Source organism: Rhea pennata, chromosome Z, assembly GCF_028389875.1.
Source record: "Rhea pennata isolate bPtePen1 chromosome Z, bPtePen1.pri, whole genome shotgun sequence".
NCBI classification, from domain to species: Eukaryota; Metazoa; Chordata; class Aves; order Rheiformes; family Rheidae; genus Rhea; species Rhea pennata.
The window spans coordinates 22833891-23122248 of record NC_084702.1 but is presented as its reverse complement, the minus strand read 5'-3'; the positions used below and the strand labels follow the sequence as shown (position 1 = coordinate 23122248).

Below are 288358 nucleotides of genomic sequence, written 5' to 3'. Positions count from 1 at the left end.
TTCACACAAGAATTCTCCTTCCCCCGCTCCAGGATGTGTATATGGTCTCCACACTTGGCTTCAGGCTTGAATCTTGGCAAGGACGCTCTCAATTATTAAGCAATTTTTAAAAACAAACACAGTTTCAGCTGCTTTATGCAGAGGAGGAGTGCAAAATGCTAGATGTTTTCCAAGATAGTCTGTAATGCCCTGAAGGGTAACCATTCCAAGCAAGGGACTAAGACACAAGTGTTTCAAGTTAGCAGTATTGCTAACACGATTTTTGTTCTGATGCAGACCAGGTATGCCCTGGATAATCGTGTGTGTGTGTGTGATATGTGATATGTGCATCGTTGACATTTAGCCCCTAATATATGTCAGACAGCCAGGAGTACGCTTACTCAATTTGTCAGTTACCCTCTGAGGCTGTGCCAGCTGCAGGATTTCACAGCTTACTTGCTGCAACAAGAGCTGTGACAAAACAGAAGTTCCACTTTGCGCTGCACTGGGAGGTCCTGACGTTTGGTTTTATTTCAAGTGAAAGTGAACATTTAGAAGAGTTCTGACAAAGGAAAACTCTTAAAAAAAAAGATCTCTTTTGTCTTCTTTGCTCCAAAATGCAGGGACCAGGCAAACAGTGCTCAGGAATGGAAAGCAGCTGAGGGAATACACCCGGGGAAGAAGCAGGGGAAGAGCACTGAGTGGTGCAAGCTGCTGCGGGTACTTTCTGGGATAGGAGAATGAGGGGGAGGAACAGGCCTGTGCTGGAGCAAAGATGTGCAGGGAAGGTACAGACGTATTGCTGGAAAGAAATCCAAGGCTGTTACCAACAAGAGCCGAACAAGGTTGAGGGAGGCTTATTGGGTGAGTACTGATCTGATAGCCCTGTGGTTAGTCCTCTCTCACAGTGCTGGGGAAATGCAGGAGTTTCCATCCTGATGCATTTCAGCAACTAATTCTGTTAAAGAAATGAAGTAGACAATCAAAATGGTAATACTTGTCAAGGAAAGCGAGATCAAAGAGTTTCGGCTGTATGTTTTGTAGTAGCAACTGAAGCTGCTTGATTCATTTTTGGAAAAACCTGCCTTTGAATATTGACTGAAAACTAAAGAATTGTTTGAAGGAATTTCTCCTCAAAATCAGTCCTACTATTTCATTTTCCATAAAATACATTAGTTTCATGGAAGTCTGTGTTCTAGGAGGAAATACTTTGGTCTAAAATATGTGATTGGCTCTTGAGCTCAAGACTATTATGTCAGAGCCCATGCTGGGCTTCTCCTTTTGCCCTGGTCTGGTAGAGGGCAAAACTAGGCAAGACTCAGAGTTATGATTAGCTAATAAAGCCGAGGTGTTGTCCTTCTCCTTCAAGAAACAACCTGAATATTGCTGTTCAAGTGAAGGTCATCAATAACAGTCTTTTCATATAGGAAGGAACCAGCTTCATACTGTGATACCTTCCTTTTGTCTCTCCCAGTCCCACTAATGTCTGATTTGGGAAAACCTTTAGGCCACACACACCATATAATGACAATGAAAAATACCACAGAAACTCTGGTGGCCACAGAGACCTTTGCCTAGCTAAGGAGAGATCTAGGCAGAAGGGGACAGATGAAGAAAGTTTGTTCTAGCTTTAGCTGAAGCCCTTGAGGGTCAAAGTTTGTTATGCAGGATTCAAACTCTGTTTTCATTCTTGCCACAGCTGGTTTCCATTAGAAAACAAACATTTCTGATATACCCTTTTAAGGCCAAAAAGGTGAAAGGCCTCTGGAAGGAAAACAGCTTTGGATCCACAGAGTAAGGATCCATTAGATCTGGTATACAAGACACACACAAAAAAGTCCAGGTTCTGATAATGCCAGATAGGAAATGACTTTTATAGTGCTTAAGTTCTTAATTTGTAAAAATTAACAGCAATAAAGTCATAGCTGTGCTACTATAAGGTGCTAAAAATGGGTGGTTTTTGTTGCAATTTTGTTTCAGGTTATTGAATAGAAGTCAGTTAACTTTCCTATACTAGTTTGTGTTTCAGGCAAAATTCATCCAGAAAGGATTCACAGAACTGGAATTACTTGCCGTCTCAGCCACAGAACCTACCAGTGATATGAACTCATTTTTTTATTATAATAACTTTACTCTCTTTATGATCTTAGTACAATTTTTAAATGAGGGCGTCACGTGAAACATGTTAAAGCTTTACAGTTTTACATAATTAAGGATTTATGTCTCAAGGCACTAAGAGAAGTGTTATAGATATTGTGAGATGAACAAGAACTTCACAATACTCAGAGATCCCCTTTTCTGAAGAAAAGCAAATGCACTGAATACATCCACACTCCCTTGGCTCCATGGTCAGGGTGGAGCTCGCATCCGTTTGTTTGCTAAGATAAACAAAGGATCTGCAGATGGTTTTGGTTGGTCACATAGTATCAAAATGTGGGCTCTGGATCAGTGCTATTGAAAATACCTGTTTGCTCAAGAAAAAAAAAGAATCTAAATCCATAATTTCAGAGCTAGCAACAGTAAAAAATATTAAAGCATCTTTCTTTTGCTTTAAGGGCTACATGTACTATCTTCTCAGCACATTTCCAATTGATATTAGACTGGTGTAGAATTCTCTAATTAAAAAAAGAGGATTCTGAAACTGACTACTTGTAATTATCTTTTCCTTCTAGCACTCACAAACAACCATAACAATCACTACATAAAAAAAAAGACCTTAAATTAAAAAACACCTTAAATTAAAAACTTTGTTTTGGCTTATTAAAACACCAAGGAAAATCTTGAAAAATCTTGCATATAATTGCACTGAATTTGCTGTGCAAATGATATCATTTTGGCTGATTGAAGAATTAATGTTATACTATCTTAAAATATAGTTCTGAGGACAACAAAGGAGGAAGAATAATACTTTAAACAGAAAAATATGTTCTCAAGCTACAATCTTAGGGAAGATATGACAACATGAATCCTTTTGAGATATGCCATGCTCTTTACTAAAAAGACTATGTGTTACTTCAAGTGTAGTTCCCTGTTTATCACCAGTATAGTAGTTCTGTTCCACTGAACAATTTATCTAAAACTTAGATGCAAAGCAGTTGCCAAGGAAGCGTTGTTTTCAAATAGATGCTCACACTGACTTCTACTTCATGCATGATGGCATTTTTTTTTTACAAGAAAATGTGTCAGATTGCTTTAGTATGGCACTAAGAAAGCTGTAAGTCAAGGCCAGACTTTGTCCAGCTTAAAGAAAATATTAGCCCCTCACCACCAAACTGTAGGAGCAAGAAATGCAGCCATTTTTGGAAAGTCTATCCTGAGCTATTGCCTGCAAAAATTGAAATAAATATTTTGAATGAAATTCTGACCTCACTGAAATTACAGTTAGATTCTGCCACTGATTTTGATGGAGTCTGCAGTGACTCATCTACCTTTAGAAATTCAAAACACTTTGAAATAAAAAACCCTTGAATTTCTACTTCATTGTTTTATGTTTGCACATAGGAAATTGAGTTTAGGGGATATCAGTAACTAGATAATTTTGAAAATAAATGTTGTATTCTTAAGTTTGGAGCTTTTATATATGTGGGCCAGTGGCTTATTTTTTATTTTAAAATAACAAAAAGAAGTTCCCTTGAAACTTCTGATGATAAGCCCCCTTACGATTGCATTTTCTCTGGAGTGCAGGAGTTGCCAGTGGTGAAGCTGTAGGGCTTGCGTTGTCTGCAGACGGCTGATCAGCGCTAGGATGTCTCGGTCCTGCTGTTGGCTCTGCCACTGACTTGTTTCATCACCTTGGTTACTAATTTAACATCCTTGGCTGTTATCATTCACCTGGTGTAAATTGCCTTAGTGCCATGTAAGCCATTAGCACTGGCTGTGAGGTTCTACCTCTCTGTGCCTCGTGTCTCCGGTCTCGTGGCCAAATGAGCAGCATCGGCCACGCTTGCCCAGTATGTTGCACTGGGTAAACAAAGAACAGATGTCAAATACTTTGAGCTCCTCAGATAGAAAAACAAAACAGTAGGAGTGGCTAGGAGTGTTGTTATATTCAGAAATCTTCACAGAGCTGGCAGGTGAACTATTAGAAAAGTAAGCTGTAATAAAGACTGGTGACTTAATTAGTCATTGAAATATTTGCTCACAGGACAGGGATCAGATAAATCTAAGTTCTTCTGAGCAGTTGTTTTGAAGTCATGGTAATGGGTACATTTGGTTACGTAATGTTTAACTTGCAGTATTCTGTTTGCTTTGGGTTTTGAAAGTATTATAAGATCAAATGCATGTTGTGGGAGAGAAAAAGTCAAACATATCTGAATTCCAGTTAGGTTCCAGGAAGACACAAGATTACTGCTTATCTATTAAAAAGTAAACATTTCCAGCTATACATTTGTTCACCAGCAGTTGCTGTCAGCTAATCTTACACTGCGTGAAGTAAACTATATTTTTTTTCTCTGAGGAAGCTATCAAGTCTCTGAGAACCAGGATTATGCATAAAACCTATACCTACATGATGATGATCACTTCTGAAAGAGGGCTCTTTATAGCTTATGTTTTTATTGTTAAATGGCACTTCTTGTATCAAAGAGACTGTGAAAACATTGTGGGCTGAGCTCCAAGGGACAGTGCTGTACAGGCTTTAATGAAGGATTGCCATTGACATGATGACAGAAAAAAAAGCGAAGTAAATCCCCTTTGATTGATTCCATGGCTTCTTACTTGCTTTTTCTCTAGCAGCACAGCAGACATAAAAGTAACAGGAGTGGTACAGTGACTGGCCCAAGACAAGGAAAGTGGGAGAGGCAAAACACCTACTCGGGAGGACGAGCTGTCAGAAAGGAGAGTAGTACTGCTGGGTGGTGCCTTGCTGGGAAGGGCGGAGGGAAGGAAGATCCCAGAGACTTGGCAAGAAAGAGGGGAAGGGCTTGTAGGAAACCTCAGGGCTACCACTGGACCTCCACATTGGCACCTCCCTGAACTGCAGCTTTAAGTCATGTAATAAAAATACAGCAGCAGGCTTGCAAGTGCTCATGTTTAGACTTCGGTAACAAAACTGTCTATTAAAGGCACTGTGGAGTTGGGAGCATGGATGTTGGAAAACTCTTCCTATTTCTAGAAAGTCAGACCTGCTCAGCCCACAGTGCCTTCCTCTGAAAGTCACCAGGGAGCCACAGCAGAGACCAAGTCCACTCACAAGAGTGTTCCACGGTCTCCAAAGTGAACTCCTAACACTGGCGTCACCCAGTCACCCCATCACAGAGAGGGAGCTCCTTCCAAAGCATGTCTTGGGAAGCCTGACATGCTCCCATCGGGTTTGAACAGGCATCAGCAGCCTTCAGCAGCTCTTCCTTGTGTTCATATCCTAGGATTTTGCCTGCTCTTCTCTTCTGACTGCACATGTCTGCACATTTGGGGAAAAACTGATGTTTGCAGCATGCCCTTTTTGGTTGGGAGCTGTGCAAGAATGTCTTTCTTCTGCACTAGAAATTAATTTGCGATGCTGCAGCTTGTACGAATAATTCATGTGGTTCCTTCCTACCTACTTCCCTTCACACTTGTTAAACCTGTATTTCTTGAGTCTTCTGTGCCACCCTTCCTCAGGATGAGTAATGTCTTACTGCTTAAGAGGGATGACTGGAAGGGTAGACTTTATAAAAGCTTTCTGAAGTTCTCCATAGTTTACAGTGGTTAAATGTCAGCTTGAGTACATCATTGTCATTCCTCTACACAGATTTTGGAAAAAAAAAAGGGGGGAAAAAAGAAAAAAAGAATGCTTTAGGCAAAAATACATTTCCAGGCAAACTGAAGTGAGTTAGGTATGCTCGCTTGTCCAAAACAGTGTTACTATCCTGATTTATCTTTTTTTCCAGTATTTGTAAAAGGTCTCTCTATAGCTTAAAAAAAAAAAAAAAAAAGAAAGAAAAGAAAAAGAAGGGAACAAATAATTTTGCTAGGACCTTTTCAGCAGGTTTGAACTAAATGAAATTTCAGTTAAGGAGGACAAAGCTGTGATTTGAGGTAGTAACTGAAGAACAGCATATCAGCCCTGATGGATGTAATACAGCACAGAAAGGGATCACTACAGACCAATGGTTTTAGCAGAAAAGTAGGATTCTAACCCTCGCTCCTCAAGACTGCATCTCCAAGTAAGAACGAGACTTGAGGGAGCTTGTCAGTGCAGAGGAGTATTTTCTGCCCACTGGAGCTTAGCCAGAAAACCTCTGATAAACTGGAGTGCTTTTCCTCAAGAAATAGAAGAGGCGCTTTCCCCACATAGAAAACTTCAGCCTTGCTTTATTATCCTTTCCCTGCTTGCTAGCTGGAGCCCATGTGATAACAGCCCGAGAAGGCCGAGCGCTCTGCAGGAATGTGCTTGCCCGGGGAGCCGGGAGGGCAGCCGAGCAGCGCCGCCGGGAGCGCGCTGCCTCCGCGGGCACCGCGCACACGGCCGGGGCAGGCGCTGGGGCTGATCCTGCTGTCCCGGGGGAGCCGCCTGAGCCGCTACTGTGTCCCCTGGGAAAGGCCTCGGCTGTGGTGCGGCCCCAGGCTGGATGCAGCACGTGCAGATGCTTTTCACAAGCTGCTTCGGGCCGTTTCCCGCAGGCAGCTGGTGTTTATCCAGACGTGCTGGCAGAGCTGCATCCCTTCCTGGTCAGCATTTCTTCTCCTGTACTGTCATCACTTCTGGCCTCGCATTGCTCCAGAGATTTAGATCAACAGTGAGAAGAGAGGAGCCTTTGGGAAGGGGGAAAGCTGGTGAGCAGGGACAGCGGAGATCACTGCGAAGGGAGAAGCTGGACCGGGAGAGGCTGTTGCCCTAGGTATGTTGTTTTACCTCTCCGTGTCCCTCCTTTCCCATCCTTTGTTTGTCTTGTATATTTAGATTGTGAACGATTCAGGGCAGGGCTTGTCTTTCTCTTTCTGTGTGTATGTGCACAGTGACTAACTTAATAGGCTTATAATTTACCTGGGACTTCTCTCGTTCAAGTAGCACACAAGTACATTTTTAAGCGCCGAACAATTAATCTCCAAGTGGTATCTGCTGGCAGAAGTTGGAAGTCCCCTCTGTTTTACAGAAATCAAAATTTCTGTTTTGAGTTAGTATTTCCACACAAAACCAAACACTTAGCAATCTTTGATAAGTCTGGTCTCAAGTGCAAAGAGCAAGTGGAGAGGGTTTTTGTACTTCGAAAATGTTGGTACGAATCCACAGCATTTAAGCCTGCAGTCCCTCGCATGTGTGGCACACTCCCTTGGTGCTTGACAAATCCTGATGGTCTCTTGATGGGAATTTTTGATAAGACTTTGCATTCCCGTAATGTTTGTTATAATTTCTCTCACCTTGCCAGGAACACTGGCCTAAGGAAAGATACCTAAAATATCCAGCAGTGATTTTTGCTTTGCTCTCTCAGGGTATGCCATGGCTATGTCACGTATCTGTGTATAGTCCTGGTCACTCCTGAGGGGAAACGTGCCCTGCCTGCTCCCTTGGCAGGCTCTGGGTGTGAAAGACAATTTTTCCACACTGCTTGTGGCAAAATCTGGACCCCATCCTCTCCCCAGTGTAAACAGTGAACTGGAATGGAAATGGTTTCATATCTTAAGTCTGCAGTTAGTTTATCTTTAGTTTAATAACAAATGACACCATGAAGTCTACGCCGAAGGTTTCTAGGCGTTGAATTACACCAGGCCACCCAGAAGCCAACCAGCCAGAATAGAAATGCCACTGTGATGAAGCTTCTTGCTTTGTTTTGTTTGGTTTTATTTTGTTGTATGGTGCACATAATACAATGCCTCCTACAAAAGTTTCTAGAGGCTCTCATAACCTCCTAGTATTATTTCAAATAAAGTGAAATACTGTTCTGATTTTGACATGGGAAATGAGGGCATGGGAAAGGGAGCAGAGCTCTTGACTACAGTTAGCTGCAGAGACACTCATCCAGGGAAGCACAGAGACACAAACTACGCCAGACTTTCTCCCTGCCGGGGGCTTCTCGGACTCTGCCGCTGTTAGCGCTGAAGGTACTGGAGGGAGGTAGGGGCACAGGCCAGAGGGTGCCCGTCCGTCACCGAGGGGGTGGCCGCTGCCTGCTCCAGCAGTGGGCAGGTCATGAGCTGAGAGTACTGGCAGCAGAGGCCAGGGAGGTTGTCATGAATGTTTAACCGCGCTCGGCTGCAGGAGAGAAAGGTTAATACGTGTGTTCCCTTTTTTCTTTGCTTTAGTCTCTTGCCTGTTAGCCTGTTTCCTGATTTTGTAAGGAGAGGTAAATCCTTTCATTTTATTACTAATAACAGCAGGCACTCCTTTTCCAAAGTCATATCCAATGCCAAAATATTTGGGAAAGTTAGTTTTTGCCTGCTTTAGTAGAAAATAAATGTAATTTTCTCCTTCGTTTGAAAGCACAAAATGAGAGATCCCGCTCTCAGTGGATTTAACCACTAAAATAAAGTTTCTTTCCTAAAATCTTTTCATTTTGCTGTGGGGTGACAGAAAAGTATGTTAATATGTGTAGGAGCAGGTCACTCTAGACGTATTACTCATTGCAGACCAATTGCAAGAAACTGTTTTGATACCACAGACACGCTGAAAGGTTGAACTGTAACTTAACCGTGTTGCAGATACCTGACCTGAATTGCTGTTATTCTAAAACATCGCAGGGCTTAGACTGCCAGCTAAGTGTACAAAATAAGATTGCTGACATCAGGGTACAGTACGTAAAGGGATGGTCCTACTGGGAGAGCAAGAGGGATGTCTTGCATTTTTATAGGCTGACATCAGATCTGTAAAGCTGCTGCCCTCTGGTGAGTCAGCACACCAAAGGCAATCATACGAGTCTGATTATCCAATCATTTAGCTGAAGGAAGATGTTTTATTTCTGCCAACAGACCCATTATATTTAATCCTGTACCTTTCTCAGGAAATTTCTCAGTATAGAACGCTGCAAAGAGCCTTTCTGTAAATCTTCACCTGTTTTTCTTGACCGATTCCTCCTTTGCATGCTTACAGAAGTTTTAAGCTGTATTGGCATGTATTGCCTGATGTGCCTTTACTAGTTGTGTGTATACTTGATTTAGGGCAGGGACGTCTTTTTGTTTGCTACTAGTAGAGCAGCTAGCCCTGTGTGGTCGGGATCATGCCTGAAATGGAGTAGAGCTGCTCCAGTGCGAACAGGGTAGTGAGAGCAGTGCACCTGGTACAATTTTCTTTTTAGTGGTCTGTATATAGTTCTGAATTCCTTTGTTAGTAGAAAAGCCCAGAATTTCAGATAGGGAATAACTTTTTGTATCTCGTCCACTCTTGGAACGCTAGCAGAATTTCTATATTCTGTTTCACAGTTGGCTTGGGTAACTTCTGAGAGGCCAACCAAAACTTAGTTTTCTGATGGTCTATTCTCTTACTGACTATGGATTTTACTGTTTGGAAAATGAGGAGGCATTGTGGTGTCTTAAATACTGCAGGTATTCACCTCTTCTGGTCATTACCAAATCAAATAAGCAAAGCGTCTCTTGTTGCAGATTGTATCAAATATCCTGCTGCATTTTGCAGCACAAAAACAACTGAGAACTACTAGCTCAGCGGTCAGCTGTCACTGGCTCTAATATTTCTATACTATATGCCTACAAGTTCCTCCCTGTTCTTTTCTGTCTTGTAAGACTATATGGGGAGAAGGTCTAAAGACAGCCCTAAAGACAGAAGCAGAGGGACTGTTGTACATCTGGGAAGAAAAGAGGCTAACTACTCTCCTCTCCAGATAGCATGGGCAATCAAACTTGCCTAGTAATTTTTGTATCCAGCGAACAGTTGAGCTGCAGAATGTCTATAGAAAGATCTATGTTCCTCAGCAAAAACCTTTCACTGGTAGTGAACCAGTCACTGCCTTAGTGGTCAATCATCCTTTTTTTAAAAAAACCTAAAATCTATGCATTTATTGAGGCCTGATTCTGTTTAGTTTTAGTTTGCAGTGATTAAGTGACATTGTCTTTTTATCTGCTAGATATAAAGAAACATATAAAGAAAGATTGAAAATCTTTCACAAATGTAGGTGCTGACAAACTGTGATCAAATCACTGTTAATTTTCAGTTGCATTAATCAATGAAATTTCTTAAGCATCTTTCACTAGAAGGAAAGTTTGCAAGACTTCGGATTGTTCTTGTAGCCTTTTTGTCAGTATCTGCTTTGAAGTGTGGACATCAGGACTGGACAGAGATTTCCAAGAATGATCTACATTACTGGTATGTCATTCATTACAACAGTAATGTTTGCAGAAGTATCTAAGTAGCATGGCCTTAACCAATGTAGATAGATCAGCTTAGGCAATTGAGATCTGAGATCTCACTGACTTTTGGTGAGACTTAAGCTCTACGGTTTTTCAAATACTTTTATTAGAAAGAGTTGGGGCTACCTGTTTATAAGCTGTATAGGTGCATTTGGGCTGGTAAAATGTCTAATTCTGATTCTAGAGCTAAACACAGGCTCTGGTGTTTTGAATGCTGCTGTCACTGACATTCATTTCCCTGTTTTGTAGCGCCATGTGTTGTGGAGAAGAGGAAATTCTTAGGGAGATAGTGTCAGTTGGGTGGGACTTACAGATAGGAAACAGTAGTTTCTGGGGACTGGGGAAGGTATTAATCTATTCATATCTCCAGACAAAAATCATCGTCATCCTAAGACAAATGTGATCAGTTGCCTGAGGAAGCTGACTAGCTCTTCTTTGCTGAATGTAGAGGAACCCTAAACAGCTATGTTGGCCTTGTTTCATGTTTTTTTTGGGTGGTTAAAGGTGCAAAGAGTCATATATGAGGTTATTGAAGTGTGTTTTATGATTTGAATAAGATCATAGCTTTATCACAATGTGTAATGGTGGTATTTCTTCATCATCAGCCAAAGCATCGTGCAACTGCTCTCATGCGTTGTGGGAGAAGCAAGAAAACAAGAAAACAAAACTCCTCTGATGGCTGGCAAAGCATTCAGACCTTGAACAGGGAGTGTTGTGACATTAGTGCAGATAGCCGGGAGACTGCGTTTGCCTGGGATGGCAAGGCTTGCAAAGGGATTTCTCAGATAAATCCCTCTTCTCCCTGCTCCATCCGCCTTCCTGCACAAAAACCCTGCCCAGCCAAAGCTGATCTGGAGGATTGCAGGGAAGAGGCTATTTTTATTTCAACTGCATCATAATAGTAGTGTGCAGGGGAGGAACTCCTGCTGAATAAACAGGAAGGAAAGGAGGTTTGGTGCATGGCATTCTCCCAGAGTATTGCTGGGCTGTGCTGTTAACCCCGTGGTGGCTATTTTATAACAATCTTCTCCTGTTCGTTTCCAGTCTGGAATGTAGACTGCTGGCTAACCCGGAGCTCTTACAGTTTCCCACACACCTGAGCTCTCAGCTGCCACAGGGTTTGAGAGGCTTGGTTCAACCTTTCTGTAGATAAGTCTGAACGGGCTCTTGGCAGAAATGCTTCCCATAGGCTCCTTGGAACGGTTATTGCTCTAGGGCAAGGAGGCACATAGATATGCCACAGTCAGCTAAATGGATATCAGGAGGATGGATGTTGAAATCCCTGGAAATAGGCCTTTGTGCCCAGCTTTAGTGTGCCAGAGGTAGTCTATTTGAAAATTTTATTTCCCTAATGTTTCTTCAGATAATTTATATTAAGAGCTGGGCTGGGTACACACCTACCAGAGTTTGTGGAGTTGTTCTATATTAAAAAAAACAAAACAAAACAAAAAAAAAAACAAAAAAAAAAAACACGGAGCCAGCTTTGTTTGGAAGCTTCCGCTAATGATCTCATGCCTCTTCTAAAGCCTCTGAGAGCTTTGTCTGCTAGGCAGTTAGCCCTGGATCAAATAGGGAAGCAAATTCTTGCTCAGAAAGTCTCTAAATTGCACTCTAAATGTCAGAAATTTGGTGATCTGTGAAATCATGTGTGATTATGTTAGCTTTTCACAATTAACAGTGATATAAAAGCCTTCCTTCAATGAGCAGAGCAGCAAAGGCAAAAATAAATTGGCTATTTTTAAAAGGAACTTTTAATCAATAAAAGAAAACCCTACCATCAAGGCTGTCAGGAGCTGTTTCAAAACAGTGGGGAAAATCACCTGCTGACTAGACAGGAAACAGGGAATGGAACAACAACCCAGTAACAGGGTAGGGATACCCACAGTGACAACTGCCCAGCAAGGGAAGCCTTTCTCCTGCATGCAATACATTCATCTTTTCAGAGACAGCAAACAAGTATAGTGGTCAGTAGATTAAAAAAATACTATTATCAGTTTTGGGGATCCATATGTGCTCTCTGTTCACCATATAATAGGTCTTTGTTTTCTTGTCAGAAAGTTTATATTCAAAATTTGAAGAATGCCTGTTATTTCATCCCAGTAAATAAATGTTCCATTTGCTAGTAGATCAAAGATATTCCAGAGCAAAGTTCTTTCCATATTGTTTGAGAAATTGTGGTTATAGACCACCAGCATTTGTTGGCCATCTACCAGCCAGTCTTTTATGGCTATTTGGCAAAGATGCTGGGAAAAGTATGTAGAATTTACTACTATTAGCAAAATCATACATTGTAATATTAACTGTGGCTAGTACATGAAAGTAGATAAATACAACACATGGATGAATTAAAGCTGGTCTTGAAAGGATGTGAATGTTTAGAAAAACCAACCAACCCCCCCCCCAAAAAAAAAAAATAGAAACAACACCCAAATCCACCAAACTCTGAGAATTTAATATCTTTATTAGGTCTAAAAAAATTGAGACTGACAAAAAAGGTAACTATGTGTTTGATACTTCTAAGGAATTAGTAGAAACTTAAACTAGATATCTACTGAAGAAACAGAAGTCTCCACAGAAAATGGATCCTCCACAGTCCATACTCTTTAAATTTGTTAATATAAGATTATAAGTAGTTGCAGTCCAGTCTGACCATTCTACTTGTACATAAATCATGTGCCTCTTTCAACGGGCTGGAGATGGTGTGTGGGGAAACCCTGCTGCTCTTCAATGTTCACCTCTCTTCATTAAGCAAGGACTCACCCTGGTTAAATATCAAACCTCATTCATGGATGGAAATAATAGCAGTGTTCCTCTGAACACAAGATGTTCAGAGCAATGATACTATGTTAGTATGAACCACGTGAATGCCAACTAACCAACTCTTACTTAATTTAACCCCTAAACCCATTTTTTTGGAGTGGTCAAGGCATGAGACAGAACCCTCCCATCTATCAATGCTGTTTAAAGCATAACTTTGGGATATTTATGCAGTTTAGACTCCCCAGGTACCTGAGTAACAGGCCTGGTGACAGGGAGAAAGGTGAGGGCTGAGTACTCTGGTCAGAGCCTCAGCTGAGTCCTTTGCCACAGGCAGCCTGCATGACTTGGGGCAAGCTCCACAGTGCATAAATAAGAGGCTCACTATGGACATCACTTCTGCTTGGCTTAGCTTTTTTCAAAGACCAGCACTTTTCCGCAGATGAGGACACTAGAATCTGCATCCAGGAGGATGTAAGCTTCTTACAGCAGCTGTGACTGCTTTTGGGAAAGAACTGAGGCTTAAGGCACACCTTTCTCCATCGTGTTTTTTATGTTTGCCTAGCTACAGATGGTTTTCTGTGCAGCAGGTACATTTTTTGTACTGTCTTCCTCAGGTGTTAACTCTTCCAGTGCAGAGTGAAGAGACTTCTCCTTGCTGGTTCTGGACTTCTGATTTTCACTCCAAGGATCAGATGCAGAATAGTTTGGTATCCAGAATTAGACATCTGACTTGAGGTTATTTTTAAACTTCGATGGGATCCAGTCTGAAGTAACTTTCCTGAAGATAGAAACTGATTCAAACTTTCTGTTTAGGAGCTCCTGCTCCTTTGTTCAGGAGTTTGGGTCTATGTAAGCCTAGAATAAGAACCACATATTTTCACACACCAAAATTGTCACTGCATTTTCACCAATACTGAGTAAAAGATAACAAGGAGAATATCCCAGCTAAATCACCAGCAGCTACTTGAGAAAGGCCTGAGAATACCTAGGTTCTTCTTGGCCTTGTACTGTAAGTCTGCGTATACAGAGGAGGATGACAGAAAAGAACATCAAGCGAATCTGTCTTCTGTTCTGTGTTGCTAGTGTAACACCAAACTGCTTGGCTGATTATATAAAACAGAGATTTATGTTTTAGATGAGGATGCAATTGTCCAAAGAAAGTAAACAGACCTCAGAAATATTCCTTCCTTCTTCTCATTCCCTGCTACCAGGGGCAGGAAATTATAAATTAAGTAGAAATACACTAATGTTTTGGATTACCAAAAACTCAATTTCATTGCTACCGAACAATCTATTTGTATAGAATTAGGATTTATCTTGGAAAATGAGCAGAAACCTGTGTATAGCTTATTTTTTGGAGCAAGAGGCCCTCTCATTAAGAAGCATGCCTAGAGCGTCCTGAGGCTTAGCATGTAAGTGCGATGCTATCAGAAGAGATGACTCCTCACTTCACCTTGCCTCACCTCTCCCTCATCTCTCCTCGCCATCTCCTCTGCTCTGCTCTCTGGAAGTTTGGGAATTTACAACGAGGCCTTTTGTAGCATAGATAGGAGTAAAAATGTTTAAAATGTTTTTTTTTTTAAGCTTTTGCTGAAGAAGAAGACTAACTTTCTTCTTTCTCAGATGTAGCTGTGGCAGGTCTGTGAGAAATTTAATTTTGTAGTAAGTTGTTGGCTCATTCTTGACATAGGAGATGAGTCATTATACCCGTTCTGACAGTGAATAGACTTAATCCTGGGAAACGCAGTAACTGATCAAGGAAGGATTTTCTTGTTGCTGTTAATGACATAGCTGTATTAAACTTGACCTAGCCTGTTATTACTGTCAGCCTGTTTGAAAATAAAGGTGACTAAAAGTGGGGTGGGGAATGAAAAAGAAAATCTAACAGGTTGCTGTAATCGTAATAATTTAAAAACACCTCCTCCAACCTATTAATTTTAACTTTTGGATTATGTGAAGTAGCCTAGAGAAAACATATGATTTATTATCCTTGGCTCTTAATAAAATTGCACAAGTAAAAAAGAAAAAAAGTTATTAGTGTGATATAACTCTTCCATATAGGGAGGCTGACAGTCCCCTCTCCAAAGGCTACTTTGGAAACTGTGCTGCTAAACTCCACATGAATACCTTTGTCTGGCAATAGTCAGCATACAGAAAAATGAAGGGATGAGTTTCTCTAGAACCTCGAATGCTATGACCTCCACAAAGCAGTGATTTTTCCTGGCCATCCCTCCCCAGCTCTCCCCTCAGCACATGTAGATATGCTGTCCCAGGTGTTCAACATGTAGATTTTTGTCTAATTTGTCACAGGCCTGGTTAAAGTTGCCATCTGCCAGCTGCTTTTTGTTCCGGAAGGAGAAATTAAATTAAATTCTTTACAGGCAGTGATACCCAGAGACCGTAGAAATGTCTGGCTAGTGATGGGTGGGGAATCTCCGGATTAGGTATTTGTCTTGGCTATTTGTTATGGAGGAGAAGGGGAAATGTTAAGTCTTTTAAAGGGGAAGCTTTCAGCTGGAATATTTGGAACATTTCTCATCAAAACGAGAAAGAAATATTCATGTGAGACATTTTGCCACACAAAATAGAGAATTATTTGTTTTTGTATCTATAGGTCTATTTGTGTATCCATGTATCCATGTAGTTTGGCAGAGGATACTGCAGATGACCACCCAGTGGTTATGGCCTTCACTGGAGACATGGAAATTTGTTTTGTTTCCAGACAAGAACTGGGGTGGCCAGAGCCCCTGGAGGCTCAGTGAATGACTGATCTGGAAACTGGTACTCACTGATTTGATATTTCTTCTCTGCTTTACTCTGAAATTGAAAGAAGAGGAATTAATACAAAACAATAAAAACTGCTGGCATTCTTGGGAAATATGGTTGGCCTTTCAAGTTTGTAAGTTGTGCAGAACACTGCCTTCCTTACAGTAATCAACCTTAAAAGCTTTCCTCGGAGAAGTATTTTGAATTTATTGCAGTCAGTCAGTACGTCTGTCATAAAGATAAGCATGGGAATTAAAATACCTATGTGGGTTATTATCTGATAAAACATTTCTTGGTTCAATAAACAGAATCAGAGTTACTTTCTCTTTGTTTGTCAGCTGATTGCAGGCTGAGGAGATAATGAGCACCAGGAAGGAGCCTAAACTGTGAACTTTTGCTTTATTGCATCAAACAAGCTCTGTTAACTACTCTGAACCTCCCTCTCCCCTGTTAAAAGCTGGATTGGAATTATTTCTGCATGCAAGTGTGATATTCCATAGTACTCCTTACACTCAAAAGTGTAACTGCTGGGCCTAATAATTGGGTATTACAATTGCTACTTCTTCCAGGGTTTGTAGGAGCAATCCTTCTGTTTGAGCCAGGCAAACATGGCTCCGTTATTAATTTCCGAACAGTAAATTAGAGCTACCCTTTCAGCATTTAGGTGTTTGCATTTCAGAAGGGTATTTAACAAGCCATTGGGGTTACACCTACAATGAACTGGTATATGTGTCATTTATGGCTTTTTGCCAAAGATGATAAGGTTATATTCAGAAAATTTCCACTTACCAAAACCTTCAAGTTTCCTGTAGACAGTAAAATACTGCTGTTTTCGTTTGAACTTCAGTGTAGAAGTACAGTAGAAATATTTGCTGTGTGAAGATTAACCTCAGTTTTAAATGCCTATCATGAAACATAGAACTTTTTGTGAATTCTGGAGATACAGCTTCCTCTTTCTTCAATAGGTATGCAAGAGATCAGGTGCCTGAATCAGCTTCTGAGGCTCTATACAGCTGTTGAAATCTTTGTACTTGGATAAGCTCTCCCTATGAATTCATAATGATGTCAAACTAGCAAACGGTGCTTACTGTTTTCTAAAGTCACCTGATGCATATTTACATTAGTGAAGAAGGTCTCTTCTGAATCTTGATCCTATACGTCATATTCTAGGAGGATGGTTTTATAAATGTGAGCTGAGCTGTGATTAAGACACTGAGCCATTATCTGCAGGAGTATTGGGAGAAGAAGAACAAATGGCACAACATGAAGAGGGAGGAAGAAGAGACTGAGGGGTTCACAGACATCCTGCAGAGGCAAAGGCCCATGCCACACAACACAAGGAGAAAGGACAGCTAGAGGCCATGTGTGGACACGGGGCCTTAGAGACTACTGAACTGCTGGAGAAGCTTGGGACATGTGAGGAGGAACCAGCCACCAGGGGAGGCATCAGAGCCAGCTGAGCCTGCATCAGCTGTCTGCAGGAAGGAGAAAAGGTGGGTGAGTGATGGTCTCTTCTGCTGTTCTGATCTGCTGTCACAGGGAGATTTCTGCTTGCTAGGGTGCTAATACAGGATGTAGAGAGATTGCTGATGCTCATCTGACCTTCTGCCATTCATGCCTCACTCTAACCCACATGGACACCAATAACATTGCTGGAGTGACCCTGAGCATATCTAGAGACTGCAGAGCACAGTACTATTTAAAGTCTCTATTATTGACCTGAGTGAGGGGTGGAGAGGTTTCTTGGAAAGTTTGCAGATAACACCAGACTGGGACAAGCAGTAAATGAACTGGAGGGCAGGACTGCTAGTCGGAGGGACCTGAAGAGATTGGAGAAATGGGGCAACAGGAACCTCAGGGAGCTTTTTGGACATAGGCCAACACAATGCCTGGCCCTTTGGATGGACAAACCCCCTGTGGTGGGACAGGTAAGGGCAACCAGCCAGGAGCTCTGCAGGAGCAAAGGAGCCAGCAAAGCAGCCTCTGCACCAGAGGCCTCATGAGTGGGACAGCAGGCAGGTGGTCTGGGAAAAGGACCCTACCTGCCATCCAGCATGGATGACACTGCCCCTGGCAGCCGTCTTCAGGCTGGGGCTCCCTAGCATGGGATGAATGGTGCTGCATAGGGGTGAGTCGAGTGGAGGATCACCACGATGGTCAGGGCTGGAGTGCTAGGTGCAGAAGGAGAGGTGGAGGGAACTGAGCTGGCTCAGGGAGGAGATGAGAAGGGGAGGAGGAGACCTGAGTGCCTGCTCTGCCTGATGGGAGCGCACAGGGCTGATGGAGGTGCACAGCAATCAGAGAGGGGCAGCGGCACAACCTGGAACATGGGAAATCCCTGTTAGACCTTAGAAGGAACCTTTCCACAGTGAGAGGGATAAAATACTGGAACATGGCTTGAAGATGTTGTGGACTTTGGAGAAATTCAAATTTGACTCAACAAATCTCTAAGCAAACTGATTTAACTGAGCTTCAGCAGAGAGCTGGAATAACTCCAGAGGTTCCTTCCAGTTTAAATTCTTTTGATTCTGTGAAAATCATTTTGATGAAAAACGATTGCATTTTAAAAATAAATGATGAACTTGTACAGATTTGTGTACACAGTTTTGAATTTTTCCTTATGTGCTTTTAAAAATACAAATTTTATCATCCCATTTGTACAAGATTTCTAGATTATGTACATATATAAAATAAATTGGAAGGTCATCAATTTAGCTTCTATATTGTTAAGCACAGTTTATAGTTTTCATTTAAGATACACACCAGTTATAGTAAACTATGACATTTTTATTGTCGTAGTAATTAAGACCATTAGTCATGGATCAGAATGAGACTTTGCAAGATGCTGAGCAAAAAGGTCTGAAAAGGCAGTCTATACCACAGGGAGCTTTTGAGCTCAACAGAGGTAATGATTTTATATTTTTAAGGAGATTTGTAGGTGTTTTTTTCTTTTCACTGAAGTTTAAGAGAGAAGCCAAATAAACAAGAGGGGTAGTTGATGAGCACTTGAAATGAAAGAACTGAAAAACCAAAAGTATGAAAAAATTTCTATATTAATACAAAGTTAATCCTGAGAAACTTTGCTAATTTGGCATCTCTATACAGGAAAAATCTCCTTTATTTATGTCAAAAATAAACCATGCAAGTAAAAAGTTTTGCTCTCCTTATAGTAGTAACTTAAAAATATGACATTTTCTATAAAATGCAACTTAAAAATAATGTCTGCATCCCAGAATAAGTTACTCTTATGGAAATCCAGCACTGCTGAAGGAAGTCATAGCAAAGTATTGGGGAGCCTTCTTGGGTAAGGGAGACTGAGTGACATTTTGAAAAGTTTCAGATTACATAGATTTATTGCACCAAAAACACAACAAAATGTTGCACAGTGGTGGAAAAAGCACAAATATCCATAAATCAAAAGCAGAACAGACTTTATATAACTAGGTGGGCCTTTAACTTTTTCTTTCAACTGCTTTTTACTTTTTAACTTTTAACTATTTGAAATTGTGTTTCAAATAGATGTTAAGCCTCTTTTCAATGTCGTTTCTGCTGTATATTCTCCAAAAAAGAAGCTGTGTTTAAAAAGTCCTGCCTTCCTGTCCCCCTGTCCCCTCTGAGTCTTGCCATGGCTGCCTGTCACTCATTTTACAGCCTGTCTTTCCCCAGCTCTGAGTTTTCACACAGAAGATGGACTCGGCGGTGTTTGGGACTTGCTCGCGCTGTTTTGCGTGAAGGCTGAGACGGTTTGGGACTACACCCTGCGCTCACCCCTCAGGTAAAGCGACGCAGCTTTCCAAGAACTGGTTCTTCTTCTTCCCATAACTAGACCGTCCTGGTCACATAGCACCGAGGGAGTGGAAATCTGACTCATCTTTTTTTACAGTTGTAGTTGCAAGGCTCTAACAAAAAACAGATGAGGGAAACATGCCCAAATATTTCACAAACTGAGCTGCTCTTCCCTGAGATCCTTCCCTCCTTCCCCAGCAACAGCGTGCCTTGCTGCGGATTGCGCTATCTGCACAGGAGCGGTGCCAGGTTACCAGTGGTGTGGCTGAGTCAACCTCTAGCTGCTGAAGCCATGTTGTATCTCTGTTACTGTATTTGGAACTGGTGAGGCTTACTAGTCCCAGTTCTAAACTCTGTCTTCCATGAAAAATGCTGTTTATTACTAGTTTATCAAGGCTGTTCCAATTGCTTCAGCCTTTGATCTGAAAAGCTTGGGGAAGGAGGTGTGTGAGCTGAAATTAACCCATAGTTCCTGTGTCCTAGCTGAATGTTTTGTAACTAAGTAAGGATATTCTTATTTTCCTTTTCCCAAGGAATTCCTTTAAAGATCAAGGCTTGCGTTTTTGATGACACAGCTTTATTTTTCTCCAAAACTTGTGGCTCCTGATTCAGTACTGTTGTGTAAAAATGTTTAAATGTACCAAGGAAATGATAAGTGTGGCTGTATGTGGACAGGAGGATATTTTCCAGTGGTCAGCAAGCAGCTTCAGTGAATCAGTCCCACTAACCTGCTTGCATACGATAGTTACAATTCAAGAAAAAGAGAGATGATAGCAAGTGGTCTGTCTCTTCACTAAAATATAGTTGGTGTATTTGATTTTGTGGTTATGTGTGTGGTCATGACGGATAATTCCCAGAATTTTTACAAACAAAATTGTGGATTGCTTATAGTAGCTAAGTCACTTAACACAACTTTATCTACTAGTAAAGAAGCATACTTGAAGAAAAATATACTTTCATTTTCCTCTGTTCTTGACAGGCTATATGCACATCTTAGAGTAGAAGAAATAAAAGGCACACATAGCTGTCATCTCACTAATTTCTGTTCTTGTACATGCAAACAATTATTATATGTTGAAAGAAAACTGAGTTTTTCAGTGGAGTTCAGCTTTGCAGACATTTCTTCTGGCTTAGATGCAATAATTGGGCACAGAAATATAGCCTGAGTTAATGGCTAGAGAACTTTTGTGGCATGTTTGATTTCTAGTGGTGCAACAGATATTTGTACATAAGCAACCTGCTGCTTTAAAGTTTAGTTTATTTCCAGTATTTATTTTTTTTTAATTCCGACATTCCAGCACATTTAAAAATATATGTGTGCAGTTTTTTTTTAATGCATATGCTTAGGAGTTTCATAACCAACAACGCTGGTTGCTATTTATGTTCAAAGATGTTCTTAGTAGGAAGGCTGCTCCAACCAAAGCAGGTAAGAATTCTGCACACCACTGACAGAGAAAGGACATCTGTATGACTAGAACATGAAGTAAAGGACAACTGCTTCTCTGGTGTCACTTTATACTCACTGGTGTATACACGTGACTTCTGGTAAAGGCAATCAGAGTTGTGCTGCATATAGTTTTATAACTAGCTTTTCAGTGATAAGCTGGCTGAGCTAAGGAGCTGTTTTCCGCACAAAGTGCAAGGCCTGTGATGGAGCTAAAATCATTTTCACAGTACAGAGAAAAAAAGGATATGGTTATAAAATTCAGATGGGGATTTTATATACTGTAGGCCAGGTCTGTCACGTATCTACAAGAAAAAAACTCTCAGCCCGCTCTGCCAGTGGGTGTCTAACCATAATGGGATGTTTGTTCAGTCACTAAGGAGACATTTTACATATTTGAAAGTGGTCCAGATTCATATTTCTGTCCCTCTGCTTTTAAGAAGGATGTTTGGGAACTGTATTTGATCCAGACTAACTCTTAGCTAAGTTTGTTATTAAATATTTTTCTTTAATCAAGTACAAGATCTATAGCAGGAAACATCTATTAAAAATGCATACTTTTTAATCCTCTGCTCTCCACCCATTGCTAGATAGCATTATATCCTTGTCTGGCTGGACACTGCAAGTAAGATCTTTACCTCTCAGGGCATAATTGCTGAGAGAGAAAACATTCCCTTGAGGATAAATAGGATGCATGAGTGATGCACCAGTTCATATTTCTCCTTAAACTACGATGTCTCTTCCTGAACAAATGACCCTTATATGGTAAAGATGCAGCCTGTTCTTCTGGCCCTGAATTTTTGGAAGCATCAATTCTATGTTTGGTACTAAGATGTATGATTTCTGGAACATCAAATTATTTCCTCTTTAATCTGTAATAAATGATGAGCCTGAACACGGTGCATGTTTACTTCATGTTCATTCCTGAAAGAGACAAGAGAAAAAAATGATAAACCAGACAGTCTGTTGTTCTTGCTGCTATTGCTGTCTATAAGACTTCCTTTTCTTTTACAGCTGTTAGCTGATGGAAAATTCCTGTTCAGTGCAATCAGAAAGAGCCTTTTAGTTATTTTTGTGTACCTGTTCCACTGAATTCAATAAGCGGTTGCCTACCTGCTGAGAGTTGTTAAGAGGCTTTAAAAAATCCATCATTTACTAAATTCCATGACATTGAAATCGGCAAAAATTGTCTAGACCCAGACTTGATTCAGTTCAGTTGTAAAATATGATTTTTTAGAATTACTAGTCTGAGTTACTCTCATCCCACAGAGAGGAATTAATTGAACATGGACATTAGAGCTGAAGATGGCACTTTTTAACTGAGACATAGTATAGTATGTGGTGTGGTAGGGTTTTCTTCTTCTCACTGTCTATTACACCACTTTTCAGCACACCTGAGATCTGTTCCTCCAGCTTTTTCCCAATTAAATTAGATTTTGTGAAGTCAACAGTACTTCTGTAAGTGGGAGCATTCACAGTGGATTTTTTTGAAAGACAGGTTCAAGGACAAGGGCAAAACTCCCAGTGATGGGCTGATGGGAACAGGAGCCACCTGCACATCAGCCTTGTGAGACAGCAGCATCACCTTCTGTGTGGCAGAAGAGACTGCCACCTCCCTGAGAGACCTAGGGGCAGGCTGCCAGATAAAGCATTTATCAGACGTGCACTGAGGTCTGAGCTGCCCTTGGCTTGGCTGAAGAGCACGGTGCAGTCTGTGAACAGCCGTGTTCATGAGGTGTTACACGTTGTCGGACTTTCTCTGGACAGGGCCCGGTAGAGACCTGATCGAGCAGTCACTGGGGCCAGGGGGTTTTTCTAATAGCTGCAGAGATTGCTTGGTCAGGTGCTAGGTATGAAACTAGAGGTCTGTTTTCTTACCAAAGTGTGCAGTATCTCGCATGACAGGCCATTTGTGCACATGTGAAGGAAGCGGGAACGTGTAAGGACGTGCCTTTATGGAGCACCTGGGCGCTGGAGTGACTCCAGGGGCGACTCTGCTCATTGGCGGTCTGTGAGGTGAAGGTGTTTTAGAAGTTATCTGTTGGGACTCCTTTGAATCTAAAATGCCGAGAGTCAGGAAGACACACGAACTGATTCTAATGAAAGTGTAATCCAAGCTGCTGTAAACCAGGTTTTTCTGTGTGGTGTTTATTCATGGAAATATTTGTTAGTTGTTATTATATATGCTCTTTCTTTCAAGTCTTTCAGCTTTGGGAACCCCAGATATGTCTTCTACTGATAAATATTAAATTAGAAGGCAGACACAGTCTGACTAAGCCTCATGGGGAAACAATTTCCTATTCCTCTTTAAAATTTTGCAGTTTATTTGTTTTCACTTTCTGCACTGAAACAGAAGCCCTTGACACTTCAGGGATCTTCGTGCATAAGCTCTGCTCAAATCCAAAGAAATGGCTCCTATGAGAGGTGGTAAGTGAATTTCAGGAGGAGGTTTCAGTGAACTGACCCTTTCCAATTGCGAAAGGTCTCCCAATCTACTTTAAACTAGATAACTGGTAGTGAAAATATTTACAGCTAGTGTAAGGTGAAGGCTTTTCAAGTGCATTTGACATTGCTCCTATTAGTACGAGTAAAAAAAATATATATATTTATTGTCATTCTGCATACCTTTTTGCTTGTGTTACATAGTTTCATAGTTGCCTGTTAGTGTATTCACACAGCTGGAACAATTTTAGGTGTCTCTTATGATTTTTTTAGTCATAAATCCTACATCTCTAGCACCAAAGATGTTGAGTTTTTGGTAACTAAGCCTCTTTTCCCTGCACCTTCTCAGTCACATACTTAGAAATTTACTTAAAACTTATCTGTAAAAAGTGGGCCTGCAACTGAATATAAAAAAAAATGGAAAAAAAAGTTGCATATCTATGCAAGTGGAGTAACTGCGTACATATATGTAAATGGAAGATTGAAAGTTTCTGTAAATCTGGCCATCTCTGAGGCAGAAGCCTGAGGCAGCATGAATGTTATATAGGTTTTCAAGCTCTTCATGCCCTTTGGTTTGAATCACACCCATCATCTTCTGCAGTCAAGTGCAGGCTTAACCTTTTATACTACACACATGCTGCAGAACTGGAGGTTGATTCATCTTTGGAAGAAAAATCTCCCAAGGCAAAGATCTTTTATCATACTATAAAATAGCCCTGTGATAAAATCTATACTACTTAACCTTGGGACCATGATAATGTCCACATCATTAGTGCAAAGTCTAAAAAGATTAGGAAAGTGAGTACGTCACATAACTTGCTAGAAACGTTCAATCCCTTGTGAAGCAGCATAGTTTCAGTTCTAGTGCTGCTGCTCTCCTTCTTCCACGCTGCCCTGTCTGCACCCTGTGTAGCAAGTGGCAACTTGATGTCTTTGTGTGTGGTGACCTGGTTCCTGCCAGCTCCTTGCCCTGCTGCTTTCTCCTCCCTCTCTCCCAGCAGCAGTGTGTTAAGAGAATTGCTAATTCACGTATGCAGTGTTACAAGGGCAGGTTCAGACCAGCCTCTTCCTTTGCTACTGACCAGCTGAACCTGGATTGCAAAGTGCATTGCACATGCACTGCTACGGACATCACTGGGCATGTTTTCCTGTTTTTCTCTTTACTGCTGGTGATGAGTGACAGCAGAGAACAAACCTGAAATAGAATAGGCTTTGGGAGCAGCTTGTTCAGGCCTATCCTAAAGAAAGCAGAGCACTTGAACAGACAGCCTGGCCTTAGCAAGTGCCTTAATCACTCACAAAAATACAGTCTCAAATTTTCTCTTTTCCTCAAGGGCTGATGTCTATTTCAAACAGGAAGAAAATACCTGTATGTCTTCTATCCGTGTAAATATTGAAAAATAAGGTTAGTGAAAATTAACTGATTTTAAGCTTGCTGAATTATTCTTATACTACTGTATTTAATCATCCAGTAGAATCAGCAGAATTATAACTGGAGCTGATTCCAGAAACCCGTGACTTAAGAAGACGGTGAAATGGATATTTCAAGGATCAGTCAAGTCACATGCCCAGCCAAAAAAATTTAATGGTCCCTTCCCATAGACCGCATATACACTATTACTTATACAGACATGCATGCAGTCTGGGTGGCAACTTCTCAGAACCTGATAAACAAAAAATACTGTCTTCTCCTTTTCACAAAATAGAAAAGGAAGAACATAAGGAATGAGAAATGTTTTTCCCCCTAAATCATACTGTTCTCTGGAATATCACAATTTGTAGTTTATTTATAACATTTGTAATTGGATTACAAATCTGTATGTTCCCCCAAAATAAAAGAATAAGATGAGTAGGAAATGATCTGTTCTAACCTGTCATATTTTCCTTTTTAGTATTAATCTGATTGCTCCAAATTTATTCAGGCCTCAGATGTTCTTGGCTGTATCCCATAACCTAATGAGAACTGCCAGTCTCTCACCCACGCATAGACTGCATGCACCCTTTCAAAATTTCCTAAAATACTCTTGGACATGTCCTGCCAGAAAGATATTGGGGATTCTGCTCTTTTTGTGTCTTAAGAAGATAGATGACTGCCTTGCTGACTGCAGTAAGGCTGTAAAATAGAGTAATTTAGAAAGCCCTGATATAAATCTATTTTAAACTGTAAAGATTTGAAGTTTATCCTGCTAGAGAAAAGCAGTTTAGGTGCCCTAGACTTCCACGAGACAGAGGCATATTTGCCATGTAATTTGGTTATGGATTGCAAGACCCCATTTTTCTTGTTCTCCATTTCCAAACACATGAAACACCTGCCTACCACTAGTATTTTCATCTGGCTAGGCCAGGTTGAGAAATTTTGGGTGAAATCAATTAAATAACCCTTGGGAGTGTGCACCAAGTTGGAATGTGTTAAGGTTTCACCAAGAAAGGAAACACCGGTTGTCTGTAGGAAGGATAAAAAGGGCTGAAATCCTTCAATCCTAGCAAATGTCTCTGGCCTACTTTTTGTGAGACAAAGACTTGCAATTGCGCTTTGTTTCAAAACCAAAGATGATCTTCTTTTCATGGAGCTCATGGTGGTGGTTAACACAGGATTCCTCAGTGACTCATCAGTGCCTTGGAGTGGGGGAAGTCTTCAGCACAGGACTCATGCCTTCAACATCTGAATTAGAAATAGCTTTACACAAAGCAGTTGGTTCCAAGATGCAACAGTTAGCTTAAAAAAGGCAGTGTCTGGAGGCAGTGTTTTAGCTTTTGGTGCCAGCTAGCTTGGAACCATTTTGATTTGTATTGTGACTTATGAGCAACTGAGGATAGCTTAAGAGTGTGATATCTTGATGCAAGGAGGGAGGAAGTTGAAGGCAAATTGGTGAATGATTTCTCACTGATCTGCCATTCAAGAATTGGACAACAGCCAAAAAGCAGAGATGAATCCTGTTAATATCTGTACGAAAGAGATGATAGTCAAGTAACTGTTGTCCTGACTGCTAACAGTGAAGTGTCTACTGACATGAACAGTTTGGGAGACTGTTTGTGACAGTAAACAACAGTAAGTATTTAGGCATTTACTTAATAGTAGTGTATGAAATAGTAAGGAATACAGTAGCATGTTTCCACCATCAACAAAGCATACAACTGCAGCTCAGCCATATAAAGCCCCTTCCCTGTCTTCTTGCAGAAAAGAAATGTCCTGCTGTTTCCAGAGATGAGAAATGACAGACTCCATGAGGTCTTATGTAAGGCTGGAAGAGGGAAAGTGAGGAGGCAGGATCCTGGCTCTCTTCAAGCCTTTGAGGACAAAGGCATGCCGGTAGAACAGTGTGTCAAATGTTGCTTCATTGTGCTGGGTTATTCCCCTTCTGCAAAGATAGGGGCTCTGAGGCTCACTGCATTAATTATCAGCTTCCCCAAAGATGGGTCAATAAGAGCAGCATTGCAGTCTACCTTTTATTGGGTGACTGCAGCTTAGCTTCAATACCATTGAATTTGACAGACCACAGCTGGAAAGAAAGTAGGGCAGCAGTGCATGACTCTGGGTCAGTGGTTGTACTTGTTCCTCAGATATGCACTTGTTTAATCTCAGAGGAGGAATTACTATGTATTTCTCAGTAATGAGAACCTAATCTCTCTCTGCTCTGATTTGCTGCAGGTGTGTACGTGTGCATCTCTGTGTTATATAAAAAAACCTTTGATTTGATGCTGGTGAAGTCAGTGTGCTTGTCAGAAATACTGTCACTTCAGTATCTGATCTGCTTTTCACCACCTTTCTCCTGGTGTTGAGTAGCACAAAATAATCTGTGTGCACCAGGAGAGCTAAAAGAACAAGACCTTCCCCAAGGTGAAGGAGAAACTGTGGGGATGTATTAAGATGTTAAGGATTAGGGAGAGTGACAAAGGGAGGTGGAGTTAGAAACTGAAGTGATGATGTTCCCAATGGGTATGTATATGGACATCTGAAGGGTATTGCTGCTCCGAACACAAGGAGCTAATCCTGTCGTGAGATCTAAGACCATGCTCATCTTTGAATAATCAGTGACTGTTGCCTGGGTAAGAGCTTCTTGGTTCTCAGTATAATACTCTTCTGTGGTGCAGTTACGACCTGTTTTTCTGAAAAAAATAGTAAGCGCTATAATAAAATGTATTAATGCTTTTCTCATAATGCTTCATGATGTTCTAGGTAAAATGTGATGTAGAAGAGTAAAATATGAAACATTAAGTAACAGAAGTTTTCTATACTTAAGCTTGCTACAAAAATTCCTAAGAAGGTAACATTATTTTTAACTATGAAGATTAATGTATAGCAACACAATTATCTTGTGCTTTAAGAAAGTCACCAGGTGGCTCAGAATAGAGAATTAGAATTTCACTAAAATTTGAGCACAGTAGCAAAGCTGTGAAAGAATTTTGTCTAGATCTTAGTTAATGATCTTTGGTAGTATATATATTACATATTTTATTTTAAATCAGTTTAAATAAGTTTCCTCTCCTTTACTTCCTCTATATATATAACATGTAAAAAAAGAACAAACCTGTTTTTCACCGCAGCAATGACTCTTAAGTGTACAAACAAGTGTTCTAAGTAGCACTATATTTTTATTGCAGCGTGATGTCAGCAGTTGTGTTGGATCTCACTATTCTAGAATATAAACAGGATTTAAAATATCAGTTGGTCTCATATACCAAGGGAAATATGCTTGTAATGTGAAATAACATGTTTCTGTATCCTTTATAATATAGTATTCAGTAGCTCTGGTTTGAAGGGTCCTTCAACTTCTGTCCTTTCACCTCCCCCCCCCCCCAGCTTTGATTCATGAAAATTTGTTCTGGTTTAGGAACTAATAGAAAACTAAGATGAAACTTAGTATAAGTTTTTGCCCTATGTCAAGATGTACTCAACAGGTCTTTGTGTGCCTCCTATCAAAAATCATGAATGTTTTGGGACTTCCAAAGTCCTACGCACCTGAGGACAAACATGTTACTTCTCCATTACTGAGATTCTGTAAATGCTTCATTACACTTACTGTTACCGTATCAGGGACAACAATGTTTAATAATTCCATGTACAGTGCAGTATAGAATTCTAATTATGAGACAGGCACTAATTCATTATCTTTAACATTTTACTCAGAGGCTGAAGTTCCTTCCACATTTTCTGTTCAGAATAGGATCTGTTACGGAACTCGTTATTTACTGTTTTGACAACTGTTTTACAAAATGAGCTCAGTTAATGAGAAGGAAGTATTTTTAATGGCAATTTCTATAAACCTGAATCAGGAGAAGGGTGAATTAAGACTGATTCTTTCTTCTATGCGTAGAAACATGTTGAATTCGAGTGTTTATAACAGCCATGAATCAAGCTGTCTGCGAACTATGGCTCCCACTACAGTTTTTGTTTTGCAGTAAGTGCACAGTCTAGAACCCCGTAAACAGCCAAGAACAAGACAAAAAACAGTCCAGTTTATGTCGTGATGATTTAGAAAGTTTGATTGGTGGTGCCATTCTGTCCCCTCATATCAAAGGGAGTTTATCTGTGATTTCATGAGTCACATAAAAACTTAATGTTTCATATTTTACTCGTTTACAACACATTTTACCTAGAACATCATGAAGTATTATGAGAAAAGCATTAATACATTTTATTTTGGCGCTTACTATTTTTTCAGAAAAATAGGTCATAACTGCACCACAGAAGAATCTAATACTGAGAAGCAGCAATGGCCCCTGGGTGGCCATTAAACACACTTGGACTCGAATACTCAATTTGCCTGCTTCCACTTTAGACAGACGATAGGTTTGACCCGGGAGACACCTTAGTGGTGACATCTGTATTGCCTAGGGGACATTGGATGAGACAGGGAAATGGTTTTATATTTAAGATTATAACATGACAACTAAGTGAGGTTTAACCTTCGTGATTTAAATGACAGGAGTGAACAGTTGTTCGACAAAGGCTAAGCAGAGAGTTAGGGCAGAATAAATTCAGGGTTTTTTGACTACTGAATCCGCTGTGAGTCTACCAGGGAGCTGTGCCTCTCAGGTCTGTGAGCAAAGTTTGTAACTGGATAGGTTTGCATATTGGATGGAGTTATAAAATGTAGATGTATTGAACTTTCTTCTAGGCATGGAATGCTCACGTGCTTTTAAAAGTAAATTTACTTCCTGGAGAGCGTCTCCTTTGGTCTATGTGGGAAGGCATCAGTTGCCTTGCATGGCACTGCAAGTTGTAGGAGTAGGACTCAGTCCTTGACTTTGCTTCAGACATCCTTGTAAGCTTCAGCACTTCATCTCTCTGCTTTTATTTTTTAAATCTAAATGTGGAGATCATGCCATATCCTTGTTTTGCAAGATAAACAAAATTGCTTGCATAGGTCTTCTGTGATATGGGAACATAAATGTATCCAAATTTGGGTAGAACCCAGCTGTAGAGCTTCCTCTCAGCACAAATTTTATGACAACAACAATGAAAAGAAACTCCTTTTCAGATGAAGATGCACTATAAATAGTTTTAAAATAAACATTTTACATTTGTACCTTTTAAATGGATTTCTATTAGTTATTAATATTACTGTAAGCTTTTCTGACAGTATATGATTAGTTTTGTTCACCTTCTACTATAGTTTGGCAGTATTTATTGGGTAGTCTTTTACGTTATTGAATAGTCATTAGAATTTAGACCACCTTTTGAATAGCTTTAATCAGATCTATTGACTTCCTGATTGATAAGCAATGGCTATATAAGCATTCTTTTCATACCTCTCTATTGCCAAATAAAACACTGTGGTTAAAAGGAAAAAATTGTAGGAATGTAGGAAGCATTCTCAAGAAGAAAAGAAATCTTTTCTCTGTTGTGTTGACTGGAAGGGCAAACTATCATTCGTGTGCATAGAACCTCTTATTCTAAAAATAAAACAAAGTTTGAGATTATCTCTTAGCTAGATAATTAAAAAGGAAAAAAGAAAACCACAGGAATCTTCAATATTAAACTCAAGATGGCCTTTAGATGATTTTAGAGGACAGTCTGTTATTTAGGTGTGACTCATATTCCTGTTTTATTGATTTGTTCTACTATTAAAATGTATGCAGACATATACTCTTCGGGAACTCATTTGATACTTAGCAGAAATATTTAAAAACATGTGCCAAGACATAAGATTTTGCCTCCACTATTCTTTCAGACTTTCAGCTCTCTAAAAGAGAAGATTTTTTAACAGATAAGGATCACTGCATAATGTATTTATCTTTTCTAGACTAAATAAGATGCTTTCCTACGGACATAAAAAAAAAAAAAAAACTTACTAAATCAATTCCATAATTTCTCTTACAGGAACTTACAAGAGGAAGAAGAATGGTAAGTCTGACAGTGCACCAGCTGTGACGCTGTCACTCCAAGTGACTCCAAAAGGCCATAGCTCAGTCACATTCCTGGGGGACATCTCTAGTCTGGGCAATCTCCAAATGGAAAAATGATACTCCTGTACGCTGACTCTTTTTTTAACCATATTCAATTATACAGTTCATTCCGTAGACTTGACTATAGTATAAGCTACCAAACACTCACATTGCAGGAGCACGTTTACCGGTTATTTGGGCAAAGTAACCATTTCAGATGAAATGTTCCATCCTGGGTTATTCCAGCTAGAGGATTAGGCTCAGTTTTTGCTGGTAAGATTTGCCCTCAGGCCATCCAGGTCCCTGGGCCTGCTAGCCTGGTCTGTGGGAGTGAAACATTAAGGCAATTAGGGACACACCAGTCCCCAGGACCAGATAGGATGTGTCTGAGGGAGCTGGCTATGCCATTGTAAGGCTGCTCGATTCCATCTTTCATGACTTTGGCTTTTGATGATGAGAGAAGGGCAAATGTCGTACTTGTCTTTAAGAAGGCAAAAAGAAAGAGGATCCAGGGAATCACAGAAGAGACAGCCTCGCTTCAGTCCCTGTAAAGCTGATGGAGCAAATCCTCTGGAAAGTCACTTCCAGCCACTGGAGGGACAAGAAGGTGACTGAAAGCAGCCAGCACAGATTTGCAAAGGGTGAATCCTGCCCAACCAACTTGATTGCTTCCTATGGTAACATGACTAGTTATGTGGACAATGGGAGGGCAGTGGGTGCATACCTTGGCTTTATCAAGGCTTTGGCATGCTCTTCTGTAGTCCGCTTTCTGTCAGTCAGTGAGATATGGGCTGGATATGTGGATGGGTGGAAAATTGGCTGGATTGCTGTGTTCAAAGGGTTGTGATTTTCATATGAGGTCCAGCTGGTGGCCTCCAATTAGTGGTGTACCTCAGAGATTGGCCTTGGGAGCAGTACTGTTTAATGCCTTCATTAACAACCTGGATGATGGGATGGAAAAGTCTCTTGGAAAGTCTGCAGATGACATCAAACTGAGATAAGAAGTAAATGAACTGGAGGGCAGGGCTGCTGGAGAGACCTGGGCAGCCTGGAGAAACAGGTCAATGGGAGCTGATGGAGTTTGTCAGAAAAAGGCTGATATAACATCTGGCCCCTAGGATGGGCAAACCCCCTACAGCAAGACAGGCTAGGGCCGACCAGCCAGGAGCAGCTCTGCAGTAAAGATCTTAGGGCCCTGGAGGGACAGAGTTCTGCCATTCAAGGGGCAGCAGCCCCTGCGCCTGACCAGCAAGGCAGCCCCCAGACCTGGAGCTGTGTGAGCAGAGCAGCAGCCAGAAGGTTTGGGGCAGGAGGCTGTCTCCAGGCTGAGGTTCCCCAGCATGGGAAGGATGGTGCTATGCAGGAGCGAGTCCAGTGGAGGATCACCACAACAGTTGGGCTGTAGTGCCGGGCACAAGAGGAGAGATGGAAGGAGCTGGGCTGGCTTGGGTAGGAGATGAGAAGGGGAAGGGGAGACCTTAGCGCTGCCTGTTCCTGCCTGATGGGAGTGCACTGGGCAGACAGAGCCACGCTCTGCATGGAGATGCACAGTGATGGGAGAGGGGCAATGGGCACAACCTGGAACGTGGGAAATCCCAGTTAGATCTTGGAAGAACTTTTCCACAATGAGAGTGATAAAATACTGGAGCTATTCCTAACATGTTCTTTGGAGAAATTCAAATCTTAACTGGAAAAGTTCCCAAGAGTCTTCATCTAACCAGACCTGCTTCAAACGGTGAGTTGGAGTGGATGACCTCTAGAAGGCTCTTCCAATCTAAATTATCCTTTTATTACTTTTTTATGATTAATTACTTCAACTATGGAAATTGGAGAATAAATTCAAAGGAAAATAAATTCTTTAGCCCATGTTCACACTGATAAGAATAAATTTGATAAATGTTTTGAGAAAATTGTTTTGAATATATAGAAACAAATAAATTTGACAATATTTGCAAGTTTAGAAGCTTGATCTGCTTTGGGATTATGCCTTTTGCTGCTTGGGAAATTTTTGTCATTAAGGTAATAGCGATGCTTCTTTGTAGGAAGGCAACAGGATCTGCGCTTCTTGCGGATGGTTGAATAATTTTGAGAATGCAGAGAGGTGGACAGAAGAAGGTTTTTTATCTGCTTTCAGTGGTGTGGAATTTTGCTTTTAATGTATATTAAGAATATTTATGTATATTTAATGTATATTAAGAAATAATGCATATTAAGAAAAACAGGTTCACCTGCCTATCTGTAATAAAATACCAAATAGAAAGTACCAAATTTTATAAAATGAAGATAATAAATTGTGTTGAATTCCATCCACATTTCTCAGATAACTGTCACATTTCAGGCCATACACTGAACAAAGTGTAGCTACATAAAAAGAAACAATTAACAATTTCCTTATCAATGTTTACAGATTGTCTCAAAATCATTTTTATAAGAGGAATGTACCACTCCCTGTTAGAGTCCTAAGGTGAGATATGTTGAGGAGGAAAGTAATGGTTTGGGGTGATACGATAGCTTCACAAAGCTCATATGCTTTCACCTTGTTTTGCTTAGACATAAGAAGGATGAGAAGGGATGGCTGAAAGAAGAGGCTTTGGAAAAAAATGTCATTGGTAGGAGAAGCTGGCTCTACCCCTCTTTCCTTGCAAGGGGAAGGAAAGATTTTTTCATGTGATTATGATGCTTTAACAAACCTAGGAAAGCTGCTGACTTGTTTTTGTTGCAACAGCCCACAAGGAAAAGGATGTCTTCTGTGTCTCGCTCAACCAAGATTCCACTGGGAAAGAAACAGGGAGAGATGGGACCTCACAGGGACTTAGAGGATGGGTGACACTGAGCAGCCTCTGGTTAGGTGCCTGTGTCCCTGCCTTCATGGAGGGCAGGGAGGAGGGGCACTCCAGCTCATGGCATATGGGACAAGGAGAAGAGACATGTCACTCAGACAACAGGAAATCCTGAGGCCAAAGCAGTGTCTGAAATCCCATTCTTATCATAGGTACTTAATGGTGGGTGTCAGGGATGTGCTCTGTCACAGCAGGATTCACAGCCTGAAGCACAGTCCAAGACACTCCTTTTGGACACACACAGGTGGGTTCCTCTTGCCTTTTAAAACAGCATTACTAATGACTTTGACAACAAAGCAGTGTAGTTAGAGCACTTGCCTCATGGGAATGAGCCAGGCAGGACACCTTCCTCAGCCTCTCCATGGCACATGAGCTAAAACAGCTAACTTCATCTCCCTGGGTTAGGGCTGTAACCATCACAACAGATTAAAAGTTATTCTAGCAAGTCTATATTCTATGTTTTTAAATGAAAATGGGAACGGGCTGTGTTTCCTGCTATGCAAGTGATGCAGCTAATGGGTTGAGACTGCCAGGCTGCTTATAGGAAAGGAATACTCGTTTTAGGACTGATGCTGTGTGATATAGTCACTGAGATGCTCAGTGGTGGCTTGATGGTGGTACTGTGCACAGAAAAAGAACCACAGTCATAAAAGAAAGTGTACTGGTAAGTACTCAAGTCCAAGTCCTACTTGCAGCAAAGCCTTTAGGTGTGGATGAGGGCATATGCTCTTTCTCATTTCCTTTCACATGAGATTGTTCCATTATTCTTGTCTTTAAAAGTTGTTTAGTTGGTGTAGTGCTGCACAGTGCTGCAGGGTAGCAAAGGCATATCAATCTTCAAATTATTTTAATATGAATAATTTTATGCAGCAAATATTCTTGTTGGAAGTGTATGTCAGTGATTCAGCCAAGACTGTGGGAGCGTAAGTCCATAATTCTTCACATAGCCTAGAAACTCATCTTGTTTATTAAAATTTGGAAGAAATGTTTTATTACTAGGTTTATAAGTGAGGTTCTAAATAAGCTGGTACAAATATGACTTTCTAATTTTGAGTTGTTCTCACTTTGATCTTATACAACAATTTCTGAGTGTATTTCCATGACTCTTGTTGAACTTTCCAGACTAGTTTTACAATGATGCTACATCTTCTGTATCCTTATTTTAAGTTTCTCTCTTGCTAGAAAGCTATCCAATATGAAGGAACTGAAAACAATACATTGAAGAAAAGTGTAAATCCTTAAATGAAATACCTTTTTTAAGGCCAGGCTCCACTAAAAGGAGACAGTTGATTTAAACATGAAAAAGGCTCCACTTCTGCAAAGGGAGGCACTACTTTATACAAAATTCATTTGAGGTTTTGACAGGACCTGAACAGGGCAGAACTGTGTATTAGACTTGTCTACTTTGCACTTTTTCCTTAAAGCAAGAATCCAACCAACACTAAAAAGGCTCTATAAAAGTAGGTTTTATTAGAACATAAACTAGAAAAGGGAACTTTTAAAATGGAGAAAACTGCAATCAATTAGATCAGAACAAGAAAAAAGGAGAGCTATCAACAAGTCTCTCCTTTGGCCTGCTGCACTGTTGCAGAAGGACTCAGTTCTTCAGGTTTGTTTTCAGTTTGGCAGCTCAGCAGCCTTCTGATTGCAATCATCTCATCCTATGTTCCTGCAAAACCTCAGTTTCTTCACCTCCTTTTCCCTGCTTGGTGACATTTCTACTTTCTCCTCTACACAACCACTTGTCCATCCTTGCTCCTGCCACGAGCACCCTGTGAACAGAGCTGCTTGCCTGAGCCAGCTCTACCTTTGTCACGGGGAGGTCTCCTGTCCCCACAGCTCTTGGGAGAGGAGAGGTCTCCTGTGCCTTCGCAGCATTTCCTGACCCTGGCTGCCCAGCCGCACCCCTTTAAAGGAATTTACTATATATTCGTATATAGCAGCAGATTGTACAACCACTTACCTTGCTGAATCACAGTGGCCTATACACAGCTGCCTGTGTTGTCTGAAACTGCAAATAAAAAATAACAGGAACCACAACCCCACACCGTAGCCAGACACTTTCAACCATGCTATATTTCCAGAGAAGTGTTCACACAGAATCACAGAATGCTTGGGGTTGAAAGGGACCTCTGGAGATCATCTAGTCCAACCCCCCTGCTCAAGCAGGGTCACCTACAGCATGTTAGACAGGGTTGCATCCAGGCGGGTTTTGAATGTCTCCGGAGAAGGAGACTCCACAACCCACCCTGAGAAACCTGTTTCAGTGCTGAGTGCAGTGTTGATATCAGCTTTTGACATAATGAAAAGTTTCTTGAAGTTTGTGTCTTTGGCACTGTAAATCCTGAAGTATCAGTAGCAAGATTGTTCTTGGTTCACTTCTAGGTGCACATGGAAGAGAACAAAAGTGATGTGTATGGACAGAAAGAGAGCAAGCGAGCTTGTTTTAAGCACTGCAATGTTTGAGCAGCTTTAAAAAATAATGCAGGCATAGAGGATGTCAGTCTTGCTGAAATTCACAAGTCTTCTAGCTCCTAAGCAACTTCTACATATTTGGAAATGTATGTGGTTTCCTGTAGCTCTCCTCCTTGCAGTCCCTTTATCTGATGCATTTTAGTCTGAGAAGCAGCAGAAATTAGAGAATGATAATAGAGGCAATATTACAAGGTAGCTGAGTGGCTCTCAGGAGAGTGAGATAAAATGTATATGGAGAGATGTGACAGCATTTGTGTATGTTCCTCTTTTAACATGAAAAACCCAGAGTGATCCATGCTTTTTAAAAAATTTGTTTCCAAAGAGTGAAGCCTGAAGTGCGAAGAGAGCTCCATTGTAGAACTGCTAATGCGAACAGTTCTACTCTCTTGCTTCATCCCAAGCTCTCCTTACATTCATCTCTCCATTAAAAAATGCATGTTTCTCTGTGGAAGACCACATGTCGGTCTGTTTCTCCTCCTGCTGGCTATCAGTTAAATTACTTCTGATACTGAGATGTCACACTGTATTCCAATAGTATGAATGGAATAAGGACCTGGTTGTTCAAAGTACAACTGAGAAATGCTGAAACACATCTCCAAAGAACATTTAATAACTTTTTCTGTGCATAGAAGATTAAGACAGAAAGAAATAATGTACAGCTGAGATTTTCTTTTTTAAGAACTTTCTGAACAGCTATCATAAAAGGAAAGAAAGAAATAAAAAATGGTCCCTTACATTTCTATAGACAGTAGCACTTTCCTGTCAGCTAATTGAAGGACATCTCACAGACTAACCTTTGTTATTGCAGAAAGGAAAGTGCTTGTTGGTAACTGGAGTCAGGAGACCTATGTTTTTATTTCCAGCTGAGTTGCATGTTTCCTGTACGACCTTGGAACTCCTCCTGTACCTCCGTTTCCCATTTGTAACACTGGGTAATAAATATCTCGGTGAAGCAAGACTGATACTCCTATTGCAGAAACTGTTTGCCGCTCCTTTTATGGGCAGTGCCAGGAAAATTACAATTTTCATTTTACGAATTAGATAACTTGAGCAGAGGAAAAAGTGCAAGGGATTCTCTCTTGTTCTAAGTTAAGAAAGAGCATGTCACTTTTTTATTCACTGCATTCATCTGGTTATGGCTGGCAGGTTATTCTGGGATGAGTGTGATCTTTTTGGTTCTCTGGGGCACTACAGAAGACTCAGAGGGGGGAAAAGATAAGTGTCAAAATTGCATGCTGGGAATGGGAGGTAAATAAAGGAAGTAGTCTCTGACCGTCAGATCTGAAAACTCCCAGGCTCAGGTTTGTTTTTAGGTTCTTCCAAACTGACTCTTCTCTTTCACCTTCTCTGGAGACAGATAAAATGCTGCATTTATGTCTTCTGTAATTGGTTTCCTCTGAACTACATTTTAAAAATAGGAATTTTGCTGTCTACACATACTTGTGAAAACTGATCTAAAATTCTACTATACATACACAACTTTTTTTTTTCACTTATTTTGCACAAGTGAAAACAGCTCAGTTTTATGTGAAGATAGTAGACAATGGATTCTCTTGTATTCTTTGTCTCACCAGATTTTCTCCCAGCTCCCTAGATATCTGAGCTCCTAACCATGTGCTATGCCTGACTGGAATAATGCAAAAGACCTGATTCTAGAAAAAAGGCATAATTGCAAGGATTTTCCAGATTCATTTTTCTCAGTCTGAGCTCATAAAGTGTCTCCTGAAGCAAGGTTGGCAATCTATGGCACAGATGCCAAAGATAATACAGTGGTTAATTTCAAGTGATACTCAACATTGCAAACACGTGGCCCGTACAGAGTTGGAGACACCTGGAAAGAGACTCAAGGGAAAGGCAGTGTCTCTGAGGTTCGTTTTGCCACGTACTGAAACAGTGGTGCTGGCAGGCTCTGCTGAGTGCCCAGCAGCCTGGCATGTCTCATTGTCCAGACCTGGTGACTACCCTTTGCCTCCCTCCCTGTACTCGTAAGCTGGGATTTCCCTGCAGAGGACCACAGTGTGCAGGGGTTGGTAAGCACACCCCCTGGCATGGCCAGTACTCCCAGTGCCCCACCAGACCCCATGGCAGAGGGATGGGTTCTGTTCCCTTGGGGCTCGAGACCCAAGGGGAGCCAAGAGCCCCAGTCTGGTAGAGGAGCCTGACCTGCTGGCCAGTGGCACCCCAGGACTTGGGAGGTGGTTTGTGCTGCTGCCACTGGGCATTGGTTGGTTCCCTGAGCTCCTTGACAGGGAAGAGAAAAGGCGGTCTGACACTTCATTGGCCAAAAGGCTGCTAAGCCCTTCTCCAGGGAGCTGCAGATTCAGGGCATCTCCACCACTGGGGGTGGTCATGATACCACTGCTGACCTGAGAGAACACTGGGAACAGCAGTATAAACCAGCTAGTAGGAAACAGCAGAAATGAGACCATCATTTATGCCTACCAGCCCTTATGTAGAGTCACAGTTCAAGTTCGTTACTTTTTAGGAAAAGGAAGGCTGAAAAAGTCGGTGAATAAATCAGCTAATTTCACAGTAACTCTGAGCTGCTTGAACAGCCTGGCAAAGAAGGATTTTTTTTTGTAATAATTTAGGAGTACAGGAAAGAGTTTAGGGAAGATGCAACCTGTAAGTTCCTCTGTTTCTTCCTGTTAGGTAAGGATCATGCTTAAAAAACGTTTCAACCAAAGCCCTACCTAATCTATTTTAGAATTTGCTCCTGCCAAAGGGAACAGATCACTTCTCAGGCCAGCATATCCGTCTGTGAGTCTAAGGTCCTTCCTCTTTGCCTTGTGAGAGCTTAAACATGTCTGCTCTCAGTGGCTCAGACAGTGTTTGCATTTACACATCTTTCTGGGGGTGTTGATAAAACACAGTGAAATGAGGAGCTGAAGTCTGCTGTGAGACCTGCTCTGCTCTGGCAGCCAGGACCTCCAAAGAGCTCTGTGCTGACCCTGGGGTAAGTTGAAGGAAAAATTGTTCACAAGGAGTTTGAGGTATTTTCAGAACAGGGACTGTTCTGAAAGTCCTGAAGAGCAGGACTTTCTGTCCTTGGTTCCACATGTTTAATGTGCCATAAAATACTAGCTGAAAACACAGTGTTAGTTTAAGTGATACTAAGTGACAGCTATGGTATAAACACAAATAATTGGTCATCACCTGTGCAGCTACTGAAATGCAGGCAATAATTTGAAGGGTATGCAGCTGTTTTAATGCATACCCCTGAATTGCACTTCTGCGGAGGGATTTAATTTTTTTTTAAAGGTTTCAGACTGGGAGTATATGCAGCACTGAACAAACAAATACCTGCTTTTGGTTCCAGCCTCTCAGACATGCGAAACTCGCAAGGCAGTGGAGGTAAACAGTTGGACTCTCACAGAGCCTGGGTCAGATATTTCAGGCCACTGGTAGCTGTATTTCAGCCAATTCGGGGAGATAAACAAGTGCCATTGGCAGGCAGTCTGTAGAAGGCAGTGGCAGAACAGTCCATGAAGGAATACAATGGTAATACTGTTTCCCATAGACTAAAATAATGAATCACAGCTTCCCCTCGCTACTGTCGTTCACATAACCTTTACAATAATTTATAATTAGATTGGTTGCCCTTTGGATAGGTGCACATGTTTTTTTTTTAAGGGTTGCTAAGGTAACTGATGATTTCCTTATTTCATCCTGTGTAAAGGGAAATTTTACTTCCTAGTGAGCCAAGACTTGAGACTAAGAGAAAACAGATACTTGTTTATCAGGAGTTTCGGTTCTTCTGTGGTAGTCCGACAGAGGACTCTCAACTTGTGTTGTTGGGAATTGATTGTATTATTTCATTTTAATGGTAAAAGAAGAGCTAACATAACTCATACGAATTGTTTTGTCTCAAAAAGACAGAGAGGAATTTTTGATTACATTTGTAAAATAGTCTTGATGCTCAGAAGCTTTTACTTAAACAATTTGTTTTGCTCTACTTTCTCTTCTGTAACTGAGAGTATAGTTATTGCTGAACACACAAAAAAAGCAAAAAATGGCAAAAAAAAGCAAGAACGGGCTATGTGAATGAATGGCAGTGTACCTCTGATTGAGCTGACCAGTTCTCTCTTGAACAGCAGGATGTAAAGTCGAAGCTTCATAATTGTGCAGTTTAGTGGAGAATTCTTACCAGATTTCCCCTCTCCCCTCCCATTTGCCTAACCACTGAAGCCCAGGGACTGGAGGGAAGTTGCAATAGAAAGAAAGCAGTGCATTTCTCAGCTGCGGGATATCTAACACACACCTTCAAAACAAACAGCAGAATTCCCCAGCGTGTTTGCCCTCCACTGCCCTAGTAGCTGGAGAGAGTGCTGCGCGCAGCGGGCGGCCGGCTCCAGGGCCCCTCCGAGCCCGCGCAGCCCGTCCACGCATGGCGCGCGCTGCGCACCGCCGCTCCCGCGCAGCCCGCGCGAGGCGGGAGCAGACGGGCGAGGAGGGGCGACGCGGCCCGGGGAGGAGGCCAGCCGTGGGTGACAGCACGAAGCGCCAGCAGTGTCTACAGAGAAGGTTCCTCTTCTGTCACCGAAATGCGCTTAGCCATTCTGCACCAGTGTGTCGATCCCCAAACGCTCCGGACCCCTCTGCTAGCGTGGTGATGAGAGCACGCCCTGGGAACCTCCCTCCTTTCCTTCCAGAGTCTGCATCCGAGCAGCGTGTCGGCACCACCGGTGGGACAGCAAAGAGCTCCTCCAGCCTGTGATTTACTGCTGTGCGTTTCGGCAGACCTGGAGACATGTGAAAGAAATATCTCCAGGAAATATTGGCTTGAGGTTTATAAGTAGTCTGTAATTCGATGAGGTAAAGGACAAAGGTGAAACAGTATATTTTATTATTTAATCTGTTAGAAAGTTCAATGCAATTCAAGGTTATTGTAATAAATAGAAGTGTTTACCTAACCTTTCTCCAGCTGATTCATCACGAATTGTATGATATGTCCTCAGTGACAAAGTGCTGTATGACTCTAACCAGGAAACAACAGATAAGAGCTTTACAGTGACCTGTGTGCATCTCTAGTTTGGTATAAAACAGCACATAAACAGTAGACACATCCTGGGATGCAGGTGTACGTGTATAGTCTCATATAGCAGCTGAACCCCAGAAAAACTCTGCAAAATATCATCCCAAGAGCTTTCACAGTTAACATTTTTATTTCTATTTCCTCCCCCATCTCTTGCTAAGGGTTTTCTGTAATGCTCTTGTAATAAAAGACATATTACACAAATATCCAGAATAAAATTGTTGCTATTCTTCCTATTCGCACACATCAGAGGAAGCTATTTTAAGTCCCTACAGAGTAAAGGCACTAGTTATTCATCAGAAGTAAAGATTTAAGTGAGAAGATGCCTTGGACTACTGAGGAAGTATGAAAGTCTACGCTGGGTCCATTCTGAGGTTTAACTGTACTGTTAAATTGATCTCGCTGACACTTTTTGAGTAAAATTGTTCCTTGTTGAAAAATATCATTCACCTATACCAAAAGTTTCATAAGGAAGGGTTGTTTACAAAAAAAAATTGCCATGTCAAAATGCCTTACTTCATTTTTTTTCTTAGTTCAAAGAGTTATCCAATCTCTGTTTCTGAAAAAGTTGTCATTTAGAAATTAAAGGTCATCAAAATAGGTGTATAGTCAAAATGAAAACAAAACTGCTCATAACATTTTGAGTTTCTGAATTTCCGTTTTTTAATTCTTTTCTTTTTTTCACTTTCTATCTTGACTTAAATGGATCTTCTAGGCTTGGGATTTTGTCACCATGTTGAAAACTCACGCTGGACACAGGAACTATTTCCCTCTTGAGATTTCAAGATTAAGAAGGAGGTCTTTAGCTTGCTCAGTGCACAAAAAGACACACATGCACAGCAACAATAAGCGGCAGGAAGAATGACTCAAATCATCTTGCCAGTCCTGGGTTTCTTCCAAGCCAGCTCAACTCTTCTGAAGAGTTACCCCTTTTTAGATAAGTTAGCAGATGAAAACCAATCTAGTTCTTTCTTGGGAAGATTGAGATTGATAACGGTGCAGGTTATTTTAAGCCATCTCTGACAGCTTGTTACAGTGAGCTGTGCTTCGGTGTCACTCTGACCTCTTCCAGGAATAGAGGAGCTACTGTTAATTGCTAGAAACCCCAACTGGCACCTCTTGGAGCACAGCAACGATCTCGCTGATAATTAAGGTCGTGTTGGCTGTGGGTAGGCGTGGAGGGTGTGTGCCGACCTGTGTGGGAAAGGGAGGTGGCTCGTGAGAAGGAGGTACCATATCCTCACACAGGTCCATGTTGCTGATACAGTCTATTGAAATGCACCACAGGAGCGTGTGTGCCACATTTCCAAGACAAAGTGGGGACAATTACAGGCAGTAACAGTATGAATAACCATGGTTAAGCCCACATCTAGCGGAAGGGAAGCAGGAGCTGACAACACTGTGATCTGAGTGTCATTTCTCCATAGCCATTTTTTAGCTTAGGAAAAAAAAACAGTAAAACAAACAGAAAAGCCCTCCTAGGAGTAAAAGAGAGTCTCTTTTCAGAGAATAGGCAGCCCACTTGGAGTATCAGGAGAATAATTTTGTTCAAATAACTTGAAATTATCAGAAAGCCAAACTGTAACTGAAACCACATGGGAAAGACCAGTGAGATTTGCAGTTGTCTGTCTAGACACAGATGCATCTCGTTTTAGAGCACTGAAGTCAGGAGAAAATTTTTAAAGTTTGAAAAGCAAGTGATAAAGGTGCAAAATACAAAGAATATTGATTCCGGCATGGCAGAGCTTCCTTCTTGCTTTTCAAAGTCTGGTAAATCTTTACCTCAGGTGTTTCAGCTCTTAGAAGTGGTACAAAACTGATTACACTTAAAAACTGACCTCATGTGAGGCCTGTACAATTGTACCTGTTAAAGTGGCTATTCCCTTCCAAAGGAAGGGAATAAACAACAAAGAAAAAGAAAAGAAGGGAGGGGAAGGCAAGGGAAGGCAAGACAAGGGAAGAGTGAGAGCATACTTATTACAAAGAAGTAGTTCTGTATATGCCATAAAAATACAAAAAATTCTGTGTCCAAACTAGTGTAAAAATTAAAATGTCATTAATCATTTACTTGTCAATAAATATTACATTATTTACCTTTAATTATTCTAGGCATTTTGCATAGATTTTTCTGAAAGAGATTACACTTAAGATATAGATTGCTAGCAATAAAAATGCAAATTTATGGTGTAGTCACAATCCTCTATTTTGGCTCTGATACTCTTGCACAGAAGAAAAGTTTCCTCCTCAGAGTGTTTGCAAACAGCATCTTAAAGAGGTTAGGAATACCGCAAGAGTGAATTTATATGGTTTATTTGAATAAACGTGTTAATGTTGTTGTTGGTATGCTTCCAGTTGACTGGGTCTCATTCTCCATTAGGATATGCTTACATAATCTCTTCAAGGCAGGGACTGCCTCTTACTGATAATATTTTACAGTACACAGGACTAATGCTAATCAGGACTGCTATATGCTTCTGTAACACAGATAGGATTACTATGAAGACAGTGATTGTGCTTCTAATCATGCACAGAATCACAGAATCAGTAAGGTTGGAAGGGACCTCTGGAGATCATCTAGTCCAACCTCCCTGCTCAGCAGGGTCACCTACAGCATGTTAGACAGGGCTGCATCCAGGCGGGCCTTGAAGATCTCCAGAGAAGGAGACTCCACAGCCTCTCTGGGCAACCTGTGCCAGGGCTCCGTCACTCTCACAGGGAAGAAATTCCCCCTCACGGTCAGGCAGAACTGCCTGTGCTTCAGTTTCTGCCCATTGCCTCTTGTCCTGTCACATGGGACAATGGAAAAGAGTTTGTCCCTGTCCCCTTGACACCCTCCCTTCAGGTACTTGTACACATTGATAAGATCCCCCCTCGGTCTTCTCTTCCCCAGGCTGAAGAGGCCCAGCTCTCACAGCTGTTCCTCACAGGGCAGGTGCTCCAGCCCTCTGATCATCTTTGTAGCCCTACGCTGGACTCTCTCCAGTAGCTCCATGTCTCTCTTGTAGTGGGAAGCCCAGAACTGGACACAGTACTTGAGACGAGGCCTCACCAGGGCTCATAATCTGGATTCTTGACAGCTCTGTTTCACCTTCACCTTTGTAAGCAAACATGTCATCTCTTTGCTTTTAAAACCCTTCATGAATCAGACATAGGCTGTTCCTCAAGCTTTTCCAGCAGTCACAACAACATCCTCCCTCTAGTGATGCCCTCTGCTCTAGACTGGATAGTCTTTTTGGCCTGCTGCTGCTTTGGCAGAGGACACTTTCTACAAACTTACCCAACAAGACTTCTGGATTTTCACAAAGGACATCACTTCCCTCCTTCAACAGGGGCAAGTAATCTCATCCGCTTCTTTCCTCTGCTACATAGTTATGGATACTATCACTGAGTAGGAGATTAAGCATTTTCTTAAAGACCTCAACACTCATTTATTTACTCCTGCAAGTTTGCAGTGCCGATGGTGTGTGAGTGGCAGCATGAGTAAGATGCCCCAGGCAGGTAATAGTGGGGATTTCCAGTGTGTTTTCTACTCCTCTGTGCATGCTCTCACTCATGAAGTGTGTCTCATGAAGCATCAAATTGTTTAGACCTTAGCGAACTGGGAAGTGCAAGGCAGTTGAGAGTCCTTTTACTTTGGTTGCATGTCACCTCACAGAGGGTCAATGGAATAAAATGGACTGTGATTGTTCAGACAGGGGATCTGTGCATTGGTGCAGGGAACCTTTTATGCTCAAATATTTGAGGTAAACATTGCGTGATAAGAAGTTTTTGACTGGAAGTTCTGGTTTCCTCTGTGAAAACAAACTTCTCAGCCCTAATCTCTGGAACTGTTCACTCTTGCCTTTAGCAAATCAGGAATTTCAGGCATAAGCCTCTGGAGAGGAGACAGTGTACACTCTGCTGCCGTGGTGGCACAAGCCTTGGTCAAGACCCTGATTGGGTGAAGGATGTCTAGAGGTTGGCAGTAAGGCAGCAGACAGCAAATTGCATCCTCCCTTCTGTTTAATGAGGTTTTGGTCAACAGCCAGCAGCAGCATTCATATAATGGGGCCAATACCACTGCAGCATGTGTTGTTGTCTGCCTAGACTTGGTCTTGATTAAAGATTGATGGATCTGGGAAGATAGTCACTGTGCATTTTTCCCAGCACTTTCCAGCTAGTTATGATTTTTAATTAATGAAATATGGGAAAGTAAACAGTAAAAAATGAGCATTTTACAAGCTTTATAGATTCATCTTCTTTGTGAATGGTCCTCTTTGGCCATTTTTCTTTCATATATACCAACAGCTTGCTGCTTTCATCTTTGTTGGTGTGACCCTATACTTTTGGCCACTGATAAAGAGAAATCTGAGATCCACTGCCTTTGAATGAGTGACTGAAGCCTTCAACTGTACGATGGTGAAGCCTACAAAGATTTCTGATCAGTCTGAAACTGAGAGAGACACAAAACCAAACAGGGCAATAGTTTGCACGATGAAAATCTGTAAGCAAAACCTTTTTCATTTCTCCTGTTAACACTTATCCTTCAGCTATGGACAGTATGACTTCTGACTTTTAATATCAACTGTGCATTTTTTCTCTTGCTTGCATGTTTCATAATTTCTCCTCTATTAATATTAGCAGTGCCACTCTAATTAGGCGTTACAGTTATTCAGGAAATGGAACTAGAAAGGGGTCCTAACATGTAGGCATTCACAGAAGACAAGAATGACTCTGAAGGACTGACCACAAGGATCTGACTGTGGGTGGCTGTATCCGTTTATTTCATTATTGAGAGGCAAATATCCGGAGGCTTCAGTGGAAAAAAACAGTCAGGAAGAGAAAGGAAGTTTAGTGTACTTAAAAGGTCTGTTAATTTCTTAAAAAAATGTGAAGGAAGGATCCTTTGAACAGGTAATGAAAGGAGGAATGAGAATCATTTGGGGATTTTTAGGGGAATCCTGTGATTTAGCTTGTAAAGCATTTTTTTAGGTAGTTATTTCTTTTTATATTTTTCTTTATGATAGATAAAGTGGTTCTGGCTTCAGAAATTTTGTTATGTCAGATTTGGATTTCCCTGATTCTGCCTCTGGATGCATGACCTTTTAGGACAGAAAGAAGATTTAAAAGACATTGATGCTTTGAGCAATCACACTTCACCTAAGGATCTTAGTGGTTTGAACCTCAGACAGAGAAATCCTTCCTCCCACATGTAGGAGGCTTACAGCTCTATGAACGGGACTAAATAGCCAAAACACTTGTGTTCAGCAGTTCAATTAAAAAGATCTTTTTACACTTTTCAGGCACCAATGAATCAACCAAAATTTCCCAGCTAGACACAGAACATCACCAAGGAGCTTCCACAGATGAAGAACCTCCATCTTATTTTCTTTTTGAGGTATCTTCTGAGGACTTTAATATGTTTTACAGTGTAAGAATGAAGGTTGTACAAATATAAATATTTAAAAATTTAAGTAGTGACTTGTGATGCACAACTGAGCAGGCTCTGGAGCAGTGGTACCTGGCAAACAGAGGATCCAGGTCAGCTCTTCTCAGGTAGTGCAAGTTTTGCTGTCCATTCACAGGGTTTCTCTCAGCACAGGAGATAAAGCCTCAGGAGAAAGAGTTGAGAAATCCAGGGGCTGATGAAAGCTGTGGGCTGAGCCCTTCTAGTCCAGGCAATAAGAGTGCAAGTGGAGAAGCAACACAAAGCATTCATCCAAAATCATACAGGAAGTTAATGGTAGTGCAAGTTTATTAATCCTGAGTCACATACACAATGTTTTTGCTTCCTTAGATGTTGTCTCAGGTGTTGCGGTAAATGAGCAAGCCAGGCTGGCTCACAGAAAGGGTGGGTTCAGTGGGTGAAACGAGGCAGAAGGGAAGAAAGCAGATAAATAACAGTGTTGGGAAAACTCTTACAATGGGAAGCCAGGAAAACTTTATAGTGTGGTTAGAGCCAATGGAAGAGATGTGGAGAAAATAGAAAATTTGGAATATTGTCTTGGCTTCAGCATTTTGAATGCTTGAAACCTTAAGGATTTAGAGAAGACCATAAAGGAAGAATCTGTGGTAGTCAAGGCAAGACTTAAGGCTCCAGCAAAGGAGAGGGTGGAGGGCATTGTGCTGGGTGTATTCAGAGAACAGAGTGGGTATATTCAGAACAAAACAAGCCATCGTTTATGGTGTGAGAGGGGGTAAAGTTATTTTCAACAGTTGAGAATAATTTCAGGATGAGGATGAAAAAGGAAATAAATTGTTTGGAAGAGAAACTAAATCAGAGGAACTTATGAATAAAAACTAGAAGATGACAGTTGGGTCTGTCTGAACTAATTTTATTGCCCAAGGAGAAGAGAGAAGCACAGAGAGAAAAAGCAAGATCTGGAGGACAATTGCCAAAAGTTGATGAGAAGGGTAAACTTGTCATGCAAGTTAGGAAGGAGCAACTAGATGTACTGAAAGAAGGGAATGACTCATGAAAGCCAAAAAAAGAAAGGAAACAAAATCTCCAGCAGGTAATGATTGATAATCAAAGAAAAAAAAATTAGAAAGCCTTCCATTCTGTAGTACATAAACAGTATTTAATTATTGTGAGTAACAGGAAGAAAAATCCCAGGACTCTCTTTAAATCCAAAATAGATTGTAAATTCAGAACATAGGAAAAGGAAGAAAGCATGTATAATATTGTTTCCTAAAGCAGTAAAAACTAGACCCATGAGATACCTAACAGCAACAGCACATCTGTTTGAATGTATTAAATTTGGACAGTGGATGTTACACTGCCTATTCAGGCTCAGAGCTGGCTACCTGGTGCTTAGCTGAGGTGTCTATCTGCCCTTCCTCTCCCTGCCACACGTGGTGGCTCACCGTGCACACAGGAGTTCTGTACGTCCCTGCCGCGGCTGTACTTGCTCGGGGCTGTGCTCGTGTTTGTCCTGGTCCATGTTCAACTTTGAATTTCGCCTAGAGAAAATCAGTGAGCCGCACCGCAGAATTCAGCTTGTTCGCCTGGTTTTGCCCCAAAAGCTGAGGTTCGAGGGACACACCCTTTCCGCATGGCTGCTCTTTCTGAGAATTCGCAATGGCGGGAAGAGCGCCCTGGCGAAACGCATTTCTGCAGATACCGGCAGGCAGGTGTCTGATAAATTAGCTTTCATCTGTGTGGTTAGTCAAGAAAGTGGTTAGTGTGGTTATAATCGGAAAATGACAGTCATTTGCCCCCTTAGGCAGTGGCTTTATTGCTGGGGGTTGGTTTTAGAGGTGATAAGCTCACCATTTCACCAAGGTTCAACTTACCAAAGCTCAGGTGCAGTGGGAAGTTGGGGCCGAGGGGCAGGGAGGGACTTTGGCTCCCGGCTGGCCGGCAGCACCTTCCCTTCGTGCACCGAGCAGAGCGCAGGCGCCCCGCGGCAGGAGCTGCGCCCCAGGAGCAGCTGCCCGCCGCTGCCGCGCCGCCCTCCGGGCTGGGAGCAGGCCCTGCAAAACCGCAGGAAGAGGTGGGGATTGCTGGGGGACCGGCTTAGGAGAGGACGAGGCAGCCTTGAATGCATAGATGCAAATTCTGAGGAAGAAGGGGAAATCAGGGCTAATGATAAGGCTATTGGTCAACCGAATGTCCCGCGCTGGCTTCGGTGAAATTACGAGTAGACCTTTGCTTACTATGGTTGAATGGGGTAAGGCATGGCAAGGGCTGGAGAAAACAGGGACAACTCCACTAGCGAGTTGGAAAATGTTCCTAACAGTGGTTCTGAAGGAGTCTCACAAGTGACAAATGTGGTGACAGAAAGTCAGTACTAAGCTGTTTAAAACAGACTGAACAGAACACTAGAAGTAAATAATGTAGGGAATATTTTGTACTGAAAAGAGTATGGATTTGCAGACAGTGTAGAAATTTTCTATGTTAATATATCTGCTTTTATAAATCTAGAAAAAGACTGCAGAGAAAAAGAATAAAAAGAGCAAGAATACAAACAAGAACAAAGAATAAAAACAAGAACAGCAACAAGAATAAAACAGCATAAAACAAGAACAAAAAAGAACAAGAAAACAGGAGGAATACAGTAAGAATAAGAGCGAGAATAAAAAATAGGCCTTTCTCAGGGAGCCTATTAAGCCTTTGCAACCTCTAAGCCTGTTTTGTACAAACAAACACAACCAAGCTGAGTCTCAGGCCAGTCACGCTATCCCCTAGACATGGTCATGTTTAATGCTGTACTTTGCTGGCACTCGCCTTACGTGATCACAGAAGGAATGGTGTAAAATACTGCATATTCCAGCATCTAATCTGATAGAGCTCACCTGAGAGCCTGCTGTTGTTGTACTGCTTTAATGCCAATCTAAACAAGTCTGATTTTTTATGCTTGCCTGTCTTACAGGGTTCGCAGAACTTTGGGCACTTGCTAAAACATAGTTACCAGGTGGTACAGACAGATCTGGTATCCCTGAACACAATAAAATATACTTATGCCATGAGAAGAACACAGTGCAAAAACTTTAACAAAGGCAGATCATTGGGTTTTTTTTTTCTGACAGTCACAGACATAATGCTTTTTAATATATTTTTCTGTCTTGTCAAAACACCCAGTATTTTCTTAGGTCTCTTACTCTGATAAATGTGTTTTTTGTTACATCAAAAAAAGTCCATGAGAAACTAGAGCAATCTCCCAGAATGGAATAAGTGCATAGACTGGGGTTTTTTTGGTGTTGTCCTAAGTTTCTTTTGTGGCTGAATTATTGAATTCATTCTTTGAATCTCTTTATGAGAGACAAGAGATAGAACTTCATAATGCATTTGTAATACTTCTGAAACCACCCATCTTCTGAAGTGCCTGAACTGTTCTCTGAGGTCTTGGAAAGGATCCATGAGTGGTCTAATCCATCCTTGGAAAATATAGCTATAAACCGGCACTTATTTTTAAAACAGTGACTACAGATTAGAAGGCTCTTCAAATACATGCATCAAGTCAGATGTTCAGCCAGACCTTAAAGTGACTCTAACCAAATGGTTTGGTAAGTACTCAATTTTGCTTTAATATTTTTTCTTGCATTATTTTCTGGTTCTACCAAAATCAGAAGATTTTGAGAGTCAGTCACACAAATATTGTGTTAGTCTTCAGCTGACCTATTCCTGCAAAATTTATCTGGATCAATATTTTTTTGAGATAGTATCCAGAGGAAAACTTCAAATTTAAGGAATTTCATTCATTGCCATCATCAAAGTATATGGATGAATGACAGGAAAAAAAAGAATGCATCTTTGAAAGATGCCTATAAATTAATCATGTGAAAGATATTACTTTTGAGACTTAGCTAAAATTGCTAATCTTTATCAGTTATTTGCATGGTTCAGGGAAATGTAGGGTCTGATGACAATGTCTACCTACCCATTTCAAACACATCTCTTCTTTTACGCTGAAGGAATTGAAATGTATTGGCAAAGTGATACACAGGGGAGAGTCTCCTCCACAGTGGATCTCCGGATTTGCTGGCTGCATGATAATTGATGTAGCTGCCCTCTTTGCAGCTACATTTTTGCATTTTGCATTTTTTTTTTGATTGCCTTAAGCATGTAAAAATGCTGAGACTCATTCTGTTAGATCTTTGTGACTACAGGAACCTCAAAACAAGAAGAAAGAAGTGCGGACTATAGATGCTGAACAACACAAGAAAATATATCGCCATTCAGAAAAAACAAAAAGCAAGAAAAATAAGTAGCAAGCTTAGCTACTTAGATATTTTGTGGACCTAAAGTTTAGTGGAGGAATAGTTTCGTTGATGGCAAGATCAACCTCTATGAAAAGAGCTGACATGCAAAAGAACTGCCATAACCAGGGCTTCCATAGTGAAATATTTAATCAATCGGGATCCTTCTGCCTTTGTGAGATTGGCATGGTTGACTAATTGTGAAAAGAGGAACTTTTGTTACCCTGTTGCCACCCCCACACTTCCTCTTCAGCACTAGCCTTGATACTATGGTCTGCAAAGTGCAGCTGTCTTCCCAGGCCTCCTGCTGAGGACCAGCATGTGCTCTGTAACCAGTGTCAAGGGCTGTAGACCCGAGGGTGATGCGTGGCTCTCAGAGGTGTCTTGCCAAACCCTCTGTCTCACCATGACTTGACAATGCTTTTCTTTGCTGTGGAGACCTGACACCTATCATGCACAGAACGCAGATCAACAGAGCCTCTAACCTAACAAACTAATGAGATAAGTGTTAACTGGAAAAACACTCCAGCCTTTTTGCGGCTGAAGTCCCTTTGTGCAATTGGTGGTGTGGAGAAAAGAAGAGGAGAGGAAAATCCCTCTGAGATTGGTGGGAGTAGTGTGCTGAGCACCTGAAGGTGTGAGATATTGCAAGGTATGAGTTTGGCAGGGCATCAAGCATCTGAAAATAGTTGCTGGTAGCAGAGGGTTTTACTTGCCAACACCAGCCCTCCCTTTGGTTGAAATTTCCCCATATGCTGGCCCTATCCAGCATCTCCTATCTACTCTTTCTGCCTGCAGGGCTAGATGCCAGCTGAAGAAAGAGCTTTCCTAGTCAGTAACCATTTGGAGTGACCATTTCACAGGATTTACAAGCATGTATTCAGGTGTACTCAGTCTAAAATCTCCATCTTTGGTGGCTTTTGTTATGAAACATTGTCAGCCTCAAAAACTCAAGCAGGCACGTGTTGTGGGCAGGAGGAGGAGGAGGAAAGAACCCATGTTTCTTATGTTGCTGAATCTGGGATCTGTGGAAAGAGAAAGGTGAAAAACAAACAAAAAGCCCTATTAGCTGTACTGACGTGAGCAAAGCACATAATCTGGGTGGCAAGAAATTCTGACTTTCCTCTCTAGGCCTTGCGCCCAGGCTGTCTAACTCATGCACTCAAAAGGCTGACTGCAGGCACAAAAGGCTGGGGCAAGGCTGCTGGAGAAATAGCTGTGGATTGTTACTTTAATTTCTCTGAGCTTTATGGACTCAGCAGGCAGCCACCAGGTAAGGGAGAAAAAGAAGGAAGCCCTGGTGGGGTCTTCATAATAGCTTGAGAGTATTCTTACTTGGTGTTGAGGGAGCACCGTGATGAGTTCAGGATAGCTGTACGGTGAGATAGAGGATGTTCTTGAGAGATGCCAGCAGGGTTCTAGATGGAGACCTGGGGGACCATTGGGTGAGTCTAATGTGCTATTAACAGAGGTCACACAGGGCTCTGTACAATAGGTTCAACAATGCTTTTATTCTGTAAGCTTTATTTACAGCTGATATTAGCGGATGTACTATTTGTGGCTGGAAGTGAGCAGCTTGCTGAGTGAGCCTCTGCGCCCTCGTGAGTAAATGTTGCTTTGCAACCAGGCCCGATAATGTGTGTGAATCATACCATCCCAAATGTTTGGCATTCGAATGAGTCACAGTTTTGCTACCATTGGGTCCAGCAATTTTACAATTCCTTCCTGTTTTGCAGCATCTGGGGATTTGTTATCCTTGTGACCTGCCCATGGCACTTTGAAAACTGATTGAGGCACAAATGTTAAGAGTTGGCTTGAAATGGCATTTTTGTTTCCTAGGAAATTTGACAATTTCAGAGTCTGTTTTGAAGTAAAATGAAATAAAACAAACTTTGAAAGTGTCCTTCAAGAAAGAACACTTTTAAAGCACCTTGGTTGACTTTTTTTGTTTTGAGAGTTATTTGATCATAAACATTTTACTCTGATTTTAGCTATTTTCAGGTTTCTAAAAATCACTTTAAACATAAAAATTGCTTGAAGTGAAAAATCAAAGTTTTCTTTATTAAAAATGTCCAAATAGGAAGTTTTGGTACTACCAAAATACATCCTATCAATATGGGCTCAGTTTTGTAGTGTGATTTTGATAAATGGCCTTGTTTCTGTCACAAGGATTCAGTGAAAGGATTCCGGACTAACCCTTTGTATATGCAGGCATATATGCACACATATGTGTAAACACAAAAACTTATGAGAAACCATGAAGGATGACTCAGAAACATAACCAGGCAAACTGAATTTTATGAGATTACAATAACTTTTAAATTACAGGGCAGATACTGGAGTGGTCTGTATTACTGATTAGGTCTAACATGTTTAACATTTCTGTCAATAACTCGAGAAAAAAACATAAAATTATTAGTGTTTGAAGTCTGAAGATGGCATAAAAATGGAGGAACAGTGAAGAGGCTGGGTTATGGACTAACCAATATGGATTAAATGTATAAATGTACAAATTAATAAAAGTTAGCACAAGGTCAAAAGGTGGGCAATGTTGTTTAGACTGGGAGCAGTGGATGATATATACATTCTCCCTATGATACTGTATATATATATTTATATATATATGTATACGTATATGTATGTATATGAAATAGCTTAAGAATCCATTTAGAAGTATTAAGGAGACAGGGAGAGTTAAAAAAATTCTTTTTGTGTATCACGGATACCACTATTTCTGCAACAACATGAAAGATGTTGATAAAGTACACAGGGTTCATGGAAGAGCCACAAGGGTGAGTAATGACTTGAAAAACATACCCTGTTCTGGGAGATTCAACATAGTTGGTTTACCAAAGAGGAAATTAAGATGTGATTTGATCACAGCTTGTCAGTGCTCAAATACTGTTCAGAACTTTGACATTTGTCTTTTAAACCTAGCAGGCAAATGTATCACAGGAATTTGTGAATGACAACTGAGGCAAAACAAATACAGATTAGACATAAGATGCAGCTTTTTAGCAGTGAAGCTAGTCAACTGTTGAAACAATATATTAGAAGATGTGGAATATTCTTCAGCTGAAAGTTTTAAATTGGAATTCGAGTATTTAAAGAAAAATTCTGTTCCAGTTCAAATAAAAACAATGTAGAGAAATTTTGTGGTCAGAACTCATGCTAGACGGCTGAAGTGATTCCTTTTGGCTTTATATGCTAGAAACGCCTTTTCCATGTTTACTGACATTGTAATTCGCTATATTTTTCTCCAAAAATATGTGATGGATGATATTTGTTTCATCTGAATGTTTTGGGTGATGTATTATGTTCCATTAAGAAGTGATGAGGTTGGCTTGAACCCTCTGGGAAGAGAAGGCACGCAGGCAGCAGCACCTAGGTAGGGATCAGATATTCGTGTATTGGAGGAATATACTGGGGAGCTTCCCAGAGGGGGCTGAAGAGAATTTGCTGCTACTCCAGAAGTCCCTGAGTTGGCTTGAACCAAACATGGATGTGAGGATCTGCCTGCAGAGGAAGAGTTGTGTACAAATCCTTTGTTTCTATACTATCTGGCTTACTTTCTTGGAGTTTTCTCAATTAATAAAGTTCTAGTGTTCTAGTTTTAGCTCCACTAAAACTAAACTTTTCTGACTTCAATATATTTTTGGTCTTTTGGAGGGTATCTCATTGTAGGCAATGTTCTGGGCATGTAAATTTCAAGCCTCTGGACAAGCCAGGGTATCTCCACGCTTTCCTTTGTTTTGTTCTTTGTTCTAATCCCTTCAACCCTTCCAGAATCTCTAGAGATTGTTCTACCAACAAGACCAGTAAGGTGCCTGGGCGGCATACTGGAGACTCTGGACCTGATCCAGGTACTAACGTTGCTCATCCCCTGCTTTCTGACAATTATCAGTAAGAATTGTTTGTCTGTTGTGTCCTCAGGAACATGTGATGCAGGAACCTTTACACAGATGATCTAAGCTATCCAAACTATGCCATTAGGGTCTGACTGCAAGCTCTCCTACCACAGGTTCCCAAACCTTACCACTCCTTGTCTTGTTCTTTTCCTCTTTGAATAACTGTATCTCCCTTCAGTTTTCTCTCAACTAGACAACTCCAGTTCTTTCAGTCTTTTCTTATCACTTGTATTTTTGAGCAGTGTGAGCATTCTCATTTGAGATCTTCAGTTGTAATATATTCATTTATAGGTATATCTGTCTTTCCTGAGAGAGGATGCCTAAAAGTAGGCACAGAACTCAGCTGAACTCTGAGAATTTCTCCCTGGGCAGAGCATAGAGAATTTCTCCCTGGGCCTCTCAGCTGGGACATCTGTTTGTATGTTGTAAGATGAGCTTTTTGCCTTTTTTGATACAGTAGAGGGCTTTGGCTTGTTTAATTTAGCATTCACTATCCTTTAGATGCCCTTCTGCAAGATTTCACTCTCTATCATTTCCCACTTTGTATTTGAAATATTTGACTGTGACTGACTGGAATTTTTCATTTGCTCTTAGTGAAAAATTGGAACCCAGTGTTTTCACACCTTTTCCTTAATTTGTCAAGATTATGCTCTCCATCTCATTTAAAGAGATATTAATGAAAATATTAAATCTTTGTCTTGCATAAACTGTAGCTTACTTGATGCATACTTCTTTAACAGTGATATCTAAACCATGCATAATCTAAACCATGTTCACCTAAGAGAATGTCATATAAGAGTGTGCTTCCAAAGCCTTTTTTCCGTCAAGGTCTCAGAAAAACTGAAATGTATACCAGATTAAATATATATAGAATGCTTTTCCTTTATTTCCAAAACCTGTTGTCCTGTTAGGTCCTGCACATGCTGCTTTGGTATTAAGTATATGCTTCCTTCAAATATCCAGAATGAATCAGATTCTGAACTAGAAAATGAGACACGTAAAATGGGGAACATTGTTTCTGTGATTATTGATTTTCATGAATTACATGAAAAAGTGGGTGATGATTTTTGTTTCTTAAGAAACAGAGGATATTAGTTCAATTGGAAGTTTAGTACAAATAGAGTAAAAAAATCCAAAGGTTCAGTAATATGCATTTGTAAAATGGCTTTCATCATCAAGGCACTGTGTAGATCTTATAGTAAATTTCACTAAGACATGTCTGGATCTAGGTGGAAAAAGCCACTAGAATATCACATAATACATTGAAATAGAGGAATTTAAGGTATGAACAACATATATGAAAGTCTTTGTGTTATGGTGTTCTATATTTCTTGAATTTTACATTTGTATTTTAGATTAAGAAAAACAAGAAGCTGTATCCAGAAGTGTTTCTGTCAGCTGCAAATGCAGGTCTATGTGGGCATCTCTGTGTGGGAGTGATGAAAGCATGATGTGTTGTATGTACTCATCACCCTAGAGAAATGACTGTCATCTGCCCTCTGCATGTGGATAATAACAAAATGGTAAAGTGTAGAGGAGAGAAAAGGGAGTTATAATTTGCACAGTGGAAAGCGTGAGACCTCCTGCTTCCTGTCCTCTGTGTATCCTTGTAATGCTTGTATGTATCCACACAGGTTTTTTGTGGGTCTCCTGCAAAAATGCTTCACCCTGCCCATAAATCACCACAGACTGGTTACCCACCTCTTCACCTGGGATCCCTCCTGTTCTCTCCTTGTGAGGAAATTCTGCCCATGTGAAGAGTAGCCTGCCTGCTGTCCTCAGTAACACACCTGCAGCACCTAAGGGGTTGGCCCCTGAGATATGACTGCAGCATAAACAAGATAGACAGTTTTAAATTGCTGAAATCAATGTACTGCAATCAGCTGCAGAAAATGCAATTCAGGTTGAAAAACTTGAGGTCCTCTACAAGGCCATGAGCATTTCACTCTGTGCTTCTAGGACCCAGAGCTTTGCATGACCTTCATTCATGCCTTTGACACAGGGTAGGCATTCCTGTACACGGGATCAATAAAATCTAGGGATTGCATCACTTTATTTTGATAATTAGAGCATGTAGGTGTTTCTTTTGGCCCTTGGTGTTTATGCGAATCTCCTGTTTACTGTTTTGCAAAGCATACACAGTCATCTGTTCTATTTCACTTGAGCTTCCGCTGACTCATTTCCATCAAAGTCCAAATCATGGCCAGAGAAATCATCAAGCATGAGTGAAACAGATACTTCCGGGATAATTGGACTTTATTTTGAGGAGATGAGGCCTGGAAACCTCCATTTTTTTCTCCGAACTGCCCATGCAGGTGTTAAAATCAGGTGATTGGGATGGCACGTCTCCAGAGAAGCACTGTGAAAAAAGCCAGAAGGTTTACTGACAGCAGCAGTGTCAGTGGGGCTGCAATTTCGCATCTTTATACTCTATATTTCATCAACGATTATTTTCTTTAAAGTATCTCCATAAGGATTCCCATAGAGGAAAGGACAATAGGCTCAGTATCTCTACTCTGGAAGGAGAAGAAGCTGTGACAACTGTAGGATTCATCTTTACCATTTTAAGAAGAGAGAACTGCATGTTTCTTTGTTATTTACTGTTGATGTTAAACCAAGCGGTTGACCAGTTTGGAGCCAATTGTGAAAAAGTTCATTTAAACATGCAACAAATGACAGATCCTCACCAAAGGATATCAAAAATTACAGCACTGACGCCTCTTCTGCTGACCATTAGTTATACCATACCCAGTCTTGAATACAACAAATTTTAACATCCTTGTATCCAAAAATCAATGTTGCCCTTTTATGTGCAAATAACAGTTTTACAAGTATCTTGCTTTCAGCTGTGATCTTCAAAAAGGAAATGTATGGCAAACAGGATGCAATTGGACAGTTCATAAGATGGGCAAGACAGTCTCACCGGAAGGGTTACAGAGAGGTGAATTTCTCCTTATTGCTAAAACTTTGTCCAAATATATTTATGTATGCTTAGTTTTGGACTTTGGCAGGAAGCTTTAACACAGAAACAGCATGCCCTTCCGTCCTTCATGTGTTTAAAAGCTCTTTTGGGGTGAGTCATCGGAATCCTGTGGTTTGTGTATCCTGAAAGGAGAAGGCCTCCGCGTGATTATCAGACGTTATGAAAAAGTAGCAGTTTGAAAATAAAATGATAAGGAAGTTCATTATTAGGTAGGAAATGTCTGCTGATGGTTTTATTTTTTTTTCTTGTAGGTTTTACTGTTTTGTTTGGATGGGTTGTGAATGTACATGAGCTTACATGGCTTTGCTTCATACGCATATATCATTTTTCAGATGTGCCACAAAACTGCAGGAAGAGGGACCTGCTTATGAAGCAAAGAAATTAAGATTCAAACCTGAAACTAGAGAATCATCTTGAATGGTTGTCCATACGCTGAACAGACCCACTGTCCTATGCCATTTCATGATACAGTAGCAGATGTCAAAATGCATATTGTCTCATCTTGAGTTTCTACAAAACAGGGAGGACATCAATTGTTACTTACTTTCTATAGGTGCCCCAATGACATTTTCACAGTATAAAACGTCATGCATTTTCCCCCAAATATTTTGGATTTCTTCTGGTGCTTTCTCAGTATAGTTCTCAGCATTTACCATTGATCTTTCTGACTTACACTCCGCTGAAATCAGAAGGCTTTAAAGGGCTTGCTGTTGTCATGAGTTGTTGTGACAGAACAGGCTAACAAAATGGACAAAAGGAATCTGGGGTTATAACTAAGTTTTATTAATCCAATTTCACATGTAAATTGAAGTTATCACTGTCTGGGATCTCTAACATCTTATGAAAGTATTTCATTAAAGGGTGTTAGGTCCCTTGTCTCACTGACGTGTTTGGTATGTATACACCTGAGGGACCTCTCAGTGAATGAATGGAAGTGTCCATTGGGGAAACGCTCTTCTTCCTGGCAGTGAAAAAAAAAGAAAAGAGAGAGAGACATAAAATATCTCCATGAAGATAATTACCATTGACTAGCTCAGCAAGCTTATAAAGCTGAACAACACTTTGGAGAATTGTGGTATGTGAGTTTATTTAGAAAAATTAAACAGTGGCGTAAACAAGTGATGTTTCATCCCACAGAAATAGTCTTCTTCGTAAACTGCTCTCAAAATTTAGAGCAGAACTGAATTCTAGGAAGTGCCTGGAACACCAAGACATTGTAATTTTTGAAAGATGAGTTACAGTGTGTGTAGGCTGTTCTGGACTGCGGCATTCAGTTATGATACTTCTTTTTTTCTTCCTGTGTTCAAAAGGATCCTTTATGCATAGCAATCAGGTTGCTGTTTGGTGAGAGAATGTGGGTATACACCCCATTCTCCTCTTCCCAAACACATAGGTGCGCTAGTGTTAATTGTGACACTGTGCAGGAGCGGACAACTGGAGCAGTGTTGCAGTGGAGTGGGCTGCGTGGTCTCTCTAGGCACAGTTGTGTCTTGTAAACACTTTGGATGCAGGTAGTTAGAGCAATAAATCCATAGACTTAGTAATAATGGACTTAATAGTGGACTTAATACAAAGTCCATGGCATTTCAGTTTGGGGCAAAGGTACACCATGCTGTATGACCTAAGCAGGAGTTACTTAGTGAGAAACCAATAGCTCTCCCAGTGTAATGAAGTGGAATAATAACTGTTTTTCTTTGTGTAGCATGCATTAAAAAATTGTTCTCCACATGACCTTTATCTTGACACTCATTTTATTAATAACAGTAAGAATGCACATTGCTTCTAGGAAATGTGATTAGAGATTCTACAGTCTTAGAAAGAAAAGAGGGTTATAAAAGACTGCCAAGTCTTTCCATGCCTGCAGGACATAAATGAGGTCAGTCTCAAATAAAGTACAATATAATTTATGTGAACATCTGGGTGACATCCAAAGTCTTTGGTTAAATAGAATTACAATGGAGAAGAAAGTTGCAACCAATAGAATACTAGTAATAACAAAGTTGAGTACAGTTGGTGAAATTCTTCTCAACTGAGGTAAAATGGTAGACTATTCTTTGATTGTCATTTGGGCAGTGTTTCACTTTAACTCCAAACCCAGTAATTTAGGGAAAAGAAACTTGAAAGAAGGTTAACTTGGAAAAAGGCTAGAATTTGTATGAAGCACTACCCAGGAGGATGAAGCTGAACTCTGTTTAACCCAGAATCTTGTGTAATTAAGATTCCATTACACAGGATTGTACAGAATTCTACAGGATATTGATTCACTCTTAAATTGATAGGGACTCTCTGTAGACCTCCCAGGGCATACACAGAAAACTAGTCACATGCTGGGTTGGGGCCTTCTTTAGTAAGTGCAGGAATTGTAACTAAACTCACAATTTCCGAGGCAGAGCCTGATGTACTTCAATTGTATAGCATCTTTTGTGGTTACTTAGTTGTTTTTTTTTCAATCTCTAAAAATAAAAGGCTCTGTTTTGCAATCAGTTCTTATAAACTGTTTAGTAACGTTGTCCCATTGCTATTCACCTATCTCACATGCATTGGTTAGGAATTTGACCCAAAGTGGTTAGTAGTTTATTTCACATTTGGTAGAAATGTGAAGTTATAAGTAAAATGAGAATCCAATAAAAAGAGAGCATTTGATATGGATAGAAGGGATCATGGTTAATCTTGTAAAATTTTATTTTGTAATTTGTTCTAAACCATAAAGTATGGAATTCTGTTCTGTTTTGCACAAAGTATTTTCTTACATTCTTTTTCAGGTATTGAGAGAAGTCAGGAGAAAAGGATAATTGATGACTTATTTCATTACATGATATTAGTTTCACTATAGGAAATTAAATACACAAAATGTCTCAGAAAAATTAGAAAATTTGTGTTTGACTCAGTTTCAGTAAAAAATGGATCAAGCCATAATATCCTATCAAAATTGACTCCCTTGGTGACAGTATCAACAATTAGCTACAACTGCCTCAAACCTGATCCCTTCAAAGCAACTGAAATATGTTGTTGGAGTTCTACGAGAAGAAATTATTTTCTTCCCTCCTCTATCAGTCTGATATTATTATGACCACTTTATTCACCCAAGAATAACAATAATTGTTTTTGGAGGAAACAATTCTGATCTGGAGAACTTCTTTTAGGAGCAAAACCTTACAAAAAAGTTCCTGAAGTCAAGTGACTTGTGAAGTCTGGGAAATGGGCATAAGAGACTTGACTCCAAGTTTTCTCCTTTTCAGGCAGGAGAACAAGGAACACAGAAAATGCCTGTAGAGAACTGCAGGACTGCATAGGTCTTCTTTTGGCCAAAAAACATTGTAACCCATCATTTACGGTTTCATTTTTAGCAGCTGAAAAGTGAACAGTGATTTCAGCTGATGTAGAGCAATTTGTATAGATGTTCATAAGGACAATATATTTGTTTGTAGATATGATATTTTACTCCTATGTACATCATTTTGTGATTCTATAACATTCTAAGTCCAATTTCTCTCAAAGGATTTCCTTCACAAGGTGATCCTATCACCAGTAAAGGTGCTAGTATGTGGCTTTTCATGACACCTTTTACAAATATGAAACATTTCTTGAAAGCTAGATTTTATGTGTTGTTAAAACAGAAAAGCAAATATGAATAAGAAAACTTCACTAGTTTTGAAAAATATGAATCTCAATCAGAAAAGAATTTTTTTTAGAGTTTAATTTAAATTCTTTTTTTTTCTCTAGCTGTGCACTTCATCATCTGTGCTGGTAGCTCAAACTTCTCATACTTAGCTCCACTTTAGCTGAAAGATGTTTTATTAAGACTCTTTTTTTTTTTTTAATTCATAGGTTTCAGTGTGAATCAGCACTGTTTCTACACTCTGAACTCAATTTGACAACAAAGAAAAAAATCCACAAACTCAGAGCTGAATCTCTTTATGAAAGGTAAAAGTGACAGGCATTCAGAAGTGACCTATCTAAGCAGGAAGCCATCCTCAGGCATATCTGTCCATCCATATTTTCTAAGCTAGGCAAATACCACATCTGTTTCATGAATCCGAGAAAGCAAGCAAAGGTAAAGCTTGCTTTATTTTAGGTCAGCTTGTTGTGGCCTTCACAACTACTAACACTGGGTGTAGAATAAGCATCTGCATTTTCTCTGCTACTTACTGCCTTTAGAGCTGCCAATATTCTCCTTAATAACCAAAGCAAAACAATAATGAAAGGTTGTTTCAGACTTTTCAGATCATTTTCTCATACCCATTCAGCTTTACCCAAGCCCAGTTACTAATGTATCCTTTCCCAACTTTTGTGAATTCCTCTTTAGGTCTCCTGGGTCTCTGTTAAATATACGAAGTCCAACTACAGCCATGGGGATAAACATCTCTGATCCAGATTCAGACCATCTGTCCTCTTCATCATCTTCAAGTCCTCTTTGTTTCTGCTAGCCACATTGAATTCACTAGCTCATTTGATTCCATTTCCTGCCTTTTCCCACATTTGCTCTTTGGTGTCTGACCAGCTCCAGTGCAGGAGGTATGCCTCACATCCCCCATGTGGATTGTCCCTCCAAACACTTCTTCAACCTCACCGAAGCACCAGGCTTTCTTCAGTCTATGCCTCCAGTCCACCATTTTAAGGGTAAAAAGACACCGTGTAAAATAAATTCAAACTTACAGGAAAGAAAAATAGTGTTAAATCTGTATTTAAATTTTAGTTCTAAAAGAGTTTGGGATATTAGCCCTGTTGCTTCATCTTTCCAAGTCAACTATGCTCTGTTTCCACTCAGTAAGACATCCTCTGTCATGGCTGTTTAGTTTGTAAGGCTACAAAGCTGTGAAGCGCTAATTCCCTACCAGCGTGGCTAACTTCAGGCATCTTGATTTCATGGCTCAGCTGGGAGCTGGATAAGGTATGTGAGCAAAATGCACTCCAGCCTCGTTTGGAGTGCCTGCACAAAAGGCAACAGGAATGCAGCTAACAGTGTAATGCGCTCCTTCAGGTTCATTCCCTACAGCAGTTACAAATGGTAGGGGCTGGATAATGTTTATTTGTGCTTTGGACAGTGCAAGAAGAGGGTTGGCAGCTGAGAGCTGCGTGAGGCATGCAGGGCTGTGAGGGATGCCCAGGGAAAGCCCTGCACACGCTTTGCAAGTGCATGGCAAGAACGGCCAGGGTACTGGTGACTTCAGGAAATTCAGCAAAGTGCAACTGAGTGTGAGATAAGAAACCAAGCCCATAGAGCTATTGTGAAGGAGAGCAAATAGTTAAGATAAGTTCTCAATTTTATTGTGGGTGCCTGAGTGAAAATTAGTTTGCTTTATGATTAAGAGTGATCTTTTCAGGTGTTTGAGAGAGGAATGTAAAATTCAGCAGTCGAAAGATGAATCAGAGTCTGCTGCGGTTAGTTTACGAATTCCCACTGCATAGTGTAACATAGTAATTTCTTTGGACTTGAATTCTTCCTTGTTGAAGAGGTCCGACAACACCAAGGCAAACTAATTTCTGCATGTACAGATGTCCATGACTTGAAATTATGGATCAATTTCCTTATAAAGAGGGAGATAAAAGGTTATGAGAGAGAGCACACTGGTCATAGGGAAACAAATATACAATCTAGTGGCTATGAAAGTGAATTGTGGCAGGTTGCTTGGTAAACGATGATAGATTTTTATGGAAGATAATCCTGGTGAATAACAAACATGTAAAGTGTTTATGAGAAGAACTTCAGATGCATAAAGATTATTCCAATTAGATCAGCCCTTTGGCTTAAAAATACAGGAATCTAGCCTTTAAAGTTTGAACTTTTAATGTTTGTAATAACATAGACTTTCTATTATGCTAATTAGTGCAGCAGGTAAAAATAAATTTTAGCAGATGTAAAATCTTATCACTACCTTAGAGATTAATGTACAACAGTCCTTGGAATTTTTGACAAATATGGACAACTTGCATGAAAATAAGCTTGGACAAAGAAAGAAATACTCAAGTGGAAGGAATATAAGATAAATTGTTCATTAAAGAAATTGCCAGTAGGATAGCATAACAAATAAAATGACCAAATGCTGGAAAACTACCTGCAGAGTGTTAGGTTAGGAATCATTCATTTTTTTCTCTTATGTCAATCTAGAACTGTATAACTTCATCTTTTTTGTTCAGTTAAGTGTCCTGAAGCAGTATTTTTTCCACTATAACAGAAGAGCCTGAGTTGAAAGTTAAATGAAAATTAAATGTGAAATATTACCGAGTTTCTTTTTTTTCTCAATTTTTGATCTTGGATCTATCTTTGCAACTGTATTATTTTCAGTGCCCTGTCTGGTCAAAATGAAGGAAGGCTTTGCAGTTGGAAATCAGTGATTAGTCCAAAAGCTAAAGTAACAAGTTGATATCTGTGTCCAAGACTCCTATTTGGAAGATCTCCTGTCCTCCAGCATGACTCTACAAATTTCTTGTATTATTTTTATCTGAAAGCTATCAGGAATCAGTGTCTGGGCAGCTCAAGACCTGCCCTAACCTGAACAGGGCTGTTTTGTGTGCATTTCACACCCCACTTTAATCCAAAAATGAGGCATGGCTCCATCTGTGTCCCTCAGGGATCTAGATTCAGAGGCTGTTTTCACAACAGCCCTGAACACGTGCCATTGTGCAAAAAGGCGTGTTAGAGGGCAGAGGAGAAAGGAACACAGGAACTGCGACCCTCAGACAGAACAAGCAGCACATCCTTGTTCCAGAAATCTCCCTGTAGTTTTTCCAAAGTCTGCTTACTGTGAGAAAATGATAGTAGGATTGGGACTTGAGACCCAGACCAATCTAGCATTGACCAGTCTTTTAAGAACTCTTTTAAGGGAGCATTTACGTCAAGACAGACATTTTAGGTGGAGGCACTAGAAAAAAAAGTATTGCAATGTTCTACTGTTCATTATCCAAATGTTGCCATCCGTCTTTGCACTGTGCTTGGTATTGCTGAAGCTAGGCAAAATACAGTGAACTTTTTTTCACCCAACACATTAGTTTTGCTGTTGGCAGTATTTACTGGCACAAGTCCTTGAACAGCAATGTAACAAATGGTCTTTTGTATGACACCACATCTTGCGTCCTCATCTGTTCTTGTTTTCATGGCAGCTTCTCTGTAACGTGTAGGTCTTTTTATTGCTCACACCAGATATTGTCTGCCTTGCAGTAACATAAGGCGAATGTCCCATCCTGTCTCCTCTCCCCTTTCCTAGCAATATTCCAGCTTCTCTTCAACAGAAAAGATAATGTTAACCTGAAGTGCTGATGCAGGGTGCAGGGGTGGAGACTGTGTTACACCTCTGTGGGATTTCAACGTGAGCCATAAGTGCTCCTATCACTTTGCCCCTCAGCCCACGTTAATAGGAATCGTAGAATCACAGAATCAGTAAGGTTGGAAGGGACCTCTGGAGATCATCTAGTCCAACCTCCCTGCTCAGCAGGGTCACCTACAGCATGTTAGACAGGGTTGCATCCAGGCGGGCCTTGAAGATCTCCAGAGAAGGAGACTCCACAGCCTCTCTGGGCAACCTGTGCCAGGGCTCCGTCACTCTCACAGGGAAGAAATTCCCCCTCATGTTCAGGCAGAACTGCCTGTGCTTCAGTTTCTGCCCATTGCCTCTTGTCCTGTCACATGGGACAATGGAAAAGAGTTTGTCCCTGTCCCCTTGACACCCTCCCTTCAGGTACTTGTACACATTGATAAGATCCCCCCTCAGTCTTCTCTTCCCCAGGCTGAAGAGGCCCAGCTCTCGCAGCCGTTCCTCATGGGGCAGGTGCTCCAGCCCTCTGATCATCTTTGTAGCGCTACACTGGATCTCTCCAGTAGCTCCATGTCTCTCTTGTAGTGGGAAGCCCAGAACTGGACACAGTACTTGAGATGAGGCCTCCCCAGGGCTGAGGAGAGGGGCAGGATCACCTCCCTCCACCTGCTGGCAACACTCTTCCTAATGCACCCCAGGAGACCATTGGCCTTCCTGGCCACAAGGGCACGTTGCTGGCTCATGGTCACCTTGCCATCCACCAGCACTCCCAGGTCCTTCTCTGCAGAGCTGCTCTCCAGAAGGTCAGCCCGGAGCCTGTACTGGTGCCTGGGGTTATTTTTCCCTAGGTGCAGGACCATGCACTTGCCCTTGTTGAACCTCATAAGGTTCCTCTCTCTGCTCAGCTCTCCAGCCTGTCCAGGTCTCTCTGAATGGCAGCACAGCCCTCAGGTGTGTCAGCCACTCCTCCCAGCTTGGTAGCATCAGCAAACCTGCTGAGGAGGCACTCTGTCCCCTCATCCAGGTCATTGATGAAAAAGTTGAACAGGATGGGACCAGTACTGAGGCCTGGGTGACTCCACTAGCCACAGGCCTCCAACTAGACTCCACGCCAGTGATGAAGACCCTCTGAGCTCTGCCTTTCAGCCAGTTCAGGAAGTTCATAGACAGAGCCAAAATGCATTGCTGAAGTACCCTACATGAAATACCCTTAAATTTCGCATGAGCATAGGTAGAAAATGCCCATTACTCCTACAGCAGGAGGTAATGTCATCTTGGGCTGTTTGTAGGGCTGATGCTGAGGGACTGAGGCATGGGGGAACCTCAAGGACTAGATCCAAACAATTGTTACTCCATTGCCTTTCTGCTTCTCCAAGGCATGAAGCCCAAGCAAGAGGCACCTGCGTGGAGCTTAAAGTGAAGGACAACGAACAAAATGGGAGTAATCACATCTTCAGGACACGGATGCCTGCATGTAGGTGTGAGCAAAATTTTGGACTGTAATTAAAAAGATTTTTCTAGACTGGGGCAGTCTGATAAATTTGCTTTTAGTATGCTGACTGAACCAGAAGAACTGCTGACTGAGCAAGGAATAGAAATTAACTAAAGTCAAACCGAAACAGAACTATTTGCTGCAAAACATACCAAGAAATACCTCCAACTTTATTTGTGTTCTCCCTCAAACCAAATATTTTGCATATTTTACAGTGATGCTTCCTCCTCATTTTTAGATTAATTTCTTTTTTATTTCTTAAATTATATCCCACTTTCAACAAACTGCCTTTTCAAAACTAAAGCTGAAAATGTTCTGTTTTGAACAAGGGGAACGATCAGTGACCTTTTCCAAATGGAATAAATTTTCCATTTGGAAATGCTGAAATCAAGTTGTTGTGATGTGTTAAAAAATTCTCCTGTGGTGTTCTTTGGACATATTTGGATGAATTTGTTTGTTCATCTTTTGTAAACAGTTTTTGTCCCTGTGCTACTTCATTTTCCAGGGAACTGACAATTCATTTGAATGCTTTGTGAAACTCTGTTCCAGTCACTTGTTTGCTGCAAGCTTTTAATCTGTGCAACACTAAAAACCACTTAAGTACTCTCTGTGGTTCTCTGTTCCCTGGATGTAGTAGAAGGCACGAAAAGAGAAAGCAACTTGAAAAGCTATGTGTTAGTTATTACTAATTTCCTGCAAAAGCTTAGACTAAGCATATTGCTTTAATCACTCCTACTTATATCTATTATTTCTGACTCGATTGTCAGTGTTCCTGCTGCATAGCACTTGAGAAGATGCTCAGACAGTCTGTTGATCTTCAGGGAAACCCCCTAGATTTCCTTTCCTATTATTCATGGGGATTTCCCAGTCCGCTGCAGAAAAACAAGGATCAAAGTGTCTTTAATGCTGACGGATGTCTCCAGCTTCTTCTCTGCATTTAAAGGCTTAAGCAAATCATTGGTCATAAATAGAATTATTGAAACAATAGAAGTGAGGGGAACACAAGCAACGAGTAATATTTTGCATTTTTTGCAAAATGTTTAAATAAAATAGCATTCATAACAGAGCTTAAGGCATTAGTATTTACCATTAAAAAAAGTATTGGAGAAAAAAGGAAGGAAATCTGTAGTTTTGTAGCTGTTCTTCTGCTTGTGAGATAAGTAGGGGAGAAATAATGAAGTTAGAGAGAGGTCTTAAAGCAAAATTAATTAGAGATAGGCCTGAGCCTACTGTTTTAGATCTGTCTATGTAATTAACATGGTTAATGACAAAGTATGCAATATCAGAGATGTTTTGGCCCAGAATGAGGGCATGGGACTGGAGTGTGGATTTGTGTCTGCTACTTTAGTAAAATACAGTGGCACATATAACAGCACAAGTCTTCAGTGCTCTGCTTTTGATAGCAGGAATCGAGGGCTTCCCTTTTATGTATCTGGAGTGACTGGTGCTGCCTCCAACAGCTGATCAGCCATTCAAAAAAATAATGTGTCTGTGCACACATTTGCTTCCCTAAACCACAGCAGAAAAGATTCCTATACCCAGAGAAAATATTTTTATATATATTTATATATATAGTGAATAACTGCTTATTTGTTTTCCAAGGGAGACAAAGGTGGAAATGTTGACTTTCAATTATCACCAAAAGACAGTACACCTATCTTAGAGATATCAGGATGGAAAAATAAATTAACATAAGCACTGCCAGAAAATATCCTGCAGAGCATTAACTAGCCTGTGATGTCTCTATATTTCAAATTAGTTACCTATTCAGCCTGGTATTTGAGACAGGTATTAGTTACAGTGAGAAGGAATAAATCCCTGTGAGTTTTTACAATCCAGGAGGGTGTGAAGTCTTTCAGGCAAAACACATTCTATACCTTATTTGCTCAAGCACTTAAAATGCAAATGGAATCATGATGAAAGGAGAAGTCACCTTCTGATCAAAGTTTGACATGAGTGGGACTGACGACATCTTTAAAATTAAGCATATTTGTAGTACTATGCTGTTTGTATCCATTGCTGTATCAGAACTTGGCATTTTTTTCAGTGAGTCTTATAATATTTTGGCATCTGGTTAAAAAGCAAGAAGTGCTCCAGCACACACATGCAATTGTTTGTAATAATTATATTCAATTTTTCAGCAGTATGAGAAAATCTGCAGCTCATCTGAGATCTCTGCAAAAGCTCACAAACCTGTATATTTTATCTTTGTTTATCCTTGAGTAACACATATCTGTCTGTAATCACACATACTTTGTTAAAAGGTGAAGGATTTGAAAATGAAAGAAAGATAGTAACTTTAAGTCTACATGAAAGTCTGTCCTCATAAAGGCTGCAAGTCGTTGCAGTCTGTTTGAAATATATAGAATTTATGGTTAGAAACACTTGCTCATGTGTTTTGGAATAAAGTTAGCAAATATTAAATGGCTAATTGTTGTCTGCTTTTGAGAAGAAAGGACCAAATTAGCCTTAATAAGTCAGATCTGAATGGACTTAATCATAGGATGAACTTCTTCCCTTGAGTTTCACGTGCTCAAACAGGAAAAGATTAAAGTTCTGTGTTAAAGTACTAGTGAAGGTATGCCAGAACTGACTATTTATATTTAGGAAATGTGAAGGCTTAAAACAGTGCTCAGTTTTTATTCAACTCAGTTGCAAGCATTTTTTATCTGTGTATTTCTCAATGGCTTTCATATTGGTCACCCATATTCAGTATCAGTGCTGTCTTCTGCTCTGTGTGCAGTACATGTCCCTGGCCCTGCCAGCACACATTTGAATCCCATGTAGGGATCTTTTTAGAAACACTGCAAATCAAACTGACCCCTGTCTAAGATGCCTGTTAGTGGAAGTTTTTGCCAAGCCTTTATCTACTTGACTGTTTGTCATGAGACTACGAACATCAAAGATGAAGTGTTACAGTGCCTGGAAAGGGTCATGAAACTCTTCGTGAAAGGAGTAATCATATGTAGTATCGTTTTTTAAAATATTTTTGAATTTTGGCTTTTTTTTTCTCCTGGTCATGAGCTCCTTGCAGGGCAGGGCAGAGAGGGGAGATTGTCTGATACACTTATGTCAGCAAAAGGAAATAAAACTGTAGAAGGAATGAATTATGGTTTGGCTTTGAGCTGTTCCATGTTCTCGTTCATGGTTGCTTGGGGCAGAGATGTCTAAAAATGTCACCCACATAGCATGTTTCCAGGGGTGGAAAGTTACCCTAAGGAGTTATGTCAGGGCTCTCAGGCCAGTGCTGCTGGTGGAACGGGTGGCTCTGCTTGGGCTGACTTCCCTCCCTCCCAGAGTAACTCGGACGTTGCAGTGCTCCATGATGCTGCAGGAGCGCTCCTTCACTTGCCTCTGCCTCACTGCCTTCACTGCCCCAAGCACGGCAGCCTCTGAGGTGGCTGCGATGGACAGCAGTGACACTGCCAGACCTACTATCTTGTGTGATGGGCACTGGCGTTGGGGAGAAGACCTCTCTGTTATAACTGTCTCAAAACTGTGGTTGCTTTCTGTACAAATGCAGATATGAAGTACGCTCCTCATGTAAGACTTCACTGCAAAACACACACACTGTTCCAGTACTTAATCTTAAAAACGTGTGTAAATAAACCTTCTCCTTGCTTCTTCTCTGCTAAGCAATACTTACTTTCTTCCGTGAAAAGAAGAGAAAGGAAAAATAAACATTTTAATTCTGTTAAATCAGAGAGAAAATTCTTGTCCTTGAACCAAAGGTTTCATGAAGACCAGTCCAGACAGGACAGTGAGTATAAAGCCCTCAGTCTGACAAAGAGCAGCTCTCAGATTTGCTGAAAGGTGAGCAGTAAAATTATGCTAGCACCCAGAACCCTGTTTCCTGGAAAAGTGGGCTCCACAATGTGTCATTTATTGTTATCCACATTTCTCATTTGACACTTAGTCCTCATGAATGACATAGTAATAAAGCCAGTGACTCTTCTCCCCACCTTTCTAGCTGTATTTGAGGAGATACTGGGCCTGTCAGGATGAAATGGTTTACTACATTAATACTATGCCCTCTGCCAAATGGCAATGCTAAATGGTGCTCCTAACCCTCCTACAGGAGGAAGAGGCCTTCAAAAAAAGCGATTTAACTCCTCCACTGTTTAACATGCAAGCAATTTAAAACATCAGCTGTGCAGTATTTCTAACTGATGTAGTTTAGGCCTTACAGAAACAAGAGATAGTTAATGAAGTTGGGACTATCAGGTGGAATTAACAGATCTATAAGCATTTAAAATCTTTTTACAGCTTCTGTCACACTCATTTGCCTGGAAAGCTTTGCAGTGTTTGCAGAACTGGATATGGAGAGTGTCTTCCCCCTCGCCCCTTAGTTTTACAGTGTTTAGGGTTTTTTTGGTGTTCAGCAAGTAACATGGAAACTGCAGGAAGAAAAGTGGTTTGCAGTCTGGAAAAGTATGTAATAGACACCTGGCCTACATTTATATCTGGCAAGGGATGTTAAGGACAACAGGAAGGGCTTCTTCAAATACATCAGCAGCAAGAGGAGGACTAGGGAAAATGTGGGCCTGCTACTGAATGGGGCAGGGGGCCCTGGTGACAAGGGATACAGAGAAGGCAGAATTACTGAATACCTTCTTTGCTTCAGTCTTCACTGCTACGGGCAGCCCCAGGAATCCCAGAGCCTGGAAGTGAGGGAGAAAGTCCAGAGAAGGGAAGACTTTCCTTTGGTTGAGGAGGAAAGGGTTAGAGACCTTCTGGGCAGGCTAGACATCCACAGATCCATGGGTGCAGATGGGATGCACCCATGGGTACTGAGGGAGCTGGCAGATGTTGTTGCCAAGCCACTCTCCATCATCTTTGAAATGTCATGGAGAACAGGAGAGGTGCCTGAGGACTGGAAGAAAGATAATGTCACTCCAGTCTTCAAGAAAGGCAAGAAGGAGGACCTAGGCAACTACAGGCGACTCAGCCTCACCTCCATCCCTGGAAAGGTGACGGAACAGCTCATTCTGGATGTCATCTCCAGGCACATGGAGGAAAAGAAGGTGATCAGGAGTAGCCAGCATGGACTCACCAAGAGGAAATCCTGCTTAACCAATCTGAGAGCCTTCTATGATGGAGAGACTGTCGGGGCAGATGAGGAGAGAGCAGTGGATGTTGTGTACCTTGACTTCAGCAAGGTTTTTGACACTGTCTTCCAGATCATCCTCCTAGATAAGCTCAGGAAGTGTGGGTTAGACAAGTGGAGAGTGAGGTGGATTGAGAACTGGCTGAAAGGCAGAGCTCAGAGGGTTGTCATCAGTGGCACAGAGTCTAGCTGGAGGCCTGTGGCTAGTGGTGTCCCCCAGGGCTCAGTACTGGGTCCCACCCTGTTCAACTTTTTCATCAATGACCTTGATGAGGGGACAGAGTGCCTCCTCAGCAAGTTTGCTGATGCTACCAAGCTGGGAGGAGTGGCTGACACACCTGAGGGCTGTGCTGCCATTCAGAGAGACCTGGACAGGCTGGAGAGATGGGCGGAGAGGAACCTTATGAGGTTCAACAAGGGCAAGTGCATGGTCCTGCACCTAGGGAAAAATAACCCCAGGCTCCGGGCTGACCTTCTGGAGAGCAGCTCTGCAGAGAAGGACCTGGGAGTGCTGATGGATGGCAAGGTGACCATGAGCCAGCAATGTGCCCTTGTGGCCAACGCGGCCAATGGTCTCCTGGGGTGCATTAGGAAGAGTGTTGCCAGCAGGTGGAGGGAGGTGATCCTGCCCCTCTCCTCAGCCCTGGGGAGGCCTCATCTCAAGTACTGTGTCCAGTTCTGGGCTTCCCACTACAAGAGAGACGTGGCGCTACTGGAGAGAGTCCAGTGTAGCGCTACAAAGATGATCAGAGGGCTGGAGCACCTGCCCTGTGAGGAACGGCTGCGAGAGCTGGGCCTCTTCAGCCTGGGGAAGAGAAGACTGAGGGGGGATCTGATCAATGTGTACAAGTACCTGAAGGGAGGGTGTCAAGGGGACAGGGACAAACTCTTTTCCATTGTCCCGTGTGACAGGGCAAGAGGCAATGGGCAGAAACTGAAGCACAGGCAGTTCTGCCTGAACGTGAGGGGGAATTTCTTCCCTGTGAGAGTGACGGAGCCCTGGCACAGGTTGCCCAGAGACGTTGTAGAGTCTCCTTCTCTGGAGACATTCAAAACCCGCCTGGATGCAACCCTGTCTACCATGCTGTAGGTGACCCTGCTGAGCAGGGAGGTTGGACTAGATGATCTCCGGAGGTCCCTTCCAACCTTACTGATTCTATGATCTTTCCTGAAGGTGCAGTAACTTTTAAAGAGGAGCCAAAAGATGAATTTCTCCAAGTACAAGAGAAAGCCCCAGAGAGACAAGTTTCTAATTTAGCTCAGCTGAAGCAATCCAGTGGGTGCCTAAACTAAGGTGAAATGACTGTCACTCACCTCTTTACACACCTCAGTGTGCATCTGGGAGTGATTTAAGGCATTATTCCCTGCTGTTACAACTGCGTTGTAACTGAGTTTGCCTTGTTGCTACGTATTTCAGGCTTTTTGCAAGACTTGTAATAGATAGAGGTTTTCTTCAGAGTTTGCCTTCTGCAAAAATGACACTGTTACAGATTTTTTTTTTCATTTGCTTACGTAATTTCTTAAAGAAAAGGGATTATTTAAAATTTTTGAAATGGATCTGAAGGACTCTCTTGACATTCTGCATGATTGGTGTTAGCATTAGATGTGCTGTTAGTTCTGTATAATTCTGTGTTCTCCTCCTATCTCCAATGCTATCAGCACCTCATGATCCCAAACACATCACATGCCTGGTTAGATCAGTCCAGGACTGCAGGTTGAGTCAGACTCCTGTACAGCTGGTTTATCTGGGAGCTTTCTTCACTGCCTACGCAGTCCTGAAGGAAGTGCTGAGAGCAGATCAATAGAAGTTAAAATGCAGCCAGGTCCTTAACAGTGGCTCATTATTGTCAGTGCAATTGTAGAAACATCTGCATTTTCTTTAGCATCTTCAGGGGCTTTTCTGTAGTTGTACCATAAACTACTCATGACACAGTGGGAGGGCTGGATAACACCTTGGGATAAGAGGCCACAGTTCCCAGCCCTGCCAGCTTCCCTCTCGGTGTCTCCGTGCCAAGGAAATCACACCAAGATGTTGGCTGCTTGGGTGGTGGGTACCGATGAGAATATATGCCCAGTCTTAAGGAGAAATGGCAATGGAGACAAGCAAAGTTCTTCTTCTTCAGACTTCTGGCTAAACCCTAGGCCACGTTTGGGTTTGTTTAAAGCTTTTTTGCTCTTGGGTGCTCCTTCTTCTGGCTGGTGAGTTGCGAGCTCCCCCTCCCGTTTTGGCACACTCTAGTCACGCTTGCTGTTTGCCTTTCGCACATACATATTATGAGTTATAAAAGATGGTTAATTCTTCAACTGCCTGTGGTCACTGTGTGTTTCAAAATGTGAAACATGCTGAGCTTAGTATTAGTGCCAGCTGATTTCACATGCAGCAGTCTGTGTGGCTCTAATTCTTGGTATTGCAGAGCTCAGGTTCGTTCTTGAGTACAGCTTGCATGAGAAAGTTATGGGCTTCAGGAGACTGAAGAGATGAAATAACTGCTGTAATGAGGAGACTACAGGCTCTGTAACTGTTTCCTCTGACTGTTGGGGAAGGGGGAACTTCTAATTTTGTCACTATAGCTGTTTTATTCTCTAATGTTAGAGCTTTGGTAAGCACTGGTATTAGATTTTTGGGAAGATAGAAATTATGGAGCTGAATAATTTAAATTAAATTTAAATGTTTTAGAAGCTAGAGACATATTAAGATTGGGAAATGCAGTGCAATTTGTTCTGGTCGTATTTTGGATTGGAAGGTTTTACTCTGTCATCGGAGTACATGACTATGCTAAGACTGCTAAGACTGGTAAGGATTGGCAAGAGCCTTAGAGAAAGAGTAAGTGTGAAGGGAAGAGAGGAGCAGGCTTCACTTAAGTTCCTGACAAAAAGCTATTTCCTTATCCTGTCTTCCAAAGGAATACATGTATGTGTACAATGGTTAAACTCTAAGGTTGAAATTATGGTTTGGGTTATTAGTTTGCTCTGAGAAGTGGAGGCAACCTGTATTTGCTCATTAAACTTCCAGTTTTAGGTGCAGTTTCTGCCTTATTGTATCAGGACCCAAATGGCTCAAAATAAAATATACTGGAATGAAAAATAATTAAAAAAATTATCTTCATAGTGAATAGTTATTGAGGAATTTACAAAAATGAGGAGTTTTAAAGATTACCTTAGGTCCTTTCGTACCAATTAAATCATGCCCAGCAACTGTAACTTGACTTTTATATCTGATACAAATCTTGATCCGCAGAAGGGGTTGTAGCATAACAGATATGATAGCTTTTCTCAGGCAAACCTATAGACATTTCAAGTCTTTCATGCAAAATGCCAGAGGCTCGTCAAGTCTAAGTCATTTTGTATTGATATTAATAGTTAATGTTAAGCACCACATACATAGTACCTGGCAGTCAAGGCCATCAAGGCTGTCAAGGCTGTTTGGAGATGGAGGACAAAATAAATATTTGCTACTATGCAGCTTTTACCAGCTCTAGCTGTGGAAAAGCTCCAGAGGAGCCAGCGTGTGCTGCAAGCAGCTGACAACTCTGTAAGACTTTGAGCATGTTTGCTGGGAAGAGAGGTGGGCATGGAGGTTAGGTGTGAGGAGGAGCACTGGGGAAAGGCAGCTCTGGTTCCTGTGTACCTTAACTGCTTAACAACTCCACCTGCTTCTCAGCAGCCCTGTCCTCTGCTTGGAGCCAGTCTAGTCTTTCAATAGTTGCACTAACCTTTGAGTAGCCTATGCTGCTAAAATGTAAAGAAAATACAGGCTAGAGATCCACTAAAATGATGATTGGGCCTGAAAACAAGCATACTGTCTGAAATGGCAACTAGATCTGTGCCTCCTCCTCTCTGCATTGTATTTGTCTCTTGTGGACCTTGCTCACCTTGTTGCTCTCCATGTGCTGTTTTAACTCGCACAGCCCAAGCTCTGGTTCCCAAGACAAGCTGTACTAACTGTTTTTGCAGACCTCCTTAGTGAACCTAATAATCCTTTTTTCTGAAGAAAAACAGTCCTTCCTTAACAACTGTTATTTCTGTTTCTGCCTCTTTAATCTCTCTCCAAAGGCAAACCAAGGTTTAGGTGTTTCGTAGCACAATCTTTGATCGCATGCTGAAACTTCAAGTTCTTCATAAAGCAGGAAATTTAGGTTTTCAGTCAGGATGCAGTGGTCAGGACAGAGATCAAACCGAGTCCCATTACGAAGCAAGAGAGAAGTAGCTACACACTGTGACCTGCACAGCTTTGTGCAAAGTTGGTCTTTTCAGCTGATCTTTCAGTGTCATCTTCAATCACATGAATATGGGTGCATGACGCATGGTATTTTGGAGCCTAAGTTGTCCATTCTGGAGACAGAAGTGTGAAACTAGGTGAGTTAGGCATACCAATTTAAAATCAGTCTCAACGGTCAGTTGTAAAATATTTTAGATAGCTGTTCCTCTTTGTTAGTGGATTAATTTGCATTCTGCAGAGTGCTTGCTGAAGACAGCTGGTTGACTCAGCTTTCTCTCAGGAAGGGAGCTGAGGAAGGAAGAGCAGACAGAGATAGTGTACAAATTATGCACTGTTTTCTTTCTCATCCCCATTTCACAAGCTGGTGGTGTAGGAAGCAGGCAGTGGAACTGGATAAATTTCACCGAATGAAGCAGTAGTATTTGCCCATCCACTACGAAGTTCTCTCCACGCTGTGCCTGCAGACACAACTCTAGTGGCAGGTTAGCTGCAGCGCTCAGCTCCGTGCCAACAGCTGCCTTCTGCAAAGCATTGAGTTGATACAGGCTGCTGGTTATAAATCCATTTGCCTTGCAAATGGGTGTGTTGGCTGTCACCAATTACACTGATGAAATGGCATTACTGTTCTTGCTGATGCATTAGTAATACTGAGAAGCTAGGATATCATTTATAATAAGATACATAGATACTCCTGTCTGTAGTGGCTGCAAAGGGGAACAACATACTATGTGTAACAATAATGTAGTGTTTCTTGGCTTTGTATTTACACTAGCATAGCATACCTTTACCATAAGGCAAAATCAATAGTAAATGGGTGGAGATTCGGTATTGTTGGACCTTATATCACCTACAAACAAAAACTGACCTACGTAAAAAAAGAAATGGCTGAATCACCTGGGGCAGGCACAGGAATTTTAGCCTGAATATTGAACATATGGGAGAAGAGTTTTGACTCCTCCATAAATTTGCAGAAAGATATATTACCTCATGAGGTAATGAGATCTCATTACTCTTCAATCATTGCACCTTCTGCTGTTCAAAAAAGGTCCCTCAGATGTACTTATCAATTAGCCCAACATGAGATCTTCTCATATTAAACCCAACAGTGTTAGAAGAGCTGTCTTTTCCTTAATTACTCTGAAATAATTAGTATGATCAATTTTCTGGGGAAATATTTTGCTCAGTAGAGGATATATAAATAACAATAAAATGGAAATAAAATAATTTAGAAAACGGCATCAGTGAAATAACAGAAAGGGTGTCTTGAGTCCTGAAATAAGGAGTGATCTGTCATATCAGTGCCTTACTTGCTCTTGCTGTTTACCACTCCTTCCCCGCACTTCTCCTAAACTCCCCTGTTTTCAGCATTCATTTCAATTACCACTGAAATAAAGAGGAATCTTTCCCCTGATTATTGGGAGGCTTTGGGTGAGGCTAAAGAAAATATAATCTGGTTCTATGATATATTGATTAGGCAACACACCTTAAAAAATATATGTATCTTAATCGACTAAAAATCCTTACTATTGAGAGTGCTATTACTACACAATTATATCACTCCAAATAATACGGAGTTACAATCTTTTGATTATTATTAGTATATTTACATGCTTATTTTACTATAAACAAAAATTATAACTCACACAGGTAAGTTTTATTAAGTTACAGTGCTGCTGCCTTTCCTCCTGCACTTAGTAGTAAGATACAAGTCTATTAATCCTCATAAGTTTATTCCTTCTTACTTGATCTTCATATGCCAAGTCTCTCAGACATAGATCTGATGGTGAGTCCAACAGACTGTCCCAGGAGACCCTCCTCTGCTATGGTTGCTGCGGTCCGCAGGTCACCATTGCTGCAGTCCAGAGGTGCCCGTGCTCCTCCCACCATAACATCCCCTCGTTCACTGTTCATCACCTGACTTCATACCTATTCCCTATTTTTTATTTTTCCGAACGCACCTCTTACCAGCTGTGCTCCTCTTTTGCTCTGCCCAGACTCTGCAGTTACTTAGGGGCTCCTAGTTAGCCCTTCCCCTAGTTACTTTTTTTCTCATTAGTCCCACTTCTGTTACATCTGTACCCAAACTCAATGTTTCTGGTGCAGTTATCTGCGTAATTTCCACCTAGTAGGATATTACTGATATAGTTATCTCCATGAAGGTGGCCATGAATCTTGAGATGCCCCGCTGATTTTGTGGTTCATGCTGAATATATTTCATTTCCATTATGTGCTTTTTGGGCAGAGTTGTCCTACTTTAGCCTTGATACCCCTTCCTACTCCTTATAAAGATCAAGCAGTTTCCATACCAGAGCAGCAACATAACCATGCTCGCACCGTACTTCTGCCTTTGAACAGCTTCTGTTGCAGCTTTAGCTCCCATTACAGGTAATAGCTAGATCTGAGGCCACGTGCTACAGCAGGACCTCTTGCTCAAACTTACCAATATTAAAAATGTGTCAAAATATTTCAAATGGTGCAGCCAAAATCAGGAGGAGAGTTACTAACATATGTTCCCTTTGAGGCAATACTACCATAGCAAACTTCATGCTTTGTGCACATTTTTATGTGGCTCACTTAAGAAATCAAAATTAGGTATATATTATAAGGTGTGCACACATAGTACCTTAGTTTCAGTTCACCTTCTCATGGACCAAGCTTAAAGTGTACAGATGATAAGGGAAAGAGCAATACTAAATTTAGGGAATTTTAGCATATGGATTGTGTAGTATTACATGTGTTTGAGTCTTGTATTCGTGAAATCAGTTCGAGTATCATTGATGATTTACTCTCAGAGTAAAGAAGTTCTTCCTTATATTCAGGTGGAACTTCCTGTGGTTCAGTTTCTGCCCATTGTCTCACATCCTGTCACTGGGCACCATCAAAAAGAGTTTGGCCCCGTCCCCTTGACACCCTCCCTTCAGGTACTTGTACACATTGATAAGATCCCCTTGCAGTCTTCTCTTCCCCAGGATAAACAGGCCCCGCTCTCACAGCCGTTCCTCATAGGGCAGATGCTCCAGCCCTCTGGTCATCTTTGTAGCCCTACGCTGGACTCTCTCCAATAGCTCCATGTCTCTCTTGTAGTGGGGAGCCCAGAACTGGACACAGGACTTGAGATGAGGCCTCACCAGGGCTGACTGAAGTGGCAGGATTAAGCCTTTTTATTATAAAGACTAGAAAAAGAAAATTCCATTTTTGCACTGATGATGACAAGAAATCACTAAGAATTGGTGAAATCTGGAAAGTTGTCTCTTTTTTTATTCACAGGTGAAAATTTTCTATATCTGGCTTGCAATTTTCTTAAAACCATTTTCATTTAGGCTTATTTTCTGATTCGCATTATTTTGATCATCAGTTTGATGAGATTCTCTTTCTGAGAATCACATCTCCAGGGTGAAGCATGTGAACTTTACACTAAAATTTGTATCTGCACCAATCCACTCCTTTAAAAAGCCTGTGTTTCTGCTACACAGAAATTTCCTTCTATGACAAATTGTCAGTTTGTCATGGATCTGCACTGAAACAAAATTTAAATTGTGTGTTATGTCAATAGTAGTTACATATGTTATTCATTTGACCAACAATCTTCCTGCTGAAAAACCAGAGCAATGACAGAGGACAACAAATAGTTGGAGATCTTTAGGAATGCATGACACTGTTCTCTCCAGAGGAAAGAAGGATAATTGGGGAAGAATTTGGGGAAGAATGATTATGATTGAACAGTGAAAAAGTTAGTAATGCAGCTGCTGTTGAAAGGAATATTCATTGCTGCACTGGGCATAGTTGGGATACTAGCTAGTTTGTTAAGATGTTATTTTAAGGAAATGGTGAACTTAAAGAGTACAAGTTACAAACTCATTGCTGATTAGGGCTGCCAAATATAGCAGGAGTTTTTGTTGTGTTATTAGCACTGATACACCAAACAGCTCAGAATCAGAGAGTGTTTGACATTTGTATCCTTACCTTAAGGAATACTACATCTTAGCATCCAGCATGTGGGTTGCTGCAAGTTTGTAGGTGAAGGTTTTTCCCCTTAGATTTGCTTCTATACTAAAATATGTTGATGTGACTCTGTTTTGCTTTCTACACTGAGAACAGGCTAAAAGACAAGGAGGCAAATTTGGTTTGTGAGATTTGTTTATGCCAGAAGAAGATTAATATTTCTGCCTAGAAGTTAATTAGCTGTTGACTTTTTGAGCCAAACTGTGGTTTTGTGGTTTGATTTGATAAAGAGCTAACTGAGAAGACCTGCTTGTTTTTTTGGCCAGAAGAGACAAGTTTGTGTTTTGCAGCATTCTGAGCTGTTCCGTTTGCTCTTTCGGTGAGCGAGAGCGAGGGTGCTGGGCTGGAGCCAGGGTCAGGGCTTACTGCCCTGATAGCTCTATGGGGTTTGAGCTCCTCCTGGTGTCCCCAGTCTGGGCTCAGAGCTGAAGCCAGGAAGAGACATGGACCATAACATGCTAGGAAGCACCAAGTCATATGATGCCAATTCTGCACTATTCAACTTTTTTTGTTGCTGGCACTGAACATATTAGATTTTACTCTGTATGAAGAGATGTAAAGCAGTTCCTTTCTGAGGAAATCTCTGCTGACTTTGTAGTGATGGGAAAGCACAGTAGGCAGTGGTGGTAAGTGATACTTGAGACTGGGTTTCAGGTAGAGCATGCAGCTATTTACTTCTCCTACTTTAACAGTAGATGTAATTTCTTCTTGATTAAGCAAAATGTCAGTTTATTTTCAGCAGTTGTTATGAACCTATTCTCGTAGACTCTTATAAAGCTTAGACACAGTCACCTGTCAAATAGAAATGTAGGCTTCCTTATAAAATATTTTATAAAAGCCACAAGAGGGTGCTCAAAGCTTCCAGCAATATCAAATTAACATCCCATGGAATGAAAGCTTTCAGCCTAGAGAAGAACTTCACAAATTCAGTGCAGAACTGCACATCTGTATCCGTAACTAAATTCTCAGATATCATGATTAATAAATAACACTGATGCAAATTTTGGAAGTGATATAAATGCCATGCTTCAGGTTTTCCTAAACTTTAACTGTGAGAGATCTTTCATCTTACTTAGTAATCCTTTAAAACTCTTGGAATTTTATTTTTTTCTGAGATTCGAGACTTGTGGTTACTTCTGAATCTGCCTTCAGTCTGTGTTAGGTGTTGTGTGACCTGTTTGCACACCTCTTTGACAATACCATATGCCTTTTTCCCAGTCTTGGTTGCTCTGTATACTCAAAATGAAGGTTCTTCAGGGTAACCTCTGTCCCTCATTACATGGCTGTACAATGCGTAGAGGCAGTGTACAAATAAATTGCAGCAGCAAGCTGCTCAGTTGTAATGACATCCTCTTCATTTGCATCTACCAAGAATTTTGTTCTCTGGAACCTGCAATCCATGTCTATTTGTTCTGAAAAGTAAATCAAGAAGAGTCATGTCAATAAATCTTAAAACAGACTCAGCACACAGATCTAGAAGAGTCTTCCCTCAAAAAATATATCCCCTGGATACTGGTGCTGATCTCCCTTTTGGAATTTTGTTTTTTTTTAAGGAGTAAATTATGTCTTCTCCTCTGTGTTCTCTGTGGCAGGAAAGGGTATGTAATTCTTAATGATGTCAGACATATTCCTAGTAAAAGCAAAGTCCTGAGAGGGACAGATGCTGCCCTTATTTACACAAGCATTCATCCAAAGCAAACTTTGCAAATAGCAAGTGGGGAAAGATGTAGATTCCCTAAGTGCCACCTACAGACCTCTCAGGCTATGGTATAGATTACATAATTGGACTGTAATATGTGATCCCATAGACCATGGTAGGGGATAGTAGGCATTTACATAAAATGTCTGATTGTGCTCTGGCAGCCAATTTTCCCTTGTGCAGTGAATGGTTTGATTCCATTGGGGTTGAAAGAGGGTTTTTTGTTTCTTTTTTTTTTCCAGAAAAAGAGTAGCAATATGTGTGATGCTAACAGCAGATCTTGAACTGTAAAATTTCTACCTTTTTCTAACTTATTTTTGTTGAAATATTTGCTGAAACATATTATGTTGTTTTCCTCTAACGTGTAATCACTCCCTGTCTCATTCCCGTACAAATTTCAAATGGCATCACAAGAACCGAGAGTTTTTAAATGGTGGTGGTGCATCACGATGTGCAGCACCTTGGCGGCACCTGCAAGCACACTTCGCTTGCAGTGAGTTGGAGTATTCCAGAGATGTGCCCAGCCTGGCCAGTCACACGTGGTTCGTAGCACAGTGTCTCTAGGCAGGAGCCAAGTCTTGGAAGAAAGAAGTGTTACTTCGTATTAGCTAGTTGGTTCAAAGCATACTGTCAGCTTTGGCATGAAAAAGTCCCCTGCTCTCCTACTTGTTTTAAGCAAGCAGCTTTAAAAATTAAAATTTAATCACTTTAAGTAGGATTTAAAGGTGTAAAGAACATGTGCAGAAAGTTACCAAATCCTTAGCTTCTCTACTCCCCACATTTTTTTTTGCCTAAAAAATTAAATATACTATATTAAAAAACTCATTTCCTTTGACAGGCACATTTTGCTTATTTTGGTGTGTTTTCTTTAAGGTACATTGCACACCACTTTTTCAACACAGTGACATGCTTTTAGGCTTTAAATACATTATGAAGGAACCTCCAAACCAATGTGATTTGTGATTTGTTTTGCGCTAATTGATTAGTGGCGTTGACATATGCAGGGTTTCTTTGTGGATTAAATTTGCTTATGTGCATGTAAGATTGCCTCTGGCAGCATGGTGAACCTCCTGCACTTCGTGAGATGGGGCCACAGTGGAGATAAGAGGCCAAATTCGGGTGGTGATTGTGGGATCGACAGCAGTGAGTGAAACAGGAAAAGCAGCAGAGAAAGCAACAAGACAGCAGAGCTGAGAAAAATGATAAGAGAAGGAAAAGCATGGGTAAGTCAGGTGTTACTAGTTTTCATGCCTCAGCAGACTTGTGCTTGGATCTCCATACAGCCGCCGACGGGGGCGATAACGAACATGTCGCACAATGCGCCTGTCAGTCAGATGAGGATGCTCCCCAGGCTGTGGTGGGAGTAAGGCCCATTAGTGTATCTGGTACCAACCTGCAGGTGTGCAGAGGGATTGGGCACATCCCCGCTGCCTCGTGTCCCTGCCAGCCCGAGGTGGCAAAATTCAGCCTGACCGGCTCTGCCAAGAAGCCTTGAGTTGTCTGCACTCACGGACGTAACCTTGACTCAGACTTAACTCAAGGACTCAGCAGGACATAACCAGGTACCTTGGGGCTACATAGACTTTGCATTTCACTACACCTGCAGAAGGGGCATAGCTATGTGGAGGCACCAACACAGCTGGGATGAGAACAGGGCCTGCGGCTGACCGAGAATCCATCAGCTCCATCAGCTCTGGGCCACCAATTACCCTTATCGTCAGATGGGACTGTTCATGCAGTTCTGAGTGACACTACCTGCACAATTTACAGTGCATCTGCTCTGGTGAAGTGTTTTAGGACTCATAATTCATTAGGGCAACTTAGAACAGGTTTATGTTTCTAATCCAAACAGTGCAAGCATTTTCTAAAGATCTTTCGGAGCTGAAGCTAGATTAAACAGATCTGAAAAGCATGTGGAACATATCTATGAACAGGCAAGAATTTAAGTAATCATCACTTACCATGGATTTTTGCTTTGGCCAGCTCCAAATAATAACATTTTGAGAAAAAATATCAATTTTAATGAATGAATAAAACGTGGCGGTGTAGAAATTTATAGACAATTTTTTTCCTTTACAGAGAACTAGTTTCTTATTTTCAGTGCATACTGAGGCAACCTCTCTGTACGCAATTGTGTATATATGTAGAATTTAGACTTCAGTGCTGTCCTTGCCTTTGCTACTATTTTGTTTAAAATAAAACTGAGAAGCAATTTATCTGCTAGACCTTCCTGGTTTTGTATAGAAGTATTTAGGATAAGTGGCATATTGCTCAAACGGCAGTGGAAATCGATGCCCCAGTGTGGATATTGTGTGGTATGAACCTCTTGTTTATTTACTGTAACAGAAAGGAAATACATAATAATTAGTAAATGAGCTTGTCAGAGTAAAAGGCTTTTAACTTTCATTGTCAAATCTTCCCACAGTGACTCAGTGGAAATAAGTGGATTTAAATCAGCTGGAGATTTTGTCCGGTATGACTAACTTGAATGTACTAACATCCTCCAAAACATCCCCAGTGCATCGAGTTTCATGGAATGGCAGTTAAATTGCAGTAATCTCACACTGCTTTACTCCAGCAAAGCTAAAGTCAGTGATACATTTTATTTTCAGAGCACTGATTTCTGTAACTTTTGCAGCATATAGTAGTCATCAGGGAATATGTCAGCATGTGTGCTTGTACGTGGGAACATGCAACCTTATTTAGTATGTTGTTAATAGCTTGTATTAAAGTTAGATACCAGATTTTTCTGGAATTAGTCATTTTGAAATGACACTTTAAATGACTACTGTCATTTTCTTGTGTTAATAGCAATATTAGACAAACCAAGATTCATAACTTTATCACCAAAGTAAAATCATAGTCACAAAATGGATTTTAACATCAAAGAGCATTTCAGCATATCTTTTTAAATAACCTTCTTAAAGATGATTTCTGTAGTTCTTTGTAGTATACTTTGGAGGATATTAATAATGAAGTTCACATCAGAATAAATGCCATAGCTCTCCATGATACAGGAAGGAAGGACAGGAGATAATTTATTATGTTTTTTAATTTCTTAAATTTTTAAATTAATTCTGACTGAAGTAAGCCTCAGGTGGGATATCACTGCACCTTTGCCTATTATGAATACTGATAGACAGCAGAGCTGTGCACATTTACATCAGTGCAATCCTGTATTTTACAGCATGTGGTCATTATGCTGGAGAGTTTTAAGAAGAGTTGATCCTGGAAGGATGAATTAAAAAACCTTTGGGGTTCCTTCTCATCATTACACACTTCCTGCAAATTCTGTCCTGTTTTTTTCCCTGACTTTTCTCTAGTCTTGTATTTTCTTCTCTGGCCCTTCTTTTTTTTAACCTAGTTTATCTTCTTTTTTTTTCCAGATGCTACAACACTTTTCTGGAGATAGTAAGATATGTAAGCACAGAGAATTTATAAAGATTTTGTTGAAATAAAAAAGCAAACTTCTCCTCAGAAAGGCACTTCTCATTTTTCTCTTTTTGCTAGTAGTTCTAAACTATACTCAAAAGCCCTAGAAAATGCATCCAAGAACTGTCTTTTGCTCTTCTCATTTACATCTTATGTAATGCCATTAGTTCCAGGAGTGTGTCCTTGAACTGACATCATCAGAGAATTGTGCTTGTAGTCACCCTATCACATGGTGGAAAACTCCATTAACTTAAAATTTTTCTGAGCTGACACAAGGGTTTTTGAGAGTAGGATCTGAGAAAAAAAAAAAGTGTCCCAGAAAAGCTGTTTCCATTCCTTAATTTGGAATCAAAAATGAAATGAGTTTTGCAAAATTTTCCTCCATTTTTTCCCCCTAAAACACATTCAGAAAGATCAGCTTATTTTTACGCTCTAGGTGAGGTCATCTTGACAGTTGATCTGATACAGGCTTGTTAAAACATGGCAGCTGTAGCTTGAAATCAAAGATAGAATAAGATACGAAAGTACCAGAGGGACAAGCATTTCTACAGGTGCAGCAGGTGAAGTCCTGCCCCAGCAGAGTCTGTCTGCTTGAGCCATCAGGCTTGGATGCTGGCATTCCAGACTTGCTCTTACCTGAAGCTCTGCATTATACAAAAAGTATGGCTTGTTCCCAATTATTCACCATGTAAAATGATTTCTTTCTTTCTTTCTTTCTTTCTTTTTTTTTCTCAATTAAACTTGATGCTGCACATCATTACATTTTCTTTTGTTCTGCATGGAAGAGACCGAGGGCTTATCTGAAATAGTTTTCCTATAAAGACTTCTGCCAGCTATGAAGTGAATTTAACATAACTCAACATGATATTTTACATTCACTATTTTCTTGAGACTTGCTAGTTTATGAATGAATTCTGTGAAGCATCCTGCTTTCACCAGCCTGAAAATAGAAGTATTGGAATGGAAAATGTAGTATTTGTCCTCTCTTGGGAACATAAACAAGCTTCTTCTGGTTCGCCTTCATGCAACTGGATGTAGCATATAACATAAGATGCTTCAAATGCCTAACATTAATGATTAATTACATTTTGAATTCTTAGAGTAAGAAAAATATCAGATTGAGCCAAATCCTAGTTTACTGATTATATTCTCTTGTTTACTTTTTGCATAAAACAAAAGGAAGCTCAAAAAAAAATCAATTTTTCCTATTTATGTTTTGTTTGGCCTGCTTCTTACTTATCCTTAAGTAAACTGAAAGTCTAGTTTCATTTTCTAAGGAAATCTAATACATTTTGCGTTTTGGTGCATGCTACCTCAGACCATGAGCACTGTATAAGCTTTATCTCTGTGGCATTTCAGCTTATGGATGGAAGAGGCACAAGAAGAAAGATAAAGGTTTTGTGTAATTAAGAACACTTTTAGACTGAGTTATTCCCGCAGCTGATCATGGCTGAACTAGATTCTGAAATTAGATCTGAAACGAAATTCAGATACCCAAAGCAGTCACTGCGATATGAGTGTGTGTCAGCCCTGAGCTGCCCTCCCGGTGTTAAACATGCATGTATATCTGAGTTCACAGAAACTGATGGAGGTGGATCAAAAATCTCTCACTGAATAAGAATTGAGATCCTTAAAAAAATCTTCCATTCTTGTTGGAAAACCTGAATAACAGTCAGAGAGCTTTCAATTTTTGTTCCCAGATATTTCCTCTGCTGGGTAGAAAACTCTTTAAAGCAACATGTGATGATTCTATTTTAAAGTTACTGTTGGAACACGGATGAGTAACTCACCGTGAAATTATGCAAACAAAGTATGCAAACTACCACAGGGGACTCGCCGATTTTACTGAAATTTTTTAGCATTGAACAAGGAAAAGTGCCTATTTAACTTCTGTTTAATACACGGAAAGTTTATTATGTGTTATCCTGTGAAGCTTTATCAAGCTTTAATTATTTCAGATTACAGAGTACCTTCCATCTCAGTGTCATATGGAGTTTAAATGTCCTGAATTTACTTTGTAATTCATATTAAACCTGAAACCATAAAACTTTAATTAATTGAGTAATTTTCTGACCTATGCTTCAGAACTTTTGCCTGATTTGGAGTAGCTTTGTGGATACTTTCCGGTTTTGTTGAGCTGTGAGTGACTTGACACAATCCTTTCATGAAAAGACAGTAAGTTTCTGATTCACCTCATGTGCCTGTTTGGAGTCCCATGTCAATGTGGAGGAGTTTCTGAAGCAGAGCAGCTTGTGCTGCTGGCCTGGGAAATTACGTTTGTTGCTGTTCAGAAGTTAGAAAATTCTCATGCTATCAGTCAGTGTGCCCATGGGTTTCACAGATCCTCCTCCACAGCAACCACTGGAAATATAGCTTATCGAAGAAGAAACTACTTTTCCACAGCATAGGAAGGATTTTAACATCTCAAGGTCGAGTTCCTCCTTGCTGCCAGCACGTAGTGACAAAAACACATGTTAACTGCAACAGTTTCCTCTTCCAGATGGCCAGTCAACAAACACAGTTCACAGGCACAATTTCTGCGGTGCAAACCTTTGCCTTTCAGATATCCAAGGTACTTTACCCGGGCTACAACCTGGAATAAACAACCTGGTAGCTGACGTGGAGGAAGTGTGCTTCAATGTTCAGCTAGCATGGACTACCATATCCTAAGCACAACACTTAGCCTGATCCTTGCTAGCTTTCTTTGCAATCTCAGTTGTACTGAGGTTGTTCTGCTTGTGTTTATATGGATGCTCACGGCTGGGTCTAGTGGCTGCATACTTGGAAATACCAAATACAAAATAAATCATATACTAGTTGGTATTTCTTTGTTTAACTAAAATAAAAAAATAACTTCAGTCTTGACTGCTACTTTGGTAAATAATGAAATACAACTGGCAAGGAATTAACTGCTATTAATAATCAAGAAAAAGTCCTACACGGGGATCATAATTAGGCTCTCAATGCTAAGAACATCCTTTAATAGATAAGGGAAGTAGCCAAGTCTTTTGTGACTTCTAACTTCCTGCAGTGTAGTGCATATACTGACCATCCTTCCCAGAACTGTCCCACTGATGCAGACGGTCCGTTCTTGGTTTACGTTCTTCTCCAAAGGTGGATGGCGTAGTCTCTGAAACGACAGCCTGACTTTCCCTTCAGGCCTTGCTATGGTGCATGGATTAACTCAGTTTTCTGTTCTCAGAGTACGAAAATAAAATGTCTCTAAGAATGAGCAATAGAGCAGCTTAGAAAATTCATTTATGTGATGTCCTCTTAATACTTCCCCTCAGCTATTTTCTGATAGAAAGATGCACTAAAAAGCTGTCCAAAAATATTTTTCAAGCTCTGTTCCGAAAGATTTATTAATACAGAGCCATGAGCAGCTTCATTAAAGTCAGAGGAAGCTGTTTAAAATCTGGCTGTGTAACCTGGCTTGAAACTAAAAGCACTTGACCAAATTCTGGGCAGGCTGAGGGCCTGCATACTCCTTCTATTTTAAAGAGATACAGGGCTCTTTCCTTATGGACTTATGATGGTGGACACCTTTTTAACACAGGTCTGTCAAGTTCAGGAAGGAACTGCACAAAGTAACACGATGATGTGTATAACTCTGCATTTAGTACCGGCAAGAGCACGTGGTCTCGTTTGTGCTACTGAAAGAATCTGTGAGGTCCAAAAACTTAAGAATAGCTTCTAAATTTGGATGCTGCAGTCCAGGGTTTGTCTCAGCTTTTTGGAATCACTACAAGAATATAATGCTGATTGATGCTAAGTTGCTTTTGATTCTTAATGCTTCTGAAACTCTCCCTCAATTACTAAACTTGGACATAGAATTAGAGCTTGTTTTTTCAAAATGAGACACAGAATTTTTCCTGTAACAAAGTATTTTTATATACAAGCAGTTTTGAAAAATCCTAATAAAGTAAAAAAGTTTTAAGGGAGTAAATTTTCTGAAACATGAAAAGGAGATTTGACTGTGTTGCTGTTTTTAGACTGATGAAAAATCTTCATTTCTGAATCATTGCTGAGAAAAATCTCTGAGTGTGTGGTATGAAATGTTCACAGTTTTGTTTTGCTATGAACTACCTGAATATTTTATCCAATTCTACTGATGTGATTCCATTCATACACACTTGAGAGCATTTTCAAAGTTTGAAATAATTTGTTTGAAAGAAAATGTTCTACTTTCTTATATCGTTAGAGTGATTTGGTGACGTTATAGGTCTTATTTTCAGTGTATTAGTTAGACTTTATGGGTCCGTGAATTGTAGCTGTGGGTTGGCCATCTGGAAAAATGATGCTCAACAACCATGTAATTTGTCTTTTGTCTGGCTTCTGGCATAGGATATCCTTGGATTAGTGCTGAGCAAATGTTGAAAGGAAGTTTTCCCCTAAAGCTCTCTCCCTTTCCTTAGTGGCATCTTGTTAAGTCACAAATTTGCAAATGTTTTAGTGATGTTAAAAGCTCTTGCCAGCAGCATTTCTATAACATTTATTTCATAAGAGAAAACATGCTCTTTTCTTTTTCTCTTCCCTACTTCCAAAGCAGAAATCCTTCACAGATTTAATAGCTTTGGAAGAAAAATGTTTTCCTCTGTTGAACCAAAATAGCTTGTAGCTATTTGCCACTTACCTTAATGGAAGGGACTGAGGGGAGATGTTTGAGTGTGCACAACTGTCTTTCCTGCGAAAATAGTTTATCATCTTTAAGAAGCAGGTATCTCTGTTTTCCTGAACAGTGCTGTGTATTCCCAGTGGAGGCCAGATCTGATCGAATGGAGGCCCTGGCATAGGACTTAAATTTCAGTCCCATGAGTTAATTGAGCTTAACTGATCAGATGAGATGTCAAAATTAGCTTTTGGTGGGGTGTGGTTATTTAAAATCCAAATGTGAAGTATCTACCTTACTGTCCTGTCCAAACTTTGAAGCATTGATCAATCTATTACCTCCAAGTCCTACAGTGCTCGTTGCCCGGATAAATATTCCAGAGTAGCTCCCAAATTAAGGTATGCCCATTAAGCAGCTGCCAAATTCTAGCTAAAAGCTTGCGTTTTGCTCAGGATAAAGCTATTTTAAGTAGGCTATATAGTAAGCCTATATTTTGACCTTGATTATACTTTAGGAGGCAAAGCTAACCATTAATCTGGTCTGGTCTGACCTCCTGTAAAATGTAGACCAAAGAATGTAATTTAAACTATGAGCATGACTTTTCAGAGAGACACCCAATTTGATTTTAAAGTAATGACAAGTCCATGTCCTCTCTTGGTAAACCCTTCCACCTGATTTTCCTGTTAAAAACAGATTCCTAATTTCCAGACTTTTTCATTCTTCATTTTCCTGTCATTAAAATTTATAACATATCCATCTGTAAGATAGTTCAAATCTAAGCTGCCACATAACTTCTTTGTGGTTACTTTGGAGTCTGAAAAAGAGATATCCCAATGGGACAATACCTCCCCAGCCAAAGTTGGCAGCACAGGTTTCTCGAAACAGTCAACAAATTTTGTCTATAGAAATGTCAAATGTAACTTGAATATACTCTCCAAACTCATAACGTAATAATGTTTTGTTTGCACCCTTTCCTGAAAACTGAATAGCTTTTGTTTAAGCTAAGAGTAAAATTAAAACAGAACTATCTTTTATTTTTCTAGGATAGACCAGACAGGAAAGAAGGGGAAAATATACAAACAGTCATGTCATTTCAGCTGCAGTAACTGTCTTTTAGCTTCTATCATGTCATCTTGCCCTGTATGTAAGCTGCAATTACATTAAACTAAGACCAGTTGTGTCTAACCTTTGTCTGGGTTGGCTTGTGTTGCTTCTTGTCAGGTCCACCAAAAACTCACTGAGTTCAAAAGTTTGCCTATCTTTTTCAGTAGTGTATCAGCTGCTCTAAATAAAGCCATTACTCTTCCTTACAACTGTGACATAGAAATAAATGATAAAAATGATCATTTGAAATGAAAATGGTGACAATGAGGTCACTCAAGCCAGTAAAGTAGAAGAAAGATAAATTGGAAGTATTTTTTTCTTAAGATATTTAAAAAAATATTCTCAGGGTTGAAAAACTTTGGTTAACTCATGTCTACTATTTTCCATATAAAATCCTCTCTGTATCTCTGTTCATAGATGAAGACATGGCTATAGTTGCAAGTTTATCACAATAAACCCTCTTTTAAGACAGTTTATTTTGTTAATTGATCTATCAATGTCAAGACTGTAAATCTAATTCATGTTCTGTTATTCCTGTCTTATGTCTGTGTCATTCATTGATTTCACCAATGTAATTCCTCTGAAAAAAGAGAAGGGATGATACTGGACTAGAACTGAGGCTGATCTCTAAACCTCTCAAAGTTAACTTTTTTAAAGAGATATGGCATATTTAACATCACTTGCAGTCTTGAAAATAATTTAACTTTCTCAGAGTTAATGGGTTAATGTCTCAGAGGACTGTGTCTCTGGACATAATTCCATAGTATGCTTTGTGCAGACACACGGAATACATTATAGTCATGTTTTATCTTCAATTCACACAAAAAATAATAAGAAAATGGCAAGGAATATTTAGAGGAACTCAGGGTTTCAGCAAGTGCTCAGTACAGTTTTCCCTGAAAAGTGTGTAAAATTCTCAAGTTCTTTTACACATCACAGCCTTTTTTTTTTTTTTTTTTTTTTTTTTTTTTTTAGCAAGTGCCGTACATGGCAATCCTTATTGACCTCTGCTGGAATTAGATGGTGCTGCCTTAAATTGGTGGGTGGAAAATTAACAGATTGTTTCATGATTGCCATAAGACACTGGTGACAGCATGGGCAACCTGGCCCTGAACTCTGTTCACAGGCATGAAAGCTGGAAGCTGCTGAAGCTGCAGAGAGAGCAAAATATAGACATTTACCTCAGGCCTTAATTATGCCTTGGTTTCCTCTTTGTAAAATGTAGGTAATATGGAAATCACAAGGTTATTAAGTCATAACACATATGATGTTTGGGATCATAAAAGTACAGGAACTAGGAAACTGTATGCATTTTCTGTCTGTGAGAATCAGGCCATTTTGTGTCTGGCTGAATTTTCAAGAGATATTCAATTTTTGACCTTGCAGGATAATTACAATTCCAGTTGAAATCAATGGGAGATGCAGATGCTTAGAATTTCAGAAACACGGACTCAAAAACATCAACAATAGCATTACAATTGAGGGGGAAAATTACCTTCCCACTGAGGGATTTGTCTCAGCCTGCATGCTGAGCATTTTCTCAGAAGGCACAGAGAAAAAACCAATACTTTGAAAGCTTGTCATGTAAGGACTTGAATTGTGCTTGTTCTGCTTAATTTATAGGCTCTATTTTTGCCATGAGTGTAAGCATAGTTGCCAAGATATGTTCAGTTCTTTCTTCTGTGTTTCTGTCCATGGCACAATAAAAACCTCACTTGAAACAAAGTCAGATGTGATATTTCGTGGTTTCCAAGGAATATTTATCTTTATTTACATCAAGGATATTCACATTGTTCAGGTACTTTACATAAAATGTGATATTTTCCCAGAAGCTGACAACCTTTACTTAAGAAGAAAAGGAAACTTTAGTATTTTAATGCTGCTGATGCTTACTGTGGGACTGGACTAGTGTTGCATTTTCTCACTGCTGGTTATAAAGTAGTAACCAGGGTGCTATTCACTGCAGTTAATGTAGTAAGGGAGAAGCACTGTTGATAGTGTTTCATAGCAGCTTGACTAACAGCTTGATAAAATTTACAGCTGGGTAGCTGATGTCACACAACACAGTTCTGCGTTTTACTTCATGATTCTCATACAGCCATAGTGTATTCTCAATGTAACTGAGTAGCCAGTGAAGGAGCTGGCTGCGACCAAGTCACTGCAGGTAGTGGATGCGTTGCTTGGCGAAATACTTGTTAGATCAGCTTTCTTCAAGGAGTTGTGAAACAGTGGACAAACAATTCAGGAGGCAGCACGGTTTGTCTAATGCACGTCCTGACCTGGTGTTATTTCAGAATGACAGTCTTTTTCTTTTTTCTTTTTCTTTTTCTTTTTTTATAGATGTTATCAGTTTGCAAAATAAGTGACGAACTCTCACAGTTAAAAATGGAAATTACTGGTAGGAGATTCAAGGCAGTTCAGTGGGTTCAGTACGCTATTCCCATCGGATTTCAATGGGATTTGGGTGAGTTATTCCATTTCAGATCCTGACTAGAGACATGGTAGTGTATGTTCCTGGGGGTACTGCGCTCCCTTTGCAGAGTGGTGGTGCATGCAATTCGTGACCTCACAGAGCTGTAAAGTTGAACGCTCTTTTCTTCTTTTTTAATGTAACTTCTAAAAAATTACTGGAATTTACTACAATAGTTAGCATGTAAAACTAATGCAAAACAAAATATGGCTTGGAGTAATTAAATGAATAACATATTTAGAAGAATCCAAATCTGTCTGAGTCTGATTGAGCATCACTGCTTGGAGAGACAAAAATGCACGTGGTAAAGTATTAGCCAGTTGCATAGCTTTGAAAAATGATTTCTGCCTTTTTGTCTGTATCTTACTTCAGCAGAATAGCTTATAATACACATATACCAAGGGAAATAACACTAGCATTCTTGTATTCTGTGGACCAAAATAAGGTGTATGGATATAAATTCAAATGTCAAATATCCCTAGATGGTAATTTTTTTTCAAAATACACCCAAATTTTAAGTTTTTTTCAGAATATGCCAACAATTTGTTCCTCCAAAGTACAAGTAGGCACCTGAAATAGAGTCTCTGGTCACAACTCCAGAAGATCTGTTAAAATTTCAATTACAAACTCATTTTATTGTGTGCTAATCTAACACTGAACAAACTGACTGATGTTGCTTTCAGATAGTTAGATGTCCATGTGTTTTGTGGGAAATGTGGAAATCACCCCTGATCCCCACTGAACTCAGTCTGTTCTGTGCTGAATTAGAGGAAATAAGGCTGTTACGCCTCAGGTAAAAAAATCTGTCCATATTATCTTTATCTGGATGAATGAACATCTAGGAGGGAAGCTGGACACTTAGAAAATCAGTCTCCGGTGGGAAGAATATCTCATGTATTTCTACAGAACCCAGTAATTTCCACACACACACAATAGACTGAGATTAATTAAAACAGTTGGGTATAACAGAGTTGATATCTGGAATAAGAGGTAAACTTTCAGTCATTTAGACGTAAATTTTCACTGTCTTATTTCCTGCCTGCTCCTCCAGCTTCGCTCACATCATCCTGCAGCAAGAAGAGGAAGTGATGACTTTCATGCTCCTTGAGCTTTTGTGCATATTGTCCAAGGCTTAGGACTGTCTCAGCAGCTGGCTTCTCACTCCTGTCATGTCCTTGTGTGAAGATTAGCTGCTTTAATCCCATCTGACCCATGCTCTAAGTAGGTCATGTAACATCAAGTGCTATGTTGTGTTGTGCTCTCTCCAGAGCTTCTGGGCTTCAGGGAATGTTGAATACAGACATGAAACATGCTGGATTATACAGAGTGTTTTCTTTACGTCTGTGAGGAAATTTTGACCACAAAGTGTGTAAGAGGAAGAAAATAATAGAAACACAAAAGGAAGATCAACATCCTTTTAAATATCACATTGTGTTTGGCAAAATAAGTACATTTTTAAAAGCAAGAGTTAATTTTATCCCAGATCTCTGAGAAGAACAAACTGTTTAGCACCTGTTTTGTGTTTCTTTTGTTGTTGATTAACGTTCCCACCTCAGTTATACTTGAAAACATGTTACTGGAACAGGCAATTCAAAGGTAATCCTGCCCAAAGACTAAGCTTTTAATCTACTGGGATATATTTATTCTTCTTTACTAAGTCATTCTTGAACTTATTATCCCTAAATTAGCTCCTTCTTTTATTTTTCATATTTTTTCCCTTGGCCCCATGGATATATTTGTAAATGAAGCATGAAAGAATGTTTTTCTCCCTCTTTCTCTGTCTGTGTGTACAAGTGTTTCCAAAAGCAGGTTCTCCATCTTGTGCTTAAGTGTTTTTTTAATTAAGGCTTAAATAAAGGAGGAGAAAGGAGAATTTGTCTTTAGGACTAATTCATGTGTAGTAATGCTATAGCAGGTCTTAGATAAAGGCCAAGGGTTATAAAAAGTATATTCCTTCTCCATTTCAACCTGGTCAGAAGAGAAATTAGTTTGATCTATAGAATGATCAGCTCTGTTTTCAAAGGCAGAAGCAGCTCTTTCCTCCTCATTTTTCAATACCCTGATAGTCGACTAAGAAACTGACGTATCTCCCATTCATGACAAAGATCATTCCTGTGACCTCTGCTTCTCTTTCTCAATTCTCCTAGATTCCTTGTCTTGTCTCATAACCCAGAAGTGCTGGGCAACATTAGAGCAGGCATTTAAATAGGCAAAGCAAAGGGCAGGAAGCCAGAGCTAATGCTGCTGGCAGACTGTGTTAAAGGAGGGAAGCTGGGCCAAAGAACAACCATGATTCTCAGAAACTGGAAGTTTTTCTTTTTCTTTTTTCTTTTTTTTTTTTTTTTTTTTATTTTGCCATCTATATCAAAGCTTTTTTGATACAGATGTTTTCATATAGATGAGATAGATTACCGTAAACAAAGACCCCAGCCTGCTATATTGTAAATGAAGACCCTAGTTCTGCACTATTGTGCCTTGTCATTAGGTTTGTTACGCACTTGGGTCTCTTTCTCTTTAAAAGTAAACAACATGCTATGGATGCCTAGGTGAAAAAGGTGAAACCACAAGGCCAAATATTGAACTGTGCTAAATAAATAGCAGGAGGTTCTTGGTTATTGTTTCAATATTTAAATGGCTCCTTCAATCTTATGCTTTGAAGTCATGCTTTGAGATAGAATACAAGCTACAAGAACATTTGGTGTTTTCATAAGTATTACTAAAATAAAGTGCTAATCATTATATTTGATGATATTACCACTCGCAGTTAGTAGTGCATGAATACTGTTTTCTAATACCAAAGGAGATGCCCTCTCTGAGTGTTGATGTTTGCTTTTGAGGAATCCTACCTGTTGAACCACTTGGAGTGAGATATAGAGTGAACAAGTCATGGTTGCTCCCTATTCCCCTTCTTAAGTGAACTTTGCTGAAAATAATGCTTTTTAAAGCCATGCTATTGCTCTGTTTCAGTTTAAAGCAGGTTTCTGATATGAAATTTTATTGATGGTTTTTTTGGACTGTATGAAATACTGGGGGAGAGTTTACTGGAAAATGTGGAGGCAAAGCCTGTTCCTTTTGCATCATTCTGGTAGTGTCTGGTGTATTTACTGTGCTCTTCAGGAGCAATAGGACTGACAAGGCAACGAGACTAGAAGGGCCAGGAGACAACATCCATGCTGGATGTAGGATTTCAACTCTCAGAAGTATGCATTAGTAGCGGTGAAGAATAGCCATAAAAATTGCTATTTGAGGGAGAGGGCATAAAAAGTACATCTAGGGGCTCCTGACAAATGTAAAACAATGAAAAATCTCAGCTGTGATACTTATACCCTTCTGAGAATAGGCTATGGAGCCATGGAGATGTTTTATTGTTTTCTTTACAAAAGAATCAAGTAGGTACAGGTACACCGGGGGAAGGTGGTGGTGCTGGTGGTGGTGCAAGCTGTGAAACTCTCTGTGCTACTAGGAGAGAAGATGTGTAATGAATATGTACATGGGGAGATACTCCTTGATCTGCTTGATCCCTGTGAAAAGGCTGTAGTTTAATGATACATGACTTTGATTTCCTACCAATATTGAATAATACTTAAAAATCTTTAAAATCTTTTCTGACGCCAAACATATATGCCAGGTTATTACTGAAATTCATCTTCAGTTTTGGACATATTTTAGTCATCAAGAAGTATCTGAAGAGCACTTCTGATGACATGAAAAGCTTTGTGATTCCACAGAGGTTTTTACAGAGTTTTAGATTTTAGGAAAGTGTAATATGATACAAGCTGTTTTTATGTCAGCATATCAGTCCCACCTTTGCTATCAGATAACAAAAGAGCAGTGTTACTTTGGAGATGCTGATTTAAATGGCAAAGCTCTACTCAGCTGAACCTAGAAAAGTCGCTTCTGAGTTCATAGCTTTCACTTAGCCACTTAAAATAATACAAATAAATTTGTGTTTGGTGAAACCCTATTGAAATCATAGGAATGATTCTAAGAATTAATTTGGTCCATGTGAGTGCTAAAACAGTCGTATCCTGTCTGCAGCCTTCTGAGGGCTTGCTGTTAGATGGAACTAGCTGAAAGGACTTTGAGAGAATCACATGTAATTTGTCTGCATCTTGTTCAAGGAAAGCAAATATTTACCATTGAGCATTTTTATCTGAGCCATCTTAAGAAAACAGCGCATGTCTGTTTCATGGGAACCGCTGTATATAGGGCATACCCTCTTTTCTCTCACTGCTTTTGTCTTTTTCTTTTCTGGAAGACAGTGCAACTCTGCTATATTTCTGTCCAGTTCTGGTACTTGTATTAAATGCACCTTACAATTTGAAATACTCTTGCATGTGGAATCTAGCAAATTCAAGGAGGACTGTAATTGATACAGTTTATATCCTTTACATTTCAGCCATGTTTCTGAATTTCCCTTCTGAGCTTAGTTACGCCTATTCTATTTCATAACCATTTCTGGTATGGGGATTGGAACAACAACTTCCTTCTGTCATTAGCTGTTGAATATATCAGAATATATGTATATGTATATGTGTATGTATGTATGTATGTATACCTGTGTGTGTGTGTGTGTGTGTGTGTGTGTGTGTATTTTAGCTCTGTGGCAGCTGGAAGTAAGCAATGAGGTAATTGTATAAGCATTTAAGAGCAACAAAGCAGAGACTGGACTGCTGCACAGTACATTTTTTCAACAAGTGGAAGAGGACCTTCACTCGTCTTATGAAAAGAGCGAGAAACCAGCAAGGTTATCTAGGTTATCCATCTGGAGCCATTTTATAATGTGATTTTGAGAAGGGGACACTGTGACTCAGTTACTCTGTGTAAAATTGATGACTGTTACAGTGAAGCTTTCATATTTGCATATTTACCTAACTGTGGCAGAAAAAACCTGAATCTTAATTTCTATGGTACTTCATGGAAAAGGTTTACTGGCACTGTTGCCAAAACATCTCTGTTTTAAGAGGCAGTGATTTACCTGAAGAAAGACAGCTTTTTTTTTATTCTTTCCTATTCATTAAAATATGTGTTATAGAAGTTGAGTAGTTTTGTTCCAAAATCAGCAAGCAAATAAGTAGTAAACAAAAAGTGACCTTATACAAAGAGATCTGTGTCTTGCTAGAATCAGGAATATCATTGCCCAAATAGTATCGAGGCCAGAGAGAAGATCAGCTTACCTTAGCAGAGTAATAGAGGCTAATATGCTGCTACGGCACCAGTTCTCCTCTCCTTTTAATCTGTATTTGTAAAATGGTCACTAATTTAAGCTCTTTGGCAAATTGAGGTAGAATACATCATCTGCTTGGCTCACTGGGGGATATTTTTTTCTCTTTTTAGCATAGAAATATCTAGGTTTTAGCTGTTTTTATTTAATAATAAGTGTAAAATGAGCAAAGTGCTCAAGTTTGAATGGATTAATTGCTTCAGGGGATCAGGAAAAGATGTAGGTAATTTCACGTCTAGCTCATTGTACTAAATACAAGTTGAGATGATGGCTAGCCCGTTTTTTCCCCAGTGTCCGCAGCTCATTTTATCGTAGGTACTGGAAACAGTGGCATGCTCCATAGGATGCTGGACCCAAACCCAGCAGCTCTTTACGTTTACCCTGACATCTATTAAGCAGCAGTGACTGATAACGGTATAGGGCTCCCTGTGGACACAGTAATCTTCTTTCAACAAGAAGCTGTTGGATCTAGGGAGAAGCATCTGCCTCATGATGAGGCCCATTACAAACACTGTCACTTGAGCCTTGACAGAAAGCTGGGGGACTCACTGATTCATAGCACTAAACTGCCCTTTTGCAAATAGCTGAATGGGTATCCCACTGGAGAGGATTGAGATATGTTTTGGGTGATGCCACTAGTCTTCCCTGTGAGAGAAATTTGACTTCCAGTGATGTTTTACTAGTAATTTCAGTCATCACTGAATTAACTTCTGGAGAGAGAACAAGGAGATGGTAAATGATGGATCAAAACCATAGATAGATAAATGTAGAGTAGAAATTAAAATACTTCTAGTGCTTTGTTTCCTATGTAGTAATCTTGGACAAAATCTAAATCATGTTCTTTGGGGCAAAAATGGCAAAAAGTTCTTGAAACTCTCTTCAAAATCTTACTGCAAAGAATGCCCCTTGATATTTGTATTGCAAACTTCAGCAAATTAACAGATAAGAGTGCTTTGTCTTTGCCTGTATCCCAGGCAATCTTGGGAACTGAAGTGCAAATAAATCCACAAATTTAGCAATGCCAGAAGGAAAGTCAATATATTTTACTGAAAGAATGGAGGAAATAGTGAAATACATTAATATGTGCACACACAAGTGCTTTGACAATTGTGCCTCACTTCGTTGCTTCCAGACCTTTTTGCATACTTCCTCACACTGGTTCATGCAGATGCTTTTAGGGAGAAAGTTACATTTTTTTACCTACTTGTTTGCAGGATATTTTTGAAGTACTCAATGTTTATTTTTTTCCCTCCTAGGGACTGATTCATTGTGTTTGTTTCGGACATGAATATCCAGAAATTTAATTGAAGAAATTCGCTGCTCCTCTGAAATATTCCAGCAGCAGAGTCTCTGCGGCCTCTCCCATATACTGCAGTGCTTCACACTAGTAAGCTATTCGGGTTCAAAACTTATCTAGCCTTGACCATTCTTGCTGAACTATGAGCTCTTTACTTTTTACTACTATGTACAGCAAAAATTGATTACTTTTCTGAGTGTGAATGTAGTCTTTTTTTGGACACCGTAACTCCTCAAACAAAAGATTTCTGGAAAAAAAAAATGCTGTGGAGAAAAGCTGAGTTAATGGCACTGACTCTTTCAGTTTTTGTGCCAGGTTTGCCTGATTACTTATTTCAAGGAATAACCTTTATTTCTATTCAAGCCAGGAGCATTTATATATTTAAAGCAACTCTGGTCTACAAATCTTACGTCTAATTTTAACTGAGCATTCACTTTTGAATTCACAAAGATTTATACATAAATTAAACCTTTCAGAAAAAAAAATCATCTTTTAGAGCTTACCTGAGAAGGACTGTGATCCTTTATTTATAAGCTTCTTGTAAACAGGCTATCAGCTCTTATTTTTAAAAGAAAAAAGAAACTCCATGCAGTAAAATTGTGTGCACTTTTCACTGTTTGATTCCCACTGTGTAGTTCCCTTCTATTTTGTATGAAAGCACTAATAAATCTAACTAGAGTAATGTTATAACTCGTAATGTTATAACTCCTCATTCAATACTGCAGAATGTCAGAACAACTGTTTTAAAACCATGACACATTTCTACATAAACACGTGGCTTTTCAACTGAACAGTATTCCTTCACAAAAGAAATAACTGAAACACCTGAGTAATTGCTTTCTTGGTCTTTTAAGAGAGATTTTTCAGGATCCCCTGAAATCTGATTGCCTTTTAAGTTCTGACTGCTCTAATGGAATTCATTTTCTTATAATCTCGTTTACAAGCACATTATCAACACAGGCCAGAATTTAAACAGTGGCTTGTATTTTTGCTGCTACGGTTTGCAAAGGGATGTTTTTAAGGTTGCAATTCAATCAATGTACAGATTGATTTTCAACCTGCGACACTGCACAAGCCTTACATCTCGCAGTGCAGGAGCTATGAAATTATGAAAAAACCTAGATATTCTATTACATCTGTACAAATTCACCGAGACAGCTCCAAAGCCAGCAGATTTGAACAGATGTGAACCAGGAGCTGAGTGTTACCTCATGGCTGTTCTTTCCATCAGCTCCCCTGGCAAGCCAGAGGCACCGGCCAGGCTCCCTCGCTGGGGCCCTGGTCTCTTGGCCGCCCTGGGTGTCCAGACTGCCTGGGAGCCGCCAGGCAGTGGCAGCACGGCAGCTGTGAGCACAGCTGCGTCCCACCTCGCCCCGTGGTCTGACATGCAGGGGCCACCTCAAGGGAAAGGGAAGAAGGGCTCTTGTCACACTGGAAGGGTTATGGACTGCTGGGGGGAATGCTTGGGGACAAGGGGTTTAAAATAACTGTTTTGCGGTTACTGCAGCCTAAGCAAACGCTATTTCTGCGGAGCATTTGGCCCATTTCCTATAAGAAGAGCCAATCACCAAATACGATGCCCACAAGGTTGGAGGAATATCGCAGTGACATAGGGTCTAGATGACCAATGTTCAGCATCACTTCACTTCAAGTTGTTCACTGCTTTAAAACCGAACCACAGACTCTATGGAAAATAGTATAGCAGTAAGTAAGAGCCAGCTATAAGTCAATCAACTATGAAGGCCAAGACCTACAAAGATATTAGGTCTTATTTAGACACATAACTTCCAATAGGTTTCACGTGAATACCTGTTGGAAACAGGCCTGTTTTCTTATGTTTTGAACTTCTAGTCAGAAGTTCCCTGAAATACGCTACATGAATAAGCTCACTGAGACCAGTGTGCTTAAGGGGACTTTAAAATTAAATATGGAGCATTTGCTCCACTGTAGCTGATAAAAATCATACTATTCCATGTTCAGTAAGACCTGAATATTTACTGGATTATTTTTTAAGTGTTATTATTTCTGAAACTGAGAAATTCAGCAAATTCCACAAATTATGCTCTGGAACACTGTCTAAATATTTCCTTAAAAGCAGATAATTTCCAGTATTAATTACTCTTACGGTTTACAACATTGCAACCTGGAAGAAAGAAATTAAGTCATACCAATTGATTAGTAAATCCCCTGACATTATGAGAAAAAAAGTGGAAAAATATTAGATGAATAGACTCTCGTTCAAAATTTCTTTCAGTCTAACAAATTTTTAAGCTCTGCCAATGCACATTTATTGTAAATCAAAATTAGTTATGAGCTATCCATATACAGAAAATTGACTGTTTTTATAAGTGTATGTATTTAACTTGTTAGAAAAAGTGACATTCCGTTGTGAAGTTAATCAAACATCCCAGTTGTTCAGCAGAGATAGCTCTGAATGTATATACCAGTTACATCAGGTTTGCCAGTTTAAGTCTACTAATGCAGCCTCGTATAAAACTAGATGCAGGGATTTCTGGTAACTGACTCTGCTAGACACACAGCTCAGCAGAACAGCTTGTGTTGGTGGTAACCTTTTTTCCCTCCTGCTCTGTCTTTCCCCACTGAGCCATTTGGAGATTAGATAATAGTCATTCAATTTAACCTTTTTCCTTGTAACATTATATCGGGAACACAGGTTTTATTTCTTTTTGCTGATCATTTAAAAATGATGGGTTTAACATATTTATAATAACTTGCTTTAGCAAGAATGGGACTATCTGTGCTAAAGTTTGGCTTAAGACTATTCCTTAGCTAGGAAACATCTGCCTAAGAGTAGAGTTAGCTGAACTGAAAGCTTTTCTGCCCGCCAACATTATTATCACCAGTGACTAAAATCAAGATTCAAAGTGTTTCCATGCAGGTATATTTGAACAATTAAAACAGATTGTTTGTACAAAGGTCATCCTGACCTACCTTTTAAGTTTGAGGAGAACATTATTGCTCTGAAATCTATAGGAAGCATTAACCCAGCACAGTTAAATAGCATAATGAAATAGAGAGAAATTCATCCGTGCTGCTTCGCTGCTCCAAGGCTGCACCAGAGAACTGGGCCATGTTTGGAGTTGGGCTGCCCTGGTGCACTGGTCTGGATGCAGGTAGCGGAACCACAAAACCCTGGCTAGCAGAACACACCACCTGAGGACTATCCCCACCCTTCACAGCGCAGTGCTGCGATGGGCCATGCAGGCAATCGGCACTTCACTCTAACTGAGTGGTGTGGTGCTCCATGAAATCAGAAAGACAGCCTGGCTGGTAGGCTGCGATGGACGGTGAGGTGAGCAGCTTTACGGCTGCTGATTTTATCAGGCAGGCATGAGGCCAGACTCCTCGTTGCCCTGCACCTTGTGTAGTCACTCACATGGGTGGAAAGTGCCTGTAAAGTGGTCTCAAATTCTAACAGCATCATTTTTCAGTAACTGGTCTCAGCTGTCAATGACTATATGAGATATGAAACATTTCTCTGTGAGTGGCTGGTTAAAATATAACACAACGTTTAGTTTTATTTATTTATTTTTTTACAGTAGGGCACCTTTTCAGCCTGGGGAATCTACTATTTCAGAGAATGTGAGGAACAGGTGATCATACAAGGCAACTTTTATTAATGTTAAGAGTACGTGAAATTTTCGGCAGAAGGATATGGAAATGCCCTGCCATTGATCTTTTGTTAAATGCCAAGGAGTAGGAATCTGTTTTCAGTTACCCAACACAGCTCTGAAGCATGCATTTGCGTTTGGTTTCGGTGTGCAGGTAGCTGGCAGCGTCCTTGGCTGCTGGTCTCTCCTCCCCATTTTAATTTGCACTTGCAAAACAGCGCAGAGAGCAATGCAGGCGAGAGGAGCTCCAGCTGGAGATCAGCAGAGGACACCTGAGGCCCTACTTTTCAGTACACACAGAGTCCACAGGGCAAGTTCTACAACTGCTTTCAGTCAGAAAATATTTTGTTCCCACCAACAGTATCCTGGTACAGAAATGGTCGTAAGCAGCCCATAGGCAGCTGTCCCGTGTGGGATCCCTTTTATCTGCGTTCAGCTCCCTCTGGATCAGGTGGCTCTCCTGAAGGGTCAGTTTGTCTCGCTCTCACCAAAGAAGAAGTCTATGTCTTTTTAAAGGGCAGTTTGTGCTCCCCTAGGAAAGGTTGGAGTAAAGGTCCTCAAGCAATGTGTGACCCACACGAGGAGCCTGGACATCTGGCTCAGACTAAAAAATTTGCCTTTCTGATGGTGTTGCCTTTTTAGAGAAGCAAGAGGTCTCCTCCGCCTCTGCCCACGTGAATTGCAGCCAGCACCACCACTCCGAATCTGCAAACTGAGGAAACTGTTTTGTTACCCACTTTCAAAGCTCAGAACAATTCTTAGAAGGAGGTCAACGGTCTTTTGTTTCCTGCAGTCACCATCACCTAGGAGATATTAAGCTCCTTCAAGTCCTACATCTTTTATGGTACTAGAGATTTCTCAGCATCGTCTTGCTCAAAAACCCAGTTAGCCCTTGTTCTGACTTATTTGAAGCAGCCCTTTTCATAGCTATCCATTTCCAAATACCTTTGTTTTTCCAAATAACCCCATCAAGTTCCACTGACTTATCAGAGGTTAGGGCTTGGCCCATGAAAATTTAGACAACTTGCATCTTGCCCTTTCCTTTTGGATTTGAGGGCCAGTGAAATCCAAATATATTTTTTCCCCACTAAATCTCAAATAGCAACAAAATCCTGATGAAAATCTTTAGTGCAGTTCAATTCTGCCCAACACAAATGTCGTAGTTAACGACAGGAATAAGAAATAAATCAAAAAGAAATATTTTTTAAATATTCCTTTTGTAGATACAGCCTGCAAAGTTTGTATTTGTGTATCGTGGAACGGACTTGCAAAATCAAGATGCAGTTCAATATTAGAAGGGGATATGTTCAACAAATCTTTACTATGTTCCTCAACATGGAAGAAACCCAGTGGGATTGGTTTATTAATTTTTAAATCAAGGAGTTCTGAATAATTAAGCAATTGGTTCTATTAAAAAGTGCTATATGCAAAGGAATTAATGTATTCTTGGAGTAAACTGTGCTTTATGTGGAATGAAGGCTTGAATTTATTGCTTGAAAATGTGGCTTAGATAGTGATATATGTTTGAATAGTTAAAAATCCAAATAAAGGGTTGTATAGGGTCATCCAGGGAGAGTGGGAAAGAAATGAGAATAAAATGCAAATTTTTAAATTGGAAACAGAAATATGATTCTGAGACTTCCAATTAGACAAGCTATGCAGAATCTGGTTTTTGATGTTCAGAAAAATATATTTTCATTGCTTTGTGACAAACAAAAATTATTAGTACTAGACATCCCAAGTCATGGCACTCAGAATTACTAATGACTTCTTAAAATCTTCACTTCTTTTCCTTAAAAGTAAGGTTAGTTATTTCTTTCCTTTTCAGTTTCCTAGATCATTCTCATAGATCTTAAGGAACAACTCCCTACTGGAAAATAGAAGCGTCTCTTAGGTTTCCAAAGTATTTGAATAATATATATGTTTAAAGAAATATACACCATTTTTAGCTCATAATTGAAGCCGCACAAAACTAAGTTAACTTTTAATAAATTTAATACAATAGAAGAAAATGATAATAGAAGTCCCTAAAAACAGAAACTTAGCATACTCTATCTCCTGAATCATTTCAAGAGAACTAGATTTTAATAAGACAATTCTTCTGCTTTCAAATTGTCTTGAAATAATACTAAAAATCTCCATTGATCAATATTGCAAGATGAATGATGGCATTGATGAATATGGCAAGAAAAATATTCCAGTATGTATCCGAGGAATATAGCAGGAGAGAAAAGGGCTAGGAGAAAAAAATCAACAACAGCAGAGAAATCCATGCATTAGAAAAAATTCAAGACAAACCTTATAAAAAAGCCTATCTGTGATTACTGGGTTACAAGAAGATGAGTCCAAAGATAGCAATTTTAAGTAGAGTTGTTTAAAAATCTTGCTGTGGACACTCTCATTCAAAATTGAAATGGCTTTGATTCAACTTAATTTAACGGAATTCGGAACTAAAAAAAAAGAGTTCATTTTAACTCTGAAAGAGAGACCTCAGAGAGATTTAATGCATTCTAACTGATGGGTTTAAGAGTTCACTTAAACTAATCTCTTTGGAATGTTCCTGGATACTCAGGACCTTACATTTACACTTCTGTTGTGTGCAAATAAATCTGAATCTGCTGAAGCCAAATCTCTTGACACTGTTTCTCTCCTTTTTTCTTGTCTTAGTGTTTTTATTTGCCCTAGACCCTGCCACTCCTCTCCTATCTGCTCTCTACTCTCTCTGCAAGCTAACCCTGCCATTTATTTCCTTCTAGATCATACTGTCTCATAAATTCCCACGCATCTGAAGAATTTTGATCAAGCTAGTTGTGCACCTCCACTTTTAAAATTTCTTTGTGAATAAGCACAAAAACGTGTGTGTGTGCGTGCGCACGCACATGTGTGTACCATAATTTCCCATTATTTTGTGTAGAATCTGTGAGCTATCACTAAAGGCAAATTTATAATAAGAGGACATGTTTGGTAATGGTGAGGTAATTCGATAGCGCAGTTGCAGAGTGACGGGCTGTTGCACAGTTCGCTGTTAAACTCGGTCCCTCCGTACCTGCCGGCACTGTTCACGTTCTTATGGCTGTGCAGTAGTGTAAGCCTTTGCCAGAAGAGGGGGTGGGTTAGATTTAAAACTTCTTCCCCAGTTCTAAACATGACATGGCTTTGTGTTTTATTATTTTAACAAAGAAGGGGAAAATTGAAAAAACAAAGTTACATTTACCATTTACATTAGTTTTTTCCACCATTACCTCAGAATCTTATCTTATTCTTACTCAGGCACATTGCCTCGGGGATTGGCTTAAATACACGCAGCAGGACTGCTGTTATGCTGTAAATATTGCGCATTTTGTTTTCCTGTGGCCCGAAGACATACTTAGTTAGGAAAGCCATAGCGTGACAGCGCTTTGCGGCCCCAGCGCGGCTTCGGCTGCCCAGCACGTTCCCAGCCAGGGCTCCGTCACTGCCGCAAGGGACGTGGTGCACACACAGGAGCGCTCTGCAGGCTCACGGGGCACCTGAGGTGCGTACGAGGAAATCGAGTACGCTCATCTCTTCTTGCTCGGAAAACCCCATCAGTTTGAGTAACTTTCTTATTGCGGTCCTGGGCAAAATGTTGGCTGCAGAGGGAGCAGCCCAGCCGCTCTTGCTGGCCCCTCTGCGAGTTTCCTCCAGCACCTTATTACATGTCAAAGCTGAAAGGTGTACGACATACTTAGCCCTTTGCTGTGACCTCCCGCTAGGACTTCACGGGCTCTTCTCTACCTTCAGTGAAAGTGAAGGTCTCCGAGTGTAACTCTTGGATGCGGTATAGCTTCAGGGCTATAAAACAAGCATATCTAGCTAGGTTATGTGATTTATTCACCTTTCGGTGTGAGTGTGGTATTTTCTTCGTAAACTTTTATATTGCTGCACATCATCAGGTATCCAGTGCATTGTATTGAAACACCTTCTGTATAGAGTCAATAATAATAGCAAAAATATGTAGGTGGATTTTATGGTGTTTTCCTCTTTACAACACTGTGAGGAGTGGGGAAGGGTGGGTCACAATGGTGCTTAGACTTGGGATTTTATTTTTTATGTTTCTTTTAAGTGATTTATGAGCAGAAAGGGCTGCCAGTGTTATACATATTTCTTTTCTGCTGGAAATGCTTTCTAATTATTTAAGTAATGCAGGGCTTTGATCTCATTAATTTTCATGAATATGTTACATATATTGCGAATCTGGAAGTGGCAGGGATAAAAATCAAAACAAAACACAGATCTGTCTTTATTTTCAGGAACAAAAAGACTAAGACAGTGCATGTACAAGCTGAAGATAGGACTACCTGGTAAGAAGAAATCTAAGAAGGTTTTAAACATTGTGTCATATAAGACACCTAAAATAATTTCCTATTGTTATGGCTAAATTCTCTTTTCTGCTATTGAGTCAATGTGTGGCAAAACCAGCCCAAGATCTACATTGCTTTCAGTGGGAAGTCTTGCTTAAAACTGATAGAGCAATAATGTCCTGAAGGACTGAAAAGTTAACATGTGGCATTTGGGAATAATTTGCTGGACATAACCTGTGATCAAAGTCTCACATAATTGACTGTAACTTTAAATTGCCTCAAGAAAGCAGTAGCTGTAACTGTTATTTTACCAGTTGTCATAAGGCAAATCAAAAAACACACATTACATTTGGGAACTTTCAGAGAAAGCCCTCTATAAGTATTTTACAGAGTTCAGTTTTGACTTGTGGCTTTTATTTTCCCAGCTCTGAAGATGTTGATCAAAAACTACCATCTTCTATCACACAGAATAGCCCTGTGAGAGGCCTGACATCATTTCATAAAAACAAGCTTATACTCACAAACTAAATTAATTTCAAAGAGGACCTAGAAGCAACGGACATGGGTGGCAAGCAGTGAACGAAGTGCAGACTCCACCTCCCCCCCAGAGCTTTGGCTCTGATTAGCTGAGGATGCCTAATTACAAAGCTTTTTAATTGGAACACAGATAATTAAGGTCTGAGAGAATCTTTTGCAGAAGGACAGTTTGCAAGTATTAGAAAGCCCTCAAAACATTATTTCCCATAACAGATACATTGCAAGGGCTGCCATCTCTGTTACTGAGATAGTCGGTCGCAAAATCCTTCAATTCTTATTGGTGCAAACACTTCTGGAAGGCAGTAGGAGCTGTGCACAAATGAAAGGAGAAAGAGTTAGTTATAATAATAATAATAATAAAAAGAACAGGAGCTGCTATGGATGAATGGAGAGGATAGCAAATTTTTGGTGATTTGGTTTGCCCTCTCATCTTTGCAGTCAGAAGTTTAGTAAAACTTTCTCATTACTGCACAGTTGGAAGATTTGGTTTCTTTTCTTTACATTCCTCCATCCATCACCACACTTTCCTGAGCATTGCTTGGCTGCCTGGTGAGGATGAAGAATACTTTTAGTTAAGATTTAGTTAAGATTCTTTGTAGTTTAATTATGCACACGAGTGCATGCCAGTGAAGTCTTCAAATGAAGCTGTGCATCTTTGCCCTGTCTAGGATGGAGATGACAACCACCCTCAAATTCAGTGGCTGGGGTAGCTGAGGGGGCAAGACAGTCCTTGAGTAGGGTGGTCTTGGGAACAAACTAACAGACCCCTGTGGTCATTGCTTAGAATTTTCCTGCCGCTTTCAGTAGGAAAAAAATACATTAGTATTATTAACAGAAATAACTCACTGCTGAGTAGTCAGGGCATTGTATTTAGAAAACACAGTGATGTCTGTGGCCACCTCGCCTCAGAAGGCAAGTTAACCCATTCCTCCTGAGGCAGCACAAGAGAGACATGGACCTCCCTCATCAGAGCAGTCCACCTGAGTCTGGCCAGCTTCTTCCAATAACCCTATGCCGAAGAAACACCCCACCTTCCACGACGAGTGCCTGGCCACGGCAGCTGCGCGGCCATGTACCACTGCTGCAAATTCACTGCAATAGCACCATAAATCCACGTACAGTGCTGAGAGTGCTGTGCTACATGCTGCTACAGGGGTAGTGTGTCCTGCTTTGCTAAATTAAGCAGGATTTTACATATATATTTTAATATATATACATACACATATACATTTACATGTATACCTTTATATTTATATATAATAATGTTTATCATATGGGTGTCTGTTTCTATCTACACATTTACATATATATATTTTTACATGTAATGTGTAGTGTGCTGTGTTACATGCCGCTATTTAGGTATTGTGTATTGCTTAGCCAAATTAAATGTGATTTGTGTGTGTGTGTGTGTGTGTGTGTATGTGTGCGCGCGTGTATGTCTATATATCTTTCTATTTGCTGGTGTATATTTTTATATATAAAGTGGAGGGCACTGTATTGTGCCGTGTTCTGCAGACACTATCTACTACTTAGCTAAATGAAGTATAAAATACAGTATGTGGAGGGTGCTGTGTATTATATACAGTTATGGGGATATTGTGCACTGCTTAATTGAGCACAGTTGTTTCTCTTGTGGAGGGAGCTGTGTGATATGCTGTTATGCAGATGTTGTCTACTGCATAACTTAATGAAGTGTAATAAGATTTATAGACAGATAAAATATGTATTTATATAAATATAGATACTTACCTATTTTAATAAATAGAAGCCAATGGAGGCTTGAAGGCTGAGAAGGCTGCCAGCTTTGCCCAATGGCAAGTTTGTTTTGCTTACTTGTGTTTGCAGGGTATAACTCCTGCCCTTGCTGACTATTTCTTTTGGCCGTAGTCTCTCACCACAGCAAGGCTAGCCTGAGTCCCACTTCCTGGCACGTGGACTGCCCAGTCTTTCAAAGTCTGTGGAAATGTTAATGTTGCCAGAGTGAAATTCAAAACAGTATGTTTCCAAGTGCGCTTTAGTGCATGTGTATGTCAGATGGGCACATGGATTAATCAACCTTTGCTAAAGTTTGCCTTTTTTTCCTGAAAAGGTGCGCTGTGGTGAAGTCAGTTTATTAGTGGGAACAGTCTGGCTTTTAAGGATTAAGGTATAGATATGTTTGAAACCTATGAAAGAGTCTTTGTAGACTCAGAGGCTCGTTTTTCAGAACTGAAAACTTACTAAAATGCTCACAGTGTTGTTAAAATTAGTATAAATTTTTCTTTGTATGTGTATGCCATGGAGATGCTTCTGTGGCAACTTATCTCTGGTCAATCATTAGCGATCCAGTGGTGCTGGTGGTTGCCAGCATGGCAGGTCCAGGTACTGACTCTAATGACAGCTGTGAGGGGCAAATGGCTCCTTTATGTGGTGTTTTGTGTGTCCTGAAATACACACTGATGGGCAATCTTTTTTGTGTGCATGCCTTGTTCATAAAAAAGGCTTTCAGGAGAAAAGAAGTTTTGCAAAGTTATTAGTATTTTCCATAGCTTATTGAAAAACTACATTCAGTAACTTCACAAGGATCTATCAGAGACAAATCTATGTACCATCTTGGTTATATTTCCAGTAATATAATAAATTAAGGCACATAGCAGTGCAGTCACATGGGGTGATTTATAATATGAAGGAAAGCAGAAGAAGAGGAAGAGTGGAGAAGCAGATTTAATGCAACCTGTGCATGCAGCTGTGTGAGCTGCTGTGTGCTGCTGGCTTATGCGTTGTCAAAACCTATTGAGATGGATAAGGGAGAGACTGATTTTATGTAACATGGTTACTTGACTGTGCAGCAGTGTTTTAGACAAATTCTTCTCCACTTCAAAGATGAATCATTATCATACCACTGCAAAGACGCAGTAGTTAGAAACTGGAGGATCGAAAGAAATATGGGGAGAAGGTGCATTAGATGACAGTTGTGCATGCCCACCTGGAAGATTTCTTGGAGAACTTAATCCTGTGTGGAAGGACTGCCCAGGAAGCAGTGAAGAAGGTCTCACCTTCCCCGTGATGGACATACTGTCCTAGGAGGTCTGGGAGCTGAGCCTCTCATGTGACACAGCCAATGCCTTCCTCTGAAAAGGAAGAATTTAGCAGAAGCTCCAGAATCATTTTGCAGTTTCCTATGTCTTCAAAAGTCATAAAATAAAGGAGGAAAAAAAGCCAGAGTAAGAACATAAAAGTCATTCTGTAAGGTGGCAGCTATCTGTGAAAAACTCTCTGGAAGTTACTGAATGTAATCACTTTGCTGTTGAAACCTTTAAAATTCGATTGGTATACATACTTTATGAAACAGTAGCACTCCACTAAGCAGCATAATCTTGATAAAATAATGAGTTTTTTTTTTTCTGTATCTGATAGCTAGGCATACCCTAGTTATTTATCCATTTGCAGAGTCATGCATATAAAGCAAGCAGTGGGATACTACTTTCAGATTGATTGATGCATTAGTTATGGTGAGAGAGACCACAACTGCAGAGATCTGAAGTTTGTCTTCTGCATTTCTAGCTTTACTCAGTGCTATTGATTTTCACCTTAATAGAAAAGAAATGATCCAAGTGCCAAATTAAATCTATTCTTTTTCTAGTGCTTTTTTAGAGGTCAGCTTATCTTAAAAATCACTTACAAAATTGTATGTATTTCTACTGTTCATAGAAAAGCATGTTGTGCCACAAATACCTGGGATATCTTCTTTTGGTTAGTTAATATTTGCCTCTTCTGCAAGATGCAATTCATCTTTCTGGATTTTTTTTCTTGTCATTCCTCCCCCCTCCCCTCCCTGCTTTGGAAATTGTTATTAGAAAAATTTTGATGCACAATGCCTGAAGGATTAAAATGGGAGAAATTTTGAACATTGGTAAGTGTTACCATTCCCAAGACTCAGTGAGTAATTCTTTATCAACCCATATAGTCAGAATAATGATTCTGAAATACTGCAGGCAGCAGACAGATGCTGCAAGTGTTGGTCAACTGAAATCACTCACAACACAGTGCAGGCTGCGAAGCTGTGAAGGAGTCATTTTCTGCTATTACTGGGTGAAGCCGAGATGCATTTATGAGCCATATATGAAGATAGTAAGTGCTCCAGATTAGACAACAGGTTTTGAGCATTATGGATGAAATCTCAAGCACAAACAAAATTTATGCCAGCAAAATTTCACTCAAAGTCTTTTCAGTTACAAAAATAAGATTCATTACAAAGAACAGAACCACATTAATGTTTCTTAGGAAAGTGGTCATGTTTATCACAACATCTTCCCTGATTTTGGTGGAAGAATATCTGTTCACCTCTTCTGGGAATGCAATTTGCAAAAGCCTGAAGCTGGGAAGTGTGGTGTGAGCAATCCCGTGTTACAGTTTCCCCTGCTCCTGGCCAGTCTTTAGTCTCATCCTGCTTTCAAGCGTGTATAAGCCTTTTCTGGTCTACACAGACAAGTGTTCGATGATGTCAGCTACCTGCGTGCTTTGCCACCAGGGACATGAAACTGAGGGTCCAAGTGTACCCTATGATTATGAGGGCTCGTCCTTTGACTATCCTGGGAAAAGCATTTCTTTCAATCAGACCTGTGTTGGGGGCTAGGGGATCCCGGTCTTCCCTGCTCGTCCTGCCGGTCGTCACTCGCTCCCAACTCTCCCCAGACCCGCGCAGCGTGACCAGCCTTCCCGAAACCTCGCCTGCCCTGACTGTGCCCGTAGATCAAAAGTAACGATTGCCTGCAAGGCCCTTTCAAAGTGCCTACCTTAGGTGATATACCGCGCGAGTTTCTTCAGGTTATTCAACCAACACTACTAAGTAATTTCAGTATGCTGTAATAGGGTTATCCAGGAATATGATTCAGTTGGGTCTTTACTACGTGAGAGGTCTCAGTCAGCTAATTACAAAAATCCCAGGCTACATTAATAAATCTAGTTTTCAGTTTTGATTGTCAGATATGATTGTCTAAAAAAAAATCCAGTTAATAAGGGTGATCTTACACCAGACACACTAACCTGTTTTTACAGTGTGAGACCTACTGCCAGCCTTGGCAATATAAAACATCTGTCATTGATCGGACACATGGTAATTTCTCCTCTGGAAGCAAAACACAAGCAGATTTTTACTTAAAATGCATTTTAAGTACAGTGACATAATTACACTTGTCACTCTTAAAGTTATCGCATGCTGATTTAGTTCTTGACAGTGATTTAGGCATGCATTATTGCTTGTCTGAATTTTTAGTAACAGGCAATAGCAGATAATATATCTTTATCAGAGAAAAAGAACTAGAGATAATATTCCAGGTGTCTGAGTCCTAATTTATTACAGTAGTTCAAAGAATGACAGATGATTTTTACTGGAGTTAAAAGCTAGGAAAACCATTGCATATGCTAAATCCAACTATTTATTTATTTAATGAACACACACTTGTCATTCTAAAAGCTCAATCAATCAGATGGATTAGATAATGAGCATATGCAAAAGTAGGAGTAGGAGAATTAGATAGCAAAGAGAAAAAGAAATGTCTGATATTTTTAACTCTCTTTTCTAATTATCTTAGTACCACTTTTGGTAAAATTATACATGAGATTGAATTAGCATTGATTATGACCTAGATTTTTTTATTGATCTTGTAGTTATTGACTCAGAAACAGTTTTTTTATTGCTTTCTAGTTTTAGTGCAGAAGTTTCAGGATTACTTTTAGCATGAAAGTGAATAGAACTGAAAAAAAGAAACCAAAGTTTCTGCACATTCAGTGCAATGTGTGATGATACTCAGAAAATTCTCACTACAACATTGTACTTGCTCTCTCAGGATGTTCATTACAAATATACAAAAATCACAAGTCAGATAATCTTTTTCCTGACAGCTTATCTTGCAAATTTCCCAGAATAAGAGCATCCCAATAGAGCAACAGTAGTAAAATGTGTACTAGGAGACAGGTTGTCCCAAAGGAACGTTTAAAAGAAAGAAGAAAAGCCTGAAGAAATGCCAGGATTTTATCCAATAAATAAGACCAATAAATTGCCTTAGAATATTTATATAAAAAGAAAAGCCACAGACATTCAAATACAGAGCTACTAAAGGAACATTTTGTTTCCAACTGTTTTTCACAGATACTTAGGTAAGTCTACTCTCCAAACTGCTGTGTTTAACACCCATTGGAGCTACCCTTTGTTAACTAGCCTTATCCCACATTGAGTCTGCTTATATTAATGCAATAGTACTTGAAAGGGACTTCCAGACTTTGGGTAGTGCTTCCATTGTTTCCTGTTTAAATTTGATGCTATATTCTTTTGCCTCTTTGCCCTTTTATTTTGAGAAATAATGAATAATTATTTCCTCTCTGTATCTTTCTCACTTATATATAACTATTCCAAGTCAAAAATTCTTAGTCTCTTTTTTCTCTCCTCATATTGAAGGTGTTCCCTAATGCTGATCTTTTTTGTTACTCTTCTCAGGATCTTTCTCTTTCCATTCTACCCTTTAAAAGATAAATTGTTCAGAATTTTCAGAATTACATAGTATTCAATGACATTTGAGTTTCCACAGTTTAGGAAGAGAGGAGTGATCTGTATTGACATAGAGCTCTTGAAACAATTCCATTTCCTTGAAATTAATCACCGTCACACTTCTCTCATTAGGAAATGACCCATATCTTCACACAAGTTGAATTTGCCATTTTTTTTCCATCTGCCAAAACCAAGAACACTTGCATTTTCTAGTTCAAAAACTCCCTTGTTTCTGGTCTGCCTCCCTGACTGCTGTGCTGCCCCCAGGAAAACACAGCTCCTCAGTTTTTCTTGCATTTATACTCAACCTGCTCCTGCCAGAAGCAGAGGGGACCTCAGACAGGCTGATCTTTAGCAGAGGTTCTCCCAGTAGTGGAGGCCTTAGCTTTCCTATTGCTAGTTACATACAGTATGATTTTCACACATAGCTATAACTAACCCAGGTCTTATTAGGATTACCAGGATGCAGCTTGATCTGCCAGCCTCACTTACCTCCTTTTGTTGATGTCTACACTGGAATTTTACAAGTATTTCTGGCACCAGCAAAACCAGAAAAATACCCGAAAATTGCTGACGAGGAACTAATTCTCAGGAATTTTGTTTCAATGTGGTTTCCATATAATCATTCAGACATTAGCCTGCTCAGCCGGTTGGAAAGGAATGTGTGCAAGTAACTGTTCAGCAGTGCTTTCTACATATGTGCCAGTGTATCCCTTACCTATAACAGAAAATGGCAGCTGCAGGTTAATATTTGCCAGTAATATTATTAAATTTCCTCTTGGTGGTAAAGTATAATTTATTTCTCCTGAAATATGGAGTGAGATGAATTATTTGTTTTGTTTACAGTAGAAATATTAAGTTGTGGATTGCAGCAGCCCTCTAGACATGCAGGAAAATATTTTTAGTGGTTTGAGTTCTTTCCTGCATATAACTCATCTCCAATCTGCAAGAAACAATTAGATGAGCCTTCTATTGCAACATGCTTAGAGCATCTACAGAGAGCTGTTGGTGGAGGCCTTTATGAGAAGAAACAAAGATGCGACTATTCGGTTCTGCTCCTAGCACAGATGCCAGGGCAAATGGAAGGGCAGGGATCATCAGTAGACTGTATCCAAACCTCATGAGGTATGGTATTGCTTCCTCCCTAAATCATCTCCTAGCTTCTCAAAAGAAACACCTGTATAGCAGAGTACTTTTCATAGATTGTTCTGCATGTTCTGTGTTTTAGGTACTTGCATCTTCAATTGTTGAGAAGGAAAAAAAACAGCAATGAGGCTGTAATGGAAGTGATAGACATTTTCATGCTGCAAAAGATAGCTTTGGAAATTGCTCTGATGAAGGTGCTGTTTATCCGTCTCCTTTGCTTTTGCAACACTTAGAGCAGTGGCCAAGGATGGGACATCTCTGCAGGTCATGTGGACATGAGGTCTCTTGAAATCAAGTGCAGGGCCATTCAGTATGGTGTTTGGCTTCTTGGATTTACCTTATGCCCCAGCAGCTGTTCTTCACTGATACAAATTATAGTGCAAATATTTTCACAGCAAACAAGATGAGTAAACAAAATTGTCCAAAAATCAAATCATATACTGCCAGTGGGGCAATTTAACTTTAGAGACTCTCTTATTCTGGCTTGTTAGATGATATCCTGGCACTAATTTACATGCTGTGTAAATATAAATGAATTTAGTTCGTGCATATGTGATGCTGAAGAAGCCTGTGAAGAAGCCTTCTTCCAGGCTCAGTGTCACTATAGTAGCAGCATTATTACAAAACCATTCTGGACTTCATACTTCAAGTAGCTTATTCTATAAGTGTCTGGATCATTGCTTATAGATGGTATAAGAAGCGCCCATGGAGAAATGAACTTCTTACTGAAGCATTTCATGAATACTACATCAGCTTCAGGTTCCAGATGTAGTTCCATGTACGTTCTGCAGCCATCTGATCTTATTGAGATACTGGAAGTGTAGATAGCAATAGGGAGATCTAAGAGGCACAACTGCAACCTTTGAGTCAGCAGCATAGGTAGGGTGGTCATGACTGTGCTGCAGGGTAGGAAAGGGGAAATCTCTTTAGTGCCCTATCATTTGGGAATCCAACCAGTGAGTGAAAACTTGAACAGCAAAAGCACATTCAAGTGTGCAAATGTGTCACTCTAGCCTTATGTGATTGGGTTCAGAATGGTTGCAAGGTGTACAAGACATTACTATGTTTGATAGTCTGGTGCCTCCATACACACCTTTACTGCAAGAGTTGCACCCATACATGAGAAAAAGCCCTTGTGGCAAGTTGTGCAATCATACTCTGGAAATTAAGGTCAGAGATATGTTCATTCCAGTCTTACAGGGAGCTAGCAACACTTTGTCAACAGCAATATTGGAGATAAGTTGTAAATCGATACTGTCAGCATACATACTTGTGTTAAGGAGGCCAAAACCTTATTTATGTAAGCGGCCCTATCTAACTAAAAAGGATCTTGATCAGAGATATTAGTATACTAAAAATAAAGACACCTGACAATAACTGTCTGCCCCCAAAACTGGCGGAGTGCTCATAGACCTATTGAAACATGTGGGTAAAGGCTGCCAAACTGCAACTCAGCAAGTGCCTTGGACACCCTGACACCCTGAGAGCAGTCATGGTGCTGTGGCATTTTAGCAGGCGCAGCTGCAGAAGAAATTTTCCTGCAGCAGCACCAGATGTCATGGCCCTTCCCAATCAAAGAGTCCGTCTTTCTTGTCAGCCTCCTTCCTCCAGCTCTATTCCTCCTCATTTAGGCTAATAAAGGATGCCTTTCTTCTACAAGCTTCCACACGCAATGCTAAAGCCTTGGAAAGAAAACCTGCGCAACGGCTGGCTGGGCTGGGCTTCTGCTCCTTCACCTGTCACTGCCACTGGCCACAGGCTCAGTAAGGAACTGTCCAGCAGATGACAACCTTAAAAATGACAGAGAATCACTGCTGGTTAACAGTATGGAAGGAAATGAGCACTATTTGCCACAGGCTTTTGAAATGCCTTACCCATCTCATTCATTCCTCAGTGGCTTGCTAAGGCACGTCAGCTTGCATACAGTCCTCACAGTGGTGAAAAATAACAGTAGATTTTTTTAATAGTGAATATGACATATACCTTCTTTCTGAGGCACAGCTGAACGGATCACAGCAGTGGTTTCTGTAATGGATGCCATTGCATTGTTTTATGTGCAGGGTATGAGTGAGGGAGTCATCCCGGGAAAACCTATAGTGCTTTGAGGAGTTGAAGGTAATTAACTTGTGCTTGGGCTATTTGTTTATATGATTCAAAGAACATGTCCAGGTTATTAACACAGCTAGATGAAGTTTTCATCCTCTGTGGCGCTTACGTGAACAAAATGTAGTGGATGATAATACCCTGCAGGACCATGCAGGGTATTGACGTTGTTTCTGTGCCAATGGCAAGATAAAGACAGAGGTAAAGAGAGAAGTTGCTGTGTGTCTCTCTGTTCCACAGACTGATAGATGTGTCTTTCTGGCCAAGACTCACAATCACTGGCTGATTTGTCCTTATCTTTTTTTTTATTCTTTTTTTTTTCTGTTTAGTCCTGCTGATATTTTAAAAAGAAAGGGGAATTGATACCACTCCAATTATTCTGACTGTATCTTGGTGAAGCAGAACAGTTCCATGAAAGATTAGGAGAACAGTGTTGTTTTCCTAATGAGAAACTCTCACTAAAAAAGGAGAAAGGAAAAAGGAAAAAAGGAAAAGAGAAAAGCTGACCAAAACCAAGATAAAGAATGAATGAAAGGAATGTAAAAGGAAAAGAGGAGTTTGCAAAGACACTTGATGAAGGTTATGAAGCAGTCCAGAGTTAGCAGAAAATCTTCGGATGGAGTCCAAATCACTGGTCTCCACCAGTTCATTACAAGACCAGGTACTGTCTTGACTTGCCTGCCTTTCACTAGGTTTCAGTTATATCAGACCTTCTTGTACATCTGACAATATTAATTTATTTCAATGAAGACCTGATAGAGACCTGAAAACCCATCTCATTGGTAAGAATTATTTCTAGGTTTCATTCACATTTAATTGTATAGCAACATCCAAAAGAAAACATTTACTAAAAAGTCTGAATACAGCAAAATTGCCTTCCTTCTTTTCCAACTAAGGTGGGGATACATGATGGACCAGCTAGGGAAGGTCACATAGTCCTGTATGGGAGTCTCTGAAGTGTCCGTGCTTCTTCCTCTGTCCACTGTCTGGACTGGGCCATATATCTTCTCTGTGGAGTGCACAGTCTGATCCCGGGGCAGCAAGTACATGACAATGTGCACTTTTACCAAGCTGTGGGAAGCCACGAGATGGCCACGCAGCTGGTCATGCAACAAGGATGGCTTTGGAATGGAAGCAAACAATAGGTGGGTGTGCTGACTCACATGGTTTATGGCTCTGCCGACATCTGAAGGACTCCTGAGGCTCTCAGGACCCTGACATCTTCGAAATAACTTTCTGTTCCAACTGTATGAGATATACACAAATCAAACAGCAGGTAAATATTTACTAAACAATCCCCCCAAAAAAGTAAAATCTTTCCCAGATTTCCCAGAAAAATCTTTTGCACACTGCACCAGCAGTGTCCTTCCAGGGAAGGCTGAGGACAAGCAAATGAACTACACTATACAGCTGACAGCCATTTCAGTCAGTGCCATTCATGGTGAGAACACAGCTCATACAAGTTAAAACTGAGACAGCATTTGGTCCTGTCCTGTGCACTCTCCAAATGGCCACTTAAGGGACACCCAGCTCTTCCCATTCACTCTCATACAAATGCTGAGCCTGATCGCTGAAAATGCTGAGCTTCTGCCACGCCTCTCAACTTTCCAAAAGTGTTAGGCTGATGGATGGGATAGTCACATGTGGTAAAGGTCTTCAGGTGTTATCTCGTTCAGCTTTACAAGGCCTAGGTGATGTCAACTAGCAAATTTATTCCAAGAATAGACAGCTGTATTGCCTGACTCCACAGAAGAATTCGTAGATAGGGCTTTTCATTTATGCCCACATGCTTTTACTTGGAGGCTTTCAAAATCAGGGCAAGATCACTGTATGCAATGGCTTTTGTGCCCAGGTGCCTCATCTAAATTTGGCAATTATCAAAAGCAATATGAAAAAAATGTTCTAGGATGCCTTTCTACATTCAGACGTTTGAAGGTCTGTATGATGCGAATCCCTTGTAAACTAGGTATGCTTTTATTAATATGAAGACAATAACCTAGAATTCGCACTCTGTGACCACATGGACACAACTCGTTGGCTGAGATTTCCCTTCATATAATTTTAAAATCCTAACCTGCAATATGGTGGAAAACTGTATGGCTCTTCTGAAATGTGGAGCTCCTAATTAAAGTCCTCTCCACAGAGCTTAACCATGGCCAATTCTGCACTCTTGGCCTTAGGAGACCTTAAATCTTAAGCATGCAAGCTCTATTTTTTTCCAAAGTCTTCTATTGGAGGGTGCTGCCCTCTTGTGTACATATCGCAGTATGTTATAGGCTCAGTGCCACTTGGTTACTGTTTATCCCTTTTTGGGCAAGCTTCCACAAAATTCCTAGTCCTTTATTTTCTCCTGATTTCATCTGGCTTACCAAGGGATCATAGGAAGTGAGGAAATGAGCAACTTAGCACATCATTCTGCAATTTAGAAAAACTCCAAAGCACTTGCTTACCTCTCATCAACTTCACTAAGGCTCAAACACATATTCAAAAATAAAACCAGAGTTTACTTTCAGTTTTCTGAACAGGTGTATTCCTTTGGATTTCCATCAGAGTTTGTAGGAATGAGTGGCAAAATAATGATCACTTTATTGTTAGAATTTTGCCCCAGTCAGGCAAAAATAGAAAAATCTAATTATCTTAGACACAAGAACCTAAAATATATAAGTAATATCCTGGTTCGTGTCAGTGACTCATAGCTGCTACTCTAATGCCTAGAATCCTGATTTAAACAGACTCATTTGGCCTTTTATATTGTATTTATATACAATATATAGCTTGTTTATTATGTGTTTGATGGAATTGCCATCCACGTTAGTGCCAATGTGGTGCCTGTGGAACCAGAAATAAAGCAATTCCAAATTGTCTAAACAATAGAAGGATTAGATCCTGCAATACTGATATTATAGATGGGAATTAGATTTAATATTTTCTGATTACTATTTCTTCTTTCCTAAGTGAAGACATTTCCCGGCTGATGGAAGGCAAAGTCAAGTGAACACATCTCCTGCCCCCAAATAAATATATAAATCTATAAAACAAATATATTTGATGTAAACTTATTATATTTATGTGAATAAATTTTATTTTCTCCATTTTCTTGAAGAAATTTAATATATATATTTATATTATGTTTCTCATGTATGTATACACACACATTACATGACTTGTATTACACCAGTGAGCTTTCCAATCATCCATGAATTTGGGCAAAAGACTTAGCATGTGTGGGTTATATCATTAAGGCCTTTATAGCTAAAGGACAAGCTAATACAAAGTCTTGATTATAAGAAGATTATATTATAGTCTGTTAATTGTCCTTGGCTTTCAGAGTATCACCCTAAAAATATGAGAGTGGAAAAGTCTAAAGCTTCCTAAATCTGTGGGAGTCTCAGCTCTGACTCTTCTGAGAGACTGGACCTGTAGAAGAGGTTCTCAGGTGGATTTTATATAAATTTGAAGTGTTCTAGATAGCTGATATTTATATGTACTTCCGTGCTCCTCAAATACCTACAGCAGTCACCTGTATATAGGTCTTGTTTCTTGGAACTCCTCTTACAAAGTGTAGCATATGTTTGTGAGGCTGTGAATTGACATTAATTTATAGAAGCAAAATACATATTCTATCTTGGAAAATGTTTTCTCTCCCCCCCAAAACCCAAGGATTTTGTCATCATTAGAGTTTTTAGTTGATGCAAATTTCCAAGACTCAAAACATAAGTTTTTCTCTTATTTTTTTCTTTAAATTATTTTAAAAAACATACAAGCTATAACAGACAAATAACCAAAGTTACAAAAACCTTGGAAAGGCCCAAGACTTTAATAAAATCTAGAATGTAAGTAAAAATTCTAACTCTGTTTCAGACTAGCAAAAAAAACAATTGCTTTTTAAGGCTTGATCTTTATAGAATGGCATTTCAATGGAAAAAAAAATTATGTAGCCTAGCCTGAAGCTATTACAGAAAGTTTTACAATAATGTATGAAAATCTAACAGTATCAATGATCTTACTGGTATTTTTAACCCAGAAAAGTAACGGAATAAAACAAATTCTCCACTGACACTGGTTTTCACTCAAACAGAAGATGGAACGAAAGAAGTTTCTGTCTCTTTTATTAAAATTTTTAAGTCCTGCCTGTAAAAAATATTAATTTTTATTTGGATGTACCTTGGTGTAGATGAAAGGCGTATACAAAACAGTGACTCTTAACTTCCCATTAGGGACTATTCTTAGTAAGTGGGTGCTTATAGCGAATGCTAGAAAAAATAGCTACTGTCTTCAAGGGGAAATTTTTAGGAGAATATTAGACTTTACCCAAAATTTCATACTTGAAAGAACTGATTCTGAAGAATGGTAGAAATAAGGTAAACGAGTAGCATATAGTTGGCTCTTTCCATCCACTGTGTTGTTAATTCCACTTTCACTTATATTTATTTATTTTTTTTTCATAATGACCAACACCAAGAAATCATTTGATAGTCCTAATTTTGTATAACAAGTAATATCCAGATAACTTTGTTGGAATCATTGTAGTAAAGGGAAGCCTTAAACAGAAATTTGAAGGAGACCATTGCAGTTTCTGTGGGTGTGGAGACCATCGCAGTTTCTATGGGTGTGTAGATGAGATGTATCCAAAACATTAAGGAACATTTTGAGAGAAGTCTTGAAGGTACTGTTTTGAAAATGTAACGTTGTTGACAAAGGCTGGCATCTCAGGCTGTTTGGAGGCAGATATCCACATTTGCCAAAGAAAGAAAAATGACAAGTAAAAGAGAACAGGCTGGGAAATGTAGGCAAGCAGACTATGACTGATGAGAACTAGCTGAGATAGCAGTTCAAAGAGAATGGAGATGCAATCAAAACAGTAGTCTAAGACAACATAAGTTTGCTGGCATTTTAAATGGTCATCTGGCAAAATTTGCCAAGGACAAGAAAATGGTTGTTTTTATAATCAAGACATAAGACTGTGAGAACCTATCAGCACAAAAGGAGTATTTCAAGGTATATTAGACACTCAGAGGGCACTGAGCTCCTGGATGGACATAAATACATGAGATCTTTCTCTATACAAAGTTGAAAGAAACAATAGAGGAAACTGTTGTAAAGGTGGCAGGGAATGTATAATTATGAAGTGAAGGAAGCATAACGAGCAGATAATCCCAGAAGTCAGAAGAGAGCAAGACTGCAAGAGAAAAGATTAGTGAAAAGATTAGTGGCCAAAAGAGACTTTCTGGTCCTAAAATTAGGCTAACAAAAGGCTACTAAAATAAATAAATAAATAGATAGATAGATAGATAGATAGATAGTTTGACTAAGTCGTTACTCTGGTCTACAAAGGCTTTGCACCAGTGTAGCTTGTTGTATAATGTTTGTTTTCTGGAAGCCTTTTGTATTTCCTCCACAAAGGTCTGAATCTGTCATGTACTGAGTGTCTCCTTGGAGTTGGGGAAGTTAAATTGTCAGCTTCCATTGATCTCCTAGTATCAGTAGGCACTCCTATATGAAGTACTGCAAGCATGATGGATCATCAGAGGGGTCTGCTACAAAGAAACATTCTGTTGTGAAGAGAGGAAATCCAGTTAAAAAAATCTAAATGTTGCTTTTCATACTGAGAGGTTGTATAGCAAGAACAGCAAAATAAGTTGTCTTATCTGCAGATACAGAGCAGGCAGAATTACTGAATGCCTGCTTTGCTTCCGTCTTCACTGCTAAGGGCAGCCCTCAGGAATCCCAGAGCCTAGAGACGAGAGAGTAAGTCTGGAGAAAGGAAGACTTTCCTTTGGTTGAGGAGGATAGGATTAGAGACCTTCTGGGCAGGCCAGACATCCACAAATCCATGGGTGCAGATGGGATGCACCCACGGGTACTGAGGGAGCTGGCGGATGTTGTTGCCAGCCGCTCTCCATCATCTTTGAAAGGTCCTGGAGAACTGGAGAGGTGCCTGAGGACTGGAAGAAAGACAGTGTCACTTCAGTCTTCAAGAAGGGCAAAAAGGAGGACCCAGGCAATTATAGGCCAGTCAGCCTCACCTCCATCCCTGGAAAGGTGACGGAACAGCTCATTCTGGATATCATCTCTAAGGTTGTAGAGGAAAAGAAGGTGATCAGGAGTAGTCAGCATGGATCCACCAAGGGGAAATCCTGCTTAACCAACCTGATAGCCTTCTGTGATGGAATGACTGGCTGGGTAGATGAGGGGAGAGCAGTGGATGTTGTGTACCTTGACTTCAGCAAGGCTTTTGACACTGTCTTCCAGATCATCCTCCTAGAGAAGCTCTGGAAGTGTGGGTTAGACGAGTGGAGAGTGAGGTGGATTGAGAACTGGCTGAATGGCAGAGCTCAGAGAGTTGTGATCAGTGGCATGGAGTCCAGTTGAAGGACTATGGCTAGTAGAGTCCCCCAGGGCTCAGTACTGGGTCCCATCCTGTTCAGATTCTTTATCAATGACCTGGATGGAGGGACAGAGTGCAAGCAAGTTTGCTGATGCTACCAGGTTGGAAGGAGTGGCTGATACAGTTGAGAATTGTGGTTCTGCTGCTGAATGTGTATGGGATATGCCTGGTGAAAGTGGGCCATTGTGCCTGGTGGCAAAGGACACAGAAAAAGCTGAGGTATTCAGTGACTTTTTCACCTTGGTCTTTACTGGTACAACAAACCTTCAGCAATCCCAGGTCCCAGAAACCAGAGGGAAAGTCTGAAGCAAGGAAGACTTACCATTAGCGGAGACTGATCAGGCCAGGGATTATTTAAACAGGCTGGACCTACACAGTTCCTGGGATCTGATGAGATGCACCGACGAGTGTGAGGGAGCTGACCGGTGTCATTTCAAGGCCATTCTCCATTATATTTGAAAAGGTTATTGAGATCTGGAGAGGCTCCTTAGAACTCAAGAAAGCAAGTGTCACCACTATCGTCGAGAAAGGCAAGAAGGATGATCAGAGGAACCACAGTCCAGTCAGCATTACTTTGATCTTTGGGAAGGTCATGGAGCAAATAATCTTGGAAACTGTTTCCATGTATCAAGGACAAGAAGGTGATTAGGAGTAGTCAGCATGGAGCTCCTACTGCGCAGCTGACAGAAGCAGCCAACAGATGCAACTGTTTGTTCAGCGGTTTATGGTCTCTGCTTAGAACTTTTGAGAACCTTATTGGATATTGTAGAGGATTTCTGGGGACCCTCTGAATAACTAGAGGGTGCTTGCTGCAGACAGGTAGGGAGAGATAGGTAAAGAGAACTAAAGGAAACCTTAACTTCTCCTGGGAAGCTCTAGCAAGGTACAGCTGCAACTAACAAGCTCTGTTGATTGCCCTTGGTCAGTGGGAGTTGGAGCTTTTGTTTCAGGTCACTCTTGATTTGGAAGGGTTAAGTACCCTTGTAGCTAGGGCACATTCCCTAGCAGCTGTTGGAGCAGCTTTTTTTGCCACATTGAAGGCTTCCACCCAGACAGACCTTCTGACAGTGGATGCAGCTTGGCAAGTCTCAGGCTGGTCAGAATGTCTGGGGCCTCATTGTGAGGTTTGGGTTGACAGTCATCCTTCATGCAGAAGGTGTGCTGTTGTTGAGGAGTTATGTTGCCAGGTGAGGGAGTTGTGAGAGGAAGTCAGCAAGCTGCATAGCATTTGAGAGGGTGAATGAGAGAAGGATGGGATATTCTCAGAGACCCTCCAACTTTAGAAATCTCAGCCCCCAACAGAAGTAGAGATGCAGGTAAGGTCTGTGCCAGGTGGGACACTAAGTGATAATTCCCAAGAAGGCAAAGGCTGGAATCTGGTGTCTTCTCTTATGATGAGAAAATCTCCTGCTTCTCCTGAAGGCTTGCGATGATGGACAGATTCACTGCCCTCCAAGGTGAGGAGGTGCTGGGTGTGATTTTACAGAAAGCGTCTGGGTTGATGAACCCCGCACTACGCAGGAGCAACCATAAGAAGTGGCAAATGAATCATCATTGGTGACTTCCTGCTGCAGGGGACAGAGGCACCTATCTGCCAACCTGACCTCCTGTCTAGAGAGATTTACTGCTTGTAGGAATCTGGGCCCCAGGATGTCATGGACTCCAAATCTTTTTCACCCCTCTGACAATCACCCACTGCAGCTCTTCCATGTAGGCACCAACAATACTGCCAAGGGCAACTTGGAAAGTATCTAACGTGACTACATAGTTCTGGGGACGGTGGCCAGGGGTATTGGTTGCCAGATGGTTTTCTCCTTGGTCTTGCCAGTGAGAGGGAAGGATGAGAGGAGGAGTAGATAGATACTCTAAGTAAACCACTGGCTGGGCTGCTGGTGTTGTCATAGGGTTTTGGTTTCTTTCACCATGGGATCCACCTCCCTAAACAGAGCACATACATCTTTGCCAAAAGGCTATCCAACCTGGTGTAAAAAGGACTTGAAACTAGGAAAGATGGGGGAAGGGAAGATTTATAGAGACCATGCAATCAGCAAAAGATGGCTGCAAGTGGGGAATATTTTCAGTGACTGCTTGCAGCCAAGGAAACGCTTAAAAGGTAAGACTATGGGGTAACTTCTTGCATCCATTCTGGGAAATCAGCATGTTTGGATGCTCTCTGAAGTGCCTGTAAACAAATGCACAAGCTTGAGGAATAAACAGGAGGAATTTGCATGAATTTGCATGTGTACTGGCTGATCTCATTGTGATTAATAAGATGTGGTGGGTCAACTTGCACAACTGGAACATTGCAATGGTCGTTCTTGTCAGACAATGACATGAAGCCTCACATTTGCAGGCCCTTGTCCTCCTCAGGGGCTTGAACCACCCTAGCTTCCACTGGAGGGACTGCCAGCAGTTTAGGGATGACAAAGCAGGAAAGTGAGGATGGGGAATCACCCTTTATGTGAGAGAACAGCTGGAATGTATGGAGCTCTACCTGGGAGTGGACAATGGGCTGGCCAAGAGCTTGTGGATAAGGATTATTGGACAGAGCAACATAAGTGACAACATTGTGGGCATTTGCTACAGGTCACCTGACCAGGAAGAAAAAGTAGATGAGACTTCCTACAGAGAGCTGAAAGCAGCCTCATGTTCACAGGCTCATGGGGATTCCTGTGAGGAACTTTCACCCCTCTGATATCTGTTGGAGAAGTAACACAGCAAGGCACAAGTAATCCAGGAAGTTCTTAGAGAGTATTGAGGATGACTTCCTGATATAAGTGATCAGTAGCCAAAGAGGAGAGGTGCTCTGCTGGACCTTGTACTTACGAAAAAGGAGGACCTGGTGGAGATGTGAAAGCTGAGAGCAGCCTTGGCAGCAGCGACTAGTGGCATTCAGATTGCAGTGAGGATGGCAAAAAGCAGGATCACAACCATGGACTTGAGGAGAGCAGACTGTGGCCTCTTCAGGGACCTACTTGGAGGAATCCCATGAGATAAGACCCTAAAAAGAAAAGGGGCCCAAGAAAGCTGGTTGATATTCAAGGATCACCTTCTCCACAGTCAAGAAGGGTGCATCCATTGAGCAAGAAGTCAAGCAGAGGGAGCAGGAAAGGCTCATGGATGAACAAGGAGCTACTGGGAAAACTCAAACAGAAGCAGGAAGTGGACAGAAGGGGGAAGCAGGGTCGGACCACCTGGGAGGAATAAAGGGATATTTTGTCCAAATGTGCAGGGGTGGAGCTAGGAAGGCCAAGGCCCATTTGGAGTTGAAGCTGACAAGGGATGTCAAGGACAACAAGAAGGGCTTCTTAAAACATATTGTTATCAAAAAGAAAACTAGGGAGAATACAGGACCACTGCTGAATGGGTCAGGGGCCCTAGAGACAGAGAGTACAGAAAAGGCAGAGATCTTGAATGCCACCTTTGCTTCATTCTTCACCAGTAGCACTGGCCCTCATGAATTCCAGGCCCTAGAGACCAGGGAGGAAGTCTGAAGAAAGAATTCTTTTCCCTTGACTGAAGAGGATCAGATTCAGGATCACTTAAGCAAACTTGACATCCACATGTCCATGGGCCGTGCAAGTCCATGATAATGCGCACCAACAAGTGTTGAGTGAGCTGGCCAATGTCATTGTTAGGCCACTCTCAATCGTCTTTGAAAGGTTTTGGTGATAAGGTGCCTCAAGTCTGGAAGAAAGTAAATGTCCCTGCAGTTTCCAAAAGGGCAAGGGAGAGGACCCAGGGAACTAAAGACCAGTCAGCCTCACCTTGGTCCCTGAAAAGCTGATGGAGCAGCTCATTCTGGACATCCTTTCCAAGCATGTGAAGGATAACAAGGTGATCAGGAGTAGTTGGCATGGATTCAGAAAGGGGAAATAAGGCTTAACCAACCTGATAGTATTCCAGGATGGAATGAATGGCTGGATAGATGTAAGGAGAGCTGTGCTTACTGTCTGCTTTGACTTGATTAAGGCTTTTGACATTGTCTCCTTTAATGTCCTTCTTTATTGTGAGAGTGAGAGAGAGCACTGGAACAGGTTGCCCAGAGAGGTTGTGGAGTCTCCTTCTCTGGAGACATTCAAAACCTACCTGGATGCAACCCTGTCTAATATGCTCTAGGTGTCCCTGTTTGAGCAGGGGGATTGGACTAAATGATCTCCAGAGGTCCCTTCCAACCACAGCCATTCCATGATTCTGTGGTCCTGTGATCCCCCACGTGAGGAGAGGCTGGTAGATCTGGGCCTGTTTAGCCTGGAAAAGAGAAGACTGATGTATCTTATCAGTGGGTGTAAATATCTGAAGGGAGGGCATAAAGAGGATGGGGCCAGACTCTTCTCATCCTGGTGCCCAGTGACAAGATGAAAGGCCACAGGCACAAGATGAAACGCAGAAAGTGCCATCTGAACATGAGGAAAAGCTTTTTTCCAGTGAGGATGACTGAGCACAGGCAACAGATTCCAAGGGAAGTTGTGGAGTCTCCATCCTTGGAGATATTCAAGAGCCATTTAGACACGATCTTGGTCAATGTGCTGCAGGTGACCCTGCTTGAGGAGAGGCATTGGACTAGATGATCTACAGAGGTCCCTTCCAACCTCTGCATTTCTATGATTTTGTGCCCTCTCTGCCCCTGCTCCACAGTCCTGCAGCACCCTCTGCCTGTTCTTCATCTGCCTAGAGCTGGTGGTGGACCCACAGCCATGGTGCTCTGCAGCTCCTGGTGTGACGAGGAGCTCTTGGGCTGCGTGCTGCTATTGGTGTTACTGGAGCAGAGTGTCCGGAGAATGTAACAGGAGAGATCCTGGCCACAGTCATAGACAGGCTGCTGCCCTGCTGGCAGTGTCTCTGCAGGATTCAGCTTACCAGCATCTGTAGAATGAGTGTTGAATGCAGTGGTGCTCTCTACCTGGGAAAGGTGCTGGAGGCACATGCTTACATGCCTTGCTGGAGGCACAGTGAAGTGTGACTGGCGTGGATGGAGATAGATTCCTGAGTGAGGGTCAGAAGAAGGTGATGTTTCCATGTCAGAGTAGCTTGATGACACAGAGCTTCTCTGGCAAAGGGGCAAGAGATGACTGTTGGCCTGTGGGCCCATCTTGGAGGAGGGCTGGAAGGGTGAGGGCCTATTGAGAACATCTCACTGAGCAGAAGATGAAGGTGATGAAGGGGACAAGGTCCTCCTGAAGCAAAGGGAGGAGGAAGTGGCCCAAATCCCAGGGTGTGATCCTCCTTGGAACTGTGACCTCCCCAGGAGGTGCTGGAAGACAGGGCAAGATGGTGGGATGTGAGCCATCCTGGACGTTTGTAGGAAAATGTCTTGGTGCTGATGCTGGCTCAGCCATGCAGAAGTGACCCATGCGTAGACCCTCTGCTCCCACCTGAAATGGAGGACAGGTTGGGCAGGTGATGGTCAGTTGCCACTGGGGCCAGGCTTTCTTCTAGGGATTAAAGTCCTGGGGGAAGGAGAAGGTAAACATTCAGTGCAATCTGCCTGTCCTCGTGTACCCTGTGCCCACCTTCTGCTGGACTCCTTTGCTGTATGGCACTGTCTATCCTGTGCTGGAGAGCCTAAGTCTGGAGACTTCTTGGGCCCACACCATGCTGGACAGCAGGCAGGGTTTCTGTCCTGGATGGGCCAACTGCTGTCCTGCTTGTGTGGCCATGCTATGGCCCTGCAGGACCCCAGGGTCTTTTCTGCAAAGCTACTCCCAGCTGCAGCTCTGCAGAAGCTGCCACAAATGCTCCTACTGCCACAGGTGGGCAGACATTAAAGAGTATTGGTCCCACAATTGATCCCCAAGGTACTTCGCTGCTTTCTGCCAGCTGCACCTCGCACCACTTCTCACAGCTCACTGTGCCTTGCAGTTCCCAAAGTTTCAACCCATCTTCTTCACGCTTATCCTATCCATTGCAGGAAGCAATGATGCTGGAAGGGAACAAGGTTCTACAAAACACAACCAGAGGCCTTCACTCATATTGGGACACCACGGACAATACGAGAATTTCTGTGTTAGAAAACAGCAGCCATTATATTGTAAAGGACCTTGTGCCGTTCTGTTTGAGAAGCAAGAGCGGGGCTACCTGCTGGGGGACGGTGTACTGGGAGCTCAGGACAGCAGCAGTGCAATGCTGCACCATCAGGTACAAACCCAGGGCACCAGAGGGAGGTGGTAGGGCAGCGTGGTCACTGCAGCAGGTCCTCTCCACAGCCCTGTGAGCATCTGCAAGGCCAGGTAGCAGGCCAGGTCCAAGGTCCATCTAGTAAACCCAAAGAGAAGTTCAGAAACTTGGCTAGGGACAGGCTTGTAAGTGGCATTGTGGGGCAGGGACTGATAGTCCAAGGCTGGGCTGATATGGGGACCTTGCCTGAGTAGGTGGCAGAGAAGAGATTTTGTATGTCAGTCCTCAGGCCCCATCTGCCCTGGGGAAACCCCCTGTGCTGCTGCAAAGCTGAATCCCCTGCTTGAGTCCACGGGGCCCTGCTCTGCTGCCATCCACACAGCCTGGGGGGGCTGCAAGAAACATCAGTATTACCAGAAACCTGAGGTGAAATGCCTATGGTGAAATGTCCCCCTCTCTGCTTAAGGCTTTCAGTAGGAAACAAGGTCCTGTGTCCCCATAGTCACTGGTAAGCGCTGCAAAACCTGCAGCCAACACTCACGCTGCACGTTAGGAAGACAAGGAAAAACGAATCCTTCAAAGAGATGCAAAGTAATGCACAAGACCTAGCAGCAAGGGCTGCTTCACTGAGCCCCAAGGCCAATACCTTGCAACTACCTCAGCCGTCCATCATCTTTTTGCCCAGAGCACCTTTTTCTGCCCTGTGAGCACTCCCTGCTCCACATATGGGGTGAGAGTTGGAGGAGAATCACAGTGCTCAACACTGCTGAGGCACTCTTGCCATGACACGCCAACAGAGGAATGTCCCTGGAAATGTCCTGTCCCTCCACCAGGCTTTTGGTGTTCTCAGTAGCCTTATGGGCACTGTGAGCTTGCATTCAGCTTGTGGGGTCTGTGTAGGACAGGCCATGGCAGGCCTGGGTCTCTGCAGCCAAGAGGAAGTTATGGTGGGTTTAATCAAGGACTGAAGATGGCCTAAGGGAGGCCATTTCTTCCCAAAATAACTACCTTCAGATTGGCTACAGGTAAACATCTTCCCATCTGAGAGTAGAGCCTGGAGGCTAGATTTTCAGGACGGAGCTAAACCTCCACGTCTATACACTGGAAAATCCAGTGTGATGCTCTGAGCAGCACCTGGAGAATCAAAATGGGAAAGGAGACCACCAGGAGACACAGCATTTCAGAGATCTTCATACACTCCAAGTAATTTTCTCCAGGTCAGCCAAGGGAAAGGCCACCATGGGCAAAAAGAAGATCCCTCACAGGAGAGAAGCAGGTGCTCTTTAACAGGTCCTTTCGTTGCTACACCTTTGGTTATTCATTGCATCCCTCACTGAGGCTTGACTAGGAGAGGAAAAGGAACCATCACACTTTCCCTTTCAGCTTTTTCTCATCCACCAGTGTCTTCTGCTACTAGTACGTGTGATCGCCTGCAATCGTCTGAGGGAAGAAAACTTCTCTTCTCTTTCTCCTGTGCCCGCCTCATCCTTCTTCGCTTGAGGATTGTGTCAATGGAAGAGGGGTACAGGCAACAGCGGGGGCCAGTTTTCAAAACTGCTCCCCTTTCACGGACAGTCTGTCCTTGCTGTTACACCCCACTGCCACTGCCCATTTGACCCATATGAAACACATCTCATGACACCCTTGTCACTGCTTGCTGGGGCAAGAGCATCACTTTCTTCTTGCCTTGGAGGATGGCCCAGGACTGAGAAAACGGAAATGCTCTGCTCCATCAGTGCTGAAGCATGGAAAAGGAGCATCCTCAGCATCACGGGTCCCTCCTGCTCTCCAGTTCTCCCTGCTCAACCCTACCATAGCTGGAGGCCAACAGCACTGGCCCCTTGCTCCAGCTCTATATTGTACTACTCGTGGCCCCTGCAGACTCCTCTCGCACTGGGCTGCCTTCACATCCAGCAGAGCAAAACAAACTAGGATGTCCTGCAGCTCCAGGATGTCTCACTTGGGTGAAAACCTCCCTGGCAATGCCAGGAGCAAAGGAACAGTCTCAAGCCCCTTCAAGCCCTCCTCAGTACTATGCGTCTCCTGATGCAGTCAGGAATGTCCTCTTCATGCTCTCTTTGGACCTATCTTCAGCATTGTCAGACAAAATCACCTCCCTGCAGCCTGGGAGGACTCTGCTCCCAGCCCCAAAGTGTCCCAGTCACTTCCTCACCCAAAAGCAGCACAGTTGCCATACCTGGGATATTGTCCTCATGGAGGCCTGGGGAGCTTTCTGGAACCTACACGTGCCAACAGGCAGCAAATTTGTGGGTGGCCAGTGTGTGGTAACCTCATCAGCCACCCATTGACTCCAGAGACTACAGCTGGTTCCCCTTCCTCTGCCAGCTGCTCCCTCCTGCAGAGACCCCTGCATTCATTCCAGCCCTGACACCTTGGTGACTGTTCAGGTGACTCTTCTTTCTCATCTGGCCCCTAGCCTCTGCCTCTGGGAAGCAGATGGCCACAATCCTGTGTTTTAGATGTCTCCAGAGGAGACACTGTCTTGTGCTGGCCACCCCTGTGGTACTGGAGAGATAAGAAATCCAGCGCTTGCACCTCAATTCCTGCTGCCACACCTGCCTTTCCAAACCACCAAAATGGTCCATCTCCTGCCACTTGTCTCTGTAATTACAAGCCTATGATTGCTCACAACTATATTTTAAACACTTAAAAGTGAATAAGGTATGCTTCTTCATGTGGTAAATTTTTAGTCAAAAAATCCTAAAAATTTCTTAACTTTCTCTCTCTTCCATGTGATAGCCTCGTGGAGTGGTTCCAGCAATGACAACAAATTATGCACTACTCCCTTTCTGACCAGTGCATTTGCACTTCTGGCTGCCCCTGCCTTTTGCCCACTGTGGCATGAGGCTCGAATCTGGCCATTCTTGTGCTCTGAGGAAAAGAGTAAAGAAACCAATCTTGCTTATATTTGATGTTTTTGCTTAAAAATAATAAGAAAGAAAGAGTTTAGGTGCATAAGGCAGGTGAAAAGCAGTGGAGAAAAGTGATTTGCTTTAACACGGGCAGGGTCCATCTAGTTGGGGATGAAGATAAGATGTCTTATGGGATGACAAGCTGAACTTGTTTGGACTCTTGGGTGGCATGCTGCCTTGAAATCAGGATGTCTTGAAGGAATTAAGAGAGAAAGGAAACTGATAGCTATAGTAGAAAAAGTGTTGAGAGGAACTGGTTATTTTGGTTTGAGAATGCTGCTGAATGTTAAGTGATTTAACGTGGGCTGGTTAACCTGGGCCACAAGCATGCTGGCGGATACACAGTCATGTTCCTGTTTTATTGAAATGTTCCCAAGCCTTGCTCTAATTCCTAGTACATAGATAGCCTGAATTTAGGCTTGCTGTTTGCTTTATAGACTGAAATAAAAGAACCCATTTCATAAAGGTTGATGAATGTTCATTCAATCTCTCTATTGCATTCTGTAATGAAAGTAAAAACTTCCATTAGGAAAATAATCTGCGGCAGATTAAAGATTACGGGAAATAAACTGTGGCAGATTAAGGTGTTAGAAAAACAAAAAATTATGCTTGTGTTTTGCTCTAGCCTCCTTCTCCTGTGCTGAATACATGAATAACAAGATGACCTTTTAGAGCTGATCTTTCTTGCATGGAACCAAAGATCGGTACTCATTTTGTAAGAATGATCTGTAAGGTCTACTTGGAAATCCAGTTGTGTTTTCTGAGCCCATTTCCTCTTTTAATTTTAGGTTAAAGTGTTCTGTGCTTCAACCACAGATAGAAAGAAACAAATAAGAGCATTTTGCACTGCAGTCTCACAAACCTTGGTTGTCTCTTCCAGCAATGACTTTTAATGAGCTGTTTATTTCTGAATTAAGCAATAAAGATACATGGTTAAGGGAGACTGTGCTATGAGTTACGCAATGTTACTATGATACTTTTCTCAATGCAAAGGACAAGAAACTGGCCAAGCAGGGGAAAAAATCCCTTTTATAAAACAAAACAAAACCTGACAAATTAAGGCAAATGTAACTACTGGGAGAAAGAATGGACAACAGATCCGTTAACACAGAAAAGAGAACAGAACTAAACAAAAACAAAAACTAGCACTTTTGTAAGAAATTCTGAAGATGCAGTCTGCTATTTTTACCCTTCCTTTTATCAGATTTGCCATGCATATAACACCTAGCGTGGCTGGACAGTGTCTCCAGCTCTGAGGTGAGATGCAAACTTGTAAAAAAGTATATTTCAAAAGAAAAAACAGAAAACAATTTGTGTGTCTGGGAGCTATAATGAACATAAAGAAGTTTGTTTATTTGACATTACTAGAAGGATTAAGCTCACATAATCATCATAGATTAGCAAAAATGAATTACTTGTGTAGAACTTACGGAAACAGCTAGAGTAGTATATATTCCTTTACCTTATACGGCTGTATTTTTTGCACAAGTAACATACCTCCATGGCCATTTTGTATCTATTGACAGTAAAAGATTTCAGACCTGCTTTTCCAAACTATCAAAGATTCCCATTAAATGAAAAGATTTCATCCATATTATTCAAGTCTGAATATTTTAGTCTTTTTATTTAATACTGTCATTTCAAAGTGACTTTAAGAGATTTATTTGTTCCTCACGCCAGCAGCACATCCATCTCAAGGCTGCTTAAACAATATTAAGGCATCCAAAGAGATTATTCATGTCAATTATCATGCTCAGTCAAAAGACATTCTAACTCTTTTCAACAGAAAAAGACCCGAAATTTATTCCGGACAATTTTGTTGAAGCAAATCCAGGACTACCCTGCATTTTCTTTGCAACAATTCAGAGCATCTTACAGGTGCTAGGTTTCTCAGATAACTGCTGCGATATTTCTAACCTACTTTATTATATGGTTAAGCAAATGGTTGAATTTTAGAGTATTTTTTTTTTTTTTGTCTTCATTCTTCATTCTCTCCCCAGTAAACGTCAAAATTCAAATCCGGGCTTTACTGGCATTGACATCAGTTACTCCTTACTCAGATGGGAAAATACAAGGTACTTCCTCCAAGGATCTAACTTGTTCCCATGTGAGTATTTGTATTGCCATGGCACTTATGGTCTCTAAGTGAGATCAGAGCTCTGTTTAACTAGTACTGTATATGTATTAAAATACATGTATATTTTAATACATATGCACGTATTTTAAAAGATATACACGTATTTTAGTGAAATGAAATCTGTGCTGGGAATTTAAATGGACAAGAGAAATAAACCTGAAAATAAAGAAAATATTTTCTCAAAATTAAAATAGGTAGACAAAGCTTAATTAAATTTTGGAAGTATAAATCTTACTGAGAGGACAGGATGCCAGCAGTATTCAGCAAGTCACTGGCCCTCCATTGACAGTATAATTTGAATTCAGCATGTTCTCTCACTTCTAAAATATTAAGAAACTAAAGATTTTTACATAATCTTTTATTCTGGATTTTCAGTATACTGACTAGAATTTTTGAGAGAAAGGAAATATATAACTTAAGATATACATAACATTTTAATATTCTGCTGATATAAAAAGCAAGTGGCAAAAAAAAAAAGGACAATGAAGTCATAAAGCAGAAAATGAAAGTGGTAAGTGTCAAAAGCATACACAAGGGGGAAAACCTTGAAAACCAAAAAATGATGAAAGAAACTTCTCCTACTGAAAAATTAAAGATTTTGAAGAAAGACAGGAGCCTATGAAAGACCTTCAAAGCATTCCAGCCTGTCTCTCAGGAGGAAAGGAGACATATAAGAAGAACTTTATCATGAGCACTTTTGGCTTGCTACAAATTGGTCTCATTCTGTCATGTACCACCAAAATCTCAAGTCTTCATTGCAATCACCTTCTTTTGCAGCAAAGCAAAGTGATTGAGAGCAGCCTGCAACTTTTGGACAAAATGGGTGAAAAGTTTCCTCGGAAATGTCTAAGAGAGAAAATGTCGTTCAGATTCCCTGCGCAGGTCCTGAAGTCCAAGCAGAAAGAGACTGTCAAAGTGGCCATTGAAGAGATCTTCCAACACATCTTCTATATCTTTAGCAAGAACCTGACACTCGCTGCATGGGATGGGAGAGCCCTTGAGCAATTTCAGAATGGACTTTATCAGGAGATTGAGCAAGTGGAAGTGTGTGTAATCAAGAAACAGTCCCATTACTTTTGGAGTAGAGATGCCAGCAGGCTCAAACTGAAAAAGTATTTCCAAAAGATAGACTATTTTCTTAAAGACAGACAACACAATCTGTGCTCCTGGGAGGTCAGCCGTGCAGAAATGAGGAGATGTCTTCAGTTTGTTGATAAAATTATAAGAAGGCTTAACAACTAAGGTAAAAAGATTTTGACCTGACATAATTTGGCTTTAAAATTGATTACATTTATCTTTTCTTCTATGATCTATCTTGTGAAGATATTTCTAGTTCATTTTGGCTGGATGTAAATTATTATGTTGCTAAGTGTGGTTATTGCAAATGTAATATACCGTTCAATGTCAGTAAATTCTTATTTTGTAAACAAGGTCCATATGCTAGCTATAAAATAACCTATAAGACCAGTAAGAGTCTTATTTCCAGTAACGGTTGTTCCATCAGAAAGGATGACAATCTTATGACAAATATCATATAGCATTTTCTGCTGAGAAACTATGTTATTATTTTTCTTTATTTCATTTGTATAGGGAGAATCATCTACTTGTGAATTGGCTACAGATTCATTACCTTACAAGAGTCCACATCAAAAGTAAAATAGTATAGTTTTTATTTAAATAGTCCTGGTTTAGGTTGATATCAATCATTATTCTTTCAAGGTATGCTCTTTTCTAAGAACAAATTTGCTCATCCAATCCATTCTAATATTTGCTTTATTCAAGAAGGTAAAGCCATCCCAAGAAGGATTTGTCTTCTCAGGAATTTATTTGCAATAGCTGTAACTTCTGCAATAACTCTGTTGGATATTGTTACTTCTAATTAAATAACTAAAAAACCTTATGATTACTTCTAATTAATGTCCTGCTCTAGCTTTACAGGGAAAAGGTATTTTTTTATTTTCCTTCCATGTTTTCTATTCTTTGCTTTAAATTTTGTTCTGACCTTTTCTGAAATAACTTTTTAAACTAAAAGTACCCTAAAGTCATTGTAGCCAATGGCATGTCCTACTTACTCATAGAAGTGTTTGTCCTGGTTACTACAGTCTGAAACATCCCCACACAGTGAGTGTTTCATTGCTGCATGAAATCTTCTGTCTTTCTCCCTTTGCTCACAAATTATCGTGCAGAAAGATTTACCCTGTGGTATTCCAGCAAATATCCCTCCCCCAAATCACACACTCACCCTTGAATAATAATAATTATGAAGTAGTCATATTCTTCAATACAGCTTGTTTATAATGGGGGGGGGGGGAATGTTTTTTTTTTCTTTTTTTTTTCCTGTGAGGCTAAGCCAGGATTTTACCCTGGGAAAGTGTCCCTGGGTAACTCCATTTCAAAAGCTTGTTTTTTCCCTAGTTGCTTGCTGCTTGTTAGCAGGGGACAAAACAGAGTTTCAGCCTGTTTATGTTGCTGAACTAATTAAAGAGCTATTTTCTGTGGTCAAGACTTATGAGCGCTGGGTGGAGTCTTTGGGGTTCAACAGCAAAGTGGTAGAAGAGAGGTAGGTCATCTGCCTTGGTGGTCAAGCACGGGCACAAAGGTTCCCAAGGGATTTGCTAGAGCTGATTTTTGACATCAGGTCAGGAGCCCCTTGAACGCTTTGCCTGATCTCCAGCCATGCAAAATGGTCGCATTCAGGAAGGTGACTGGAAAAAGATCTGTATATGAACAGTGGGCTGGTAAGAACAGCAGCAATGTGCTCCCTGAGGTAAGGTGCTACGTCTGAGGCGTGGGTCTCTTTTGCAGGGCGTGCAGAGCTGTCTCTCCAGCTGAATGGCACAGCAAGAGTCATGGGTGTCAGGTCCAGAGCTAAAACACCAGAAATACGACCAAAAAGCAAGTTTTCCACGGTCCAGGATGGCAGAAAAGACCGCGGGAACAAAGCAAAGAATGGGGAGCTGATTTCTGTGCGGTGAGACCCCACCATAAATATTTCAGCCAAATCAGTATTCCTCGGGCTTTGCAACTAATGGCACTTGAAACATCCCAGCAGTGGACTATTTCAAATCTTATTTCTGATATTTGTTTGCTTTTTGCACTTCTTCAAACCTGTACAATAAAATTACTTTTAGTCTACTTGGCTTTGGGGTTCTAATATTCTAGGCAGCTTCTACAATGCAGTAAACTGCAACTGAAATGGCCCCATTTTTAATGTCGCTTGGAAATGGCATTGATGTATTTTTAGCAGCCCTCTGCTGAAGAATTGCAGGGTTTTCTGCCACATTGCCTACAGTGAGAAGATGCTAATTCATGGCCCAGTAATCTGTTCAGAAACTCTCAGCCTATTAAAATTTCCTCTTAGTTCACAACTATTCCCAGTGGTTTCTCAGATCATTGTATGCGATCTCACCACCAAGTAAAAATATGTCCAGTGGTACTTCAGTCACCTGAGCACTCTGCAGTGCAAGAAATAGCAGAAATGGGCACTAGAGGGCAAAGTGAGATTATAGCTAAAACACCAGCAGTGAGAACTACAGGTCAATGTACTGTGAGAACTGTAGGTGAAAATACGTGCATTTTCACAACACCTTGTGACCTTGCTGCTTATCAATAAACTGCTATTGAGTTCACAAAGGGGAATTGAAAGAGCAATGGAGTAAGCCTGAAGAAATCTAAGAGGAAGAAGGTCTCAGAGGTAAGGCACAAGAGCTCTTAAGTCAGTATTTGGTTTCAACTATTTTTTGTCTAGCTATGAGGTACTGTCAGATTGTTTGCACTGAGACAACATCTAGGGGACCCATTCACAGACAGGGACCCTGGGAAAGATGTAAGTGCTGAACAAGCACAAGGGGAAAAGAAAACAGCAGATCAGCATTTACAATACGCCTTTGTTTTTCTCTGGACTGCTAAAGAAAGGTAATAAAGTCTCTGCAGACCCTCTCTCTTTCACTTGCCATTTTAATGTCTTGAATCTATCTGTGTTTCAGTTGTCACCATCGCACGACCAGGTCAGCTCTGTGTGATGCCCCTAACCACCTGAAGTCCTCTGGGGCTTCTTCCCATTAGTATTTTTCTAAAAACTAAATAAAAGTAACAAAATACAATTTCTAGCAGAATGTGTTTTCAAAGGGAAATGAATAAAATAGTGAACATGAAGTCTCAAATCCAGGTTGAAAATTTAATGCAGATGGAACAAGATCCTCCCAAATTTGGACTGCTTCAAAAGCAGAACGTGTCATGAAGTTTCTCCTAAGCATCATGCACAAGCGCTATGCAGCAGCCACAGCCCAGACACCGCAGTCGGTGGCTGTTCTCATGCCTAGTCCCACAGCATTTGTGCCGTGCTGGCTTTCTGGGAAGCTGCCCTGAAGCTGTTTAGTTAACATTTAGGCAGAGTCTCTTTCCTGGAATGGATTTTCAGGATTGGGATCAAATGCTACATCTCCACCAAGAAAATGCAGAATTGAGGAATGCTTATTCCATATTTTACTCTAGAAAAAATTACTGAGAAATCACAGTCAAATACATCTGTTTTAGGCAAGTCTTACATGTATACAATGTTTGTAGGTAAGGGCTTGGCTTGTTCTGTCAGCTTTGCTTTACTTCATTTTTAAATTTCAGATCTCCCAAAACTGCCTCCTGAAAAAAAGAAAAAAAAAAAAAAAAAAAAAGAAAAAGAAAGAAAGAATAGCAACTGGAAGGCTGTGGAAACAGCTTTCCAGGTGATGCCCGAGGATGAGTCCCTGCGGGTGGAAAGGGTAGCTGTGTGTGGTGCCCTCAGGAAGAGCATCGTGGGGCTGAGCTGTGGTGCTGGGGATGGACACCGGCTGGGGCCCGCCGCACGGTGCTGCCGCCCCGCTGTGCCTCACCGGCTGCCAGGCTCAGCCCGTTATTCACACCCAGCTATTTCTCCTCTCTGCCAGCCCTTTCCAGGGAGCAACCAACAAAGGAATGTGATGAAGAAATTTTGAAAGGGAATGTCAGTCCTTAGTTTTCAGTGACAGACTGAGTTTATACTGCTTTAGAGAGATAATCACAGAGTAAAAAAGTTGAAAAATCAAGGAAGATTGTTCGCAGAATGATTACAAGATTGCATTTGGTACTTTCCAGTACATTGATTATTCTTTTTTCTATCCAAAAACATTCCTACTCTTCCTAATATGGGCAAGGATGAGTCATTTTTACCAGTGTTTTCACTATTGCAACTAACATCAAGAAATCTTGGTAAGATGCAAGGGCTTTTCCGACACCTCTCGTTCCCAGACGAGAGAAAGGGTTGAAGACGGTGGTCAGGATGTCCTCCCTTCGCTATCTGCAGACATGCCAGTGCTGCAGCGGGGTCTGCAAAGTGGGCAGGGCTGCAGCAGTGGTACCTGGAGAGCAGACCGGCACGGAGACGTTCGTGTCCTGCCTCAGTCCTCCCCACCATGGGCTGCAAGGTAGGTTCATTCTCCAGGGCCACGCAGCAAGCTGGGGTCCTGAATCCGCAAGGGAGCTTCGCAGGAGGAGAGTTCAGTCTTCTGAGCAAATAACAACCTGGTTTTCAAAAGTGTGCTGAACAAATACTGGCCAACATTCCCCTCCACAAAATTGCTGGTGAAACAAAGCAATGCATTTGCAAAGTCACTTTAACTATTACTGACTGCAATATTCCTAAAATTTCTTATCTGGGTAGGCCAGAACACACATAACTTCCTCAGGACTTTAGCAGGATTATTGCATGTTACAGTTCATTTTCCCAGAGAGGAAGTGTCTTGACAGATGTGTTTATATAAACCAGAAAGTGTTTCTTCTGCAGCAAAAAAATGCCTGTGAGGCTTCTAGTACTTGCAGAAATATTGCTCTCTGTTTCAGTAATCAATATACCTTTTTTTTTCAAATCTCTCTGATTTCAGAGCTGGGCTCAGTTCTGATCTACACTTTTTGGATAAAGCTTATGTTAGCTGTAGCTGGTAGTCTCAGCCATTGTAATTTTGAATATTTGAAAATAAGCTTCTGCTACTTGTAGCAGAACTCATGGTATTACCCTGTGGACAAGTACGAAATCCTGTCTGTACTCACGCATATTTGAAGTCCACTGAATGTGAGCACTGGACTTAGCAGTATTTCAAGATACTTGGGCCTTCATTTTGTAATTTTTTTAATAAAAGAAAAATAGAATATATTTCCTGCTCCTTCCATGGGCAAGTTTCCCCTAGCAGGGTAAAAGTCACTACTTGTGTAAACTGTTTAGCTCCTTGGAAATGTCTGAAACTATTATCATAACTTCCGTTATGAGTGACTCAGTGAGAGCTAACACTGAGAAAAAGGGAATTCCCCAGCCCATCTAGCATTAATTCTTCCTGGTAATTGCAGTGGTATATTTGAGAGATCTGTGGAGTCCTTTCTCTGCCTCCTTTGCAAAACCAGTTGATTTCTCCCATTGTAAAGGGACTGGCTGGGCAAGAGCAGGAAGGACAAGAACTCTTGGTAAAGCATAAAAGCTTTTTTTTTTTAAAAAAAAAGAACAAAAACCAGAGGGATGCTATTTATAATATCCCCTATAAGAAAGAGAGATTTTAAAAAGATATTCTCTTAAAAAAAGTAGACAATTTTGTCCCTGAATATGCAGATTCTGGTTCCTTAGGAATGGTAAGAACAGTTTACCATAATAAACCAGAAAAGAAGTAGTCCTTGGAATTGTTAAAGTAAGGGGCTTCCATGTAAATATAGTTTTATGAAAACCAAAATTAAAGTATATCACAGAAATACATTGCATTGCATTTTTATTCTATGCTGAGAGACTAGTCTGACATTTTATTGACTACCTCTACTTCCAGTATTGGGATATATGTAATGTATATTGGGTTTGCAGTCTGGAAGCATAACACTTTGAAGCCACGAATTTCCCAAATCAGATATTCCCACGGAGGTGTATGCTGGTCATGAGTGCTGAGGGCCAACCCCTGATTGATGCAGGGAGGATTAGCTGGGAGGACTAGCCAGGAGGATGCAGCTGCTGTCCCTAGGCAAGCACGGATTAACACACTTGTTTTGGCTCTGGTGTGCCACCAGAGCATGTGCCTCAAGCCAAGCCTAGTTTCAAGAGTTTTTAATGATCAATGCTTAAACCAGGTAATCCACTGGCCAAAACACAGGCTTGAATTTAGGTGGATGAAAGTTTTAATTACAGAGGAAAGGAGCCATGAAGTCAGTGGCTATGAATGTCATTAAAATCAAGTTTAAGGGAGATGGGTTATTTTTGTAAAATAAGTATGCATTTTGCTTTTAGAACAAAGATTTGGAAACAAAAACCAGCATAAGAGGAGCAGGTGTTTTATGCAGGGTTATCCCATGCTCCCTTAATCACTCCACACACCTCTCCCTGGTGAATGTTTCCTGTCTGAAGAGAGTGGGATTCTTGTCACATCACAGGAAACATTTCAGGGCTGCTGTTACCTTTCACAGACAGCCCCTACCTACTGCAGCTCCTGATGCTTGCACAGCTCTCTGGCAGAGCACACGCTGTCCCACTCTGTGACGCAGGAAAAGCAAACTCCGTCGCAATCTATTTAGAGTTTGGGAAATCCAGGAGACTCAGGAGTTGCACGTGCTGAGCTGTTTTGAAACTTCTTTTAAGATATGCCAGCAGTTTTATACACTGATTTTTTTAAAGCTAATTAAGGAGTTTCTAGACAGGAATCTGTTTGTAAAAAAAAAAGCAGCTAGAGTCGCTGATAGATTTATTCCAGGACTTTATTCTTCCCATATATAGCTAATACGTTTTTCAATGGTCGTGTATAATACTTGTTTCTTTGTGAACGTCTTTGTAACTTAGAAAATTTTAAAATGTTTAAGTAAAAATTTTCTTCAAACCCTGGAGAGCTTCTTGTGTGTCTGGAAGCATTCCTATTTCTCCCAGCTGTAGGATTTGGTCTAGCTGTTATTTCTTGTTACAAATCTTTCTTTCTTGAAGCCTTAGGTCATCACACCAGGAAAAAACAAATGCAGATCCAAAGAGACCTCATACGCATTTTCAGCTGCAGGTTATACACAGAAGAAAAAAAACATATTTCACAGAAAGACTTTCCCATGAAAAATACCTCACGGTGGAGTGCATTAGGAAGGATGTTGCCAGCAGATTGCCACCTCTACTCAGCCCTGATGAGGCCTCATTTGAAGTAGTTGTTCAGCTCTGGGCTTCCCAGTACAAGCGAGACAAGTAGCTACTGGAAAGAGTCCAATGAAAGGTTACTAAGATGATGAAAGACTGGAGCATCTGCAACACAAGGAGAGGCAGAGAGAGGTGGGTCTGTCCATCCTGGAGAAGACTGATTTGGGATCTTATCAATGTGTATAAGTGTCTGAAGGGAGGGTGTAGAGAGAAAGGAGCTGGACTCTTTTCAGTGGTGCCCAGCAAAGGACAAGAGGCAATGGGCACAGGGCGAAAGAGAGGAAGTCCCAGCTGAACATGAGGAAAAGCTTTTTTCCCATGAGGGTGACTGAGCACTGGCATTGGTTTCCAAGAGAGGCTTTGGAGTCTCCATTCTCGGAGGTATTCAGGAGCTGTTTGGACATGGTCTTGGGCAATGTGCTGTAAGTGACACTGCTTGAGGAGGGCAGGTTGGACAAGGTGATCTCCAGAGGTCCCTTCCAGCCTCAACAGTTCTGTGAAAACCAGATCCGAAGGGCTAGTGTCTGATTAGACAAGCCCACTACTCACTGCTGAATTATACTCTACATCTCCAGAGGAACTCAGATTTCCAGGTAACAGTAGAGTTATGAGCGTTGTGCCTTGTTTCTGTTGCAGCTATATATTGCCACTGAAGTGGATGTGTTCCTGATAGCATTTTTGTTCAGACCAGGAGTGCACCTTGGAGGGTGCTGATCATTCCCACCTGCGCCGCTTTGTTTCTCACAGCAGAGCAGGCTCGGGGTGCACGGAGGCTGTTCATTTTGGAGAACACCACCGCTCGCCCAGGGAATGCTGGGAGGTTGATCCCGGCAAGCGGTGGGCACCCAGCCCGCAGGAGCAGCCGCAGCAAGGCTTGGAAACGCTGGTGCTGCGAGTGCTGCCTCCTCCACCCCAGCTGGCTCCTGCCACGGCAATGTCCTGTTCAGCTGGGGCAGGAGCAGGGCAAAATGGGTGGAGATATTTTGGGTTAGACACTTTTCTCGGGAAGTGCTGTGCTGTTCCTGCTTAGTGCTATACACGGTGACGTCGTGGGGTGGGGGAAGAGGAAAGAGGAGGGGTGTTTCTAACAAACAGCTGCTGCAGCTGCGAAAGAGAGAGAAAGAAAGATCAGGAGCAACAGCAGTGATCTGACCCCTGCAACAGGTAATATCTCTCGAGCAAAGGTGACCTGGACTGTTCAAATGCAAAAAGAAAGGGGAAATAAAGCAGGGAGGGTTGTGCTTATAGGAGAAAAATGTGTCTTTTATGCTATTTCTTTGTAGCACTCTCTTTCCTGAGCTTTAACAATTTTAACGAAGGCTAGAGGGGGAAGGGACTGAAGTTCAGACCAATGTGACTTAAAAGGAAATCGTGTCAGCAGAAGGTTTTTTCTAGCTGATCTTTCCTACAGAAGGAGAAGAAAAAAGGGAACATTACTCTCTGGTTTCAGCCAGGGATTGCTTCCTCATGCGTTTCTCGCTGCGGCCACTGTGCACTCACAGGAAGGCGGCAGCTGCAGCAGTGGGCAAGGGAGCCTCCCTAGTCCAGACCCAGTTCCTCCGTGACCACCCTGGCCCTGCTCTTTGCTTAGCCGAGACCACTCCGCAGGCACCAAAGGCAACCATCTCTGTGCTCGCCTCAGAGCAGAGTGCTGCAGAGATGCCTTAAACACCCTAACACCGACAATGACTAAAAAACCCTCTCCAAAAACAACAAAACCCCCTCAAAACAAAAAAAAAAAATCCTATTTTTCTGTAATTTTTCTGCAACTAGAAACACATTAGACTTTCTAAACTAAAGCTGTATCACTGTTAAGATCTCTGCCAGTGAACAGAAGGAACAGAGGATGGTTGCGACCATGCTGCTGTATATACTAAGTTTGAGTGATCTGATGTTTTACATAACTCTCCAGGTTTCCAGCCCAGAGAGAGTAGATAAAGAGAAGTATTTCCACCAAGCAAGCTTGATATCTAATGTTTCAATGTGTTCTCTGCAAATCAGCGATAATAAGTAAGGTGGAAATGACAACTAAAACAATGACCCATGTCTGTGTCTTTCCTCCAACATCTGTTCGTACAGTGCACTGAAGTGTGCAGTGTCCCCACAGCACCTTCAATTTGAGAGAGATTAAAAACTGCTTTGGAGCATTAAAGCAGAAGGAGCAAAGACAGCAGCAAATTCCTTTTGGGAACCAGGACACTGGATAGGACAAGTGATGTTCATATGGTGAGCCAGTACTCAGGTATCTCTCTGCAGGCATCTGATTGATCTATTTGGTATTTTGCCCATCAGGGTGCTGCAGAAATAGAGGCGCAAGATAAATGTGGACTGATGCCTGACGTGAACCATGAAATGCTGGAAGTCTAATTAAAAGTCCAATCCCTTTAGCCGGTGACATTTTAAATAGAAACACATGGCTGAAGTTTGGTTTTGGGACACAAAACTGTCAGTACAGTGCAACAGGTTGACCTCAGACTGCTTCTGGTTCCCCAGGAGGGATCAGCCTCAGCTTCCAGTGAATAGAAAAGGCCTTAGAAAACAATTGTATTTCAGTTTCCTTTGATCACATTTAAATCCCCATGCATTTTCTGTAGATTTCTCCACTTCCATTAAAGATCTCACTGGTTAAGTACCTTCTGTACTGGGACTAGCAAAGCAGGATGAAACTCATGTTGAGGTCAGGGCCAGTCCCTCACATGGCAAGAGCATCACCAAGTGAGGGAGACCTGTGTTCACGAGGTCTGATCATGAATTTTGACATAAAATGGCATCCATATTGCCTAAACACTAGCATGAAGCCATGTTTACAAAAAGGACTTTACAAAAGTCCTCTAAATTAAGCTCTGTTTAGCCAAGATTACACAGTTAAAGAATTGTTAAGAAAACAATTTTCTAGCTAGCGGATGGAGGAAGGGTTCAGAAATAAGCCCCAATTTTTGAAAGACAGTTTCTAAAGATGAGAGACAGATGTTGCAAATTATACTTCAGAATGAGAGAAATCATATGCTGGGCTTGCATCAAGTGCAAAGCCCACATGGCAATATCAGACTGAGGGGACCAGTTTGACTGCAGCACCTCAAGAGTTTTACAGCTGTTCTTATAAATATTCTATACTTTACAGAACTCTAGTAATAAGGCTGCATTTGAAATCAGAAATCAGGCCTTATTTTTTTGCCATTACAGAAAAGAAAAGCAGTGTTTTTCTCTTAGACAGAGAGAGAGAATAAATTATGTTCAGTATGAAAGCAGATAGAATTCCTAGACAATTTTTATAGACCCTACAGGACTTCAGTCCAATTAAGTTGTATCATACAAGTATATTTGATACATTCCCTTGCTGGATCCTCTTGTGTCTTATTTTCATAGTAACCAAGGCCACTGATATCTGTTAGGACATAAATTATGCCATCAAATCTTTCTGGGCTTGTAGAAGTAATGATGTGAAGAGCAGATATCCTGCTTAATAGAAAGAGAGAAAGAAAAACATTTTCTATGATATCCCTAGACACTTAGAAAAAGATTTAGAAGATCAGTTGATCTAGATCAGTTTGCCAGTTATGTATGTTAATGCTGTTTACGGGTTTTGTCCAATATTGGGAAAGAATCTGCATATTAACAATGAATGTATTTGTCTTGAAATATCTAAATGAGATGAATGAACCTACATTTCTAGACAAATACATTCATTGTTAATATGCAGATACAAATGATGTATGAAGTTTGACGGTAGAGATGCATCACACAACATGTAAACGTTGGATTAAGGGGGAAAAGAAAGGATTTCCTGTCATTGTAAAGGGAAATTAAGTAGTTAATTATAAGTATATTCATACAGGAGATGAATTCTAGTCCAAAACTTACAAAGGCATTTCCAAAGAAGGTAGATATTGTTTATTTTATCTGCATGAGAGGCCAACCTCTCTCTGGAATAAGTCAGAAGAAAATATCTTTCTAGAAGAGGGAAAGTAAGATTTCCAGACTCTATGGGCTTCTGCAAAAATTTGGAATAGCTATAAAAATTAGGTTAGAATAGCTGTAAAAATTACTCTGCTCCAATAGGAGAAGATTCCCTCTCATTAAATGTAACTTGAAACATAAGGTGTGCAGGAAGACAAAGTCGGTAATATACACCAAGAAAACTTGTAGAGCAAGGAAGTTAAACTCAGAAAAGACAGATACCTTCCAGATTGCATTCAGTATAGATTGACTGTGGCTTTCCTTTCCATTTGCTCACCTACCTTTTTATAAATATTCGTACTTGTGTTGTCTGCCTGCAGCACTGTGAATTACACGCATTGCACTTCACACTGCATTAAATGTGAGCTTGAAGTATGTCTTCTGGCCAGAAGAAGATCGCCTTCACCTGGGAGCAGGAGAGGCTGGAGGCCAGAGTCCCTGTCAAGTGCTGTAGGTCCCTGGACTGCTGCAGGGATACCAGGGTGCACATCGGGGCTCCCCAAAGCTGGCCACAGGGGAAGCAAGCATCTGTCTATGTCTGTGCTGAGATACAGAGCACTTGCTCTGCTGAAAAGTAGAAGTACTCTTCTGCGACTTTCAACATAGTGGTCATTGAGCTGTTCAGTGCTGTTCAAAGAGGATGCCATTTGTAAAGAACAAAGAATTTGAATGTTGTCATGAATACAGTTTGCTTTACTATTTTCACCTCCACAGCTCTACCATGAACACTTACCTCTTTGTGTATGACTTAATGCAATTCTGTGGACATTCCTGGATATTTACCAATATGATCATCAGGTTCATGTCGTTTGGCAAAGGTAGGGTTCCTTCTGCAATTTACTTAAATATTTCAAGAGGCAATGATATATGGAAACATCAATTTAGAAATAATAAACTTAGGATGCTGAACAGGTTTATGTTCAATAGTGGGTGGAGATGTCTACAATTTCAATAGGAGTGACAAAATACTACTTCTTCCAGTGCAGATGAATGTTAAAAAAGATAAACAAATTACTGATACCTGCGTTCTAGCTGTACTACATCAAGAATCAAGTTCTTTTTTTGACTAATGAGCCCATAACATTTGACTTAGACACAGACCTAATGTGACTAGGTCCAATCATTATTGTACATATAACTCTCATTGAAGCCACTAGGAGGGATTATCTTTGTGGTTACTGCACACAGCCTTTTATCTCCCAAAGCATTACAGTAAGTTTCTCTTTTAGTTGCCAAGGAGTTAAGGTACAAAAACAGAAAATTACTGATTTGAAATTTAAAGTAATTTATAGACAGTGGGCAGCTGTAAGTACATAAGATATCTACTTTTTGGAGACACCTGGACAGGCTGGAGAGCTGGGCAGAGAGAAACCTCATGAGGTTCAATAAGGGCAACTGCAGGGTCCTGCGCTTAGGGAGGAATAACTCAAGGGGATGAGGCCACACTCTTTTCAGTGGTGCCATGTGACAAGAGGCAATGGACACAGACTGAACCACAGGCAGTTCTGCCTGAACGTGAGGGGGAATTTCTTCACTGTGAGAGTGACAGAGCACTGGAACAGGTTGTTCAGAGAGGTTGTGGAGTCTCCTTCTCTGGAGATATTCAAGGCCCACCTGGATCCAACCCTGTCTAACATGCTCTAGGTGACCCTGTTTGAGCAGGAGGGTTGGACTAGATGATCTTCAGAGGTCCCTTCCAACCTGAACCATTCTGTGATACTTTCTGGTCTGCTTGTTTTGTGAAGCGTCATGGGCAGAGATATAGGCAGAAACTGCAACAACTTCTCTGTACTAAGGGATATTCATAAACCAAAACATCCTGCACAGAGTTTGTCCCTAGATCAGATATATGGAATTCCAGTCTCTCCTCAGCTTCCTCTCTCTACACTTCAGAGCAGAAGGCAGTGGACTGCACACCTCCCCACACAGCAGGCAACAGGCTGCCATACTTTTGGATACAGAAGAATAATAGACATACCCTAGTTTTTAAAGGCAAAACACCGAAGGAAAATCTCAGCCATTGCTGCTCTTCAGTTAAAGTTCCATCTTCCCTCCTCCCTTCCCATATCTTTTCCTCTGAAACCCCAAGAATTAGTACCATATGAACTTGATTTCTCATCATCTTCAATGGCCATGGGGCAAGAGTAAACTCAGTAGCTGGCCTGGATTTTTCTGTATAACTAAGGTCTAATTTTCCTCTTCCCTTTGGCTGTAGATTCGTTGGCCGACACATTTTATTCCATAGGACTTGTGATGCGCCTTTGCCAGCTGTTATCTCTACTAGAGATCCTACACATCCTTGCTGGCATTGATAAAAGCCGTCTCTTACCTCGTTTTCTGCAGGTAAGTCACCTTCTTGAGGCTCTTCCTTCTATGACCTACACACTTTGACCACAACCATCCTTCGGGACAAGCCCATGCTAGTCTGGACGGACCACCTCACTTCCTCAGAAAGAGGCTTGGTCCAGCTTTAGGTTTGCTAGCTCCGGAGATTAACACCACCCCACAGGGCTGTGTTGGGAAATAGCTGCCCTATAGAACCTTTCAGCTAGCCTGGCTGGCCCTGAGAAAAACCCTGGAGTGCCCAGTGAATGCTCATCTGGGAGTCCTCTGGAGGAGCTGGTGTCCTGCCTGCAGCAACACGATGAGTAGTTGGAGATGTGACCTCCTTAGCCAGCATATTGCAGCAAGATGGCAATGCGCTCAGACCCTAAGCATCATAGATGGTTCTTTGCCATGCTATTCTTTCACTGATCTGTACATCTTTAGTTTTAGACTTGAGTGAGGCATGTTCTTGTTGAGTGGCAAAGAAATCGCAGTGAGAAAATTACCAACATTTCAAGTCTCTTGAATTATTAGACAGTAAACAGGGTTTGCTGGAGGCCATGGAGTGTGGACCAAAGAGAATTACTCGATAGTAAGAGAGAAAAATTAAGGGGCAGAAGAGCAATTAATACTGGGAGGGGGAAAAAAAAGGGCATTCTCATACTCTTTCTGTAAGGGTCTCTGCCCACACTCATGCAGATATGCTCAACTTGTGGAAACACCCAGAGCTTCTGACATTTTAAAGGGTTTTTGGTGCACACTTTCAATTGTTGGCAGAAAATGGTCTAGGTATCACAAAACCCAAGATGATTGGCTGACATTTTCCCTAGCACATTCTTATTTCCTGTTGGAGTTAAACTCTGGTTTTGGTATTTTTCTTAATACATTGGAAAAAATAAAATTGTTGCACTGAATGTAACTTCGAACTTCCAATCCTTAGTATTTGAATACTGGTGAAACTCGTATTGCTCTCAGCAGTCAGAAGGTAGAAGACTAAAAGCAGTAAGTTGTGTTTTTAGTTTTCTGGATAACCCATTTTTGTCAAATGACATATTAAACGGGTGAAGATGTTCCTCTTTTGAATTCTCCATCAGAAATTGATTGACTAATACATATCTCTATTCTTAGCGCTGCTCACAAAGTATGACATCAAATTCGTCAAAATGCAATTGACTGTTTCTTTTCGCCTGCCTGAATCTACATGCTCTTATGCTGATCTAGGAAAAAAAAAAAAGAAAGAAAAAGAAAAAATAATAGCATCCAATCTAACATACTGTATAACAAATTTCATGTCATCTCTTGGAGAGATAAGCAGCCTGCTAAGTCTAAGGCAGTCATTAAGTCATTAATGCAAAGTCAATCCTGGCAGAGGTCATGCCTACTGGTCTATTGCAGGTGATCACAGCAATGGTAAAACTTCAATAATGTGGCAGTGGCTGCCTGAACCGGACTCTAAACTAAAAATATATCCTTGAAAGTGACCCTCTGCCATGCGCACACAAGCACACCTGCAGTTAAGTTTATTTCAGTGTCCGTCTCTAGAGTGAGAGAAGAGGTGGCTGCAGCAATGCCAAGGAAGCATGTGGGCAGTGCTGGCATTACCTTGAATGTAAAAGGATGGATGTAGATGTACCTCATGATGGCTGAGTATTTTGTAGGTATTATAGCAGAGACAAACTTTAAGCAGAGTTTGGATGAAGGTTTTCTGCGGAAAATCTCATTTGTCGTAGCACAGAGGTATTTACAGAAAGCACTTGAGTTTACAGATAATGGAAAAGTAAGCTTAGACACGTTCCCTCCAAAAAAGCGGATCAGGACTGGCCTTGTCAAGGAAGTGTCTCAGGGCACTGGATATTAAAGCAGGGCTGGGCAGGCCAGGGCCAGACCATGCTGCTATAGAGAGATGACTCCTGTGCGGTGGGTGCTCTGGGGGAAGGGAGGCCAAGAGGGGCTCTGGGCAGGCACAAGGGGAGGCTCTAGCCCTGCAGCGAAGGGCCACATGGGCATCCAAGAGGGAGAGCCCATCATGCATGGCTGCAAAACAAGAGATAGTGGGATTTAGTTGCCTGGTCAGGCTGTAAAGGCTGGTGGCGCTGGTATCTCAGCCAGCGAGTGGGAAGGGAAGGTCTAGTAAAGACTTCACCCTTCAAGTTTTTATGAACAAAGCATAGTTTTGCGCCCCATGTGCAAACACAACTGGATTTACCAGGCCAAACCAATGCATTATGGCTTCATGCCAAAATCATTAATTCCTAACTTAATCACTAGCACTTTTCTAATCTTTTTTTCTAAACACTCACTTGATTTGAGAGCTGTTTGAGGGGGAGGTCTGTGTTTCAGGTACCAAGAGTTATACTACTGGCAATCAGGCTTAGTAAAAAAATGGATGTGAATGTGCTGCCTACTCCTGCTCTGACCTTAGCTAATCTGATTTGGTCTTTTTCTCTTAATTGGTTCAAATGGCCTAAACGCACTGTGGAAGTTTATGCCAACATACAGCACTTTCTGAATCCTGCAAGAGACCAGAGATGGGAGATGAAGGAAATTCCAGTTTGATTTTAAAACAAAGGACAATAAGGAATGAAAAATGAAACCACTGCATTTATGCTTTGTGAGGTGTAAGCCAGCACTTCCTTTTTATGAGCATGAAAGCACAGGACTTCTGGTTTTGCTTTTTTTCCCCCCCTTTTTTTTAAGCAAGAGTTTGTGGCAGAGAACAACGTATTTTCATTCATGTAAGCTAAAAATTAAGAAAGAAATGAGTTGTGGTTTAGCAGTAACATGTTTTCTATATATACACACATATACATACATGCATATGTATTGTATGTGTATATATTTATATATTTGCCCATATATATGTGTATTTGGGGAGGGTATAGCAGCACAGTTGCAGGGAACATTTACTAGCCTCCTCCAAGTAGCACCCTGCCTTGTCCCTTGCTTCACAGGTTTCCACCATCCAACTTGCCCTCACCTCTTCCTCTCATTTGTGTGAGCTACCTAAAGGTGTGAGTGCTATAAAAAGAAATAGCATAGTGTTTTGAAGAGGAACAAGGGGAGGCAGCAGGCAGCCTTCCAGTTTATACAAGAAAGAGGCATGACAGCAAAATCCTTTCGCAGGAAGGCACCACGGTTGTCCCTTCACGCAGAGCAACGAGCCTCACATGCTGCCCTGCAGCTTCACTTCAAAGCAAGGCCAATGGTGGTTCTCCATTCGGCAGGCTCTGATGCATCCCACCACTTGCTGCCCTAGGCTGCTGCTTAGGCAGCAGCAGACCTATGTGGGACCTGCTTTGTGATCATTTGGACTTAAACCTGCATTGCCCAATCTGATTACTTACTCCCATCATTTGTAACTCATAAATCTGACTGCCCACATTACTCCTCTTGTCACACGAGTTCCTCAGTGTCTGGAAATCTTCTCAGTCCCAGCCAGGCCACATTTGCAGCCTGTTGTGTGTCTGTTCCCCACTCAAAAAAGAGTTTGAAAGCCTCTCCCCACTTCCAGACTGTGAGAGTGAACTGTGCATGGTGATAGCAATTCCACATCCTTGGTCAATGCTTGTTCTTCTGAAACTGGGAACGTTAGCTACCCGTCTACTGCTCACCCTCCTGACTGAAACTCTATCAAGGCCAGATCACTCAGCCCATACTATTCCTGAGCTCTTTGCCTCCTAGCATCATCTTTTAAGGTGTGAATAACTTTGGAAATTGGACCTTTTCTTATTTATTACAAACCTTTGGTCTCCAGGTGAGATAATTCCCTGAAACATATATCACATTAGCACCATTATGTTCTCTCCACATCCTAATCTGATTTTAGGGTCTATAACAAGCTGCCCCCACCAATCAGGTAGCTCTCTCCTGCCATCCTTCATCAAAATGATTTTAACCCGGATTCTGTTCTATTTATTATCCCCCCTTACTCCTTGCATTCCAGCACACAAACCTTTTCAGGACTGGGCTCCTGTTCATTTTTGTTTTGATTTCCCTCATGCAACAACTGTTCCACCTTGCTTCTCCCATTTCCATTGCATCTAGTTTCAGATCCAGCAGCAGCAGTTGCAGTTCCCCCACGTTCCCCTACAACTGTGCACAGAGAGGAATTGTGTCCCGCCTCCATTTCTCAGTCTCTTGACATCCTACCTTCTTAGAAATCACTTCCTGAGCTAGGGACATACAGGATTTACTGCAAAAAAATTACAGTCAGGGCAGGCTACAAGGAGATAAAACTTTTTTTTTTTTAATCTGCTGTGGCCTCTCAGTGCTGTTAAAGATGAGGAACCAGATCTCTAGGGGAGGGACATGCTCTGTTTCTATATGAAAAATTGCTCTCATGTAGTTTTGCTGCATAGTAAAGTGACAGCTGTACATTTTTGCATTTGCTTTATCTGACAGATGTGGTTTTCAAAAAAAAAAAAAAAAAAAGAAAAAGGCTGTAGCCAAACTGTTCCACACAAGAACTGGTAAACATTACGTAGCAAAACTACTACATAAACTTGTTAAGAAGCCAATTTCATTTTTGGTTTAAGACAAGAGTGAGGAGGAGGGGGAAACCAGTAGAGACGAATGAATGCACACACAAAAATCACCTTGCTACTTGATTTTAATTTGATGACTTTACACTGGCTTGACATCTTACCCATAAAATTACTCAACCCTAATGTACTTAATAGAAGACTTGGCTCTGTGAGTCAGTTGGTATAAAGCTCAATGAAGTTATGAGTCACACCAGCTGAACATACACATTTTTTCTCCTTTTACACTTTCAAATAGAACGTAAATCAGAGTAAGCCAGTAGAGATTTGCAAGGGTTTCACAGGAGGCTGCAGGCAGTTCTCAACACTGCAGATGCATTCATTTTCAGGTCCCACAGAGGAGAACATGGCATGGATACTGACACTAAGCTTGTCCAGGAAAACTGTGAAAGACACTTATTTTTAAATTCTTGAACTCCAATATTTTTTTAAAAAAAGCTGGAGATGCTGCTAGCTTAATTTTTTCTCCTATGTTGTCATTTGTAAAGGCAAAACTGTTGGATAGGCTTAGGTCTGACAACTAGAAAAATGTTACCATGATGTAATCATTATAGCTCCAGATGCTGCAGCAGCCTCATTGACAGCTTTCCTGTACTGACAGCCCAAGTCACCCCCTTCACCACTCCTACCAGAAGCTGCAATGAAGTTTCCAATTCCTTAACCTGGATGATTGCAGGGTCTTAAGCAAGAGCAGACCAAGAAGCGAAAAATCCACTGGAGCTTGCGTAACACAAACTACATTCACCCATGACCTCCTATTTTGCCAAAATGACATAGAAATGAGAGCTTTACAATATGCTATCTGAATTCACGATGCTTTTTTCTTTTCAGATCACTGAGAGAATAATTGTTTTATTTGTTGTCATCAACAGTCAGGAAGAAGTTCAAGGGAAATACGTTGTGTGTGTTTTATTTTTCCTCTGGAATTTACTAGATGTGATCAGGTAAGAGGTCAAAGGGGAAACCATGAGAGGAGAGCAGGTGATTCAAGCAAGCACGACCCATCCACTGTGCTGCAGGCTCTTCATTTCATTGTTTTGAAATTGGTAGAAAAGTGTATTGTCCATTGCAAATAAAAGCTCGACATGATAAAATACACTTATCAACTTATACAAGTGGTGTTTCTGAGAAGCTGAGTGAAACCCAGCTAGTACATTACAGAAGTAAATCACTGCATTAACATTTCTAATTCAAAGGATTTGACCTTTCTAATATAAATTTAGAGGAAAATCACATCTATTTCCCAGGGCATGGCATTTCACTAAATTGACTTACAATCCTATTGCTTTAAGAGCATTTTTTTTAACAACTCATTTAGATCCCAGAACCACAGCACAGTAAGGCAGCAGCTGAAGAACTTTTCACTATGACAGATAAATTACCATGCATTAATTATACCATACTTTTCAAACAGCTAAGAGCTCCTGCTGCAGAGAGTCAGGACTTTAGTTTAGTATGGCATATATTGCACCACAGGGCAAACTCACGTGAGGCTAAAGGGATAGTAATAGAATTAACAGTTTTCATCATAAAAGTTACATATGATGGAAGACTACTCAGGCTGCTCTGGGCCTGGAGAATCAGGGAAACATATGAGTGCGAAAATCCCACCTTACTGATTTTTGCATTGATATCTGCAGACAGTTATTTCTCAAATGTTACTTAAGCCTGGATCTTTACCTGTTAACTTAAGGAGAAAAAAACATACAGGATTAAGAAGCGTTTAAAAAACAACCATGCCCTCTTGCCAGTCTCTGTATGACAGCAAATTTCTGTCTGTATTATGCACTTTCTATCATTCTGAATACATTGCTGTGGGGACTGAGTGAGGATATGGGTTTAGGCACCAGAGAAAATGGACGTTATAAAAAGAGATCTGAAAAAGCAAAATGACTGGTATAAGTAACTAGATTTTAAGTTAGCTTCAGAGTCTTAGGACTACATGTATTACTATATTACTTATATTAATTATATGGATTATCCCTTTACCCCATTTATTTTTGAATTTTGTAAAGCTAATTTTGCAGACCTCAGTCTCAAATGAAAATGTTTTGTGCAGCTGGAGTAAAAGAGATCAAAACTGTAAACAATAAACTACAGAGTACTATCAATACATATTATTTTCCATCATTGCTTAACAACACAGTGCAACATTATAGCAATAATAGGGGCTGTTTAATAGGCAGGATCCTGTGCTCTAGAGCAGTAAACAAACAACTCAGATAACAGTGTATGACATAAGTTACACTAATTTAGAAATCCTATCTGGTTTATTATACAGAATCTGTGCAGTATCTTAGCATCTCAAAGGAGACACCATCTGTAAACATGCATAGGAATCTATTCCACCTCAAAAAAATAGTTGTGGAGTATTACAAGCTCTCCCATCTCATTTGTCAGGGACATAAATTTCCTGTAGATTATGGCTAATGATATACTGAGGGCAAATTGGCAAATTCTGCAAAGCTTTTCATAATTGATCTTTTTGGCTTATTACCATAAACAGTCCAAGGAGGTCTACTGAGAGTGAGTAGCTCTGGAAGAGTTTCCCTCTGGTACAGTATTGAGATTAGGCTTTTGAAATAATAGTAACTAAAAAACAGAGACAATCCTGAGACAAGCCTGGAATGCAAGCTTGGAAGAAAGTAATACGTTTCTAACCTGTCAAATTCTTCTTCTGCAGTTCAGGAATGATGCAAAATTACTCAAACAAATTAAAGAGAGAAACACAGAAAGTTTATTTAATGCTGATTTGATGGATAAATGTAATCCATCAGAAACAACCCTGGATATGGTTTAAAAATCTTTATTTTGATATCTCCAGCAAGACAACAGGGCAATGAACTTTCAATTGACCAAAAATGTGATCAAACCAGTTTCTCAAGTATTCATAAAGTAGCTGCACCATTTTTAATTCAAATAAGGTAGCTAGGATTAGCTCAGCTTTAGGGACTGAAATTCTGGCCACTCCAGACTCCCACAGTGAGTCACAGTAACACAAGTGACTTGGTGAAATATGGTAACTCACAGGGGATCACTGCCCAGGTGAGGAGATCCCATTACAAACTGGTAGAAGTTTCACACACACACAAAGGAACTGATCTATGTTTCAGGACTCCTGGGATGACCCACATAACCAGTTTTCCATTTTCCATTTTCTAACACAGTTAAAACATTTTCCTACACCTCACAGCATGAAGAAGCAAAGCACATTATACTGAAGAGCACCATTAGAGGTCTATCACCACCAAAAACTGAGACAAAAGCAAAACAGGAGGGTGCTTGGTTTCTCTGTTATCTGACCAAGGATTCAGCAGACATTTTTTTGCAGTCATTTCTCTCACTGGACCAGCAGTTTTTAAATTTTCCTCCTAAGCTGTTAAACACTGATGGGATTTTTTTTTGTTTTTTAAACACCAACAGCTATTATTAACAGTAGCACTTAGTTTTCATCATAGTAAAAAGAAAACACTAAAATATTTTGAAGTATAGCTGTTTCTTCATACCAAGTAGCTGCCTTATAGATGAGCAAGTGCTACCTGTGAATACTGCAGTACTTAACATCCTTCAGCAATGTTTTACCTAGTAGTTATAAACTCACATTTTCTTAATCTTCAGCAACAGTCAGATTCTCCTTTACCTGCCCCTTTCAAGTATAACATCCCTAACTGAGATCTATCTTCTGACAGAGAAGTATGAAATTGCACCTTTGGGCTGAAGCCTGCCACTCTCAACTACCACCACAGACAACACTTCTGAAACAACTATTCATCTATATTTAGAAATGAAGCAGAGCCTGAGCAAAATCAGTGCAGTATTGCTCTGAAGTAGTTTCTTAGCTAGGCAGCTCCAGCCTCCTGTGAAATCCTGTTTTTTCAGTAATGTCTTTATTTTGAAGATGTGCTTAATCCCTCTGAGATCATTTCCCTTTCCTTTTGCTGCAGGTACACTTATAACATGCTAGCAAGGACAGGAATATACTACCTACCACTGACATGGCTCCACTTCACCTTGTGCATCCTGCTCTACCCCCTCTCCGTGCTGGCTAAAGGTAAGGAGGTGAGAAAGGGACCACCTACTCACTTTCTTCATCTTTTTTAATAACATTTGATCAGTTCAATCTTCATCTGCATTTTAAAGACATTTCTTCCTGTGTTGTCAGGAGAGTTATAAACAAATGTTTATGTACTGTCATGTTTACCTGTATGTCACTTTCTTCTTTCCTCTACTTTTTCCCTTATTTGGGTACCCTGGATTGTTGCCCCACCCCCCCTTTTTTTTTAATAGCACTGGCAAAACTCCATCTTAGTAGTTTCATACCACTACTGCAGCTGACCCTACCAGCTTAGGCCACACTTAGACTAGAACAGCTCATCATACTTACAGCAAGGAAGTGTGCCCACTGATGCGATGTTGACAGCACCGCAACTACAGCTGTGCCTAAACCTGGTACTGAACAGTAAATATTTGCTAATTATAGTATTAAGATCAGTTAGCACCTCAGCCCCATAAAACTGGACTCAAGGAAAAAGCAGCATGCAATTTCAGCACATACATATGTATTCCAATGACATAGTAAATGCAGCACATCATAGGGCTATCTGTGCCTTACGGGTAACTTAAGCTCTCAATTACATGAAGCTTTTTGATGATTGTCCCCCTCCTTTTGACTAAAGATCTACCATGTTATTTTACAGCATTTGCAATCTGTGTATCACTGCCCTATTTTGAATCCTTTGGCACATACTCCATCAGGCTGCCCTTTCCATTTGCCTTCTCCATCTACTTTCCTTATGTCCTGAAAGTGTACTTGCTAGTGCTGTTCATAGGTAAGTGATTTTATACTTAAGGGGATTCTCATCTCACAGAATGCAGGGTCTTAACACTACTGAGATGTCTATGAAGGTTAATAATAAAATCAGTACAACTCTGTTCACAAACTTTAACCTTCTCTGTGACATCTCACTGTGGGGAAGTTTGTCACCAGCCCATCTGAATTCCTGTCTTTTGAAAACAAGTAATTAGTTTTGCAAGAGACAGTGTGGGAGATAAAAATACAAAACCAAAATATAACAAGAATGTCAAAGATCATCTTGGCATTACAGTCATTAATTAAATGGAAGTCACCTTTATCAATTTCTATTTGATCATATTCTTACTCTGTGCTAGCCCTCTCAGCTGCTATGCAAAGATCTACCTAAATAAAGACTTTTAAAGTGTATACCTCCTCCCACCATGTCAAAGAGAGGAACAAATAAAAAAGTTCTGGGTGTAAATAGACTCTTTCTTTTCCCTAGTTTGTGATGAAATACTTTTAAATTGTATTTCATTGAAGCTACCACTACTGCCAAGCCTTCATTCTGTCCTTGGCTTTAAAACAAATTTGAACATTTGGGCAAGATCTACTGAAGGACCTAATTTTTGTAATGTGCTGCCTTGCTCTTAAGTTCATGGTAGGAGTTTTTTGGGGTTGCCAGAGGAACGCTCATACTGTTCTTCCTAAATGAAGACATTTTGGACTTCATGCTCTTGTGCTCATACCTTTTTATGTTTTGACTCAGGCATGTACTTCATCATCCAGAACCTCTTCTCAGAAAGAAAAGCTCACCTCGGGACAGGCAACATCAAAAAGAAGCGAAGCTAAGTTGATAATTTGTTCGGAAATAAGGAGCATATTCTTAGTGGGCTGCAGCCTCTCACATGTAAATACATTAGATAAAGATTTTCAAGGCACAGCTCTTGTTTGTATGTACATGATCTGGCGGTGTGGACTTTTCAGCAAATGGAAGTCTCTTTAAGACATCTCAATATGGAGCAGCTCAAAATCACTAATCACCTTTGAAAGTTTTGACTTCAGATGACAGCAGTTTGTAAAGTGAATGTATTTTTTCTAACTTGTATTAGAGAACTCTGAAAAACAAACAAAAAAATCAGAAAAGTGCCCCCCCTTAAATACACTAACAAAATAAAAATTATAATCATGCTTCCAGCAGCCAATGGGACTCTCTTCCCCACAAGTTTTCTCCATGGTGAACAGGAGATAGGAAAACAAAAGTAGCATGACATAGTCAGGCCAATATATATAGTCTTTAAAATGGAGTTAACTATTGAAAGCCACATGCAAAATTCTGGTCACTTTGTTCACGTGACCTGTCCCTTGTACTTCTGAGTTATTACCTGCAAGAGGAATGCAGTCAGAATACAGTCTCTCTGAGAAAGAGAATCAAGAGCAGAGACAGTAGCCCACTGGATTTTGTAAAGAAGAAAATGGACTGCCTGGTTTGCACAAAGAACTGCTTATGGGCATGAAAGGACTCATCCCATGTTTCATCTATGTTGTTTATCATCTGCATATGGACTTGAATTTAAAGTAAGGGGGAAGTGAGGCTGTTCATTTGAGCTTGACTGAGAAGTGGAATGGGGAGAGGGAAGATACTAGCTAATGTGATTGTATTCACTTTCCTTAATGATGCAGCCTTTGCCTGTACAGCTTTCTCAACCATGAAGCTAAAAGAGTATTCAGACTGCTGTGCAAAGCAAACAGTGAAGTTGTTCCTGATGAGCTTGGTTGTTATGAAAGGTCACATATTACTACTTTTATTTAATGTACCTGGTGAACATTGTACCTGCAAACTGTTTTTGCTATTGAAGCATTTAGGAACCATAATCAACTGCATGCAACAGTATTTGAGCAAACTTGGATTTTTTGAAAGTAGCTCAGAGGGAGGTAAGAATTTGGACATTCTTAGTGAAATAGAAGTATTTCTATTTTGGATCTGTCATCCACAATGTGGATAGTGCTGAAAGTTTGGATGAAGAAAAACAAAGAAATTAAACAGGAACCCAGAAGAGAGCCAGAACAAGAAGAGTTCATGATCAAACCATTGTAAACATACTAAAGGTGGAAGATGGACATCTTTCCCCTTTGGCAATTTGATCTAATTTGTCATAAGATTCTCTGTAGTTAAGATACCCCGGATGAGGAAACAAAACATCTGATATCAAAACTTTTTTTTTATACATATATATGCTTAAAACAATGAAGACTCAGAATGGGGTGGTCTTCCTTTGCACAAATTCTTAAAGCTGGCTAAGAGGCTTGAACAATAGAAAAAGTCTTTAAATTTTACAAGAGGGAGGAATCCTAAACCTAAACTGCCAAAAAAGGTAAGAAGTTAGTTATAGAAGACTTCCCTCCAGCTTCTGATGCAGAGATAACTTGGAGATAGCACTGGGGATATTCAAGGAATTGATCTTCCATGACCAGTTACAGCAGGCAACTGTAACTTTGGCTCTATAGCTTTACTACAGTTTCTGAAAAAGCTCAAGGATGGGTAGACAGAAAGGTATCTTACCTTTCCATCTCTGGGAAGTTAAATCATTGATAAATTCTAAAATCAGCCTAAGATTCCAGGAAACTTGTATTGTCATTTAGGTCATCTGATGTTGGAATTAAGTAAGCATTTTTCTTACGTATGAGTACACACACATAAGAAATAAGAAACTTCTCTAAAGACAAGATGAAGGAATATCAGTAGGAAGTTTTTCAGTGAGCTGTCAGTGTGATATGTAATTGCAAGTGTCTACACAGTCTCTTTATGACCAAAAGAAGGATGTTTGATTACTGAGTTTTGATATTATTTATAAAACTGTCTACTTTTGATATAGCTTATGTACTGAGGTTTGAAATTCATAAATGTATATATGAATACACACAATGTAGAAAAGGAATTGTATCTGCTAAATGATAGACATGGCAACAGTATTTTTTTTAGCCCTTACTTCTCAGCTGTCTGCCCACAATAGCTACGCTGGAGCCATGAAACCTATCAACTGATTACTTCACTGGTACTGCTTTCTTCAACTGGTGATTACTTCATCAACAGCTCCCTTCACTGCCTCCCCACATATTTAAAATACAATAGCAGTTAACTTGTCCACTTGAGTCCTAGAAACTCATTATCTTTAAAAGAACCTATTATTTTAAAACAGATCATCTAGAAATAAAAAACATACTCATTTCTCCAATAAAGGCACTAACTACACAGAAGGAGGACCCACCTCCATGACCTATGGGTCATGCCTACACCAGTATGTACAGCAGCAGATTAGGAACAGATCAAAAGAGTATGTAGGATTCAGTGACCCAACAGCCAACTTACCTGCACTTCATCTTGTTTCACTTCAGGCTAGCTCTAGTTTACTCCTGTAGGTTAATCACACAGAACTATACAAATATACTGGGGTGTCCCTGCAGTGCTTCTCTCAGTATGGTTTAATTAAGAAGGAATGAAGTGTCATGCTGCCCCATGACACAAACGAAAACATAGTACTTGGGCATTATCCAGAGTCTCCTTTAAAAAAGCACATTTACCATCAGAATAAAATGCTAATACTCATGCAAACTCAGGTGACTAGAGCCGTAAGTCACTTCAATGCAGTAACTAGAGACAGCACCATTAAGAAGTGTCACAGATTTGCCTTTGCTAGAGATTGCTCTGAACATTATGCCCTGAAGAGCTGACTGGGTGGCAACTACGTTCAGTGAGATCTTTAGTATATGCATTGTTAGACTGAATGTCTCCTCAGTATATAGCTATTTGGAGAACAGGAGATTACCATTATTACAAAATCTACGCTAACCTTCCTCATACCAAGTCACTGAAGGAATGAGTAGCAGCCATTAGGCTCCATCCCACAGTAACCTTGCTAGGTGAGAAAAGCACAGGATAAGGTCAGAGGAGAATTCCCTCTACATGGGCAATTTTGTCAGTCCTGAAATGAAGGAAATGCCTGCAGCAGGACATAGCCTGGAGAAGTAGGCCACAATGCTTCATGCAAGATACCTAAATCAATTCTGCTTTCACTGATACTACTTTGGAAGACAATAGGAACCAGTGCCTAACCACTTATTCTCAGTTAATTTTTGTCTACTTGAGTGAAGAAGCTTGCTAAACACAAACATTCCTTTAAGCTCTATCTTAGCAAGGCTGGGAAGACATGAAGTTTTCAATTCCTTCATAAAGAGCAGGAAGTTGAGTAAGGAAAATAGCACTGGTTGAGCTATTTTAAGGTTGCAAAGGTGGAAAAGAATTGCTGTAGTGCCCTTTTCCCCCAGAGGCATAGTAAAGCTCTTAAGAGCAACAGAGGATAAAGGAAGCAAGAAAAGTTTCAAGTGCAAGAAAGCTGCAATTATCCTGGAACTGGGGATTTAGCAGCCACTAGAATCCTTCATTTATCTTGATAAATCCTGATAAAACTATTACAAAGCTGGAAACCATGTTACTTCTCAGAAACCCTGATCATGTTATATGTTTTCTGTTATTCAAGCTGTGTCTTTATTACTAAAGACAACTATTATTACTGCTAAAATGTTATCAGTTAAAAATTAATGTTCCTTCTAAAGTCTTTTGTACTAAAACATACCTCAGTAAATAGGCCTCATCCAGACAATTTTTATAAGATTTTATTTTTCCACATCTGTTCCTACAAAGCTTCAGTGGGTTAAAAGAACATTTCCCTCCAGTTGTCATTGAAACAATTCTGTAATGTTTATTTGTCATTTAGACTCAGCATAGCACAAATGCAAGACAGTTTGTAAGAGGAGATTGCCCTACTAGTGAAAAGTAAATGATTTTTAATATTATGAGTCTTTGGGAAGAGGAGAGTGGATAACAAAAAGAGAATCAAAAACTTTCCAGCGGGCAGAAATCTTTAAAATTAGTTTTCTTGATGCCCGAATAGTAGTATTGTCTGGATTTTGCTTTTGAGTATGGACAATTCTCTTCATTGGATAAGACATAAGCTACCACCCATAAGCTTTAGTCCACACTGCTTTCTTCTTAAACTCTGAGAGAGATTTCAAGGCCAGAAGTGTAACTGTGAAAAGAAGGACAAATCACATTAGGATGTGCAGCTCATACTGCAGAAGTTGCAAAAGTATTCCCCCCCAATCATTTTGCTAACACAGGTACAGATTCAGTCCTCTCCTGAGTTTCTCATGACATTTTCATGGCTAGCCCGTGAGCTTCTGATGCTGCTTCCACTGTTCACAAAATATATTAGTCTCTACATCTGCTGAAATGTGAGGCTGTACTGGACTTTTCACTTGTTTTTTGGCATGTTTCCCACTCAAATCATATCACATTATGATCTGCTGATTAGACCCTCATTTTGAAATGATGTATAGGTCAACCAACTGCTTGAATCCTATAAGCAGTCATCCAAGGCATTGAGAAGATCATAAAATATGAAGTCTTAAATCTTCTCTGCAATTCATTGATTTATTCAGTATTTGAAAGATTCATGCTTTTGGGCATGTCATATTCAAACCAGTCACATTCAAGTCATCCAGGAGCGAATTTGATGCTCTAGCACTTAAAAAAAAGAAGCTCAAGGAAAACTTTGATTTGTTTTCAACTACCAATTAATTCTTAACATACTAATGTATGTATGTAGCTATATATGCGTGTGCATATATGTATATACATATACACACATATGTGTGTGTGTGTATATATACACACACACACACACAATACATCAAAGGAGATTTCCTCCAAACCCTCATTGTTTCTGCTGTTCTCAACTTATGTTTTCCAGAGATTAAGCAGACACAATTATCTGAAGTCTGAAGCTCTCAGCACAATGACTAAAGATCACAAGTCCTCCAAACAAGGCTAGGTATCTCAGCAATGCAAAGAACATTATAACCAGATTTCATGAAACCATGTTTAAGACCAGTAAGTCAGGTGATTCAAACGAGATACCTTGAGATAGCACAAGCTCACTTCATTCAGGAATATTAGTAGTGTCCACTTAAATTTACTCATGTATCACAATCCTATACATCTAGGTTAGTAATGGGGTACAAGCAAAGGCCACAGGATATTGCTGCAATTCAAAATATGAGGTAACTTCTATCTCTTTTCACCCTTCCTGTCAACAGCCCTCATTACTCTATTTTTTCCTGTCAGTCCACTACACTAGACTTTTCATTGTCTCTTGGCCTTTCCCCAGCATTCAATCCTCAGCTGCAATTGAAGAAATTGTTATGGATTTCCTATAATAATATTGGAGGGTTTCCAAACAATGTGTTGCATTTGTTTTTAAGGATAACTTTAAAAGCAACTGATGGACCAATCAGGGCAATGGGCTTGTAGGACCAGGTGTATCTTGAGGTTTCTTGGATCTTTAGTGGTACATTGTGAGAATCAACAGATTGGATATCAAAGAATTTAAGAAAGTGTCACAGATAGGAATCTTATCTGACCAGTGAAGGTTCCCCTCAAGACAGTACATAGCTCTTCTACATGTGCTAATATCATGGCTTCATCATACTCCTCTTAAAAACTAGATTTTTCTCCATACTAAGAGTTATAGAAAGGTAAGGACTCAATTAAAATACTCTACCTTTCAGCAGGTCCTTGGAAGATTTTGATAACACCTCCTTAGGGCTTTCGGCCATATTGATAAGCCAGTCAATAATCTAAAAATGGAAATAAAAAGAAAATCCAAATTAAAATAGCCTTTGTATCAGACCACCACAAATTCTTTTCAATTTGATATGCAACATCTGATTATAATTAAACCTAAGTAACTATCTAATTAGAAGCAGTAGCCAATCAACCTTCTGCCTGAAATATCCAGAGAGTGCCTCTTACTGTCACTGTACTTTCTCGCAGTGTTAGTTCTGGGACATCTTGTTTCTTCCCATTGCCTCAGCAGTAATCCTTTGTAATAAAGAAAGCACATTAAATAATTTTTCTCCATCTTGTCTACTTATACCATTAACTTATTAATATGATTTTTTTAAACCACTCTCTTGGCCAAACATTTTAAGGCAAATTCTTCAGCATTTTTGTCATCTTTGCCCCTCTTCTGATACCTCCCTCCCTCTCTGCCTCCTCCTCCCCCTTCTCTCCCCTGCCATCCCCGTGTTTTCCAGTAGTGGATGCTGCCCGGAGGAGAATGCAGTATTTCAAACTTATTTGGATGATTTTAAGGGCATATTCTCACGTGCTTTCCTCAAGCTTAATCAGACACTTGCATATGAACAGTCCTCTCCTATATTCCTCCCACATTCCCACCCTAACCCTAGCTGCAGTGGGAGCTCTGAGCACAGCAAGCATGCACAAGCCAGTCCTGAATGGATTCCAGTTTACACAAAACATTTAACTATGAATCTGTTGACTTACTAATAAGTTCTAGTAGATCTTAACCACAAGCAATCTATACTGTGGATTTATCAAACAAGGCACAAATTCCCAGGCTTGTTTTTGTCATAAGCTTGAAAATAAAATAACACATTACAAGCTGGAAAGAGGACCTCGGAGTGCTATAAATTGCCTCTGTGGTGATGTCCAACTGCAAAGGACTTGCCTTTTACTGTTTAAGTTAGTTAAGACTATCTTGCTACCAGCAGCTGCCAGCTCTTCTCTCCCAGCTGTGCCCACTCAGAGTTTGACTCCCAACACTGGAATGTTCTTTTTTTCCTTGCAACTCACATATTTTACTTGAGAACATACAATATATCTGAGACAAGTCATATCTAATCGTGGATAAAGAAAAACAAGATCACATGTCAAATGCAACAAATACAGGAGAAATAACTGTTTGACCTAAGACTTGATCTAACTTTAAGAGCAGAATGCTTTACAACCACTATATGCAATTTTACCTTCTGTGTGTGTTCTTTCCAAGGCTCTTTAGCTAGCAAGAGGGTAATGCTGTTTGGAAGGAGAGTTAGAGTCTCTTGTACAGCAAGCCTGCCAATGGTGTGTTTGCCAATGTGATCCTCAGACAATTCTGGTGAGTCCCTTTCGTGCTTCCATGGTGCCCAGTTGGCACTGAGGCCAAGCAAGAGTGGTGCACTATGATCAGCCCAGGCAACCACAGAAGCTGCAAACAGCCACAGGAGGAAGTCTATGGTCTATGGAAAATGACAAAGTGCAGTTAATTAACTCAGTGATAATTAATTAAAGACAATTCATTAATTGAATAATATATGGAAAAGCATATGATGGCATATTCTTCAACATATTACTCTGGAGTTGTCACCCAAAAACTCAGCTAACCTTCTAAAAGCAAGACCTAAAAAGTTTTTAATATTCTCTCATGCATTGAGGTACAACAAAAATAATAAAAAAATCTAAAAATCAAAATCAATCTAAAACATCTACAAAGAAAGAAGTTTCTTCTAAAAATCAACCTTTTAGTTAAGGCTGATCCACTGTTCACTTTAAATGGGTAAATACAGCTTTACAGCCAATAGACTCTTCAGAGAAATTAGAGAGAGAGAACCTTTGTGGTGTCACAATCACTTGGGAAATACTGCAGCAATGCAACAAATTGCTGCTTGAATTAGAAAGCAGTTATGTCCTGAATCAGAAGACTTAAATGGTTGAACAGCTGTAACAATGAACAATATTGGTGCCCTAAAACTTCCCAAACCCCTTTTGAAAGAGCAGCTGCAGAGTTCTGATCTGATTTGACAATTCTACTGGTGAATTCAAACTTTAAATGTTCTAAATACAGCAAGTTTGAAGCAATGATTTCCTCTGGTTGCTTATAACTCTTCTTACAATTTAGATGAGATAGTTGTTTTAGAGTTTTAAACACACATACATTTATAAGATAATGGAGAAGAATTTCTCTATGGAGATAAGATGACAGTTTTCTAAAAGATAGGGAATAATACTAATTGCTGACAAACAGTATATGTTATATTAGAAACTGTTTTTCTCCTGCTTGAAAGCTGCAAATTATTTTCTCAGCGTGTACCTCTTTAAGATCCACATTTTGTATAGGTGTTGATTTACATGTAACATTTCTGATATAACCCATCAGATCCAAAAGCCAGTCCATTCTTTTCATCACACCTGAAAGAACAAAAGTATTGCTTCACATTAAACACTAGAATGTACAATTTTCTTTAAAAAGGAAGCATAGGAAATCACTATAGCAACAAAGTACTCACTGTGGAAGAAAAACAATCAGCAGTACCCCTACCGTGTTTAATTCACAGTTGCCAGTGGCAGAAGGCATAGGGGCAATTGAACAGTACTACCTAAAATTTCCCCTGCAATGTAGGCAACACACTAAAAACACTGGAGAGGTATGCTAAGAGATAATCATCTTGCATAATGAGAGTTTGCAGATCCCACTAATCCAGTCTGCAGATGTGACCACTACAGAATTCTAACTCCTAAAACTTCACTAAGGTCCTTGCCCTAATTCTTCATCCGGCTTTAGCACTGGTGGCACTGTACAGCTGTGGGGAGTGTTGATCAAATCCTCCCACAACGCAGACAGAATCAGTACAGTATAGCCAAGGCTTACAAGCTTCATGAAGTCTCTGTCAGAGCTAGTAATACTTTTTCTCTTCATTTAGATTCTGCTGCTCAAGATATATTCTGCCTCCTTTGTCCAACACATAAATAGCTTTGAAACCATGCCTTCACACAATGCCTTCTTCTGCTACTCTTTACATGTTCTCTTTTCCATATTACCTCCTCTTTTACCCAAATGAACCTCATTCCACGCATCCAAAACTCACTGCCTGCTGTTTAAAGTTTTTCAACTACAGCTGGCACCTAAAGCACTTGCAATAAAATGCTTCAAGATTGTCGTTCTGTGAACAACTGAATCAGCCTAAGATCCTGCTGCCATGAGATTAGAGAGATCTCATTCCTCCTGAGCTTGTTTCTTCCTCATACTGTGTGATTATATTTCTCTTGCACCAGCTCCAGTGCTTATCAGATGCTTAGCTGAGCTAACCTAGATCATTAACTCAGCAGATAATTAACTGCTGTGTTGGGGAGGAGGAAGGGTAATTTGTTTCCTATGTTAAGTCAGCTCAAGGAGTTCAGAAGAGCAGTCTATTCCCCTGGCTCAATCAGTCTCATGGGAACTTCTGCCTATTGTGTCACACACCGATAATTCTGACATTAGCTCCGAAAGACAGCAAAGTTGTACAACTACTATTGGTCTCTAATATGCTGCGTAGATTTTTAACACTCTCTTATACTGAATAAACAAAGACACTGATCTAATCAAAATTGTGGTCTGTGAACCACTTGGCTGAGATAAGTGCCTTGTACTGATCCAAGGAGCCATAAATAACTTAAAAAAACATAAAAGCAATGTTTGGTATGTGAAGAGCTTAAAAAAAATTCTAAATGTTGAAAGCAGTCTCTAAACCACAGAAGTCTGGAAACCATTTGGTTAGACTATCTTAAAATTACTTAAAAAGTGTCAGTTCAGACCCACCAATATCTGTTCATGTTGCTACCGATTTTTCTTTAAGCCTGGCCTCACCTGTGTTTTCATGGCTTACAATTCGAGTGTGATAGAAACCATGTAAGAGTATCCATGTAATAGATTCTTTCTGGTGATACCTTGCGACAGAATCAATCAAGGCACTCAAGTTCATCAGAGGCAGTCTGCCTTGAGAAATCAGATACATTTTGGTGAAGGTGGCCTTCTCTATATTGTTCTGCAAATGCAATAAAAAAAAGTTAAGTTAAAACAAACCCCTCCCATGAGAGCAGTAGGAAATGCTGCATCCCTCTTTATGAGCAGAGGACGAATATCTGATTATCTAGTATGCTAATTTTTTCTAAGCTAGATTATTAAAAGTGACGCAGAAGACTGTACATACTACTTGAATTTTGTATGCTTCTGAATGGTCCAGTACAGTGTAACTCAGTATAGTTTATTTGTTTCCACATTGTTTTAAATTCCACATTCCTGTTTAAATTGAAATGAGCCAGTTTGACATTCTGAAGACTTAAATCTTCTCGCAAGACAGGTTCACTGCAGTAACAACAGAGATCTTCTCAAATTGCCTTTTCCAATGTGAAAATCACAATTTAAGGAGATAACTGATTAAAAACTGACAATTGAGCTTCCCTTTCCTATTTAAATGCCTGGTCTCTCTAATGCATCTGTCCAAAAGCAGAACAGCGTGGGAATCTGAAAACACCAAGTCCTTCCATACTTATCATTTTCTTAGCATGCAATATTTTTCAATATTTTCAATATTTTTCAACTGCTAAGAATTCTACTGATTATTGATCTGGTGAGTTAGAAACTGGTAGCTTTTATATTCCACTGTCATCGTTAGTTATCTTGTCCACCAGAAACCATTGAGTGTGAATGCAAATGCAGCAATTAAATCAACAATTCTGAAAGGAAAGGCGTTCAGTCAGAGTACTTTCCACTTTTAACTGAAACAAGGATTCATTAATTCAAGCTCAGCTAGTTACCAGGATGAAGTTTTAAGTATGTGGTTAGATTAATACAGGAGGCTTATGATCTACTGTTTGTATCACTGGACTAGGATTCAGAAGATACAATGCCATTCTCATTCTGCTAACAGAGCCCTTTCTGAACTTGACCAAGCTAAGACCAGTAATACTTCAGCTGCCGAAATACGGTTTTGGACACAGATCCTAACTGCTTCTGCTTCTCTCTGACGCCTGTAATTCAGAGCCAAAAATAACTTAAAAGCATGATGTATATAAATTCATCGATGCTTTGAGGAGCTAAAATATTCAAAATAAAAAAAAAAAGGCAGGTTTATTTCACATAATTTGGTGATAAGAGTTTAGGAATAAGAAGTCACTACCTTAGAGATCTGGACGATTCGATCAATCTCTGAATCTGCCATTTCTGAGATGCATTTTGCTACATCAATATACATCTCCACTTCATCCCTCTAGAAACAGAAAATTGAGTGCATGTTTGTATGTATACTATCAGTTTCTTCATCATTAAAATTAGAATCCAGGAACCTTGTTAATGATTATGATGAATAACAAGACGCTAGCAATTAGATTAAGTATTTATTTTCTTTTACAAATTCTGTACTTGCCCTTTCAATGTACTTAATAATTAAAGGCATAATTATATCTGAAAGACTTTAAAGACAGTTTTTTAAAAGTGCCCTTTCTTAGTGTATTTTTTGTGACTAGATAGTTTCTTCACAGCACTGTGAGAAGTTGAATTCTCTCTAGAAAAGAAAAAAGAATTCTTCTGACTGTTCTCTGCCTCTGTTTCAATAAAATTTATTTCAGTACCAATTCATTAACAAAGACTTAGTAATGCATTACCGAAAACCAAATGAGAGAATAGTACACATAGCATTAGTTTCACAACTTAATCATATCCTAAGGAACACCTGAAAGCAACTTATACTGAAATTACACAGCAATGTTAACTAGTTCCACTTAAAATTTTACATCCTACTACAAGTTGCAAATCTGATGGCTGAGTGAAAAAAGACAGAATTCAAAATCAGTAAAAATTTCCAGTTAAAATGTTCATAATAGTATTATGAACGTTTATACCACATACTTATTCCTTACCTTAATTTCATTTGGTAAAAGCTCAAATATTTTCTCAGCAGCCTGGCACAGAAAGGTCCAGCAGTACTGGGCAGGGTTTGGTAGTTTCATTGCCTGGCTGAGACCCTCTAAAACACACTGGCAAATTTCAGGGTTTTTGGTGCGGTACTTCCCTTCGAATTGCTGCATCAGAAATACTTCTGTAAAAGACTGAAGTTTGTCTTCTGCAACATGTTTCAGCCACAGGGGAAGAGACACGAAAAGGTATTTCTGGGTTTTCATCTGAAAAACAAATACAATGCATTACAATCATAAGGTTTGCCTTACTTTTTGGATAAAAATATTATCATTTCTCTTAAATCTTTTTGGCCCAGATAATTAGATTCCTCTGTTGCTTCTTTAATCATGTTCCTCGTACTCAATACAAGCTATTTAAGACAGTGAAGTCTCATTCATCATCCAACAGACCAAAACAAAATTTTAAATTGCTCTCAAATAGCTAGAGAACTCAATGATTTTCTCTACAGGATTTATATTAGTACATATCAAGGACTCTAGTAATTTTCTCTTGTGTTAAAAACACACGGCTCATCTTTCTCTTAGTTTCAGATTCTAACTTTTTGCTGACCTTCACCTGTTGTTCTAACGGATGAAAGTGTAAAAAGCAACTTAAGCACCACTATTAAAAGCACCTGAAGTTGGTAGAAATGGATCTTTTCATAAGTACTTCTCAGTTCTTTCTTCTTTTGATGAATGGCTTGAATTTAAAAGAGTTGAAATATGGCAATATTCTTTTTCTCTTAAATGCTGAGGACAGAAATATGGCACTCAAAACCCCCTCAGTATTTTTTTTTCTGGTAAGAAAAAAAAACCTGTATCTTAAAATGATCCAAAACTAACACACCCTGCACCTAGAGGTCCTTCTGTTACCTCCAGATCCCTCTGTACAGGAAAATAAGGGCTCAGAAATCAAATCTTTCCTTATTGATACCTTATAAAATTACTTGTATCTTAATAACTTTACTAAGTGTTCATGTGTTTGTGAAGGCTAAAGATTTAAAAATTACAAGAGGAAATAATCACTTTTACTGGAAAAGGCCACAGAAATCCACAATGGGTTTTCTGAGAAGTGTAACGAATGGGCTCCTCAGTTAATATAAGCTGACAGAACTGCAGAGTACAGGGTACTGTGGGATTCAGGGAGTTTTTAAACGGTATCCAGGAGACCTCATCAAGCCTGTGCTGAACTTCCATAAATAGAACTGCACTTCATATTGGACAATAACCCCAAATTTGACTCTCCTATAGGTTAGTCTATTAAATATCTACTTAGGCAAAGTTTTCAAGGAGAAGAAAATACTTTTTAACAGATTTAATGACACAGCTGAAAGAAACAGGCAAACTTTCAGAAAGTTAAGTAGGACATTTCTCCATGTCCATCATCTGGTCTAATAAAAGATACCTTGTGTCTCTACATACTTTGCCTTCCTTACATCTTTTGGTTAGCAGAGCTGCAGTATCACAAGAGACAAAATTTATTTTTAATTTATTTTTATTTTAAGACACAAAAATGTCTTCAATGATCTAAATAAAAAACAAGGCAGAGATTACATCTGCCTTAAATTCCAAGTGTCCAGAAAACCCATTTCAGTCTAAGAAATTTGCTAAACAATGTTTCTACAGAATTCTGAGCCATAGTAATGTTTTTCAGTGAGACATCCTGAACATCTCTCTAAATGAGGAACTTCAGAGGAAAGAGGTGCTGAGGTCCTACAGACTTTCTTACATACGTACACTGAGACTGTAGACAAGGGGAGGTGCCACCCACATCCCCAAAAGCATTGCAGCATTTTGAGATGTCTGAGCCTGTGTAACAGCAAGTTCAAGGCAGAGATGTTTTATCTCATTACCTAAAACAGAAGCAGAATAAAATAGAAGCTATGAAGAAATTCTTTACTTATAAAATAAGAGAGGGTAATTGTTCTAGCCCAGCAGGACTACACTAACTTTCATATTTCTACAGATGCTGCTTAAAGCTTTTATCATATAGAAGTCCCTTTTAACATACACACCCTAGAAGTCCCTTTTACCATACACACCCTAGAAGTCTCTATTTGTGTATGCATATCTAAATAAAATCTGTAACTTCTATAACACTACAGAGGAATAATGGAGAGAAATTACATATTAAAAAAAAAAAGTAGTCTATGGTGTAGTCTAAAGTCAGTAAAAATGTAGACACAAAACTGAGGTACTATTTCCTCTGGAACTCCCCTGATTTACAAAAGTCAAACTCCTAAGTAAAAAACAGGAATAAAAAAAATTCCCCACGTGTATAACAAGTTTCAGCTATTCATAAGGGCACACACAAATTTGCATCAGCATGGACTGTACAGCTCAGCATAGGATATTCTTACTTATTCTTCCAAAAGACTTTACAAGCAATTGCAAGAGTACCAAGTACAGCAGAAGTTTCAGCTGAACTATCAGCAAAAAAAATTTAATTTGTTGACAAATCTTTTTGTATCTAGCAAAATACATTTCCTATAGAGCTGTTCAATGACTTGTAGTGCTTGGCACTCCATATAAATAAAATGACCACAAGACAGATAGAAGAACAACCTATCCTTTCCTGGCTTTATAGTAAATACATTCAAATACAATAGCACTCACTTAGCCAGCAGTAAGGGAAAGTGCAAGACCAGTAATAATAATAACATAAATCAGGAGAAACAAAACTGAACTTTATAGATGTTTTCAAGGAAAGGAGTTTGAAACTCTGACATTTATATCAACAGAAGGTGGTAGAATTGCTCATTCTGGATGTCATCTCCAGACATATGAAGGAAAAGAAGGTGATCAGGAGTAGCCAGCATGGATTCACCAAGGGGAAATCCTGCTTAACCAATCTGATAGCCTTTCATGATGGAATGACTGGCTGGGTAGATGAGGGGAGAGCAGCAAACGATGTGTACCTTGACTTCAGCAAGGCTTTTGACACTGTCTCCCAGAACATCCTCCTAGACAAGCTCAGGAAGTGTGGGTTAGATGAGTGGAGAGTGAGGTGGATTGACAACTGGCTGAAAGGACAACCTGGCTCAGAGGGTTGTCATCCATGGCGTGGAGTCTAGTTGAAGGCCTGTGGCTAATGGTGTCCCCCAGGGATCAGGACTGGGTCCCATCCTGTTCAACTTCTTCATCAATGACCTGGATGAGGGGACAGAGTGCCTCCTCAGCAAGTCTGCTGATGCTACCAAGCTGGGAGGAGTGGCTGACACACCTGAGGGCTGTGCTGCCATTCAGAGAGGCCTGGACAGGCTGGAGAGCTGGGAGGAGAGGAATCTCCTGAGGTTCAACAAGGGCAAGTGCAGAGTCCTGCTCTTAGGGAGGATTTAACTCCATGTACCAGTACAGGCTGGGGGCTGACCTGCTGGAGAGCAGCTTTGCAGGGAAGGACCTGGGAGTGCTGGTGGATGACAAGTTGACCATGAGCCAGCAATGTGCCCTTGTGGCCAGGAAGGCCTATGGTCTCCTGGGGTGCATTGGGAAGAGTGTTGCCAGCTGGTGGAGGGAGGTGATCCTGCCCCTCTCCTCAGCCCTGGGGAGGCCTCATCTCGAGTACTGTGTCCAGCTCTGGGCTCCCCAGTACAAGAGAGACATGGAGCTACTGGAGAGAGTTCAGTGTAGGGCTATGAGGATGATCAGAGGGCTGGAGCATCTGCCCTATGAGGAAAGGCTGCAAGAGCTGGGCCCCTTCAGCCTGGGGAAGAGAAGACTGAGGGGGTGGATCTTACCAATGTCTAAAAGTACCTGAAGGGCGGACGTCAAGGGGATGGGACTAAACTTTCAATAGTGCCATGAGAAAGGACCAGCAGCAATGGGCACAAACTGAACCACACGAAGTTCTGCCTGACCGTGAGGGGGGATTTCTTCCCTGTGAGAGTGACAGAGCACTGGCACAGGTTGCCCAGAGAGGTTGTAGAGTCTCCTTCTCTGGAGATCTTCAAGGCCCACATGGATGCAACCCTGTCTAACATGCTCTAGGTGACCCTGCTTGAGCAGGGGGGTTGGACTAGATGATCTCCAGAGAATCCTTCCAACCTTACAAAAACAAAGAAATAGAAGAACCCAAAACAAAACAAAACCCAAAAAACAAATCAATATCAACAGATATCCTGACTAAAAGAAATATTATACAAGCTGCACAAAAGCATACTTAAGGATCAAAGCCATTCTTCAACATAAGGAAAAACTGCTCCTAGAAGAAAGCACTGAGAAATCAGGATCATAATGGAATAAGGTATAAAGTTCCCTTGTCACCCTGTGTAATTTAGTAGGCACTGTACTTCAGACTAGCAATAGCTAGATGAACCACTGAGAAGTTCAAACTTATGAAACAATTGCCTGCATTCTCCAATATGGGCACTGGACCAGAATTTAATACGTACTGAAAATAAGACACAGTTAGTTTCCAGTTTAGTAATATGCCAAGTACAAAATCTGATCCAAACTCACCAGTATTTTGGGGAACTTCCAACTTGGCTCCAAATCTACTAGCTCTGATCTTCTCTAGTCTACTCTATTATTAATGTCTACACAGAGCTAATGCAAATACATGCTTGCAAACATTTGCAAACATTTGTGGGCTCTACAGTGAAAGTGTAAGTTTTATTAGTCTGGAAGTCTCATGACAAGACCAAAAAAATCTGCAAGAATCTATGAAGCTTACCAAAGTTCAGTCTCATCAATGGAGAAAGAATGGATGCCCAGTTCACAGGCGGATACTGATGACTTTCTCCAACTATGGCAATGGGTGCCAGAGCTACTTTCACTAGCTGAGCTGGGACAGATTCTGGGCCTGCAATAGAAAAGTCAACCACAGGCTGAATTTTATATACATATATTTGGTTAAACAGCTCAAGAAAGAAATGTGAATATAGTTTACCATTTTATATTGCACTGAAGACCAGTCTATAGTGAAAACTGAAGAACTGAAGAACATTATAAAATCACTTAGCATTCTTCTGTTTGTAGCTGTGAATTAGCTGTCTCACTTGTAATCAATAGTTATATTTTCTAATTCTAATGGTCTGCTTCCAAAGGTATTTTTGTTACTGATACATAGAAGCTTTCTGGTCCCTTTCACTTGAAGCAGTTTATGAATTAACTACAGGTATCTGTCACTTACTTGGGAAGTATTTTTGCATTTTGGCAGTAGGAGAACATTTATTCAGACCTATACAGGAAATCATCTAAAACAGCCAACTATGAGTTAACTCAGTAAAAGTCCTCCTGGAGGCAAGGCATGGGCACTTCTACTGCCTCCAAAAGTAAAGTCTGCTTAATAGGACAGCACTGAGTTCATGCAGTTGCACAAATGAATAAGGTCCTGTGCCTTATCTCCATTAAGATTATATTCCAAAACAAGTTTAACTAGTGTTGCTGTCATGACAGCATCCTTTCTTCAGGTTCATGTTCATTTACCACATACAGTACTAACCCATTTGACTGATACATAGAACATTTAACCAAGTATCACAAAAGGAAGTTAGAAGAAATTTTGCCTGATAATGGAGTATTCCTGAGGGTACCTGCAAACATTTAAAGTGATCTGACCTTCATTCCCACAGGAGAGAAGATGCATCACCACAGGCAGAGCAGAAAGAAGGAAGAGGTAAGAATGGAAAAGTCAGAAACATTCAGCAGAAAAAAAGTCCTCCCTATATCATCCTGCATTCTTTGTGAGTGTAATTCAGTTTCTTGTTTTAAAAGTCTTTGCAGAAATATTTAGATATTTAAATCCTGTGCTAGTGAAGTACGAATTACTATCTAGAAAAGTTCTTTCAGGAAATAAAAGTGAGGTGTTAGGGTCATATTTTACAACCACATCAGTTTTCCTAGAGAGACATTGTAGTCTGATCCTTCTTACCTTTCTTTCCACCTTCAATTGCAAAGTCAATAGCGGCCCTGATAAAGCTGTTTTCAGGCAAGTAGCTGAAATCTGGAGGAACTGTGAAGACAAAAAGACTGTGTATACACTAAAATCTGTCAGGATAAATAGTGACTTCCAGCCCACATGTAAATTCAAAGGCCAAACTGAATCATGTTTGAGCTAACTCTAGGCCTGTAAATGATTTAAAATGATTACATTAAAAGTTCTTAATAGGTGCATTAAGCTTTCCACTTCCTTTTTTTTTTTTTTTTTTTTTTTTAAAAGCATGCTGTATATTAATCTTGGTGATAGTTGCCAGGTCTGAAAACAAAATTCATTTATCAGCTCCAAAACTAGTTGTAAGAATTTTCCTAACACGTATCAGGCCAGTGTGAGTCAGGCTTTAAAAATCAAGAGCTTCAGAAGTTTAAGACAAGTGCAGACATTTCATATTTCCCTAACTTCAAGCATCTCTACTAAAATTATCCAGAAGTAGAAACTCCTAAGAGTATTCCTTTGTGATAAAGAAATTTATCAGCACTTCATGTTACTGAGTCCAAATTTATTCATAGTGAAGTGAACAGCTTTCACTTCATTAGTTCCCTCCTATCACTGGTATTTCATTAATGGTCTAATCCTGCTTTAATTTCACTTCGTGGCTGCTGAAACAGCACCAGAAGGAAAGGATGTATTAACAAAATATGAATTTCTTTCTGTGTAAACAGCTAAATTAAAAAGGCACAAATACTATTATTAGATTTCAGCTAACCAGAAAGATCTCTTCTAGAAAAATACTCTTCTGAAGAATTAGTTCTTTTTTGTTGTTACTGACTAGTTTTTCCTGTGTTGGCTTTTTTAAACAGTGGGAAGTGCTAAAGTAACTATTAGATTAATCTCAGGGCTTGGAGTGGACAATTTAGATGCCAAACACTATGTCTATGCAATTTAAAATTCATTTATAATTTACACTAGGAGATTTAAACAGAACAAAAACAGAAGTAATAGATTTGACTGGAAGAACTTAAAATCTTTCTTTGATATCGCAAGTAAAAGCAGATACCAGGCATCCTGCTCAGCACACAGATTCCTGCTTTTCTGTTCCAGCCTTTAGGTGAGGCACATGGGTCCACAAGCTCTCTGGTTCGAAAGCTGCCATAACATTTAATACAGCTGCACTGTGCAGTCTGCAGTGTCTAATGTGTCCCTTGCTCCCTTCTTAGTTAGGAGCTACTATTTGTTCTTTAATCAGCAATAATATAGCAGCTTACCAGATGCCCTGCTCTGGGCAGAAGACAAACAGGACATATGAAGGTGTCCCAAAAGCCCTGCTGCATTTGTCTGAAGGCCAATCTGTCCTGAAAAACTGATTATCTGTGGAGACAATAGGTCACCAGTCAGTCAGCAAGCCTCAAATTAATTCTGCATTGCCTTATCTGAAGCTAGGACATGGATGTTATGCTCCTTCTTTACACAGAACTATCTTGTTTGTGCAAGGTGCTACAGTACCATATTGCATTCTCCACAGTAGGAAATGGAAAAAACTCTTTTACCTGGGTAAGGGTTCTGATGACTTCATTGAGTTTACTTTGAAACTGGGAAGACTGAATGCTTTCAGATTTCAGCTGCCAGAGAAAAAGAAAGTACTCTGAAAATTTTGTAAGTGCAAAAAGGAAACAATAAAACACAGAATGAGTGCTGAAAGTAGAGATTACATTTGTACTTTTTTTTTTTTTTTTTTTTGAGAAGTAGGAGGATAAAATGAAAAAGCTTACAGTGCCATCAGCTTTTCCCCAATGGCACCACACATAGGCCACAAAATGGGAAAATGGAATAGACCCCATACTTCACACCACAATGCTACTTCATTCAGTGCAGACCCGACACTATTTGCTATTGCATAAATGGAATGCCCTGGTATACAATCACTGCTATAAGGATGCATGGATGCAGTTCCATTTTGCTTTCTAGTCCAAATCTTTAACTCAGTTTCTACGGGAGACAAAGGTACCATGTGCTTTAATATTCTCACCTGTATCATGCCTCCTTCAGAACCAACAAGTGCAACTAGCCCATTTACAGCAGCCAGACGCTGCATTGTTGGAGAACCCTGAAAGTATAATTCAGAATCAATGCAACATTCAGGTCATAGAGTAGCAGCTGTAGCACAACACACTTATTTACTTTCAAGAAAAGGCTTTTGTTCCAACTTAAAAACGTAACTGCTATCACCTTTATGTCTCCCAGCCCAACAACTTTTTCAAGTTGGCCTTCTGTACGCTTGATCACTTCTTCTCCCACCGTTCTGAATGAAAGGCTTTATCTATATGGAACGTGTCCCCTTCCCAGTCTGCAATCACCATGCATTTCTCCCTGACAAAGCACTTTCTTCTGCCACATCTATTCCGCATAAAATGTACCAATGCAGTTAAATTCTGAAACACTGTTTCTTTTATTTGTACTCATCTTCAGCTCCCACCTTGAAGTTTTAGAGTTTGTTTTCACATACACAATTTTTTTGTGCAATGAGATAAATTATTGCTACTGAACAGCGAGCAGAAGAGATGAATACATCTTAATTCACACTCCAGTCAGTTACAGTAGCACAGATAAGTGGTGTCCTCAATCTACTCTGAGCTGTTCAGCAGCACTCAATGCTGCAAATGCAGTCAGAGGCCACGCGTATAGACAGCAATTACTAGATCATGAAAACAGAATAGGGCAAATTATTACTTAATAAAACAATCAATCAAGAGGATAAACAGCCGAAATATGAAAATCATCATTCTCTTAGTCTATTTTTTTAAGTAATACCTAATTTCACAAGGCATCTTGATTTAATAATCTGAATTTCATCCTTGAATATTGTTTAAATGAGTGAAGCTATCCAAAATAAGATCTCAAAGGCCAAGAGGACCAAGTATTTCTTATAAACCAACCAAATAAAAAGGGTTTTTTATTTTAGTAAACTGTCCAAACATCAAACAACATGCTTAGATAGTCCAAACTTTTCCCAGCATTACCCAGCAGAAGCAAGGAGAATTATGCCTCTACAATTCATTTAAAAAACAGAAAGTCCCCAAGATACGAATTCCAACTCCCTTACCTCTGCAAGTACAATTTTAATCCAGGCTGGCATTAGCCTGTTACTCAAGTCTTCGGCTTTCCCATGACCACAAGCTGACAAACCATGAACGATTGTACCTAGAGCTAAAGCAAAACCAGATGTCTGTAAGGTAAAAAAGATGCATATTAAAAAACCGATCTTTCAAAAGACCATGTATTTTCAAAAAAAAAAAAAAAAAAAAAAAAAAAAAATCCCCCCAAACATACAACATTTCCAAGGCAGTACTTCTTGTTAATCTACTCTTTTTCAAAAATACTGAATGTTTTTTCACTTTAAGTACATGGTCATGTTAGGTGACATAGGATTTTCTGAAATTAGATACTAGTCTTTGGCACATATATCCAGAGACTCATTCTAGAGTGGACTTTCTGATGTGAAGATGAAAAGCAGTTACAAAGGTACTTTAAGCTGACTTGCCATTTTCTGGATAAATATACTAGACAGATGGCTATTGTCATAGGTGGCTTTGATTCTAAATGGTTGTGCTTTTCCTTTTTTTCTTTCTTTTTTCATCCTCCTCCCCTCCCGCCCCCCAACAAGTGTTTAATAAAGAAGGAGAACAAGCACTGAAATACAGAGATTATTTTGGTCATTTTTACACAGTGATCCTAAAACACCGAGGGATGAAACAGAAGAAATTGTTATCTGTAGATATGATGTGCTATCTGAAGTCTATGGGAAAGTAAAATCTGAGAAAAACACAGAAAATGTATTTTCCTACCAAGAAAAAGATCTTAAGACAAATGTTTTAAAAGAAACAATAATTTAGGCATAGGAACTAAAGACCCTATGAACTCAAAAGTACTAACTTCTCTTTTAAATGCAATCAAACATACACAAAATCTGTTTTTGCTTCACACTATGGTATTTGCTATTCAGCTACAGACAATCTACCAATGGAATAAATGGTCACCATGGCAACTGCACTGTATGCATAACACACACAAGTGTTAGTTAGTGCTCAAAACTCATTAATGTTTCCTTCAAGCAATGAACTGGGTAGAACAATATGCAATACGAAACACTTAGGAGAAAAACAGAACTGGAGCAAAACCCAAACTCTAAGTATGACCTGCTGATTATTTTCCACTAAGGTTCGCAGCTTGTTCATGGCTTCTTCAGCCTCTGCTGCTTCTATGATTCCAACACTGAAAGCAGAGACACAGGAACAGGCCACAGAATAGGCAAGGACCTGAAAAACAATATTGTTTAATTCTGATATGCAGAGTCCGGTCAAATTCACAAACACACACGCACACAGTCATTTAGGTGGCTACCTTTACTTCCTCTGAGAGATTTTATACCACCTTGTTCCTACAACAGTAAAATATCATAATAAATTCTCAAATTTCACCTCAAATAGAAAGCAGCATTTGCTGCTGCAGCTCTGCAGTTTTTTGTTTTTCATCACAGTCACTTCTGCATTCACACAGTATTTATTGCCTCTCTGGAGAAAATGTTGCAGCCATTGATACAAACTAAATTCTTTGCTGTAAGAACCAAACTTTGTAATTCTGTCTGCTGCTGCCTGTTCCCTGTCCAGAAGTGATCTGCAAAGTATCTGCCAGGAGGACAGGACCCGTGCACTCAGCAACAGCTCTCACACATCTCCTCAGTGCCAGAAACTGAGAAGCATCATTCTAAGCTTCATTCCTTTTCTCCCTGTAAGCTAGTGGTAAGGCCTTCACTGTTCATTTGACACTCCACCAGTAGTAAAAGGTATGCTGGTTTTACTGTCTCACCAGAATCATGGATAATATGTAGAAGAGAATTTATAAAAAAACACATAATAACACACTTGAACAAGAAAATTAATCTATGGGAAAGGCAGTCTGCTGAGAGTACAAGTTTTATAAGCCATGCATCTATGTGCTAGTATAATAAAAAAGACATGCCATCTTCAGGTTATATTTTCAGATTTTTGCTGTTCCCCCAAAAGACTCATCTGTTCTGACATTAGGAAAGTATGGCTAAAGCCTAGAAGTACTTCTGGTTTTGTTGGCTGAGGGCAAAATATTGACCTTCCACAGAAATGCTGTTATTTTTCTCAGCATGAGTATCTGATCATTACCTATATGAGCATACATAGCATGCTGTCATCCCATCAATGCTACCAGCAGGCCTATAAGGACAGAAGAGGAGCATGTAGTAGAACAGTCTCCCACACACTATGTATGGGACTAGGCTCACATCCTCAGGCAGAATCATTCACAATGTTCATGTTCTTCACCCTCAGACATGGAAGGTAAGGAAATAAAGTCTGAATCTTCACTAGGACAACTGTGCCAACTACTTAACCTCATTTGCCAACTACCTAACCTCATTTGTACAAAACTGAAGTATAGAACCGGGTATGATTGTAATGGAATTTAAGATGCCTGTAACTCCTGGGTGGGATTGCCAACAACTTGTTTTGGAAGAAGTAATGCCCATATTGGACTTCTCACTGCAGCAGGCCAAAGTTCTCCCAAGTACAGGATAGTACCCCAACTATTTATTGCTCTGAAAGAACCTCTAGTGCACTTCAAATATAGTAATATTCATCAAAAGGTCATGGCCAAATTTTACTACTACAATTATGTACGCAATTCCTTATGGAGATTTTAACCAAAAAAGGGAGGTTTTGCTTCTCATCTTGAATTACTTCCTGATGTTAAACAGCTGCTGCATTTCATCCCAGCAGTTGCTCTACTGAACTCTGTACAGAGTTTGCACATCAGTTTAACTTCAATAAAGCACTCTTGAGATCCTCAGGGAGGGATAAATGATTTCACGGATGTAAGTTATTTTAACATGTGATCCATAAACAGCAAAAGGCTAATCCCCATTACACACAGACTGCCAAAAAAATTAAACTCCATAAAATTATACATTTATTACCAAAAACAGTTTTCAGAACAGTACCAAGAACAAAAAAAAGAACATTATCAGTGTCTTTTAAATCCCTTAGAAAAACAGTATTACGAAACTCAGCTGTTCAGCTACTGTGAGTTTACACACTCCAGATAGAGGTTTCTGCAGCAAATATCTGCTTATTTTCATCCTTGCTTTCTGATATCAATTTCTCCAGTTTTGTCAGCTTTTAAGTTTTATCTCAACAAGGTTGTACAGTTCTTGGTACAAGGATCCAAGTCAAAACTTACAGTAGCGTGGCAAAATATATTGAAGGGCATGCTCAAACTTAGCACAGCTTGGTTTAAGTCTCCAAAGCAATGTTATAATGAGAACAGAAAAAGAGCTGTAGTAGCACTCAGTAGTGCAAGATTCACATTAGTTAGTGACAACAGTTTTCAAAAGACTTAGACGCACAGTTACATAGGTCCCAAATTTCTTTATGAGCTAAAATCCTAAAGAAGCACTCTGAATAATGATTTTATATCTCATCAGGCAGTTTGTTAATATCTGTGCAGTATTATTGGTTATTCTAAAATTGTTTTGTTCAACAAATATAAAACGAGGCTGACAGGGTAGAAAACAGAAATCAAGGATTCAAATACAAAGACTGCATGAAACATCCAGTGGATATAAAGCTTCAGTGAAGAGTTGAGCTACTAAAAGGTGGAAGCCAAGAGAAAGAAAGATTTAAAATCTGTAATAAAACAGACCATACCTCTTGGACCCATCTGCTTTGGTCCTCACTGCCATCCAGGTAGTTACACAATTTTCGCAATGAAGAAGAAACATGTACTCGCGATTCTGTTTGGCTGCTGTGACTCATAAGCGAAAGAACAAGTCCCACTCCCAAAATACATCCAGTGCTTAAAGAAAAGACAAAAGAAGAAGGATTAGGGATGTCTTGGCTGCTCTGAACTCTTTTTTTCACCATCAGATTTGCTTGGATTGCTGAGCAGTAAGAACTCTTGGCCCTCACTGACAATCAGCACAGTCAATTTTACAAGTGGTTTTTATTTCATACTGAGATGATCCTTTTAAGAAGACAAGAGATGAAAGGAGAGTATACAATGAAAACATAGGTTCAAAATAGCAAGATATATATAAATAGCTTCCTTATTTCTTCTGCTTTGGAAGAATCAATAGCCTTGTGAACAAACATCATCTGGCAGGAGGGAAGTATGGACTCAAACCTCTCCATCTGATTCATACTGATATCCTCTATGATACCACATTTAAACACAATAATTGCAGCTTTACTTTTAGTGTTTGCTTCTCTCAGCCTCTCCTGCAAGAGATGTTTTGGTTTATGAGAATTATAAGTTACTGCCTGAGTGAGACAGCAGCTAAGAAGGCTATATGGTCATGGTATTCAGCTGTATTTCAGAGTGTAAGAATCTGGCACACATTTAACCCATACATATTTAAATATATATATATATACATATATACAACAGTGGACCATCCTCAACAGGGCAGCCATATCCCAGTAGAACTAAGAATTTGATGCTGGGGATACTCAAAATTTCAGAAAGTTGCACATAAGTTTAAAGTACATAATTTAACATGGCACTTGACATGTTCTCTGGCTCTTTTTTTTTTAGATTTTCACCAGAAATTGCACTCTGGACCTGAGAATACTTTCTTATAAAATGAAGACCTACGGCTCCTGCAGAGTTCCAGTTTGCACAAGTCATCCACCCTAACACTAACGAGTTTTGTCAGAAAATTCCCAACCAGCCTTAGCTACCATCACAAGATACTAAGAGCACAATGGATACCCACTGCTCTGAAAGGTGCTCTCACTGCACAAATACACAACAGCTGAAAGCAGCAGCTGTTACCTGAAGATGAAGCTCCCCTTTCCCTTCTGCATCGCTATGACCAATGACTAACACTGCACACAGTAAATAGTCAACTGAATGTGGCTAGGATATCAGACACTCTTTTAAGCTTGTGCTATCCAACTCAAAAATAGGAAAAAATATTCCTTTACTTAGCAAAATGAAAAATAAACTACTGAGAATAATTTCAGTCAGTTTCAAGCTAATATTTTTCAACATGGGATGAAGATGACCAACATGGCTAGAATACTCAGTGGTGTCTTTGCAGAACAACCTTTCCTCTCCCTCTCCTTTAACTTTTCCAGTGAAAAACATGCAACAAATCTCTAAAATCAATATTTATAAAGAAGTGGTATACCTGAATTCATGAAGAGCCAACAAAAAGCAGATATGGCTTAGAGCACATCTGAATCGTACATACTTAATCTACTAGAGGTTTACAAAAATATACAGAAAGACTACTAGGTTCCTAGTTAGAGTTACTATATATTTTTTTTTTTTTAATGTTGCTGTCACTTTGCAGTAACCAAAATGTAATGGAAGACAGAAGCAAGATTAAAATTTTACACACACACACTTTTTGTGAAATTAAAAAAAAAATACCATAGAACTAGCAATCTCTAGCCATCTTTCTCACCTGGCCATCTTGTTTGTGACCTATACAAAATAAACTTTCATTTCACCAGTGTATCATTTCAAATTTCCCAATATGTCTAAGTGTTTTACTGCCACTGCATCTGATTCACAGATGGGTAATGGCAGTAGCATAGTGTATCTATTGTCACCTCTCAACATGATAGCTTGGAACAGCACAGGGCAGTACAGTTCATCATGTAACAGCACAAAGGACTTCATGAGCAAACAGTGAAACAAAATAAAAGATATCTTCAGATGAAGGAAAAAATGACATTTTAAAGGGCTAAATGCTGATAATCTTGAGGTCATTGGAAGTTTAGCAGGTTTCTCTAGGAAGAGTAAATAATTCTGACAATAGTTTGGGGTTGAAAGTGCCTTAAATCCATATCAAACTCCTACAGACCTTATGAAAACTGCATAAAAATAAGTTGGTTTTGAATACCAACTTTAAGGAAGACTATTATGTATGTCATGTTTTAGAGCAACTTGGCTCTTCACTACATCTTTACTCAAAAATTAAGCACCAGCATTCATCATTTACTCAATATTTCTCCAGTACTTATTCTAGTAGATACATTCTAGTTCTGCCATGTAATGGCTCTACGTAAAAAGGCACATTTGTAAAGCTGTTATAGAATTCATATTGAATAAGGGAAATGTAATGGGCAAGCCCGAAAACATTACCACTCCTTGGTATTCTCAATAACTTTGTACAAGAAGACCCTTCAAAGGTCAGTGTTAAACCCATCTTCAACATGTCATGTTTTTCTTTGTCTGCAGAAAGGAAAAAAAACACAAAGCAAAACCTTGCAAGACAAGGACCATATGTTCTGCTACAGTTACTACCCAAATGCTGTACTGTTAAAATTGGCCTTTCATTTTGTTCTCATTCCTTTTTTCCCAGTACCCTCACATTTGAGATAATATATTCAATATAATCTAGGTAAGTAACTAGAAAAGTTATTAACAGTTATGAATGCAAATGCTTGATGAACCTTCTCTCAGCCTCTATGTATGATAGGTTTGGAAAAAAAAAATTAGCTGTTTAATAGCTTCCATGATCAGTAAGTTTAACAAAACGTAGCAGCACAAAGAATTGTATAAAAACACTTTCAAAAATCACTCTTCTAATATACATGTCACGTATATGTTTCATCATACATACATCACCAAAAACTGCCGTATCAGTATTTTTAAACCATACTTATTTCGTTTTCTAGCTAATGTATGGGGAGAGTTAATGTCTTCTCACACATCTTTCGATAATATGTAAGTGTCTTCTACTTAAAATCACGACCTAAGGCTCTGTGATCTCTGAAACTCTGTTTCAGAAAAAAACTGAAGTAGTACAATATTATATATACTTATTTGAGATGTTCCCCCCTCCCCTTGAAGATGATGAGCTTCATTGTTGCTTTCTTCCCTGTGTGGCTAACGACAGATAAAAGAGTGCTGACTTAGAAGCATCATTCTGAAAATGACATTTTCAAAGAAAAAAAACTTTTCATTATTTCATGCAACTTACACAGATGTACAGATCCTTATGGCACCATGCTAAAACACTGGCTTAGGGGAAAACACATATGTTGCTTATTATTTATTAGAAATAGCTGTTTTCTTCATTCCTCTTTCCCTCAAATAATAACAAATTTTTAAATTAAAATTTCAAAAGAGAATTCCCCTAAAAACCCCAAATAACATATATAATCAATATTCTTATCAAGACTGACTTTTTCAGTGAAGTGTGTTGTGCGAGCTCCAGTCTGCACTCCCACACACTTTGTTAAACCTCTTTATTATATAGCCACTCAAGGCAGAAGAAAAAAGAAAAACAGCAAAAACTTCTTTATTTCTATAATGGCCTTCAAAGTGTGAGATGTGTCACTTAACACCCTAAACAAACATATTACTAGGCAGAGAAACATATCATCTACAACAATCAGGAGGCGTGCATCTCAGAAATTTATTGATAAACTAGAACATCTACTGAACAAAAGTACGGGAATGCATATGTATGCATGCATATGCATGTGTACGTATGCTGTCAGGGCAGAAAGAGGTGGTGGGCAGAGAAAACGGGAACTAAAGGTTTCTTTTCCACTAGATGGCAGCATGATACAAGATACTGCCTCTGATAATTTGGCAAATCAGAGCAGTCAGAAATCTCTTCCAAATTACAGCAGAATGATGAATTTGTACTAGGAGTCTTATGAGCTCTCCTGGAATTCTTTTAAACATAAGTAACCTTAGAGCAGACCCATGAGGGGAAATTATTATTGCTGGCATTTAGAAAAGACAGAACTTCCTCCCTCCTCCATTTGTACAGTGTGATATACCTACTCTCAGAAAACTCCCAACCTATTTTAACTGCAAGTTGAGCATGGATAAAACATAAGGTAAATGTAATGCTTATGTCCCACAGTCTGCTGTGCCTATTGTAACTACATGCAAAGACTGAAAGGGTCCTTCCTTTAGAGAAAATGGTAGTTCAGAAGTTGAGACATGCCAAACTCATACAAATAGTCTGCAACATTTGCAGCTTTAAATTACCTCTTTGCTCATGAGGCAGAGTGCTCACACTACACACCAACTTGAGAACTGCTTTTTAAAAACATTTTTATTATGCTCAGCATAAGAAATTCTTTATTACTTCTTTTCTTGCTTACCATTGCTTCATATTCTTCTGTCTGCCTCCTGCTGTAAGGGGAGTCTAGTCTGGCTTTTCTGGGTGGCTTTAATCTCCAGCTAATAGGTCACACAAACAAGTAGCAACAGGTACAACAAAATGATGCAGCTGACACAGCTACTTGTGCATCATGTACCTTATTCTGTGCTAGCTAAGGGACAATGTGAATCCTGACTAAGCTTTCCAAGTTCACAGCCCTATGATGTGCAGCTAAAGATCACTGCAGAAGGGGAAAGCACAAGCAAACTGGAATTATTGGTCTGTTTCCTTTGAAAAGAGAAGAACTGGGTAGAAAAATACTGTAAATTAAAGAAAAAGCTATGCACCCATACAGAGGCATACAAGATAATGAAGATCCTTCCCTACTTTAAAAGACAAATAGCTACCACAGAAGTGATCCACTGCTGTGGTCCCATGTTCACGGTTTGACTGTTCACTAGCAACTGATATATACCAAGTGTTAAGCAGATTATTCACGGCTTGCCAATGCCAGCAATTGTGTGAAGCCCTTCAATAATTTCTTGCCCTCCGGGAGGGCTGATCATCTCCTTAGGGCATTTGAGGAATAACTGCACTTTGTCAAATTAAATATATTTGCTTTCCTGAGTATTCAACATGCCATCCACAGCTGTTAAATTAACCATCTGGATGCCCAGACAAAAGAGCCATGCAAGGCAGTCGATCCTGGGCTTAGGCTGTATCACATGCACATGCATATTCTTGTAATGGGCTCTAAAGCAGCAGCAGCTAGGCTGCATTGAGCATCTTGGCAACCATTGAAAAGCATCAAGGAGACACATTCAGAAGCATTTTTCATTAATGAACATGTGCGGACAAAATGAACAGCTCTCCTCCTAGAATTGGTGGTATACTCCCACTGCCTGTGAACAAGACTGTGTGACTCTCTTACACATGACCAATGTTTCTTCTTGTGGGCTAGCTGGGAGCAGTTGTGGTCATTATTTCCTTATACCTTGCACTAGGGACTGCACGGAAGAGGTAGTGCATATGTATATACCTAAATAAGTAAAATTAACTCAGAAGAGTCAGTAGAGCCAGAGAAACAGACGTGAATAGTATCATGAAATTCAGCCATGATGAAGACACAGCCGTGGCTTGGCTGGGTCAGGGGTAGCTCTGCAGAGCAGCACAGGGCCAGCATCAGTGGGTGGCACCAGGCAGCAGCCCCCAGGGCTGTGTGTGCAGGCTGGCCCGAGTAGGGAAGGGTGGGGGTCCCTCCCTTCTCCTCAGTACTCCAGGACCCTGCTGGGTACCACCTCCGCCCATGGCCAGCATGAGGTGCCATCAAGTGGGAGGCAACAGCAAAGTAGGCTCAGGCCAGAGATGAGGAGAATCTTTTCCTTCCACTGAGGACATCCTGGTAGCAGAATCAGGCACCCTTGGAGGATGTCCAGCCCTGACGGGGTAAAGCCCTGTGCAACCTGATCTGCTTTGTGCAGGGGCGTGGACCTTCCAAGGTCCCTACCAGCCCACAAAAGCCTCTGGCTTTACAATAAGTGCTTAGGAATAGGCTGTCTCCTCATGTTTACAATCCTCTGAAGAATTTAGGGGTGAAAGTATTAACTATTAAAGTGGAGCTGAAAATAAATTATCATCACTAATGAAATAAACTCACTTGTACTCCAGACTGGTGTCAAAGCAGCAGTCTTCCAGCGCATCTAGGGACTTCATTAGAAGTAAGTTCATCTGTTGACCAGATACATCACTACAAAGAAAACAAACAAAAAAACCCCCAAATCCTCCAAACCAGCTCTGTTCTTTAAACAATATATGCTATCAGGTCTCCCGGTAAGAATGAACATGACACTAAATACAGTCCTTTACTTTTTATAACACCTTCTCACAATGATCTGTAGGCAGCAACTGTATGACTTGTGTGATATATTCATACAAACATATTACAGATGAATAAACAAATAATACAAAGTGTATTATATTCAGAACCTAACTGCCCCCCCAATATCATTAAAACATCCTCAAAGAAACTCGCAGTTTTTACGACATACATGACAGCTGAATGAAACTATATTTCCAAGCGCTGGAGAAAATCTCAGCTGGATTATAACTGTTTATAAACTGAAAATTCATGACTGTTTTAGATATTAGACTCCAGAAGTCTTTCTTTACCCCTTTGTCTGTGGAAGCCTTTATATCTCCTTCCAAAAATGCCACAGAAATCCCCTGTTACAAAAACATGTTCACAGTTTCATAATGTACATGACATCTTTAAGGTAAATTATCTGTGTTATTTGATATTAACTACAGATACATCTTGTTAAGTTTTACTGTTGGTGCATGTCAACATTTAGGAGAATATCTGAGATTGAGCTTTGAAATTTTGCAGGGCAGTGGAAGAGTAAAATCTGATTTGTTTTAGTCCATGCAAAATTTTTAGATAAGCACCACATTATTAATCTCAATTCCCTCCTGACCCCTCCTAAAAAGCCTTCCAGGTTCATGTACTTCAAAACACCAAGATCTAATGCCATTCTCTCCAAAGCTTTTTAGTGCTTGTCTATAGCTTAGTTATCACTATTGACCAATTATCCAGAGACAGTGCATCCCCAAACCATGCTGCTGAGTTGAATACAGCAATACATCAAGACAGCAAAGCATGAATATTACAACAGATGAATGCAGCACAGTGTTTTAACAAAGCCGGATGCTTTAGAAACCTTAGTTTCACAGAGCAAATTAACAGCTGATTGTCAGATGTGTTTGAAATTATTGCTCGTGTAGCAATTATGCATGTATTACAGATATACAGGCAGACACAATCCCAAATAGTCAATGGATTAGAGATATATAAAATCAAATCTCTCTCTCAATTTCTTTGAATAATCTGAAATTTGAGACCATAATCCTGGATTGAGGTCAGTCTTCTGGAAAGGACGCATTTTCTACCAACTTTAGAACATCCCTTTGCTGCCAACACAGCAGTAACAACACACCTTAGAAACAACCCATTATACTGTTTGCCTTGTACGTTACGCATATAAAGATACAGCTGCATCATGCAAGTGGACACTACTTTGTGTACAGAACATGTTTAGAAAAGAACCAGTGAGAATTAGGAATTATTTTACAAAAAAGTCTCCCAGGGCAGCTAACATCCTTAGAAGTGTTACTTGTGTGTCTCATTCCATTAAGTGATTTGCACAAGTAGTTTAGGATACTATAAAAATTAATCATTCATCCTGAAGGAATGGCAAAATATTTAGAGAATAACGTTCAGCAAAGTGCAGAAAAGGGAAAAAAAGATTATGACAATAAATGAGGACACCTTTTAAGGAGCATTGCAAAACCCCTCAAGAATGACTATGACTTGTATATACTTAGCTCCTCAGAACTTAAATGCCACATGCAGGGAAAAAAGGAAGAAGTTACCTGCACACCTGTATCACCTAGAGCAATCCCTACCTGACTTTTTCTTCACACAAACGTGAGATAAACATTCCCAAAGCGAGGCCCACATGAATTTGAACAGCTTGAGATTCATCAGCATTTGGTTTCCCAGGTAACCTGGCAGTCAGCATATTCAGGACTTCCTCAACCTTCTCCTTGAATGATACAATGAAAATTGGCACCAGGAGAGACAAAGCAGTGGCTGCGCAGGAACGAGCTATAGCACTGGCGGTATTTTCACCAGAATAGGATTTCTGGAATAAAATATAAAAGATTTTTTTTATTTTTCTCTTGAGTGAGGAGGATAAAATGCCCTTCCAACTAAAAATATTCCGTATTTTAGGAGTTTAATAAATATGTATAAAGCCCAGTGGTTTTGCCATTTGGCAACAAACAATACTTCATAGCATTGCCCATGGCATCTTTTCTGTTTGTCTTGCCTTGAAAACAGTTTAAAATTATGGTAATTGAGAACACAATCTTTAAGTAGAAGTAAGATTGATTATGGAATTGCAAACAAAGGATAAGACAAAAAGAAACTGGAATTTAATTGCTAGACTGCACATACCTTGCTCTATTTCAGTGTTCAGCTTCCCTGCAAAAATACTCAGGAGTGTGCTCAGAAGTCTGAATAAGAAGTGGCTGTGATTTTAAAGTACTTCAGAATCACAGTACACCAAGAATTTACTGAGTTGGAAAAAGCCAAACTTTAAAAGTATCATGTCTAAGATGACCAAATATCATGAGATCCTCCTGCAAGATTACCAGTGGAAATGCTTTCTGAAAGGAAGATTCCTTACAAAGATTTTATATTCCTTTCCTTTTTAAAAGCTAAAATCCAGAGAGCTGCATCTATTTATAAAGCAATGGCCTGATTACATGTAATGGTCTCAGATACATGCATTAATGTCAATGTGCAACCCTGAAAAGAAAAAAATTCCAGTCAGCATGCAAGGCACTCTACAGAAAAACAGTATGTATCATGTGCCCTGGAATGATTTTTTTTTTCCTTTCAAACAGAGTGGATTTTAGAAATAAAAATACAAGCCATATCACACTGCTCCATCTGAAAAATACCTTTTTAAAACAGTATTTTTATTGGCAGGAGTCTCGCAACAATTCAGCAAAAACTGCTAGTGGCAGCTGATTACACGAACCTCCTCAGTTCCAGACAGTCCAGCATTTATTTAACACTGCATTAAATTAGTAATCTATATCCCTTAATCAAGGATATAGAAGTCACATGTCATAGCTGATTCAGGTTGATTAGCAATTTTCAGCTTTTTGACACAAACTTTTCATTGACTGGACCAGTTGCAGTCACTTTTTATGATCCCCATCTCTTCAAAGCAGAGGGAGAGAGTGAAAGCAGGAGAGCAGGAGAGGTAACACTGTACAACTGTTCATCCATCTAGAGTAACCTCATCCATGAGGTATCATAGGGAGTAATTTACTGTTCTTCCTTTTCAATGTACAAGAATGTCACAACAGGAGACAGAACAGTAGTTTCATCAGTTTGCCAGCACTCCTCCAGCTAGTTGTCTCAGATTATCCAAGAAAAACCATCAGAACAGTCATAGATACAACAAGGAGTAAACCAAAATTCAGGTTAGAAAACATCATGATGCATTAGCAGACTGGTATGTGGCCTTGTAGAACCCAAACTCCCTCTCTATCCATGACACCATGAATCTCCAACCTGGTAATTCTGACCACAGAATTACCTATAATATTACTACATTAACTATATCGATTTCTTAAGGTTTATATTGAGCTTTCAGTCCATCTCCAGATCCTATTTAAGAACTGCCTGATACTTAAATCTTATACAGCTTGATCATCTCAGGCTAGTTATCAGAATGAAATCACACATGACTTAGTTTCTGCTGGTCCTTTAGTGTTCAAGAGATACTGTAAAATTAGAGTAACTGTTATATTTTGAGAAAGACAGCATTTCAGGGCCTGTAGGTATGCTTCTCAGAATTGATCAGGAGCTTGATACTGAGAAGAGTCTGTTCACAGTAGAATGTTTTGTTTCACAAATGTATGCAGAAACCTAGGCTTTTTCTTTTTTCATTTACCTCTCATGTGATTTTTAAGTCTTTGGTGATAAAGAAAAAAATTCAATGTAAGACCAGAAATAAGTAGAGAACACATTAGAAGGAAAAAAAAAAAAGAATTTTTAATTCCCCTGCATTATGACAACTAAAGGACAAACAGAACCAAGAAACTCCAGACTAAGCATTCTCAGTACGAAATTCAGACATATTCTCTTGCCTTTAATATCACTTGATTGAATATTTTAGGTGTACTTGTGTTTCTACACATACCTGGTAGAACCATGGAAAGACTCGACCTTTAGGGTGATAGCGGCTATTCACAATACTAAAGAGAGTCTCTGTAACCATAGAAATCCAATGTTTTGTGGGAAGAAAATCAGGTTCAGTCTGTAAGTGACAAACATAAATCAAACTCAATAATTATCTTTTCTTAAATCAGATACTACCTGAACAGAAGCTCTCCAGCTACAATGCATCACCACTCTTTAGCACAGTAAGTAGCATGTTTTACATGCCAAATCCTTCCTATAGATACTGTTTTTGATCAAGACAGTATTCAGTGAAAGCAAAAGTAATAGTAGTAAGAAAATCCCACAGTAACAGTGTGGAAATAGCCCACAAACAGCCACAACTCCACACTCATACAGCCCAGTGTTAGCACGTTACTGCTTTCATGAATCCTTTCAGCCCATGCAAAATTCAATATAGTCACAAAAACTGAGTATGACTATTTGAGTAATATCAGCTTGGCTGTAAAGACAAGAGTCTCCAAGGATCTTGCAGTTAACTACTTTACTATACTGAATCTATGCTTAGATTCTACTCAGGTAGTTACCATCTACAGACAGACAAAAGCTCTTGTTTAAAATCAAGACTTCATCTTCCTACACACATTTGTTTAAAGATACGGTCAATAATAAAAGGTATTAGAAAAATATCTCATACATATCCACCCATACACAAAAAAATTCAGGAAGCTCAACTTGTCCTGTGACACAAAAATATAATGCATCCATGTCATATATCTAGCAGAAATACTGCTATCTAAAGATGGTACCTTGGACACTCTTGCTAATAGAATACAAGGTCCCTATTACACTTGTGACTGAAAAGCCTTTTTTCCTTTTCAAAAGGTATAAATCAAACAAATATGAGTGATGGGAGGGACAAGACAATGCATTTCAGAGATGGAAGGAATGGAATATTTCTTGGTTTAACACCAGGAGGAAAAGAGCAACGAATGAATAGCCAAACTGCCACAAATAAGTAAGTCTCCGATGCTGAGCCAAACAGGGATGAACAAATACTTTCAGCATGGAAATGAGTAATTGTAATGTTTTACAAACGAGAAAGTAACCTCAATTATAAAAAGTTATTTCTCTCACAGGTGTATTTTCCATTTCTCCATAAATTGCTTTAGCTCCATTCTATGAGCCACTCTTCATAATCATATGCTTTGTGTCACACTGTGGAAACTCTTCCACCACTAGCCAGGTCAAAAGCATCTAATTCAAAGTCGCCTTCAAAAAGAGTATGTAAAACTAGCTGAATAAGTTAGTACACCAAAACAAGGAATTTCAGGTCACTAGAAGTCAAAAACATTAATTAAACCAATAAAAGACTCCCAGAGCATTATCCTTCTTTCTTTAGAAGTTTTTATCCCTCTGGGTTCATTAGCAAAAGTTGCACATATCAGTGCACACATTTTACCCAGCCTACAGTAGACAGCTGTTGGGTCTGAGGTTTTCTTTGGCTAAAGGAAAAAGGGTATTTTGGCTTTGGTTTGGTTTGGCTTTGGCTTTCTTTGGTTGGCTTTAGGCTCTCTCATATCCATGCATAGAAAAGTTGGACATTCATGGTCACTGCAACATCAAGATGTGCTCTGTCAATGCTGAAGAAAGAACAGTGGCTCATATACCACCTTAAAACATGCTGCTGTAACTGGCTAAAAGATGAGAAAAAGAAGCTAGGCCTCAGTATCCATTGGTTTTTATTACATCTGTCAAGACTGACAATAAATGTAGCAGTCATTGGGTTTTTCATAAGGAGGTGCCTACTCTGACTGAAATGACCAAGCTGCTTTTTACGGACCACAAAAGAGCTACCAGATAGCATCCACTGAGCAGTGTGAAATTCGAACTGGAAAGAGTGCAGGACTCCATATGCACTTGCCAGCCCCCTGAACATTTGGTCTTGTTGCTTCATTATATTCCACTAAGAATACAGAACTTCTTTTTCCAAGATTGACTCACCTCAGGCATCCCTTCAGTATCTGAGGAAAGACTGCTTTCGTACTTGGCTACTGCGACTGCAAGACCAGTTAAGGCTAAGAGAGAGTTTCCTTTCACCACTGGGCTGTCTCTGGACAGAAAAAGGCAAAGGAGAGTCAAGAAATATAACACAGATGCAGGTAACAAAACATACCTCCGTGCAGGGAAGTGTATGCCACAGCTAATTAACAGAGTCTTTGGCCTAGGAACTATGCTGGCTCAGCAAAAGCATATCATACTTGCTCCTCAGAAATTATAGGGAGAATGGTGGAGAAAAAAGTGGTTCAGTTTTCTTTTCTCACTTGTCTTCTATAAAAAGTCTGATACACACAAGTTGTATATAAACATAAATCTGCTGCCACTACAGAGACTGTGATCTTGTACAGCAAGTGGTATACAGAGAAATGCAGCACTTGATCTTAGATAGTACCAGCTCTACACAGGATAACAACAAAAGCTCTTCAAACAGAGAATGCTAGGCAGCCAAGCTGTGATACTGATATGCTAGTACTAGATAAAAATGCAGCATACCACATTTGCTGGATCAGTCTTGTATTTCTGAAAAAGCTTCCTCAGTTATTACTGTAAATATATACCCGCTGTGGAAATTTAAGCATTTCTTCCTGTCTTCAAAGATTTCCTTTTGATAATGAAAATATTTTCTGAGTTTTTCTTTTGCTTTTATTAATACATAAGGATCTTAATGGAATATCATCGACCTTTCCAATTTGAAACTCTGAAGCTATCTCCTTTCAGATAAGAGATAAAGTCAAACAATTACAATGAGGTGGTGATTTAAGTTCTTTTAAATTTCCCCATATGTGCTTCATTGAATTATTTCCTAATTTATTTATATAATCTTTTTTGCTGTTGATTAGCAACTTTTAAGTGGTTATACTTCACGATGTACCTCAAAACTGAGAGAAACTTCTGAAACTAAACTCTAATGAAAGACTGATACTGTGATTTAATTAAGGTAAAAACCATCATCCCAGCATCAGGAGGAAAAAGAATAATGTCATATCTCTTACTGAAAATATTAAGCAAAATAAATACTGTTTCAACTTTATCATTGTGTCAGACTAGGAAAAAGCCAGAAAACACAAGAAACTCTAGAGCAAGATCTATGTACAGGAAACCCTTTTGCTGTTACCTAAAGAAAAGTCACCCTTCCTTCCCAAATTATCAAATATTACTCCCTCAGCTAGTTTCGCCAACAAATTTCTACAACTAAAATCATAGCTTTCATTCTGACATCCAGAATGATATATTATTTTGTGTATTATTTTGCCTTCCTATACCTACCTCTTTCTACTACCATACTTAAACACATGCATTTACTGAGTAGCTAAAATATCAGATACCCAAATTTCATGCTTCTTTAGCTGATTCTTCCAGGATGGATAGATAAACAAGGAACCGAAGGAACCAGGAATATTTTCAACACTTGATTAAATGTAATTTAAAAAAGAAAAAAAAGTTCAATTTTTTATACAGTCTTAATATTTGAAATCTCCAGAACCCTGAATTCCCAGCAGCATTTCAAATCAGTGCCCTAATCATTTCAAGATATTACACATGCCATATGAAAACTGACAATTTCACTATAATTGTCACTGAAGACATCTTTATGATATAAGATTTTATAAGAATTTGTTCTTACGGAGGCTCAGTATTTCTGCTACTTGTGTGCTCTGGTGTAAACAGCCAATTTCAGCTTAACAAAGCAGAAGAAACTAGTTGCCAGTGCAAGGTAGAAGGAAATAGTTCCAGTACCAAACAAACAAGCTGAGCAATTTCTTAGAACATAAAATTCCATGTCTTTGAGGGCATCTGGGTACAGTGTCTTGTACCCAGTTTTGAAGTGGCAGTACTTCACTATGCACCAGCTAACTTATAGATAAACTATGTAACTTAAAGAAAATGGGATTTGCAATTTAAAAAAAGAACAGGCTGGTAGCACATATGACACTATACAGGCTTTATTTAAAATGCTGGGCATAGACCTTTTTAATGACTGAGCCAGTGGAAAAAAGCTCAATGTACAAGCTAGGTAGAGTTCTTTCTTGAACAGCAGTGAGGTAAAATCAAAAAATTAGCAGTCAGTCAGCTGCAAGATATGCTATCTTATATCTTCTGTCATAAAAGAGAAGACAGAAGAATTAATTCTCATCTGTAATAAATGAGTAATCTTACTTTGAAGCACCTTTGATGACATCAGTCAACATATCTCTGACCCTGCAACAAAACAAAAAGAATGCACACTAATATACATTATACCATAGCTGAATTCATGCTATTTCTCCATATGCTTTACATGTGGTCATTCTACATCAATATATATCTCATTCCTCATGCAGCTATTACAAGACTTACCACAAACTAATTACAGGTATTAAAGTGTAAACACAGTCACCTATCATCTCACACTTTTTTAATGTTCCAATGCAAACCACCACTGTTGTCTAAAGTGCTGCTACCTGACTTCACTTTTTGAAAATGCAAGTTCATGCAGTAGCCATAAATCTGGTCAGTGAGCTTTTATACATAGCTTTCCAGATCCCTGGATTATGCCTTGGCCTAATAAAATGTTTTACAAAGGACAATCGTAACAATTTACCCACTCTTTATAATACTCCTGAAAAACACTATGGGCATTCAGGCTATTAGGCAGTACAATAACCTGACTGCATTTAAATGAAAGCCATAGGAGTAGTTACAATTTTTTAAATATTGCTATAGTCAATTTATAATAGGCTACTTTTCTGTATTTATTTGGTTTTGCATTCATACCAAGAGAGAAGCAGAGGTGCACTAAAGCTCCTATATTGCCAGGTCTGGGTGATTAAAAAAAGATTCTGTATATCAAAACATACAATATCATTTAGTAAATCCTAGCTATGACTGTCATCCTACACAAAAAGATATCCTTCAATCACAGTTCCATAGCACATAATAATAAGATTAAAAATGCATGTATCGCAGAACAGAGATCATAAAACAAAGTCCACAAGCCACTTACACTTTAAAAAAATTCAATCAGTATTTCCTTTGTAAGCACACTTTTTGCATACAATTTCAAATCTGCCTCCACTGATAACAGCTTAGCAGGTATCAGTGCAAGACTGCACAGCACTAACACAAGAAAGCATTAATATGAAATCTGTATTAGGTTGTCTACAGTCAGGTTAAATCCAACAGGCAGCACTTAAATGTCTAAAGGGTATTGAAGTTATTTAGAGCCTTGAAGAATGAAATCTTCACATTTTTGAATAGCTTACATTAATAAAATACGGAAATACAAAGTGAAATTCAGGCTATGAGAAATTTACAAGAGCAGTACTGCATCTCCCTCCTACCTGGAAAAATGCTTCCTCCTTATTCCCTATCAAGAAAGGTATCAGGCAGAACAAAACAGAAAATCCTGCTACTAATTACATAAAGAACCTATTCTGTAATACCCTCTGGATCACTCTGGATCTTCTTATGAAACCATCTAATTCAGGCTTAGTTAGAGCAAAACAACAGACACAACAATCTTGTATTCCTTCTATGTGGGACTCAGTAGCACCTTTTTGATTAAATTGGGCAAAGATTATTTTGGTTTTGTTTATATTAGTTTTGTTCACTGTACACTTATGGACATGCACAAAACCAGTCATTTATACTGTCCAAAGATATGTTTGATCTCTCTCTTTCTCTTCTCTGTCCCCATGCCCCTGCCATTCACCCAACTTCCAGTGCACAGGCTAAATCTTGGGAGGCTGTAAAACACACAACTCAGCTAGCTGAAACAGAAATAGCTGAGGATACTATCACAGAGTCCATTAAATGCTTGATTAAAAACATTATTCTCAGGCTCAGCAGTGCCAACTTACCATATGAAATGAGGTCTCTCCTACTACTACACACATTGTAGCATGGCTTACATTTCTTGTATCAAGCCATTTTCAGTGAGGCAGCTCACTTAGTTTCTACAAGTAAGTTTGGCTCTATGCCTGTGCTTTAATATAATGCAAATCAAACACAACTTCCCTTTCCTTTGTGCTGCTCTCCCTACAAAGTTTCAGATACTGTGAGTACAAGCATCCTTACAAACAATTTCTCAGTATCCTCTTTTTCCAGATGAACTTTTTCCAGATATCTGGGTTTCGTCCTTAGTGCTCATACAGACTGTTAAACTCGCAAAACTAAAGCCTTTGAAGTATCCCCTTCATCTGCACCCTCGCTTGCCATTACAAGTGATGAGCAGCAGACAGGCATTTCCTTACCAGAGCCAAGCTGTAAATTGTTTGTACTGCACCTCTTCAGAATCTTCTTTTCCGTGTTTTAACTGCATCTCTAGCTCTGCCTGTCTCCCCTGCAGAATCACAGCACAAGTCAGGAGAGGATCTTAGACAGACGGTCATCAAGATTGGTTTTCTTCAAGGCACACTCGAGTAACAAATGTAACCTTTCCCTTGAGGCTACTTCATGAGTGAATCTAACTGTTTTTGATACAGCATATTGTTATAATGCAGAATACATTAAATAAAAGAATTTGTTGTTTTTGATTCTGTGCGAGGAAGGCAGATGCAGGTGCCACAGATACTGACAAGTCCCTTCTAGACCGTGGAAAGGAAAGTCCCCTTGGAAGGTAGAATGAGTACAATTGACAAAGATGATTTAAATGTCCACCACCTAAAATGAATACTGACAGAAAACACCAATTTCTTGATTCATTACTGCAAGCAATACTCATCCTTTCCCTTGTTATGACCTGTCTCCTAGTAACCTGCTGCTACAGTTCTTCCTGTACCTCAAAGGATATGGAATCTGGCCTCTCATAACATGTTACCTGAACATGTTAAGCAGCCTTGCCTTACAGACAGGTTCAGTCTCAAATCTTGAGACAGCTACTGTTCATCTTGGTTGAGTGGTCAGTTGTTGCTCCTTGGAAGGTTATTATACCTTAATTGAAAAATACAGGCTCCTAGCAGTATTTTTTGAATATTGAAAATACAGATTGTTCATAAAAACCTAAGAACATGAAGGAATCAATCAAACTCCAATATCACTCAAAAAGTGATTCTGCAAAGTGATTAAGGGAATAGGAATAATATATTGATTAAATTAACTGTGGTTAAGATTGAAAATTACAATTTGAAATGCAGGCAATTGCTTTGTAAAGGGGCTCAGTTCAAAACATCTGCTGATGGACAAGATACAACTTGTTTTGAAAATGTGAGAGAAGTACATGCTTTGCTATAGTGTAAAACAAGGAACAGTGAAAGATTCTGGAATGCGCTCAGCAATCTGACCTCCTCACACTTTGAAAACAGCAGAGTTGTCCTGGAGATATGGAAAAATAACTTTTAGTAACAAAAAGAGAGCCTTCTGGAAAGGTTACCTGTTACAATTTCTTAGATAATTTTTCTGTGTAAAAAACAAATGATGCTACTTTAGTTTACTTTAGTCTACACACCAGGTCAGCTAACCTAATGAAAGAGAGATTTTAGGACAATTCCTGTATTTCCTACTGTTATATAGGGTGGAAAGTTGAAAGATTAATCCCTCAGAGTATGGAGATTATCACAATGGGATAAGAGAGAAGTTACATTTAATTAACCATTTCTCAACAGTCTTTGTCCACTTTCTGATACTGTCACTAGACCACTTCCATCCATAATAACAAGTTAGAATTCAAGTTAAAACCTCATGGATTAAAGAGTCATCTGCAGCTGGAACAACTGACCTACTGCGATTTGGTACAGGAACAAGGCTGCAAGAATCAGAACTGTAAGCAGAAATTATATCTGTATGACATACATCTCAGATCCTGCTGCCATTAGCTGAAGACTCTCCTTATTTTTTACTTCATTTTCATAAACATTCTTATTAAAAAACTTTAACTTTTACATAATTGTTGCTTGTATGAATGTTCTTACTTGTAAGAATGAAAATTGATAGAGCTTTAATGAACATTAATGTGTACATTATCATGTAGCTCAAAATTACCTGCAAGACTGCACTGTATGTTCGACTCATAAATCCCAACCAGGACTGTGGCAGCAGTATAGAGCGGTGCCATTCAGAAGGTTGAATGTTAACCTGTGGAACACACCAGAAAGAATAGAAGTGGTTATATTAAGTCTGCTGAAAATAATGTCCATAATAACTTAAAACTACATACATTTTGGCTTGAACTATATTTTTATTCCCAAAAGAAAAATTTAAAGCTAAAACCAAGGACAATCTACATACTACTGAAGGACTACCTCAGATCTCTCAATAAAATTAACAGGTTAAAAGCTCCACCTTTTGGTCATGAAATTAAAAAACCACTGAAACACCAGTGACTTCTGTTATACAAACACTAATACTCTGGCTAAGAGTTTAATAATCTGATCCTACTAGCATTCAAGACTACCCCCTGCTGTACTGATCAGTTAAAGAGAGACTGATATTTATTTCAATGGATATGTAAAATGTGTTCTTCAAGCTGTGATTTGCTGACAGTATTTTGTCCATGCTCACAGATATTATACACGGCTGTCAGAAATTAAAACGGACATGTTCTCCGTTCTGTTTTTTTTTCCAACACACATTACTTCAACTTCATTACCCACATCAACCAGGGTAGGATGCTTCAGGCAGTTCAATAGATTGACTCAACTAATTGATCCCAGAGAGAACAGTGGAGTTATATAAGGCAATAAGCACAATATTTGGTAGCACTGGCAGAGAAAAATGCAAATATAACATTCAAAAGGAGTCGGTATACAAAACTGGAGTATACATAACCACGTCCAAGTATAAAATTCAAACTTCTTTATGGAAAGGAATTGTTAAAAAAAAGTGGTGGGATGGAATAATTTGAAAAGCTTCTTTTCTAGGAAGTATCAGCATGAACATAACAGGAGGAAATGAACACTGCTTTAAGAATAGTATAAAGAAATGTACAATAGGTCTCCCCTTCTACTACCAAATCTCATGAAGATAAAGGTAGCCTCAGCTTCATGACAAAAGAATGACACAAACAGCTAAATACGCAATCTGATATGTGTGCACCATCTCTCCTCAGGACCCCAAAGTTGCTCTCTTTAATAACTATCACAACAAACAGTAACTCAGACATTTTCAGAGTATGTTGAAAAACAAAGTTAAGTCATCTGGTCTCAATAACAAACTAATTTTCTAACCATTCATAGATTAACAGGATAAATATAGTAACAGATTAAACAAAAATGGAAAATTCAGGCCACAGAAGAATAGTTTTCCCAAACTTCACACTTCTGCATGCTATATATACCTTCCTCCCCAAACTCTATGTTATACAATCTATAAATTAAAATACATTAATTTACAAAAAAAGAGTATTAAAAATCATTTAGTACAGTCCCCTTTTCTATGATTCTCGTCTTAATTGCTGCAGTATTTTATTAAAATAGGATGGGATTAAAAAAAAATCCTCATTTTTAAAAAGCTATGTTTTGCAGAACCAGAAACAAAACAAGCTCTATAATTAAAATGATGGCTGCACATCATTATGTCTCATCATATGCTATGACAGACATACAGAATTAATTTTGATTGTTACTGTCCAATTATTCCTACCATCTGTCTCTATCGAAACATTAAAAAATATCATGACAGTCATTGGGACTCCACTGGAAACATGTTATTTCATCTCAGCAGTTTCCAGGGTAATACATTTTTAATAAAGGAAATGAAAACATGCCAGGTTGGAGTGAGATGGAATATACCTCTGTATCCACTGTTTAAGGCCTACACTTTTCATTTTTAAATTAAAAGAACATGCCAGACTGCCAGAGTTACAGAAAAATTCCTCTGTAGCTGTCATCAAACAGTCCAAAGCCTACCAACAGTAATTAATCCTGCCAGGCCTAATCCTGCTTATTATTGCTCCTTTTATTTCATGGAGGCTAGTCACATGGAAAACACTCCAGGCCTTGAGGAATGCAAACCCCTACCCCTCCTTTCTTCACCATGAGTACATCTACTGGCCTACTATTTCTACAGAATAGTTAACCAGGACATATAACTGACTATCCCTCATTGTTATCATCTTCTTAACTCCTCCTGTTCAATTTCATCTTTTCACTGCCCTGCATGGTCTATATAAAGCAGACAATTTTCTTCCTTTATATAGATTTTATAATAAAAACAAGATGACTGTGCTAAAGCTTCAAGATCACTGTTGGGTGTGGGTGTGGGGGACAGTTGAACTTAAAATAGCTACCCACATGTACTAATAAACCCATGCAAATAAATACAACCTAAAAGACATAAACAATCAAAACAGAGATGATCTACTCCATTCCGACGATAAAGACACACCCTACAAAAAAACCTCTCATCTCTAAATGCCTCAATAACATTGTTCTTCCTTTTTTTAGCCAAGATTGTATTTATACATCCTGTTGAATCTCTGCCCATCAACATCTTAAACACAGTTGAGGAGCAGTAAGTCTCCAATCACAATTGTTTTCTTTAAGTTCCCTTAATCATCTGCAGAAACACGAGTCTTCCCTTTTGCCTCCATTCTAAAACTAGTTTAGATTCATGCATTTAAATTAGTCTGGACTCATAAGAAGTATACCATATAATCCACACATCTCCACAAGAGCAAGAGCAGGCCTTCAAATGCTTAAAGAGAGTTCATGTGGGAAAAAGATATCTGTATTGTTGCATGTTAAACATAGCTAGACCATGTGACTAATCAGGAAAATATTAGTAGCACCTTTGCATGTTAAATCTAAAACTGGCAGATGTGCTTGCTAGCAAAACTGAAAAACTTTTTATGAATTAATTCTTCTCATAGAGGTAAGTATTTTGGGTATTCAAGGAGTAAGAAGCAGCTGGAAGAGGGAGGAAAGTATCTTCACCAAACAAAGAGCACAGACCATCTAATTAGTACTGAAAATATTTGGATGTAGTACTTCAGATCATTACACAAGCAGTGTTGATATCTATTAGTGCAGTACAGGCAACTGGCTACCTGGACCACCCGGTTGTGCTTCTCCAAGTGTGAACAAAGCTGAGAGAAAACAAAGTCCAAATTTTTTTTGAGCATATAACTTACATGTATGAAGGCACAGGGGAAAAGCACTATAGGCTTCTGAACCACCTAAAAGTGGTCTGAAACACTGCCATATCCTGGTCCGGGGATGTTCTTGGGTAAACTAGGCTGCAAGCATTTTCAAGGAACAATGACAGCCTGAGAAGAGAAGCAGTAAGAGCCACAGGCATCGCAATGTCGGTGCTAATACTGCACGTTGGAAACTGTTTATGCTTAACAACTTAAGAAGAACATACATTCTCAAGAAGAGGCATAAATGAAGATTGTGATGGCCATAATCCACAAATGGGTGCTCTTCCAAACATAAGAGAGGCCCTGGCTGCTCCTGTATTTCAACACTTCTTAACACACATGGCACAAGTTTTGCCAACTTTGGCAAACGTAAAGTCATTTCAGATGAAATCAGAAGCCCATTTCCCCTTAACTGCTGCATTCTCAATAAAAGTAAATACCAAGGCAAGATCTCAATGAGTCTTCTCTTAGCACTGGTGTCTTCGTCCTGCCACAAGCCTTCACTGAATGCTGTTTACTCGTTTGCCATTGAGACACAGCCAGCAGCAGGCACACAAAACACACACAGAATCACAGAATGGTTGAAGTTGGAAGGGTCCTCTGGAGATCATCTAGTCCAACCTCCCTGCTCAAGCAGGGTTTCCTACAGCATGTTAGAAAGGATCACATCCAGGCAGGTTTTGAATATCTCCACAGAAGGAGACTCCACAATCTCTCTAGGCAACCTGTGCCAGGGCTTTGTCACTCACAGTAAAAAGTTTACTCCTCACGTTCAGGTGGAACTTCCTGTGGTTCAGTTTGTGCCCGCTGTCTTGTGTCTTGTCCCATGGCACCATTGAAAAGAGTTTGTCCCGGTCCTCTTGACACCCTCCCTTCAAGTACTTATACACATTGATAAGATCTCCCCCCCCCCCCCCCAGTCTTCTCTTCTCCAGGCTAAAGAGGCCCAGCTCTCACAGCTGTTTCTCATAGGGCAGGTGCTCCATCTTTGTAGCCCTATTCTGGACTCTCTCCAGTAGCTCCATGAAACACAAAGGGAACACCAAAATAAATGGTGTTTCTAAAACACCAAAATAAATGGTGTTTCTAACACTTCTCCGAAAAATCTAATAAAATAACATAATTTAAAGAGCAAAGCTCAGGACTCAGAAATTGATATTATTAATGTGACCTAATTTCAAATTTGCTGTGCGGCAGAGAGACTAGGAATCCCAATGAGTTCTGTTACTAAGCACTATAAGTATCTACCTAGATATTCCCGAGCATCTCACATGGGCTTCAAATTCAGCTCAACTTTTTGACAAATCTGTGGCTATAAAATGTTTGAGGTAATAACATATGTCAGTAAAGTGCTTAGGCATGTGTTTAAAAGCCATTCTTACATATGGGACATACAAGTTATAGCCCCAGTGATTTCACATATAAAGCAAGCACTACATGTTCATATCAATGAAATAGTGAAATATCATTTCTGATTCTCACGTTTTGCTCAAAGGCTTTTCGTAACATACTTGCACGCATACACTCCCCATCCCTCACTCTAATAGCCCTTTGTGAGAAAGTCAGTTTCTAAGCCATATTAGACTACAGAGAAGAAAAGCCAAAATCTGCCTACAAACTTACTTCCTGAATACTGTTTCATTACTGGTGGAGACGCATGCAATAAATCCAACAGCAGAAGCCAGAACAAAATAGCTCATAATCTGAACTACGTTCACGGAAATACCTACATGCAAAAGAACACGTTACAGCAAACTCTGAACTCTGTTCTACCAAATTCAGTTATCATCTTAAAGTGTTACAGTCGAAGTTTGAATGAAGTTTGAAATCTCTTGTGTATATTGAAATCAAACCAGGCCAGAAATTTCTTGGATTTCTTGGCCAATGCAGTCCAGATAGCCTTAGAGGGGAAAAAATAAATAATAATAAAAAAAATCCAATGATCCAAGTGACTTCTGGCCAGTGTGACTACAGTAACTCGTCTTTGAAAGGATATTCAGGTTAACAAGATCAGTCTAGTGAACAATCAACTAGCACGTCCCCATTTCTGGGGAAAAAGAGAATATTCCTCTTTTAAGTCATAGTGACCAGTAAAAGGCAATACAGCATTTCAAACACACCACTGTTCATTGAACACATTCTGCATCCCATGAAGTATCAGTTCAAACAATAAAAAAAGCTCTTCTGTATCTTGCTCTGATCTTGTTGATAGTTATTACAGCTGCATTCAGTCCCTCAGCTAGGATATCACATAGGAGACAGAAATAGTCTGGCCCCTAGGGTTTAACCACAAGTTACCTTTATATTCTTGCTGCTTCTGTTAGATTTAAAAGACAACAGGTATTTATTATTTGTATGCTTTACGGACATTTCATCATGTAAGAATAAAAATCTTCCACTTACATACAAACCCCATGTAACTGATTTTTTGCTTGTTCAGCAGAACCTCACTGATTGTCCTCTTACACAAAGGATTCTCGTAAAAGTGGAATTTGTTGCTCAAGCCATTTCCCATTCCCCAGTATTCAAAACCAAGTGCAATTATGGTAACTAAGCGTGCACAGATCCAGCTAGAGATGCAACATGCAACCTGTATGCTCAAATTCTACAGATGTAAGCGTACAGCAAATCCCTGAAGTGATAAAAACGTTATTATGAGAGCATGGTAATTACAATGATGACTGCCAATCTCTAATTAAGCAAATACCAATTGCTGGAGATTTTTTAACAGCAGTGATGCTGTTATCTCCCAGTTAAATTTATATTCACTTCACAGTCTTCCTGGAACTTAATGCTGGCTGCCATGCTTTGAAGGTAAATTTAAGGCCTTACTTTAATGCAACACTTGTTATTTTACTTAAAAAGAAACACTATAAGGTTAAAATAAACAAATAGGAAAAGGAGTCAAAGCAGTAGCAAAGAAATGTCTTACTAAGCATACTTTTATGGATTCAAATTATTAATGTGCTATGCTGGACTTGGTGAAGCAATGACTTAGCAAAAATGGTTACTCCCGATACCCGGTACAGGAAAAAGATGAGCACAGGTCCTACTGACTCAGGCTTATTAGCCCTATACTGCTATAGTATAGCTTTATAGTTTAAGCTCCTTGTTTTAACTGTTAAATCTGTTCCACAAAAGATGACTGAGGACTTGAACTATGTACTTGAACTATAGCATGAAAGTCGACCAGATGAGTCTAGGAATTCACTGCCATTCTAGGCAAAAGCTCTTTTTTTCTTTCTTTTTTCTTTTCCTTTTTTTTTTTTTAATAATCTCAACTCAGGTTATTTTTACACAAAGGGGAAAAAAAAGCAACCTGCCTTCCCAATTTGTCTTTAAATTCACTTTTATCTGAGAGTACAAACACCAATATATTTTAATCCAATAGTTATTGTGGACTATTGCTAAAAGGGCACATTTAAAATTGTCTAAAGATGTTTTTTATTTAGTTGCATATTTTAAACATAGTCAGATTTCTTTTAGTTTACTTATATCCTGGATCAACTGACTTTGTAAAAGTTTTTTGAGGTACTTTTAATATCTTTACAACATTTCTATCAATCAGTAACTGATATATGTTCAATACCATCTCCAGTTCTGCATATCCTCACATATAAAACACACATTGACAACAAAACTATTTTAAGGTTGTATTTCTATGATTCAGAAGGTAGTTCACTAGCGCAAGAAAGGTCAATTCTTGAGGAGCTGCTGCAGGTTATAATCAGTGCTAGTACACACAAACAAACAATATGATTTAAATTTTTACCAAAGATAGTAATCTGTCCTTTTTTCTTTCCCCTTTTTTTTTTTTTTTTTTTTTAATCTCCTCCAGAACCTTTGGCACTGAACTCAGATCCCACAGAAAGTTAAACAAAACGATGAGCTTTTCTTTCTGTATTTCATAGAACCGCATGCTTCAGTCACAGCTACATCTCCTCCAATTACATATTTCTCAGTATGCTCATGGGCTTTCCCTGGTGCTCACCATTAGTGTTTTTTCAACTGCTTGAATGCCCTAGCAAATTTTTACTTTCATATACCTGTGATGATCAGGGGTATTCTCTCCAGTTTATACCTTTATTCTTCAGCAGTGAAGATATTAAAATGGAAAATATCTATAAAATTTGCACCCTTGATTAGATGTTTGAGATCTGTATTTCATAATTTTTTTGTTTTGCTATTTTGAGGGAACAATTTTGTAACTGAAGTACTTTAAAAACCTGTTGACATTGACTTTGTGAACAGCACCAGCAACAGATCTCTAGCCCCAAGTCCAACTGATAGAGATTGGCTTATGCCCTTACAGCATTTGGCCCAGATTTCCTCTGCAATCAATGTGGTGTCCCTGGGGCCTCAAGACATAGTTACTACTTTTTGTAGCTTCTCAGTTCATACTGCCCAAAATGAGATGCTGTGCCACAGCCATCTAGTGGGGTATTTTTACAGGAGATGCTTAAGTGTATCCATGGAAGTGTCTGAGGGATAAGACAAAGCTAAAAGACCACCCTAGGTAGAAGAAACCAAATTCACAACAGTTCACATTTACACCATCCATCAGGAAGCTTCAGGCAAGCTATGCTGAAGACAAGTTTGCTCTGGAGTGAACTAGTTAGTTTGCTCCAAAGAGATCCCGAAAGTGACCCTGTATAAATCAATCACAGTGCAGAACCTGTGAGCAAAGCAAGGAAGGAGCAAAGCCAGGAGGAAGCCCAAATGATACACCACAGGATCAGAACACAACTCTATGCACTTCCATTTGCTAACATAAAAACTCCAAAATCCCCATATACACAACCTTCCAACTCCAATCCCACATTCTGTTTATTTCATAACAAAAATGTTGTTATTCTGCAGGGCGTAGGCTCCAGTTCTGGTGGGTGACAGTCACCAAGCAAAATCAAGAGCCAGGCACACTTCTGCTTGAAACTTCTACCTCATTCATACTACCCCTCCCAACTTCTGCTACAAATACAGTAGGAGTTTTACACAAAATATTTCCTTTTCTATGCAGTTTTGGTTCAGTCTCAACACCGAACCCCATCTGTGCACTGAAGAAAAGCTTCTCTGTGCAAAACATCAAGCAATCAAATAATTTCTCGTAGTACCAGACTGCCTGTGTATGGGACAGTCTTTGGAAGGAGAGGCAGGAGTCATGAGATTGTTTAAACTTTATCCTTGAAAAATTAGAGTAAGAACTGGCATTGTTGTAGGTGAAAAAGTCTTTAAAATACCTATCTAGCCACATATTGTTTTCACCTCTGGAGACTCTGCCAAGTCCGGTAAAAATTTTTGACAGAAGGTATTTCTATGTTCTTCTATGCTTTCCTGTTTGTATCACACTTGACAGAATAGAACAGTATAAGTTGTACAGCCTTATACATGCTCTGTGAACAGAATGTTCACTCTGAGATGCATGTTATTAACTTCTGCAGCAATGCAAAAAGATCGTATTAATAGAGTTGTGTTAATCTCTTTCAGAGTTCATAAAACGTTTCCGCTTGAGTTAGCAAACGCTCTCACAAACATAAAAACTGGGAAAGGAACATTTATTTCCCCAGTCTAGTCTAGGTCTAGTCTAACTACTCACTTTGCTTTACTTCTCTCTAATGTTTTCAAAGACTAACTTTCCTATCAATCATAAAACTACTGGCATTACAGATTACCAAAGAACACTGCATAGAATCAGTAACATCAGACTAATAGGTCAGGAAGCTGAAATAATTAAGAGACAGAATAAAACAGCATTCCCCAACTAAAGGTCGATGTCACTTCTCCATGTTGTTATTCTTAAGAATTGTCATTCATCTAGAACTAGAACTTGATCTACTGATCTAGAAGATCAGTAGACCAAACAGAAGTTGATATCTGCCTTTATCTGCCTTGCAGACTAATACGTGCTTTATAGCTGCTATGTCTAACAGGTACAAAGCACGTATTAGTCTGCAAGGCAGATAAAGGCAGATGTCAGTTTCCATTTGCTCTGCTGATCTTCATAAGGTGCATTTCTGCATTGCGTATTTAAAAAAAAGTATTCGTATTTTCAATTCAAGTTAATTATCCATCAGATAAACTTTAGTTAATTATAGCACATTCATACATACCACAACCAGCTGCTATTATTTCCTAATTAGCAAAACCAAATGAGACTCCTTGGGTAGTAAGGGAGAGGAAGGAAGCACAACACTTTGGAAAGGGAAGAAAAGCCTGCACCTTACCTCATGAATGAGGGCTACCAACATTTGCTGGAAATTGCGTCCCCTGCTGGCCAGAAAACGATTAATAGGCTTGCCATCTTTGCCCATATGGACTGGAAGGTCATAACACAACAACATGCCAGCTTAAAGAAACAAGAAAGAAACGGAATTTCAGTACAAATTCACTTTAATAGTTCAGAAGAGGATTGCCTCTGAGACATTTGAGAAATCAAAGAACTTCTAAAGCTAATTTAATAAAAGCCAACGATCTAAAAGCATAAATGGCCTAAGTAAACATACGCAAATAGCACAAAATATGATTTCTTAAACTGATCCACTCAGAGTGTGATTCTGAAAAATCTCTTAGGGTCAAAGCTTGTACACATGCAACATTTAAACACTTGCCTACGAACAGACCTCTGAAGATCCATGAAAGTGACAGCTTACCTGCAAGGCCTGGTGTCATGCCTGGTTGTTTGTTCCTTTCATACATTTTCAGCAAGAAGTTTGGAACACCTGCCACAGTCTTCCCCTGGTCTGAACGTGCAGTCCCTCCTCTCAAAGCAGAATGATACACACCACGGGGCATGTTGGTCATCTCCTGTTTCACAAGTGATGTTGCAAACTCTTCAAATGCTGGGTGAAGTGTAGGGTGGAAAGGGGGGGTCAGAGCCTGATGACTGAGAGACCAAAAATATCCCAGCAAACCCAGAATTGCAGCTGTACTTCAAACCAGTTATGCTTAGTTAAACTAATAACTACACATTCAGATCAAAGCTCAAAGGCAAGGAATTGAGAACTCTTGGCAAATCTGATACCATATTTACTGCTATTGCAATTTCAGCTCAAGAGACTCTGAATAAGCCATGTCAGATACTCAAGCAGAAAAGAAAAATAGCTGAACTATTCCCTGAACTGCTGATTACATTCTTTGACTGTTACACTTGTAACATTAGCATAGACTGAAGGAAGGACAGTGAGAAATTAAACTGATTTTTACAAACGTAACAAAACATGTTTTCTCAGAAAACACTGGGTTTAAGAAAATTTAAGAGCAGTCTGCAAAGACAGTATACAGAGCGCATGAATGCAAGAGAGGGGAGGCACACAAAAGAACAATGCTTGTACCTTGTTCTCTTGTATCTCTGTAGTCTCAGCACTAGATACTGTTTACTAAGTTCTGCACTTTCAGGCTGTATCTTTTATGTTCAAGCTCTGTTGAAAATTATGAAAAATTAATATGTCATTGTTTCTTGTTTGTGAAGTCAAACTGAAGTAGCCTTTACAGGCATCCAAAACAGATCCTGAGACAAGAGATACAGCCCTAGGTTGCAGCCTACCAGACAAAAATCTCAGACTAGAAAACCTAGGTTAATTTCATGAAATACCTGGATGTGCTGCAAGTAAAAGAACATCATACTTCAATGCTTGGAATCAGTGTGAAGAAAAAAAAAAGGCCACTAATACCTCAGATGTTCCTCTGAATAATAATAATAGTAAAAATTATCAACCACTGCCAGAAGTTTATAGTTTTTATATAATAGTGTGTTATTTTTTTTTTTTTTTTGTTTTTTTTTTTTAATTCTCAGGATGTCAGATAGTTCTCAGACATCCAGGATAAAAAAAACTATTAAAATCAAAAACAGTCTGAACAAAGACCATCATAACCCTCCTCCTACCTATACACTTCAGTGCTTTCAGACAATAGGTAAACTGAACTGACAAAGCAGTTTTAAAGGAGTCTGAGATAAGGTATTCCCCGTAACTTCAGGTTCTAATGATTCACATGAGCAGACAGTTATGGTAAACTGCAGCATGTTCCAATAATTGTCATAGGAAGTCTACTTGCTACTTTGTTTTCAAATTTCTGCTCAGCTCTGCTGCAGAAATGGTCTCTGCAGATTTATTTGCAATCGCAGATGTTTTCCTCCCACATAGCTGGGGAAGGCTCTTGGAAAAACAAAATCCCACAACAGTAATGCCAATACCAGCACCATCTTCTGGTTGGAGCTCTGTAGTTTATCAGTTGTTGCCACAGCAACAAGTACTCATCTCCTCAGGAAGAAGTATGTGGAGGCTGAAAAAGATTAGAGATTTTCTTCCTCCCAAGGATGCCAGAGGAGTGAGGGAAGAAAAAGTAAGCAGCAGCAACTCAGTGTTCAAGGAGTCAACTAGGAAAAGCAAGAGGAGGAAAGATTTCACAAGGAGCCCTTCCTTTGGAAGTTTTAGTTGACTTGGTGTGTACTAGCAAGGATTTCAGAGGAAACTGAAAAAAAGAGAATATCAACTTTAAGAGCACTTGGTTCCTTCTTTTACCAAGCAGTAGTACTGAATCATCTCAATAACATGTAACAGCAAAATTCCATCAGACCAGATAGCACAGCTTCAGACCTAGTAGCTCCTGAAGCATTTCTGTCATTGCTTCTGACATTCATTTTCCTACCTTGTCACAAGAGTTACTAATTCATGACAACAACTCCTGCTGATCACAAAACTAAAGCTTTTGTTCAAGTGTGTACTCTGTATTCTGTTTTAATTGGCAGTGTTTATTAGCAGATGAAGACTCAAGAATATTTAATGAATGTTTTGGACTGAAAAAAGCTGTTTGCATGGATGTTTTTATACCAGGCTGTGATAGCTGTCCCTTTTTATTCAGCCTATTTTCTCTAAACCACATTTGCAGTTTGCCCCCCTTCCTGGTAAGCTGCCAATCTCAATGTTCATCGTATGGATTGAGATTTCTGCCTGCATGCATTACTTTAGTTGAAGCAGGTTACTTTGGCCTCCCTACAAAGTCTTCAGAACTCACTAAACACGGTATACAGGTGGAACTGCACATATTTTAGACAGCTAAAGACAGGGTATTTCATAAAAGCATATTTCTAGGAGCTCTCCTTTAGAAAAAACTGCAAAGATTAGTTATATTATGGTAATGTCTACAAATTGCAATCACAGATCAGTATCTCAAGAATTCTACAAACAGCGAGATAACAACCTATGTACCTATGTAGTAATGCTATAACCTTGTGTCTAGAGACAAAAAATAGCATTAATAATAGTAATCAGGTGAACTTAAAAATGCCCAAATTCTAAAGATGATTCAACTGTCTACATGTCAAGAAAGATGCATGAACTACAGATGGTCCCTTAAAGCATGCATCATTACCAACATGTATCATGAAAATTAGGGATAGCACTAAAATTTTACTGAAGGACTGTATTTGTTTATATGGTACTGCTTTAACATTACTTTAAAAAGCCTGAAAAAGCATGGTGCTCTATCTTGAGAAAATTATGCTTTATGAAAAACAAGCTTTTTTAGGGGGATTTTTTCAAACCCATGCTAGGCTTAAAAATAGCTGCCTTTAAAAATTTCTGCACTGTTCTCCCTCTTGAGCTTGCGAAGAAACATTGGACATTTGATGTAAATAATAAGCAACTAGCTTTTGCTGTATGGCAAATCATATAACAGAAGTAACTTATACAACATTACTACCACTGTCAGGATCTCTGAACCTATGTCTTCCTAAAACTTGGCTGGGGTGTTTTACTTGTTTTTCTTTCAAATTTTACTTTATATTTTTCTTGTAATTTGGTGAGATACTTTGCCAGAAACAAAATAAGGCTGCATTCTTAACATATTACTCTGTCATAAAGCAGCTGCACACCTGTATGGTAACCGTGCTTTTAAAGATGTACAGTAACCTTAAATACTAAACCTATTTTACCTCCTAAAACAGAAGCTGGTGTCAGAGACAACAGCTTGATATAGGAAGAGCCTGGAACAGAGAGGTCCACTTCCCTCTCTTCTTCTTCTGTATTCATGTCTATCTCCTCTAGTGGATCAACTTCTGGTCGTGCCTGAAAGATTAAAAGAGAAAGTATGATCACAAAAATATTTACCTCTGAACACTCATTAACTTTTATTATTACAAATGTCAAAAACATCCACTCAATGTGAAAAGACATCCATTTCAATTATCTTACTCCACTTCATTAATCGGAGTTGAAAGAATAGAATTTTTTTCTTCTACCTGCACAACAGGCTTATAAGATCACCCAAGTGTGTAAATCTATGGTATCTGTAATAGTAAAATTAATCACGGCTTTAACCCATGGACTGAGCTAAGCCTTCTTTTTCACTCAGACTCTTCTTCAACCATTCAGAAAAACATTGTATGTTGACATTTTAATATATAGCAAACATTTCTGATAAAAAGTTATTTTCCTATCCTAGCAGAATGTGAATAGCACATTTTAGTGCTTTCAATGAAAACATATTTACTCATTGTCTAGGAAGTGTAAGATAGCAACACCATTAACACAGAGTTATGTACCACCACCAAAGAGATTTATTACTGCAGCAGTATTTAGAGATTTCTCTCATTCTCTATCTTTGCTTTTCCATACATAAAATTTTTATTTGCAGGGCTTATGCTGAAATTGTTTCATTAGTTTGTATATAGCAAATATGTGGCTTTTAATTTTAAAGCTGCTTATTTCAATCTTTTTATGATAGGCAGTCACAACACCTAGATAGAGTCAATTTTGTAACAATGCAGGAAATAAAAGCTTACAGAAATATTTACTACACCATAAAGTAGCAATGGATTACTGATTATTGCATAGCCTCTCTTACAAGATTATTAAAAAAAACAATTCACATAGGTGACCCTACACGTTGGTCTTCTTGCACTCTTTCATTCTGTCATGTTATTAACTGATCAAACTGAAGTTTCAGAGTTTAGAGACCCTCCACATACATTCAAAGTTTCCAATAAATAACCTCAATTCCTTTCTGTCTGTCTTTATTAAAAGGAGTAAGATATCATGCTGTAATAGTTTTCATAATTCCAAAAAAGAAACCAAAACAAAAGAGAATAAAACAAAAAACCCAAATCACCTACTGTTCAAATAGATTTGTCTAATTCAGAGACAGGAGTCCAAAGTGTGAGTGGGACAGCAGTGGATGGAATAATACTCACTTGAGCTGTTAAGTGTCTGAAAAACTTGACAAGTCACGATCTGATGTTAAGCATTATCAGAAGAACATAAGATGCAAACTAAATGTCCAAAGGCACCTGAATAATTTGCTGATTTAACCAATGCAAGAAGAAATGCTACTTTCTGACTGCTTAGGCTTCACTCAGCTTTCACTTGCAGCTTTCTCATTTTAGAAGAATGAGAAAATTCTGTGCTAATCATATACAATACCACCCTATTTCACTAGCATGAGTTCACTTCCCTTGTACAAGGCTCCCACGCTTGCCTGGTACAAAAAGCACAAGGCCTCGTTTCCCTTCCAACATGATACACCTCATGTCTAGTGGAAGTGTCACGTGTCCTCACTGATGAATGTACAGCATTGCTACCTGTTCAGGAAGGTGAAGAATCGTATGTTCTTCAGAGCCAAAGGAAGACAGCGATTTATAGGCTGAAACTGCTACAACAGCATCCTGGAAAAATGAGCAAGAAGGAAAAGAAAATTACAAGCAGACCACATGGAGACTTTCTGTATAAAAAGCCTACCCACTAACCACTGAATGCTGAAAAAGACATATTCTTTTCCTACAAATAAGACTGTTTTCCTCATGCATTTCTCAATTAGTTTATTTATACATAAACTAGAAAGATCCATTATCCAGGCCAACACTGTGAACATGGTACTCCAGAGCTGTGACTGTAGTTCATGTAGAAACATCTTAGCTACATTTAAATTAAATTACTTTGGTTCTCCTAGACACCGGGCTGTGACAGCCCAAAATTCACACAGTGCTACAAAATCCCACCAAAAAAAAAAAAAAAAAAAAAAAAAAAAGAAAGAAAGAAGAAAAAAAAAGAGCTGTACACACCTAGGTAGTTATCCTGTACTGAGCTCCACATGTTATTCAGTTAGTATCCAAGTTAGCTTAAAACCCTGGCATATCTAAAATGTCACAGCTGCAGCTTAGCAAAAATAGCTTTACCATGTCAAGCTGAAGTCTACCAGGGAACTCGAACTGCTTTCACCTGTGTAAAACCAGTTTTGGGAGTGGCAAACAGAATGATCTCAGGCCTACCAGTTACAAATTTTTGCAAGCACCACAGAGCTTCAGAAACAGTGTTAAAAGTCAATGACAATGAGAAGATGAGATTTGACACCTAACTTTTTCATCACAAAAAGGTACAGACTCCAATATTCAGCAGCTAACACTCTGCATTAACCTTCTCATGTGTGTCACCTACCTTGTTTTGCGTGTTGTTCCAAAGGAAGTTGATAACTTGAGCTTTGAATTTCTACAAAAATAAACAAAACATACATTCACATCATTTTCCTTGGTTAAAGGAAAAGGCACCATCCACCCAAGAGGAACTGCTGCCACCTCAACACAAACTGAGCCAGAGTGAAGGGGGTGGACAGCTGAACTGTAAACACGCTCACATGCCCTCATCTGAGAGAGGAAAGCCTCAGATTACCTTGCACTGGTGAAGACTAATATTTCTCTCCTATCTCCTCAGATTCATTAATACAACCTAAAATTGTGCAATGCCACAGAAATCTGCATTATCATTAACTTAGGCAGTGTGATTTAGATATTAAGAAATAAGTAGGCGTGTTTATGATTCGTAAGTAGAGATACACTAAAAGAAGGAATACATCTTAGGTCATGGGCACATACCTCATATTCATTTGTATTCACTGTTAATGATGGAACCAGGGCAAACAGTTCATTAAGCGTTTTTAAAATGAGGGGTCTTGTATCACAGCTCAGCTTTGGTGATAGAGCATTCCATGTAGAACGAATACAAACAACCTGAAAGGGAAATGAGGGGCACTATTAACAACAGCAGTCCCAGCCTGCCTGGCACAATATTTGTTTCTAGTATTTACTTTCTTTTAGCCTACTTGGGATGGCAATTAATACAGGTTGTATTAAAGAAATGATATGCTTACTAAGAATTTACTTATATTAACAGCCTCACAATGCATTAATTGCTACCATGGAACAGTATTAAACAACACCTCACTGGACAAAGCAGCTACCAGCAGGAACAGACAGGACACTGTAGTAGTACACACAGAAGCAGCAGATATATCTGGATATAACACAATTGCACTGGTTCATTTGTTTAGCTTAAAAGCAAGCTGCTTCTGGGAATTCAGCAAGATACAGGCAGGGGCAACTACGTTCTCTGTGAGCCCTCTAAAACCAAGTGTCCTTAATCACAGAACACGTGGAAGTGACAGGAAGGCTATAAAACGACAAAAATTCAGAAGCCATTTGAAAAAGTCAAGCTAAAATAAAAACTAATGCTACCGTAGCTTCTTTAGCCCTGTAATGAGCAGGTCAGTTCTTAAACAACTTAAATACACCACAACAAAATTACTGTCCATTAAATAAAAGCTAAAATCACTTCAGACAGTTTTAGCTATCAGTGGCCTCAAGAGACAAATCAAGCACACCAAAATATCGCAGTGGTAGGTTAACGTAAAGCCTCCATACTGCAAAGAGCTCAGCATAAACTGGAAAATCATGATCCTTCAGTTATTTCACCTCAGGAAACTAATACGGCTATAAGACAACCCCTCCTGAAAGGCAAAGCAACTGATCATTATAGATAATGTCAATTAAATAATGTCAAATAAAGTCAAATATTCAGTGCACCTTGCAGGATATGATTAAAATGCCAGTATTTTTGCAGATTAGAAATGACTAGGAGGAAAAACAAACAAATGAGCAAGGAAAAATCCCAAATCCTCTGAGAAGGAAGCAACATTCCACACAAAGAAATCTAACCTGATCTTTAATACTTATGGAGATATACATACTAGCTGAACAACTGAGATTCAAAATTTAATAGTACATAATAGATGCATCCTGGGGGTCAGGTGGCAAATACCACTATCAGTACAATGAAACCACAGAATTGATTCTCATTCACATCCAAAAAACTAGGAAGTGTTATACCACACTAACAAGCATTAGTCAACCAGTTTAACAGTTGTGGATATTTTTATTATACATCAATAGCCAAATGAGATGCTGTCAGCTGTAATACGAAAACAGATGTTCTACAGCGTATCTCTTCATAGTTGAATGGTTTCATTAGCACTGAACAGCAAACCTTTTTCTCTCTCACATTCAGTATTTGATAAGCAGGAACAAATTAGCTCAACTTTTTGCCTTTGCCAATTATAACTTCTGTGCCTTATATATACTACAATGAATAAAAACAAGAACCAACTGCATTGTAAGATATCTTTGGAGCAAACCCATGTATTATAATATTGCTTCATATAAAACATGGATATATTAGTGGTATTTATTAAGTCAGTAGACTGTTAATTCTCAGGACAATTGTATGGAAGGTTATTTTGAAAACATGTCTCACTTCTCAGACCTCAATTCAGACAGCTATTCCACTTCCAGCCTGGCTTTAAATTCATGAATAGTCCCATTGATTACAGGATCACCTTTTGTGCTTAAGTTCATGATTATCCTTAAAAACTTTAAACTAAATTGTTCTTAATTCAAAGGCATATGACTATGAAATTGATAAGCAACTTGTTATCAAGTACATGGACAATCCACCTTGAACTTTAGTACCACATATGATTATTACAAAATTTTACAGTTTAGAGAGAAAGAATAATCTCTTGACCTACAACAAAAGACTAGGAAGCAGACATTGGAATTTTACTTCACTAGACCTTTCAAAAAAAAAACACTGAACCTCAGAAGGCTTTGGTTTCTTTTAACTATAAAAACCCACATTAACTCTTACAGGAAAGTTGTGCAGCTTGCTATAAAAGCATTTTGATTTCTTCAGACTAAAGGTCCTCATGAAGTAAAAATATATTATTGCTCCACAGCAGTATCACAGCTAAAATGCAAGCTTTATTTTTCAGTTTTAGAGTGCTGATTTCTGACTGATTCCTTGGTGTCACAACACCTAAAGTTATTCACAGTTACAAGACTGAGCATGCATAAAATCTGTCCTTTATGCAAGTCAACTTTATTCTGTGCTCTAGTGTTTATCTGTAGTCATCTTTTAGAACTTAGACTGAACCTTAAGATCTCTGGAGAAAAGATCAGCTTTTGTTACGTACGTTGGACAACATGATTTCATATGCTGACATTACCAGCTGCTGCAGGGATTCTTTGCTGAGCAAAGTAAGGACAGTACATGTGCCTTCTCCAAATTGACTTCTTCAGCGTCAAGTTTAGTCACTACCAAACTCAGACTTTTTTCTAAACCATTTTTTCTTTGTTTTGATATACCTAATAAATTGCAATGTCAGAATTTACCTCCAGGACTAATGTACGCTTAGGATAAAAAAGGAGTCTATACATCAATGAGCCTGTGCTTCAGACTGTCTGCACACTCAGCAAGACACTAGTGTACTAGATAAAATCCAGAATGTTTCAAGTTAGATGCTTAGAATGTTTCTAAGGGTTAAAAACACTGTTGCTATCTACAATGTCTTCTGTATTCATCCTACCTTTCAAAAAACTTACAGACTACCAAGCTACTAACTAGCTACTCACCACAGATTCAATTAGCTTTGTACAGTGAAGAAAATAATGACTATACATGTACACTGTTACTCTAACTGCAGCACAGGAGTGAGACATGAAAAGCTGAGCAGGTACAGTCATCCTCACCTGGCTTATTTTAATCTGCTGAGAGCTTATGATGGGTCACTGAGCAGTCAGCACAATGCAGGTTTAGTATATTTGAAACATTAAAAAATGGCAGTAAGATGCTCAGCCAACAGTCCAGGTCTGACTGAAGAATTATACCAAAAGTCATAAAGATAAGTACTCAAGGTTCATGAAAAGCTAGACTACACAGTATTATTGGTGCTGAAAGTTTTCCATTTTCCTTTGTGAGATTCTTTAAGTTCCCCACATCCCTGCTCTGCAAGAAGCAATATATTCTAATGAAGACTTCAGTAACTTCACTGCAGCATCTGATTAAACCTCACACTGCTCCCTCTGGGGAATTTCATTTTTTCAGCCCTTGCCATCCCACTTGCAGTATGTTGTCTGGAAAAATAATCTATTGCTTCCATTTGTCTTTTGGGATTCTGGTTCCATTGCAATAACAACGGAGCAAAACAGGAAAAGCTGCACAGAAAGAAGAAAAAACTCCAATCCATACCTATGCAAGAATTAGAATCAAAATTGAAATAAATAAAAAAACACAGCTATTGTAGAGCAAGGCCTGAGCACTTTTACCCAGCCTTTTACAAGGGAAATATACCAGAATGGTATGTCAAAACTTTTCTTTAAAAAAACAAAGGCTATCAAAAGTTCTTCCACATCTGTGAAATTAAAGCAAAGCAACAGAGACTCAGGGAGAAATGTACAGCCATCTATGCAATGAAATCAAATAAAGGGATGTTTATGAACATATTCTATAAATGCATTGAGGATGGTTCTTGTGTTACTTTGCACTGACAAATACAGCATGCTGGGTACCAGAAGTAATTGCTAAATTAAACAATCACTTCAGTGACTGCGAAAAACACTTTAGAGAGCTATTTCAAAAGCTGAAGATGAAGCTGTTAAGAGTGCCTATTGAGTTGCCTCCCTTTTAGGAACAGCAAACCCATGAATACATTTCTACGGTAACTAACACTGGCAGCTAGAAACACTCGATCTGATTATATTCTGAGTGAAAATGATGCCTCTCTTTCTCACCTCTCAAAAACTCTCTTTGCAAGAATTAGAGATACTCTTCAGAATCGAGAAAAGGAGACATCTATTAAGACTAGAAGTTCCAACTAAACTAAACAATCCAGAAGCTTTAACTTTGTAACGAGCTATTATCTGGCAAAAAGAAAATGGACCTTGAATTAATATGAAAGATATCAAAGTTGTATACTCATGAAGTTTGAATCAATACTGCCACACAGGAAGACTAAAAAAATAATTAGCTAAACAATTAAGTTTCATGTCATTCTTTCTTAGAGAATCACATATGTTCTACAGCATCCTGTAACCATCAAGGTAAACCAAAAAAAGGCAATAATCCAACTAAAGTTTGAAATGTGTGTACACGTCTGTACCACACTTAGGCAATGGCAAATTGTATATTATGACAACTGTATGGAATGATTAGACATTTTCAGAGTTAACCACAAAGGCAGTTGGAGTCCAGTGAAATATGTGGTAACAACATATGTCTGATGTTTATCAGCTACATTGAAATAATATATTGGCTTTGGACATTGCATATTTCTTCTTTGCAGCTTGTGTGCACCTGAAATTCTGTGTGACTAAAGCTTTATCACCCTGTCATATTACACGAGCATGAGAGCTTTCAAAGCAGGTTAGTCAGAAAACACTGAATCTTCACTATCACCTATAAGATAGTCAAACCCAACACTAGGCACAGAACAGCGAAACAATGAACACAAATCTGTAATTCATAACTTGCTTCTAACTTGCTGAAGTTAGTAATAGACTTTGGCAGGTTGGCAGTGACACAGGGGCTCATAAAACAACTGTAGCAAAAAATCTGAAAAATGAGATAAGAATTAAAGGCAATCCTTTTCCACACACCTCCTACCTGAGGACAGGGAGGGTAAATTGTGTAGAACATGTCTGGATTAGCAGAACACCTGAATTTCCTTTAGAACAAAAACACTCCGCTCAGCAAGGTGACAACCCTCCCTTTCCTTGGAAGTACTTCAACTTTTCAGCTTTACTACCAACAGAACAGAGAAAGAGGGTAAAAGATGCACAGAGCATAGAGCATAATGAAAGAAAACATACAAGGAAAACATCAGAAGTTAATGTAGGCACCAAGTTAAATATGTTCAACAAAGATCTGCTCCTCTACCAAAAATGCTGGCCCTCCATTTACCGATATGTAGCCAAGAAAACCACTACAACTAACATATGATGCATCTTGCACAGAATTCTAGAGAGGAGTGTTTTCTCTACACATTCATGCACATTTGAGCATCACACGCACTTAGTGCAGTATTACTGCTGTACATCACCCAGATGCTATCAGACTATGCTAAAGTAATTAGCATTTCAATAGATATGTCAACATTGAAAACCATGAAAATCTACTGTAAAATATTTCAACTGTTTTTGCTTTCATGAATAGAAAGGATTTACTTTCTTTTCTGTGTGCACAGAACATTGACACTAATGGCAGAGATTATGTTCACATACAATTGATTTGAAATTTACTGGCATATATCTCTATTAAGAAGTGCAAGTCAAGCAGAAACTCAACTTGTCTAGTGGCTCAAAGATATAACCTATCTTTCCAAATGCTAAACATTTGATTGAAGAGGATAGGCATCATTACTTACAGAAAGATACATACGTCAGTACCACAATCCACATATGCCACTATACGCTGCTTTTGACAATTCTGCGGTTTTTATCTTTAGCAGCCTGAGCACATGCTGGAATATATTACTGAACTGCAGCCACCAATACACTGTCTCAGTATCACAGTATACAGAATGCACAGTCCTAAAATATACCAAGGCTAAGAACTTCTACTATTTGAGAAATTAACTTCCAAGAAAAAAAGCTGGACCACACAGAATAGGCTAAAATTGCATTTGCAGATTGTCATCTTGACCTTTCACAATCAAATGTTTCCATCTTCTCAATCATCATTGTTGCTGTATTGTTCTAGAAGACATGAAGAAAGAACAATACTTTTTTGTTTATTTTTTCTTGTACATGGGTTTCAGAGGTTTATTTCATTCTGAAGTGAAAGCAGGAAAACAAAAGGAAGTATTTCAGTCAAAGAGATTTCTGTCAGTGAAGTTTCAAAGTTCACCCTTGGGCATAACACTGCTACTATTTGAAATTCTAAAGAAGAAAAAAAAATTTTTCAGATCATTTTTGAATGAGGTCTAGAGGAACTGGCCAGGCACGGAGACAACATCCCAGATGCAAAGCATCAGTTAGTTATCCAAAGCCCACTAGCTGTGCAGCTCCAGCCTCACACAAGCTCAAAGAACTGAAGGTTCAAGTCCTGCAGAACACTAACACGTTGGCAGGCCTGAGCAGCATTAACACTCTTATCTCCAAGACAGAGCAACAACACTTTTTTCTTGAAGAGATGCTCTCTTCTAAGTATGTGGTGCTCTAGACCTTTACTGAATACAGAATCATTTTCCTTGGGCCCATTAAATAGTCGTGCATGAAGCTAAACACAGCTAAATATCAACAGAATTTTCCAATTTTTTTTTTCCAATTTCGAAAGGCACATATTATTCTGATAGCCAATTAAAAAGTTGCTGGGGAACTGCTCATGTTTTGCTCACATTCGCTCCTGCATTTCACCACACTGGGAACATGTTGTTCTGAATTCAGATGCCATTCCAAATCAATGCAACAGAGTAACAAAAATAAGCATAAGCCTGTACCACTACTTTTTATTAATTGAAAACACACAGTTGCATAGACATTACCATAATTTGAGTAATAACATTACTTTTTCTTTTATTACTTTAATTATTCAGGTGAGTGACATTAATTCATGTAATCACAATTTGCATATACTGAGAAAGGTTTCTCTATCATTACTGACAAAATTTAGATCCTCCTCTTGTTCGATAGCTCTGATTTTTTAAGGGCTCCCTCAGAGTTTGATAGAAATCCAGATACTTACCAACAGCATCCAAAATGTTTGTGCTGTTACACAGACACTTCCAAGAGAATTCCCAAGCCAAAGCAGATGGTTCTGTAAGATGCTAGTCTAACAGCTCTGCCTCTGAGAGCTTAAAAATAAAAACTCTGCAACTCAGTATCAAAGAGTCAGTTCTAGAAAAAGCCCTGCCCAACTTCTGGTTCCTTACAGTTATTATTGTTATGTGAATATTTGAAAACAAACACATTGATGCATCCAGAAGTCATAAATTCTATTTTTTTTTTGAAATTATAGCTCTTTAAGAATATAAAAGGATAAGTTTACTAACTATAAAAAATCATTAAAAGATGCAGCTATATATTTGTGTGTTTTATTTCTCATCAGATGCCTTGAAAACAAACACATATCCTTCATGCGATTCCCTTTCCCTCTGCCAAAATACAAGGTACGTCTGCTTTACACGTTTCCCATCCAAGGTAACATACTGCACTCTGACTCTCAACTGAGAGCAGAAGAATTTGTAGGAAGTTGCTTTTTTCTCATTTTGAATACTACTGGTGTCAAAAGAGGAAGAAAATTTTTGCTGTAAAAACACAACAGAAACAATATGAGTTCTTTCGTGCTGTTGTATTTTACATCATGCATTTCTTTATTATGTACAAATTTAAATTTGAAAGGATCAAGGACAGGTCTGGGAGGAGGGAGTCATCAAGGGATAGTTGCATGCCTGCAAAACATTTTTCATTTCTTAGAAAAAGTACTGCAGCTTATAATATATCACAGCTTACAAAATTATTGCTTCATTCTCAGAAGAGCTAGAATATGCAGTATTCATTTGTGCTGAGACATTGCTGACCATTGACTGTTTCCTGAAGCAGATCTCATTCATCTTCTAACAAATAAACTTGGCGAATTGATCAAAAACACACATGATAAACCTGGCTAAAAATCATCTGACACTCAATAAATATAGATGCCAAAGGGTACTAAAACCATCACTGAATATAGTTACGCATTCCGGCCTATCATGCACTTAAAACCTCAGTTGCTTTATCACCAAATTTCATTAATAAATTATTTCCAATTCTCACAATGTTAAATTGGGCTTCTTCCAAAAGGAATTTTCTAAAATTATCTGATATATCAGCACTACTAATGAAAATCGCTACCCTAAAACATTGTGCTGTTAGTGAACACCTGAGCAGGGGTAGAGAAACACTAGGAAAGGGAGGAGAGAGGGACTTTACATGCACATTTTTTAAAAAGTGAATAAAAAAGTTATAATGGCAATAAAGACCTTGACATGGTCCATTTACATTGTAACGGCTGTCTATTTGTCATAAACAACCTGAGGTGAACTCACTCTGCAGGTCATGAATCCCGAGAAAATGCCTTGCGACTCCTTGGTTATTGCTCAATTGTACAAGCTTGTTTTCTGAAAAGGCAACACTGTCTAGGAATCAAGAAAGATGAAAAGCTTTTATTCCTGATACTGAGATAGTTGCAGAAAAAGAATTACCACTGACCAGAAAATGCATACACATTTATGTTTGTCATGGTCCCAAAATGATCATAGAATCAGTAAGGTTGGAAGGGACCTCCGGAGATCATCTAGTCCAATCTCCACGCTCTGCAGGGTCACCTACAGCATGTTAGACAGGGTTGCATCCAGGCGGGCCTTGACAATCTCCAGAGAAGGAGACTCCACAGCCTCTCTGGGCAACCTGTGCCAGGGCTCCGTCACTCTCACTGGGAAGAAATTCCCCCTCACGGTCAGGCAGAACTTCCTGTGCTTCAGTTTGTGCCTGTTGCCTCTTGTCCTGTCACACAGGACAACTGAAAAGAGTTTGTCCCCGTCCCCTTGACACCCTCCCTTCAGGTACTTGTACACATTGATCAGATCCCCCCTCAGTCTTCTCTCCCCCAGGCTGAAGAGGCCCAGCTCTCGCAGCCGTTCCTCCTAGGGCAGGTGCTCCAGCCCTCTGATCATCTTTGTAGCCCTACGCTGGACTCTCTCCAGTAGCTCCATGTCTCTCTTGGACTGGGGAGCCCAGAACTGGACACAGTAAAATGATTCTCAAGTGATTGTTCTTAAACTAGTTGCTTGAATCGGTGTATCGGGTCAGTTAATATGTCAGTAACCAAGTCAACACAGAGTATTAATCATTTATCTCACAGCAACTCCCCATCTTTCATGATAATTGCCTGAAGTATTCAGAATTTCCTCTAAACTACCACTAGGACAAAAACTACCAGAATCTTTCTGGTACAGGAAAATTCTAAGTAATCGCAGCAAAAGGCACCACACATCCTGTACTGCAAAAGGTTATACTTAACAGCTAGCTGCACAAGCATCTGCAACTTGCAAAAGTAAGGGGCATATCATTGCTTTACGTAATTAATATGCACTATGTTAACGAAAAAGGTCCCTTGCTGCCACCTGAAATTTGTTGATAAGTATGATTTAAGAATAAATCTCTTCTTTTCTAAATGCACTCTGCCCAATACTACAAAACCAGCTCATGTGGACAACGTGGTACACAAAGGTAGAAGCACTAGTGTTATTGCTGGGATTAATAGCAAAATCACATGTCAATGCCATTTCAACAGTAAAATTGGTTGACAGTGAGCTTTGTCTGCCTATACAGTTTGTCCAGATTTTAATGTGAAATGTTTACATTGAGGTTTCAGTTACAAAAGTGGAATTCTTTTTGTGGAGTATATATGCTATTTTCCAGTTTCTGGTAACAAATTATAAAGATTTAGAGTACAATTTTCCATAATTTTTTTCTACAGGGAACTCAATACGAGTTCGGAGAATAAAAGAGAGAAATAACATGCAGATTAAAAGCCACTGTAAGTATTTTAAATTACACAATTTAAAATAAATTTGATTAAAAATGTAAAATGTAAATAACTATGTCTTTAGAAGAAAATCAAACTTTCCCAACTTTAGAAAACATTGTAGCTTCTCCACTGAGAACACAACGACAAATTCAGTCTTCCTTAAACTATTCAGTCTTCCTACAGCTATCTTTATGTACCACTTCCTACAAAGAGTGCAAGAGTTTCAGCTATCTTGTAGCTGAAACCAATACACAGCGTTAGAATTTTGTTCCAGTCTTGAGAAAAAAAGCAAGTTAAGTGTCAAAATACGTACAGTAGCAAAGCTTGGAAAAGCAAAAATAGAAAGAGGAGGAGAAGATAATCAGACATGCAGTTAGACTGCATGACTGCCACATATCCTAACGCAAAGACAGAAAATGAAGTTGCCAGATCACTGTAGTGAATATATCCAGAGCCTGAAAGAGGCTGGGTTTTGGTAGGAGGTATGGAAGGAGGAATTGTTTGTGAATATATAACCTAACACATTCACATGTGTAAGAACTAAGGATACACTACCAACTTAACTTTGGCATTTCCAGCTTTCAAAAAACCAAGAATTGCACTAATGATGAAGATGCATTAAAAGTGATTCTGGTGGCTGACTTAAAATAGGAGCTGGTAACATGATTTTATTTGATGAGGGCATAAAGCACAGAGTTTGAAGGGAGGAGAAGCAGCAGCAGGATTTGTAGGAGCAGTAGCAGGTGACTAGGAAACTGAGTGTACCCTTAAAATTGCAAATATTCTGATGGTAGGTGTTTCAACAGACCAGGCAGACTCAATGCAGGCCCATTAGGTCAACATTTTACTTTCTCATTCAGTGTGTGGGGAAGACTCTGCCTACACATACGGTTCATCTTGGGACAAGACTAACAGCCTTGCAGTTCCTTTGAACAATAGATCTTTTGCACCATTAGGGAACTGCACCTACACTACTGGTTATAGGGTTCAAAAAATTATGGTATTACCAATGTACAAGGTCAGGGATATAATGGGAGCGGAAAAAAGACAATGAGGAGTGACTCAAACCTGATAAAGGGAAACCAGGAGAAACTTTAGCCCAAGAGAAAGAGGGGAATGAATCTTCTGATAACACCTCAATAAAATACCATCATTTTAAGAAGCAAGTTACTAACTACACATTTTTAAAACAACATCCAACTTAATAATTCTTACTTAATGTCAAACTCAGTCAACACAGTTTGTTCGTCACACAACATTTTTATTCACTATATTGCTCTGCTATGCTGGATTCTTTTTGGTCAAAATCCAAACAAATGTGGACTGATGGAGTAAACAGCAAGAAAACACTTCCAGAAACAATTTGGAAAAGAGTTTAAAATACCACGCTTAGCATTTTTATTCTTAAGTGTTTCTTGGCTTGCAAATAGAACTTTATCCATGAAATCAATCAGAAACCAGTATAGATGGCCTCATAGAAAGTACACTGGCTTCCGCTGCAATCACACTGGCAAAAAAGCCTGAAAGATTTGCCCAGAAGTAGGAAATACGGCATGGCAAGAACCATTCTGTGTATTTTGCATTTCTGACATGCAAGTCACTGCATAATCCTCTTCTCAAAAGCCTTTTGTTACACTCACAAAAATATAAAAGAAGGATTTAGCTCTCTTCATAAATCACACAAAAGCAAACTCAATATTCTTGTTTCCATGTAAGAAAATCATGTAGTGTTATTTGCTTTAAGTTACGCCATTATATTTACATCAAACAATTACTGCAATCAATCCCAAGAAAAAATATTATTTCAGTATTTAATCAAAAAATCAGTATTATTGCAGATTTTATTATAATACTACTTTCACAAAGTAGCTTTTCTGAGACTCCCAGAACTCAGAGTTGACAAAAATTATATAACTTACAGGGTTCCAATATCAGCTATGCCAAAACTACACATATGAAGTCATATTTTGTTATACTAGCGCAGATATTGATTAAAATCAGATTCACAGAAATCACAGAATAGTTGAGGTTGCAAGGGACCTCTAGAGATCATTTAGTCCAACCCCCGTGCTCAAGCATGTAAGACAGGGTTGCATTCAGGTGGGCCCTGAATATCTCCAGAGAAGGAGACTCCACAACCTCTCTGGGCAACCTGTGCCAGTACTCTGTCACTCTCTCAGGGAAGAAATTCCTTCTCACATTCAGGCGGAACTCCCTATGTTTCAGTTTCTGCCTATTGCCTCTAGTCCTGCTGCATGGCACCCCTGATAAAAGTCTGGTGCCATTCCCTTGACACCCTCCCTTTCAGGTACTTGTAGACATTGATAAGATCCCCCCCAGTCTTCTCTTTTCCAGGCTAAAGTGGCCCAGCTCTCACAGCCTTTCCTCATAGACTCTCATTAAAATCCTCATCTAAGTAGATTCTTCATTCTGACAAGCCTTCTATACTGCACGTAAAAAACCTCAAAGATATTAAAATCCTTTCCCATGGTTATCTACTGAAATAGTGGCAGAATGAGAAAGCACCAAAACAAAACCCTTTAACCAATCCCTATGATTATATCCTTTAAAGTTTCTGCTCTGCAGACTGGAGTCTAAATACTAGATAAGGGACAGAGCACATTATTTAGGCTGAATGGTTACCCAGTTTACCGAACCACAAGATAATTCTTTATTAGAGTTTTGAGCAACTTGAGGTTGCAGGTCTGTTTTCCCAAAACAATACTTTGGCATGAAGCTGTGGAAACAAAGCAGATTAAACAGGACCTGTAAGAATTAGAACAGGAAGAAGTGGTACCTATCTGCAAAGTGATTATTTCCTTGCTTTATTCTCTTCTGAGTACTAAGAGTTTTCTCAGCACTTCCAGTGGCAAAGTACTTCTGTTCTCATATGGGCTTTTTATAGCAGCAGGATGTGATTCTGCCTCAAGCCCAATTCCTGCTTTCATTCACAGAAGTCAAATGAATGCTACATAAAATTCAGCCTGGGAAAACACCGCTTAAATACTAATTGAGGTCAGTATTTAAAGAAACTATACAAGGTCAAGAAGGACCAAGCCCTATACCAAAAGTAAACACAATAATTATCTGGTGTAAGTTAGTTTTTAACCACAAATGTCTGAAGTTTTTTTTACTATATTAAACAGATGTCTATGGACTGCTAACCATTTACTACACTGCTCTTGAGCTGCCATCATGATTTCACATACATGATGTGGTAATGACTGAAGTTTTTTGTTGGATCAGTCCCATAGTGTGGTAAACACTATACTAAGAGTAAGGAAATGGAAAAAGTTAAAATGAGTTTGGCAGAACAGGGGTAAGCAAATATGCCTACAGTCTATCATTAGTCCATTAGCTCAGATGGCCCATTTAGTCCATGGTGTGTCTAGAGCGTGATTCACAGCACACCTGTGCCTGAATCACGATCTCAGGGATGTCCCTAGGAAAACAAGGAACCCTGACTCCCAACTCAAAAATATCTTAGGATCACAGCACAGGTTAAGTGGGAAGAAACCTTAGGAGTTTTCTAGTCCTATTTCTTGCTCAACGCAGGGTCACCATGAGGACTGAGTAAGTTGCTCAGGGTTTTATCCAGTTGGACCTTGAACACCTCTGGGGATGGAGACAGCACAATCTCTCCAGGCAACATGTTTCAGTACTTGACTGTCTATGCGATTAATGAGTACATTAGATTAAAATAGGAGTCTCCTCATTACAAGTAATTTCAACACTATCAGACACAACAGGTGAATGAGACACTCAGCAGGTAGCCAAGTGGGAAGGTATCAGAAATAAGATGATTTACACACTTTTCAGCTAATCAGAATTATGTACCAGACAGTTGCTCTTTTCAAATCTGAAGGTAAAATTTATGAAAGGACATTTTGACACAAGTTATGGTGTTGATTTACAGTTCCAAGCCCTGCCCTGAAAGGCTGAGCTGTTGCAGTGGAAGATCACTCAAGGACAATTAATGAATGCATGACTAGAGGAATTAAACTTAAAAGAAGAGAAAAAAAAATCCTATGACAGTCTAAAGCACTCTAAAGAAAGGTCAGCTAGAAGAAAAACTATTATTTATGAAGTCAGGCCAATGTGATCTTACCTCAGCCTCACAAAGTGCCTGAAGACCTTGTAGCACTATGGCTGCAGGTGAAGCTTGATCAGGTTTCGTGCATTCGTTTAATACTTGGGAAATTGCAGCCAACATATCTGCTCCATGCTGGTATGGCCTAAAAGAAAAACAGAAGTACATGAAGATATAGAGTAATATGTACACATACGCAGAAGTCCTACTCTATATACAAGAGTTCAGTGAGTACTGCTTCTGTACAAAAGACAAGTATGACAGACTAAAACTGGGAAATGGGCGGAGTGGATAGAGACACAAGGCAGGATATGATAGGCAGTTCTGAAGTTTGAACAGCATGGAGAGGCAAGTCAGCAGATGTCAAGTTTGCTAAAAGATCATCAAGTAATTAATCTATGAAAGTCTTTGCCAAATAATGCCACAGATGCAAAGCAGTTGCAGCTTTCAAGAAGTGACTGAGAAAGAAAACCCACTGTGGGTTATTAAATAAAAGATGTTACTTTCTGCTTTTCTTATAGTCTATGGACATTCATTACCGGCTATTGTTAGTGGTAAGATAACACTACCAAGATTTTTGCCACATCCAGGGTTGCTGTCATAACTTTTCCCTCCAAAATTTTCACTTCTTCAGTGAAAGGAAAAAAGTTAAGAGGGCCACCCTGGATGTCTTTTGGCTCTCCTCGCATGAAAGTCTGGGCCATTTTTTGCATTGTTTTATAGTCTTTTAATATCTATTCAGACCCTCAAGAAAGAAAAAAGAAAGACAAAAACTGATAATTCAGCAGTAGTTCTAAACAATTCTGTAAGAATAAGGGGTAAATAACATCTGCTTAGGTGAACTGTATGTAGAGAATATTCCAGCATTCTAAATTTTCTTTCACATCTAAATCATTTCCAAATATACACAGAAGAATTTACATCTTTACATCTGAGCTCTAACTATAACACTTGTTTAGCAATAAATATTACAGTTGCATTGAAATTTCTCTCCTGATTTTGGCATTTTTAATAGTTCTTGAAAAATGCTCTTTGGTAAAATTAAATAAAGTAGAGGACAGAAAGGAAAGAGTATATTCTTTAAGGCATACTTTTTTGAGAATTGATGATTAAAAGATAAAAAGTGGGGAGAATTTATGTCATAGGTCTTCAAAAAGCAAAGTAGAAAATGGAATCCAAAGGACAGGAGCACAGGAGCAACAAAAAAAAGCTAGTATTGCTCACAGAAGACTAGAAGGAAACTGATAACATGTTCAAAAAACAGTATTTATGGGGACTATATAAACATTAAATCTGATATTCATAGATTGTTAGAGCTAGAAAGAATCAATATATTCTCTCTAGGTTCTGTGGCCTGCATTATGTCTGAATTAAGACCAACAATCTGCATTTGGCAAAATACATTTGAAAAGAGCACCCTGTTTATCTGAATAGTCAATAGACGGACAGATCACTTGTAGTCTCTTTCAAACCTCAGTCACTTTTTAAATTTGGTAGGCTTAAAGTATCTGCTCTGAAGCAGTGTGAGGTATTTGTTTTGTTTCAGGGAAAAGACAGTTGCTTTCTGTTGCCTTTAATTTTAATATTACTTATATGTACTTCCTATTAGTTATAATAAAACAGGAACCTGATTAGCTGCCGAGGTACACACTGTCTCAGGAGTTGTTACAGACATTCAGAAAAGCATTACCCGCAATTAAAGCACACTAGCTAAAAATAATAATGCAGTTTTAAAAGAACGCCAAACAAACAAATCTACTGTTTTTCTTTACAAAGGTAACAGACCGATAAACCCTTGTGCTTACCTCTGCCTACATATATCTCTTATACAGGCAGCTTTAGCAATCAGCTTTTCCCACTGAGCATCTTTGTCAAGAGACAAAGAGCGCATATCAGATACTGCCATGAATTTCTGCAATTCTGGGTAAATCCGATCCTGGAAAAGATTTAGTTTTAGATTATCATCATGGTTCATAAAGTTGGTGACAAGATTTTATGTTAATAGCATTTTCATGTGACCTCTAAAAGACTACTTACGTTGAATAACATTTTAATTTTCTTCATCACTGAAGAATAATGCTATGTTGAGATCCAACTGGTTTTTACAAACCAAATCTTGATTGCTATTTCATAAACAAGTAAACTATTGCCATGTAACCAAATGGAAATACCTCACAGGTCTGATTTCTATTGCACATCACGCGAGGAAGAGAGCTATACTTCAAAAACAGATTTCATAATTCTATTCCTAGACCTGACTACATGAAAATCAGGTTTCACAAAAGATATAGTGTTGAAAGTTTTCATTAATACAGAATCAATAAAGGCATCACTTCCACCATTTCCTTTTATACTGCTGATAATACACTGATGTAGCTAATGCTCCAAAATAAAACACTCTGTTTAGAAGAAAAAGTTTTTAAACTACATCTTTTCAAAGTGACACAACAGCATTTGTCTAACCTGTCTTTCCCATAAGGATGTCATCAGGCGCAGAGTAATAGCTCTAAGCTTTGGTGTGCTTCCCAGCATCTGTATCACACGTAGAATCTGAGCTATGCAGACCTGGAAGAAGTTTAAAAAAAAACCAAACAAAATCCCCAAATCTTTTTTAATATCCAAGAACAAGGAGAGGACTATAAATCATTATTTGGGCCAAATATCACGAATAGGTAATTAAGTTCTTCACAACATCAGAACAAAACTCCAAATCATTTTCTGACAAATTTTAGTGCCTAAGGAATCTAAATTGCATTTTTGTAAGATACATAAACAAAATGAATAATATAATACAAACAGGTAAGCATGATGCACATTTTGCCCTTTAAAATAAATGCCACAACCCATCATAAATCTTATAAAGTTATGTTGAAGCTTCTTCAGTCTAAATTACTCTTTGATTGTAAGTAAATGATATGGTATTGGTGATTTTTACTTTACCAACAATTTTTCATTCTGACCTTGTGTACACCCAGTGTGGGCAGCGTGTACAATATATCCCTGTACAATACAGGCTCCAGAGGTCTTCCCATTTTAAACATCAGAACTGGGATCAGGTTTGGGACCTAAAATAGAATAAAAAAAGGAAATAAATTTGGAACTTGGTTGCCAGTATGGTAAGTAGTATTGCATAAAAGACAATGAACATATTAGAATGTATTAAAAAATGTCATATGCATTAATCTTTTGCGTTAGTTTTTTTGTATTAATCTTCTTCTAATAACGAAAACATGAAAATTCAAGAAATCTGTAATTTCACAGGATGTGCAACTTTTTTCTTCTTTTCAAATCATCATCTTGGAAGTAGCCTGTTATGCATGTTCAGCTATAACTACTGAGATAATCCAGAACACTTAAGTAACTGTTCAACTGCTGCAAGAATATCAGGTAAAATTTAAACACAATTAGGAGTTCCAGACCCAATACAAACAGCAGTCTTCATCCATAGACCTCAGAATATATTTAGAAAGGCTGTTGTGATTAGCACATTGGCCCCTTTTTAAAGATGGGAATGGGTATTGCTAAGATATTAAAGACTGCATGGGCTCAAGCATATTATTACAGAAATACACATCAGTTTTCAAAAGAATCCTTTAATCACTGGGCAACATTATCTGAATGTACCACATTACTGTCAAAGCGAAATGCTAATGGTTTTGTTGGAATTTATATTGTGATGACACTGTACACTGGTCTTTCTTGGAAAAGTAATGACTACTTGCAGAAATCAGCATTTGAAGAATTTCTTCCACATGGGGAATTCCACAAAATAGCTCCTTAAAAGTTTATTTTATGCTTACAGTTATTCATGTAGCCTCTACCCCTTGAATCTGAATATAAATATATATATAAATATATATATATAAATATTATATATAAATAGCTCAAAGTTTCCCATTTCCTCTCTAATTTCCATAATAAATTCATTTTCACTTGAAATTTCTATTACAGGCACACTAAAAGGAATAAATAAATGAAAAGTGATATATTAAAATATTCATATACCACATAATTGAAGAAATTATTCCAATTCATATTTGTTATTACAGAGGAATTCTAATCATGCTGTTATTATTCTATCATACCCTGCAACATGATTTACTACATTTTGCTCATGTACAGTAGCAAACTTCCAGAGATCTGCATCTAAAGTGACAGCAAAGAAAAGGAGACTTATTTACCTCCATTCCTCTTTCATTTAGGGCAGGAATTTTTAGTATTTTCATACTTGCTGGCCCACTATCTTTTTTTTCTAGTGTAGATGCAGATAACTGTTGGAAATGCACTTGCTTTCTTGCCCTCCCGCCCATTTTTTCTTTTACTTAGTTTCATGGTATTTAAAACAGCACTGGTTTACATTCTGCTTCAACACAATAGTATTTGTTTTCACTTAATCATACTTAGTCTTCCACAAATATAATCTATATTAAAAGACACTGTCATTCCCAAGAGAAGAAAAATTGATTAGGAAATCTGGTATTTAGTAGTAATATGCAGACATAATTATTTGTGAGTCTTCTGTCTTTAATAAAATTATTTTCTTTACACAGTAAGCAGGGTACAAAGTTCTCCATTTCACTTTTAGTGTTATCTCTTGAATGCATCACTCTCCCAAGGACTTCTACAATCTTAAATAACTTTTTTTCCTTCTACAATCTTAAACTGTAACTTTAGAAAACTTGCTGAATAAACCAAAAATCAGATCTTTTTGTTGGTTTGAAACAAAACTAGTGCATTTGTAGTCCCATCCTTATTGGGCTTAGTGGACAGATAGAGTAACTCTCAAATCCAGTCTTAAGGAAATAATTCAGAGATCCCTTTGAAAATTTATTCTGGTGAGGCTGACCCTTTAAGTATATAGGAGGTTTATACATACAATGGATTAAAAAAATGGAAAGTTCAGCTACAGCATTCTCTTGAAACACGTTTTTACATGAGAATTGTTCAGATTATAAAACTTTCCACTGTACAAAGGTCCATTTCAGCCCTTAGAAGACACTAGTCTTCTGACAGAGAAAGAACTGTAAAAAGAATCCTAGAGCTCTGAGATTCTGCATACTTCCCTCTGTAATTACTCGTTCCAAAACACATCTCAAATATACTGCTTGTTCTACAAAACATCACTACTTTTATAATTGAGCAGTCCAAATCTGTGTTTCCACACATTTTATATCCTTGGTTTGGATTCTGTATTTAATATTTATGGAATTAACAAAAAAGGTAGCTGCCATCTGTCTAGACAGAGGAGTGGCTTTATTGCAAATTGGTAGAAGTAAATAAACGTGGCTAAGAATTTAAGGTAATGTTCATCCGAGCAGATGTTCATGTGGAGGAACATCTTCAACACAAGTTTCATAGTGCTCTGCTTTCTCTCCTGCATACTTCAAACTAAAGCATCCTTTTGGCTAGAAACTTTCCCTTATCACTTTTATTTCAGACCTCCTTTGGTCTGAAGGTAAGCTGGACGGTTCTTCAGCTCTTGTTGGAATTAAATTTGTCTAGGTTGTTTTCTTCTACACAGAAATAGAATGGCACAAAAGAGCAAAAAGAAAGAGAAGGCAGCAGACAAACAGACGAGGGCAGAATCTATCAAGCTAAAATTTCATATGAAGCCAGATTTTTTTCAAAGAGACAGGTTCAATCCTCTGATTTTACATATACAATGGTTAGTTTGGAAATAAATAGTTACAGATGTTTTCCTTTACATGAACTAAGATTTTAATAGAAAGAGGAATATGCAAAGTGCAAACAGACTATTAAAAAAATCCCATCTCAGATGCACGGTAAGATCTGTTCACGTAATAAAAGGTTGAAAATCTATACAGATGCTTTTGTAAGAATTTAGGCTCCAGCTGCAGATTTCAAAATGTAACCTATGTAAAACACATCAGTTAACATTTTCTGGATTTAAGAAAAATAATTAAATGGAGACTATTTATCTGTCTACTCTTGCATATCTTACAGTATGTGTCAACATACAAGGTGATGGGGGAGAGTAGCTTATTTGATTATGCAAAACTCTGAGTGACAGATTTAGAGTTTTGCTTCAAGCATTCTTCTAGGGTAGGCGTGTCTGTCTCTGTCCACACCTACCTGTGTGTATCCGTGTTTTGTTGCTGATTTTTTTTAAGCACCTAACCCTAAAACAAACACTCTGATTACCTTAGTTAACTTGAAGACTTTGAAAAAATACATTGGTGAGAAAAAATAGTGTCAGACAAGATTTGGATTTCGTACTATATTCTTCAGCACTTTGCTCCAGCCTGAATCTTTGCAACCATCATTCTTAACCAACAATATCTGAGGTCTACCGAACAACCTTGTCTCAACAGAGCGAAGTAGCCTAAGACAGTTACAAACAGAGTTAAGTTAGATGAAATTCTAAATTACCATTAACTATATAAGGTAAGACCAATTTTACAGCAATTTAAAGTAGGTTATTAGATATTTAGCATTCCTTCTACTAAAGCTACCATAAAAACAATTTTTACTAGAACAGCCCCTGAATTTGGCTGAAATACAACACATTACCACAAAACAAGTTGTTCTAATCCTGGCTTTTTATTAGTTTTCAGATAGGTGAGAGTAATCTTCCCAATTCTTAAAGTAATTTTTAGAAAAATTCTTTAGCTGAGAGTCTATTTTTTATTACTTTGGCCTTTTTTATTTAGATGAACAACAGGCTATTAAGTGTTTGATAAAAAGAGCTGAGCTACACTCCTCATGCAAATAATGCCTTCCTTCCAAGCCCACTGAAACACATCCTTTCCTTTTGGTTTCAACATATTTTGATCTAAACAAGTTTTAAAATAGAGCACTGCAATTAGCAGGTAAAAGGCTTAATACTGTTATATGTAGTGTGATTGAATCACATGTTTTTTCTTCTCTTTCTTTGTAACACCTCAAAATTCTCAGTGTTAAAGGAACAATTTAATTCTTCTCTTCAGAGAAAAAAAAACATACAAGAAAGCTGAATCCCTGGCCCCAGTAAAGGGTGTAATCTAACATGATTACAGGGTGATATTTTAGACGATGGCAAAACTGTCAATTATTACCTTGAGCCAAAAGTTCACTTTGCACACTGCTCAGAAACAAGTACTACAAAAAAACCCTTTCAGTAGAAGCACAGGAAAATAAGCAAAACTGTAAGCCACCTCAGCTGCGAAAGAGACTGCAGTTCTACTGGACTGGTAAGATAGTCTCCTTGCAGCATAATATGTATGCTAACTTGCCCCAAATACCAACAAGTTAGGGCTATCACCTCCATTTATGCAGGTGAGAAATGGAAACAGAGAGGCTATGAGTAATTTATTCATAGTTGTACTAGAAGCAATAACAATTAAAAGCAATACTTCAAGGTTAGTATTTAATTTCCAATTGCCTCCGTGAAGTTTCTTCCTGTTCCTTTCAGAGCATTCCCTAGCCCCTCCCCAAGTGCACATACTTTCTAATTAGACACTCTCTAAATCATCCTGCTTAGTCTTGAACCTGTCTTTTTACCTCATGCTTTTTGTGAGGGAGACAGTGGTCTTCCCAGAGGAGACTTCATTCCTAAACCCAATCTCTAGAACAGAGCAGATATTACAATTTTGAGTTCTCAAACTCCAGAGAAGACTCCTAACACCCTTCCATAGGCTGCCAGCATGGTATTTGCATCCATTTTTCCCTGACAAGTAACATACCTCTTCATTCTTACACTCTCAAATTAACTCTTATGAAAACAAGTAAATTTCTTCTAGACCCCAAGTTCCTGTCACATCCATCATAGGAGAGCCTTGAGAAGAGTATCTCTACCATCGAGGCCAAACGAATGACTCAAAGAGCACAACCCACCTCACAGTATCACCACGGAGCACAGCTTTACAGTAACTGAGGCAGGGAGCTGCACACTTGGTCCTTACCTTCTCATTAATCCTCTGCACTGCCTTTTCTTGTTTGTTCAAGATCTGTCTCCTTCTTTCACCTCATTTTACTCACATGGCTCATACTGCCATTTCAGGGATACGTAGCTAGTGGGCCTACTCCTAGGCTTATGTGAATTTATGCTCCTATCATGTGCCTTAATCAGCACATTCCTCCTAGCCTAAATGGCTTTCAAATTGCCGATGACATTTTAAAGACTGTTAAAATACTTTATTAGTCTTACACTATAAGGAGTATTCCTTGTTCCACAGATACTTCCTGAAATACAAAAGGGAGGGGGTGAAGTAACTAATTCCAAACTCATCAGCACATGGTGGAGTTTGATTAACATCAATTCTGGTCCCAGTTCCACTAATAACCTCCCTGCACTAAATCCAGGATATACTTGCATAGAGGACAATTATGCATGTCTGTACTGTCATCATAAATGTGAAATGTATATTAAGCTTCAGCAGGTGAAAAATAATGTAGTTTGGCACTACATTTTCTCAGCAAACAAATATAAGAAGCTCCTTAAATTTTCATTCCCATGTATCACCCATACCTTCCTTCCCTGATAATTTGCCTTTATCCTCCAGTTTGCAGTATCCCTCATTTGTAGTGATGCAAGTGTTTAGCATCACATTGCAAATTTCTTTAATCCCAACCATTTCAGTGACCCTATTAACAGCACTTCCATTGACAGAAGTGTACTAGTGGGAAAATACAGCACATGAACACATGGCTGTGTATGACAATTTCTTAAAATGATATTCAGAAACAGAAAAATAAACATGAATTCAAAAGATGAGATGTAATCATGGCCCTACCTTCTCTTCCCACTCCTGAACAGTAAGACCAACCTATGCACCATGCAAATATCAACATTCCACAATCTACCCATGCCAAAAGGAAAACAGCAATGCCTAAGAGAAAGGATATTCAGTAGTACACAGGAAGAGTATTAAAACCAACTGCCTGATTAAATTAAATAGAGCCCAAAGGAAGATCTGAGTGTTAAAGGCTCAACATTTTCAATGTTAAAAATCCTCTTCTGGCAAGATAAACCTTAGGCAAAATATCTGCACAGAAACTAAGTAAACGTCTGAAGTTAAGAAGTGTGGTAGGCAGACGCAGTTTTATTTCTAGGCATCTGCTGTAACTGGGTGCTAAGTCAAAAATAGATCACCTACTACTGAGCTACAGTTACTTAAATCTTTCACTAATTAAACAAGTGTCTATTCCTGCTATAAAGGTATAAATTCCAGGGTGAACCATGGACATCTCGTGCCTGCAGCGGGGCAATCACTGAAACCAGCACCGCCACTGTAAAGTCCCAAAGTTATCAGAGAAATCATTAGGTGCTTCTTTCCTGAGGGACACAGTGTTACGTAGGGTTGTGAACACAAGTCAACAGAGAAGAAATATCTTCTGATAACTAAAGTCAGCCAGAAAGTACAGCATGAAGCAAGCAGGTGGTGGGAAGAGTCTCAGGTCTAAGAATCTTAGAACTTGGAGCTTTTTTCAAAAAAACATATCCATCCCCGACAAATGCTATCATTGGTTCACTCTATGCTGCACAAAAGGTTAAATAAAACATCAGTAATAGAGACATCAGAAGTGTCACTAGAACGTACAAGCTCCTTATTCAATTTCTTTCCCACACACCTCTCCCCAAAACATCTTTTGCCAGACATCAGATCTTGTACTATTCCATCACATCTTAAGCTAGTTCTCTACTCAAAAAGCTACTTCTTACATTTTTTCTCAGTTGTAGGTACAGTGGATTTTGTTATTTTCACAGATTTTAGTTAGGAAAGCATTCAAATCCTTAAAGGTCAGCTTCCCCAGCTCCAACTTTCCTCAGTTGTCAGAAGTTTATTCCAAGTCCTGAGTTTGCCTCTACTTTCTAGTTACAAAATTTATTCTGTATTAAACAGGAATTAAAAGAAAGTTTTCTATGAGATTTATGCTAACATCCTGTAAAGAGATGCTAAGCTCTATAGAGAATTCTAGGGAAAAAAAAGCACTTACTACTGTAAGGTCAATTATATATTTCTACAAAGATAATGTCCTTTTAAGGATACCTGTTCTGAATCACACATATTCAAATTACAAGTATACAATGAAACTGCTTCTTGCTTCCACCATATAATGGAAAAACAACACTGGCACTAATTTCTGTACAGATTTATAGTAAATCTTTAAAAGTTTAACAGTTTCAAAAAGCCAGTACGAAAAAAAATCAGCTCTTGCTACATAGGAGCCTGCTCAGATGTCAGAGGAACCTGCTGCCCAGCAACAGTGTGGTCTGCATCCCTCCTCATCCCTGAGGATGCAACAGTTAGGTCAAGTCTCTCATTAGCAACCGAACAAAGGGGTTCGGGTTTTGTTTTGTTTTTAATAATGAATTGTATCTCAAAATGATGTCCAGTTACCCTAACAGCCCTTCCTATAAAAGTAAGATTAAACATGTCAGGCAAAAAAAATGCAGTCTCATCAATAGGACTGATGGCTGTTCGCACCCCTGGCGATTTGTTGACTTTTTTTTTTTTTTTAAGCTAAAGACAGTTACTGTTTTTAAAAAGCACAACATAAGAGAAGATAGTTAGTAAGAAGGAAGACCCTCATTAAACTTCTTCTCTCCTATTCCTTCACATTTCCTTACATTTTATTGACAGGAAATTTGTCTCCCATATAGTCCTTGTATCAGAACAAAGAATAAGAGAGAGCCAGAGAGCCAGAGAAGAGTAAACCAAACACGATGGTGTTCAAAAGGAAAAATTCATTTCAAACAACGTAATCCAAAAAACATATATGCTGTCCCCAAATTAAATTCTAAACATAGGGTGCCACTTTGTATTATCCGTGCCAGCTTTTCTTAGCTGGAATACACATCTCAGAGTTCTCTGGGGTCAATTTTAGCATTAAAGAGATGTTTTCGTTGCCCTATGCAAGCATCCAACCAAGAAGCACTAAAGGAAAGTCACTGGAATGAGCAGTGTTCTAGGTTTTATTTCTGGGAAACGTCGGGCTGAATTTTGAAGGCAGCATAGCACCAGCACAGTTTTCAGTACGCAAGAAAGTGAAATGACCAGATTTTCAAAAGCATTCAGCATTCTAATATCCTGTGAGCAAGACAAGAAGTAATGAACAATATGCACATTTCAAGAACTGTCCCCTTCACTGAAGTGCATAAATGAGAATATAAAACAACCAGGGTTTTCAAGGGTGCTCCTTGTTCTTCCTGAGACCAGGTTTTGTTCTCTGCAAAGTTTCACGTACTCCAGGGCCCTAACCAATAAACTTGTATCACTAACAATCTGTCCGCAAGAAGAGACTATAATATAAACATCCCCCTACAGCAACTCTCCAAAATTCACATGATCAGACACAGAACAATACTATCAGACATCACTTGAGACATTTTTAAGCAAGCCAAATAAATTTCAATAGATTCTTAACCATGGTTTCACCTGAATAAAAACATTTTGCCTTTTGTTCTCCTATCCCCCTCTGTAAAGAACATAAGGTAGTAAATCTTCTGATAGATTTCCAGAAGGGTGTCATTTACCACCAAAATATTTCATTCCAGTAGTTGAAAGACCATAAAAGAATGAATGTTCTCTCAAGCCTCATAATCTTCTAATAATGGTAATAGATCTTGTGTTACTATTCACCAGTGACCTCTTAGTCAGACGATTTAATTTTTTCCCCTTGTAGCACGGCTGGTTTCACACAGGGAGTAATAACAGTTTTTGCACAACAAGACAATTCATCTGATTAAGACTGCATTAAGTCTTTCAAGAACAGCATGTGTCAGTGCAGCCTCAGCAGTGATTCGATCAAAGACAGCCTAATAACATATGCACTACTCTTCATTCTTTGGCCTTTTAAAAAGATTTCAGGACTTTCTTCCAGAATGTTTCAGGCCATTACCCCGAAATGCATCATCTAAACACTGATCAAATATAATCGCTCATCTTGCACCACAAAAAGGCTTTCAGGCTGAAATACAACACACTACCACAGCAGGGTAGGAGGTATATACACAACACTCCTCCACAAGGCTTCAAGGAAAGGAAAAGAAAAGAAACAAAAACAGAATAAAGCCAGACCAATGTCTGCAAAAACAGATACTGCAATTATTTTTGAACACCTAACAAGATTTTTGCAAGGCTCTATTAATTTATTACAAAGACTCTAGCCTCTGTATGAAAACATTATTCAGTGTAGAAAAACTCTGGTTTGTGAACTGCTCTTGTGGAGCTGCAATAGAGGAAAACAATAAAAGTCAGCATTGTAAAAACACATTCCCACTTTTGTTTCATCTTGAAACACAAGGTCAACGGATATCTTGGCATGGCGATCACTCCTAGCTTTTCAGCTCATTATCAACATGCTACAAGTACTAATCATCCAAAACATGAAGTAGCAGAATAGTAGTACAACTACTGTTTATCTGGATCACTAGAAAAAAAGAGATGACTCAGAATGCTATTGCTATCCCTAACCACACAGTTAAGATGAGTTTCTCTTTCCTAACTCAGAAGACATTTTAAACACTGTTTTATCACTTATATTTCTCATCTTTTGTAAGAGATCATTTATTTACATAGAACTAAGTAAAACAGAGAAGCAAGTAAAACATTTCCCAAAGTATGAATTTGCTCTGAATATGTTTTTGGTTACTCCATCACATTCCCCATTAAAGTCTGCTTTATCAAAGTAATCACTTACTTCCCCCACATATATGCTTCAGTGCTTCCTCCTCTTATTATTAACTACTTTCGCTGCAATAGAAAGACCAGAAAAGTTTTATATAATTCTTCTTACGTTAGAGAGCACCACACCTACAAGAAATAATATGATAACCTTTCATTGCAGTGCTTTGTTGCACTAAAAATCTCCTTGGAACCATTAAGCAGACTCAGAACTAGAACAGCTTGCTACAAAAGACAGTAGCTTCATGATCTCAAGTTCAATGGCCTGGACTGCAACCAGCCAGTAAGTCCTAGTTTTAAAAGTGTTTGGATATTTTGGGACAAAAATTGTCATTAGATGTTGCTTACTGAAAAGTATCAGGCCTCCTTCGGAGCACTTACTAAATACTGAGAAGGGAATTATTACCCCAATCAAACACAATTCTTCTCTTACTCAGAATTTCCAAATGTTGCCTACCAGAATGACAGCTGTATTACTAAATATAAAATGGCTTTGTACCAGTAAAAAGAACATCTGAATTAAAATACTTCATATGCTCTGCAGCAGTCTTAAAGTCTACAATAAAATATCTTAAAGTCAACAATAATCCAAAATAAAGAGGAAAAACCTCACTGTTTACAGACCCTGCAAGCAAACCAAATATAACTGAGTTAGAGGATAACAATTAACCATGGTTTGAGTTTCATCTTTTGAACAAGAATTTCTAATTCACATAGACTTATGCTGATCTTTAGGAAATACATGACGATGCAAATTAAACTGCTCTTTATCACTGCATTTGAATGCAAGCAGTTTTTTCCAGTCATGGGAAGGAATTTCTCCACTACCTCAAGGACTTAGTTCTGAAGGAGACTCAAGATGCTGTGCCTGTTAATCTTATTTACTGTTGTGGGTACAAAAGCTTAAGCTTATAATAAACAGAACAAAACTAAGCAAATAAAGCCACTCATTTCATGCTGAAGACCAACAATTTCATGTTAAATTCTGCTCCTGTACCTGCCTAAAGCTTCTGCACACTCTGCTGACTTGCATTTAAATTTGTCCCTAAATCTGTAATCAAGTAAGTCAGTGGAGCTATTCCAATTTACTCAAACAAAATTCAAAAGAGAATCACTCCCTACAGCCACTGTTTAGGCCATTCTGCTCAGGTGCTGATATTACTTAATTTCTTTCATCAAGTTATTCTTTAACTGATTTTTAAATTGCATTTTGAACAACTACATAAAACAGTGAAGAAATAGAGCATTACACCTTCCCTCTTTTACGCCATGAAATATACCACTGATTCATCACACAACTCAATAAACTACTTCAGCAAACTGAATTAAAGACAGATAAAAACTGGAAATTCCAAGTAAAAAGTCTAGAGTTACCTTGGTGGTTTTTCACATGGCTAGCTTGTCACAAGAAAAAAATCGCGTTACTTTCAGCACTTTAGATCAGAACTGAAGAAAAGTTTCTCAGGAAAGGGCAGATGTACTTCTGTTGCAGATATCATGACATGCAGCCATAACTCATCCACACTTTCCCTTGATAATAATTAATTTATTTACACAGCCTACCACCTGTATCCCTGCTTATACACTATTTAGTGGACATGCTAAACTACTCAGAGTTGGGATATGCTGTTCATACTAGTTTTGAATTCAGACTTAAAGGAATGAATTTTCAAAAACAAAAAATACCCCCCCTTAAAAAAAAAAAGAAGAGATGTGTTCAACATCAGCTCAGTTTTGCTTTTACATTTAAGTTCAATTCATTTGCTCACTGCTGCCCTTGAACACATTAGATGCTTCTCATCTAAAATGGGGAAAGGAAGTTCTAATATTTATCATGCCAAAAAAGCTAAGTCAAAGTATCTATTAGCTATCTCAATCTGTGTGTTTTATCTCAAGAAACAATCTCCTGCAGTTGGAGTAGGAAGTATATCCGGAAGACTAATCTCTGACTTTTGGCTTAAGATCACATTGCCACGATCTGGTCACAATATTCATTATTTGTAAACTTTACAGCGTTCTCCTTCACTACACTAGAAGGCTCAGCATCTAAATGATGAAGTGCATACTCCGTAAGGCCTATTTTTTTTCCCAACTCTTGGGCTATGGAGTATGTTACCTATTTGAAACAGAAGGGAATTGAAAAAGACTTAGGCAAATAAAGCTCATCTTTATGATACATCTGAAATTTGAAGCAACACTCTTCCTTCACCACATATTTTTATTTTACAGACGAGATCTATTTGACTGTTTCTGTATAATGCCTCCTGTACTTCCTGTTACTATTTCTAGGTTAAAAAGTCAAATACCTACATCTGTCTTTCAAGGTTATGCAGGTAGGTACAAACATACTGCCTAAATCCGACTTCATTTTAACACTGAAGCAGACAGAAAGACAGTACAGACATTCAGATATTTAAGGAGCTAGACTATACACATCAAGGCACAGAGCAGTCCTTCAGTAACCGCAAAAGGACAGGGAGAATGGTTTATGAGGTCACCAAACTCCAGAAATCATTTAGTGGCCTCTTCTCAAATTTCTTGTGTTGTATTTTCACATTTATTTATTAATATCAGCAAATAAATCAGTCTTTTTTCCTAAGCCTGAATAACTAGAAAGTAACCAAAAAGGGAGATATAATCACTATTTTGCAGTAGATGACACACAAATATTCTATAATTAAAAGTCTCCGCTTGCCTCGCTGCTTGAAAGTTTCAAAAATACCCAGGTGAGCATATTGAAAATTCAGCTTGGATTTACCCTCCCAATGAATCAAAATATATTCTGTAACACTTTGCAGTTCTGTTAACAGCTTGCATTAAAGATCAAGGTTTTTACAAGGCTTATTAAAACCTCACTCTACCTTAAAGAAAACAACCTTTTAAAGCCTGGAAAGGATCAAAGTCTGCTGGCATAATTCCAGCAAATCTGTGATGAGGTCAGAAAGTTCTCAATTCCTTATGCCATGACCCCAGATTGGACCACTGAGATCTAAACCACAGTCATGGTATGTCAGTTCTTTTCAGCTGAGTTACTCTGTGCTTGTTAATTCACAGCTTATAAACCTCCAGGTTTTGATACTTCTGAAGAACAAGTTCAACATGGTAGCCTCTTGGTAAGGAACCAGAAAGTAAAGTAAGTAAATAAAAATCACAAATCTCAGAACATATCAAATGTAATCAATCTACCAAACATACATAAACCCAGGAGAATTCAGCCTCCTCGTGACAGTTTCTCTCTCTACCCTCCAAAAAACATATTCTTCTTCCTAATATTCCTCCACCCTAAAAGACTAGCCTCCAAAGTTACTTCCCTCAGTCAGGATGGAATTTTAACTCTTCAGTTTCAATGTAGCTTTAACAATCTACATTAAAAAACCTGAAAAGTCATGATGTTTTCCATAAATCCACGTTACATATTGCCATTAATGTAATGGGCATTGATAGGGGAAGAACACAGAAATTAATTAAGATATGTTTTTACCTGAGAACAATCAGCCTTGGCTACTTCTGTAATGGTACTAAGTACATCACGAAGACTGTCTCCATTTTCTTGGACCAGGAGATAAGCCAGCAAAAGAAAAACATGACTAGGGACTTGAGTGGTAATAGGTAGCAGTGATTTCACTGAAAACAACCAGGCAGTAATTGCAGACTTCTCTTCCACAAGCTCCATGATCTTCCAGGTGGTATGCAACAAACTGTAAGTACTGGATATGGGGAGGAGGAGCTTGCAGGATATCTGAGGAAAGCAAAACACATGCACACAGAAAAAAAGAAGTACAGTACTATGAAAGAACAACAACAAAAAAACATAGCTAATAAAGTTTTGCCATCCAAAATAAGTCTTTTGTTGAGAGTCCCAGCTCAGTAATTGTAAAGAGTTAACTGAAACTGCAATATATTTCTTTGAAATCTTCTCTGAGAATTCTTATACTAAAGATGATTGAATATGTTGTTAATTTCCTAATCAGGAGTTCTTCCTTTGCTTGGTATCTGTCATTCCTGCTCCTGTGGATTAAGTACTGCTTCCTCACTAAAACAGAAACAGTAGAATGGGAGTACATTAAAAACTTCTGTTCCTGACAATGGCACATACATCACAATAATATCAGTTTCTCAACTATGTATTTTAAGAAAATTCCCTTAAGTTTTCACAGCACTCTATAAAATACCTTGGCTTAAGTTAAACAAACATGAATCAACATTAACTGTTTCACTTCTCGGAACTCGGTGCTCCACAGGTGCAGTTATGGAAGATCAAGTTTGGAAGTAGGAAAGTAGTAAAACATCAATGAGAAGTCACAGTTTCTTCTGTGTCAGGTCTTTTATATATATAAAAATATAGGTATTTTTAAAAGCTCCTGTAAACGAACATGTAAGTTCAATTTTTTTTTATTAAAACAACAAAAACCTCATCCAAAACAAACCACTTTACTCTGTCCCACTAATTCTTTGTTTCATCAGAGAATATGATTGAAATGTCTTGCCATTATCAAGACTATCTGACAGGCAGCGACAATCTTGCCATTATCAAGACTATACTTGACAGAATGCTTATATAAGAAGTAGGTCAAGACAGCATTTGAAAAACAGAGATCCTCAGATAAGATTAGAAGTGGAATTCCGACTTTGTCAGATGCAGGGCCCATTCACTTTAGAATTACAAGGGAAGAGAGATTATCACTGAGTGGTAATAGCTGTTACGCATAGAACTGCACAGTTCCATTTTAATCATGTTGTTCAATGTAACATAAATTTATACTGTCTAATAGGAAGTATAATTCCCCTATACTTTAGATGATCCTTTTTAAAATAGCATTTAATTTAGAATTAACTTATTCCAATATTTATTCTATTACAATTACTCTACGTGAAAAACTTAGCAACCTACAATACCATCTCTCTCATCGACAAGATCACTGAGCATAAAAATCCCCCTCTGGGTACACACTTGTGAAATTGCCATGTATTGCTACAACTATTTAAACTTTATCTAAGGACTTACAGTGGCAAAAGAAGAGCTTCACTATCTGCCTGACCCTACAAGATTGTAAGATTTGAAATGAAGATTAGACATTTACAGCCAATTTTTTCAAGGTTACAAAAAACTGTGGGGGGGGGGGAAGGTAGAATTGTTAGAGTCTGAAATATTAAGCTGGTATTTCCCATTCCCCATTGCTTCCCCAAGGTTTTGCCACACAATCATAATTCTTTCCTTTTGTCTTTATTTGGCAGGCGTGAAAAGAAGCTATCAACATATTTTTACTTTAGCACTACACCTCATTCCAGCCGGTTTGGTAGAAAATCTGAAGCTGTAAGCACAGAAAGATACATATAAATCCCTCAATGGCAAAGCAGTTGTTCAGATTAGCAATGTCCTAGTATTTTTCAAACGCTTGCTCTTCTTTCTTAGCAGTTAAAAGAGCAACAACTGTGTGATGAAAGTCTAAGTGAGCAAAATTCTTAGAGATGATATCTTTTAGTACCTATCAAATTCTGCATCACAAATGACTGAACTCATGGGACCATTAAATAGGAATTCTATATCTTTTTATCTTTCAATTCAGAACCAAAGTTTATCACACACTTCCTGCAAACAGTAACAAGGCAAAACGAGCATCGGCCTCTTCATTCTCATTGCCTCACACATATTACCAAAGATCTGTTACACTTCTTGCTACAAACGTCACAGATATGTGTGTCTTCCAATGAGCCAGAAGTTGTCAGGTTGTTGGAGAATCCCTACCAAAACCAAGAGTTTTTCCAGCCTCAAGTAGCTAGCAAAAAAGGTTAAAGTTATCAGAAATTATTTAAACCCTTAATATAAAAGCTTTCTTGTAGAGAAAATATCAAATATTTTAATTACTATAGCAAAGTTGCCTTACAGAAAGCCAGTGTTATACCATATACTGTAATCTGTGTCCTGCAGCAACCTAACAATTTCATAAGCCTTTAAACTAGCTTCTCAAAACCCAGACAGCAACCTAAGGAAAGCCATGCCAAACACCGTCTTTGAGGTGCCTATCAAAAGAAGGCTTAAGAACATTTCAGCTATGATGTTGTTCACAAAAGACCACAAACATTCAAAACTAAACTACTTTCTATCTTGATTTTAACTAGGCTTGTCACTTCTTTGTTGCAGTTGCTGTGTAGCTGGGCCAGTGACAGTAGGAACACAAGACTCAAGTGCCTGGGACACTTGCTATTGAAATAAACCTCCACTGACAGTACAGGCTGCCCCTTGGCAAGTTATGTCAAGGGAAGGTGAGCACCTCTCCACCCTTGCAGGCAACCTAAAGCTCATTCTTTCAGAGCAGAACCAGTAAAGTCTCTTTAGTAGAAACTGAAACAACTATCTTTCATTAAGAGTGCAAATGGGCTTGCACTTTTACATTTACAAAAACAGAAAAATCAAGCTGGAGAGGGATTCTGGGACAACGAAAATAACATAAAGCTGAACTGGCATCATTTCCTCTCCCCCTCCTCCCCCCAACCTCCATTTTTTATTTCTCCAAGCCATCTCATCAACATCCTCACTAGTTTAGGTATCAGACAGGAAGAAGAAATATTTCAATTTATACAGTGCTAAGAATGCCTCAATCAAAAAGGACCTCTTATCACCTCTCTTCAGAACAGATGGAACAGAAGGATGGTGGGTAGCTAAGAAGCATGTAAGTAAATAAAAAAATAAAAACAACAGAAAAAGCTCAGATGAAAATATCTATGGTAATTAGCTGAAAAACAATTAGTGGTGCTTTTAAGTGCTAACTCCTTTCTTCTCCTCAGAAGGAGTGGTGGGTAGGAGCACATATGTTTCCATCAACTTTATCACACAAACAAGCTCACACACACAGTCTTTCCTAGTCAGCTAGGCATAATGCACTGAAACTGCTGAACGCTTCCTATACCAAAAAAAGGAAAAGCCTAACTTAAGATTTACCAGTTCCTTTTTATCCTTCACACCTTCTTGCCGTAATATTTCCAAAAGATTTATAGCCAACTGCTGCCTGGTAGTGCCAGAATCTTCCTCTGATAGGCAGTCCCCAACTGCTGTAGAAGATAAGATCTGTAACACAGGCATCACCAAAACGAGGGCTGTGGTTGGGATGTTCTGGGTTTCTGAACAGGAAAGGAGCTTGTAAGCTATTTAAGAAGGGGAAAAAAATCAGATGGAAGAAGGAACCATCAGTCGTAATTTTAAGCACAAAACAAACATTTCTAGGAAACATTCTGATCAAGCAAAGTAATAGTCCCAAGAATTACAGTAAGGGCACACTAGAGTTAAAATACAAAACATTTTTTGGAAAAACTCCAAGTCTGTCTGGCCTTTACACCACAGCACCTCATACAGCAAGAAACATGATAGTGGAATATAGCAGTCTCTCTCCCTTTATTGAAATGACTGCAATGCGTTAACCAAAATTATTAGTTGAAAGTTGAACATTGTCAAGACTGCCATGCCTCAGCTCTTAAGATCTGTCAAAAGAAACCATTTAGGAGACATGGATCTCAGCTGAGTATATCCTACTGTTGATAAAACAATGAAACATATGTAAGCTACAGGATAGTAGGGAGCTCAATAACATCCAAGTAGAAAGTCAGTACAGCAGGAAAATTTACTCTAATCGCCACCATATTATACGTTTACTTTTTTCTTTAAACTGAAAGAAAGCAAGAGAGAGCCTTAGGAATGTGGATTCCTCTTTCACAGCAACTTTACCTAGACTCAAAACAGACTTTTGCTGACTTGCTGGTGTTTGCAGCAGCAGTAGTGCTAAACCAATTATGTACTGTTCCACTGGAAAAACCTGTGGAGGAAGAAAGAAAAAGATTCAAGTCTTCTTTATTTTTCATTGGGAATAAATGGAAATTGGCAGCAACTGAAACCATGAAAAGCATTACTTCATGTATCATAATGAATATACACACAGTAACAATGCATGCAGCAAAGAAAATAATAATAGCAGTTCTCTTCTAATTGAGTAACTACAATATTCTGATTTGTTACTTTGTTCAAACCATTTTGGCTCAGTTTAATTTATACTCAGTATTTATCAGTTAGTCTTCTACTATGTAAGTTAATTACAGTTGCTGCCTTACAAAGGTTTTCAAACAAGGAGAAAAAAAGCACAAGCTTTCAAAACACCAGTAGTCATTTCCAGATAAATGCCACATACTGATGCCTTGAAATCTTAACAAGATATTCTTTCCACGTATTATTTCCAAGCAATTATTTTTGGCTTTTCCATGAAATCATACCTCTTTTAAGAGCTCAAAGTGGTCCTCTATTAAGGAGATCACAGATGAGCATTCTCCTGTTACATTTAAACACACTTCACAGAAGCATAACAGTTGCAGACAAAATTGGGATAACTGGACTTTCCAAAACACAGGATAGCGCAGTAGGCTTAGGAATAGCTCTTGCAGAAAAAACAAGGCTTCGGTAACTTGAATCAAATCCTTAAGCTGTAAAGTAAAAAGATAGTTAAAAAAAACTGTTGTGGTTTTTATTTCTCCTTTCCTGTCTATGAATCCTATCTAAATTCTCTCAAATTTAAAATTAGTTCATTTAGGTATACAATCTTCCCATTACAAGTATTAACAAGACTTTGAAGGAACATCTAGAGACTAAATCCAGGAATCTCTTACCAACAGGTGAACTGTCATTTAATATTCACAAGTAAAATAAAGTACACATGAAAGAATAAAGAGATTTTTTTTAAATGACTGTTGAGAAAAATTCCCTGTTCCTGATGCATTCAACTTGGCTTTTGGGCTTCTCTCAGCTATTGCCAAGTAAAAATAAACTGCATGGGGATTTCATAGAGCAGGTAAGTAGGAAGGAAAAAAGTACACAGAGAGAACAACCAAGCTTGATCAATATCACAGTAAAGCATCAGAGCAGAGAAATGAACTCAGCCCCCAATCTAAAGCAGATAAAAAGACTAAGCCCCTAGCTCCCAGCAAATATCACTGTTCAACTTAAAAGTACACTGGAAAACTACAGCATATTCTAAAAGTGATTAAGTTTTACCTTGAGATGCACTATCCCGGTTACAGCAAGACAGACAGGATTTATGCAGGAGCACACATACAAATGCTCCTCAAATAGCTTGTTTCATTTCTAATATTACATATGTCAAATTAAAAATTGCACGTTTTTGACAAAAAGACCACCACACACCAACATTCTGTCTCTCATATACATTTACTGTATATTTACAGAGGGTGTTAACGGCCAATAATTATTGTAAACATGTATTTCAGTTTACACCCTAATTGGCAGATTGGAGCACTTTAGGAGTTCTATCCTTCCCCAGGAAGAACTCGTATATTAGAATTCTGTACTACCAACAAATCAAGTCTATAGGAAATGGAAGACAGCATTGCATTTGCACACACAAAGGGCAACAATGACACTGTAATTTGTTTGATAAAGCAATATAAAAGGTGAGATCAGGCTACAACTCACCTGAAGGTTTGGAACCAAATCACACAGAAGCAGAATAATCTGGGATTCCAGCATAGAGGGTGCTTCCTTGTTCTTTGGACCATGTGGCTTAAGTAAGACCTTCAGTAGGCCCATTCTCAGCTCTGCATATTCACGTAACTGAGATGGTTCACAATACAGGTATCTTACAAATGGAGCCATTATACCAACACATGAGCTCTGTGCCCTGCAGTTCAAGAAAAAAGTTTACTGAGACTACTTTCCACTGAAAACTGAACAAGCAAAGAAAACCAAGTAATGTGACATTCCCTGAATTCAAAATAATTTACATGATGCAAAGATTTACAGAAAGTTTTTTTAAAACGCATTACTAAACCTCACAGGAAAAACTAGTTTGACTTACTAGCACCTTAGCACCTATCATGGTATCTTACATAGCAACTGTACAATGAAGTACATTGGCAAAAGATCCAGTATTTAAGCATGAATATCGCCTTAATTTATACTTGTAGGTTACAATGACATTCTATATTTTATTCTTTTTCTTCTTATCAAGAAAGTTACTTTTCTTGTTGAATGCCATAAGAAGACATTGCACCATACTGAAGCAGTATTTGGACACCAACACTCAGAAATGCTGCTTTCATATAAAAAATCTCTTCTATTCCTTTCCAACTTTTGCCCACTGGTCTCAAACAACTGAATGGAGGAGCCATGAAACAGGAACTGCTTTAACCAACATTGGTTTTTGGAAAAGAACTCACCAGTTCTTTTGACTTGACTTTGTTAGGAACCCTGACTGCTCTTGAGAGTACGAAAAATAATCACATAAAGCTAATGCATGAAAAAATATATTCAGAAACAAAACTCGGAATCTGTTTCCAACAAGGCATAGCCCTCTTGCAAAGCTTAAATAAAAAAAGTCAGCAACAGGGCTACAGCAATATTTTCTCAATCTAGAACTTCTTTCTACAGACACCCTTTGCACAAAAAGCAGCAACAAAATTTAAGACATCTGCCCTTTCAGCAAGAGAAACTGCTGTTTAAATTTAAAACAAGCCACCAGCAAAAAATCCAACGTTCACTCCATCAGTCAGGTATCTGACAAGACTTCAGGAATCCCAGATTTAGCAGCTGAGTGGAGGAACAAGCCTGCAAATTACATGTAAAAAATATTCTGATTGGACAAAATATAAATCTGCTTGAAATTCTTACTATTGAGCATATAGCCTAGGCCCACTAGAAATTAGACAGACGAATAAATAATCTTGTTTTATCTATTTTCAGCAATGATATAAAATTCAATTTCACTGTACTATTACTTTGTCCAATTGTACTTGTCTTCCAGAAAACAGGAAACAAAGATTCTTTTATATGAAATGCATAAACAGGGTTGTAAAAAAAAACCATCAAAAGATTAGATTGTAAGGTTGCTATAACACTTCGTATCTTGCATTTCAACTTCATAGAACAAGTTCCTTAGAGATAACTATGGATGTTGAAGTTGTTGGTAGCTTGGACATCTTAGAAAATCACAGAATAGCTGAGTTGGAAGGGACCTCTGGAAATAATCCGGTCCACTCCTCCCCACCACCATTCAAAGCAGGGTCAGTTACAGCCAGTTGTCCAGGACAGTTTTCAATGTCTCCAAGGACAGACACTCCATTACCTCTCTGGGCAACCTCTTTCATTGCTCAACCACCCTGACAACCACCCAAAAAACAGTAAGAATTGTTATCTTATGTTCAGGTGAAATTTCCTCTGTTTGTTTGTGACCATTGCTTCTTGTCCTGTCACCAAGCATTACTGCAAAGAATCTGACTCCATCTTCTTTACGCTCTCCCACTAGGTGTTTATTACAAAAATGGATAATAATATCCCCCCAAGCCTTTTCTTATCCAGCCTGAACAGTCCCAGTTTCAGCCTTTCCTCCTACGATAGATGCTTCAGTCCATTCATCATCTCTGTGGCTCCTCACTTGATTCACTGCAGTAGATTTTCATCTCTCATACTGCGCAGCCCAGACTTTGACCCAGCACCCCGGATGCCAAGGAGAGGGGAGGGAATGATCTCCTCCCTTGACTGGTCAGCAGAAGGCTGTTGGCCTTTGCACCTTTGCCACAAGGGCACATTGCTGGCTTATGGTCATTTTGTTGTCCAGCAGGACCCAGCTGTTTCTGCAATGAGGCTCTCCAGCTAGTAGGCCCCCAGCATTTACTGGTACATGGACTTAACTGCCCCAGGTGCAGGAGTTGGCACTTGTTCAACTTCATGAGGTTCTTCTGTATATTTCTCCAGCCTACTGAGGTCCCCTGAATGGCAACACAACCATCTGCTCTGTAAACCACTTGTCCCAGTTTTGTATCATCAGCAAACTTGCCGAGGGCGCACTCTTCCTTATTATCGAGGTCTTTAATGAAGATGCTCAACTATATGGGCCTCAGTATCTACGCCTTGTGTATACCACTGGCCTCTAGACGGACTTTGTGCTGCTGATCACAACCCTCTCAGCTTGGTAGTTCAGCCCATTTTCAGTCCACATCATCGTCTACTGACCTAGCTCATTCTTCACCATTTTGTCTATGAGATCTTATGGGAGACAATGTCAAAAGCCTTAGTAAAGTCAAGACAAACAATCCACTACACTGTCCTCCTCCACTGGGCCAGTCTTCTCATCGTAGCAGGCTATGAGATTACTTAAGTACTATTTCACCTTTGTAAATCTGTGCTGAGTACTCCTCTGATAACCTTCTTGTCTTTCATGTGTTTGGAAATGGTTTTCAGGATTATTTGCTCTATCACCTTCAAGATGAGGCTGAAAGGCCTTTAGTTCCCTAGATGATCCTTCTTGAAGACAGGAGTGACATTTACTCTCTTTCAATCCTCAAGAAATCACCCCCAATCGCTAAGACCTTTCAAAGAGACAGAGAGCAGCCTTATCGACATCAGCCAGCTCCCTCAGCACTTGTGGGCACATTGCATCAGTGCCTATGAACTTGTGTATGTCCGGTTTGTTCAAGTATTCCCTAAACTGACCCTCCTCCACCAAGAATAAGTGCTTGCTCCAGACTTCTGCTCTCATCTCTTGAATCTGCCTGTGATTCCTGAAAGCTGGTCTCACCAGTAAAAAACAAGGTGAGAAAGATATTCAGAATCTCTGCTTTTTCTGTGTCCTTTGTGATCAAAGCCCCTGTTCCATTCAGCAGTGGGTCCACAATTTCCCTAGTCTTCCTTTTGCAGCTTATGTGACTGTAGAAACCCTTCTTTTTATCTTTCATGTCCCTCAGCAGATGCAAATGCAAGTGTTTGCCTTTCCTAACTCCACCTCACTTGGACGGTGTCTATATTCCTCTTGGGTTACTTGTCCCTTCTTCTACCTCCTATCTGCTTCCTCTTTCTATTTGACTTCAATCAAGAGAAATTTTTTTATGCATGCAGGTCTCCTGCTGCCTTTACTTGATTCCTGCTTGTTGGGACAAACTGTCTTGTGCTTAAATTCACTAACCAGCTCTTTTTGAGCCCACTTCCCCCCAGGGTCATACCCCACAGGATTCTTCCAGCAGATCTCTGAATAGTCCAAAGTCTGCTTTCCCAAAATCCAGAGTTGTAATCTTGTCCTGTCTTCTGTCAGGATCCGTAACTTCACTGTCTTATGCTTACTGCAGCCAAGACTGCCTCCAGCCTTCACATTCCTGACCAGTCCTTCCTTATTTTTATAAGTATCAGGTTCAACAAAGCATCTCCCCTCATCAGTTCCTCAGTCACCTGTGCCAGGAAGTTGTCAATGCATTCCAGAAAGTTCCTGGTTTGCTTCTGTTCTGCTGTGTTGCCCCTCCACTAGATACCAGGACTGTTCAAAACCCCTAAAATGGCCAGGACCTGTGAAAGTGAAGTTTCTTCCAGCTGTCTGGAGAAGACTCAACTGCTTCTTGTTTTTGATCATGTGATCTGCAGCAGACATCCACCATAGTGTCAGTCATGTTGGGCTGCCCACTAATGCTGGCTTACAAGCTCTCAACTGGCCCCTCACCATCCCCAGGCAGAGTTCCAGATATTCCCACTGCTCTCCCACATAGAGGGCAACTTCCAACCCCTCACTGTCCTGGCCTGTCCTTCCTAAAAAACTTGTAGCCATCCATGGCAATGTTCCAACTCTGTGAGCTATCCACCACACCTCCATGATCCCAATGAGATTGCAGCTATAACTGCAGACTTCTTATTCCTCTGATTTGTTCCCTCTGCTGCATACATTAGTGTATAGGCACTTCAGAGAGACACCTCAGTACGCTCATTTCCCCCAAAAGGCACAAGAACTTTCCCCTTAATGTGGTCCCACTGGTGCTTCCTTTTTTTTTTACATACATATGCTTGGGGTGATTCTACTTCAGCTATGTTTGGTTGATTAAGAGGTACCTTCTGTTCACATCACCCATTGCTTACAAACTTCATCCACCACTTCCTCACTCGATCATTGGTCATTTTGTCCCTCTTGTGTGGCTTCTAGTTTAAACCCCTCCTTATACCAGGCTAGACAGCCTGTATCATGTGGATTGTTTCTTGTTAAAGAATATCTTATGTTAAGACTGTACCTTTTTTCCTTTTAAAAAAAAAATCAGGAAGAATACCTCACATCTAAAGACATCATACTTTAATAAACAGACAAATAGATTCTCATCTTCTGTTTTCTCTGTATCATCCTCCATTTTGCATGATAAGTTCTACGTGCTTAGCAGTCTTTTCTTTAACTAAGAACCCAAAATCTTGACAATACAGATAATTTTTATACTTGTAAAACTCCACTGGCCAACATATAAAAGAGAAGATTCTTTCTGGTGGGATTACTAAGCTGTTTTTTCATATCATAGCTCAGAAGCCACAAAATCTGACATATACTGGGGATCACTTTTCTAAAGTTACTAGGTTTCTGCTTTTATGTGCTTACAAAGTAAAAGACATTAATAAAAAGATTTAGTCAAAAATGACTTCTTTCAAAAAATTTCCACACTATAAATTTTCCACAATTTTTCCCATACATAAAAAATAAACATAGAAAAGTTACAAAAAAAAAAACATATTTTTTTTCCAGATCTTAAAACATATATCCTAGCATTTAATTATGATTCCACTGTGCAATTCAAGAGCTAAAAATGAAGTTTTAAATTTATTTTTTTCTAAAGATGCAATTCTTATCATTCACAGATTTTTCTCAATCATTGTAGCCACTTTCAAGAACAAATTACAATGATATGATTTAGTTATATCTACTTACTGCTTTTTGTAGGATTGCCTGTTTATTTACCTGTCTGGACACTGCTGGAAAAATGTTGTTATCTGCTGTAGGAGAATTGGCCAGCAATCAGGTCTGTTTTCAAGCACAGTGATTAATGGATGAGGAGTGTTCCTGAAAAACAGCAAAATCACATTTGGATTTGTAATGCAGAAAGCGAGTGTGCAACTAACCACAAATAAGAGCAGGAACACACAATTTAACCCTCTGCCATTATTAACCCCATTATCAGCTTTGCCAAGACTATTATGTGATAAAAGGACAACATTTTATAGGATCTTTGGGAAATAAAATCAAATTCCATTGCTTATTCAGAAAGTCTGGCTACACATCAATTTTCTCTTTTTTAATAAACGCCTAAGCATGGCCTGATGTGATGTCACTGATAGCTACACTGGGCTGGGCATTTTTAAAAATCCAGTTCTTCATTCAAACGTGGAAAACAGATATCTGAATGTTTAAATTCCAGAATGAAAATTTGTAGGTAGCAGTGAGCAGACTTCCCAACTGCAGATGACTCTCACAGCTATGCTACACTGCATACTCAGCTTGGAAAGTCTTCCTCAAGCAGCCTTACTAATCTCATCTTTAAGTCCATCATTCATATTGAAAGCTTCATAAAAGGTTATGTGAAGCAATTAGTGCAGGTATAACAAGTATAGCTGCTGATGAAGCTATAACATGTTTGACAACAAGTTTCAGAAATAGGCAGTAATATAGCAAGCTACTGCTTGACAAAACGAAACAAAAATAGATGGGCCAGCATGGCAAGTTATCAAACTAATCCCACAAAGTTAAGATATGAGCCCACTTAGACTGAGAAGCCATAGGTACTTCACTGAGATATTCACTGAGATACAATAACAGATTTAAACAATAATACACCTATTTTCTCACATACAAATAAGAAAAATTCGTACATGAAGAAAGCCTAAAGATTAAAAACTACAGGGGAAAATAGAAAGCACTAATTAATCAGAAATCACATAATCATCATGTAAAAGCTCCAGATAGTACCTACAGAATCATTTGACACAGAATGATATATTCCACCCTTCAGTCTAGAGTTTTTTAAAAACAAGTACAGGTTTCCCATCCGTGAAGCTAACCAGTGATTGTTCCTCAGAGCTACCATTTTAAATCTGTTCCCATTTTATTATTTATTTATTTATTTAGACTTTCATGCATGGGAGCTGTCTCACTCACAGAATAGCAGATCATAGAATAAGTAAGGTAAGTAAGGAATAAGGAAGGGACCTCCAGAGATCATCTAGTCCAATCTCCACGCTCAAGCAGGGTCACCTACATCATGTTAGACAGGGTTGCATCCAGGTGGGCCTTGACTGTCTCCAGAGAAGGAGACTCCACAGCCTCTCTGCGCAACCCGTGCCAGTGCTCTGTCACTCTCACAGGGAAGAAATTCCCCCTCACGGTCAGGCAGAACTTCCTGTGCTTCAATTTCTGCCCGTTGCCTCTTGTCCTGTCACATGGGACAACTGAAAAGAGTTTGTCCCCGTCCCCTTGACACCCTCCCTTCAGGTACTTGTACACATTGATAAGATCCCCCCTCAGTCTTCTCTTCCCCAGGCTGAAGAGGCCCAGCTCTCACAGCCGTTCCTCATAGGGCAGGTGCTCCAGCCCTCTGGTCATCCTCATAGCCCTACACTGAACTCTCTCTAGCAGCTCCATGTCTCTCTTGTACTGGGGAGCCCAGAGCTGGACACAGTACTCGAGATGAGGCCTCCCCAGGGCTGAGCAGAGGGGCAGGATCACCTCCCTCTACCTGCTGGCAACACTCTTCTTAATGCACCCCAGGAGACCATAGGCCTTCCTGGCCACAAGGGCACATTGCTGGCTCATGGTCAACTTGTCATCCACCAGCACTCCCAGGGCCTTCCCTGCAAAGCTGCTCTCCAGAATGTCAGCCCCTAGCCTGTACTGGTACATGGTGTTAAATCCTCGCTAAGAGCAGGACTCTGCACTTGCCCTTGTTGAACCTCAGGAGATTCCTCTCCACCCAACTCTCCAGCCTGTCCAGGTCTCTCTGCATGGCAGCACAGCCCTCAGCTGTATCAGCCACTCTTCCCAGCTTGGCAGCATCAGCAAACTTGCTGAGGAGGCACTCTGTCCCTCATCAAGGTCATTGATGAAGAAGTTGAACAGGGTGCGACCCAGTACTGAGCCCTGGGGGACGCCACTAGCCACAATTCTCCAACTGGACTCCACACTGCTGATGACAATCCTCTGAGCCAGGTTGTCCTTTCAGCCAGGTCTCAATCCACCTCACTCTCCACTTGTCTAACCCACACTTCCTGAGCTTCTCTAGGAGGATGTTCTGGGAGACAGTGTCAAAAGCCTTGCTTAAGTCAAGGTACACAATGTCCACTGCTCTTCCCTCATCTACCCAGCCAGTCATTCCATCACAGAAGGCTATCAGATTGGTTAAGCAGGATTTCCCATTGGTGAATCCATGCTGACTACTCCTGATCACCTTCTTCTCCTACATATGCCTGGAGATGACCTCCAGAATGAGCTGTTCTGTCACCTAGGGATGGAGGTGAGGCTGACTGGCCTGTAGTTGCCTGGGTCCTTCTTCTTGCCCTTTTTGAAGACTGGAGTGACATAGGCTTTCTTCCAGCCCTCAGGCACCTCTCCAGGTCTCCAGGACCTTTCAAAGATGATGGAGAATGGCTTGGCAACAACATCCGCCAGCTCCCTCAGTACCCACGAGTGCATCCCATCTGGGCCCATGGATTTGTGGATGTCTAGCTTTCCCAGAAGGTCTCTAATCCTATACTCCTCAACCAAAGGAAAGTCTTCCCTTCTCCAGACATTCTCCCTCACATCCAGGCTGTAGGATTCTTGAGGGCTGCCCGTAGCAGTGAAGACAGAAGCAAAGAAGGCATTCAGTAATTCTGCCTTCTCTGTATCCCTTGTCACCAGGGCCCCCGCCACAGTCAGTAGTGGGCCCACATTTTCCCCAGTCTTCCTCTTGCTGCTTATGTATTTGAAGAAGCCCTTCCTGTTGTCCTTAACTTCCCCTGCCAGACTCGATTCCAAGTGGGCCTTATCCTTCCTCGCAGCATCTCTACCTACTCTGGCTGCATTCCCATAATCCTCCCAAGTAGCCTGTCCCCTCTTCCACATTCTGTGTACTTTCTTCTTCTGTCTGAATTGGGCCAAAAGCTCCTTGCTCACCCATGCAGGTCTCTTGCCCCTTTTGCTGCACTTCTTACTCATAGGGATGCACTTGAGCTTGGAGGAAGTGATGTTTGAATACTAGCCAGCTCTCCTGCACCCCCCTTCCCTCTAGGGCCTTAACCCTAGATTCCTTCAAGTAGGTGTCAGAAGAGCCCAAAGTCCACTCTCCTGAAGTCCAGGGTTGCAATCCTGCTTGTTGCCTTACTTCTTTCCTGCAGGATCCTGAACTCCACCATCTCATGGTCACTGCAGCCAATGCTGCACCCAACCTCCACATCTCCAACCAGTCCTTCTCTGTTAGTAAGGACAAGGTCCAGCAGGACACCCTTCCTCATAGGTTCCTCCACTATTTGTGACAAGAAATTATCATCAATGCATTGCAGGAGCCTCCTGGATCGTTTGAACTATACAGGCTTTCTGTGTAGTCCTTCCAGCAGATGTCAGGGTGGTTGAAGTCCCCCATGAGAACCAGGGCCTGTGATCATGAGGCTACTTCCATCAATCTGTAGAAGGCCTCATCAACTTTCTCTTCCTGGTCAAGTGGCCCGTAGTAGACACCCACAACAGTGTCCCTCATGTTAGCCTACCCTTTGCTACCCATAAGCTCTCAACTGCCTCCTCCTCCTCCCAGCCTACACAGAGCTCGATGCATTCCTGTTGCTCTCTCACATAAAGAGCAACTCCACCACCTCGCCTTCCTGGCCTGTCTTTCCTAAAAGGCTTGTAGCCATCCATGGCAGCATTCCAGCCATGTGAGCTATCTCACCATGTCTCCGTGATTGCAATCACGGCCCTGCGACCGCACACAGATCTGCAGTTCCTCCTGTTTGTTCCCCATGCTGCATGCATTGGTGTACAGGCATTTCAGAGAGGTGGTCATGCCTGCAGGTTTTCCAGGAAGGGTGCACAGGGGTCCCCCATAGCCATGTCCCAAATGCACATCCCCAGCTGCATGCACCCGTTGGAGGCCCCTCAACCCAACTTGTGTTTTGTTGTCTACCCCCTCTCTGTGACATCCCTCTTCCCCCTTTCTACCTAGTTTAAAGCCCTCTTTACCAGGCTGGCCAACCTGTTGGCAAAGGCAAATGTGCCCCACTTGGTGAGGTGAATCCCATCTCTCCCCACCAGTTGTTGATCTTCAAACCATGTTTCACGGTCATAGAATTCAAAACCCTGTTGCCAACCCCAGTGGCAAACTGTTGATTTGGAAAATCTTCCTACTCCTCCTCCTCCCATGCCTCCCCCTAATTGGCAGGATCGATGAGAAGACCATTTGGGCTCCCAGACCCTTGACCACCATGCCCAAGGCCTTGAAGTCTTCTTTGATTGTCTCTAGTTTGTTCTCTGTATCGTTAGCACCCACGTTTAAAGAGCAGCAGAGGGTAGTAGTCTGAGGAGCGGACAAGCCTTGGCAGCCTTTCAGGCACATCTCGTATTCTCGCCCCCAGCAGGCAGCAAACCTCTCAGAGGAGGGGTCAGGTCAGCAGATGGGTGCCTCTGTCCCCCCGCAGCATGGAATCACCCACTAACTACAACCACTCGTCGCCTCTTCTGAGTGGTCACGCAAGGCACGGGCTCGGGCAGCCCAGTTGCTTCCCTTGAGGCCAGGTCCAGGTTCTCCTCATCCTGGAGTGCACTAAACCTGTTTCTTCAACTGTAAGTCCAATCTACAGGAGGATTGGGGGGCCCTTCTTCTTTTTGTTCAAAAACTAGAAAAAACTAGTTTCCAGCCTTTTTCAACAGGGCTGTGCTGTACTATTTCACTCTTCACAGAGCCTTCCAGAAACTCCCCTGCTGCAGGGGATTGGGACTTCAGGAGTAGTATGTTCTCTAGGAACCAAATGGAAGACTGCAAGTAAAGAAGCTGTTGGGTTTAATTTAAATTCTGTTAATTATATTATCATGACCGATGCAGTCAAACAAGCCGTTCAGAAAGGATTTATAGTGGTGTTTTTTTGTTTGTTATTTTTTTTAAAAAAACTTGTTGAGAGAAGAAAGCCCAAGAGCTTAGGCATCTTACTACTGCAGAACAGAAACATAAACATGTATTTAGACATGCTCATATGTAATAGCACTATAATAGCACAAGCCAGAAGCATCATTCTGAACAGTATCAAACAACCCCAGCTTCAGGTAATGTGAATGAGATCTACAGGAATTCCACATCTTCAAAAAAAAACAAATACACATAAATATCAGACTAATAGTTCTTTTTTCCACTATAGAGTGCAGTTGAATTACATAACGTGATGGTGCCTTAAAGCTTCTCTTAAGTGAGCTAGAAAGGCAACAGTCATCTGCTGTAAACAGGACCCCTTAGTGATACACTATAGCTAGAGATTTTTTTCTGAAAAAAAGTTATCTAATAGACATGTATGTTTAAATTAAATAAGGAGCTACCTATTATGCTACTTTAACATTCTCAGTGTTATTGCTATTAGAATTCTGGAGAACTAACTGGGTTGAAGATTAATCAGACAGTAATAAGGGTCACTACTAACTAAATGAAAAGTCTGCTACTTTTTGCAAGTTGGTTATAGAATATTTTGCATGCTTAATTCCTGTTGTTTTCTTCAAGATCAGAATAAAGCTACTAACAAAGCAAAATGCAAACATGGCTGTTTCTACTTCAGTAGAAGACTACAGTCAAATATGACACACTGAATTCTGTAGCTGTGTAATTTTAATAGTGCTGACCTGCAGGTTACTTAGATTCTGCAACAAACTTCTTTTAATAAAAACTCAAAGATACTTAAGTGAAAGTAAGTTTTGGTGAACTCTTTCTCTCCTCCAAGAGGTTCAAACTGCACTGGATCTTAAGGTGCGAAAATGCAGGAAATCTTGCTCTGACTTACAAAACAGTTGGTCACTGAAGGATATTCACAAGGCAAAGTAGTTCTGGCAATATGCTTTTAGACATCAAAAAATAGCTTTTACTTATTCAGGGAAACATAACTGCAGAGCTCAAGACAGGAGCACAGACACGGCTGGTCTAACTCAAGAGGATACTTACAAATATAACTTGTTAGGAAGAAGGCTAAAACATACTCAGGTCATTTCTATTTAGTCATGAAGACAATTGTGTCTTTCAACAAACAGCATGAACCTCCCAGGAATACAGTAAAATTAGATAAAGAAAACTTTTAAGTCATCCCATATACAGACACTTTAGAACTCGTGAACTACTAAGACTCAAAAGTATAACCAGAGACCTTCTTTAACCATCTCCAAGAAAGTTTAAAGGCAGTAAATAATGCTAATACGTTTGCTATGGTATGTAAACAAGAGGTGGGGAACATCCTCAGGAAGAGTACTCAAGTAGTGGAAATAATAATGTTAATAATAAAGGAAAACTGCAGATAATGTCTGAGCAAAAACATTAAGAAAAATCAGCATCTGTATAGATTTCTGGAGTTGAGAGTTATTAAGAAGCTATTATGCCTAAAGGCAAAAGGAAATTTAGCAATGGAACCTGATAACTAGACTCTGTTCTTACATCTGCTAGCTCTTTAATGAAGCTTAAAATAAGTAGTACTTTAACGTATTTAAGTCTTTATAAAAGTACTTTAATTAGTAGCTTTCAAGCTCTTCATGCAGGTTAATAAGAAGAAAACAAATTTGGAAGTGATCTCATGCTAAGATAATAAGACTATGCATACATCCAGGAGAATGAAGTAAAAATGAAGTAGCTGGACAAGATCTTCAGGAGCAGATGTCTTGATTTCTACCTGCACTAACTGAATATTTGTAAGCCAGTGCCATTTTAGCATTTAAAAGGGACCTCATGGACAAAAAGGGGTGGCGTTCACGATGCCCACACTCCTTAATTCTGCAAATCTTTTGTTAAGTGCAAAGTCTCTTATGATCCACGTATAAAGGCTGAAAAAGCTAAAGCTAATGCCTATTGCAACTTTTTAAGACAACAGCGCCCAAGACACGCATGTGTTGACACTCTAGTACTGGAGACCAGCAGAATTACAGACAGAAAACAGAATCCCTTTTAAGGTAGCAAGATACAAAAATTATTCACACATGTTCCTGGGACCTTGAAAGAGCATAGCCTGCTACAGCCATAAGAAGTTAGAGCAGTTGCTTAGTTCAAGACCTTTGTTAAAAGAACTAATTAGCTTTCTGAATGGGAAGAATGTATTAGTCGTCTAAATGCTGCTATTATACTAAAGTCAGTGGAACCCTCATAAAGTAGGAGCATGTAACATAACAAAATTAAAATTAAAATGGCTTAGTGTCCAGAATAAACAACCCTTTTATGTCTAGATTTTGTGTCCTCTGAAATTAATATGATTGCACAGAGTTGGATGATAATAAAAATTCTAAGCTCTACAGTGACTACTGATTAATAATGAAATATGAAAATGTGCAGTCCCCCAAAATTCCATTTGATAATACTATTAGTGATAAGAAAAATGAAATGTGTATATGGAAATTTATTTTCAGCTCTAAGTAAAGAATTGTTAGCAAAGCACTGCAACATGCAAATCTTTAAATGACATAAAAATCCTACTATACTTATCCCACTGGCAAGGACTTACAACAAAATTAAATGAACAACTAGATCCAGCTATCTACATGTAAATTCATGACTGTCTAGGAAAGAAAGATTAACTTTATTCTCAGCAACAATAAAGCAAAAGTTATTTTTAACCTTTAAGTCAACTCAACTTCTTTCTACATCTGTGGACACAGACGAACTACAATTTGATTTACATCATCAATTCAGTGACAGATTGCTTTTTCTGTCTGAGGAAACAATGTCTGCAGTCACCATGCACTTTCATGTATACAGCTATGACCCTGGCCTTTTCGGAAACACAGCACAGTACTTTACTCCATCAAATTTGCATTTTTAAAGTACTTCTGCCTGCTTCGAATTTTGATTTCAGAGTGTTGGTTGTTATCCAATAAGACATGGGAAGTACAGCTCCTCAGCCTTTTTAGGCAATAAAAAATGTGCATGGTGAATTACTAAGAATAATCTAAGTTTGTTAAAACAAAAGTTAATAGATTTCAGCAAAAATGTATAGCTAAAGTTGTGTTCCAGTCTGATAAAGCTGAAAATCATTTTTAACATAATTTTAAGTATTCTTCATTAATGCGTTTGCTGTTTATGCTTCCTGTTACAATTACTTTCCCATTCATGAAGCTCCAGCAGAGATAGGACAAAATTCAGGTCAAGGCAGAAACAGTGAAAATGACTATTTTTTTGCACCACAAATGTGTCTAGTAGTTACAGTTGTACAAATTTTTCTCTTATTCTTAATTTATGCATTCTCAGGCCAGAAGAACACCTGGCTGAAATCTGAAATGCATGCTATCTATCTAAAGTTCCCCCAAACTGATCAAACACCAAGAATAACAAACGCACTGTGAAATATATCAAACATATATCAAAGTCTTCTTTCGTTATCATCAAGTTATCATGTTACCAGTACAAACTGGTTACTGGCATAACAAAGCACAAGACAGTTCTAAGTAAAATGCAGCTCCTTGTATGGAAAGGATTTGTAATGGGCAAAACTTCTCCATTTGTGAATGTTTTAACAAAAAGGTAAATGTATGCTATAACCCACCTGGACTGATAATGCTAACAAGGCTTACCATAAACATCTCACTTCCCTGCTCTCCTGCTTGATTCAGCTTGAGTTTAGGTTATTGGACAGATATGTTAATATGCATAGGAAATCAGTGGACTTTTTTGCCAGACAAGAGATGTGACAAAGCCATAGGGAGAACCCAATCCTAGTACATAGTGAGACCAACCTCCAGACTACTTCTGTCTCTGGACAGGCTAGGACAAGGCCTTGACCTATTAGATGTTTGAAACAGAGTCAAACAATGAATTTGACTTCTCCCTTCAGTAAATAAAAAGAAGCATTGGCTGAGTCTAGGACAAGAGTAAGATTGGTGCTTATTTTCAGTTCTCTCTTGATCTAAACAGTTTTGAAATGTCAAAATTCACCTTCCTTGTATGCTACCAATAATTTTTCTTCAAAAAACCTTTTTTTTTTTGACTGCTTGGGGAGAGAACATTTCTACATTCCAGCCACAGTCTACTTTTTCACATAGAGACTGGATTAAGCCGTTTTAACTTAGGCTTTTCCACCAGAAGACTGAAAAAACAGTTTGTTTACTACTAAAGAGGAAAATTTTCCCAAAGAGTTCCATCTCACTATTCTTCAATATTTGTTTTCTCTATTAAAACAGTTATAACTTTTACAGAAAGAATTGAAAGAGCGAGGAAAAAAAAGTATACCATATTTCAGCAATGCAAGCCCCGCAGCAAGCTCCCCAAAGCTTGTTCCACTATTCCTTACCATTTTATTTTGTCTAAGTTAAGACATGACTCCTCTTTACCAAAACCTGCCTTTTATATCATTAAACAAGTACAATTACAACATTTCTAAACTGATAGCTCTTACATGCATAAAAAGCAACTTGAAAAAGTTCATGACTTCTACCACAGGTAGGATCTTCTTCAGAAGAAGATAAAGTGTTGGTTATGACAGTCAACACTGACTCATAGTTTCTATAGAGCTTGCAGGAATCATCAAGATGTCCCTTTATGAAGTTTGCTATTGCATGACAAGAAGCTCTACATTAGTAGCTCTGGATGCAGTTTGAAATTGTTTTTATGCAGCAACATCTTTAATAATGAAAGCATTTAGAAACCTTATTTTGACAGCAGAAAAAAAAAAACGGATGAGAGGAAAGCAGTCTACATTAAAGGGACTATCATGATATCATCTAGGTACTACATATGAACAAGTCTCCAAATTTGTTTTCTCTCCCCCATTCATACAGCCTTCCTGTTGCTGTTATCCCCTTTTGTGCTTCTAAAGGCTATCTTATCTCTGTACTATAAAACTCCTTGAAGCTCTCAATCAAAAATATACCATTATAAGGTATTTGTGAATTCTCTTAAAAAGATGAAGCTCAGCTCTGCTGGGACTGTTAACTAAATCACATTTGTTTTAGCATGCTATGAAAAGAAAGAAACTTAGATGTATTCCTGACCTAGTCTGGTGAGATCCTTAAATATCATAACTAAGCCCCTGAAGCAATTCCAGAGCTGGATTAAAAATGCAGCAAAACACCTCAGATAGTTAAGCTTTGGCAATCATATATTCTGGTAATTCTACTTGCTTCAGAGCAGTCTTTGCCTTTAATGCTAAAATTGTCTCATTTGCTGTTCCTTGTCCAAAGGAATGAAAAGACTGCTTCAGAGAACATCAGTTCTCCACATGTTAAGGATAGTTTTAACACTTGCCATGGATGGCTATGATAAATTAATGATTTGTTTTGTGAGGACTAGGAATAATAAGATCTATTCTTTGAGAAATTACTGGCTTATATTGTTTAGTATCCAGAGGGGCTTGAACTTTGAAGAACACCTTTGCCCCACAGTTAGGCATTTATAAAGGTAATAGGTGCTAAGTTCAAAAACACATCCTTTCTATCAGGTAGGTTCTTTGTCTTCTAACTTGTCATCTTTTTCCCCTCATGAAGTTTGTAGGACTTAGTATCTCTTGAACCTTTAGTCTCTACTGTCAAATTTTGCCAAAATTGGTTAGCAGAGTCAAAACTACAAAAAAAGAGAGGATTAAAGGGCAAATACCAATATCAGGTTCTTGCTGGAATTGAGGCAAGAAGTTATGAGGGTGTCTGCATAAAACTGATGTGAAACTCACCTTATAGCATACAAATTCCAAACAGCTTCATCTCCATCTTTTCCCAGCTGAAGAGCTTGCATTTGTAGTAACTTCCAAATAGTTTTAATCAAACCATGCACATTCCTGTTAGCAAAACAAAATACATTACTATTGTGTACACAGCTGGATTAGTTGATTCTTTCATAAGCGGAGAAATCCAGGCACAGAACTCAGGAAGACTCAAGTTCTTCTTAAGGACCTCCTCATATCTGGCTCCAAAATTTCTGCCAAGCTGCGCATCCAACATGTCTTTGCCTTTTTTTTTGCAAAATGAAGATACTATAGCAAAGATAAGAATCAATACATCTCTCTGATAGATTTGGTAAAAGAAAATCATGAAAAAAGTACGTATTTTGTCCCTAATTTAAATGAAATGGGTGTTTTAAAATATGTTAAAACCTGAAAATCAGCTCTTCTCTGAATGCGTGTATGAGGGTAAACATCCATCATAGTACGCAGCAATTTCAAACATCCAATTGCCTATCAAAAGAAAGCATTTAAATCCCCTACACTGAAAATTACTTCTTCAGAAAGGACTTGGATTATGAATGGACCTCTGTACATCTAGACTTTTTAGTGCTAGCCAAAAATTTGAACAAGTTTAAGCCATTTCTATCTAAGAATGCTGAGACCTTACATAGCCATTTTTAAAAGGATGTAAGTTTTCATACATACAGGCTGGACCAGCCTCAATACATCAGAGTACACTTCTCTCAGAAACATTATCTGAAATGTCACCAGCCTCCTCTGATAAGGTAATAATATTTCATCTAAAAGAAAAATCATACAGTTTGATATTTACCATCTACTTACGGCTTGACATTTAGCATATACTTCACATAAAATTCAAAAACGAAAAAGGCAAAGTATCATCTAACTATTGAATCATAACCCTGCACTCATGTCATTCATAAAATAAAATGGGGACAGACAAACATCACTTTTCACTTTGAATATTTACCATACTTATCACGACCTCCCGGCAAACTTTCTAGAATGAATGTCTGGTGTAAGCTGGGTCCACCATAGAGCAACTAAAGATTCCACAGTGAACCTTCCCATCAGCAACTGTTCAGATTTATGCTCTAGATAGAGGCAAAGAAGTATATCCCCTTTTGCTGTGTCCTTTCCACACTCTTGCTAGAAAACATTGACCCAGGTCAATGCTGACAGAATACAATTATAAGATGTGCCTGTAAACATTAAAACTACTGACACCTGAGTATCAAAACACTGAATGATGATTGCACAAGAAAATATAAGGTTAGGCAGAGTCCTGTTATTAAACACCCCAAAAAGAGGAGTGAAATAAGTTTCCTGACCCTAACACAGTAATTAAAGGGCACATGAATGGGAAAACCTGTTCATGGGAAAGGGAAGGAGAAAAAATGTTTAATCTTTTAGATATTTTAAGACTAGAGAGAGAGATAGTTAAATCGTAAATCTGGTAGCATATCCCTCAATTTCAACAGAGTAACTAGGAAGTGAGATAAAATAAGCAATGAAACACACAATTAGAAAACAGGCTTCACTGATCTGGAATTCCAGTATTTCTGATACTTCTGGACCTAATTCCCAGGTGAGAAACAAGGGGGAGAACAGAACCTGCTTTAGCTTTTATATTCAGCTCTTGAAAGAAGACCACGCATTGGCATGACATATTGCCAAGATCTGCTCCCACTGTAGGAATAATGTTCAGGTGAGGAAAGCATTTTAATAACATTTATACACAAATATAGCCTGGCAATAATTCCTAAAGATTACACTAATTTCATCATTTCGCTATTTTTTAAATAAACTAACTTGATTATTTATGCTCATCTGTTACAGAACATAAACCATAGAATTTTTCCTTCTACTAAAACAGAAAGGCCAATGATGATTGCTACCAGCAGAGGAAATCATACTGTTATAATACTGAGATGAAAAATATCCCTAAGATGTTACTTCAACTTAGGCTTAAGGAGTCTCAGAAGAATGGACTACAAGAAACCAAATATGGATGCCCAGAGACAAGAATAGTTTTTCATTTGCATAATAAGCAGATTGTGTGAACCATAAAAAAGTCAAATCAGATAAGCACTAGATGTGCACGCTGGCACTTTTCTTTCCTAGCACAGAATTTAATACATCTGACAAAATAAAAAACACCAGGTGTACTAAACTTTTGTTATATTCATCACAACACAGTTGAGAGAGAAGCAAGAACACAAAACTAGCAGTATTTACCGATAAAACATTCACCACACTCCATCCTCTACTGCACGGAGCTCAGTATTTGCATATGCCTCTCAGTTGGCTGCCAATTTCATGTCTACTTTCTTTCAAAGACACTGTGCATGTAGCAGTGCAAAGCCCCAGAGCAAATCTGAATGAAAACTTGGCAGCGAATAAAATGAAAGAACAGCTGGCTAAGTCAAAAAAAAATGGATCAGCTTTGAAGTCAACCAATCTGAAACTGTTCAGTTAATCAACTTCTAGGGCTAAAGACACTTAAAACCCATGGACCTTTGTGGTTAAGTTATATAAACTCCGCTTTGCAATTCATAGTGGACATGGTTTGAATTGTGGCAGCTTGAGAAGAAACACCATGAAAATGTGTAAAAAAGTTTCCTGGTTGATTTGACAGCACAGCCAGCACTTACCAGAGCAGTCAACATGATGTTGGTCTTGCATATGCAGCTGTTTCAAAAGGAAAAAGCTGAGAATGGTGTGGAAATGGTGTCAGAGCCAAGCTCTTTAATTTAACTCTGTTATACTACAAGTTTGTCTTTAAGGTTAACTCAGTCTTGAATATTCTGTTTTATACTTTCTTTTTCCTGAAGTACAAAACTGTAATACAGTGCATCCCCCTGTAACTGCTGACACTGCAACAAATGCTGGGTTGAACAGGAACTTCACTTTCTTTTTAGTCTGTCATCCACAGCTAATGAAATTTTCCTTCCAGTATATGTCACAGGACTCAGATTCTCATCATCTAAAGGACTGGTTTAACTTCTTATTAACAATTCAAGTTATTCCTTTGACCCCAAATTGAACTAACTGCATTTTGTCCTTTGGAGGATAGCAGTCAGTAGAAATTATTTGTATTATAAATATATAAATAAATAAATACAAATATATTTATATATATGTATAAATATAAATATACATACATATATACACACATACATATATATTTACAAAAACTTTCCTATGTATCCAAATCCAAATATTGTAAATTCAGAATAGAGTTAGCATCATCATGACAAGGTATTAACTCTAACTCAACTTTGAACAAGTCAGTCACAAGGACAGGAACAGAATTTTTTTTAACATTATCCAATTTCTTCAGAAGTGTTTCATGGAGTTTTCTCAAACTTAAGACTCACCTTTGGCTCAGATGAGAAACCTCAGTCCAAAACTAATTGTGTAAAGGTTAAGAGGAGTGAAAAACGTATCTCGAACGGCATGGTTCATACAACCTCTATATTGAGGCCACCAGCATAATACATAGCAGGTGTAGCATCAATAAGCCTTGAATAAGAAAGGACACTATCATTATTTAGACAGGAAATAGAAAGGCTTACTACTGCAACCCACACTTCTGCTGGAAGCCTGAAGAGAGATAGAAACAGACCAAGGAGAACTTTAATCTTCCCAAAACATCATCCAGCTTCCCATTCATAAGTTCTATTATGCACACAACAACAGCATTCTCTCAGCATGCAGCACAGCTAGTTTAATTCAAAACACCTTCAAAACATTGAGAGATGTTGGTATCATATTTGTAGCATTTTGTAGGAGGAAGCAGCTTTAGAGTTATGTGAAGTAGCACACCTGGGAACAAATCCAACATCCCTAATCTCCAGCCAGTGCCTTATGATGAGTCCACATGACCAGTTGGTGATTTGGGCTGTAAGAAGTTATCTCCCTTGTCCCATACCATGATGGACATCACTGTCATTTTCCTTCCGCTTTCCCATGAAAGGGGCAGCGAAACTAGGCAGCACATTGACTTCTGAGATGCAACAGTTCAAAGTCAGAGTATTACCATAAACTACTATCGGTTTCAGCTTTCATGATAGAATGGTCTATGAATTCTTGTCTCAAGAGTCAGAACCACACAGCCACTGCTATGATGTAAGCAACTGCCTTTAGCAGAAGGACAAGGCACAGTTAGTTCTTACTGTGTGGAGATGCCCTCACCCACAGAGTTGCACATCTTTCACTGCATGTATAAGGGAAACAGCAAAAAGAATGACAGAATACAGCAAACACACACTACCTGGCTGAGGGAATTAGGTTGAGAGCTCCATGAAGAACATAGTCGAGATCAGCATGTTTCTCTGCAACAAGTGCTACCAATCCTTCAGAGCAGGCTGTTCGCAGGGTCACATTCTCACTGCAGCACTTTTCCCAGAGCAAGTTCAGAGCCGGAGTCTGAAATTAAAAGGAAAAGAAGAAATAAGCAATGAGAAGGCTGAAATGAATTTCTCTGTGTTTGTCTCAAAACCACTTTTAAGTAAAATCCCACTCAACAACTTCTTCTAAAGTCCTATAAAGCACAAAGTAGAGGCTGGAGAACTGATCTGTAACCAAAGAAATACTTTCCTGAGGACAAGTCCCATGTCTCCTGTCCCCAGTTGCTTATCCCAGCACTATGGGCAGCAGTCTCTGAAGAATGGTAAGTCATAAGAATTTTGCAACTTGGCTTATTCAGGTAAGCTAGTAGTAATTTTAGTTTCCCTAAAAAATTAGACTCTAATTTTGAGATTGTTCAAGAACTGTTGTAAAACTGAACCACGTCTACAGCAGAGTGTTGTGCAAACAGCTATGGGCAGTATACAAAGAGCTATCCAAAGGCAAGCCATCTCTATTAATCAAAGCCCCCAGGTCTCTCCACCTGCTGGCAAATGCAAAGATTTGGCAGTATTCATCAAACCCACTATTATTTTGATGCTAAACTTGCATTCCCCAGATAGATGTTTGGTGACTTCGTAGGTGTCAAATGAAGAAACAAGGAAAATGTTTTAAAACAACTGAAAACTGAAACAGTACTGAAAAAGGCACATGTAATGTGTGAGTGGAATCATTTTAATTTTATTAATATTTTAGAAGCTGTTACTGTGTTTCTGTTCAATATCTGTCTAGGTAGTAGGGGTAAGAAGAGATGGGGTAGAGCTCAAGACAGAATGGTATTTGTGAATGTGAACATGAACATTTGAGGAGCTTCTATTAGAAAAAATATGCACCTTCAGCATGTCCTTATATCAAAATTTAACTCTATGTTTGTTTGCGGGTTTGTTAGTTGGTTTGTTTTTCAGAGTGGAGGAAAATCCATAACTCTCCTTTTCTTCTCATTTCAATACAAGTCAGCTTTGTGAGAGGACAAAAGAGAAGGAAATCCAGCTAACCCCTCTTCTGCATTACTTTCGCACTTGAAAATGTCAGCTTTTCATATGCCTCTCAGTTAATACAAGACCCCCATTAAACCAGGCTTGACCAAACTTACGAGCAAAGTACGCACTTGCATCATGCTGCCTCCAAAGGAAGTATGAGCTCTGCTTAGCTAATACGAAAGAACAAACACCAATGCTGATATGTGAAATCCAACACGTTTTGAAATTTTGATAGGAGTGTAAAAGATTTTTCTACTCAAATTTTTCTACTCAGATGAGTCACCATGTGACAGAATCTTCACTCATGGTAATGCAAATACACTAAAATAAAACTCGGTTTAACTGAGTATAGCTAGATGTTAGTATTCTCAGGTTCCATTTAGTATGTAAGTAAAGTTACTCTTCTGATCCGAGAGATTTACAGCATCCTCCTGTATGCCCAGGTACATATTGCTGAATACCTTACTTAACTTTGAGGATTTATTAAAGTTGCACACTGGAGAATGCGAATCCACTGAAAAAGATTAGTAGCTATGGATATGAGAGAAGAGAAATGAAAGAATAGTACAGACCTGGTCAGAGGCCTGTCTTATCTTGTCTGAAAAAACATTTTCTTTCAGCACTGCAGCAATCAGATGAGCCACTGCCTACAAGAGAAAAAGAAATAAAATCACGTACAGATTATTTTTCATGACTCCATTAGGAAGACTTTATACTGCTGCTGTACTGACAGGATGTCTAAGGAAGATACTGATGCAAGAACTAGAAACAATAGCAAACTTGTTGTTTGATGTGTATTTTAGGGCTAAAAACTTCCATAATACTGTGGCGAAGAGATCATGAAACAAGATTCATACTTAAACTCTTAAGGCTCTTCCCCCCCCCCCCAAAAAAAAAGCTATTCCTTAAACACGGCTCAAAATTTTTACATTTACATTTGGGATATAAGATTAAACTTTTCATTCTATTTTAACAGAAGGGATGTCTAATTTCCTCAGTCAATTTTTAAAAATCTAATATGGACTGAAATATTGAAACAGTCTCAAAAGCCTCAGGGTTTTTTGAATCTAGGCTTTGGTTTTCTGACTCATTTCTAATGTCTTAGGATAGGCAAAGTAAAACTGGGAAGCCGGTAAGACAAAAAAAACCAGCATTTCTGTTTTGCTAGTGTGTAAAGAGTACGTAGATTATTTTAAATGTTCCCAGGTTCTTTCTCCTTCAGCATTTATTTACCATCCTTTAGATACTAGCTGCTAGCTGGACACAATAAGCAGTAGCACTTTCAGATAACAATTTACTTTTCCAGAAAAGATGACACTATGAACATTCTTAAACTACAAGGATTATGCTTTCAAAGGTTTGGATGCACATTCTGATACATTTGGTTAAAACAAACAACAAAGAAAAACTAGACCATTTATTCTCCGAGTATCTTGCTGTTGTGAAAATCAAACGAGAAAAATGGGACAAAGTCGGATATTTCTATTTCTCTGCAGCTAACCCATCACAAGAGCAGCCACATGCTCCCAATGCAGATTAGATTTATCTTAGTGCACTTATAAAAGAAATCATCTATGATTTCTCTTTTTCTTTTTCCTGCTCATAAGAGATTTCAGAAATAAAATCACATCTGCATCCTTAAAACCATTTTCTTTACACTAGAAAAAAAACTTATCAACAGAGAGCAGCTTTTGCAGTAAGTTATACAGGAGAGTCATACTGTAGATTATTCCACTACATTCCAAGAATTTGATTAATCAGTAAAACCCTTCAACCTACAAAACTATTCTAAACACCCTGAATTCACTGATCCCTCCTTTGCAAGTTATTTGTCCCACAGAACAGAAGTCTTTGTTAGTCCTAAAAAGTGAAGAGGTCCCTTAGGAAGTTGAATCCTGACCCGATGATAGTTTGAAGATTATGACCTGCTTTTGAGGACCCCCAGAAAACAGGCAGAAGCTAGTGAAATAGCCAAAGCACTACAGAAAATCCAGTACTAACAGCCCTTAACGATGAGCAGCTGCAGCAGTAGACAAGAAAAAGATTTTAGCAGTATGTGCACCCTTTGCAACACTGGACATTTTTCTGCACTAAAAACTGAACTTGTTCAAAGAGTTTAGGTGAACTAGCTTTCAGGGACATGCCATCCCTCCTAAATGCCAAGTTGAACACAGGGGATCTCCACGTTTCTGTTTCAGACTGGATTATTGTGTATCAGTGCAGCATCAGTTGAAGTGAAAATGCAATAGAGGCATCCAGTTGCATGGACTGTATTCACATTAACTTCCTCCACCAAAAAAAAATGGCTACAAGTACCATCTTGAATTCAAAATACATTTCATGGCATACAGCTTTTGAGGTAAGCAAGGAGAAAGACTAAAACAAACTGAAGGAGGCAGAAAGTGGAGGAAGTTAATTATGATCTTATAGCTCAATAGATACATTTCTAATGCTGAAAAAAAGAGGAATGGCCAAAGCAGGAAAGCTCTGTTTTTAAACTCTTCCTCACTGTCTAGTAAAAGTATTAACATAAAAACTTTATTTACATGAGAAGGGCTTCAGACAGATATGATTGGTAGCAAGTGTATGGATCTGAAAATAAAGGAGTTTAATCTGCTTATCACTGTGGAGCTTTACATAGTTATTTGTCAAGGACTGACAATAACGTACTAGTTCATCGTTAGCTCTTACCACAAGCAGAAAAACAGACCCACTTTAAAGACAGTTGTGTAAGGCCAAGGATAAACCTTTCAGTCCTTGAAAGTTTTTGATTTTTCTGTAAAGTAGAGTTTTTCCAGTGATGAGTATTTATATCCAATGTCTGGATTACACAGTAGGTACAATTAGTTTTTCTTTGCAACTGGAGAATACCCCACTTTTATAGGTTCCTGGCTTTGGAGCAAAAAGTAAAAGGCTTCCTTATCCAGTTGTTATTCCAATTGTGTTCCAATACAGTCAGACAGCAGGCCTTGCAACAAAAGTTTTACAAACAATTAACATACATTAAAAAAAAGAAAGAAAGAAAGAAAAAGGAATCAATTACCTGTGATTGAATAAGTGTATTGGGAAATTCAAACCGTTTCTTGATATCGTCTGACATTTTTGGCTGTCATGTGACACTAACTCACACTCTGCAAGAGATATTAGAAAAGACTTAGAACTAGGCAAGAAGGTATACTATTTACAAAAAAAACAAAATCAAGATTTATTTTGCATTTAATAGTAGATGTAAGCATTAAAGTATCAATTTTCAAACTACAGTCCATCAACCCTAGGAGTTCACAACCACTTCTAAAGAGCAGGTAGAGGGAGGTGATCCTGCCCCTCTGCTCAGCCCTGGGGAGGCCTCATCTCGAGTACTGTGTCCAGCTCTGGGCTCCCCAGTACAAGAGAGACATGGAGCTGCTAGAGAGAGTTCAGTGTAGGGCTATGAGGATGACCAGAGGGCTGGAGCACCTGCCCTATGAGGAACGGCTGCGAGAGCTGGGCCTCTTCAGCCTGGGGAAGAGAAGACTGAGGGGGGATCTTATCACTGTGTACAAGTACCTGAAGGGAGGGTGTCAAGGGGACGGGGACAAACTCTTTTCGGTTTTCCCATGTGACAGGACAAGAGGCAATGGGCAGAAGTTGAACCACAGGCAGTTCTGCCTGAACATGAGTGGGAATTTCTTCCCTGTGAGAGTGACAGAGCACTGGAATAGGTTGCCCAGAGAGGTTGTGGAGTCTCCTTCTCTGGAGATCTTCAAGACCTGCCCAGACGCAACCCTGTCTAACATGCTGTAGGCAACCCCACTTGAGCAGGGAGGTGGGAATGGATGATCTCTAGAGGTCTCTTCCAACCTTGCACATTCTGTAATTCTGTTGAGTTGGTGACTACTAAGAAAAGCAATTTTATATATGCCAGACAGCAACTCATATATTTGCATTTCTAGAGGCATATGTAACTTTGAAAAGTTTAGAGGTCTACAAATCAAAAGGAGTTGAAAGTTACTGCATTAGATAATGCAGACAGAGAATAAGCACATTCATGTTGCAGGCAGCTAAAAAGACACCTCAAAAAGTTAATGACTTTTCTGAAGTCATACAAATAACTAAAGTGAGTGGCACAAATACTAACTCAAAATTCCTCCATAATCCATTAGTTCATGTTGTAATTAAGTTGGAAACAAAACACTGCTGCATTTTTCTCTCTCCAAAGTCCACCACAGCACCTTATTTCACTGGCTTAAACCCAAGAAATATTGAACATCTATTGCTCTTATATGAAGTGCAGGTCACCAGCAATTCTTAAATCTGGAGCAAATACATTACTACTTGTGAGTACTTCCATGCAGCACAGCTACATACATGCTTTGAGAGCATCTGCCCCTGAGACTATTTTTATACATTGATTTCAAAATGGGATAGCTCAGGAGGACCATTCAGAGCTCCTGAAACGTGATTAAAAACGTAGAACTCTACAAATATTACAAATATCTCATGTAAAAATAGGAGTAAAACAAATAAAAGCCTGTGAGATATTGGAAGTGGTAACTGTATTTAGGGGCTGGAACATTTGACAGAAAAACAAAACTTTCAAGCTCTCCAAGTTTCAGGAAGCTGGTATACACAGGCACCCATATGAACAGAGAAACCTAAATTGAAGAAAGATCAGAAATGGGTTTGCCTTGTTACACACTGCTGAAATTGGTGGCAAACAGCAAACACTCAGACATTTCAGTTCAGCGTAAACACACTTTCAGGCATATGATATGGTTTCCTTAAAATATATTAAAAAAAACAGCACTCATTGCAATGCTAAATCTTTGCAGTAACCACTCAATCAAAATATATATACACACACACAGAGTACTTGAACTTAAAGATATGCTATTGATGTGGTGAATTAAGAATTCTGCCATTAATTTTGAAAAAGATCAAACCTGAAAACATGCAAATTCACTACATGCCCAAACAAATTGTATTCATAGTAGAAAATTTCAACAGTTATCACCTCAATGAATATAAAATTGTTAGCAGTTATACCAGCAGAATACTCCCTACTGCTTTTGAATTACATTTCTGACAGTTTTTGAGAATTAACCAGTTAATTCAGGATGAGGTTAATACAAGTTTACACTGGCTTAAAGTATCTTTCACCGCATTTTGAGACAGTAGGTATCCATTTAATAAATCAATACACATTACTCTAGAGTTAACATCTTTCTATTTTTGAAAGGAAAAACAAAAGATCAACACAGTAGTAATTGTGGGCATACTCACATTTTATCAGCACGTTCAGTGGGTCTGAATACATTTGACTTATTTGTATATACAAACTGAGCTGCACGCATCCCTGGACCTCCTCTAGACTTACATAACAATCCAAAACATAATAAAACGTTTCCACCTGGGCAGGCTTTTTTTTCTTGTATTACTCATTAGAATTACACATTACCAGCTGACAAGTAATTTTGGTTATTCATATGAAAAGAAGAAACAGTAGGAGACCATTAGAGATACAATACTTTCATAAATTGCAAAAATATGTTATTCCAGGCAGACTAGAAATTTATTCTTTCCTATTAGAAGCTGCCCAATTTACATCAGTCTATACCAAACCTCTACAAGATATTTAGAATACAATACATGAATCAGCAGAAGCTAATGAATTCAAATACCATGTAAACTCCTCTTTAGTCTTCAGCATCCATCCTCAGTGAAGGCACTTGCTTAGGTGCAGAGAATAACCTGCACTTTTTCAGGATTATTTGGTAATTTGGGTTGTAAATTCAGGCTTCAGGAGATCTCTAGTTCAATCCTACACTCGAAGCAGGTCAGCTGTAGGGGCAGAGCAGGCCGGTCCTGGCTTTACCCCATCCCCTGATTGGGGTAAAGCCAGGATTGACAGCCATTGAGGATGGAGCAGCACCACCTCTCTAGCCCAACTCCACTGCTGGCTGTTGTTGAGGGGAAAAGTTTCTTGCCATCCCCACTGGAGTCACAGTCCTGCTCCATGCGGGGCGTGCTGAGCCCAGCTGCCTCCCCCCGACCTCTCCCCTTCAGTGCTGAGGCTGCTGTGCCAGTGCCCTGGGGCTACTCATGCTCCCAGAGAGCCAGCCTCAGCCCCTCTAGGCTGAGCCTGTATTGTTAGGGCTGGGGAGAAAACCACACATTTATCCTTGCTCAATTTTGTGAGACTGTTGTCAGCCTAAGACGGACATTGACAGGCTGGGGGAATAATGGCAGCCAAGCCATTACGTTGAGTGGTACACCCACATTTGTGTCCTGCTCCTGCAGCTTTATTAGAATGCGCTGTCTGCTCTTCCATGTCACCGATACTAAACAGCCCAGATCCCAGGACAGACCCCTGTAGTACCCTACTTGAGACCAACCTCCAGGCACAGTACAAACCATTAACCACAATGTTCAAAGTCCAATCACCTAACTAGTTCGGATCTGGGTTTTTTTAATCCACCTGGTTGCCACCCATTCAGGCTATAACATCTTAACTTTGATACAAGAATACTATGGGAGATAATGCTGAAAGTCTTGCTGAAGTTGAGGTAAATGACATTCACTGCTCTTCCTTTGACCACAAATCAAATCATTTTATTCTCTACTAAAGGCAATCAGATTGGTCTGGCATGATTTGCCCTCAGTAAATCCATGCTGATTGTTCCCAGTCACCTTCTCTTTCATGTCTATAGAAATGGCCTCTAAGAAGATTTGCTCCATAACCTTCCCAGGGACTAAGTTTAGGCTCACTGGATCCTCCCCACATCGCCTTCTCCTTTATGTACCGAAAAACATGCTCAAAGAGGACTTGCTTCACGGTTTTCCCAGGGACTGAAGTGAGGCTGATACGCTTGCTCTTCCCCAGGTGTATCTTCTTGTCTTTTTTTGGAGATGAATCAACATTTGCATTTCTCCAGTTACTGCACACCACCCTCAAAATCCTACATCTTTCAAAGATGACAGAGAGGAACCTTGCCAGGCCATTGGTCAGCTTTCTTTGTACCTTGAAAACATCCATTTTCCACATTCAACCTAGTACTATTAATGTAGCAGAAGAAGCTCTTTCTGCTGCCCTCAATGCCCCTTGAAAAAGTTCCAACTCCAGCTGAGCTTTGCTTTCCTAACACCATCTTCGTATACCCCGGTAATGTTTCTAAATTCTTCCTTTGCAGCCTATTCCTGCTTCTGCTTTCTGTCTGCTGCCCTTTTGCACTGGAAGCTCCCTGTTTAGCCAAGGTAGTCTCTCACTACATCTAGCTGGTCTCCTGAGTTCCTGCGCAAGTGAAATGTGTTTTGCTTATAGCCCTGCCTACTTTCCCAAGCAACTCTGACCTTCAGAGCTGCATCCTACAGGATCCTGCCACCAGTTCCCTCAATAAGCCCAAATCTGTTCTCCTGAAGGTCAGGATCTGTACTCTGCTGTTTCTGCACTCTAGCCATTTTCAGCTAAAGATATCAGATGGAAATAACATCACAGATTGGAATGAGAGAGAAAGCTGCATCCTCATCTGGACAAGTGCTTGTATTGTTTGTGTTGTATCAGATCCAAACTTTATAATTGCAAATCTGATCAATCAAAAATAAAGATGCTGCCTGCATATTGTTGCAAAACTTAGATGGCAATCAAATTGTAAAATACTGTGAAAATGCAGGAATCCACTGCCTCCAACTCTAATGGTATTTTTTCAACAGCAGGTTAGAAACGCAGTAGTATTGGAAATGTGACAGGCTAGAAATCTCATGCTTTCTACAAGGAGAACTTCTCAACGATGTTATCATTCAACAAAGCACTTCTGTTCATGCTAAAAAGACTCTGCCAAGGATTTACCCACATGCTTTATACTAAGCTTGGAAGGATTTCTTCCTTTAAAAATGACATAGAAGAATTAGAAACTGTAAGATACATGGAAGAAATACACCTGGCTCTGTAACACTTAATGACCAAGTATTATAAGCAAAACAGACTAAAGCTGATTTTTAATAGGTTTATTATGACATTTCCTGGGGGTGGGGGTGGGGGGTGCACAGGTGCAGAGGACAGTTTTTCATCTCAGATACACATCTGATAGAATATTTCTCTCAGTGACCTTGATGTTATTTGAGTGCTAGTACAATACATACATCAGGTGTTATTTTATATTACCGCTAACCTATAGGTATGATGTCATAGTTATTCATCTGAGCAAAAATACAGCCTCCTCCTCACAAAGCATTACTTGGAACACTTATTTTCTCTCTGCTGACTCTGAAACCCCCAAGGAAAGATATTACGTGAGAAACCTCCAGGGTTGTCAGAGTTCCACTAACATTTCATCGTTCTGAAAAGAAGAGGGGAAAAATGAAAAGTTCATAAATAATATTTAGTGCATTTACAACCACCAAAAGAAAAAGTTTAAAGAAGTGGTTCCCAAACAAAGGGTTGTGGTTACTACCACTTGATAAAATACAGTTTACTTTGAAAGAATACATTTTCACAAAATATTCACATTAGCATTTGGAGGCCCACCAAACTTAACAGTTCGACACTGAAATCAAAAATGGTTAGGACTAAATACATCTCCTCATAAGCCACTTACTCATTTATAACCCAGTTTTTAGTGCATCATTTCTGATCTTCCCCTTGCCAGGTAAATTCCACAGAAACAACGTACAACCATTTGTGCGCTCTGAGAATGATGCTATAATCAGAGAGCGAAATGGTAAGAGCAGCATGTCTACGAGAAGCACAGCTGATGTAGGAAGGAACTGAACACCTAAAGATAGGCAAAAATCATACAGAAGAAAACTCCAACTGTAACTTACAAATTGGAACCTACATCTGGAGTTTATAAAACATCTGCTTTTTCATCCTTGCCTATCAGTTTCTAATAATACCACCACTACAAGGTGGAGTTAGGAAAGATTTTCAAAGCCAAACAGCATGACTGTGCACTAACTTTGGAGTCAGCTGTGCCAAACCACTGGCTTGTTTCCATAACATGCAAAAAGAAAAGGAAGTCATGTCTGTGTGGAAAATCCTTATTAGTAAGCTTGAGCTTAATCTCACTTGTCCTTAATTTCTTGCATTATCGGCACTGAATTCATAATAGCTATCCAGGCTAGGTCAAAACTTTGAAATTGTAAAAAAGCAAGCAAGCAAGCAAAAAGGGATTTCCCCCCCCCCTTCAGTTCAGATAGCTACTTTATTCAGACACCTTTTCCTACTAATTAAAAATATATATATACTGAAGTCGGAACTGTTTCCTCCCTTGTAGGAACCGTGTCTACTTCCTGCTGTTGTCAGCATGCCAAAGCACTTCTATAAATAGGTACTAGCATCTGTATTTCTTGCAATCCTTTTCCCTCCTTCCCATGAAAGCACAATTTCCACCTGACAATCCCAAGAATTGTAAAAGCAGCAGCAGAAAAAGTTTCCTATTTTTAGCCATATTTTACCACAAAAACAAGGAGGGCCAGAGCATGCTAGCTTGCCAAAGTCTCTATAATCTATCAGCTCTGAAAACTCCTTAAAAGCTTTACCCCAGCTTGTGACATTTGGGACAGCATTTGGTCTCAAAAAGAAAGAAAAACATCACATACACCTAATAACTTGTCTTAAAGTTCACAGTTCTCAAAGGACTGCATAACTTATTTCCATGTTATAGCTTACAGAGACCATTAGTGTTAAATAAAATACTACTCTTGCAAAGTAAGCAGAATCACCCCAAAACAAATCCATCTACCCTAACTGATTCCACATCAGAACTTTTATCTCATTCTCCCCTCTGCCCCTGAAAAAAGATACAAAAATTACATAGGAATATTATGAAAGAGAATACCTTGCAAATTCTTACAGCAGTCTCTCCTAATACGCTGCAGAAGACTATGACAAAATAGCTTGGTCTCAGCCAGGATACTCTGGTCAATAAATGCTCTCAAAATCTTTCTTATATAAGAGAGCAGCCTCTCTTTTTAAGCTGTAATTAATTGCATTTTACTTGTCCTGATGAGTTTTTGTTTGCTCATCCTGGGCTGTGTTTCACCTGTCTTCAGTGCTGAAGAGGCACTTTAGACCATCAACCAGGCAAACAGATGGACTTCTCCCCCACCCAAGAGCAAAAGAAAAAAGACAAGCTACAGGAAGTTTGTTTCCCTGGTACAGTTAAACTGAACTGTAAGTGACCTAGTGTTAATTAAAGTACAAGCAAAGCTAATGCAGCTGTACCAGACAGGAGTTACCTTGTGATTAGAGTTTACAATCTGGGCTACAACAGTTCAATAAAAGCAACTATTTTAACATGCAAGTTAAGGAAGATGAGTAACAGAGCACAGAAAACCTTCACTGGGAGTATGTGGATCACACTTTCCATATTCACTGCCTTTTGCTCATTAAGGATACCAAACTCAACTTGGTGTTCCCACTGAACCACAGCAGCGAGAATATATGTGCTTATACATGCAAATACTCCTACTGCTCTGCTGAGTGTGCAAAGCCAACACTGAAGGAGATCTGCAGAAAGCTCTGTTCTCTGAGTGCTGCCAATTATAGGGATATACACACATATATACACACACACAGGTATTTGCTGTAAGTCTGCTCGCTCTAGAGAAAGACAAAGTTGAGAGCTCCTGGTGACTGATCTGTATCTTCATAATGGTAAAACAGCAGCCATTTGTAGATGCTAGGAGAAAACAAGAGTTTGCTTTCTTTTTTTAAAAAAAAAAAAAAAAGGATAGAAAAAATAAAAGGGAGAAGCCCCCAGCCGTCGCTGCTAAAAGCCACCGCGGCACCGCGCTGCGCTGACGCGGTGCCCGGCGCACCGCACCGCACCGGCCCGCTGCGCCCATGCAGGCCTGTGGCACAGCGCGAAGCGCCGACACGCACAGGCCGCGGCCGTGAAGCCCCGCCGAAAGCCCGGCGGGCGCCCGCCGGGGCAGGGCGGCGCGGAGCGGCGCCGCGCGCGCGGCCTCCCTCTCCCTCTCCCTCTCCCCCGCCGACCTCACCTCACCGAGCGCCACAGCGGCGGCGCCTCCCGCCGCTCGGCAGCGTCAGTTCCTTCCCCCGGCGGGAAGGCGGCGGTGAGTCAGCGCGAGATTTGGCCCCCCACTCCCCGCGGTCAGGGCGCCTGCGCGGCGGCTGGCGCATGCGCGCGGGCGCCGCAGGCGACGCGGCGGCCGCGGGCGGCGCGGGCGCCGTGTCTCCCGCCGTGGGGCGGCGGCGGTGGCTGGGGCGCTCCGCTGCCCACCCCGCGCTTCGGCCGCCGCCCTGGCCGCGCCCCGGCTGGACGCTGGACGCTGGACGGGCGTCTCGGGGCTGCTCACCGCGGGCGCCGAGCGGCTGGCCCCGCTCGCGGTCGCCTGAAGCCGGCTTCCCGAGGGCACGGCCGTGTCGAGGTGGCGGCAGCCGTCCCTGCCGTCAGGGCGCCGTCTCGGCGGCCCGGCCGGCCGCGGGGACGGCCTGAGCGCGGCGTGCGGGCTTTGGTCCGACCCCGCCGGGGCTGCTCGCTACGGGGAGGTGGGATGAGTCGCGTCCACGAAGTTCGGCTTGTGTTCCCGGTGTTGACATAGTTCGGTACTTGGATCCAGGCTCTTGCTCAGGAGGTTGGGACATGAATTAGCCTTTAAGTACTAAGCCTCCTTCAGACTTTTCCTTAATTCCAAACTTAAATTTAGACCTAAATCTGGAGACGTAAGTAGAAGCAGTATGAGTTGTGTTGAAAAGGATAAGTGGATAGCATTTTCCCTACATACAGAAAAGCAGACTTGTATAGCAAAATTACTGCAGAGTGACTCTCTTAAATCTTGTTATTTTGAGAGGGACAATGATCAGCATGTTCCAGGGGCAGGCTTATCCATTTGCAGTCAGGAACAGACATGAAGAATAAATGTTCTCGTGCTTGCTGCATGTTGTGCAGTTCTTTCATTTCTAGATCCTTCAGGCCATGACAGGAGAATAGGTTAGTTCAAGCTCAGCTTCGGTGCAATTTGGCAACTCCTTGTGTTGCCAACATGTTGGAAAGACTGCAGAGCTCATATTTAGGACTAGGAACTTTAAGAAGAGGTTATATTCTTGATTAGAATTCTTATTTTAACGCAAACCAACACTTACTTTTATTCCTGAACATTGACGCAATAGGTAACCTTTACAAGACATTA

The 288358-nt window shown here is 39.6% G+C and overlaps 3 protein-coding genes and 1 long non-coding RNA gene across 7 annotated transcripts; 3 read left to right on the top strand and 1 right to left on the bottom strand.

The window, feature by feature from the left end:
• Positions 1 to 16941: 16941 nt before the first annotated feature.
• On the top strand, positions 16942 to 31188 carry LOC134153905 (uncharacterized). Its single transcript, XR_009961276.1, has 3 exons — positions 16942 to 17273; positions 19447 to 19555; positions 30777 to 31188. It is a non-coding gene; the product is annotated as an uncharacterized LOC134153905 (long non-coding RNA).
• Positions 31189 to 136199: 105011 nt separating this feature from the next.
• LOC134153801 (interferon alpha-10-like) lies at positions 136200 to 136754 on the top strand. Its single transcript, XM_062600227.1, has one exon. It carries the CDS (start codon positions 136200 to 136202, stop codon positions 136752 to 136754), a length of 555 nt encoding a protein of 184 aa, XP_062456211.1.
• A 7984-nt stretch (positions 136755 to 144738) lies between these two features.
• HACD4 (3-hydroxyacyl-CoA dehydratase 4) lies at positions 144739 to 162112 on the top strand. Its single transcript, XM_062599659.1, has 7 exons — positions 144739 to 144828; positions 148336 to 148439; positions 149837 to 149964; positions 155319 to 155431; positions 158432 to 158538; positions 159185 to 159316; positions 160049 to 162112. Exons 2-7 carry the CDS (start codon positions 148343 to 148345, stop codon positions 160129 to 160131), a joined length of 660 nt encoding a protein of 219 aa, XP_062455643.1. The 5' UTR covers positions 144739 to 144828; positions 148336 to 148342; the 3' UTR covers positions 160132 to 162112.
• Positions 162113 to 163931: 1819 nt separating this feature from the next.
• FOCAD (focadhesin) lies at positions 163932 to 287265 on the bottom strand. 4 transcript variants are annotated; one of them, XM_062599636.1, is made up of 44 exons: positions 287207 to 287265; positions 279270 to 279357; positions 276799 to 276873; positions 275113 to 275267; positions 270825 to 270929; positions 259930 to 260031; positions 254652 to 254856; positions 253439 to 253645; positions 252900 to 252987; positions 252120 to 252322; positions 248661 to 248918; positions 235514 to 235618; positions 235017 to 235118; positions 234359 to 234489; positions 232572 to 232698; positions 218659 to 218793; positions 218225 to 218275; positions 217372 to 217455; positions 215728 to 215860; positions 212447 to 212635; positions 212021 to 212142; positions 202703 to 202795; positions 200977 to 201065; positions 198902 to 198943; positions 196688 to 196796; positions 194706 to 194822; positions 192391 to 192629; positions 190586 to 190675; positions 184502 to 184649; positions 181964 to 182083; positions 180871 to 180993; positions 179797 to 179874; positions 179318 to 179389; positions 179036 to 179138; positions 177765 to 177845; positions 176565 to 176693; positions 173630 to 173745; positions 171857 to 172117; positions 171118 to 171207; positions 169806 to 169983; positions 168270 to 168367; positions 167167 to 167418; positions 165900 to 165975; positions 163932 to 164366 (listed from the first exon to the last, which is right to left on the bottom strand). In XM_062599636.1, the coding sequence occupies exons 2-44, from the start codon at positions 279324 to 279326 to the stop codon at positions 164293 to 164295; spliced, it is 5412 nt and encodes a 1803-aa protein (XP_062455620.1). In that variant the 5' UTR covers positions 279327 to 279357; positions 287207 to 287265; the 3' UTR covers positions 163932 to 164292. The 4 variants fall into 4 exon arrangements, with proteins under 4 accessions (XP_062455620.1, XP_062455619.1, XP_062455621.1 ...); XM_062599635.1 differs by having other exon boundaries at positions 287212 to 287240; XM_062599637.1 differs by lacking the exons at positions 163932 to 164366; positions 165900 to 165975 and having other exon boundaries at positions 167332 to 167418; positions 169886 to 169983; positions 287212 to 287240.
• Positions 287266 to 288358: the final 1093 nt, after the last annotated feature.

Bases quoted from the DNA above. Each gene is read 5' to 3' on its own strand.
- LOC134153801 (XM_062600227.1), top strand. From the start codon at position 136,200: ATGAGCACTTTTGGCTTGCTACAAATTGGTCTCATTCTGTCATGTACC.
- HACD4 (XM_062599659.1), top strand. From the start codon at position 148,343: ATGAACACTTACCTCTTTGTGTATGACTTAATGCAATTCTGTGGACAT. The intron at 149,965-155,318 runs GTAAGTCACCTT...TTTTCTTTTCAG, and splicing joins TCTTACCTCGTTTTCTGCAG to ATCACTGAGAGAATAATTGT. The intron at 159,317-160,048 runs GTAAGTGATTTT...GTTTTGACTCAG, and splicing joins CTTGCTAGTGCTGTTCATAG to GCATGTACTTCATCATCCAG.
- FOCAD (XM_062599636.1), bottom strand. From the start codon at position 279,326: ATGTCAGACGATATCAAGAAACGGTTTGAATTTCCCAATACACTTATT. The intron at 192,630-194,705 runs GTATGTGTAGAA...ATTTTATTCCAG, and splicing joins TCTTTCCATGGTTCTACCAG to AAATCCTATTCTGGTGAAAA. The intron at 173,746-176,564 runs GTAAGCTTCATA...CTTCTGTTTTAG, and splicing joins ATTGATGAGACTGAACTTTG to GTAATGAGATAAAACATCTC.